At 40.6% G+C, this 288,358-nt stretch overlaps 3 protein-coding genes across 5 annotated transcripts; 1 reads left to right on the forward strand and 2 right to left on the reverse strand.

Moving 5' to 3' along the window:
- Positions 1 to 2,066: 2,066 nt before the first annotated feature.
- Positions 2,067 to 2,483, reverse strand: PRR15 (proline rich 15). The gene has a single exon (XM_063122021.1). It carries the CDS (start codon positions 2,481 to 2,483, stop codon positions 2,067 to 2,069), a length of 417 nt encoding a protein of 138 aa, XP_062978091.1.
- A 9,623-nt stretch (positions 2,484 to 12,106) lies between these two features.
- CHN2 (chimerin 2) lies at positions 12,107 to 181,815 on the reverse strand. The gene is made up of 13 exons (XM_063128712.1): positions 181,409 to 181,815; positions 126,885 to 126,923; positions 115,925 to 115,980; positions 107,067 to 107,098; positions 105,203 to 105,316; positions 103,752 to 104,040; positions 45,436 to 45,513; positions 29,778 to 29,862; positions 23,724 to 23,897; positions 21,535 to 21,612; positions 16,758 to 16,895; positions 16,481 to 16,586; positions 12,107 to 14,807 (listed from the first exon to the last, which is right to left on the reverse strand). Exons 1-13 carry the CDS (start codon positions 181,455 to 181,457, stop codon positions 14,636 to 14,638), a joined length of 1,410 nt encoding a protein of 469 aa, XP_062984782.1. The 5' UTR covers positions 181,458 to 181,815; the 3' UTR covers positions 12,107 to 14,635.
- Positions 181,816 to 209,370: 27,555 nt separating this feature from the next.
- CPVL (carboxypeptidase vitellogenic like) lies at positions 209,371 to 257,413 on the forward strand. 3 transcript variants are annotated; one of them, XM_063128758.1, is made up of 13 exons: positions 209,371 to 209,433; positions 216,002 to 216,207; positions 217,122 to 217,240; positions 217,636 to 217,750; positions 219,934 to 219,992; positions 220,335 to 220,414; positions 223,006 to 223,072; positions 225,673 to 225,795; positions 226,200 to 226,331; positions 227,956 to 228,054; positions 229,851 to 230,024; positions 244,738 to 244,920; positions 257,085 to 257,413. In XM_063128758.1, exons 2-13 carry the CDS (start codon positions 216,018 to 216,020, stop codon positions 257,193 to 257,195), a joined length of 1,452 nt encoding a protein of 483 aa, XP_062984828.1. In that variant the 5' UTR covers positions 209,371 to 209,433; positions 216,002 to 216,017; the 3' UTR covers positions 257,196 to 257,413. The 3 variants fall into 3 exon arrangements, with proteins under 3 accessions (XP_062984828.1, XP_062984822.1, XP_062984835.1); XM_063128752.1 differs by lacking the exon at positions 209,371 to 209,433 and adding an exon at positions 209,472 to 209,550; XM_063128765.1 differs by lacking the exon at positions 209,371 to 209,433 and adding an exon at positions 215,418 to 215,505.
- The last annotated feature ends 30,945 nt before the right edge of the window (positions 257,414 to 288,358 follow it).

Below are 288,358 nucleotides of genomic sequence, written 5' to 3' on the forward strand. Positions count from 1 at the left end.
TGTAGATCCTGCAGTGCACTTCAATACCGCTCTAAAGCACTAGTGTGGCTCCTGCCTTTTATATACCACTTTCATACTGCTTTCATAGTGGAATATCCTGCTTGGTGTAGATGAGTCCCAGGAGGCATTTGACAATTTAGAGCTGTTGAGCTATTTGCATTGTGCTGAACAAGCTATCTGACTCTGCTCTCTCCTTCAACAGCTTCAACTATCCTCCTATCCAAAGGTATTTAGGTTGGGTCCCTTTTGTTCATTTTTTTTAGAGTGGCTATCAGTTACTTGAGAACTATACTAGTAAATGTATCATGTTCATCTCTTAACAATGAGAACTACAAATATTACTATCTTATTGCATCCCAGTTGAAGCAGCTGCTTCTAATTACCAGAAACAAAATAAATGTTATGTTTCCCTTCTCTGATTCTTTGAATAAGTTTGAGAGCAAGAAGTTCCATACTGCCCAGCTATAATCTTACCCCCTTCCCTTTATAATTCACTGAATAGCAGAGAGATTCATTTACTGATGTTTCTGCCAACAGGGACATGATTGTTAAGATTCTGCATGTGCCACTAGATGGTTTTGCCCTTGAAATAAGGTAAGACAGAGAATTTTAATTCCCCCCCCCCCCGGCCCATTAAAAGCACACCAGAACAACAACAACAACAACTCCATCGTATCAAGGAAGAGTACAGAGTTTACTTTTCTTGTTAAAAAGTTATTCCTTTAGGACTACAATAATTAGTTCATTGTAGACATTTACAACATGGCCTCTTTTTTGCTTCACCTGGGACTCTCAATAAATGAAGAAAAACTACCTTCCAGTTTTAAGTTTCAAATGCAAAAGGAAAGTTGGAACGCTGAATCCTCTTGCATGCCTGTGAACTATTAGAAGGGACAAGTGGGGTCATTATAGCAGGTTGCCCTCGAAAGCAGTGATAGCTCCAGATGGACTGCTCCTGCCTAATCTACACCAAGCAGGATAGTGTGCTATGAAAGCAGTATATAAAAGGCAAGAGCCATGCTACTGCTTTATAGCGGTATTGAAGTGCTCTGACAACTGTTGTGGCCCACTGACACATACCTTATACCACATTCAAGGTGCAATATCCTGCTTGGTGTAGATTAGGCCGTCTTTCCCTCCTTAACAGATTTTCTGTGATGAGAAAAAGGGGTGGAAACAGCAGTGGGAAAACACTGCTTTTTGGCTTTACCAGAACCAAACCTCTCTCATTCCAAACTCCCTTCTGTAATTGCATGATACTCTCTAGGAAATTGACATCATAACTCCAGGTTGGAGTGCTATTTGGGCAATAACAAGATAGTTTAATCTAACCCAGACCATCCATAAGTGCAGAGTCTGACATCCAAGATGACCAAGAGTCATCAGTGTATGTTCCAGATTTGGGATATGTGGTACTAGAACGTGGGGTAGTTAGGGGATGTGCATTAGAATACTTATTCCCTTTTACTGTTACCCCATACATCATCACCACCACCACCACCACCACCACCACCACATGTACTACGGGAACTAGACCGTTCCTGCAAAAGAAAGAAGGGAAATAATTCACAATGACAATGTCACAGGGAATTTTGCCCTCTGCATGGACACTTTAATTTCATGGGACTGTGATGACGGGGAAGAACTGGAACCGGCATTTGTATAGTTCATGGTGGCATTAGCAGGTGTCTCGTGACAGATTCCTATCGTTATGTGCCCCCCCTCTCCCACGGTCCCGCTGGAAACAGGCAAGGTGGCGCCCGCCCTCCTTCCCTCCCTCATGTCTCGGGTGAGCGGGATGGGAGAGCTTGACAAGAGCTGCCGATTGGCTCCGAGTAAACTCCTCAGCGCCGTGGCTCCTCACCAGCGGAGCGAACACACCCCTCCTCTTCCTGGGTGGAAGAGCACAAGGAACCGCGCGCCGCCGCCGCCGCCGCCGCCGCCTCCAGAGCATTTCGCCTGAAGCAAGCAGCAGCTACAGCAGGAAGACAGGCGGCGGCTCCTCCTCCTCCTCCTCCTCCTCCCGGCCCGCGGCAGTCAACCGGGGCTGGAGAAGGGGCGGCGGGTCACTGGCACGGCGTCTCTTCGCCAGGGTGCGCAGGGGTGGTGCTGCCGGCGACGCCTGCGCCTCCTCCTTCGAAGAGCTTTTGCGGGCTCTCGGCCAGCAGCGGGGCGCGAACTTTCCGCTTCTCTTTGAAGCGGCCCGAGCGGGAAATCTTGAGATTCCGCCGGCTGCCCGACGGGGGCTGCTGGGTGTCCCGCGAGTCCGAGGGGCTGGGCGGGCCGTGGAGCGGCTCCAAGGGCTCCGCCGGCTGCAGCGGCGGCCAGGCGGTCGAGGGCGCAGCCGCCAGCGCTTCTTTGGGCTTCTTCCTGTTGCCCAGCGACTTCCACCAGGCTCCCGAAGAGCCGCCTTTGGCTCCGGGCCCGCCCGAGGGCGCGGCAGCAGCAGCAGCAGCAGCAGCGGCGCTGGCGCTCTCAGCCATCTTCTCCAGGCGCTCTTTTCCCGATCAGGGACTCCTTGCGCCGAGTACGCAGGTCGGGCACCGCGGGGAAGTCAGAGGCAGCGTCCTGTAGGAAAGGAAAACAGGAACGGGGCTGAGTAGAAAGAAAGGAGCCGGGCAGGGCGCGGACCCGCCAGCGGGTTAGGTTCAGCAGGGTTTCAATCAACTGCTGGGGAAGCGCTCTTCATAGGAGCGTAGAGGAAATGAATACATGGGTACTTGGTTGTAAGCGCGAACAGAGCGCCATCCCTTCATGGTTTTCACACCTTGTGACTCGGGCGCACGGTTCCCTGGGTGCTTGAGCCGAGGCCATGCTTTCTACGAGGGCTGGATCGCCTTCACTCATTCATCAGTTCCCAAGTAGGCGCCCAGTCTGGGAGCATGTCCCAACCCTCGTCCGAGTTAATTTAAGCCCCGCCGCAGGAAGTGAAGGCTTTGCGTTCGACTGGTGCAGCTGATCACTCAGCAGTTAACACTTCTGCCTCGAATCCTTTTCTTATCGCGAAAGCAACTTCCCAAGCACGCAGCGTCCCCAAATGCAAATAAGGCAGTGCCAAGCAATTAGCATGTGTGGCAGTGATCACTTGTGTCCTTCAGCCTTGCTGCAAGACACCCAAAGAAAGACAACAAGGCAACCAACTTGATTCACAACCTGCTTTCTGCTCCTGGAGAAAGGATCCTGAAGAAATAAAAAGCTTGTGAAAAATTATACCTTGGTCCAATGCCCAACTCTTACCAACCCACAGAAGTAAAAATAATGATAACAACACAGACCCCTATTTTGCATTGCTTGTGATATTCTGGTGTTCTGTCCCTTGGGCCAAACAGGAAGCCCACTGGGAGGATGGCTGCTGCAAATTTGACTGCAGTTTCTAAAGACATAAGAACAGCAATGCTGGATCAGACCAAAAGCCTGTCATTCACAGCATTCTGTCCACATAGTAGCCCTGTGGGAAGCCCACACATAGGATATGACTGCAATACCATAATAATTCTTCAGAAACAGGTAAACGACCTCATTTACTGGAGGTAATATATAGCCATCATGGCTGGTACCAACTGATAGCCTTATCCTCCACAAAGTTGTCTAATCTTTTAAAGCAATCCAAGTTGGTGATTATCACTACTTCTTATGGCAACAAATTCCATAGTTTGACTACATGCTGTGTGACAAAGTACTTTCTTTTATCTGTCCTGAATCTTCCTCCAATCAGCTTCACTGGATGACCCCAAGGTTCTTGTATTAACCATTTTCTCTGCACCATACATAATTTTGTACATCTTTATCACCTTTTGTACAACTTACTTGCCTTTTTTCCCTAAGCTAAAGAGTCTCAAATATTGTAATCGTTCCACATAGGAGTATTGCACCAGACCCTTGGTCATTTTGGTTCCCCTTTTCTGCACCTCTTCCAGCTTTACCATATCTTTTGAGGTGCAGTGACCAGAACTGTCCAGAATTTTGCCATAGATTTGTACAAGTATGACATGTGCAGCTTTCTTTTCGATTCCTTTGCCTTTTTTATAGCCGCTACACACTGGGTCCACATTTTCATTTAGCTATCCATGTCAACTGTTTGATAATGATCTCAGGAATCAGAGGTCTAATATCTACAGGACTGGGCCATATTCTGCATTGACAACTTGTGAGCACTTTATCCTTGTTCTTCACTAATAGCACAATCCTACATATATATATACATCTACTCAGAACTAGGTCTCAGTCCTACAGGGCTTGCTTCCAAGTGAGTGCATATAAGATTGCAACCTAGATGACACTGCTTTTCCCAACTTGCAAAGAATTCACAAACACACTCCCTATATTACTGTTCATAAGTGCAGACTTACCAGTATCAATAGGTTTCAAACCCTTCCATTCCTAAACACAACAGTGGAGAAACTATGTAAACTTGAATTCAGCTAGAGTGCTTCGGAGAGTTAAGACCTTTCCATACTACATAGCTTTCCTTTGTACAAATGAAGTCATTAGCAATAGTTAAACCTTTCCAAGACTGGCTAAGCAACCAAGAATTCAGTTGCTTAGCACAATTCATCAAAAGCCTCTTTGGTTGGGAGATTTAAACACAGGGTTGTGGTATTTCCAGTACACTGGGTTTCTGATACAGCAGTTGCTTCTGATAAGCCCAGCTGGAGTTGAACATTTGCAGCAAAGTTCAACATCATCAGCTTGCACAGATTTGCACACTAGGGTTAAAATGCTGAGTTTTCAGGTTTGTTAATTTTGCATGGCTTGTTGCCTATGACAAACAATGGAAACAAAATGATTGGTTTTAGGTCAAATATTCTCAAGCAATCCAAAGATCTGCAGTTCAAAGTAATGAAATGGGGATGGTCTGTAAGCCACCTAATGGTAAACATTTTTTATATGATCAGTTAATGTTGATAGGCAGATTTATAAATGAATTCCATGTTCCAGTTTCAACATATCCACATAACCAAATCTACTCAAATACCAGTGTTTTATCAGGATTTGTATGGTAGTTTCTTCCCTTCCCCATTCCCTCTGAGCAAGTAGCTCAAAGGTAATTCATTATCTTGAGCTTTCTGCATTAGTTTTAAATGTGATTCTTGAGGTATATATTGCCTCTGAACATGGAGTTTCCATTTAGCAGGAATGATGGGACCTGGAGTCCACAACATCTAGAGGGCCACAGCATTGCTGGATGTGGTCGTAGATTTCTTAGACGTGCTTCAGCTCAGGGAGTTGAATTAGGAGGAAACAGACACATAGGCCCTTTCTACACCTAAGGATTATCCCAGGGAAATGGAGGGATGATCCCTGCCTGCTCCCAGGATCCCCTGTGTGTCATCTGGATGCAGAGGGATGACCCCGGGGGGAAAGGCAGGTATAGAAACGGCCATAGTTTCCAGTCCTATTCTGCAAACTTGACAACTAATTGATTTTGTATTTTGTGCAGACAGAACTTGAGCTGCTATGCAAGTAGTTTTTCTCTATGCTATTTTTGTAGTGCTGCACTTGTGGTGTTCCTTTTGCTTGAAAAGAAAATTGAACATAGACCTTGTTCCTTTTTACAACAGAGCATCCACAAAATCTTTAGAACCTTTGTTCAACCCTTTCATATGGACAGTTTATCATCATAACGTGATTATCTAACAGCTAGGCCAGGCATTTTAGAGAACACTTGTATGGCCTCTTCATCTCCAAGTCAGCAGTAAAGACCGTAATAAACTTTCAGTTCTGAAAGGTTTCCTGCTAGTTTGTTGAATGATAAATATTTCTACTGACTGCAGTGGGGCCAGGATGTCATCCACAGCATCTAGCATTTAGTACAAGTAGAATCGTGAAGCAGGATGCATGCAACATAGAGCTGATTTTGATAGCTTGCTTCCAGCACTAGGTAAAGTGACAGACCGAGGTGTTTTGGGAACTGCCTGGCAACCACAGCATTTATCTCACAGTAGCAGTGAAAGATTCCACAGGTCCCCTTACAGCAGTACTTGGGTGTTGTAAAGGAAGTGGCTCTTTGTTTCCCTTAGCAAATTATGCTTGTTGCAAGTCATAGCTAGAGGGCCTTTGTTGCACTTCTGCTATGCAACAAAGTGATTCAGGCAGGTGCAATAAAGGACACAGCAAAAGTTTGCACTGTATTCTTATTTAATCCTAGCTGTCAACCTTTGCCACTTTGAAAGTTAAAAATTAGAAAGTATTTTTGAGAGTTGCAGTCATCAAACTGCAGTATACATTACACACCCCTTTCTCTCCCCACTCTTCAGGATTTGTTCTTCACAAGCGACATACTCCAGAGTTCCTGAGCCAAGCCTGTTACATTTCTGCCTGTTAATGCAGCATCTTAAATGTCCAGCGAGGAAGAAGGAAAGGTTAAGCGATAATAATCCTTTATTTTGGGCAACTCAAAGGTTGTAACAGTTCAGGGGGACCTTAGAAAAGTTTCCTTAAGGTGCAATCCTGCACATGTTTAGACAAACAACAACAACAAAAGCCTTGCAACACCCAGCTTTCCCCAGCCAGCACGAGGAATTCAGTGGGATTTAGCCCCTTGTGAGTGCATAGGATTGCACGCTCAGTTCCTTGTCAGTGGAATCCTATGCATGTCTAGTCAGAAGTAAGTACCACTGAATGCAGTGGAGTTTACTCTCACACAAATGTGTTTAGGATTCACGTTCCAAACCCAATGCCCACCATCTTGAGTTTTCACCCCATTGCACTCAATGGGGCTTACTTCCGAATAAATGCCCATTTAGGATTGCACTGGCCACTCGGGAGGCGCAAAGCCTCGGGGACTCCGCCACAGTCCGACGAAAGTCCCATTGTCATCTGCAGGACTACTCACGGGGAAGGAGGCGGCGGCCAGATCAGTTCCCGCCCACGTAGCATCATTTGCTGACAGTTTATGCGAGAGTCCCCCCTTCCCCCACCCATGACTGGCTGCAGATTAAGGGACCCACCTCAGCCAGCCGCACAGTCAACCCACCACCTGCGCCCCCTCGCCCTTGTCTTTCAGTTTCAAGGGAGGGGGACGTTGGAGGCTGAGAGAGCGGCGCGCTCAGCGCCTCGCGACAGGTGGACGCCGCGCGCCAGACTCGCACCCCCCCCGCGCCCCGGGAGAGCAAGCCTGGGGAGGGAGGGAGGGAGCGCGCGAGATGGAGGCGGACGGCGCCTCCCGGGCACCTGTTGGAGCTGCCAGTCGGGCAAGAAAGCAAAGCCGCGCTCTCATTTCCCCTCCTCACCTGTTCGCCACAGGAGGACCGCGCTTCTCTCACAGGCGCCACGCCGTAGGACCGACCCCCTGAAACCCGGCGAATTGGAAGGAGCTCTCAGTCCATCCTAGCTACGGCTCCGCGCTGGGAGTGTAGTTACCTGGGCTTTCTCTGAGGAACTCCTCGCTGCCTCAGCAACAGGCTGCCTCAGAGGAGAGCGCGCCAGGCACTTGGCCTTCTTCAGGCGCCCGCCCGCTCCAAACGGGAGCGCCAACTTTCTCACAGGTGAACAATTTCGGGGGCCACTCTTGGAGAAGCCGGCTGGCTGTTAGCCGTCTCTAGGGACGACAGCAAACAGCTGGAGCGAGGGAGACCGCATTGTAAGGAAAGCACTTTCTCTCCTCCCCTTCCCTCCGTCTTTTCTTTTCTCTTTTTAAATGTGACGTGCTCTCTGACCCGCCCGACTCACTTTCTTCAGAGGTCTGAACTGTGCAGTGCACCTACAACAAGGAAGCAGGTGGAGGTGAGGTCCTGAGAGGGAGACCCCGCCCATTCTTCTCCTTCATAAATGCGATTGGTTCTTATAGAGTGGCAGCTTGGCAAGGACCGGCCTAGAAGTGGCAGGAGCACGGTATAAAACTACAGGCAGTGCGGCACAACTTGGTCTCCCTCGGATTTGGATGCTGGCCGTTGTGATATGCAACTTGGTGATCTTCGTTATTGCTGCGTTGGTTCCCTTAAAAAGCTATCATGAGTTCTCCCTTCCTCAAGCTGTCCTGCTGCCAATGTGAGCATTCTGCTGGAGTGAGAATGAAAGGGCACCAGGCACAACCACTCTCTAAGGCTATATAAAGCCTGGGTTGTTTTGTGGTGTACTTTCAGTTTGTCATAATTTTTGTCTGAGCCTTAGACTGCACTCAGAAGACTACATATTCTGTCATAGTCCAATGATGGACTGTGGGGGTGTTGATTGAGTTGTGGTGCATCTGATCCCCACAAGCAACAAATGGCAATTATATGCCAGTCCCTGCAGTAAGCTGAAGCATTCAGTGCCATTGGTTCAGTCCACAATTAGGAATGTTGTACAAAACTCTGAATAACATAGTATACCCTTTCTATAGTCAGTTATGCTTGCCCTGGTATTTTTGGAACCAACAGGTTCCTTTACAGATATGCTTAAGGCATTTATTGTGTGCTCAGGATTCCTTACTCATGGTACTTTGTGGGTGCTTTACATGATTTCCTCCTTCAGGCCTCTCCTGTTGTTTGCAACCATTATAGGGTCCCCCCACCCAATGAGGAAAGGGCTTTTCTACATGAGGCTTTAACCTGCTACTTTACCAAGGCTTCTGCTTCCGGATTCTTTGGGAGATTAAGATCCTTTATGCATGTTTCCCCCTCAGGATTTTTCTTTCACTGCCTTTCTATATGTTCCATTACATAACCAGTAGCTGGCACTGTTGATATAGCAGAATTGCACAAATACACCAGGTTTTCATGCTGTCATTCACAGAAATACCAGACCTTCCTCCTTAGGAAAAAAATAAACAAAAATGGTATAGCAACACAAAAGGCTCTGGAGGATGAAAGTGTCAAATAAAGCACCTACAAACTACTACAAGTGAGGAATCAGGAGCACACAATAAATGCCTCATATAGAAAGGCTCAAAGTCTGGTATTTCTGTGAATGGTGGCATAAAACCCTGGAGTATTTGTGCAATTCTGCTATACCAACAATGCCACCTAGTGGTTGTTTAATTCAACATATAAAATGCAGATATGTGTAGAGGAGCCAATCTTAATCTCACAAAGAATCCACAACCAGAAGTGGTAAAGTGGTGGGTTAAAATTTCATGTAGAAAAGCCCTGAGGCTTGTCCTTTGTTAAGAGTAAGAGTAAACAAGCACCATAAAGACTGCAATCTTCCAATTTGGTTTGGCATTATCATCATCATCCTTGGTATCCCCCATTTTGTCTAAGGTGCTCAGTGGTGTAGTGGTTAGTGTGTCATGGATGGGGGCTAGAGAAACCCAGGTTCAAATTCCCCTCAGCCACAGAGCTCAGTGGATCACCTTGTGTCCAGTCACAACTTTCAGCATAATCTACCTCAAAAGGTGGTTGTGAGAATAAAATATGGGGAGAGGATTGTGTATGTTGCCTTGAGCTCCTGAAAGGAAAGCTGGGGTTATAAGTGAAACAAATTAATAAATGAAAGGGATTTTCTCACTTTATCCTCACAACAACCCTGTGGAGCAAGTTCTGCTGAAAGAGCATGATAAGAACAAGACCATCTGATGAACTATGGATAAGTGAGAGCTTGAACTTAGCATTCTTTATGACTGCTCCACCTCTTATTTGCAATATCTGTGATTATGCTGCAGAATAGGGCCCCAGATTCCATGCAATTGAGATTATTTGAGGTGGTGGAATTGCTCAAACTATGGAGCGTAATTACTGGGTTCTTTCATACTGGGGATGATAGCAGATGTGGATTTTTAGTACTGGAAGAGGGAGTACATGTGCTTATCTTTGTCTCTCTATGTGTAGGTTTATATAAACTTGCATTAATGTCTATTTTACAGTCTACATTCATTGCCCTTGTTAATTTATTTAAATTGCCTCAAAAAAACAAAAACAAAACACCAGTGTTGTCCAATAGAATGCTCACCTTGGACTCAAGAGATTTGGGTTAAGTATGTTCTTACTGGGCAGCTTTGGGCAAGTCATTGTCTCTCAACCACAGTCCCATCTATAAAATTAGAGTGTTATTAACTTACTTTATTTTGTGGGGATAATGAATATTAAAGATGGGAAATCACTTTGCACATTAACATACTTGATGTTACCAGTGATTGTAAATTATTACCAGATGAGTTTCTAAGAGTCCTATAGTCTTAGAAACTCCTATTGAGAAAGTTATCACTTGTCCAAGTACTATACCATCCTCTTCCTTTTCCCCAAGAATCCTGAAACATTTTGTGGATCTTCTCTCCCCAGCGCCCCCCAACCCTCCAGAATTTAAGCAGGGCCAACCCTAAGATAAACATCACCCTGACCAAAAAGAACCTTTGGTGGCCTCTGTCCCTGTCAATTTTGCAGTGTTGCCAAGTTTTGCAGAACTGTTGTTGTTTAAATAGATACTGTTGTTTTATATTTTTGATGGTTTTAAATTTTGTATACTTTTTAATGTTCACTGTTTATAACTTTTGTAAACCGCCCAGAGAGCTTCAGGTATGGGGTGGTATATAAATTTAATAAATAAATAAAAATAAATAAAACCTAGCAAACTAAAGCTGTGTTCTGCTAATATTTACCTCGAATGAATGATATCAAATTGCAAAAGAAGTTTGTTTTGGTAGTCCTGAAAAGAAGCTGTAGAATTTGATGGGTGCGGGGTGGGGAGGTTAAAGTCAAGCGCTGCTTTTAGTTGTTTTCCTAGAAATAAAGTAGGCAGTAGAATAGGTAGTCAACTCAATGAATACCAAGCCACTGTGCTTAGCTTGGTATCCCTTTTAGCTCACCTCCCAAGGCAAGTGCCCAGCTGTCCTAAGGCTAGACTTTAAATTCATAACTTGCTGCCCAGAAAAATAGGAATACTTGGAATTCTATAAAGTATTTTTATGGAAGGAACTTACTAATATATACTAGTAATACTGAGGGTGGGCAGTTGTGTGTCTGTAGTTGTATGATAGGTACAAAGAGCATTGAAGGTCTAAATGATCTTGAACGTTATCAGTAAAGATCAGTCACAGACTTCAGAAGACTTCTATGAACCATGGTGTTTATATAGTAACAGCTTAGTTGCAAATGAAGACACCATGTCCTATTACTGATCCTTTTCAAAGCCTGATTCGTTTGCCTTTATTATACAGGTCATAATGTACTCAGGATTTGGTGATGCATAAGAAAGCATAAGAGACACATGGCTGGTGTGTGTGTTGAGTTTTGCAAACAGAGGGTGAATGCCATTTCTCAAACAGTTAATAGGAGCACAACAGTGGGATCATGGTGTGGGTTTGCTTTAGGCAGAAATTGGTGTTGATTCATGACGTATCATTGGCAGCTTCCAATATGTAATTTGAAGTACTACAGGTAGTGCATAGCATGCATCTTCACTGCATTAAGTACAATGTATCTAGAGCTTAAAAACAAAACAAAACCCTAGCAAAACCTGTTCCCATAAAATAGTACAATAAGTAACTTCTCTAATATGTTTGAATGTGTTTTGTCATTCAGGCACTTAATGAGCTTTTGAGTCATGTGATTCAGCATATCTAGAGCCATACACAAGGAAGGAATAAAGGGAATACATGTCTTGGCTCATATAATGTAGTTTTCTACCATTTTTGAGTTTTGAGTATGAGTGGAGTTGAGAAAAGACAATGACAGGTAACTGTAGTACTCAATGGCCCCGTTCAGAAGACACCTTAAACCATGGTTTTAATCACGGTGGTTAAGCCAGAAAGCCAGGCTGTGTTCAGAAGACACCTTAAACCACAGCTTTAACCATGGTGAATAAAGCAAAAAGCCTTATTCACTATGCTTAAAGCTATGGTTTAAGGTGTCTTCTGAATGGAATAATGGGCTGAAGTTACAGGAAGCCAGATTCTGGCTGGACATCAGGAAAAACTTCCTGACTGTTAGAGCAGTACGACAATGGAACCAGTTACCTAGGGAGGTTGTGGGCTCTCCCACACTGGAGACATTCAAGAGGCAGCTGGACAACCATTTGTCAGGTATGCTTTAGGGTGGATTCCTGCATTGAGCAGGGGGTTGGACTTGATGGCCTTATAGGCACCTTCTAACTCTACTATTCTATGATTCTATGAATGGGCCCAGAAACAATTGACTGGCTACTAACTACAGGAAGTTATAAAACTTACGGCACAATCCTATGCATGTTTAAGCAGAAAAAATGCCTACAACTCCTAACGTGCATAAGATTGCACCCTTAGTTATATATCTTTGATCTGGTTAAAGCTTGAAAAAGTAAAAAGTAACATGATCTTGTTCAGTTGTTGCATGAATTTGTTAGAACAACTGACAAAAATTTCAGTTATTTGAGCTGTTTATATCTCAGTTCTATCTGCAATGCAAAGTTCATAAACAATTTGTAGCACATAAATTACATGAAAAGTGTGCAAATGTAAAAAAGGTTTAGCGAAACCAAGCTGGTTTTTTTTACAGTGAAAATTACAGACAGGGACTCAACACATTTAATGAGATTTCTTTCTTCTTTCCATTTACACTATCATAAATTACAGAGCATATTTCACTTCACAAAATAAAACCATTTCCATACCATTTTATGACAGTATTTAGTACATAACCTACAACAATTAAATCTGTACAACTTGGGAGAATCTCTAGTAGTATTGTACCAGCAAATCAGACCACACTAACATCTGGCCCGCAGCCTGGGTCTGCCCACCTAGCCCTTGGTGACCTGTGTAAAGAATAACTAATATACATTGTTTCCTGTGCCGCCTTTGTCTTCACTCTTTGTTTCCTTACCAAAGTTACACACATTTTTTAAAAAAAATTGTATAGAAACCTATGATCCCTGAAATAATTCAGAAAACAGCATAACTGGGTTTCAAAACTTGTGATTCATACAAAGCAAGAGGAGAGCTTAACAGAGCTATTCATATTGAAAATTCAGTTTTGTAATAAACTATTCTACCTTCCTGTGTTTGAAATATTTGTACAAAAATTTCATGATGAGAAAAAGTCTAATATTAGAATGAATTGCTTTATATTAGATTGAGAGGTCAACTTCTGGAAAGATAGACCACTACCACCACCCTGAGATTTGGTAATATACCAATTCTCTCTCTCTCTCTCTCTTAGCAAATTTCCCATAAGACATTGAAGAGAAATGTTTAATTTTAAGCAGGTTTTCTTTTATAAACACAGAAGCAAAGTAATGCAACTTGGCATTTAAAAATAATAACAAATTAACCCTAAATAAGTGCTACTTTTCAGCAAGGCCAGAAAATATCCAATATCCTGGCATCACTTATTTTAAACATTTCTGTATTCCAAAAAAAAAACAAGTGTTATGTGTAGTAGTTCATGCTAGTGCCAACACTGTTTTAAAAACCTTCAATGCCCCTCTTTTTGGAGGGGAAGATAAGAACAATACTGTATTTGTTCCAGAATACCATACCATACCTCTAAAAGTAAAGAACTCTAACAACTCCTAGAATACAACACAAACCCCAAAATGTTAAGAAATGCATGTTCAATGAAATTTCCTTAAAAGTATTTGCAATGGAAGAGGTATGTCAGGATAATACTGCACTAGCGGTAAATGTTTTCAATATGCCTTAGCAATAATGCTTAAGAGGAATATATGGAAAATCATCAATGCACCGCATTGAATTATATTTTGCTAAAATAAAAAAGACATTCCTGCAGCTAACTAAAGTAAAAATATATTTTTAAATACATGTTTTGTTTTAATTTAGACATATATAATTATGTCTTACATAGAAAGAAATTGTATATCCATATACAACTAACACTGACAAACACCCTGATCCTAAATATCTTGGATAAGATCAAATATCTTGTGTGTGTAGTGCTTTCTGATTCCCTTCTAAGAATGCAAACGTTCCTCATAGATATGGACATTTTCCACTAGGTATGCAGAACTTTCTGCTGGTTGAAAAAGAGAACCAGGAAGCCTCTGCTTGTATGGAGCTCTGGTTGGCATGAGAGGTGTTGGATCATGGCCATTTGTTGCAATCCTGCCACTTCAATTTTGTCATTATTTTCTGTAAGAGGGAAACGACTGAAAATACCAGCGTATGCCTTGAGCTTCACATTATGGCTATCATCACGTGGAAATAAATCCCAACTGAATTGAATGACACTTATTTCCACATAAGGACTGTGTTCTACAGATCGTTATATTCAGAAGTGGGCTGTGTGCCTGCAGTTGTGCATGAGGATTCCCAACAAAGAGACAGCAGAAATCTGTTCCCACGGATAGTTTACTCTTGTTCAATTGGGGTACAACTACAATCCTACAAATCACTGTGCTGACCCAGTTCCTTTCAATAGGAATTGTGCCAGCATGGTATTTGAGAATTAAGTTTAAAGTACCTTTTGCTTCAATGATCTAAATAAGCATACAAAGTTTTGTGTCCTTTAATAAGTTAGCAGTAGAACAGTCTGTAACCTTTCTACATATAGGAAGCAAGGCAAAAGATACAAGGCAAAAGGATTTTTCCTGACCTTTGCTCTCTTTAAATAATAATAAAGAGGTATATGTCTATGAGACATACCCTTTACTAAATGTTTTGGTGTTCATCTGCCAGACTGCAGAAAATGAAGTGCTGCCCATTTTTTGTTTGTGTATGGGGATGTGTTTCCTTTAAACTTACATTTTCATAGCAGATGGCTATGCAATTTACTGCTTTGTTAATCTAAAACAAAACATCTTCGTTTTCTATTAATATTTGCACAATCAGCTTCTGGTACCGCATGTCGTTGAGCGTAGCAAGAGTGCTGTCTTCTGGAGGTCTCATTAAAGTAGGTCCAAACACGATTCCAAGATTTTCAGCATTCATAAAATTATCTTTTTCATTCATGGTAATTCTAACGATGGAAGAAAAAAGTGATTGTTTACATTTTGGGGGTGGGAAGGGGCAGTACTTTCCTTAGTAGAAAGGTAAGACATAAATAAATACTTTCACTTTATACACAATTTTTGCTTCATGTGGTGAATAACAACTGTATGTGCCTCTACAACCATAATAGAGCACTCTGTTGCCAAATCTTTTATCCTTGCTCATTGCTCTGACCATGTGAGGTAACCTTTAATCCCTACACTGGTTTTCTGCACTCCCAGATCCTGCACAACAGCCACCCTCAACTTGGTGTAACTCCCAGCATGTCTGACTGCTACCAATGCTAGTTGGGTTTGATGGGAGTTTATGTCCAAAACATCTAGAGGCCACCAGGTTGGGGAAAGCTGCTGTACAAGCTTCTTATAATTACTTTTAAAACCTCTGTGGCCTTATTTTCCCTATTAACAGTGCACTTGTATCCTGATGCACATTCTCTGTACCTTTCCTCATCTACCTCCACTACACTCAGCTGTCCAAGCATCTGATCCCTGAAATGACTTCATCCTTTACCTCATGTGTCTGCCAGAATGCCTCTGTGCAAGGGCCTGAGAAGCTTTTGGAACAACCCCCCAGTCCTAATAACCTGTTCTATGCAAGCCAGAGATGAGGTATGTGTGGCCCTGCATATATTGCTGGACTGTAACTCCCATCAGGCTGAGCCAGCACAGCCAATGATGACGGCTGATGGGAGCTGCAGGCCAAGGACAATCGGAGGATCACAATCCCCCGTTTCTGTTCTAAATCAAAGAAATAATTCTATATTCTTTCTATATATATCCCTACCTCCATTTTCCTTCCCTTTCTCTGTTGTTTCCCTGTGTCTGTTTTTAAGTAGGGATATGGCAAATTATTCTTTGTAAAGCACCATGTGCATAGACGGTGTTTTATGAATTATTATTTATTATAGTAGCAAGGTTTGTTACAAACATGGATGTTCCATGTGAAGGGCCCTCCTAGCTGCAGCAAACTGCTGGATTTAGTGAGAAAATTCATTGCTATGCTTACAGTAACAAAGAAATTCCAAAAATAATTGTGTGAACTCAGAAATAAAATCAAAGGGTTGGATCCAGACTAAGAGCGTTTCGAGAAGTCTCCTAGCACTACCAGGTGGAAGGTATTGTGCAGCTATTCTGTATTTCCCCCCCCATAATCGATCTTAAGTGGCAAGAAAAAAGTCTGAAGTGGTGGTGGTGGGGGAAGATGATTATGAGTGGAAGATGACATAATCTAGACTTTCTGTAAAATTCTGAGAAAGAAGTGGAGCAAAATAAAAGCCTCATATGGAAGCACTGTAAGTTAGCCTTAACTTGAATTCAATGGAACTAAATCATGAGCAACAACTTGGATTCAACCCCAGATCTCGAATTAGCTATGATTTCTACCATGATTTATTGCACCAATAAGTTTCTATATTTATTTTAAAAAATTATATGGTTATGACTTGTAGAGATATAAAATTTTGTGTGGTGTTATTCAATGTATGGACCAAATGATGGAAATCTCAAGACACAAAATCACTCCTGTGATGGCAGGTTTTGTTTTGTTTCTTTTAAAAAAGCATGATATTGTACAAACCAAGAATGATTCAAGGTCTGTAACTTCCCTGTAAAAACTTTTTACAGGCAAGTTAAGTTAACTTACTTTTTGAGATGAATCATCAAGTATCTAAGAGTCTCATAGTGTGCAGCAGGAAGTAACATCAACACTTCATGGACAGCTTCTAGCCTTTCATCAGGACTGGGGAGTTCTATGTATTACAGAAAAAGATCTTTGTAAGCATTATGAGATATAAATGTCTAAATTCAATCAGGTTAAGTGAAAAAACAAAGGATTTACACTGAAAAGGGTTTAGAGATTTTAAAATTAAGGGCACAACAAAATTTTGTATATTGTAAAGATCCCATGCCTCATTACTTACTTGCTGCCTCTATAAACTTGGAATAGGTATCATAGGTGATAACAGGAATGGGTAAGTCTCTGAAATACAGTTTTAGGGCACCAGCAATTATATTTATGTCGGGATATGTGTTGGCAGAGACATCTACTTTGTCACCATCTAGAAAAGAATGAGAATAGGTTTTAAGGACCAAATTTTTATTTCAGTAAAACTAGACATTTCTTAATTTACTCTTTCAGACATATATGAGCATTGGTTTAAAATTACTGAAAAATGAAGGGGCTGATTTTGGGGGTGGGACAGGAAGAGGTTACTGTAGCACAAAGCTGGAGCAACTTCAGTTTACCATCTACCTCCTTATTTGGGTTTGAAGTCCCTTCTCTTAACTGGAACCTCTGTTGTACCTTCCTTGGAACTTCAGTTCCTCCCATGTTGTTGCTATGTCAATTGCAGAAACATATGCTCCTGTGCAACTCCTACACAATCCACAATGTTTTGGCCCTATTCTAGCACAATAAAAGTGGTAATACTAATCTCATAAGCACTTGCTTTTTTTAATCTGTAGATGGTCAGAGGATTAGCTTATTCAATCTTTAGCTGCACTTTTCTCCAAGTTTATTTATTTATAAGACTATTTATTCCACCTTCCTATTTTAGGAAAAATGCCTAAGGTGCCTAATGTTCAGACTGAAAGTAATTGAACAAATAGCTAAAATTGCAACACATAAGAGAGGGAAGATCAAATTAAATCAGTTACAGTGGTTAGTAAAGAATGGTCAGCCTTTGGCCAGATTAATACCCGACAGAATAAAATCACCTTGAATAAATAAGGTAACAATCTGGGATAGGACAGATGAATTTATGGGGTAGGAAGTTGCTTTTCACATATCTGTACTTCAGACAGAGCTGGGATGAGCAAAAGGGCTTTCCCAGGGAAATCAAATGGTAGGCAGGATCAAAAGTGAGGAGATGTTCCTTTAAGTATTCTGCTCTGAAACTGTTGAGAGCTTTGTAGGTGGTAACCAGCACTTTGAGTTGAATCTAGAAATGGACTGCTAGTCCCTGAAGCTGCAATAGCGAAGGAGTCAAATGATCCAGAATGTTAGCACTAGTTAGTACCTTCGCTGCAAGATTTTGTACCTGCTGCTGTTTTAGAATGCTTTTCAAAGGTAGTTTTTGAGGCCATGAAAGTTAAATTTGGTTAGAAATGATCCACCCTTCTATACCTTTAGAAAAGCAGAGCTAAATCTGCTTTTAAAGTGCTATTTTAAACGGGTTATGTACAATTATTTCTTCCTCTATATGAGTGAGCACTTTATTTTACTTATAAAAAGACCGCAGTGAAGTTTTAAAGTAATTTGTTTTTAATCTGATAAGAATTATTTGTATTGATTTTAGAAGTTCTCTGGATAAATCTCTTACTTTAATGGCTATTATATATAATATCCACAGTATTTCCTTTAGAATGGATACGAAGCATAGTTAATCAGGAAGGGGAAATTATATGCTTAACACCCAGTAATAAGCAGACTTATTTTGAACTAAATTGTATTTAAATGAGTCCTGTTATTTCCAACAAAATTTAAAATAAGCAGCCTATTATCTGATACACCAAAGTGAACCTACACATTAGCATTTACTCTAATACAGCACCACTTCTCCCCATCACAATGTTTATTCTGCCCCTGCCAGCCTCATATTTATCCTCATTTACTTGGCACGGTAGCATTAGTATTATAAAATGTTGTTTGGACAGCTCTGTTTAATTGCCGTACAATGAGCACTAAAGTGCTACAGTGAAAGCAAATGCTTTGAAAAATATTGCAGCTGTCTCCATATCCATCCAGATATGGTAAAGCAGAATGCTGGCTCCATTATCCATGCTTCCACTGGATGGCAAAGTCACTAGTTTACTAAATAAAATAGAAGTGGCATTCAGAGGTTATTATAGCAAGTTGTATTATCGAAGAGCCTTAAAATTAAACATAAATTTAGTTGATATGTAACTTGCTTACAAGCAAAACAGATGAGAAAAGACATTAAGAAAGGCAGAAATTCGTATCCTCTATCATAGCAAATGAAGACAATCACTCTGATGAATATCACTGCTCAAACTGTACTGGGATTGTCATTAAAATTTATAGTACCTTTGGATTCCCCCCCCCTTTTTTTAAACAACTCAGAAGCACTTCGGAAACAAATGATATGTCTATATACAAACATTGACAGCTTCAGTTTCTCTTCTTTGTGAATGACTACATTTCACAAAGTGATGGATACACGAAAATGATTGCTTGCTCAGAAAATTGGTGGTGTTGGATTTTATTTATTTATTAAGTTACAGTATTCATAACATTACTGAATCAAATGGCTGGACAAAATAGCAACAGGTAGTTTTAGAGAACACTAATACTGAGAAAGGAAGCTGCCATACTTTGGATGCACAGAAGCAGCTTTCCCCAACCTGTTGCCCTCCAGAAGTATTGGACTACAACTCTTAGCACCCCAAGCCAGCCATACTGGTTAGAGATTATGGGAGTTGTAGTCTAACACATCTAGAGGGCCAGCCCACGCCAGAGCTTCATGGACCAGCCCACGCCAGAGCTTTCTGTCGGCTGTTGCCACCCCTAGCTCCCCCAAGGTCAAGTCTATCACCTCCAGAATGTCATCCATCCATCTTGCCCTTGGTTGGCCCCTCTTCCTTTTGCCTTCCACTTTCCTTAGCATCAGCCTCTTCTCCAGGGTATCCTGTCTTCTCATTATGTGGCCAAAGTACTTCAGTTTTGCCTTTAATACCATTCCCTCAAGTGAGCAGTCTGGCTTTATTTCCTGGAGTATGGAACTGGTTTGATCTTCTTGCAGTCCAAGGCACTCTCAGAATTTTCCTCCAACACCACAGTTCAAAAGCATCTATCTTCCTTCGCTCAGCTTTCCTTGTGGTCCAGCTCTCGCAGCCATAGGTTACTACGGGGAATACCATTGCTTTAACTATGCGACCTTTGTTGTCAGTGTGGTGTCTCTGCTCTAGCATGTTCATTTTCATGGTTTTTGTTTGTTTGTTTAAATCCAGTACAGTTATAAAGGAGGCTGGGGTTGTTGAGTGGAAAGGTCTGATAATTAAGCTGCTGGAATGAACCTAATGAACCTTCAGATATAACTGCAGTTGACAAATAATAAATTCTACTACCATGGAGCTTTTCTTGAAATTCTTCTAGCCAATTCATACAATCTAGCATAGGAGTAGAGAAAAGATAGATTTCCAGATGTTTTAGACTTCAACTCCAAGAAGCCTTTGCCATCATTTATTTATTTATTGCATTTTTATACTGCCCAATAGCCGAAGCTTTCTGGGCGGTTCACAAAAATTAAAACCATTCTAAGTATAAAACAACAGTATAAAAACATGATATAAAATACAATATAAAAGCACAACCAGGATAAAATCAGCAGCAGTGCAGAAATACATTCATGGCCAATGGTCAGGAATGCTGGGAGTTGGAGTCCAAAGCATCACTAGATCTACTTCCTGCACCTGATCTAGTAAATACTTGAATCCCAATAAAATGTAAGCAACCAAAAAGAGGGGGTTATGCTGGCATGGTGAAAAAACAGGTGATTTTGGCAATCACTTTGCAGGAGGATTTACAAATATTCAAAGTTGGGTTAGTTTTAACAGCTGACAGGGGAACTTGAGTTTGTCCAGAGTTTTTACATGGGCGCTGAATAAATGTTGAATCATTAACAAGACAAGGATTCATACAGACCTCCCCGCTCCCCAAAGCAGGAAAATAGATTTGTGTGAATCTTCCCTTAGGAACAGCACAGTGTTATATATGAAATGTGTAGTGCTGAGCAGGACAAACAACAAACAAACAATCTCAGAATGCATTGGTCACAATGAGAACTCTATGAACAAGTTGTACAATGAATGTTTTATATGCTAGCAGGAACAGAACTGGACAACAATAGCAGCACAGTGAGCAACTGTACAGCAACTGTTGCTGTACAGCATCCATATTCATACAGTGGAAGAATAAACAAACCTTATTCCTGTCATTCTTACCAAGGCATCAATGGAATTAACAGTCATAAATCAACTGGCCTGATTTTTTTTGGTAAAGCTTCAGCTGTCCTTATAATTTGTATACACGGGTGGACAACATGTGGCCCACCAGATATTTTGTCCTACAACTTCCATCATCCCTAACTATTGCTTATGCTGGTTAGGGCTGATGGGAGTTGTAGGCCAAAAGATTTAGAGGGCTATAAGTGGGACAGAATCCAGCGTGCAGACATAGAATGTGGTATAATCCTTTCAAATTATGGGAGGGGGCTGCATGTACAAATGTTTTGCTATGTAAAAACGTCCTGGCATATAGCAAGACAGCATACAAGGGAGAATGCTGCAAACACAAATAAGGATCCCAGATGAATACCTACTAGTTTAAAAATAAATCTTGGCTTCCTCTGGTAATTCGTTATGCAATTACAGAAAGCTGAAGAGAAGAAACTCTCCTTTTTATAATACATTATTCTACTGTCTTATCCACAAACTCTATTCCATATATTTTTGAGCACTGTGACCCTGTTCTCCCCAACCACCACCACCACAGGACATGCTTTAATATATGTGGTAAATGTCAATAGAAATCAATACATTACAAAATACTAAGAAAATATATGTAAACATTGTGTGAGGGAAACAGTTCTTTCTTTTCCTAGTTACACCATCAAAACACGAACACACATAAGCCAATAGGATAGCTGACAGGTTTTTGAAAGCTAAAATATACTGTACCTCGATCAAAGGCCATTTTGACATCTTCAATGTGTTCAGTGAACCCTGAGACTCTGTAAATTCCTTCTGACTTCAAACCTGAAAGCCCAAAATCCATCAGCTGTTGTTTAGTGTACAGATAGTTATTATTATTATTTATTTATTTAAAACATTTATATCCCGCCCTATATCATTAAGATATCAGAGCAGCGTACAGATAAAAACATACAATTTCACTCTACTTTTTCACTATGCATGAGTGTCTGTCCTCTGAATTCTCACAAGAGAGCCCCCTCACCCACACCGTGCACTTGGAGAAATGCACCTAGAAAAATGCATCTGGAAAAGAAATCACCCATGCCTGCTCTGTGCGTAGAGCGCCAAACTTACCCATCCCTGTTCTGCTCCCCAGGTGAGCTGCTTAGCCATTCATCCCTGTAACCTTGCTAACATGGCCATTTTACAGCGGCCATATGTGTAAGATGTCTTTTATGGAAAATAATGATCCGCCATTTCTATGCCAAATGGCGGCTCGCTGAGGAGTTGGGTGCCTGTGGACTTCCAAGCAGCTCGCCCATGGAGCAGAATAGGGGCAGGTAAATGGCAGCAGTTCACAGACAGGAATCAGTGAAGCTGGGTGGGGAGGGGAGTCCTTTGGACTCCAATCCCCCTCAGACTCCCGTAATATCCCTAGAACTTCTTCTCATGGTTCTCCAAGCAGTTGTAGAAGACATGCTACTCCTGCACACTACAGCTCGAGAAGGGTGGATAGGGATGAGGGTGGTTACACAGTAGTTAAGGTAACTATGGTTATAGCCATGGTTCTGTGCACATGGGGCAGGAGCACTCAGCGTGGTTACTGGTAACCATCATGCACCATGGTTAGCTTAACCACCCTTCACCAAGTTGTGTCTGAACAGGGCCACTATGTTCAGTCAGAGCTTTGGCCCTTCTAGCCCAGTACTGCCTACTGCGACTGGTAATTGTTCTCCAAGGCTTTCTATTTATTTATTTATTTTATTTATTTATTTATTTATTTATTTATTTATTTATTTATTTATTTATTTAACTATGGATACCAAGGTTTAATTTAGGTCCTTGTCTATCTAAAACTGAGAAATGTACCTTCCCACCTGATTTATTTATTTATTTATTTTATTTATTACATTTATATGCCGCCCCATAGCCAAAGCTCTCTGGGCAGTTTACAATGATGATGTTTTTAATTGTAATCATTTTAATTTAATTTTAATTTAAAGACTAAGGCCTTTCAAATTTAATAGCTTGGATCCTAAGAGGAAGTTCCTTTTGTTTTATATCCACCTGTGAACCTTGAAAAATAAGTGTGGGGCCCCTAATCTACAGCACACAAGGAGGAAAAGTTTAATCAGAAACTCTTCTTCCTCCCTGTAGCAATTAGGGATAGTAAACCCACCACCACCACCACCACCACCACCACTATTGGTGCCAATAATAACTTCTTTTCTTACTATCACAGAGGGCTCATCTACACCAGGCAGGATGTTCCACTATGAAAACGGTATGAAAGCAGTATATAAAAGGCAGGAGCCACACTACTGCTTTATAGCGGTATTGAAGTGCACTGACAACTGTTGGGGCCCATTGACACATACCATAGACTGCTCTCATACCACTTTCATAGTGCTATATCCTGCTTGGTGTAGATGTGTCATGGGCCCCAACAGTTGTCAGTGCACTTCAGTACCACTATAAAGCAGTAGTGTGGCTCTTGCTGTGCACTTCAATACTGCTATAAAGCAATAGTGTGGCTCCTGCCTTTTATATACGACTTTCATACCACTTTCATAGTGTAATATCTTGCTTGGTGTAGATGAGCCTTGAGTGTTGCATTGCAGGAGGGTTTTATTTGGGGGGTGGGGAGAGGCTCCTGTCATGCAGCCGTTAACCTCCCACTGCCCCTGAATTTTCTCAGTTTCTTTCTTCAACAAAATGAGGTAATTTTTAAAACAGTGGCTCTCCATTATTCACTTACGAAATTTTAAAACAGAACTATAAAGGAACCAGCTTTATTGGCCCTCAATATGAAATATGTAACTGAAAACTATTTAGACTTGAGTGCATCTGATGATTGCCAATAGGTGTTATGATAACTCTTGTTATGAAAACTCTTGTTCTAGTGATCCTGAGAATACAATTCTAATTAATCAAAACTTTAAGAAGTTAAATACCTCTTGCTTCAATTTCGTGAATACATATGTCCACTACCATTGGTCTCTGCGTATTGTGGGCCTTCACTAGTGTAGTAAGGTCACAGCAGTAAACTCGTTTGATCCTCTTGAGATCTGGTTGACAGTCATTGGGAACGTATTTTGAACACTGTTTGTGTACGTTTAATCCACAGTCTGCAAAGGAAGAATTCGCATTAGTTTTAGTTGTTTTAACACACTTGAAAAGAATGAAAACATCCACATGTTACAATCTTAAGCCTCAATTACACTTATTTCAAATAGTTACTCTGCAATGTACTATGTACATTAATAGTGCTATATAAAATAATAATAATAATAATAACCTAAGTATGCTTAGGACAACAGGAAACATGTATAAATGGGGCAAAACTCTACACAACTGTCTAGTAATATGAAGGTACATTAAATACATCTGAGCAACAGTTAAATCAGAAGGAAATATTGTGGCCACCATGTGGAGGACATTGGAAGTGTTTCCATATGCCAATGGCTCTATGTGAGGCCACTGACTTGAGTGGATAGTCAGTGGCTAACAATTTCTCTATCACCCTTCGATAAAAGATTCTAGGGCAGTTTGAATAAAAAATACAAAACAATTAAAATATAAATAAAACAGATACAAACAGAAATAAAAACACAAGAACGAAAAGGTGCCAAGATCTTGAAAGCCACACAAGCAGACTAAAATCATGCTTAAAAAGTCAGGAGAAACAGAAAGGTCTTTTGCCTGCTGCCAAAAGGACAACAAAGTAGGCACTGAGTGGACCTCTCTGAGGTCCAGAGGTGGCATTGCCACTGAGTTGCGGCAAGAGTAGGAGGCTTCTTTTAGCCTGAGATCCGGATTCAATTTCAGAAAAGCTCTCGGGGGCCCACTACGTGGGGCTGAAGGCCCAAGGGGGCGAGGTTCTTACTGCCAGTATAAATAAGCCTTAGGAGAGGCATTTCAACCTTTTAGAATGGGGGGGGGGAAATTGCACAAAAGCCAGAGAACCAGCAAACAGAGAGCGAGTGTAGTGTAGTGGCTACAATGTCAGACTAGGAGTCAGGAGATCTGGGTTCTAGTCCCCACTCAGCCATGGAAACCCACTGGGTGACTTTGGACCAATCACAAACTCTCAACTCAACCCACCTCACAGGGTGGTTGTTGTGAGGATAAAGTGGAGAGGAGGTGGCTTATGTACGCCGCCTTGGGTTCATTGCAGGAAAAAAGACGGGATGTAAAAAGACGGGGGAAGAAAGCATGGCTGGATTTGGCCCCTGGCCCAGTTTCCCCATCCCTCAAGTAGAGGGAAGAAAGGAAAGATGAGCAAAAAGCATGTGTAATATAGAGCTTTTTTTTTTAGTAGGTTGAGAAGAAGTGTGAATAAACTCAATCTGTCCATGACACAACATTTATGATGTCTGGAAGGGTACATAAAATATTAGGATTCAGTTCTAGGACAATAATACTACAGCTATTATACTTTTTAGCCACATATAACATTAATATGTAAACACTGATGTGAGCTCTTAAGAGACAGTCAGTCATCTGGATCTGCATTTGGGATACTTTTATTTATTTAAAATTACTTTTAGGCTGTCTTTAATGGTAATAATCCTTAAATGTTAATACTTTTTGTAATTTTAAAAAGCTGTGCAAGTATTTCTCAGATAGTCATCTATATACTTAAGATATATTGCTCCACAGTGTGCCATTGAACAGTTAGAATCAGAATAGTAGTGTTGTAAGGTGCCTATAAGGCCAACATGTCCAACCCCCTGCTCAATGCAGGAATCCACATTAAAGCATACACCAGGAATATAAGGGGTTAAGTGTTTCTTTTTGGTTACCCTCAAAATATAACAGCTGCTCTTGCAAAAAAATCCCTGTACTTATTCTACAATTACACAGCTGTTGTCATTTTAACTTTGAGGTTTTCAGAAATGAACTTTATTTTTATTTTTTTTGTTGCAGTTTAATGCTTGAATTCTCTAAGGTCTCCTGCTCCAGCAAAGGACTCTATGTGCCCAAACAGTGCACTTTCTGATCCCAATACACACAAGAGTTTGGAGTGGAACTGCAGTCAGAATGATGCTATGCTAGGCCAGTTTAAGAGTATTAAAATAGGGCTATTCTGTCCTGGAACTAATCAGACAGACTGGCGCAATTGATGATTCACTAAACCGAAGGCAGCCCATCTCCCATGAATTCTGACATTCACATTGTCTGACAACAGCAGCCCACCCAGTGTTTTTAGGCAGACAGCAAAATCAGAATTTATTGAGCCCTTGTTGGGCCACCATACAAGGCTGGTGAGTCACAGATTGTGCAGGTCTGAGCTAAATACTGTTTCTATAGTTAAAAGGAACAAGGAAAGGCAATTGTAGGGGTGGGCGGCAAGGAGGTCTGGCCAGGTCTGTAGCCAAAAATGTTGTGGTACGGGGAGCGGGAGGTTAAGGCTCAAATGAGACATTATTTTTGAAGTATGTTTGAATCCTCTTTTCAGATTCCTCATGTTGTTGTTTTTCATTAAACAAGCAGGTAGGCCTTAGCTAGACCTAAGGTTTATCCCGGGATCGTCCCGGGGTCGTCCCTGCCTGCTCCCAGGATATCCTGTGTGTCATTTACATGAATAGGGATGACCCCGGGACGATCCTGGGATAAATCTTAGGTCTAGCTAAGGCCACAGGGTCCCTCCAGCAGCATGAGATTGTGTGTGTGTGTGTGTGTGTGTGTGTGTGTGTGTGTAACAATGCATAAAAAGCATTGTTGTAAACCGCCCAGAGAGCTTCGGCTAGGGGGCGGTATATAAATGTAATAAAATAAAAATAAATAAATAAATAAATAAAAGCTAAAATACAGGTAGTTCAATATGTTTATTGTGTTATGTTTATATTTTTTATTTTATATATTCAAATGCCTCTTGCTTGTAATTTAGCTCAGAAAGGAGAAGAATGCTCTGGTGCTGAGTAATGATGGAAAGCTGTAATGTAACTCATATTACCTATGTTTTATTTCATTGTCTTCTAGATTTTCTTTGTTTTCATAGTGTTGTCCTTTCTTCTTTCGTAAGTTTAGCTCCTGAAGTACTTTTTACTTGTAAATGTGTGGAGCTAGATTAACTCAGCATTGAATTTTCTCTCCTTTCTGGTTTACCTATTTGAGATGCTATTTTTCCCTCAGCCTTTGCACATTGTTCAGAAGGCACAAGTGACTCAGGATGCAATCCTATACCTACTTACCTGAAAGTAAGCCTCTTCATTGGGACTTACCTTTAGGTAGACATGTCTAGGATTGTATTGTAAATTTCTTAGTAAACAACTAGGTAGAATCCCATCTGCACACGGTGCCTTATATTTCTGCAGGGAAAAGTCCTAAGGGCCTGGAATATCCATGAGGGGCTATCATAGCTCCCCACCTCTTACGGATACAGTAAGTGGGTGGGGGGAAATCATTAGACCAGACCCAAATCACCCTTTCTTCTCACTTCCTAGCTTTAAACTGAGATAAGGTTCACTCCTAGAATTACGTTCAATGCCAATGCCTGGAACATATAAAATAATAATAAAAGAAGTGCCTCTGAACATATGGAGGCTGCCCTGTCCCCTTTAGACTAAAAATAGCTCTTCGATATCTATAAGTAAAGGACCTCTATTCCTTTAACTAAATTTATTTTGATGATTGGACTCACTCAGACAAAAGCAACCACATAATGCATTATTGTTCATTGAAATCTACACAAATCCAGCCAGCTGTACTTAAGATACTCCCTTTATTGTTTTTGGAGTTCTCACTAAATATTTCCTGTGTAGTTAAAAACTTGTTTGTCTGCTTACAGTTAAATATTGGTAACTTAATGAAGCAGAAAGTTAATCTTTAGACTAAACAACCATGTTTTTTTCTCAGGTTACTTACTTAAAATAATGAAAAGAAATCCAGGAATACATATTATGCTTATATATACAGTTCCTCCATAATTTATTACATGTCTACCCCGTTCATATGTTGTGTGAAGAGGGTCCAGAAATTGAAAGGGTTGTGACTCTCCACCCCTCACCTGCCAATGTCCATTTGATGAGTGTGGAAATTTGAACCAGGGAAGCCTAAACACATAGAAATTTATGCACGTACATTTCCACAGGAGATAGAACCCTGACTATGATCACAAAAGCGGTCCTTTGGTGAGTCCAACTCTGTTTTAGAATGCAGGAGTTTTTCCTGCTCCTAGACTAACTACATTGGATCCACCGATGATATACTGAGAGATTTCATTACATTTAGGACTTAATTTTAGCAGGCACACACTGGGGCTTTCTCATTGCTAGGGTTCATCCTTGAAATATGTGAAGTTATATTAAAGAAAAGTGCCTTTGAGCATGTACAAACTGCTTTTCCCTTGCTACTGAAAAACCATAAACAGTGCCCATGTATCTCAGAACAAGGGTACGAATTTTCAGGAGCAGAAAGACCTGATCCAAGTTAGAAAGTAACTACATGTACACAATCGAGGCACAAGTGGAAGTGTCTACCAAATTCATTAGAGTCCCAGTTTTCTTTCTTTCATTTTTTAAAAGTTACTTTTGAGTCCCACTGGTTGTGAAAATAATGAATCGTTCAGTAAAGGGATTCTAGAGACTAGGGGGGTGTCTTCACGGTGTTGCTTTGCCGCTCCTTCCTAGTAAAACCCCGCGGTATTGCTGCTATGAGTGGTGGTGAGAAATTCCCATGCCAGGAGGGAGTGTGGACTTTCCAGTGGCCATTCGGTTTGTTGGGCCCGCCCCTTGCGCTCTTCCTGGCTTCTGGCAACCTATCAGCGGTCGCCATCTCCTTGGAATGCTCCCAGCTCGACGTTGAAGTGAGGTCACATGGTGGAAGGATTCTGGTGACTTTGCTTCAAAGGGAAAAGTTGGAGTAAGTCCCCAACTTTTAAAAATGCATTTCTAGGAGCTTCTCCACATGAGGCTAAGTACCACATCCTCACTGGGGTTTCTGCTTCCGGATTCCTGGCAGGATTAAGACCAGCTGCATTACATGATAAGGCCCAAAATCTGTTTTCTGTGTCAGCAAGTTCAGTATGTTTCGTTATACAGCCACTAAATAGAGCTGCAGTACAGTGTGATTCTGGAATCACACTGGTATCTTAGTACTTTATCTCTTATTGCATTTTCAGAGATTTAAATAGATTGGCTATAATGGCCAGAAAAAATGGGAGGGGTCCTGGAGGTTATGTAAAGGACCCACAAGAAAAACATGAGTGACCAATCATGACAGCACAATAAAAGCCTTGTATAGACATGCTCTAAGTTACATAATTTTGATTATGGAGTTAGTGTGTTAAAACTTGTTTTGTAAAAGTGCTGAAGAGGCACAAATCCCTACCTGTTTAAGCATGACCACTGACCAGAATGACCAATTAATGGTAATGTAAGCCATATATTAAGTGACTTATCACAGTTTATTGCGGAACAAGAATCCCTTGGATGAAATAAAAGCATGCTGCCCCCATCCTAGATCCAAGAGCTCTTGGATGTAACAGTCCTCCCTTCCCCTAGGGCTTTTAAAATTGCAACTGGACTTCTTTCATAAATCCCACATTCCCAGATGTACTCAGCTAGTTGCTTCCTTCTGGTGTCACTCAGCTTGTTTCTTCTTTTCTTCGGCCAACCACACGTTACGCTAAATGTGCAGCATGTAGCTACATCTTTGTTCTTCAATTAAGTAATAAGAGGAGAGTGTGTTTGTTGGAGGATCCCTATTGTAAAGGCAGTGTATGGTGAGGGGAGATGTACCTCTTCCTTCCCCAGCCACATTCAGAATGGCCTCCCACCTCTCTTGTACTTAATTGTATGGGGTCATGCTGGCTGGGAAAGTCCAACACACCTTGAGATCTACCTTCTGCTCACTCCTGCTCTAGATAAGGAAAAAAAATGTAGAAAGTTTTTAAAAACTGGCTAATTTAGGAGGTCCTTTATCACTCTTTATGATCTCTTGAAAGAGATTTACAATTCTATTTTTCAGGGGAAAGAATTCGGCCAAAATATATTTAAGATTACCTGAACATCTTACTCCCTGAGCAATGAGTCCCCACATGAAGTTGGCACAGTATTCACACCAATGTGGACCTCGGAATGTGTGGACCTGCAACACAGAAAAGGGGGCGTCTAAATTCATTAGGAGGAAGATGACTTGACAGATGGAACAAGTAAAAGGAAGAGATAAGCAACAAAGGATGGAGTTAAGAACATGTTTTCTTCACAGCCAGCCACATTCCAAATGCTGAGGGTAATAATAAGCCCAGGGAAAAGAAAAGTGTAATACAGTGTATTGGATCTCAAGAATTCTCTTCTTTTCCCAAGACAAAAACAAACAAAATCAAATCACATTGGATGACACTGAAATCTATTTAACTTTAATTTTAATGGGCTTAGTGTTTCATACGTATTAGTGAAGTGCAAAATGAATGCGCAGGGAGGAGCCGTCGCTCAGTGGTAGAGCACCTGCTTTGTATGCAGAAGGTCCTAGGTTGAATCCATGCCATCTCCACTAGGGATGGAAAACATATTTATCTGAGACCCTGGAGAGCCGCTGCCAGTCAATGTAGACCAGAGGTAGTCAAGATGATGCTCTCCAGGTGTTTGGCCTACAACTCCCATAAGGCCCAGCCAGCAGGACCAACGGTCAAGGATTATGGGAGTTAGAGTCCAAACCATCTGGAGGGCACCAAGTTGCAACCACCTGATAGAGACAATACTGAGCTAGGTGGTCTGACTCAGTAGAAGGCAGCTTCCTAGGTCCAACTGTTTATAACTCATAATCCAAACATTACATGAATGCAACTTTAATTAATTTCAGTGGAAGTTAGAGCTAGTTTACATGTTACAGCCACTGGGTTCGATCCGAGTTTAGTCATACTTCGCGCTAACCCATTGAAAACAATGAGACTTAAGTTAGTCAAGGTCCATTAATTTCAATGGGTCTATTCTAAGTATGACTAAATTTGGATCCAACACACTGTGTAGATGCCATTTTCAATGCCTATACATGGTTGCTGTTACTATGTGGTGAGATGCTCATGTGCTCATACATGGTTCAGAGAATTCATACTCTGCCAATGCAAATATTTCTTATAGTTTTGTAAAAAAAATGACCTGATTAACGTGGTGTGTTGTTAGTACCTGCTGCCAGCTAGATCTATACAACCAGGAGAATCAAGTGGTAGAGAGGACTGTCCCATATCAGGCTATTTGGCAGTATAGAAATGTAATAAATAAATAAATAAATAAATACATGTGAGGATACCTTTTTTAAATGCTCCTCCACTTAACCCCCCCCCCCCCCAAGTAAAACAATACTAGGACATCAAGGAGGAAGATTCTAGCCAGTTGTGCAGGTAGGTAATTTTAGATCCTAGACGTAACCATCTGGGAGGCCCCTTTAGACAGCCATGTGTGTGTTACTTCAGTTGTGAAAGACACAACTAACATTTCTCTATCCCATCACCACCACCCCAGCAGCGCCATTCCTTGGTTTACAACTGCTTCTACATTTCTTAAACGTTAGAACAAGAACAGCAGAAACAAAAATCCCAAACTGCACATGTTCAGCATCATTGAAAATAATATGCTGAGCATGTGCAGTTCGGGATTTTTAACACACACACATAGCTTCTTCATCCCGTTACTTTTCTGTGGTTATTTGGGAGCCCTGGACTTTGACTCCAAGGTCCATTCCTAAATGGTCCACTGGTTCTAGCTCGGAGATCTCCCTGTTGTAGTTTTTTGCAGCAATTTTTTTTTTAAAAAAAATGTAGCACAGCATTCAAAATGTGCTTCTCTCACCCATAGTCATAAATATTACAGCCCACTGTACTATGTCACAATGCATATGTAGATCCAGACTACTGCCCCCCACGTATTTATTTATTTATTTGGCTTCTATACCACCCAATAGCCAAAGATGTCTGGATTGTTCAAAGCAATGAAAACCATAAATACAACATAAGATGCACTATAAAAGTTTAAAATCACAGTATAAAATAGAAGTAAAAGTCAAAATGAAACTAAGCAGCAATACAAAGATTTAAAATACAATAACAGATTTAAAACAGAAAATGAAAGTCTAAAACGCCTGGGATAATATGAAGGTCTTTACTTTATGCAATGTAACTTTATGTAACTAACAGCATCTGAGGTTTTTCATATGGGCAGAGGCATCTCATCTCTTCTATGAGGCCAATGTACAGGCATTGTGTTCCATGTATGCCAAAGACTTCTTTCTCATAGAAAAGAACTGGATGGCAGCACTGTGCATTTCACTTTGTGGTACCAGGCTGCAGTTTGGACTGAAAAGGCTTTTAATAAAAGAAACAAATAATTCATTGAATTGTATAGAACCTTTTGATGCCCTACATTAAAGACAAAACAAAGGGGCACAATTCTGAAAAATGGGAACCCTTTATCATGAGAACAAACGTCTGATAATTTCCTCAGGCTTCCTAATATAACAATGTTAGTTCTTGATACTCAATTTCCATCCAGTGATGTCAAGGGATTTTCCTGTATCTTTCAGGACACTTTCTGGACAAGATACAACATGGTGTAACCAATGTTTATGCAAGGATCCCTGCACATTTCGAACCTTAATTCCATCTCAGGAAAACAAATTCTATACAAAGACAGACCTGTTTTCTGGATATGTAAACTTAAAAAAGAGCACTCTTTTGAGTTTGCATGTGCAGAGAATAAGTCCATCTTTGTATTAAAGGGATAGACCCTGAGGAAGAACAGAGGGCTCATCTACTGTACAACAAGCAGGATATTCCACTATGAAAGCGGTATGAAAGTCGTATATAAAAGGCAGGAGCCACACTATTGCTTTATGATGGTATTGAAGTGCACTGCAGGATCTACACTACTGCTTTATAGTGGTACTGAAGTGCACTGACAACTGTTGGGGCCCATGACACATCTACACTAAGCAGGATATAACACAACGAAGATGGTATGAAAGCAGTATATGGTATGTCTCAATGGGCCCCAGCAGTTGTCAGTGCACTTCAATACCACTATAAAGCAATAGTGTGGCTCCTGCCTTTTATATACCACTTTCATACTACTTTCAGAGTGGAATATCCTGCTTGGCGTAGATGAGCCCTAAGGCACAAAATGCATTGGGATCATTTCATAAATACTGGCTTGCACCATTTTTGTTTTTCTCTTTTTTGTCATGGTGCTCTTCTACTGGGTTCACCCTTCTGTGTTACTTCAGTACAACGTTTTACTACTTTAGGGCCCTCCACAGGTTGTGAGACTGCAACTCCCATTAGCACTAGCCGGCATAGGGAATAGTTGAAGGTAATGGGAATTGTGGTCCAACAGCATCTGTAGAACCACAAGTTGCCCACCCCTGAAAATTTGATATAGCTTTGATTATTTAATTAGTCATAATGAAAGATATTATGTGACTGTGACATGAACCTTCATATCATTAACAACGTTACACACTACAATCACTAAAAAAAAAAAAAGAGTCAAGAGGATCATTGTAACTTTTGACTCAAAAGGAATAACTAGAGGTTTGTAGAGCCATTCCGGGCAATGGTGCATCAAATACCAATTTTTGCATGTTTGAATCAACTACAGACACAGATAAACTATTTTTGTCTCGTGTTCCTCTCCAAGTTAAATAAGTAAACTTGTTTTATGCAGACCACAAAATTTAAACAGATCCTTATTCAAGCAAAAACACAGTAAGTGCCATTTTGCAGCAAATATAAGCAATGATAATGAACAGCATGATGAAACAGATGAAGTGTCTATTTTGCAGAAAATACAAGCTTTAAATTATGCATTAATGAATAAAACAGACATCTTTTGAAATTTAGAACATGGGTATGATGTGCAAAATTAAATCTTTTACAGTCTAGAATAATTAGCATGACACAGAGTTAATTTGTTTGTAGGAAAAGTCAAAAGTTGTTTAGCATTTAAAGACATTTTAGAGCAATCCTAAATTTTAGTGCAATCCTAGCTGAGGTTGCTTATGGTGGGGGAAGCAAGGTGGCAAATCACCCACTTCCAAAGCCCAGCCAGAACATTTAGCCCAACAAAACTCCCCCCCCCCCCGAAACCAATGGGAGTGAAATAAGCTATACTATATCCATTTTGGGAAACTGGAGGGCTTTGGATTGAGCAGATCCAATGCCACCTCTAACCCCCCGTCACCCAACAACATCCCATTTTGAGGCCTACCACCGGTGGGAACACAGCTAGTTGGTAAATTATCTCATCTGATCATGTTATCTACTCTGGCTTGAAGAGTATAAGTAGCCTTAAATATGGCTCAAGTCCAGGTTATCTGAAAGATCATATTCTCCCTTATGACCCTGCCCGTGCTTTGAGATCTTCAGGGGAATCCATTCTTTCAGTCCCACCGTCTTCACAGGCACGCCTGGTGGGAACATGAGAGAGGACCTTCTCGGTGGCTGCTCTAGTGCTCTGGAACACTCTTCCCAGGGAAGCTATACTGGCTCCCAACTTGATGTGCTTTCGGAAGCAGACAAAAACCTCTTTGTTCCAGCAGGCCTTTGATGAATAATCTGGGTCTCCATCTATGTTAAGGACTTGTAAAATTGTTTTATATTTTAAATATTTAATGTTTTAATATTGTATTTTTTAACTTCTGTATATTTCTTTTCATAGGTTTTAAAATGTATATGTTTAAAATTTTGTAAGGCCGCCTTGAGGCCCAGTAGTGGGCAAAAGGTGAGATACAAATGAATATAATCATCATCATCATCATCATCATCATCATCATCATCATCATCATCTCTCACGGATGCCAGAGGCTGGTAAAGAGCATGTTAAAGGGGAAGTTCAAGCAGAAAGCTGCAGGCACGGAGAAGGCTTATTGTAATACACCATTTCTACTTTCCTTGAGATCAAAATGATCTTCTGGTCTGTCGCACTACAACTTTCCACTTTCATAGTGAACCAATAGAGGAGTCCCACTGGAAGGCACTTTGCTTAGGTCTCTCTCAAACCTGGAGCCGTGATATGGCATTTTTAAATAACTGATTCCTAGTGTGCTAACTCTGCCCCAACTGTTGAAACACTGCAAAATACTTGGTAGAGGTGGAGACAGGTGAGCCTCTTAGAGAACATAAATGATTCTAAAGAAGGTATTCATCTATAACTAATTCATTTTGCTGTGTAAATGTGTAATAAGTGCTCCCATCCATTCAAGTTAACCTATATTGGGTGTAGGGGAGGTTCAAGATTATGTGACACAGTAGTTTTAATATTCTGTAGAATCAAGATACTTACTTATTTGAGAAAATTCTTAGCCCATTGAAATTGCCTGTTTTAATTGTTCTAATTTATCTTATATTCTGAAAGGGTACCAAAGTCTTCAATTAGTGACATAAGGGCTTGAATAGCAGTTTGGGGTTTGATAGAAAAATAATTTATTATTGATATATAATATTTTATGTTCAAGGCCTTCAATAGTAATTTTGGAGATAGCTGTGCCTTGCGTAATGGAACAAGCTGATGGCTCTAGTATGAAGCTGAATAGAAGGCATGAAAGAGGGCAGCCTTGATTCTTTCTAACATTATAAGTGCAGATCTTACTCCATTTGGTATTATCCTAGAGTATGGGGAAGTGTATGCATTGGAACAATATTTACTGCAGCTATTTTTTTTTGTTCCTAAAGAACAGTGTATATAATGTTGATCCATTAAATAAATTCTAGAAGAGAATTTGAGATCCGAGACATCATAGAGATAACCTTTGGACACTGTTGGAATCTTTGTCTGTGACCTAGGAATATTTTGAATGAGTCACAGGACTATGATAACACGTGTATTGTATACTCAACCTGTGTTACCTGAAAAAGTCAACGTCCCCTGGAACATGTCCGTTTTTCCAGTAATAGTATATTTGCTATGCTATTGTTAAGAGAATGAAATTAAGGCCTATGCTGTGAAAGGGGAAGTATGGTCTTCGTGGATTTGTAAAGTTGCCAGTATATAGTGATGATGACTGAAACTGTGTGTATTCTGATATGAAGGAAGTAGGTGTCCAATGTTCAACCCTGATAGAATGATGGAAAATATGGCCATAACCATTGAAAACATGGTTCACACTAGGTAAATGATTGCATCTACATGGGAAGTGCAAAATATGATGTGTGATGACTACCATATTGGGAAGGCTTGGTCACTACTCAACTCTTTGACACTCAGACTGATGATGTTTTACAGTTATCTTGTCCCCAACTTCCATTTTATATTCTCTCGGTTTAATTTTTTATGTTGCATGAATTACCAATGACTTCAAAGTAATCTCTCTAATGGAATTTTTAAAATAACCTTTTGTGGACCCAATTATTAACCATTCAAGTATGTAAATATTCATTTGGGAGCAGTTTTAATAACTGTAATAGTTGAATTTCATGGCTCATTGTTAATTATTTTTGTAATAAAGCTTATGACTTGTTTTGCACCAAAGGATTCAAATTCAAAGTTGGGAAAAATACTGCTATGGTTACCAAGATTTATCATGTGCAAAAATTCAACAGCCAACCAGCACTCCAGACATTATGTGCAAAGAATGCCTCTCACCCACAATGCCTTTTGTGTTAATCAAATCTGAGAAAATTGATCTTTATATGGTTTCCTTACCAAACACAACTGGCTCTTTCCATCATCATGAATGGTATTCCTGTACATAGAAGAGATCCATATGCATATCTGAGCACTGAGATATTCCTAGATTAGGGCATTAAACATTACCTCAAGGTAATATGTCACTTAAAAAACTGATGATACTAATGACTTATAGCTGAATTGATTTTACTACCCAATATCCATTTTACAGGGTGTGAATCTATTTACTTGTGCAAAACTATAGAGCAACCTTCCCCAAGACATCTGGTACCCCCAGATGTTTTGGACAACAACTCTCACCAGTCCTCACCATTAGCTATGCTGGCTAGAGCTGATGGGAATTGAAGTCCAAAACATCTGGAGGGCATCAGATTGGGGAAGGCTGCTATAGAGTTTAGTTCCTTTGATCTCTCATTGTTCCACTTGAAGATATGCAGGTGATTATGCAAAATGCGTCCACTGATGACCATAATGTCAGGTTATATGAAAGCTATAATGCATGTCTGACTTGTGATGGTTGTTTTGCACCTACAAGTAAACACTTAATGTTTGATTTACTGAGTGATGAACATGTCTGCCTGATTCTTAGTCTTTAGGTTCTCATAGTGTTTAGCGCAGTGTCAAATAATAGCGAAATATTTATAGAAGTCAAATGCATTTGAATTCATTATTAAAAGTGTTCTTTCCTAATCTTCTTAAGCTGTTCTACACCAATTACTAGGATATTTTGGGATTGTTTGTGACATCAATTAAAAGCAGTAATTTAGCTACAGATTACTTAAGCAACAGTAGCAGATTAGTGTCTTATTTTATTTTGCTTTGACAGGAAACAATACTTATTATTAATTTGATACTTAATAATTTGAGCTGTAGCAGCAGTTTTCATTTACTATGAAAATCTGTAAACTACCAGACTGGTTCAAATGTAATATCAAACTATGGTTTTGGATTACATGCAGAAGCCTGTCCTTATGTGCTCTTCCCTCCCCTCTTTGCCTCTAGCTCACCTCTGAAGAGAGCTGAAGCCTTTGCTTCCATTTTCAGTTAACCACAGTATATTGTTATGCCCAAATCAGTAAAACTATGGTTAGTCTTAACTATGACTTGAAGCCAGCTTCAAACCATGGTTTATGAAGTTGGCTTGTTTCCCTAATTATGCTGTAGTTACATTAATTTTATGTTATTTATTTATTTATTATTTTATTTATTTATTACATTTTTATACCGCCCAATAGCCGAAGCTCTTTTTGCGGTTATTGCAAACTGAAGGCAAAACTCAGAAGCTACTCTGACATTTTTTTTTAAATATAGTGGATAAAATATTCGATATGGATAAAGTAAATGGATCTGTGAAATTGTATTAGAAGTGTATGTGGATTTTGGATAGAAGTTAACATTTTTTATGCTACCTGAAACTATAACATCGTATCTAACAAGAACTTCAGTAGCATGAAAAGGGTGGGTGTATTCTTAAGAACAGTCAGACTCCATTCTGGGGTTGTAATTAGACAGAAAGTCTATTTACCACAAATAAAACTTTGTACTGGAAAACAGGCTCAATTCCAATGCCATTTTAAACTACACAAGTATCCAAGCTATTTGTAGCATTTCAGGAAAGTCTTGCAACACAACACTTTTTTCCTCATAACTGCAAATTGCTGCTAGATCTAGATTTGTTGAATAAAGCCCGATTCACACAGCCATTTTATGCAAGAAAGAATGATAAATCTATCAGCAAATCCACATGGCGATTTTTTAAAAAACAAACTTATTTTTAAATAAATAAATAATCTTTTAGATTTTTTTCAGTTACAGCTGGCAATTAGTCAAGTGAGGAGTCATAGGAAGCGTCATAACTGGTGCTATGCTGGTAGAGATGGAAGTCCATCAGAGGATGGTGTTTAGGGTACTTTTGACCCCCTGGTACTCCAATGGAAAGTAAGGCCTTAGCTAGACCTAAGGTTTATCCCAGGATCGTCTGGGGGTCATCCCTGTTCATGTAAATAACACACACGGGATCCTGGGAGCAGGCAGGGACGACCCTGGGATGATCCCAGGATAAACCTTAGGTCTAGCTAAGGCCTAGGTGTCCCAGTGGCGTCATTCTGCCACTGCTAGGGCCAAAGCAGGGTGGGTTGGTGACATGTAAATGATGTACGAGGAAGATCCATGGGATCCTAGGACTCTTGTTCCCCCTAAAAGGGCCCAAAGCCACACCTGCATACGCCAATTCTACAACTCCAAAGAGAGGTTTAAAAATATATATCTTCATCTCGAGGCCTGGCTGCAGCAAGCCAGAAGACTTTAGGATTTAAAGTTCTTTTTTTTATAATTATAATTATTTTTATTGTAATTGTATTGTAATATTTGTCTTTTCATATGATACTTAGAAAGTAGGATATTATATTCCCTTTTTGCTAAAATGTGGAACTTTGCTGCTACTGAAAGAAGCACAATCAGGCAATCTCCATAATACGTTTTCTAATTAGTAGTATTGTACTGCTTCCTCGTTGATAACAACTAGGGGTGTACAACTATTACAAGATTTTGTATGGTTCCTGATTCAGTGATTTGGAAAACAGCCTGATTTTCCTCAGACTAATTCAGAGATCATCCATTTTGACTCAAGTTTGAATCCGAATCTCAATTCAGAAATCCAAATTTTCTGCTTTCCACTGATTATCATTTCAAACAAGCAGCTATAAAGTCAGAATTGGAAGACATTTATAGGTAGTCTAGTCCCTTACAAAAGGACTTTGCATCCCAAATTTAAAACAAATAGGTGCAGGGGTTTTGTGATACATTCCTGGAAATTTTGAGTATTATTTTTAAGGGAGAAATAAATAACATATTTATTTCTTAGCAATATTGAATGAAATTTGCATGGACAGTTGCCTCTTCTGAGGGGATTAAGCCTGCCAAGTTTCAAATAAATAGGAAAATGGAGCTTTGCGCTAGAGCAGCCTTTACAGTTTGGTGCTACATTTTCCCAGGTCCCACAGACTCCCCACCAAATCTCTTTTAATGTTCTCCTAGGAGAGAGATCTTGCAAAGCCCAGGGATCAGTCCTCTGCATCCTCCCTATAAAGCACTGTGATTGTTGAGCACTGGTAAAGCCATTTACTGATTAGAAACTAGAGAAGACAGTCACAAAACTGCAATCCCCTACCCATACTGGTGTTTTCCTTATATGGATAACGTGGGCAGAATACATAGATTTTTGGAGTTATACTGACTGTGCTTCTGTGTTCCTCCAAATTTCATATATTTAACAGTGTTTAGTATTGGATTTGGTTCATTTTGGAGGAGCCTTGCTTCCTTTCAGACATTTTATGAATCTATCTGAATCAGCCTAATTCAGTCCAGAATTTGGGATTTGGCCAAATTTAATAATCACCTAATAACAACCAACATCACTCTAATAGTTCTTTTAGAGCAGAGAAAATGAGGTATTATTTTAGACAGTGAAAGAAAAAGCTGTTTCCACTTGTGTATCTGTGCTATTTTGCTATACCTGTACATGTTTCTGGTACATGACCTCAGTGCAACCTAGAGGTCATGTACCAGAAACATAGGAAAGGAAATGCTCCTCGTGTAGTGCTCAGATCTCAATTCTGCAATGTAACTGAAAGATGCAGTGTATTAACAGCCTCATGTAGCAAAGCCCTAAGAACTCAAAATTTTATATAGCAGGGAAATAACATACCTAGGGTTCTAAGCTTTATTTGCTAAATGTGCTTCAAAACTGCTTAATTGGCTAGAAAACACACACCCTGGTTCCTTATGCCAGATAAAAGGACCAAGTTGTATAATTGCAAATGTTAATACCAGGGCAAATGCAAATCTTCCTGTTTATCCTGCAATTCATGTTTAAATATAATTCTAGTTTTGTTTACAACATCATAGAACCTAGTGAGACAATCTTCTTTCCACGTCCTAAATGACTCAGGATCTTTCCTTGGATGGAAATAACCTTGCCCTACAAAAATGGATACTGGGAAAATAGACAGAGCTAGGAGATTGCACTGCCTGTCCTCAAATTGATGCTAAAATCAGTATTATTGTTGATAAAAAGTGGTTATTACTCATACCACTTCTTCTAACATATAATTTATTCACAAACATTTTTTTTAAAAAAATCTGACCAGCAGTTTGAATGCATAGTTTCAACTTATTGAAATTTAGGGTGACCATATGTAAAGGACAGGGCTTCTCCTGTATCTTTAACCATTGTATGGAAAAGGGAATTTCAACAGGTGTTATTTGTATACATGCAGCACCTGGTGAAATGCCCTCTTCATCACAACAGTTAAAGCTGTAGGAGCCCTGCTCTGTTTTGCATCTGGTCAAAAGGGCAGGCCTCCATGACAGGTTTAGTTTGCTGTAATTCTGCAAACATAAATAACTGCATCAGAATAGTCCACCCATATTAGTTGGTAGGCAGATTCTCATATATTTCCAAATTTTATCCATCCATTTGAATTGCTTAGTGGGACTGTAAATATGCCTTACTCCCACGCCCCGCTTGCCTGGGCATGGGGAGGCCGTTGCAAGAGGCTTGTTGCCACCTGTAGCTAGTAGGTGTGGGCATTCAGAGCAGGGTTTTGTGTTGGTGAGCATTCATAGGCACTGTTGCAGTTATTGGTAATACCTGAGGCTCCCAGCTCTGAGCCTTGCGGCCTAGCTGGTGAGATAAGGGTTACCTTTCAGGCCAACCGTCCTCACCCACTCAGAGCCCTGCGGCCTGAGAGGGGGTGCCACCGGGAAGCCTCCCTACCCAAAAAAGAGGCAAGCCTGTCCAATGGTGAAATGCCAGGCACCACTTCGCGGGCTATCAATGGCTTGCCTGATTCAGATACCAGCTTGTACTCAGGCCTTAAAAAGATGCCCTCTAGGCCTTCACCCCCTTTGCAGATCTTTAAATAAATGTGGCCCCATCAATCTGACTTTCGTGTCTAGCCTTGTTATTTCTCCCTCTCCACTTCCCACAATACATTGTTGCTGTGCAGATAGATTAATCTAATTTGGATTGTACTAACTTAAAATCAAATATTTTGCCATAGTCAGGTGAAGCTAAGTATGAAACACTGTCATTTATAGTGGATGCTGCTGATAATAGGGCCCTTGATCCTCAAGTGATTAATCACTTCTGCAAAATCTCAGTAGACCAAGCCAAGAGCCAGGGATAAAGAAGGCACCCTTGTTGGATTTCATGTCCAATAAGTAACCACTATGACCTAAAATTATTGATTTTAACCTGAGCTACAGGTTTAGTATAGGCCAGGGATAGGCAACCATTTGGGGCTATGGGTGCACTTGGCAATTTGAGAAATTGTTCCAGTCACCACTGTCCTGGGCCTCTGTGTCTAATGATAAAATTGCTAGCAGAAGATCTTTATTTTTGCAATAATTAACCATATTTAACGTTCTACGGATATTGTCAGAGAAAATCCCTTTTAGAGATTAATCATCTATTATTTCATTCAAAACTACATTAATAATATGATGTATCTATTGTTCTTTAAACTCAATCACACAAAACCATTTCAATAAAAATAAAAATAAAACAGGAATAGTATATCTAATACAAGTGCTTTACTTACTGGACTTATTTCTTATTTTTAACTTTAGCCAAGGCCTGATTTTATATTTAGTTATTCTAAGGAATGTGATCTTTTCAGCCACTTCATCCCAGGAAAGGATAAAGTTACAAGCAAATGCTTTTTATTGCATGTTCCTTGACAAAAGCACATGCCAAACATTCAGATGAACGCTATGTCATGAACTGTCTCCTCCATATGTATTCAGTTCTACAGCACAATTGTTTTTAAAGTGTTCCATAACAATTGGCCAAAATGCTACTTACGTAATATGTTATTTTCATCAACTTTTATAGTGGTGTGGGACAATTACAGATAAGCTAATCTAGTACCTAAGTATAATTTTATCCCTGATTCCCAATTTCATCTGAAATTATTAATTCACAACTTTAATTTATTAATTGGCATGTTACACATACATGTGCTTATAATTCCAGCCTGTCATGGTAGGTGCCCCAGTCTAAAGATGAAGCAGCCAGGGCTGAATAATACATGGAATTTTAAACAGCTTCCAATTCAGCAGCGAAGGGGGAATGAAGATGGCAATTAATAAATTGCATGGAGCCATTTTAAAAATGCCTGTGCCCCCTCGAAAGAGCTAATGTGGCATTTTTAAAATGGCTGCAGGCATATAGCCTGTTTGCACTTGGGAGGGAACTGCATATGTGGGACCCATTTGCACATTCCCATTTGGCTGGGAATACATGTGTGTAGTCTAACCTTAGCTGGATTCAGGCAAATAGGTTTATAATTCAACTAGAGTGCAGCCACCATGGTTTTGATTGGAGCCCAAAGATCAGAACATAATATTCTGATCCTTTGTAAATTTGTTTCTAGGATCAATTCAAGATCTTAGCATTGACCTTTAAATCCTTAAATGACCTGGGACTGGGGTGTCTTCAGAAGAACTGTCTCCTTTCATACGAATTTACCCAATACTTTTATACTACCTTCGACTGTAAGACGCCATCAATTGTAAGACGCACACTAATTTCAGTACCACCAACAGAAAAAAAAACACTAAGACACACCCGCGATTCTAATACGCACCAAATTTTTAGAGATGTTTATATGGGGAAAAAAGTGCGTCTTAGAATCGAAGAAATAGGGTATTACAAGGGCCCCTGTCTGAGGGATGATGGGAAGGTACGAGAGAGAGTCTTCTCAGTTGTGGCTCCCAGATTGTGGAACAGACTTGTTAGAAAGGTATGCCTGAACCCATCACTGACTGCTGGTGGTTTTATTCCAGTATGTATTAAATTAAATATCCCTTCTTTAATGGGTTTTCAACTGTTGTTGTTTTCTATTTAAATTATTTGTTGTATTTTGATTTCATTGTTTTATTTTATTAATTGTGAGTTTCCTTGAGTACACTAATTGTAAAAAGGTAGGCTATAAATTATTGTAATCAAACAAACAACCAATCAATCATAAATTAAAATTATTTAGGGAAACATCTTCAATTCCTTTTTTTTAAAAAAAATATTCACCACATTTTAGTATAAGCTTGTGACACCAGATTGTGCTTCTGCACAGTAAATAAACATTTGTTCCACAAAAAAGCATTATATACTTTCCTGGTCATGTTACGTTTTCAAAGTACTTCTTAAAACCCTCACTGGTCTTTTTTAAAAAAATCATGCATTTTTTCAAGTCATGCATTTAAAGTTTGGAAAAATAATCATATGATTTACCAGTTAACTTATAGCTCTTTTCAAACAGGAAGCAAGAGGGTATGCAGAACACTAGAGCGAACAAATAAAAGGTTCTGGGCACACATCCAGTTTTAAATCAAAGACCAAACAAGGGGAATTTTGAAGAGGAAAGAAAGAATGTATAGGTCAATGTGGAAAATATGCCCCAAGTCATGAGAAAATATTTTGCTGGCTAAAGTGAAACCATTTTTCATATAAAATGATGATTACGGGGAAATCTGGAAGCATTAAGAATGTTTCAAACAAGACAGAAGGGGATGTCTCCTTCTCCATTGGAAAACATTGGCTTTTATGATGGAGGATATAAAAAGAGATAATGGGGAACAATTTAATATATGTTTGTAAATGTTTTTATATCGTTCAATAAGCCCCCTACCCTTTACATTATAATAGGAGTCTAATACATTCGGGTCAAAGCAGTGTAAATGAAAAAAATGTAGAACTATTTGTTAAATCATTGTAAATAATTTAAATCCTTTTACATTAGGAGGTGACAGACTAATATAGACAAAAAGTACTCCCCCACTAACATACGACTTGTGAAATCATTACATTTGTGCACTAGTATACTCTACAGAAGTTGCCATCTGTCCCTGCTGGAGGTAGCCTGAGATTTCAACCTTCTCCTCCCTCTTTGCAATAGATCCTTGCTTCTTTTTAGTGAATTGGCTTGGTGACTGCCAGCAATAGGCTTGCTTTTACATAGTGGTAAACACAACCATAACTTCTTGACAAAGCAAGTGGTAGTGGTGGTGGTGGTGGTGGTGGTGGGGATAGAACATGTGGCTAAGCCTTGTGAGTACAGAGGGTTGTTCTCCATCCATTCCTGCTGAGCACTGAACAGCACTTTGAATACTTTTCACTGTGATTGCAGGAAATTGTCTTAAACTGGAACAAATGCAGCAGTTCCCACAAAAGACACGGAATGAGATGCCTGGAATCCAAGTTTCTAAAAATGAGTCATCTCTTCTATGCACACACATTGTCCCAAGCATTGCCCAAGGGGAGTGGGTGGAAAGAGTCTTTCTAGACAAAAGTCCACACCATCGAAGCTTGCTTGTACTTGCAGTAGGTTCAGCTAATGACAAGTGAGGGCAAAGGATTTCTCCAAGAGCCAGCTCAGTGGGGCTCCAAGAGAGCTTCCTTGGCACATGGAGCCCAACAAAAGATATTAAACAATGCCATCACACCACTCTGTCTCTGTGCCACAGATTCATGTCCTTCATAATTGATACAAATGCTTAACACAAGAACACTCTTCACAGGCAAAATCAAGAATTGTGGGTAGACACATTTTCATCAATTTTAGAATGCACATGATGTTAAAACAAAAAAAGAGCTACATATAGATCATGAACCAAAAACTTTATTCTGAAATATGTCCCATGCCTTTGAATGAGACAGTTACATGTAAGTATGCTTAGGATTGTGATCTCATTGCTTTTAATGAGACATCAGTGTGTGTCATCAGGAGGAAATGCAGCCCATGCCTATATTTCAGCAAGATCAAGTGAGTTCTTCTGAGCAACGAGATTCATTCCTCTATCACAAAGTTTTATACAATCAATGGTTCTTGGTATAGTATGAAATTAATAAACATTTAAGAAATAGAGATTAAACCACACACACACACACACACACACACACACTGACCTGATGATATAATCAAAGCACAAGTAAAACAACACAATAGCTTTCAAAGCAGAAAGAGTCCATAGAAGTCCTTACCTTAAAATTGTGTGCTTTTTCATAGTTGAAATGGCTGTCATTTTGTGTTAATGCTGCTCTTCTGACCAAAGAGGTGATCTGTGAATAGGCAAATAGTTTCAGAGGTTGCCACAAGAGTGCCCCCTTGACTCCCATCTTAACCCCCAATGCCACTGCCAGCAGCTCTTGGCGCTTCCTTCCACGCTTAGATTTGTGAACCACGGCACAGGCTTTCTCATTTTCAAGCCATAACTCCTCGGCGAACATAGTGCTTGGATCCCAGATCTTTTCCCTGTCTTCTGCAGATCCTGGGAGGCTGAATGCTGTCAGGTTTGTCCAACTGCTTCTAATGTTAGACAGCAGATTTGAAGCAGCTGCAGCAGCCCATTCTGCAGAGACCTCTGGCATGTGACTTGAATGGGCTGTCTTGTGTGATGGAAGGAGCTTCTGCATCTGAATAAGTAACGGTCTGCTTTGTGATACTTCTTTAAAGCAGACGTGTGTCTGAAACAATAGCCTGAATTCATGTACGGAACAGCTCCCCCTTCTCTGCCCTCCCCCCAGCAGTGGTATCCTGCCAGACACTGAAGAAAGAAATACAGGCGGTAGGACAGCTTTACAGCTTCACGCCACAACACATTTCAAAGGATAGATCACTTCTACTCGGGAGCATCCCCCACCCCTAATAAATGACTCTAATGCTGCATCCAATTGCACTCAGAGCTGAAGACTTGTGAGCTATTCCAGTACAAACACCACCAGATTAAGCCTTTAAACCCCAATGATTGTTTAATCTTGCACAGCTAAAAAATCTCTTCTTTTTCATATCCTGTACAAGTGAAAATCTGGTAGCACTTGAAAGATTAGTAGCAGTTCTTTGCAGTGCATTAAATTAAGAATGGTTTTGGTGGGCTCTGCTTTAGGATAAACTAAGTAATTCGATTATTTTAGTATTCCTACTGATTATTTCAGTAGAAGATGAAGCTACAGATCCAGTCTATCATTTGATTTACACTGAAAACACACAGTGTGCCCCACTGAGAAAAACAGATTCACTGAAGCATATGGGCTTGCCCAGGCAATACAAGTGATACTGTAGGGTAGTGACTTACTGTACAGATGCTATGGCTGTCATGAAGAAAGGTCACTGAGAAATAGCTCTATACTAGTGGGACTGGCAACAAAATGTTACAGTGAGCAGTCTGCCTGTTCAGGGGTCCAACCAGCCAGCCAGCCTCTTTTCCAGAATGCTTCAATCTATTCCCCCTACCTCTCCATGGTTTTCTGTCCACCCCACCTAGCCATAACAGAAACTTAGCATTTTGTGGCTATTGAGCATGCTCAGTTCTTATAGGACTATGTATTCAAGTTATGAGTTGCCCTATAGCCAAAGTTATCAGAGCAATATACATAATAAAACAAATACAATAAAATTAATGGTAAAATATTAAATGAATTTAAAAGAATTTAAAAGCAGCCACCACACTAATTTTAAAAGAAGGAACAAGTGTCAAAGAGACTAAAACATGAAAAGGATGATTTTAAAAACACAGCTTTAAACATATCTTTGAAAATAAAAGAAGCAGCAGTTAATAAGTTTTTTTTTAAAGGTCTGGGAGTATAAAGGCCTAGGATTTGGGGGGCAAATTTTGCTTGGTGCCAAAAAGTCAACAAAGTACGTGCCAGGTGGACCTCTCTAGGGAGGGCATTTCACAATTTGGGGGCTACCACAGAAAAGGCCCACTCATGAGTAAAGATGGTACAGCACTGGGACAATATGGTCATAACATCCAGGCCCAGTCAGTACTCTTGCTGTCATATTTAGTACTAACTTCAGTTATTGGATGGTCTTCAAGGGCAGTCCCACATACAGATGAACTACCCACCAACGGTACCTCCATCTTGATTGGGCTGCATTTCAATTTATTGGCCCTCCACCAGGCCGTTATCATGGCCAGGCATTTATTATGCACTCCCACTGCCTCATGTGGATCTGATGAACAATAGAAGTAGAACTGTGTCATCAACATAGTGATGACATTGCAGTCTAAGTCTCTGATAGCCTCACTCAGCAAGTTCAGGTAGATATTAAATTACATGGAAAAAAATGGAACCTTGCAGGACCCAAAAGCACAAATGCCATGGGGTTGAGCAGAAGTCCCTCAGCATCACCTTCCAGAAATCACCATCCAAGGATGAGTGTAAACACCACAAAGCCAAGCCACCAACACCCAACTCCAGAAGGATACCATGGCTGATAACATCAAAAGCCACTGAGAGAGCCAGGGGGCATCAACAGTGTTGAATTCCTCCTACTTCTCTTTCAGCAAAAGTCAACTCACAGGGTGATCAAGGCAGGTTCCATACCAAAACCAACTGAACCTAAACCCCAACTGAAATGGATCTAGAAAATCTTTTTCATCCAAGATTTCCTGGATCTCATTGATCACTTAAGCACATTGCAGAAGAAGGGAATGTTAGTGACTGGCTAGTGAATTATTCATATCTTTTGGGTCCAAGGATGTCCCCACCACCACCAGAAGTGGTCTCACTGCTGCCTTATTTAAGGAGGCTGGAACCACTCCCTCCCATAATGAAGAATGTATACATTCTTGGATCCAGCCAGTCATCCCCTCTCTACTAGATGAAATATGCCATGAGGGGCAAGGGTCAAACAAACAGATAATTGGTTGAACTTTACCAAGCACCTTGTCCACATCTTTGAATCTAAAAACTGAAAATCACCCAACAGTATCTTAACAGACAATGCCCTGGATACTTTCACAGATTGAACTGCCTGAACTGTCATGGCAGATATGAATACTTTTGTCCTTGAAAGGTTTTGCAAATGTGCTGTAGCATGCCACCAAGGATTCTATCAGATTTTGCACCAGCCAGAATCCAAAAGGCCCTGAACCATTCAGAAAGCCTCTGTTTGACAACACTGGTAGGCCACAGTGGTGAAGGGAAAAAAACCATACTTCTTCACCTTCATCACTGCTACAAGGTAGGCTTGTTAATGAGCTTTTATTTGGATTAGATTGGATTTGAGACATGTTTTCCCCCACCTGCATTCCAGTTATCTCCCACTTTGATTCATTGCCCTCAATTCAGATTGATTCCACTGCAAAGTGGACGAGGGCAATCATATGCTCATCTTCATATTCCACAAAGCAACCAGGGTTTTAACAGGAGCATCAACTATAATAGCTGGAAAATCCCCCCAGACTCCTCTGGAATCCGTTAGCTTCTGGAGCAGACTTTCCTAATACCCCACCCCTGCAGAGAGGAATAGTTTCTGCAAGCCTAAATCTCAATGGGACTGGGTCTGATCATGACAGGGAAAAATATGCAAGTTCCTTCATCCTCCTCCTGTCTAATAGAGAAAACCAAATCCAGAATGTGAAATCCTTCACCATCCTCCTGTCCAACAGAGAAAACCAAATCCAAAGTATGACTGGCTACATGTTTTGAGCCGATAACATGTTTGGACAGCCCCATGGACACAACATATATTTGGTAGTCTTCAGCACCAAATCTGAGACTAGCTCCATCAGCTCAGGCAGGGAGACTGATGGGCAATGGGGCAGGCACTGAATTTGTACATATTTACAATATGGCAAATATTAATGTAGTTTAGATCCATTGCATTGAGACTGTAACTCGCCTATTCCTGTTCCTCAAATATCTTGGAGGAAAATGTTGATTAAATGTTCTATCATGTAAGCAAACAACAAATGTATTGCTGCCTATATCATTTAGGTGTAGATGAATGATCCATCCCTGATTTGAAAACCTGCAGAGGCAGGTGGCCAACCTCAGTAAGATCAGGTTATGCAATTTCCTATAGTGTCCTATTATAAGACAGCATTTTGTCAGTTCAGTAAATTCCAAGGTTAGATTTTCAGATATTACACTTGTTGAATTTCTTTATTCCTCCAAGTAAATCACAATGCCCCTGCCTACCCCTCAATCTCTTCCCTTTAAACAATTTCTATACATTTCATTGCTCAATATGTGTTACTAAATAGACCCTCTATCTAGCTGATAAGACAGCTGGCTAGTACTATTAAGCAGGAGTTTTAAACTTGGTAAACAGATATGGATCTCCCCAATGGGGTGACTTTTGATACAACACTGTGTATCATCACCATACCATTAGTGTATTGTCTTCTTTGGCAGCTTGGCAATCATAATACTGAGCTGCAAACAAGTTTCTCTTCCTGTGCATATGGTCAGCCTTAATCAGACTGAAAGTATTTTAAAACAGTCTCTACTGTTTGAGGGTGAGCAACTCACCTCCCCAACTGTCTTTCAACATCATATTAGCACAGAATAAGAACTAGATGCTTCTCTTATTGACATTGGGATGAAAAGGCCATTTTGTTTGAAATATTTACCTTAACATGTTTAAGAACCATAATTTTAATTTTCTCAAAGTTAAAAAAAAACTTAAACATTGTAAAAGTGCTGATGGTTTGCTAAATACCTCTTTGTTTATGGATTCCTGTCACAGGTACATTTTGCTGTGTAACTGGTTTTATTTAGTGTAGGTCAATGAGAGGTCAATTTTTATTCTTGCATTTGTATTAATGTCCCTTAAATGATAAAAATCCTATTATGTAAGGCACATCATTATGGAACGTAGCCAGATACGATGTTCAGAATTCCAGGATTATGACAATACATCTTTTTAGTACACTTACATTTAGTCCCTTATAGTGTAATCTTAACGACAAATATCCAGTAATGAGAGAAAACTGCGGCCTTTTTGTAGTATCTTTAAAACATAAGCCTCAAAGAAGAAGAGGAAGGGTTCAGCTGTGTGACTTTGATAAATAGAGGGCATGTTGGCATTTGCTACACATATCATGCCTGAAGTTTAGTTCATTCAGCAGGGTTGCTTTCTAAATCATGTTGTATTATTGTCAGGTGTTTCTTTTATAAGAGTTCCCATAAAGAAAGGGTATGTATAGAGAACTATAGGTGTACGAGAAATGTGTTCCTTTAATACACCCAATTGTTTGAAGGAGCAGTGGAATCATTTTCACACATGCATTGTAGACATATATGTACTGGCGTACAATAATACAGGATGTCTTTCCAGGCTGTATAAGTAAAAATGTATGAGTATTTAACTTTGTTCCATTATCATGACCATAGCTTTGGCTATGGGCAATACAGAAATGTAAATACTACTACTACTCAAAAGTTTCAGTATGATTTTAATCTGAATTGTGCACAATCCAAGCAAAACTTTAAAAACTGGCAGCACATTGCTGAACATACTTCTCTGGATCCATCTTTAACTGTGACCTTTGCTGGCCCACGGGTTAGCCCGGGGTGAACTCCAGGCTCGCCCCTGTGCGTCCAGATGATGCACAGGGGATCCCAGGCTCAAGCAGGGGTCAACCCTCCCTGGACCCGGGGTAACAGGCTCCAGTTGTAGCGTGGTATTTCCCATGGCCTCAGGCTGAGCCCAAAACCGCGAGTGTGTAGACCGTTCCGCCACTTTCCCCAGCTACTGCAACTACTCATGAGTAGCTGGGAAAAGCAGCGGATGGGGCGCAGCACTCCTCAGGAGCGCTATGCCCATTGGGGCAAGGGGGAGATCACAGCGGGGGGGGGGAGATCGGGGGCAGGGGGGAGCAGGGAATTTTTTTTTTTAAAAAAAACACCTCACTTTGGTCGATCGTGTGCTCCTGCGCACGTGGCCCTTTAAGAAAAAAATGGCAGATGCGACGGGGCTTTCCTTTAGCCCATCGCATCTGATGTTTAGACTGGGGTGACTGCCTACGCTACTTCAATCAAGCTCTCCCCTCCTCCTGCACGGATTTAAAGACAGGTCTAGCAAAGGCCTGTGAGTAGCAACTCATGTTTCCATATGAGAATGTATTTCCATAGTTAAAGACACTTTCGGGGGTGGGGTGGGAGTGGAGATCAACATCCTAATATAGATATGCCTCCAGATGTGCATCTACATCCACGTTGTCTGTGTATATGGAAGTATATTTCTACAATAGGGACCTGCCTTGCTCAGTTGGGCCAATTTACTCTTTGTGCATCTCACTTCCACCTCCATCCCCCGATTTCAGTGGAACCTACTTTGAAGTCAGCATTCTTAGAATTCCAGCTTAAATCCAAGTACATCAATTCAGCTGGGTTGCAGATCCAACAGAAGGTCTGTAATGCAAAGTATATTTCTTGCTAAATTTTTCATGCCTCTTACACAACAGTTTTGACTCACAGCCGTTTTTGCGCTTGTAACAAATGTCCAAACTTCTAAAAACTTAAAGCTGCAAATATAACGTGTCTATATTTTAGAGGATATCTGAAAGCCATAGAATCATTTTTTCTTACTTCTTCCGTTGGTAAGTCAGAATTAACAATACATTTCTAATTGAGCCTAGATTAATTGCCATTAAAGAGAAATCAAAATAAAAGGGCAATGACAAATGTCCATTCCTCTCTTTTCTCTCCCCTTCCTTAGCTGTTGGAATTTAGTCTGTAAGCTCCTTGGGAACATACCTGTCTTGTTCCCTTAAGCAACAGCCATTGCTTCAGAAAACAAGCCAATTCCAAACTCATGTCATTAAAAACAAACAAAACCCAATTAGTTCTTTAAGTAAAAGGGCACACTATTTCTCGGTTATAGTGGATCTCTACCCATACTGGAGCACCAACAGAGTATGTCTCTTGATACAAGGTCTTCACCATTCTCTTCAATGGAGTATGCATCTTTTTGTGCATATTTATGTATGTCTAGAGTTGTTGCTTTCATTGGAATGAATGAGAAAGCTCGCTTATGTGGGAACCTGGTATGCACATTTCACCCACAGACCAGTGAATTGTGTGGCCTGACGTGCTTCTGTTATAGAATAACATAGCTTTTCTTTTTGGCAGATGAGCACAGCGGCCATCACATACATGCCCAGCAGTGTGGGAGCCATCTAAGAATGTCACAATCCCACACTGCGTGTGGATCTGCGAAGAACGTGATGATGTGGGTGAGACCAATTCAGTGGCTTATGGACTGGCATCTTCAGTGCTATGCAGATTCCAAGGGATTTCCAGAAACAGCTTCACCATGAGGCATGGTGAAGTGGGGTGACTCATGATAGAACTTGTTCCCTATGAAGGGGAAGGACATGTCCTTAATACATTAGCTTTTAAAACTTTTTTACACCAGCTTTAAAAACTTTTTCTCGGTGGTGGTGGTCCCGATTTATGGAATTATCTCACTCACAAAGCCCACCTGGCACCAACATTGTCATCTTTTCGGCACTAGGTCAAAACTGCCCTCTTTTCTCAGACATTGCAAAAAGCATTACCCATAAGCATTTTGTAGGGAGGCCAGTTGTAATTTCCAAAAAAGAGAGGAAATACATCACCAAAAAGAGGACAAAAGATAATACAGATCTGGATAAAAGTTGCATATGCTAATAATGGGTATAGATGTAAATGCAGAAATAATTATTATAATTTCAATAGAAATACTTCCACTCACTCTAGCATAAAAGACTGTGATAAGGTGCCCTGTGTGCTAACTGTTGATGGGCAACTTCAAGGCTCCACCTCTCCCTTCTTATGGTCCTTTATCTTTAATTCAGAATTGAACAGGACAGGCCTTCAAATAGAGGAAGCCTTCAAATAGTCTTCCACCATGTCCTCATGACCATCCTAAGATCTTCCTCATCCTGGCTTTAACTGATGCAAGAGGGGTTGACCAGCATTACCTGCAAAGCTTTCCTGTTTCTCCAACCTGTTCACAAGGCTCCAATGCTAACACCCAAGGGTATGTTTGTCAGCTAAGAACGTGAGCTCTCACTTAAGTGTTTTATTCTGTGGAATGTGTTTTGTTCTCTAAGGCCTTAGCTAGACCAGGCTATATCCCGAGGTGATACCCGGGATCGTCCCTGTGCGTCCAGATGATGCACAGAGGATCCCAGGCTCAGGCAGGGATCAACCCTCCTTGGCCCCGGGATATAGCCTACCCCTTCAAGCCTGCTATTTCCCGCGGTCTCAGGCTGAGCCCGAGACCACGAGCGTGTGGCCCGTTTCCGCGGCTTTCTCATTTGGGCAGGGTGGGGGGAGCGGGGAAACCCTTTTTTTAAAAAAAACAACAACACGATCATTTGCGCACGTTCATTTGTGCGCGTCATCCCCTTTAAAGGTAAAAAAATGGCGGGAATGACAGCTCTCTTTGTGAGGTCGCCTTGCCTTACAGTAAATGAGGGCAACATCCTGCGATACTTGCATTGCGGGATCTCCCCTTGTCCATCGCAGATTTAGCGGTAAGTCTAGCTAAGGCCTAAGAATGGGCAGTGTGTGTGGGAGGAGAGACGTCTCAAATAATCTAATGCAGTGTTTCAAAAAGTGTGGCCTATGGGTCACAGGTGCCCCCCCAAAGCTTTGCGTGACAGCTCCCAGACTCCGAGTATCTGCCACTGCTGCAAAAAAACAGAAGGGAAAGGAAAACAAAAACCTCTATGAACAGGCTCTGTGTTTCCTTCCATATAAGCCTCATTTCTACAGTGTCCCTGGAATGTCCTAGAAAGCAGTGCAGGAAGATTCCTGCCAGCTTCCCAGCATGCTCTGGAGATTCTCTAGGACTGAGGATTGTATAGCAGGAATCATAGAGCTTGTTCTTATACTGATTTTTCCTTTGTCTTTTTTGGTATTGGGTTAGGAAGGGAGGGGGCTTCAACATATTGATGCAAGACCAACATCTGTTGCTGCTGGGATGAGTGGAAGTGGTGTGTGTGTGAATATGTGTCAGTGGCATGTGAACAATTTGAGAATGTGAGTGGTGTAAGAGAGAGAACGTGTAAGAGTGGTGTGTGTATGTGTGTGTTTGTGTATTGTGAAAGAGAATACGTAAAAGTAGTGTGTGTGTGTATGTGTGTGAAAGAGAATATGTTGGAGAGAGAAAGAATGAGCAAGAATGATGTGTGTTTGTGAATGTGTGTGAGTGATGAGTATGTCTGTGAGAGAGAATGGGTAAGAGAAAAATGTGTAAGAGTAGTGTGTGTGTATGTGTGTGAGAGAGAATGTGGAAGAGAGAATGTAAGAGGCGTGTGTGTGTGTGTGTGTGTGTATGTGAATGGTGTCATGTGTACAGGTGTAGCCCCAACTACCCCTGCAGATACCTGAGGTGGTCCTTGGGCAAGAAGGTTGTGGACCCTTTGATCTTAAGTAAGACACAAATGGGAAGGGGTATTTGATTGGAAATGAATGAAGCACTAAAATTGTAGGGTGTGGGGAGGCAGAGAAGCAAGCAGATTGTGTGTGTGTGTGTGTGCGTGCGTGTATTTAAGAGAGAGGAGGAGAGTGCATGCAGGCTTCACTGGGATTACAAAGGCAACTGCAATTAACCCTTTTCATTCAGGGATGTAAGACAGAGCCTGAAATGTCCTGACATCTGCCTGGATACAAAGTGCAGTTGCTTTGTAACAAGGGACAGCTGCTCTGCAAATGCTTGGGATCTTTTTTATTATTATTGGACTCATACCTGTTGTTGAAAACAGATCCTGGAGCTGGTCCTAGTACAACTAAAGTCTTAAATACACCTTATTCTGGCAAATATATGTTGCACTATACTTGAATATACTACTTTAGAAGTATTGTATGTGACTGTCCCTATCCATACATTTGCATTATTCACATGTGGATCTGTGCAGGATGTGATCGTATCATGCTGAAATTGCTCCCATGTTGCTAGGTATGTATATGAAAGGCACCCATTTAACTTAATTTCCTCAAGTACTTTTCCACATATGAAATCAGTGAGGAACCATTTTTGTGCTATATATAGCTTGTGAATAGTAATTAAGGTGGCGTGATGGTAAAGTTTCTGTGTGTAAGATGTAAGATGTCAGACTGGAGCTGAACAGAACCCACTGCAACTGCCCTTCTCACCAAAACTGTATGCTCAGTAGGGATGGGTGAACCCGCCCCCACCTCACATGCCATTTGCCAGACCCCCTGCCACTTGCACAACCCTTGTGGGGGTGCGGGTCAATCCGCCAGACGGTCTGCGGGCACCTGGTGAGAGCTCATGGTGTCCCACTGTTCCACCATTTCAGATAGGCTATTTACGGAAAGTGCCATTTTATGCAAAATGGCAGCTGTAAATAGTGCACTTTATGCAAAATTGCAGGTGTAAATGGTTTGATAAAGTGGCGATTTCCATAAATAGCTTACCCAAGGTTTGGAACAAAATAGTGGCTTTCAGAACAGCGGCGAAATGCAAGCTTGCCCAACTTGGGGCATGCTGAGACTGGCAAGCTCTGGGATCCATGAACTGGCAACTGTGGTTGGGGTTGAGCTGGCAAAACCTGCCAAGCCCTAAACCGGATTCCTGGGATGTCCCTTGATTCCTCCAACATCATGGTCTCATTATTTATTTATTTATTTATTTTATTACATTTATATACCGCCTCACAGCCGAAGCTCTCTGGGCGGTTTACAACAATTAGAAATAGTAAACATTAAAAGTATACAAAAATTTAAAAAACCATAAAAACAGTATAAAAACAACAGTATCCATTTTTAAAAAATTGGATATATGTAGAATCCATGTAGATTAGTCCTATGTAGTATACAGCCTTGAAATGAATTATGTTAGTCATGACTATGGCCATGGCTAGACCAGGCAATATCCCGGTGATCACCCCGGGATCATCCCTGTGCATCCAGAGTGGGTGGGTAGCAGACACTCTCAAGGTGTAATCCTGCCTTCATCATACAAAGACTTCCTCTCAGTTATTTCCCCATTGTCTCAGTGTATGTATCTTCATACTGACTTTTATTCCATTGAGTTTTGTAGTTCCTGAAAAGTGTGTGTGTGTGTGTGTGTGTGTGTGTGTGTGTGTGTGTGTGTGTGTGTGTGTGTAAAAGCTACAACAATGGATGAATGTTCGTGAACTTGCAAAGGGTCCATTTATCCACAGTACAATCTTATTTTATTTAAGTGGTCAGCAAGCAACCAAACATTTAGTTTATCTACGCATTAGAGAAATCAAAGTGCTATTTTAATATGTTTACATTTACCTGAAGGAATATGGAAAGGCCCACAATATAGCTGATGGATAAGGAATTCTTGATTACCAAAGAAAAGAGCAAGTAAAATAATGTATTTTATATTTTTGTATGACCAGTCCTGTCAAAGAAGCTGAAGAATGTAAAAAGTGAACTAGAGCTGTGTGAAAACTTGGTTCATATCTCTATCTTAGAAACATACACTCTATGTCATATTTTACACTAAAAACTTGTTTTTTAAAAAATCTTGTTCTCTCTCCTTTTTACACACACACACACACACACACACACACACACACACATGAGAGAGAGAGAGAGAGAGAGAGAGAGAGAGAGAGAGAGATTCCCAATAAACAATGAGCAGCTGAAAAATAATTAGCTTGCATAGTGAAGAAAAGTGATCACAGCATAAACAAGTCACACAGGGCTGTTACAGTTTTGCACTTTGATCTTAGAAGTCAATTGTGCTGATTTCAATGACTTATATTTCTGTATACGTGGCTGTGCAGCACACTGCTGTGCATGTTTACTCAGAACTAAATCCCATTGTGTTCAATGCACTGTTAGCCCTGGAAAGCATTGCACTCTTAATATTCTAAACCAGCACATACCATGAGATGTATATTTGCATGCCTCTAATGATAGGTGAAGCACTGAAACCATTAGAGGTTTACATACACCACACTTGCAAATGATTAAGTTCCCTCATATAATTATATATTTTATTAACAGAAGCATGACATCTATAACAACAGTTTGGACAGATGCCAAATAGTTGCGTAGAAGAGGAAATTTGAGTAGGTTTAGTCTGTCGTGCAAGCTATACCTGCTGAAATTTCCTCTTCCACACAGCTATTAGGAGTGTGGCAGCCCTGGGTGCTTTTGCCAGTCATATTTTTCTAAAGACCATTTATAGTTGCAATGGCTCTGAAGAACATATAACTGTATACATACAGTTGTATCTTAAGTGCAGCTTCTCAACTGCCATGTTTTTTGTTTCATTTTGCTGATTGTGATTACAGGGGGCTACTTCTAAGCTAAACTCACCTTACTTAGCAAACAACCTCTTGTCCAGACCTGAGAAAGTGTGATGCAAGTGGCCTATTTTTGGCTGGGATGTCAGCTACCTTAACATTAATAGTTTCCATTAAAAACAACTGGCAGCTTATAAGGATTAATTGTTCTTCACTAGAGAACAGAAGCATCTGCACAGGTGTTGTTCCCTAAGTGCCTACAAGTGCATTAAAGGGTTTTTCTAATTTTGGTCAGACTGTCCCAGTGGAGTGTCACTATATCATTCCTATGTCTAATTAAATCCTCAACACTTAACAGTGCTTAGCTCAAATGAACCTTTCTTGCGTGAGAAACAGAGACGTCAAAGTCACATTGTCTCTGGTTGGCTCCTTCAAGCTTTGGCCTTATTAGCTATGGATTGAATCAATTCCCCATGACCAGCATCAACACCCAGCATTCTTGTGCAGCGATTGGGCCCCAGCAGAGCCCACCTGTAACACCTGTCCTTGATCCCCCTTCCCAGCATTCTGATGAGGGTGGCTGACATTTTTAATTTTCTACAATGGCCTAAAGAACTTGTGGCCCTCCAAATATTTTGGCCTACAACTCCCACCAGCATTTGCCATTGTATTTACTGGAACACTGCTGCTGTTTGTCATCACCTGCCCCTAGGACTGGCTGATATAAGCAGGTCACATGGTTACAAAGCAAGTTGTGGGCAGATATATATGAGAGGCACAGTTGGAAGACAGGAGCAGGACTGAAAAGTTCTGGGGAGATCAGGAGAGTTAGAGGAGTCAGTATGCTTTGGGTCTGACACGGAAGGCATTCTCAACCCGAACAGAGCAAACACCAAGCCCACTTCTCTCCATAGTTGCAACTTATATTCCTGATTTTTTTACTGTTCTTACTGATGTGGAGAGCCTTCATGAACACAGGACGATCTCCTATTCAGACTGTTACCCTCCATGTGCAGAAAGCAATAAATGAGGAGAGGGCTGGAGAACTCCCTCTCCTCATGAGTTTTCTCTATTCAGGATCGGAGCACCTGAATAGGGCTAAATGCTATGTTTCTAATGTTATTAGGGTTCAGATTCAGGCAAACACAGAAAGGCCAGGCAGTGTGCAGTAATCTTCTACATGACTGTTTGTTCACAGTATCTTGGATGTATAAACATTTCCATGTGAATTACACACCTCACCAAGGTGAGGCTAACACGTTGAAGTTACTGCAGCAAAAATAACCCTTGAAAAAGGGTTTAAGGCCTTAGCTAGACCTAAGGTTTATCCCAGGATCATCCCGGAGTCGTCCCTGCCTGCTCCTGGGATATCCTTTGTGTCATTTACATGAACAGGGATGACCCTGGGACAATCCCGGCATAAACATTAGGTCTAGCTAAGGCCTTAGAAAGGCACATTAGGTATAACTCTGCCCTCCACAAAGAGCTCTGAACACTCACTAGATTAGCATTGTAACAGCAGGTCTAGCCTATTTATTCCTCTTGTCTCATTTTCTGTCCTCCCACTCTCGCTTTGATCTAATCTAGCCCCATTGTTGTCATCCGTGACCTATTTGTTTTCTGTGTATATTTATTGCAACCTGATTCTTTTTACATGGTGAGATACTCCTTCACCTGCCTGGACTTCAGTCACTATATGTTTCCTTGGCTTAGTTCTTCTTACTATCCCATGATTCTAAATTCATGAGATCTTAACTTTAAACCCTTTATTTTAATTTGTTTCAACATATTTCTAAACAGCTTATTATTAAAATAATGTCTAAGTGGTGTACAGAATCAAACGCAATACAGAATAGCACAATCTAAATCAATAAAATGCATCAGGAACAAGCAACATACAAAGTCCAACATGAATCATCAGTAAAAGCCCAAGGAAAGGGTGTGTCTTAAAACCACATTGAATGCACATCAGGAATGATACTTTGGAAGAACATTCCAGAGGACAGTTACAACAGCACAAAATGCTCATTTCTGGGTCACCATGATATGATAATCTACAGGATGCCGTACCGTTAACCAAGTTTCCACTGGTGTATGCAGTGATCTAGTGAGCCTTCTCCTTTTCCCTTTGTATACTATACTCTTAAAGATATTTCAGCTTTATTACTATTCCATCCATGCTTCATAAAACCTTAGAATACTCTTGAGGGTTGTGTAACTATTATTCTTATTTTACTCTCTCTAAAGGAGAGAGGAGATGATAAGCCTAAGGCTTTCCAGCATTTCCATGAATAACCATGGGGTGCAGTCTAGTGGTGAATATTGACCTGGGGAATCTAGGTTTAAATCTCTCATTAACAAAGGAGATATACTTCTTCAGGCAGCAGTAGTGTTTCTGAAAAACAATATCTGCTCTTACTTGAGAAGGATGTAAGTTTGAACATACATTATAAGTGGGAATGCTTGGGGAATTTTATCTTGGGAAAGTCCTATACAAACTGACTTGATCTGCATCTCCCAGCCTAAGGTGCAGATCAGAACTTCATTATCTATCTGCTTTCACACTTCCCAAATATTCCTACACAGTTCTCATCTAAAAAAAAAGTGTACAAAATACATTAAAAATGTATTGTGAGAGAAAATTATGTTTGAAAATATTGAATGTAAATTTTCATGCAGATAAAAAAGAAAGAAAGATGGAACAGATATACATATGGAAACATGCAAAACTGACACAGACTTCAGCCATCTTTAATTATAACATGTGGTTTTTCTGCATACAACCACCAGGATCTGTAGACAGGTATCTTTTACTTCAGGTTTATTTAATGTTTATTTTTAAACCAACTTTTTGTAACAGGATGGTTAAAGGTGGTAAACTGTTAAATATCTTTGCCATATGTTCACTGCTTACTCGTTGAATAGTATTCATTCTAATCTAAGCTAGTGAAAAGGTCTGTACTTAAAAGTCACTTGTCTACAAGGTTCCCAAGAACAATGTAGATTAACACAACTCCATATTCATTCTCACTCAGGCAGGGTACATTAATTAAACCATGATAAGCTCATACTTTAAGATCAGTACATATTAACTCAACAATAGTGTTTAATAAGAAGATAACAGTAAAAAAAAACAATGTACTCAGTTGGGAAATAACTGGGGTGGGGTGGGGGAATAACCACATGCATGGTCAAATAAGCAAAGCCACTTGATACAAGGTCAAATTTATAAACAAATGAGGAAAAATTAAATTCTACTACAACATAAAGAAAATGCATCCTGGGATATGTTCAGTTCAGTTTTATTGTTTATAACCTCAGGGCATCAAAAATATCCTGGAATATGACAAACAGGGTGCATTTATACATTATTTTAATTAGATGACAACTGCAGTTTCCACTGGACCACGTGTTGCAATTTTATGCACAGTGTACTTATAAACAAGTATCACTGAGCTCAATGGGACTTTGGTAATTGAGTATAGTGTTATGATTTCAACTGTGTAAAACTGCAACGTGCCAAATCAAAATAGATTATAGTCATTCCTGGCAAATGCCCACACTGTGGGAACTAATCGGGGAGATAAGAGACACTGACCCTAGCCAGAACTGAGAATAGTCCAGATGTTGGTGATTATTACCATCAGAATTTTGGGACATGAACTCAAGTCCTTAGATCCTGAACATGACTCATCACCACCAACAGAGAACCGCTGACCCCATCCTCAGTGTGGCATACCACTTCTACTATTGGCAATTTCTGATACCCAAATAGATGAGAAGTCCCAAGATTTTTATAGAGATGAATAAAACTTGCAATGCAGAGACACTTAGGTGCTGCTGAAAACCTCATTCTAAAACATGTTATGATTTCATTAGCAATAAAAATCTGGAATGTAGTTAATGTGTCAGCTTAATTGTTTCAAGGCCTGTGTGATCAAACCCATGTTTCGTAATACATCCCCAGAGACTAAAAGGCACCAGAGCAATTTGCCAAGCCTCTGTCCCCTCAACTATTTTATAGGTCACAAGCTAATTCTCATTTCTCTTTACCAAGCATCATAATGCCTCCAGAGGTTTGTGCTATGACACTGTTAAATGTCCTTTGAAAACTGCAGGCTGCTTCAGTTTTAGTTCAATTTAAAATATACATTTCCATAGCTGAGATGCACTTTGGGCTTTCTCACTGTATCTCAGGGATGAGGAACCAGAAGCGCCGAATCAAAATCTGGTCCTTTAAGATATGTTGTTAACCCTCCCAATTGCTAACTTAGAGCTCCATCACACCTACTTTCCCCCTCTTTGCACCCGTGATTTTGACCTCCATTTCATTAATGCAGCAAGTGCTGGTAACTTTCATGTGCGTGCATTGTTGCGCTATTTCACCTTGTAGCTTATTCGCTCTCCCACTCCACTGCACCCCACCCCTTCTCCTTCCCCCTCCGGTTCATTGGTTCTTGTCCCTCATGGATGTTGTGATGGATGTGGCATGGCCGCATCCGTTCTCTTTTCAGATAACCGCTTCATTATAGTTTATGGGAATTAATCAAAATGCTGACAGCTCCCTCATTTTTAAAGATAAAGAGATGAAACTTGGCATCATGATAGCACTTAAGTAGGGCTTTAATCATGTCAAGTTTGAAGCCAATCCCTTCATCGGTTGATTTTTAAAGTTTTTTTTTCAATTTTCTCTCTCTCAAACCATTCCTCCTCCCCATAACCACACACTCGCACACACTCAGAGAGAGAGAGAGAGAGAGAGAGCGCTCTCTGATTCTCTGTTAATCCACCCCTGTGCATTCATGGAGGGACGTTTTATCCTTTATTTTGCATATTCATACACCTTCACCATACCCCTTTGCATTAGCAAAGTAAAGGATAAAAGCTCCCTCCATAAATGCAGAGCTGTGTGGGACTATAACATGGTTTTATTTCTTTTCTTTTGCCAGGGTGGGGGGTGGGGAAGGTGCAGTAATATAGAACACAGATGCTTGCCAAATTGGCTTTAACGACAGCCTTTTCTTTTTATTTTCCCTCTGTGCCTGAGAATTGTTCCATATCTTTGGTTCTGGATCCAGTGATCCAAAATAAAGAGTTCATTAAAGGGATATGCCAATGCACAGGGGTGAATTAATGGAGAATCAGATAGGTCTGTGTTTTTATGGGGAGGAGGAATGGTTTGAGAGAGAGAAAAATTAAAACTTCCTTTAAAAAATTCAACTGATGAAGGGATCAGCTTCAAACTTGGCATGCCTAAAGCCCTACTTAAGAGCTATCATGCTGCCCAAATTTCATCTCTTTATGGTTAAAAATGAGGGAGCTGTAAGCATTTTGGAGCAACGAAAGCGCATTTGACCGGCTCAGTTCATTGGAGAAAGAGAACTGCTGGAGGAGAACTGCACCGCCCTCCTCTTTCATCAGCAAGCACATGTTCAAAGCCCACCCACCCAAACAAAAGAAAAGGTGCAAGGATGGCAATACACCTGGGCGGAAGAGCACTTTAATCCCATATGGAGGAAATAAAGCAGACTTTCCCCATTCCAAAATAAGATGGAAAAGGGAGGGGAAGAGGCAAGATGAGTGCAGGACAGTGATGACATCAAGAGAATACCGCATTGCAAAACCACAAACCAGGCATGACAAGAGTGCGATAAAACGCTGGTGTGATGGAGCCCTTAGAGTAAAAAAAGAACAGTGTTTGGAGTGGCAACTGCAGCAGTGGGCCATACAAAGGCTACTGTGGTAAATAAGAATTTGGGCTTTGGCTTACTCCTCCATATTCCCTTTTCAAAGCGGCCCCTTGGCAAAACTAGTTGCTGACTGTTGGAATATGCCATTTTGGATATTGTAATGTGAAGGTTAAGGCTTCTCTAAAATGAGACCCAAATTAGCAGTCTTGCTACATAGTCCAGACTCCTCTTCAAACTCTGCATGCCAAAGTTAAATCTGCTGTTCATGTTGAGAGCATATAAGATCCAGTCTCTGTGGGATTATGACCAAATGGGGAGGGTGATAGTTTTTCAGAGATGTTTCCCAGAAATCACAGAGCCAGACATAAATAGCAGCTATGTTCTGAGCCACCAACCACTCTTCAGCATCCGCTGACCTCTGAAAGTATTGTATAAGCAACTTTTGGGCAGAGCTGCCAGAATGAAAGCCTGTTGTGGCATTCTCTGTAACTAATAACAAATATTGCTGTGAGATTTCCTCCACAAGCAAGGTAGCTTAAGGTGAGTGAATGCTAAGGTCACCTGCCAAAGAAAAAGATTTATGTGATATAAACAGCTGCTTGCTGAATGTAAATTTGCAATGCTGTAAAATGAATAACCTCCTGTTACAGAAACGCTTGGGATATCTTGTGATCCACAGGCTTATGATGAACTTAGTAGTGTGTGTGTGTGTGTGTGTGTGTGTGTGTGTGTGTGTGTGTGCGCGTGCATTTTAAAAATAATTCTGAGAATCAGTCTTTTTTTTCCAAGGAGTGTCTTGTCCCATGATTAAAAAAAAAAAAAAAAAGATATGAGGGGGGGGGGAATCCAGCAGCAATGCTTCCTCTAGGCTGAAAGAAAATTGACTCCCACCACTTACCACTACATTTTCAAATCTTATGACAGCTTCCCCCAGCCTGATGCCCTCCAGACGTTTTGGACTACAGTTCCCACACACTCTGCCTGCAACATGGGCAAAGAAGGGTACCAGGTTGTGGAATTTAGCACAACAGGTCACAACTATCAACAGGTCAGAAATGAAGAGTACTTTTGAAATGCACAAATAAATGGGAGTGTTTGGTTCCTTGGCTGACAAATGGTTAAAACTGTTCCATGCAAATTTCTTGTGCATGAAGTTTGCCATCAATGGTTTTCCAGACTTTCCTTAGATCTGAGCACAGCAACCACAGAAATTAATTTGCACTCAAAGGAAGATGCTTATTAAGTGGTTTTCCAAGGTGCTTAGTAGCACACACTTCAATACGTCACAAAGGAAAATCAGGATTTGCTTGTAAGACCCCCCACCCTTTTTATAACAAGAATCATTGCCTGAGATGCCACATTATTTTAGATTACAGAAGGCTTTACTCTGTCTGCTATACATTGTGTCCATTTACTCAGCAACAGCCTGTTCTACCGTGATTTAAAAGTCAATGTGGCATGTATTCCTTCAGTTAAAGATATACTAGAAATATATAAAGATATACTAAAAATATCAATGTCTATCTTGCATAGATAACAGGCTGCAAACTACCCCTTGCTTTAGATGTTGTCTGAAATGCTATGACATCATGGAACACTCAGAAATATCTAAATTGCTCAGAAGGAAGCTATCTGCAATGGAATGATGACAAACTATTAGCTGCTGTGAGAGAAATGACTGACAAGATTAAAAAAATGGGTAAACTACTGACAGGATGAAGGTGCACAGCCTGAGTAAGCAGTTGGCCAGAAATGGGACTTCAGGAAATAATGGGTGCAGCAATCATGGGCCTGAGAAAAAGTGGGGGAAAGGAAACAGGCCCTTTCTACACCTCAGGATTATCCCAGGAAAATGGAGGGATTGTCCCTGCCTGCTCCCGGGATCCCCTGTGTGTCATTTGCATGCACAGGGATGATCCTGGGACGATCCCGGGGGAAAAGGCAGGTGTAGAAATGGCCAGAGTTAAAACAAATGTTACGCTAGTAGAAGTCCAGCTGTGTCATGGGACTTCCTCACCCCCACCTCTGCAGCCATGTATGCTACCTGAAAAATCTCTGGATGAAAGAGCTATAGAAGGGGATGATTTATTTTTTATTGAACCCAACTCTTAAGCTATGGGTCTGTAGTCTTGACTTTATATTTGACTCCTCGCTCTCCTTTACTCCTCACATCGAGGCAGTAGCTAAATCCTGTCGTTTCTTCCTGTATAATATTGCCAGGATTCGACCATTTTTGTCTGTCTCTTCTGCCAAGACTCTCGTTCACGCACTGGTTATCTCTCGGTTGGACTACTGCAACCTTCTTCTCTCTGGCCTTCCTTCGTCTCACATCAGTCCGCTGGTCTCTGTCCACCACTCTGCCGCTAAGATCATCTTCTTGGCCCGCCGCTCTGACCATGTCACTCCACTTCTGAAATCTCTTCATTGGCTTCCAACTCACTCCAGAATCCAATATAAACTTCTCCTGCTGACCTTCAAAGCTCTTCACGGTCTAGCTCCTGCCTATCTCTCCTCTCTCATCTCACACTATCGCCCCGCTCGTGCTCTCCGCTCCTCTGATGCCATGCTTCTCGCCTGCCCAAGGACCTCCACTTCCCTTACTCGGCTTCGTCCTTTTTCTTCTTCTGCCCCTTACGCCTGGAACGCTCTTCCAGAACACTTGAGAACTACCAACTCAATCACTGCTTTTAAAACTCAGCTAAAAACTTTTCTTTTCCCTATAGCCTTCAAATATTGAGTTTGTTCTGACTCTATACTGTTTAGCTTCACCCTACCCGGTGCCTGTTTACACTTCCCTGTGCCTGTTCGCATTCTCCTTCCCTCTTTATTGTTTACTACAACTTATTAGATTGTAAGCCTACGCGGCAGGGTCCTGCTATTTACTGTGTTATCTGTACAGCACCATGTACATTGATGGTGCTATATAAATAAATAAATAAATAAATAAATAAATAATAATAATAATAATAATATCTTGGGACATTCTTGTATTAGAGACCCCCCAGAAGGGAGGACCCTTTTTTGAAACATTAAGAACGAGGCTTATAGTAAAATATTATGCATGTTTAGTCAGCAAGGAGTTTGATCCTCAGAAAGTGTTTAGGATTGAAGCTTTACAGAGCAATCTGGTAGTGGTGCTGAATTCTGTGGGGAGCTGAAGCCACATCCATAGCCCCAACAGCTTGCTGCCATGGTGGGAGGCGGTAGGGACCACCTTTTACATTTCTTTCCTTCTGTTTTGTCTGTTTTTACTCCTTCCATTGACTGCAGTGGAAGAAAACGAACTATGCCAGGGCCTGTTGTAGGCGGGAGTGAGAAATGCCCCCATTTCAGCCCACACCAGCAGTGGAACACTGCCAACAGGGCAACAGCAGGGGCATAGCCTTCCACCACCATACTGGGGGAGAAGGACATCTCTGCTGGCAGAGCAGCACTTCTGTGGCATCCAATGGCCCCTCAACCGCCCTCTCGGAAAGCATAGGATTGGTTTCTAAATCAGCTCCAATTCTCGAGCTGCCGGTTTATACTCTATTTTTGTATTCGCACATGTCTAGAATGACATTCATTTATTAGAAGTAGGTCCTAGACCTAGATTCCTGTTACTACTAAGATGAATGGCTGGAAGGATACCATGGATACTCTGTCAAAATTGGATGCATGTGTATGTGTTTGTGTGGAAGTAATGGGTTTAAATTGTACATAACACATGTTTTAACTTTTAAAAATACTGTTATACTCTGATCTTTAATATCTACCTTAGCTTTCTGACTTTTGACACTCGCATCAAATCTTTGCAATGAACTTCCACAAGCCATCCTACCCCATATTAACCGTGTTGATTTTGGAGGAGTAAGAGGCCTAAGGAATAGGCTGATGGACATCAATGGCTCTGGACTGTCATTTACTTTAAGATTAAATAGTAGTTTTATTCAACATTTGTGTTTTTTCCTTGCCTCCCCTCCCCAGGGTAGATCCTCCTGGCTGTTAAACAAAACGTACAAAGAGCGACACAGATGCTGTACAAGCCTAACTATGTTTCTGCACTCTATGGCATCAGGTGTCAGTTGACCCTTAAGCATCCTGACAACTCCCAGCAATCTTCAGTCTGCTGCCCTTTGGTATGAAGTGGAGCCTTTTGTTATCAATGGCACAACACACACAGCTGCTTTGGTGATTGTTCAAAGAGGGACAGATGGCAGCTCTCAATACAAAAAGGGGATTTAAAGAGAAGTTGGAGGGGGAGCTGCAGGGCTGACATCACTACTTCGTTTGAAATTTATTTTGCTAGATTTATGGAAATAATACTAACGTCAAAACACACACACACACACACGTAGTGCATTACAAAAGCATACACATTTAACACTTTTCTGAACAATTTAACAATTGAACAGTACCCTTAGACATTCCATTTTATTATGAGAAACTATTTGATATGTATTCAATAGTAAGCACGTGCTTAACTCTTACCCTGAATTCAAAAAGTGTTGCAAGTGTGATCCGACTCTGACAGATCACACCTGCAGTGATTCCTGCATGGTAGATCATCAGGCTGAATGGCACTGTGTATTCAAGACAGCGTCATTGAGACAGGGCGTATTGGTCCTGAATATAGGCAACCAAAACATGATTGGAAAGATCCGTTCATAAAATATCAGAGGAACCACTTTTTAGTATTTCAGAATACTAAACCGATACGAGTGTTCGATATGAGCTCCCCATCACATACCAATCAGGGTCTCATTCTTTTCTAAATGCTGTATAGTAAAGCGCCTTAATATTACACATTTGCTATACTATGAGTGTCATCAGACAAATGTTTTATTGAACACTCGCTACTGCCCACTTACGGATGTTCGCATGTCTTTTAGATGACGACATCTGCCTCCCATGCACCTCCCACTTCTTCCACTTGTTTTTCTGTCGCAAAATAGGCCCCTTTTAATCCATCTTTTTTTAAAAAATAGAATGTGCTGCCATTTTCTGCTGTGTGCAGAAAAAGTGGTGCAATACAAACAGTCCCTGAATGGGCTACGTGCGCTTCCTCTTTCTCTCCCCATGTAAAGAGACCATCGCTATTGTGGGACAGCAGCAGGAGGCCATAGCGACAGTAGGGAAATGCGAAAATCTACCTGTCTGATGATGCTCTATGCAAGAGGTAAATAGTACCAGGATGCTGGTTAGGTTTGAAGTAAACATAATTGAACATCAACAGTATAGATGTAACCAAAGATACTGAAAGTTAAACTTGCAAGAAAAACACAAGTTTTAGGAAGTTTGTTGTTGTTGCTTAAAAGCTATTGTTGCTATTGTCTCATTTAGTAATGACCCATTCCACCAATGACCTTGGTAGCAGTCATTTCATTAGACTGGAGTTAGGCAGAGAGGTGGTAGGCAGACTCTGCTGGAAGACCAGCAACTTTGGCTCTTCATTTCTCGAACTATTTTCATTCCAGCAGGTTCTTATAAGAACTTTGCAAATAAGAACTATAGCATGAATTTGTAGTCTTCTTCTCCCCCTTCTCCCAATCCCTTTTCTTTTTGTGTTATGTCTTCTACACTATAAGCTTGAGGGTAAGGGCTGTCTTTATTATTGATGTTTGGAAGCTGTTCTGAGAGCCTTTCGGCTAAAGATCGGGGTAAAAATTCTTTAATTAATAAATAAATAAATAAATAAATAAAGGCATTCATCAACACACATGTCAAAATCCAAGGCAAAGAAAATCTCCTCCCTATTGCTGAGTTAGGAAATGGAATCTCTGGGTAGTATCCAATGGTGTTATTCTGCCAAGTCAAATAGTGCTAGCATAGCACCACTGAATCTTTCCATTGTGCAAGTGGTTGTCCATTAGGCTTACGCAACTTGTTGCACAAACAGAATGCACAATGAGTTGCGTAAGTGTTATGAGCAATTCTAGTAATTTCAGTTGGATTTAATTGGACTAGATGGACCCTTGGTCTGATCCAGCATGGCACTTCTTCTTATGTTCTCTTGCACATAGTTCAGAACTTAGGCCTTAGCTAGACCTAAGGTTTATCCCAGGATTGTCCCAAGGTCATCCCTGCCTGCTCCCGGGATTCCCTGTGTGTCATTTACATGAACAGGGATGACCCCGGGATGATCCTGGGATAAATCTTAGGTCTAGCTAAGGCATGGGTTCTCAACAAGGGGGAAATTCCCCCCCGGGGGGGAATTTTAGGGTTCCAGGGGGGGAATTGGGACTACTATTCAGCAAAGTATGATGTCCTGTAGATTATGTCTTCCTACACGTTATTAAAAATGTCCCAGAAAAGTGTCATGTCCTCTGCAAAAGCCAGGCCTTTGCTCTTTTTTCCCTCACTCCCTTGCAATCCTAGAAGTTTCAAGCTTCTCGTTTAAAGGGGCAACACAAAGCATGGGAGCTGAGAATGTAAAAGGGGCCATGCTTCACGTTGCCCCTTTAAATGGGACTAATATAGGGGGGGGGAAAGATTTTTAATATTATATGCATATTATTTGGAATGCACCTTTTGAGTTAGACTATCTTGGGAAGGGGGGATTATATTCTGAACAATGGTGAAAGGGGGGAAGGGAGCAAAAAAGGTTGAGAACCACTGAGCTAAGGCCTTAGTTTCTGATAGCCCAACATCATTTGCGCTAATGGAATGACACAATTGGATACCGCCCCTCTAATTACTAATTTCCCCCATAACAGTATGGCAACCACAACATTATATATCAACAATGCAAAAACATTTCTATGAAAATGAACATGGAGATTTGTCGTAAGAAATGAAAAGCAAGTTCTTTGAGCTGCCAGTTGTTGTTCGCAAGGATCTGAGCTGCTTAAACTTCCATAGCTGGTGATTAGGTTCTACTTAAGCCAAAATGGAAAAGAAACAATAGTTAGTCAGGAGTTATCTTTTAAGACTTTTAAGGTTAGAATAGCCTGCTATGAGATATATACAGTTTTGATTGAGAAATGTGTCACTATTACATTCTGATTATATAAATATGAGTGGTTATGATAAGCTGTTGTAGTTTGTGTAGATACAGGGCATGTCTACAACAGGGTTTTTTTCCGGGGTCATCCCTGGATCATTTCTGTGCATCCAAATGATGCACATGGGATCCCAGGGGCAGGCAGAGATGACCATTTTCAGGAGTTAACTGGTTGCCCAGTTATCCTGATTTTCCCCGTGGTCCTAGGAACATCCCGAGGACTGCAGCTAGTGTGCTGCATGGTTCTGGGGCCTGAAACAGGCATGGAGCCATGCGGGGTGGCTCCGTGCCTATGTGGGGGGGGGGGCAGCAATTTCTCCAACCATAGGATGGCAGGGTGGGTGGACACGTGTTTTTTAAACCTTTTTTGTCTGTAATAAATAAATAAATGATGGCCGCGACGTCCCTCCTTACTTCTGGGATGTTGCACGGCTGTCTAGACGCTGGGGGAGGATCACGTAAGCAGGTAAGTCCATAATCCTCCCCCTCCCTCCTTCTACACCCTTAGGTGTAGACATGCCCGCACTGTTAGCCAATTGTAATTCTATTCAAACAGGTTACTAAGCATAGTAATGTTTACATAGTAATATTGTACTATGTTACATAGTAATATTGTAACAATATCCCGATGCAAAAGTAATTATCTATTCTAAATGCTTACTTCGCGATGCAGCAGCTCATAGCTTAAGACATTTTTTTTATGTTGAAAAAGTTGTTTTCAGATGTGTCATCTGCACACTAGCACATGGAGCTTTCAGTGGGCATATTTGTATCATATGCTTGCTTATTTTCTGCTGAATTTCAAATGTTTAAAAGATATCCTCCATCTTGTTAAGAATATATTTGTGTTACTAGTTAAAAAAAATCGTTGCAGCTCAGAGAGTAGCTTTTGGAACCGGATGAAATGCGTAGTCTGACATCTATGCATGATTAAGAACAGAGTCATGTCTTGTGAGGTCTTGTGTGAATTACAGCCATTTGTGGTTTCATTTTTGTTTCCCAAGGACTTTGGAAAGAAAGACCTAATCTAAACATTACTAGAAACAGGAATCATCACAGCTATGCTCAGACTGCAGCCTGTGCAAGATATGGATTCCATCTGGAATGTCTTAAAGTTTCAGCTGTTGGGGACATAGCATATCACCCTTGGTGTGAAGGAGAGACATACTCACTATAGAAGGCATTAATGGGGGATTTACACAGCGTGAAGCCGACAAGGCAACATTTTGAACTGTGTTTACACCAATGAATCAACATTCCAGAATGTGACAGTAAAAGAAGATGCATTTTAACAATACCCTTATTCTAGATATAGTATTTAGAAAATAGCATGTTTTCACCCTTCACACTCACTCAACTACATTTCAATGCAGTGATGGAATTTTGCAATCATAATAATGTGAGTGCAATTATGAAATTTTGCAATTACAATGATAAACATGTGCCTTTCCACCACCACACTAAAAAGCCTTGAGTATACTGTGCAAAATTAATTTTTTGTGAGTTTTAGAGGTATATTTTTTCAGACTCCATTTGATTTCCATTAAGAGGTTTGAAGTTGACCTATTATAGCAGCTAAATGATAGGACTCAATTTAAATGAATTGCTTTGTTTATTACTTTCCCACACTTAGTTTTATTTTAATTATTTACAACATTTTTATCATGCTTATTTGAGATCAGCATTTCTTTGATAAGAATTTAAAATTATTAAAATGTGTTAAGTTAGCAGCTTCTTTTGTCTGAAATGAGAAAACCGCACACTCCTTGTTTTCCCTAAATCAATTGTTATCAGTGTTTTCCCTGATTGGACAAACCAAATGTGTCTTATGCAGCATCCCAACGCTCAAACGATCTGGATTGCTTTACACCCAAGAGGGCAGTAAATGTCCCCTTTCAGAGAAAACCTTCCATATGGAGGAGTGCAGCTTCTCACAAGCCAGGTTTTGCAGAGTCAGACAAGTGCTTAAAAGTAAATCGGCTCAAATGAGTCTTAGAGATCAAACAGGGACAAACAAAGTGATCATCTCACTCACTTAATACAAAACAATGCCTGCAAATTTATGCTACAGATTTAAAGAATTGCTGAAATTTCCATAGTCAGTGAGGTGGAAACATGTAAATCAGAATCCTTTAGGGACCTGAGTGTTTAAAATAATCTGTGACCAATTATATTTGCAAAAGATGGGCTTTGTTTGATATTTTAAACTCAAAGGCTCACATTTCACCTTACTGTCCTTTGAAGTAAAGAATTCTGTGCTAAGGCAAATTCTGAGCTAAGGATTACTAGGAAAGGAATTGAAAATAAATTGTTGATATGGCAGATCCTTTATATAAGCCAATGGTGTATCTGCAGTGAGAATACTGTGTACAGTTTTGGTTGCCCAGTTTAAAAAAGAATATTGTAAATCTGGGCATAGTAAAGAAATAGGCGACCAAAGTGTCACACAGATTGTGAACTTTCCCTTTGAAAAAAGGCAATGATGGGACTTTTTAATTAAAAAAAAAGATTATTAAGGAAGGATGTAATAGAGGTTTATAAACATATGTATGGTGTGGTGAAAGTAGATAAGAGATTTTTAACTTAATTCTCTTTCTTTTATAATGAAATGGGGCAGACAAAAGAAAGTACTTCTTCACACAACAGAACATAAGAAAAGCCATGCTGGATCAGACCAAGGGTCCATCCAGCATTCTGGCTAACCAGCTGTCAACCAGGGACCCACAAGCAGGACACAAGTTCAACAGCACCCTAACAATCAAATTGATCAAATTATAGAAGCTGCCACAGGAGTTGGTGATAACCACTAGTTTTGATAATTTTAAAGGAGGATTGGACAGATACATGGATAATACTGGAGTTTCAGACTATGTGAATGCCTATGTGAGTACAGCTGTACATGCATAAGCCCTTCTCCCTGCAGACATTCACATTATACTCATGGATGGTGAGAGCAGGGGTTGTGGTGGTGCTATGTAATACAAGTGACACATGGCTCGTTTGTTTAAGTAAGCTTGCTTGAATAGGACTAATGCCTTTCAGTAGTCATGGGCTATGGAACCTTCGTATTCTGAGGTGACTGGATTTTAGTGGCTGGTGAGCACTAGCAGGTGAGCGTTCAAGCCCCACATATGATCTCCCCGAGGCATCTGACTGTGGATGCTGGATTAGAGCAACCTTTGGTTGGATCCATCAGATATCACCTTATGTTATTATGTGGAGCAAACTGCCCGCATCCAGCCTTCGGGGTTGTACCTGCACTGCTGAACAGATGAATAGCATCAATGTACCTCTTTCCCTCCTAATGAACAATTAATGCTGTCAAAACTGATGGTACTGGCTTATTCCTTAGGGCCCAGGGGTTGGCAACTTGTGGCCCTAGAGATGTTGTCGGACTGCAATGTCCATCAGTCCTAGCCAGCATAGTTGATGGTAAGGGATCATATGAGTTGCAGTCCAATATTCTCCGGAGGGTTGGGTTGCTATGAGCTGTCTTGTATATAACCTGAAGATGTACAAGGATCTCTAGATTGATGGCAAACATTTGCAAAAAGGTTTTCTTTTAGCTGAACCAATTTAACCAATTTCATATTTTTGCTATATTTTCTCAAAGCTACCTGTATGATTACGAAGCTAATTGCTTCATTTGTGATAGCTCTCGTTTACAGCACAAAGTCTAAAGAGGGAAAAATACAAGCAGGTTGTACTTCCAAGAATAGGCAAGGTAACTGAAAAGATTAAGATTTGTGCTAGTGGAGTTATAGGCCAGTGCCTTGGTACTCTCAGGCCATACAGAATTTCAGGTAACATTTTACCATTAGTTTAGGAGGGGTCTCTATTTGCTACTGCAAACCCATATGCTATGTAACTATAGTCTGGTAAAGACAGTAAAGATTAAATTATCCGATTTCTTTTGTGTCCTGATGCTCCTTATACGTAAATGACAGCTTGCAAGGTGTATGGGTATGCAGCAGGGGATCACAGGATTTTCCATCCATTCTGCTTTCCCATCTGCTTCATGTGAACAAATGCCAAAACGGGAATGTATTGACTCAAGACAAATAATAATAATAATAATAATAATAATAATAATAATAATAATAATAATAATAATAATAATAATCCTGGAAATTAGTAGACTTGAGAGGAAAGACTTGCATGAACAAGGCCAGAGGCAGTAATTTTTATTCAATTCAATCTTAACACATTTTGAATGATTCAAATTAGAATCCTAAACATGTGTATTAGGGACTAAGCCCCACATAATACAATGGGGCTTAATTCTGGGTAAACATGCATAGGATCACTGCCTGGCTGCAATTCTAAATATACTTACTAGTAAATAAGTTCCACTGAATATAGTGGAGACTGCACAAGATTGCATTGTCAAATAATCAAATTCACCTCCTTAGGAAATATCCCAATGTTACGTATGCAGCAATGCATGATGATAAATAAGTGATCAATACAATGTAGGTCCGAAATGAACATCATATTTTGCATTATCCCTTTAGAAAATGATCATAACCTCACTTGGCTCCAGGCCTGACAGTTATGCCTACGCTGGAACTGGGAATATGCAACTTATGGACATGCAGCTCACTGGACATGCTGTTTGCCCCATTGCAAAAAATATACAGGTAACCTCTCTGCAAGGAACTCTGCATATGCTGTATTTATTATTTATTTATTTATTTATTACATTTTTATACCGCCCAATAGCCAAATCTCTCTAAAAGCCAAGATTCTACTCACACTGGTAAAATGTACTAGGTAAGACAATTTGACTTTATTGGTTTTTATTTGTAATTCTGTGTGGGTGATTGTTGCCTTGCCTTCTTTCCTCGCCCAGCCTAATTGTTGAAAACATATATTGGGAGGACATTTGGCTGTATTGTTTTAAAAGGGATTTTTTCACTAAAACCTTCTCCACATGTAAGACTGCATGGTTGCTAAGTTATCACTTGTGTTCTTAGGATATTCCACAAGGTTTTGTTAAGTTCTGTGTCTTTTGGGGTTTGGGTAAAGTAAATCCAAATTGCCTTCCTTTTTGTTTCTACAACTGTGCTGAAAGCAAGAAGGCATAGAATCCCACCAAGCAGCTGGACAGCCTAGAGTTTTCAGGCAAGGATTAGAATTGGGGTAGCAGCCCATCAGTAATTGTTTTTGGAGACCCTTGTTCATAAGAGGATCTGCCAGCTGGAAAAGTAATTTCCCATCCAAGATCCATAACGGCACGCTGCTGCATAAGATAGCTACTTAATACAGGAATTGCACTGTTAATTTGACTGTACTGATTACCAATGGGTGTAGGTGAGGTGGAAAGGGGTGACTGGAATTAACTTCCCTTATTCCGCAAGGATGTAAGTGGCACTGCCAGACCTTACAAAGCTAAACATCAGTTTGGTGTACAGCCCCTTTCCACAAAGGGACACCACATGCAGTGCTGGCTATGGGGTTCGTCCTACTTCCATACAATCAGGTCCCAATCCAAAACATAATCCATACCCAGAAGCCTCTTTGAAATTAGGCAATGTGATTATGCTGATTTTCTCATATCTACATACATAAATCCAACCTCAAATGTAAAATGAAGTAAGTACAATTAATTTTTAGCTTGTGGCTTTTCTTCATATCACTGTGATAAAAGGTCTTCATATGATTGTAATAAAAGGATTAACATAAAATTAAAAAAAATACCTGGCAAAGTATTTTATTTTCAGAAGTTATAAGCAAGTCTGGAAAGTATCCAATACACATGGAAATATATTAGAATTATATGAATAGAATCATTACATTAAGACATAACATTTCCCAACAAACTTATTCTCTCAAATTGTTTTTGTAAAATGCAAATATAATGTGTGTAAGACTACCCATAGCTTGAGTGCCTACGACTCCTGACTGAGGAGAATGGTATTTAGACTCAAAGCATCCCCTTCACACACAGTAGCATCCCGTCATTGGCCCAGCAACCTATTTTGGGACAATCTGACATAGTGATATTTTGACAACAACGCCAGCTACATTTCCTTTTTTTAAAAACTAATTTGCATACTAGAACTCTATTCCCTGTAATATTTTTTGTGGTTCTCTTCCCATCTCTCCTTTAACCTGTCATGCTCCCACCTCCAGAAACATAAAGGAATACTCTGTAAAATGCATGAAAGTCCACTCCTTGCCATGGTGGTTAGAACAACAGAAGTCCAGCTGGTGAAGGAAAAGTAACCTCCCAAAATAGCACATGAATTCCTTCCCCATATGTTGCTATACCAAACATACGCATAACAACACCTCCACCTATTGCAGACACCTCAGATGAAAAAGACCACCAAAACCAACAACCATGAGATAGCCAGGAGAGAGAGAGAGAGCGAGAGAGCAAGTGAGAATGAGAATGAGAATGGAAATCTCCCATAGTGGCATGGTTGCTAACAAACCAAAATTAAAAAACCTGATACTGGATCCTTAATGATGTAAGTATGACTGTGTGGAAAGGGGGGCAGGATTGTGCTCACAGAGCATGCCCTCTGATCTATACAGTATGTACATGTGTAGGGACCCTTTCCCTACTTTCAGCTGAATGTGTGTAAGACAGGGAAGAGCCAACAGGCACTATGCTCATTCCCTTCAGTAAACACAAGAGGAGAACCAGTGAAAAGGCATCTGAATATGCACATAACAGAGGAAACAGTTCTTCCCTGTTCTTGAGAGACAATCAGTATTATATATATATATATATATATATATATATATATATATATATATTAAACAAAACAAAACAGAAAGAAGCAGCAGGTTTCCTCAAGGTTATAAAATGAACTATTGAGAAATCAGACACCTTCAATCAGGGCTGTGTATAATCTCAGAAATTAATAAAATAACATTTAAAAAAATCTGAATTATGCTAACCAAAGTATGGATAGCAGAAGGTTCTGAATGAAAAAAGCAATATAAATGATACAAATGTCCATACATTTGTAGGAAGGCACAGGCATCCCTCCATTCATCCCCAAAAGGAATCTTTTCTATGCACCCCAAACAAGCTTGCACATGCAAAGGATCTATGTTTTGTGCACTTTCCAAAAGAGTGCATGCATGCAAAGACTTGCATGCCTTTGAAGGCCACTGTTACATCCACTGGAAATAACCCCCTGCCTTGGACCACACCCAGAAGGGGAGGTGGTAGAAGCAGAGATTTCCATTGTGGAGAAGGGACTGACTACATCCTCCTTGAGGAAAAGACATGTATGAATCCTTTGTCAGTTGTAAGGGCCTCCCACAGGTGGAAATTAACAGAAACAGCATCTTTTTTGCATGGTCGATGATAGGACACGTAATCCTGATTTCTTGGTGAATGCTGGGACATTAATCAAACAGGAAATGGGTGCTCCAAGGGTCTGCACTGCCTTTCTCCCCTTCTCCTTTCCCACAAAAGGTTTGCAGGCCCAGCAATGAACACAGAAAGGAGATGGTTGTAGAAGGAAGGCATACAAGTGTCAAGCTATGCATGAGGAATCAATACAGGGAAGAATCAAATAGGGTGTTCACAAAAACAAACATCCCTATTTGAGTCCTCAAATAGGGATGATTGCTTCTGTGTGCACCCTGTTTGATTCTTTGCAGCATCCCTATATATTTTCTCATTCTGTGTAATCGATTCTTCTTTTTCTAGAAATAGTGGGTGGCAAAGAGATATGTGGGGTACTAAAGCCTGAACCCGACTGCTCTAAATTCATAAGAACATAAGAAAAGCCATGCTGGGTCAGACCAAGGGTCCATCTAGTCCAGCACTCTGTTTACACAGTGGCCAGCTGTTGACCAGGGACCCACAAACAGGACAGGATGTAACAGCACCCTCCCACCCATGTCCAAACACTTTTAAATCCCATTTATTCAATATGTTTTTCTCGCCAATCAAAATCAATAGCTTTTTACTATCCAATTCTAAACGATCTACTCAACAGTAAGTCCCATGGTGCTCAATGGAGCATACTCGAAGGTAAGTGTGCATAGGATTTCAGCCTATATTATATAACTTGGGATGAACTGTGGTCAACATTTATTTTAAAAGAAAAGAATAATGAAAGTGTAGAAAGTTAGGATACTGCCCAGTACCAGTTTCTACACTTGTACCATTCTAGAACTGAGAAATGCACAACCTTGTTAACTGTGCCTACAATAATAGAAGCTTCAAACACAATTTATTCCAAAGCATACCTATTTCACTGAGGGCACTTTGTTGACTGCTGTATTGTGAATCTTCCACTTATTTCATGCCAGATCATTGTCCGATAGGACTCCTGCAGTGAATGAAATGGCTATGCTGTGCTGATATGCAATTCACTCTGTGGTGAAGGGGGGAAATCAATACTGAACACCTGTCAGCCATTCCTTTCCAACTACATTAGAAATTTAGCTCGTATTATTGACCAGCATTTTTTGGGGGTGGGGGTGGGGGGAGTTGGAAAATGAAGCACTATGCAACTACAATATGCACTATTTCAATAATGTCTCTTATGTGACAGACATATTTTCTAGCACATCAGGTCTTTTTCTTCACCCAACGAAGAGCTAATAAAAATGAAGGTCTAATTGTAAAGGCCAAGACCCAACACATTTTAGCTGCCAGGCCTCCTATTTACCTGATGCTTGAAGTTCTAGCCCTCAGTGGAAGCCATAAATGAAGATACCAAATCACCTACCGAAAAGCTGTTCTGAAATTCAGGTAATTAGAGATAGAAATTTAATTTTAAAGCAGTAAAAAAAATAAAAAAAATTAAGAGGCAGGTTTTGGGGAAAGGAAGAGCTCTTGCCCTAATCCTCCTAAATTCATTCCTCCTTTCCCTTTCCCTTAAATAATTTGATCTAGTCAAAACAAAGAATTGGACCCATTTCCCCACATTTCTATTTCCCCCAAACATGTCTCTTTTATTATTCAAGATTTTGCTGCTATTTAAACAGCAGCTTTGTATCTGCATATTAATGTTTCTCCCAGTGAGTAAATGTTGACTGTGTGTGTAATGTTGAAGGTGGGATAGAAACTTCAGTCCAACCAAGCCAATTCTGTGTTCTCGGGCCACTTCTACCTACACTTTCTCTTGCTGGGGAAAAGGAATAAATGCTGGTGGCACCTATGTTCTGATCCATCCATAGCAGGTACCCATGAGTAGGAATCAACAGATCTGTCTCTGACTCTGTTCAGATGACATGCAAAGCCACAGTGGTTAAGCATTTTGAGCTATGGCTTAGCATGCTGTGTGAAACATTCCTAACCATGCTGGCTGCATAATCACAGATTAAACATGCTCACTAACCATTTGCTACAAAAGGGTTAGCAACGTAACCATGGCTTAGTGTATTGTCTGAACAGGCCCAATATCAGTTTCTCACTGTTCCAATTTTAAGTTTGATCCCTATGCACAAGGCAATGCAGAAAGCGGGGGGGGGGCATTGATTTTAGCACCAGGAAAAGCTTCAAATGAGCAACTTGCTTCAATGAAGGCTGGAGGTAAAAAGATGTTATGAATCCCTTTATCCAGTCAACCCATCCAAAGCTCCTTCCTCCTAACCTGACTGGAGTGTGAATCTTTAAAGGACCAACCATCTGGCCTGAAGTCAAGCACTTCTCCTTCTTTATGAGGCCTCCCACCTGACATACTTCCTTGAGTCCTCTGCTGAGTTAGGCTTGGGTGAGGGAGTCCATGAGGGTCTTGCCTCAGGTTCCGCAGGCTCCTAATCACTAGCCTCAGGTTCAGTATCAGGAACCTGGTTCAGATCTCAAGCTGGTGATACAACAGCCCTGGACTTAGTTGGCTTATCCTCCTCTGACTCAAAACTCATGGTTGAGACCATGACAACCTGGAGCATTCAAGGTGGCTGTAGCTGGCAGAAAACAAAGCAACAGCTCTAGGAACCGCCAGCCTCTTAACTACTTTCTCCTGCATAAAGTTAGAGAGAAAGTAGCAGTGGATACTGTGGTAGCACAGAGATGTAACTGGGGTGGGAGTGAGCCTCTAATCCTTTCAAGCTGGTTCTAGTGGTGGAGATAGGGAAGACAATGTGTATTTGGTGTATTGCCTTCCCCTCCCAAACCAAAAACTAGTTTTATCCAAGCAGAAGTCACCGACGTGAACTAACAGGATCTCTTTATATACATGTGTGCGCTTCCCCCCACTTTAATTTAGATGACAATGTTTCAGACATGCAAATAGAAAACCAGTTCATCTTGGAACAGTAGAAATGAGAGAGAGGGGAAATGTTAATATACAGATGGAATACCCTAACCCATGGCTTTTACATTTTTTCCTTTGCATTTAATTATTTTAAATTTCTCTTTGAATTATATAGCAGATAGAACTTTGCTGGAAATTTTGTTCATCCTCAGTGTTCTTAGGAACAAATTAAATATATCAGCACATGGGAGGATGACAAGGTAGTCTAGGTTCTGCCAGAGAATCCCACAGTCTGTGAAAGAATTTTGGAAGTGACAGAAACAGAGCAAGAAATGAGTATCTATATGGCATATAATTGTTTGAATGCATCTAAGTAATTTATACTTGAATCAAATCCTAGAAACGAAAGCTTTTACATTAAGGGTGCAATCCTATGTATGTTTAAAAAGAAAATAATCCAATCTCTCCCAACATTCCCCAGTTAGGGGAATGTTATGGGTGGTAGGACTTTTTTCTGTCTAAACGTGCATAGGATTGCACCCTAAATTAAAATATCTATCTTTTGTAGCATTACTTAAAATGATACTTGAGTGTTCCAAAGTGTGTTAAGATCTTTGTACTTCAGTGTCTAAAGTACAGCTTGCAATATATTTATAGCCAAGAGAAGAATCTCACATAATTTACAGACTGTATGCAGCATCTATTGAGTTATAAAAAATGCCTTTCCCATAATTAGATCTAGTTTATTATTGGTTATGCATGGCCTATCGTGACATGGGAGGGAGGCATCACTGAGGCAACATTTGGCTTCTCAACAGTGAGTTGGCCAGCTTTGTCAGGGATCCCATAGGGGAGGCATGCCCCATTGTGCACTGTACACATGACCGGACCTGCTGAAATAAATAATCTTTATAAAGGCAAATTCAACAGTAAAGTGTTTTTCACACCATTCATTCTACATAGGCTTCTTGCATTTGTGATGAACTAGGATTTGGTTTAGATGACGCTCTGATTTTTCTTCTTCTATGTAGTGGAAGGTGAGAGTCTGCCATCACTTTCATCCACCCAGCAAACATGTCCAAATCTTTGAGACCATCAGACATCTATACAGAGGTGAACATTTCAATAACATGCATGTGAGTAAATCCCAACACATCTAGGCCCAGTAATTTCCTAGATTTTATGTGAGATATTGATTGCACTGTTCAGGCATGTGTACATTGGTTTTATGCATGCACACCCTACTCAAGTATTACATTCATATGTGGACATCAGTGGCCTTAGAAGAGAGATAGGTATACCAGTGGTTGGGGAGGAAAGCTGCACTCATTCGCCCCAGCATGTATACAGGACAGAGATGTCAAATTATTTTACACAGAGGCTAAAAAGTGCAGATAACTTTCCTAGACTTGCTTCTGGAATTGATTGGATCTTCAACAATGAAGTCTTGGCAATTAAAAGCTTATTCAATGATATATGTTTGCTTTTAAAAATAATAATAATCCAGTATTGTGATTATCCTCATTCTCAAAAAAAATTCAGGAATATTACTCTGACAAAAATATAGCTAAACCCAAAGTGACAATCTGAAGTTTAACCCCTACATTTTGAAAGCATTGCAAATTTTAGCCCAGGGACCCTCATTAACCCCTTTGCTGCAATTCCTTGTAGTATCTTCTGTGGTCAGGTGGAAAGCAGAGATTTTCCTTTGAGGTGTTGGAGTCTCGTTGGTATCAGACAGATTATCTGAAGCTGAATTTCTGAAGCTGCATAAATTGGGTACAAGCCAAAAGAAAGACCTTCTCTTGTCCTGGGAAGGGAAGAGGGGAAATAGTAAGGAAGCACAAAAGAGAACCAGAGTGGTTCAGTTCTTTTTCCTTTTGTTCACTGATGCCCCAAATCACCATTTGCAGTATACGTGCTAGCAAACAACCAGTTGCTTATCCAAACTTATATATAGACCTCAGCCTCCTTCATTCTCTGTAAATGTATGCTCCTTGCTACTGCAAATTTAATAGCTTTATGGCCCCTCATTGGCTGCAGACAAATTTCAAGCTTTTCTGGTGTTTAGATATTAAGAATAAGGAAGAAGACTACTGTGTAATATGGATCAGTACCTTTTGGTTATATAATGAACTGAAATGGGGAACTTCTAATGGAGAGGAGAATATGCCCATATGCCTTCAATCACCGATTCAAACGCATGCCCGAAAATAGGATTCTAAGGATGTCTCCATGAACACTTGTCAAGTGATTGGCCAAGACTGCCCATTCAGTCTCAAAAGAATAGCTCAGCAGGTCCAATTATATAGCTTTATTTTCTAGCTCTAGATGTATCAGCTGCTAAATTGCCATGAGAACTGACATTGAGATATCCTTGTTCAATGTGATCTTTCTTTAATGATAAATGTTAAAACTGCTCTCTGGTATAGAATGATCATGTTTCACAATAGGCTGGAAAAGTATTTATCTGATATTTCTAGATATACAATAAGGAAAATATCTACATTGCTAAGAATTCAGTTAAGGCCTTCTGCTATAACAGGATATTGTGTTTATGGCAATGAAGCTGTAGACAATATCTCACATTATATGTTTTGATATTCTTTTACTGAAATGTACTAAATGGATTCCCCTGCATACTACTGAAGGAGTGTGCCAGCTGGTCAAATCAACATGTTGTTTTAGTTTCAATTAACAAAGAAGTCACTCAAACTATGGGTACATTAGTGTTGGCTGTTCCAAAACGTTGGCAAAAAAATCAGATTATCATATAATCTACAGCCTTGGTACAATTTAACATACAGTTCTATGGAGCAAACTGTGTGTTGTTGGTAGTATTTAATTTGAAGGTTCCACTAAATAGGCAAGCACTGTGTCCCTTCAAACGTCTCCTAGGCTATCCTTGTAGATACTATTTCTTTCCTTGTTTTGCCAATGCTTATCCAGCAAACCTGAAAATTCTATACTCAGATTGGAAAACCTATTTCCTTCCTCAAATCTTGCAGTAAGTTCATAGTAAGGTCATTCATGACTAATGATTGATTAACAAGACAGATGCCAGGTTCATTAGTCTGTGGAAATCAGAGTTCAAGACCAATCTCCATGTATGTTGAATGTATTGCTCCCTTTAATAGTGAAGTCAGGTGGTGAATGTCAACAGCAATGCACCATAGAGAAGAGAGAATTATCAGCATGTTCAGGGAAACCCCAAGATATGGAGAAGTAAAAAAAATGTTTGAACTAAAAGGACTCCTCCCACAACAGCCCATAATAAGTGAACATGCTCAGTAGCTATGGAAGGTTGAGTGACTGTTGGAAAAGAAAATGAGAGAGGTGGTGTAGTGTGGGGAGAATGAAATGTCCTGCTTCAGCCCCTTAAAGCTTATGGTAGCCTGGACGAAGGCATGGGTAGTTGGCTGGGACCCTGAATAGGAGCATTTTTGTTAAGCGGCAAGGAAACTGCAGCATCTGAAGGCCCACTTGTCATGGCAACAGACCAGCATGCACCTTAGATCCTTAGAATATATTTTAAACACCTAAATACAAGAATGCAGTATTGGCAGTAAAATCAGTTGATAAATCCCCTCCCCACTATTTTTAACATTTATTTTAGAGCTATACTCAGTGCTAATTGTTCTACTTTGTTTCCTTCCCATGTAGATACCAACTGCTTCATTAATGCAGTTGGTGGCGCAGCTACACCCCTATCTGGACAGGGATAACCTGGTTTAAATTGTCTATGCTCTGGTAACCGTCAAGTTAGATTACTGCAATGCGCTCTATGTGGGGCTGCCTTTAAAGATGTTCAGAAGCTGCAGCTTGTGCAAAATGCAGCAGCCAGATTGATAACAGGAACCAGAAGGTTCAAACATATAAGACCGACTCTATCCTGCTTGAGTTGGCTGCCTGTATGTTTCCGAGCTCGATTGAAGGTGCTGGTTTTAACCTATAAAGCCTTTCACTGCTTGGGACCACAATACCTGATGGAACTCATCTCCTGACATGAACCTACCTGTATACTACGCTCAATATCTAAGGTCCTCCTCTAGGTGCCTACTCCAAGGGAAGCTCGGAGAATGGCAACAAAGGAGAGGGCCTTTACAGTGGTGAAACAATCTCCCCGACGAGGCTTGCCAGGTCAAGACTTTTCTCTTCTCCCAGGCATTTAACAGCATATATTGAGTTTTTTCATTTGCAGTGCAATCTTTAATAACCCTAACTAGGCTACAAGAGGATTTGGGGCTGCATGTTTTGAACCATGTTGTCTATACTCTTGAGCTTGATTTACATATTGATAGTGTTAGCAATTTGTGAAAAACAATGATCTTTCTTCCAGAGGAACTGTGAAGTGGTAACTAGTGTAAGCATTCTGTCATGTGCTATGAATGAAAATGCATTTGCTGCTACATGTGTCTAATGGAATTCTGGATCATCTTCATTCCTTGCTATGGTCTGCAAAGAAGTGATGAGATGATGTCAAAGCATCTATGCCCCCTTCCCCCTACACACCCATTGTTATCAAACAGTGCAATGACCAATTGGCTTTATCTAGTATAAGAGTGCAGCACTAGTAGCTCCTTGTTCCCAAATCAAGGCACTTTAGGGCGGATTCAGACAAATAGCTGAAGCAGTGACTGATGTGGTAAATTATCAGCAACCATAGGATTATTTCTTTTGATGAAAATACAAACTCGCCATTTAAATATGACATTCTCATACAATGGTAGGACAGCCAGCAAGAATTGGTCAATTCATATTACTGTGCAGAAGACAGGGCCACACAACATGGATATCCCCTTCTGTAGAGGAGTTCCTTCCAGTGTTTTGCTCTGCCTTTTAGGTAGAAAGAACAGGTTTGTTGGGCTGTAGTGTTAATTAGGAGCCCTGTTCCACCTATCTAATTTCTTTGTTTTTATTTTGTATACCTTAATTTTCCTTCATTACTGTATAGCTTACCTCCTCCAACATTTTATTTATCAGGGAGAAAGGCAGTTTCACCATGACTTTCTAAAACATTTTCATCTTTTAGGATTTTCTTACTTAAGAGACTCATCCTGGGATATGGCATTGCTCTGGAATATCCTTTTCCTATTTGCTTTTCTACCATTGCACAAGAAAGTGAAGCTGGAACTATCATGAAAAACCCTCTGAATAGTTGGTAGGAGAACAAGGACATTTCTTAGGGGTTTTTCTTTTTGGTGGGGGAAAGAGTTATATTTGGATTTGCATGATAGGTTAGTCAGAATCCCCCTTATGAACTCCTTTACCTACATTTTGTTTCTTTAATCTGGATTTTTTGTGTGGCAGCTTCTGGGAAGTGATGAAGAACACAGAATCTAACATCAGCATTGGTGATAGGATAGCACCCTCCATCAGGAGGCTAGTTAAGTGGGTGAGGTGTGTATGTTATGCAGCCTGTCCTGCACCCTCTTAACTAGCCTGCTGGTGGAGGATGCTATCCTATCACCAATGCTGATGTTAGATTCAACTACCAGACCTGTGTTCTTCAGTACATGGAATACAAAGGGAGGTACCATCTTGTCCTTATCCTCAGGAAGCAAAATGCCTTGGGCCAACCGTGCTAAAGTTTTTCAGCTATATGTTTGAGATGGAAGTCCTCTCCAGAAAAGGATATTCAAGCTGGTTTTCTCTCCTTTCTGAGTAGTAGCAGGGGATAATCCTTTCTGCCAGCTCTCCTGCCAAATGTACAGAAAGGATCTTTACATTTCAACTTCCCATTTCACAAACACTTCTGCTACTGTAATTTTGGATGAAACCTCAGTAAGGTAGCAGACATGTAGCATTTTAATTAGAAATTGGAAAACACTGAATGCAGGACAAAATAAAATAAAAGTTATTAACAGTAATTATCAAGAGGACAAAGGCTTATGTTATGGTATTCTTTTGAACATGCTACTTATATAACGCAATGCAACACAACACACACACACACTACCTATTTCATATGAACAACAAAGACTTCTCTATCTGGGGAAATCTTTTTCTCTTAAAACATTTAGATTTTCAGTTGGTTGAATGTGAGCAGCTATTCTTTTACCATAGGCTATAATTTTAGGATTTTGACGAGCTATTGGTTTGGAAAGCGCTTTTTGCCAAACCAGTTTCCTGAGTTCTGTCATTATGTCACCAGAATATCTCAAGCTTGGCTGTGTGTGAAAAGGAAAGGACTATAAACAGTAAAGATAAGCTGGAATGAAGCAGCCTAAAATGTGGGCTATAAAAGGGAAAGAAGTTGAAATTTTATCCCAGGAATATATAGTCAGCAGCAGGTTAATGAAGTCATAAGGGAAGAAAGCCAAAAAGAAAAGAAAAAAGAAAGAAAAAAGGAGTCTAGAAACACAAGACAGATACCAAACCGAATTACTTAAGCCTTCTGGATAACGTCATACTTCATACTGTTTGATATGACAGTAACTTTATATAATAAATGAGCAAGGTAGACTAAGATCTAAACACAAGTCATTTGAGTCCATTGTATCAAATCTTGCTATCCTCAACATAGAATAATTACTATCAACTCACCTTACAAGTTAACTGAACTAGAAAAAAAAGTCTAGGAGGACAAGTACCACTTAACACTTCATTATTATGAGTAGCAAAGTGTGGTAGAAAATAAAATATATTGTGTGGGCTGAATTTCTAGGTCTTTATATATCCAAAATTATACACAGAACTCTTAATGGAAGTTAACAAAGATTCTCAGTAAGCACTGATGCACAGTAGTAGCAATTTATTAGTCCTTATTTATCATCTATTTCTTTATCATATTTTTAACCTGCTCCTTAGCCAAAAAAAAAAGGCTCCCTGAGTGGTTTACAAAAATCTCACTAACACAAAAAGTGTTGAGAGTGGCCCAAGGTATTGTTCCGCCTTGTGAAATTAGCTCCTTCCTCCTCACATCACCATGGGCTGTTTTTGGGCTTGTTGTTTTTGAAGTGTACTGATTTACATATTATCCCAAGGCAAACCAATCATCTATTACCCTTACTCAGCTAATTTGCATGCTTTGAATTTACTGGGTGAAAGGAAACTTTAAAAAGCTTCAGACTCTTTACCCTAGTGATGCAGCTACTCTACAAAAAGAATTAATAATGAATGTTTGCTTATAAGTAGTAAACACAACAAATATTTCCAAATCTCAAGCAGTTTTATCTTGGTTATAGCATATACAGAATTAAAGACCACTGAAGTTAAAAGGAATCTCTCAGTGGACTCTGAACCAGATTATATTGTTGTTTGGCTTTCAGCTGCTGTTTTAAGAGGATAACTGACATGAGTGACTGCTTTCTGGGAGAACAATTAAGGGGAAAAATCAGTGTGACATATCAATGTTAAATAGAGCAGTAAAATGAAAATATGTTATGTAAATAAATAAGTACCCTGTTCATTCAAAGGCTCATATTGTATTGCAAGGTAATAATGGTCATGAGAATAAAATAATAAAACAAAGATTCAGGCTGTGATTATTGTGTGAAAGCACATCCAAATATGCGATGCAAATCCTCTTAGACAGGTTCAGACCACTCCATTCCACCCATGCCTAAGGTCCTGTGTGACATTGGGACAGATTCCCCCCCCACACACATCCCAGTCTTAATTCCATAAAAGCCTCTGTCATCTATTTTCAGCAAATAAATTAAAATAAAGTGAAAAATGAAATTAAGGACCAAAAAATAGTATTTCTATTTGTGCAACTAACTGTGAAGTCACCACCACAAAAAATAAAAAAATAAACCTAGATTACCCATACTGCATAACTAATTCAAAATATTGCATGGTTTCACATAGGATATTATAAAACTGCTTCAATATTGCGTTTTCCAGTTCGAAATGATCATTATTAGCTTAACAATGGCTGGAGTAATAGCATGCAAATAGCTCATGAAAGTACACCCTCTTTTTTAAATCAAATACTTTTATGTGTTTGTGATTCATTTTCATTGCCTTTTCTCTAACAGCAGGAAAGAACTGAGATTTCAGTGTCCCTTAACCTAAATTACATTTAAAGAGGGAGTATGTCTCAGAGGAACACGCTTTAATTTTCACAGAGAATTCTATGACAGAAAGAAGCAAGCAAGCAAAATATCTTGATCAGAACAATTAATTAGCTCCTTCTGACTTTGTTTTCATAAAAAAAACGATAGCAAGTACCTGGATATATTGCTTTATCTCTTACTACCATAACAAATCTGCTGTTTCTTTATTTACATATGTAAAAAATACATAACATTTACACAGTATTTATAAACAAGAAATGAATGTTAGTGCTTTGCAGTGCAGTCCTGGATACCTACTTTAACACAACTGGCAACAATAGTAGATTGCACCACCACCACAAGAGTTCCTCACAAGAGTAATACACTCTGACTTATCAGAGTGACAATAGCATGGGAACCATTTTAAGTCCAGGGCTGCATTCCCATGGGGGGAAATATTCATGGTCCAGAGCTAGTGGTAGACAGGGACAAACCCCAAAGTGGGTGGGGACACCCATTTTCTTTCTGCTATCCCCTCTTATCGCTATTCCCCCTCTTTCCCCTTTATTATCCAATTCAGCTAGTGTTTCTCTTTTTGTCACACAACACCCTACACCTACCTAGATACACCAGTTGCTGGGGATCATGGGCAGGAAGGTGCTGTTGCACTCATATCTTGCTTGTAAGTTTCCTGTCAACAGCTGGTTGGCCACTGCGTAAGCAGAGTGCTGAACTAGATGGACCCTGGGTGTGATCCAGCATGGCTCTTATGTTCTTATCCACCCACCCATAAGATGTATCCCAATAACCTATCACCTCTCTCTCTCTCTCTCTCTCTCTCTCTCTCTCTCTCTCACACACACACACACACACAGTCAGCTTGCTTCATATTTATGCAGTGCATCAAAGGACAAATGGAATTAGAAAAGTGCATAAAATCAAATTAATATTTTATTCTTGCTTCCACCCCAAAGTTGTTTTTAAAAAACTACCTTCATTGTAAGCAGCTGGAGATCTCCCAATCTCTTTTCATACATCTATATCATTAAAGCACAAGCCTTGTGAATGCAAGTAAGGAGGCATTATGATTTCAAAGTGGAGAGAGCCATGAAAGAGAGCAGATGTTACTCCACTGTCACAATTCAAATCCTTCCCTCTTGCAGTTCTTTGTTGCAGCTTTCCAGGCCAGCTGGGAAAATAATCACTTTCAATAGCACAACAACATAAGATAGGCTAGGAAACCTAGATTTGTGAAGAAGAGAGAGGGGGTATGGTTTTCTCCTATTCAGGTATACCGTAAATTAAAACAATAGCTATAAAGCTTTTCCACTGCTGCTCATAAGAATAAAGTACACCCTTTAGGTTCTAGACAGAAAGTTAGAGATAGGCTTTATGATTCATACTTTTCTGCCTATCACAGGAACAACAAGCATTTCTGCAATGCTTTATATTGTTCAAAGGATTTCACATATCTGCAACTTTGTTAGGCAGACAAACATTATTATTCTCATATTGTATATGGGATGGTGGTGCTGAGGCTAAGAGATGGTGGCTTGTCTAAGGCCAAATAGTAATTTCACAGCTGAGGGAAGATTTGTTTATTTTATTAAATTGTAAAATCCTGCTCTTTCTCCATAGAGCTCAAGGTGGCTTCCACAGTGGGCCAGTTTGCATGATCAAATAAGGTGGGCTGTACCCTGTGTGTGCGGCCATTTGAATATTAAGCCTCAGTCGGTCACTTGATCTGAACCTGGGGTGGAGGGGGGAAGGTTGTGTGTGGTAAACAACTCTCACATAACCCATGGTCTGCTTTAGGGTTATGTGAGGGTTGTTTAACACTTGCACAACACTTACAGTCTGGGTTCAGATGACACGACAAGCAATATTCAAAAACCACTCAGCATGCACCAGCACATACTGTAGCCCACTGTGCCTTAAACAAGCTATGGTTGGTGGGGCGATCAGGCAAACCAGGTTGTTCTCTTCACAACAACATGAGATGGTGACTGGCTGAGGGTCACCCAGTAAGCTTCATGGATAAGCAGTGATTTGAAGTTTGCTCTCTCCAGTCCTAGTCAACAATTACTCTAACAACTACACAACATTGGCTTTCCAGCTCACACTCATAACCATCACTCTGTATCAGCAGTCTTCTAACAAAAAGTAGTACAGTCTGTGACTATGCAAGGTTGAGCTGAGAACAGGTAGGAAAAAAACTGAGCTATAGCCTAGTTTTCCCAATACATAAAAGAGAAGATTGCTTAAGGTTAGCTAAGAAAGAGGTAGCTTAGTGTGCAGTTCAAACAATAGTTGTATCTTTTTCTCTATACTTAAGATAACCGTGAGAGAGCTCCATCTATGGGGTGGTATAGAAATGAAATGAAATAAAGAATAATAATAGTAACAACAGAAATGGAAATTAGTCAATTCTCAAGAGGAAGATAACAGAAATAGCATCTAGTCAATTGTCATAGAAGAACTAGGCCAATTTCCTTTAGAAAAGCTAAAATAACATTTGCGAGTGGAGAAGGAAGCATAGAATAAAGACACAGACACCATAGTTTGGGAATAAACTAGTGTCTATTTATTTAAACAATAAGGTAGATTCATCCCTCCCTTGATCTGCATGTGAAAGTGCAGGAATTAATGCCCTTATCTCAGGCTACTTGTCTGGCATTATGGGTGAGCCACTCTCCTAAGCCAGGAGTTGGGTAAACCTGGCCCCTTTCTTATGTGGCACTTGTGGAGAGGCCACCCTGCATCACCCCCACTCAGAGCTGTAAAACTTTGAGTAGAAGAGGCAGGAGGATCTCCAAAGGCATACCATATCCTGACATGGGAGCAGGACCTCCAGACATGCCAATCACCAGAAGATGCCAGAATGGTGCAGGGAACGCTTATCAAATTTGCAGATGCCACAAAATTGGGTAGGATAGCTAATACCCTGGAAGACAGAAACAAACTTCAAAGTGATCTTGATAGGCTGGAGTGCTGGGCTGAAAACAACAGAATGAAATTTAATAGGGGTAAATGCCAAGTTCTACATTTAGGAAATAGAAACCAAATGCACAGTTACAAGATGGGGGATACTTGGCTCAGCAATACTACAAACGAGAAGGATCTTGGAATTGTTGTAGATCACAAGCTGAATATGAGCCAACAGTGTGATATGGCTGCAAGAAAGGCAAATGCTATTTTGGGCTGCATTAATAGAAGTATAGCTTCCAAATCACGTGAGGTACTGGTTCCTCTCTATTCAGCCCTGGTTAGGCCTCTTCTAGAGTATTGCGTCCAGTTCTGGGCTCCACAATTTAAGAAGGACGCAGACAAGCTGGAGCGTGTTCAGAGGAGGGCAACCAAGATGATTAGGGGTCTGCAAACAAAGCCCTATGAAGAGAGACTGAAAGAACTGGGCATGTTTAGCCTGGAGAAGAGAAGATTGAGGGGAGACATGATAGCACTCTTCAAATACTTAAAATGTTGTCACACAGAAGAGGGCCAGGATCTCTTCTCGATCCTCCCAGAGTGCAGGACATGGAATAACGGGCTCAAGTTAAAGGAAGCCAGATTCCAGCTGGACATCTGTTAGAGCAGTATGACAATGGAATCAGTTACCTAGGGAGGTTGTGGGCTCTCCCACACTAGAGGCATTCAAGAGGCAGCTGGACAACCATCTGTCAGGGATGCTTTAGCGTGGATTCCTGCATTGAGCAGGGGGTTGGACTTGATGGCCTTATAGGCCCCTTCCAACTCTATGATTCTATGGTCACTAGGCCAATTTCCTTTAGAGAAGCTAAAATAAGATTTACATTGGGCATCTCATGAATATCCTCCATAAATGTCTCTGCCATCTGAAGAAAGGTGGGTGATGTCTAGAGAGAGGACATTTTTAGTGGTGGTACCCCATTTACTTCTTCAGGGAGGTTCACTGGGTACCCACTCTGCTATCTTTTAAGCACTGGATGAAGACTTTTTATTCTCACATTTTTAAAGTTTTGAGCTCTGGCTCTTTTACTTTTCTGATTTTATTTTATATGGTTTGGTTTTGGCTTTGGGTTGTTTTGATTTTATTATGTGATTTTATTGTGAACTGCTCTCGGAGCCATCAAAGAACAGTATAGAAATACCTAAAATAAAAAAATAACCTGGCCACAAGCTGTATCTTTCCCCAGCCTAAAAACCGCAAATTTGATGTTATCTTAAGCTTATATGAAATTTAATTTATAAACTTGCCCACACTTTGGTTTTATTTTTTTTAAAAAAAATCTTCCTTTATTTTTTCAGGATACTAATCATGTGACAATGTCCTACTAAATAGTGCCAAATAAGGCAACTGAAAAAATTAATCATGTTTGATGACAGAAGGGGAAGAATGTTTTGTCAACAATTTTGTCAGACTGCGTTATCTGAAACCTGTTTCAACCATCTCAAAACATGCAGGCTGACATGCAACACTTCTTGTTAAATGCCTGGATTCACTGGAGGTCCTCTGGAAAGTTGCAACCTCTCAGCTTCAATTCCCTGTTCTGTAAAATGTGAATAACAATGTTTTTCCTCATAGTGTTGAATGGAATGTGTGTCCTAAAAGAAGCTCCAGATCTAAAAGTGCCAGATAGAGGACATCATAATAAAACATGCAAGATATTTCATAGGCTAATTCTCCCATATGTTCCTGTCTTATTGCTAAGATTGCCTTTGGAGGTTCTTTTCTGGGTGCTGCCACCCACAATGGTGTGATGGGTAGCTACTAGGGAAAGAGCCTTCTCTATAGTGGCCCCCTGTCTGTGGAATGCCCTTCCCAGGGAGATCTGCCTGATGTCTTCAGAAATATACAAATGTAATACATACACACACTTGGCCCTATGTGAAGATCCATATCATATATTTTTTTTTAAAAAAAGTCCCCCTAACCCTCATAGCAAATTATAAAGATATTTAAGCAGAGAGGTAAGTATAACACACAGCTTCAATGTTTGTTATATAAGACAATGTGAATCAATGGGTGATCTAGTATAAAATACAAGGATTGTGACTCACACAGAGACTTTTATGTACCTGCTGCTTCAATATCTGCTGTCCAAACACCCTTGGCAGAACTAGAGAAGGACTTCGATTCAGCTGAAAAGCCAAGGACTCCATAATTATCACCCTATCTGGACAGAAAATGCAACTTGAGGTTTGAAAGAGGACCCTGGAGAGAGCCAGAGGCTGTGTGTATAAACAGCAAAACAAGACTGGATGTAGCAACCTGGGAACTGGCAGCTAAGGGAAAAGCCTGGCAACAGACAGCTTGGCAGATGGGATTGGAAGGTTGACAGCCACTATCAGAGAGCATATTGTTGCTGAGAGAGAGGCGGCAACAGTAAAAGCAGAGGAGGCAGGAGGCAGGGAAGGTATGCGGCAAAGAGAAGGTTGATTGCTTACAAGGCCCTGCTTTTATATTCAATTACTGGCTGCCATTCTGTGCCAGGTTAGTCATTGGGAGGACCTCCAGAGGTTGTAATATTTAGCATTGTGAAGAACAGCTGTTATATTTAGCATCCTCAAGCTAGCTACTGGAATGATTCCTGGGATACACATTGTCCAATTGGGTCATCAATCTATCCTGCTCACATAGGAAGCTCCAGGCATTGCAGCTTTACAGGAATTCAGCTTCAGCTCCCAGGATCTTCTATATCCTCTAAACTTAATCTATATCACAGATTAAATTTTCATTTACAGCAATCCATCCAGGAGCCACCCATGCTTGCTAAATCGTTTGTAGAAAATGTCTCTAAGCTTGTGATCCTATGCATTTATCTGAAACTAAGCCCCACCGAACTGAATAAGATTTGCTTCTGTTCGAAGAACACATGCCTAGAATTAGGCTGCAATTGTCTATGCTGCATAGAGAACATCAGAGGTGATATGTACATGCCACAATGCGACACTATACAACAAGGGTGGGGAAGCTGTGGCCCTACAGACACTGTTCAACTGCAGTGCCCATTATCACTGCCCATTGGCCATGCTGACTGGGACTGAATCCAACATCTGGAGAGCCACAGGATACTCATCCCTGTCCTAGAGACAGATTAAAGCACCCTCCCCCAACCTGGTGCCATGCAGCAATAAGTCTGCATGGTTAATGGTCAGGAATGCTAATAGTTGTACTGCAAAACATCTGGAGGCACTAGGCTGAGGATAGACAAGTTAGAATGTGTACCATAAAACTACAGCAAAATTGGTCATTTGTTATACGGTCTGAAAATCCATCCAACCTTAAAATTGTTATTTTGCTTTCTTTACTTGACTTAGTAAACATTTTTTTTTTAGAAAAAGGAGCATCTGCTTGATACTTAACCTGTCCATGTTAATTTTGGCACTTTAATACACAGCTATGTAACGTACGTAACTTACAATGTATGACAAAAGCAAAAAGTACCAACTTTGATCATTCCTAGTAAGGTTTCTTATCTCACCTTGCATATACTGCTAGATTAGAGTCTTGCCAAATATGCTGATAGTTAATCTTCCTGTCTCACATCACACTAGATATAAATAAATGTGAATGTTACATCTTTATGTAGATATAAACATGTAACATTAATTTGCAATCTTTCGAAATGGCAAATAATGACATCTGTGTATGTCTACTTCTCAAATGATTGGTGTTGAATGGTGTGGCCTTGCAATGAATAGTCATCTGCTTTAAGGTTGATGCTACATAAAACCACATGATGCTATTATATCCTTTGAAAACCATTGAAAAGCAAAATCCATGAAAACTCTTAAGTAAAACTGCCACCTAGTGTTTGAGACATGTAGTTTCATCAATAAATCATCCCTTCTATGTAGCTTTAAGTTTAATAAAACACTCGGTAATGAGACAGGTTATGAATTAAAATAAATACACATTTTTATCCTTAGACATAAACCAACCTTTTGGATAAATGTATTACATGTTATGAATAAATCAATAACATTACATTTTGCAGCACAGTTATGAAGTTTATAGCTTGCCCTTCAATCAGCATCCCCACAGGGCAGCTTACAAGATAGTAAAAATACAAATGTTACAAAAACATCTGAGCAACAACAACAACACGGTAAAGATAAAACTCCAATCAAGAAAAACTATAAAAGAGTTAAAGACTTTAAATGTTATCAATGTTTTAAAAAGTGTGGGAAAACAGGAAGATCTTCATATGACACTGACATGATAGGAAAATATTGCCAAAAAGAGGGAATGCAACAACAAAAAGAGGATACAGGTTTGTATCATATTTGCATATACCAAATTATATTTATAGATTTATTTATTTTTTAGAAATATTTACTGTAATTTAGATATAAATGCAATACACTATAGTGGTGAAGACTGTGATCAGCTCATCTGGCTGCCTGCTCAGTCTGCTGTCCAGGTGCTAACTGGTGATGGGCATCTTTGTGCTCTCCCTTCTTATGGTTCTTTAACTTTAAATTGGATTTGGACTGGACAGCCCTCTAAACAGAGAACGCCTTTGAACAGTGGTTGTCATCTGACAGCCTGTCAAATAGATTACTGTCCTCCGTAATGTAGAACACAACCCCACCCTAGTGCCAGGTATGCTGGTTGTGTGAAGGATGACATTATTGGGAGCACAAACAAAAGTGCAACCTCACACAGTCCCACTGACATGGCAGGAATTTCACCAGGCCTGTTTTGAGCCAGTTTTTGTTGCCTAGTCTATGTGTCTAGGCTGAAATTAAGTTCACAATCTTATTTAGTGTGCTTTAAAAGCAGCCTCACCATAGGGGGGGGGGAAGCACCTTTCACTTTACTTACAGCATAGTTCTGTCTGTCAGGCTGCTGTTACCAAGACTAGGATTAGTGGTTGTTGTTGTTTTAGAAAAGATGGAAATCTTAGCTTTTGTTAGCTCAAGCTCAGTGTTTATTTAACCAAAAGTTAATTTAAAACTTGTATATATTTGAATAAACTGGACATATGAGTGGCTGACTTAATTCACTCCCTGAAGGAAGTACTGCCATTTCCCCCGTTTTATTCCTTGTTTTCTTTCAAAGTTATCCTTTGCTTTTTGCCGTTATACTCTACCCTTCTCTAAAGGGAACTGAGTGCAGTATACACGGGACTATCTACTTTTTAGTCTAGTGAAAAACCTGTGTGGTAAGTTGTGGTGAGAGTGTGTAACTTACACAAGTCTAAACATCAAGTTTCAAGGGTTCACATATCTGAACCCAGGTCTTTCTAGTTAAAATACAATAGACTTAGGACACAGTCCACTCACAGTTAAGAATGAGTAAGGCCCTGTTAACTTCAACTAGAGAGATTCAATGAGAGAATCAAGCATGTGCTCAAGACTCCCATTTACATAAAAGGGATTAAAATATGCCTAACTTTGGTTGGATTTCATCTATTACTTCTCCTAAACTCTAGGTTCTACCACAACTTTTCTTTTCCTCATATTGTCCTTCCAGCAACCATTCATCTGTAACTCACCTTGAGTTGCTCATGACTAATAATGCCACATTTTAAACAGAATACAAAAGTATAACATTAATGGAACTGAAATTACCCTTTATAATTCAGCTACCAAATGTCAGACAGTTCCAGTAGTTCCAGACAATGTCTTTATGGTACCATAGCCGTGTCTCATTCTTGGAAGTTTGTGGGGTTCCACACAATGTCATCACCTATTTGTGACCCTCCTGTATTTTTTACAGCTCCTTCTGTCTTTTCCCTCAAAGCAGAAAACCCATTAAGAAGAAAAGGATGGAACAGCTGTACAAAGCCTTTTATTGTTACCACTAGGAACTCTTCGTTTGGAAGTACATACAATTACCTAAACTGCCTTTATTTTGCTTCCTTCAGTCATAAGATTTATTCTCTATGTCAGGAGTGGGAAGCATGTTCCTATCTGAGGGCTGGATTGCAACCCAGGAAGTGTCCCAGTGGGCATGGTCAGAGCCCGGCGTAGATGTGGCCACCCCACTCTCACACATGCCATTCATATCCATATACACACTCTTCCTAGCTCACCTTCCTCAGCTGATCCATGTAGAACAACTGAAGTTTCTGAACAGTTTTCGAAAGCAGGCCCACACAGAGCATGTTACAGTACTTCAAACGGGATGTAACTAAGGCATGACTGATCATGTCCAGATCAGACATCTCTAGGAACAGGCTCAGTAGGCTCACTAGCCTCAGCTATGCAAATGCACTCCTGGCAACCCCTGAAACTTGGGCATCCAAGTTCAGGGTGAAGTCCAGGAGTATATCAAACTGTGAGCCTAATTCTTCAGGGGGACTGCAACCCCATCCAGCACAAGCCATGTTGAACTGTGGCATGTCCCAACTCATGCCAGTGGCCATTCTGAGGTGTTTTTTTCACTGCCTGGCTACAGCTTGTTGTGTCCACTGCCTCTGTTGTGAGCATAATGTGCATATTGGCATCTTCCACTTCCCTCTGCTTCTACTTTAACACTAAAGTCTGAAGTGCGAAACTAGGGGGGGTTGGGGTGGGGAGAAAAAGAAGATTTCTGTGCAGGGTAAGTCTTAATTTGTAGTTACCATTTTTTTTCTAATTTGATACTTGTGTTTTTAAAATCTCCCCCAGTGCTTTTAATTACATTGTTTTTCTAAGAACTGTGGTTGAAAGTGTATTTTCAAATTAGTTCCCACAATTTATTTCACAGCCAGGGAATTCATTTACTAGAGCAATGTGTATTGGAGGGTAGGCAGACTACAGGGTCCGCAACAGTGCTAAGGGGTGTACATGGAAATCTACTGAAAAGAATAAGGCAGGCATCTAACTCCATGAATGCATCTACATTCATGTGTCTGTAAAAGGCCTTAGCTAGACCTAAGGTTATCCCGGGATCGTCCCGGGGTCATCGCTGTTCATGTAAATGACACACAGGATATCCCAGGAGCAGGCAGGGACGACCCCGGGATAAACCTTAGGTCTAGCTAAGGCCAAAGATGACTAAATAATCTCCATGACTGAGTTCAATAGGACTGACTCCTCGATCTTAAACACAACTGCTGGATCCTAAGTTGCTCTTCTATTCACATGTGTGATTGCTGCCAACTCCCCCTCGATGTGCAGCCCTCCACCCCATATACCATGCCATTTCCAAAGGTCCCCCAGCCACTGGGAACAGATGGGAGAAGGCATTCCTGGACTGTAGATGTAAGAGGCAGCAGAAAAACTCCATTACTTGCACATGAATTTTGTCCACTTCACAGAAGAGAAGTTAGGATCAAAGCCAATGGAACATACTTTTATTTCTGCTATAAGCAAGCTTAACTAGATAAAGTATTGCAGCTCAAAATATCTAGTAGGGCATGAAATATAGCGAGGATTGCATAGAAGTTATCCTGATAATTATTTAGTGTAAGATTCACTCAGTGGAGATTATTAAAATACTGAGGGTTTTTTTAAAGGGAAGGATAAAAACAAATCATTAGCAACATTACTTGCAAGACAATGCTTTTAATAAATCAAATTAATTTTAACTACATACCCCCAAATCCTCTGCTTGTATAAACTGTATACATTCAGTTCCCTTAAGAAAATTACATCAATTTATGTACATAGAAGAGCTGGCTCAACATCTGAAATGGAAACTGAGCAACTGAGACACAGCTATAGATAAAAATATATAGCACTGTCATATTCTGTACCCAGAGAACCTTGAGATAATTAAATATGGATTTGTATCTTCAGAGCAGCATTTTATGTTACAATGATTGCACAAAGGATGAAATCTAAGTAGGAGATGGATTCATCACTCCACCATTTTTACTGTGATGGGAAATTGTTTATGAAGTTTTCAGTAACTGTTCCATAAGCAATTTAAACAGCACAAGGTTAAACTACATTTTAGTACATGTACTACTAATGCAATTTAGTCATGGTAGTGAACGGTATTTAAAAATGAATAAACATGGCTCAGTTGTTACTTAAAGCTTAAAAAAAACAACTGTCAGAATAGATGCACTACTTTACTGCTAGGATTATTCCAACACTCTGACTTCTAAGTTGCCTTTGTTTGTTTGGTAAGGTACATACTCTTTCCATCCAGAACAGCAAGGCCTTGCAGGAGAGAAAAGAGGATTTTCAACAGCATGCACAAACTTGCCCTTGAAGCCTAATGAAGGTATTGCTGATTCATCAAGAGTCTGTGAATCACACTAGGACTACTATAATGATGCATTATGCCAGTTTTTGCATTTACTTTCCTGGAACTTGCACTGTAACTTCCAAGTACATATGATACACTAATGCTGCAATCTTATACACAGCTAAGCCCCATTCAACTCAATGGTACGTACTTCTGAGTAGATATGTATAGGATTGTGTGTTCTTTTTGGCCAAATTACATTACAAACTCTTTTTAATATATGTGGTAAGCTAGTAACATTAACCTGTTTTATTGTTACAAGAACTCTACAGAAAGCGTAACGCTCTGCATAATAACAAATGAAGCTCAGATAATTATTCATCTGTAAAGCAAGCTTGGGTTCACAACTGAAATGATAGGCATGTGTTGAATACTAGCTCATATGTTCCCCTATTAGAGGAATAGTGTGCTTAAGGGTTCATCACACAAGTATTTTATTTTACGCTCGCTACTGCCACTCACGATTTTTCATGCATCCTTTAGACAATGCCAACCTGCCTCCCACTCCTTCTTGTCTTTTTTCCATCACAAAATGGACCCCTTTTAATCTGACTTTTTTGGGGTGGGTGGGAACTGAATGTGCTGTGTAGAGGAAAAGCAGCTCTCTAAAAATGGCCCCTGAATGGGCCACGTGGTCTTTGTTTGCTTCCTCTTTCCTCTCTGGGAGGAAAGAGAAAGTAATGAAGGACAGAAGTGGGCGGAGAAGCAACGGTAAGAAGACGCGATTTCCCCAATGTGATGACACTTTTAAGCACATATTTAGTACTCTCCTGCTGACATTTTAGAAGCAGTGATAACTCTAATGGGTGTGCTCTCTCATGCCTTCTGTCCTAGTTTATTAAGATTCCTTATAGCATGGTCTAAATCCTTGCTCCCTTAATAATTCTCTTTGCCATCCTTTTGCTCCCCTAAACTAGTTTTTTCTGGAGTTGCCACTGCTCAGAAGTGCTTAACTTTGTGTATTGTGCCCGCTAACTGGAATTTACAAAGATTTAAAATATATACTTTGCATTTAAAATGTATGCAATCTACTTCAATTAGAAAAATATACTTGCTACAACTAACCACAATCCACAATTTCCTCTGGCATTTTTCCCTAGTACATTTTTTAGATACATAAGAACAAGCATACAATTATCTTTGTTTTTAATATATATGTTAGAAACAAGCAAAATTAACAAATATTATGTTACAGCAGTACTTCTATAATCTTGTCCTATTTTTCATGGATCACAATATGAAGACTAGAAGACACACCCACAGACATGGGTTGAATCCAGACTTACTCATGCTTAGAGAAGACTTATTGAAATCAATGGGATAAGTAAATCACCACCAAATTATTTTCCATTGATTACCATGGGTCTAATCTAAGCATAACTAAGTCTGGATCCAGCCCATCATGAAAAAATAAATAAACCACTAAAGGCTACTTTTCTATTTCCATTAATCAACTTATTCAATCTAAGTTCATAAGCAGAATGAATTTGTGTTGAATTAAAGACTGGGTTGCAAAATAGAAGAGCTTTTCATGACCAAAATTTGCAGGGATATTAATAGCAGGAACTGTAATTCATCCCAACTAGGAATAAATGTTTCCTCTGGATAAAACTATTTCTTCACATTTCAAACTGGTGCCTCCAGTCCACTGATCAGTGAACCTCATTGATGAATATGGCATGGGCTCCCAATTCAAACACAGATTATGCAATTCCATGTCATATGTACTGAGTTAGTTACTAACGACATGATGTTAATTATCTGCTTGGAATGGATGATGACCAGAAGAACAGACTATAAATAGGTCATTTGTTGCCTGCCTTCACAGATTCATACATAACATTGGTTCCAGATTTAGTCTTCAAAGTGGACCCACTGAAATCAATGGGATATATGTCAATCCCACTGATTTCAAGGGGTTCACCAAATCCAAGTATGACTAAATCTGGCTCCAAGCCATCGTCTCTTAATTTTAAGATGTTTGCAACATCCCATAACCCTCTGTACTATCCAATATTCCTGGAATTTCATGTATTCCCCTACAATCTAAAATTATTATACTCATTGCTGTGATTATATTTAATACCATGTTGTAGCATGTTCCTTCTCCCCATTCTTTTATATAGCCACTGCATGGAAGCAAGCTCCACATACCTAAAACCTTGTTGGATATACTCCATGCATATAAAAAAGAAGCTATGCATAGTAAATTCCTCACACCATATCTAACACACAGGAGTATGTGCAGGTTGTTCCATGCTGAATGAGTCTACATATGTGACCCCAATGCACCTTTGGCATGGCCAGCAATCACAATACCAATCACCTATTTGGAAGATTGCTGTGGGAGTTAGAACTCAATCCAGGCTTTCTTTGTCCTGTCCTACTTGAACAGTTGAACGGGACAATGTATTTAGCAGGTGAGCATGTAAAGATTACTGTACAAAGCAGCTCATACACAGACTAAGTGTATACATGGATCCACAGATAAGAGCTTACAATGGCACTGAACTGATTGTCAGAGGTGTGACAACACGATTTTTCCCTACACAGCTCTATTTTAGGCAACCAAGCTTTGTATTATGCTGAAATAACATACAAACCAGTAGCTCATGACAGCTCTTAACGGTTCTTGTCTTTCCTGGGGAGCCTTGTACATAATCTTAATGTCTAATTAATCAAATTTAATTTGTACATGCTTGAAAATGTCAATCCCTGTAAATATAAGCAAAAGGTTTCTCATCTGTTTCACTTTGCTTGTGTCTCCCTTGTTCATTTGTGGTACTTACTAACCAAAGCAAGCCCAACGTTAGACAGCTGCCATCCTAAATAGAGGACAAAATGCTCTTATGGGATAGGAACAGCATCATAAATAAACACTACAAATAATATATCTAGCAGTCAAGAACTGCTTTTCAATGTAGTGAGTCAGCAAAATAACTTTGATGGTGATGTAAACACATTCTATATCTTAAATAATTTTCAAAAGCACTTATACCAGAAGTAGGATTTGTTTGCAATATTTTTCAGTCTATGGGATCAGAAAATGACCATACAGCCTCTTATAAGATAATTTCTCATTTACTTATATGGTGTAATGTCTTAAATTTCCACCTGATTTTAGCTCTTTTTCTCTGTGAATTGCATTATCTCAATCACTTTTTGTCTATTCAGTTTACACAGCTATTAAAACAACTATAACTGGGAAATGTAAAGGTGGAAAGAAAGAAAAACCAAGTCCCCAGATTCAGTCCCATTCACCAAAGGCAAAATAGTAAAGGGGAGATTTGCACTTTGTGCGAAAGACGAACAAACTTGAGATCTGGTGAATGGGCGATCAGCACATGTTCTACCATTAGGGAATCAAGACTGAGGCTGCATTCTACTTTTGATGGATATTGCTTACCAGGTCCTATGTCAGGGAATAACCCACAGCTCACATGATTTGCACACACGATTTGCATGCGGAATGTTTCAATTTAATTCCCAGTATTTCCAAGTAGGACTGGGGGAGAATGGAGAACTCCCTATCTGAAACCCTGGAAAGCAGCTGCCAGTTAGGGTTTATACAACACTGAGCAAAATGGGCCAATGCTCTGACTAAGTGACTAGGTTCGGATGTTCACAGTGAGGGAAGTAACCATTGTGATTGCTCCCTCCAACCCCCGCTTGTGCACAACCACCATTTGCATTATTCCCCATACTGGACCTATGACATGCAGTAGATGTTGTAAGGTGGGTATGAATCCCCCTTCCCACCACATGCTGCTTTCGGATAACATGCCAACCTGTGCCACAGTGCAGGGAATAAGGCAAATGTATGGAGGGGTGGGGGGAGAAGCCACGATAGTTGCTTCCCTCAATGCAATCGTCCAAACTCACCCAGTATAAGGCAGCTTGCTATATTTTCGTTCTCATTTAAATATCTGTATGTACTCGGTGAATACATGGCACCCTTTTGCAAGTGGGCTGTCCCATTCATTTCAACTGTAGGATCCCATCTGGACACATATTCCATAATAGGTGGAGATAGGGTCCCTCTATTGAAATCACTGAGAAGCTTTTGTAGACATGGCATGCAATCACCTGGAATGTACTCCCAGGAAAGGCAAAAGAATTACACCATAAATCCCATTTCACCTGGTACTTGTTATGAACTGATATTACCACCAGTATTTCAAATGCTAGCATATCACTCAATGTGGTTTAATGTCAACCCCACTTGCATAATTTAAAACTTCTTTCTTTCACACACACACACATACACATATACATATAGATTGACTTCCTCATGAATTAACCTCCTTACCTTTTCAACTGGTGCATTTTCTTCGCATGTTGTTACACTAGCTTTTCTGGAGTCAGTTTTTGATCTGCTCAGTCTGCGGGATACTTTTTCTCTAAGCAAAGTGGCATATCCAATGTGTTCATAGATAGGATTTGTTGTCATTTTGGAAATATATTCAGAAGCCTTGGTTTCTATATACAGTGTTATCAAGCCGTCCGTTACCAAATCATGGATGGATTCAAACCTCTTCTCCCCTACAAAATGCTTCCCATCATAAAACAACCTATAATTTAAGGTCTGATTACCAAATCTGCATTAAAACACAAATGAAATTGTTGCATTAGTGTTTGAACACTCAAATGTGATTTTTTCAGCTTATGCACATTATAAAACAGGAATGTTGAACCTCTTTCCACCCAAGGGCTGGATTTCATTTCAGAGAAGCTCATGGGGACCAGATTGCACTGGTGAGCTCTGAACAGAAAAGAGGCAGGGCCAAAAATACCAGCATATTTTAGTTTAAGGCTCTTACTGCTAGTAACTAAGCCTCAGGAGATGCATTTGAACCTTTTAGAATGGGGAAAAACTGCACAAAATCAGGGATACCACCAAACAGTTGGTGGTCAGGGGGAAAGGGGAAGGGGGCCATTTGGGAAACCCTGGAAGACCAGAATTGCCCCCCAAGTGGGCCAGATTGGCTCCTAGGCCTGAGAACTTGCACCCCTACTATAAAAAGACAGAAGAGGCAGAGGAGGAAGGTGTACATTATCATGTGACAGAGGTTTAAATTCAAGGCAGGTGCCGCATGAACATGTTAAAATAGATTTCTACCAGTGCAGAAGTAACATTCCTAATTATGTAACCATGGTGAAATACATGGAAGAGATCTTTTGAATAAAAATCAATCTCTACTCCCTTACAGAGTGTGAATTCCCATTCCATTCTCCTTAACCGCAGTCAACACAACACAAACGTGAACCACAGTTGCAGATCAGCAGGGACAGCAATTAAAGCCAGTTCCAAAACTTTTAACCTTGGTTCACATTGGTGTCAATGTAATGTTTAATTACATTTGAGTCTTCCAGGGCAATTTGAGGACTTTGGCGTGCTCTTCATTCTATAAGTATGACTTAGAAATCAGCAGCATTGGTCTGCAGTGGTCCATATAACATGAAGATGGGCTGAGAGCCTCTTTTCTGCAAATGCAATAGTATGGGGCACTGGCATTGTTTTTCTTATGTAGACAGTTCACAAAAGTACAAAAATCAACTATTACATATGCAAAAATTAATGTTTTAAAATTTCTCAAAGGATTATGATATCCAGCAGATGGTTTGACTACATTATACCATTTTTAAAAGTATACTATTTTGCATAGTTATTAAAAACATGATGCTAATGTACATGTCCTTAGGTCCCTAATGATACGCAAGCATTTCTTAAAGTTTACACACAGAAATAGTAGAGCTCACCTGAGAGCTAAAGTATAGCAACCAGGTTGTCGCTGGCTTTCTCTGAGAATATATGCTCCTTCTACACCTCCAAGTAATTCATCAGCTTGCTCACGAGAAATAATCCCATGAAACCTGACAGAAAAAAAGCCAGCAATTTAGAGAATAATTATACATGGGGGGAAAGGCCACAGGAACTCATTTTAAAGAAAGATAAAGATGGCACAGAGATTACAGCAGCATAACAGATCACAAATAAGTTGTGTGCATATATGTACAGATTGGTGCCATTTAGGGCTTTTTCTCTGGGGCTAATTATTTATCAGAGTCTAATCAACAGTGTGGGAGAGGAGTTTTGTCAGGACTGCAGTTGGGGAGTAGTTAAACCTCCCTTCTTGTGTGCCTTACACCCAATGAAAATTGGACCCTGCACCTGGTTTTAGTTTTTTGAGAAAGTCAATAGTGGATGGGCTTCCTATTGACATGTTTAGTGTCACATCTACTGTGTCTCTCAGAGCCTTCTTAGTACAGAACATATTTTGGATGGCTGAAGGCACAGGAACCCTGGAAGAGGAAACAGTATCCAAAATCCAAAAATTTGTCTAGTCCAGCCTTTCCCAACCTTGTGTCCACAGACGTTGTTGGACTGCAACCTGCATCATTGCCAGCCAGCATAGCCAATGTTCAGGGATAATGGCAACTGTGGTTTAAAATTGTCTAGCTGGTCTAGACCAATTGCCATTGGATAATAGCTACTAGTCATGATGCTCTATCAGAATCCCTTACCTTCTCACTGGTAACAGGAAGGATGTTAACTCTAAATAATCTGAGGATTTTTTTAAAAATGCTAATTCTTAAATTTAGTCTCTCACAAGCCAGCACTGAAAGCTAAGCACTTGTGAATCTAGACTTAAATGAGCTACAGAGAAGGTGCTGGATAAAAGCAAATGCTCTGTCTACAGTGAATTATCTAAAGGGAAGGGTAAAGTGACTTTGAGGTTAGGTGTGTGTGTATGTGTGTGTGTGTTTTTAATTGTTTCAATCTCTTTCCCCCCTCCACTCATTCAATTTAGAAGAAATCAAACACTTCAGGGATCTTTTACCACAGTAATTTGACGAAGAAATATGACCTTATCACTTTACTGGAACCAATAATTCAGCTGTGACCTTTGAAGAAGGGTAAAATACAATATGCAGAGTAGTTTAACTGTTAGGCTGCAGATACATTTAACTAGTAAAATTACTATAGCATGCTTTGAACATTTCGAAGCTAAGCAGATGGTTGTGGTTGTTTTTACTTGAAACATAGTAAATGCATGGTAATTTTTTTTAGCCCTAAACATAGGCCTAAAAAATGGCGGGTGCGACGGCTTTCTTTGTGAGCTCATCGCGCATGTCGTATAGCACGAAAACCCGAGATAGTTGCATCACGGGCTCTCCCTTCCTCTGTCACGCTTTTTAAGGTAGGTCTAGCAAAGGCCTAAGTCTCCTTTCTGCCAGAACATATAGGTAATGGTGTGTTTCAAATGCTGAGTATTGTATGGTAGTGATAGGGTGGAGGGGAGAAACAAATCTAGGTTCAGTGCTGCTCTTATAAAAGTAGCCCTAATTTGTTTTCAAAAATAAATTAATGGTTTTGCTGCTAATTGCAAAATAGTGCAGAAAGAGTTATATGCTCTGGGTATCATCTGGAATGGAAATTCATTCACATGCATGCTGAGAATCTGGGCTTTCAAGGAAAAAATGTGGAAAGTTAGGGGAGATACAATTTTGAGATACATAGTCTCCTCATTAAGAATTCTGTATTAATAATTTCATATTGCACAGTGGCACACATCAAATGACTGCTTATAAAATAATATTTACAAGGAGTTTAAATACATACTCTCTTCCATAGTATTTTGGTCTGTTCTCCACCTAAATGAAAATTAAAAACACACACACATGAATATTAACAATGTAGTTAGATATAAAGTAGAAGACAAACAATAAAATTTAAGGTGGTGAAACAACCGCCTAAATCCAATACAGAATTAGGCATATCTAAGCCCATTGAAATCAATTGGTTTAAGCATACATAATTATATACTGGATTTAGGCCAATAAAATATTTTTCCCAATGCAAAAGCCCTGGTTATACTCTGATGCAAAGGAATGCAGGTGTATAGTTGCCTTCCGTGAAAATAAATGGGGAAACCATTGAAGGTGGGATGGCTTTGCGCATGGATTGAAGTTCCTTTGCCTTCAGGAAGCCTAAGGATCTGGGCAACTTATAGCTATAACAATGCTATCAAATATTTCAAGTTGAACTTATTCAAATGAGAGCAAAATAATTATATTTATTTTTTTCTGTCGTGAACACATTAGGTGGCCTTAGGCAAACTACTCTCTCTGCTTTAGCCACCCATCTGCAATACGGTGAAAACAACTCTCTGGGTTGCAGCTACGTTAACAGCAAAATAATGTGAGGGCTCCAAACACTCAAATGCACTATGCAAATACTATTTATTGATCATTGTTATTTTATAAAAGCTCATCTACAGGTGCAACAAAGAAAATACGCCTTTTATAAAAGCACAAAGAAAATGCATCCCAATCCAGCAAGGGTGATGTTTATACAGATTCAAGCAGCATACAAAAAAGCTAGATATCTTAATCCTGAATCTGTTCCTGAAGATGGATTTGGAACTTCGTACACAGTCACCAACAGATGGTTAACACCAATCACATATTTAGGTGTTTGTGGAATTGAATCCAGGGTGGAACGCTAAAATAGATGGCTCAGTCCTTCAGTTAAGTTAAAGCAGTTAGATTCCAGTTGATTTAGTCCCACAACCTGACATTTGGTCATTTAAAGATTTTGTGTGGTTGAATTGCCTTTTAATTGAAGTTACTGCCTTACTAAAAAAACAAAACCCTCTAGATTTGTTTAATGAAGTCAACTTTGTGCACTCCAAAATGTTCTATATTCAGATTTGGCTTTCACAACCCATCTTAAACAAAGAAGTTAAATTTTACAGTAAGTGAACAATTTACCACCAATACGTATTAAATATAGCTAATAAAATAATCAAAATGTTAAGTCTAAGGAACACTTTAAAAGCTTAAAAGACTGATTGAAACAAATGAATTGATTTATATATTACTTTCTTAAGAGGGAAAATATAATAGACTGGCACCTCAATCATATATATGTCTACTCACAATGAAATGCTATTCATTTCAATGCAACTGAATTCCACCTAAGCATGCTTCCAGTTTGCAACCCTAAAGGAACAAGCACTGTCTATTAATTTCATTCAAACAAATTGTGCTTGCAGAGCAACAATGTCTGAAGAATGGTGCCCTTTATCAGGAGAAACACAATGAATTAATCATAAATGCCACACATAATGTTGAACATTTCATTTGGCATTTGTAAGCAAACAAATGCTAGGCCAGCAGGGGGCAGTTCTTTACAAAGTTTGACACACTATAGTTTTGTTTAATGCTGGTTTAATACTTGGAAAGTAGAGTTTGACTACTGATAGTGAAGATGTCTCTAATTTAAATAGTAATTCCGTTTAACTAACAGTCTTGTATCAACTAGTACTAAAATTATGACTGGGTTTATAAAAGTAGGCTTTAACATTTCATTTTAATGTGTGAATGATCTTTTAATGTTTTAAAATGAACCGTCTCTTTTTAAGAGGAATGATCTCAAACACTTTGTGTTAGTACAGTAATGCCTGAAGTGCTCTAAGCTGGTGGTTGAGTCTGAGCTTTAAATGAGGCTGTTAATTCACTGAATCTACTTCTGTTTTCGTTGCAAAATTGAGATCTGAGCTCTAGACAAAAAGATATGAGACATTTATTGGGTGTTCATTGTTTCTTATTTATACTTGTTTACAGGTACTTTAGATGATGTCATAATTCTTCAGTTTTGCTTCCATTTTTATAGAGCTTTTATGTACAGGGTTTTTATCGTATGCTTATCATTCCCAACTCACAGTTGTTTATCCTGAGGAGCTCTGGGCCTGGCTCCCAGCTCCTCATGGTTACTCAAGATGAGCCGGGACAAACCGCGATGCGGATCATCCCGCGACTACGGAAAAAGCAGGATTAAAGGGTAGGGCGATAGCCCAGGGAAAGGAAGGGATCATCCCTCCCTGCTCCCCGGATGCCCTGTATGTCATGTGGATGCACAGGGACAATCCTGGGGTGATCCCCGGGATATTGCCCCATCTAGCTATGCGCTCAGAATTCCTGAAAAAAACACACAAACATTTTCTTTTTCTGATGTACATAAAATACAGATGGGATGATTTTTTCCTCTCTCTTAAAGAAACAGGTGTGTTTGTTACTATTAATTATTATTACTTATTTATTTATTAAACTTATATACCGCTCCCATAGCCAGGGCTCTCTGGGCGGTTTACAGAATTCCCAGTACCGGAAGTCTCTAAACATAAAACAAAGACTGAGTGCACCTCAAAGTTAACAAAAATATTATTATAAAATAAAATGTTTTTTGGCTCATCATTTGTAAAGTTGTTGTAGTGATTTTTAAATGTATGTGCATTTTGCATGTTTTTGTGGTTTTTAATTTTTGTATATTGTTTTTAAGTGTTTTTATCTTATGTGAACCGCCTAGAGAGCTTCGGCTATGGGGTGGTATACAAATGCAATAAAATAAATAAATAAAAATGAATATGCTATTATAGAATATCTTATTATAATGCATATGCTGTTATAATATATCAGCCAGATAATCTATGGTGTAGCCCTAATAAAATGTTTTGAAACGTATGAGTCACAAGGGACAGAAAGTACTGAATGTATTATATTATATTCTACACACCTCTAGGTCTCCCAAGTTCATTCTTATAGGAGAAATTTGCCAAGCATTCTTAACATTTCTCAGCAACTTTAAAGAATAGAAACTTTAAAAGAGAGAGAAAGAGAAAATTGGGATTGTCAGGATTTAAAAATCCACATTTGGCAATTTGTGGCATATTTATGGAACAAACTTCTACACCCCCTCGTAACCCACCTTGTAGCTTGCCTTCATATCTATATCTATTCATATTTAGAATCATTTATTGCAAATGAGAATGCATGATGAAAATTTCTCAAACCAGAGGTGGAAACAGATGAAAGTAAATTCATTTCATTTACTTGTGGTTTCAAAAGATGTATATGTTCTCTTCTGACTATGAGCAATAGGGGCCCTTGCTTTCTCTGAAGCAACCCCATGCTGAGTCAGACCATGGGTCCATCTAGTCCAGCATTCTGTCCACAGAGTGGCCAATGAGTTGTTGACCAGGAACCCATAAGCATGTCACGAGTGCAACATCACACACACTCTCATCTAGGAAAGTTGTGGAGTTATTGCTGCCATTGCTCAGCTGAAGAAAGTGAAAAAAGTACTGCTTTTTAACCTCCAAGATAAAGTATTGCTCAAGATGGGAAGCAAAGAAAAAGTATCCTGACTATATTTCCAAAATCTAATCCAGAATGTTAAATCTGTCCAGGATCAATGCACTAAAGGTGGAAATAAGTGGTAGCAGCTAAAGATGTTTTAACTGGGATTTTGTAACTGAGAATAGGCGAGGTTCACTGTCACCACTTGCCAGGTTCTAGAGATTAATTTACAACCACACAGCAGTGTTTTTCTGCCTCCATAATTACCTTTATGCATTCACACCCAGCTATGTAGCCTAATCATATAATCTGTTAATGATGGGAAAATGTTAAAAGTGCATTATTAAGACATATGACATCCAGAACACAAATATTTGCATACTCTGACCTTTAGTACATTAGTCAAGGGCCATGTTAGGATTGAAACTGACAAACATAAGCTTTGGTGTCTTAGTCGCATTATACATATGAATCATAATTATCTAGCAATAGGAGGGCAATTTGTACAAGGTGAGTCTGGTGCATTTGAATAAATACAAAGTTATTTGTATGATATTAGTCTGTTTTTAAAATAAAATATGGTAGAAACTGGTTATAACTCAGTGGAAAATGGAAAGAAGAGGATTTCAAACTTGAGAGCTGTTAGGAAGGAGTACAGAAAGCAATTTCACCATGGCCTCCATAGTCAACTCTCAGTGGCCTGGTTCAGACAACACGCTAAACCATGCTGCTTAACCACAAAATGTTTAAGGGAATGCATAATGCATTTCCTTAACCCTTTTGTGGTTAAGCAGCATGGTTTAGCATGTTGTCTGAACCAGGCCTATAGCTTCCCAAGAAAAAGCCAGGATCTTTTTTTGATCATCCCAGAGTGCAGGACATGGACTAATGGGCTCAAGTTACAGGAAGCCAGATTCCAGCTGGACATCCGGAAAAACTTCCTGACTGTTAGAGAAGTACGACAATGGAACCAATTATGTAGGGAGGTCCTCGTAGCCTTGGCTTTATATTTGACTCCTCGCTCTCCTTTATTCCTCATATTGAGGCAGTAGCTAAATCTTGTCGATTTTTCCTGTATAATATTGCCAGGATTCGATCATTTTTGTCTGTCTCTTCCGCCAAGACGCTTGTTCATGCACTGGTTATTTCACGGTTGGACTACTGCAACCTTCTTCTCTCTGGTCTTCCTTCTTCTCACATCAGTCCGTTGGTTTCTGTTCACCACTCTGCCACAAAGATCATCTTCTTGGCTCGCCGCTCTGACCATGTTACTCCGCTTCTGAAATCTCTTCATTGGCTTCCAATTCACTTCAGAATCCAATATAAACTTCTGTTAACCTTCAAAGCTTTTCACGGTCTAGCTCCTTCCTATCTCTCCTCTCTCATCTCACACTATTGCCCCGCTCGTGCTCTTCGCTCCTCTGATGCCATGTTTCTCGCCTGCCCAAGGGCCTCTACTTCCCTTGCTCGGCTCCGTCCATTTTCTTCTGCTGCCCCTTACGCCTGGAATGCTCTTCCAGAACATTTGAGAACTACAACTTCAATCGCAGCTTTTAAAGCTCAACTAAAAACTTTTCTCTTTCCTAAAGCTTTTAAAACTTGATGTTGTGCAGACTCTATACTGTTAGTTTTACCCTACCCTGTGCCTGCTTACCCTACCCTGTGTCTGTTTGCATTCTCTTCCCCTCCTTATTGTTTTACTATGATTTTATTAGATTGTAAGCCTATGCGGCAGAGTCTTGCTATTTACTGTTTTACTCTGTACAGCACCATGTACATTGATGGTGCTATATAAATAAATAAATAAATAATAATAATAATAATAATAATAATAATAATAATAATAATAGGCTCTGCCACACTAGAGGCCTTCAAGATGCAACTGGACAGCCATCTGTCAGGGATGCTTTAAGGTAGATTCCTGCATTGAGCAGGGAGTTGGACTCAATGGTCTTATAGGCCCCTTCCAACTCTACTATTCTATGATTCTATGAACTCTGTCGACCTGCCCTGTTCCAGAAACTAACAGCCCTGCTTCAAACAAGAATTGTGTGTGTGTGTGTGTGTGTGTGTGTGTGTGTGTGTGTGTGTGTGTATGTAAGGGAATCGGTGTAAGTGCCCTGTTGGATTCTATTTGTACAAATGAAAGAAACAAAGATGGAACAACAAACTGTACAAGTGAAATAATCCTGACCAAATCTAGAACTCCAGCCCAAGTTTGTCCATAATGAAGACAAAGAAAATCAGAACCCCCAAATCTGGGGGGAAATTCAGTGGGAGAAAATTTCATTAGTACTGTGTACAAAATGTAAGATAACTAAATGAGGACAGTGTAGATGACATGATTTCACATATACAGAAATAAAGTATTAATGATATGGATTTGGTAGGAAGAGGGGAAAACTGGCACTATTGCGTAACTGGAAAAACTATCTGTAGGTTGATGCTATAAAACTAACAACTGTTCATCTGGCAGATTCTACATCTGATGCTTTACAGAAGAGCTAACAATACAGGCAAGTGAGGCATCAAGCCAAACTCAGAGTAATAGCTCAGAGCTCTCCAACTCTGCAAAAACTCAGCAAATGAAGTTGATATGGTTCTCAATTCATGAAAGAAGCCACTTTGTTGTTCCACCCATTAGCAAATTCAAGCAACTACATATACAAAACAGCCAATATTCAACTCTCTCTAAGCAAAACCATTACATAATTAATTACTTCTAGTTTCTACACTGGGACTGTACAGGACATTAAAAGGGTAAGAGGCCGTTTTTGTCTATCAGAGAACCACAGTCAAAGACATACACAAGATTTCTAATGTTCACTTTTTGGACATGGTAAATTTACTCCAATTTCTGCCAACCAGGCACACTTGTGCCTCCTTTCCTCCTGTTTCAGCTGCATATTCCGATTAAAAAAAAGTGATCTATGATAACGGTAAAGCATAGAAACTGGATACAATGACCCACAATATTCTATACCACTGGCTAAACATTATTTCCCCTCTCTCCTTTCTTTCCTTTCCTTTCTTTTTGACATCAGTCCCTTTTAAACTTAGGTAGGCATGATGTTTTCACTGCATTAGATCAACTTTCCTACTCTTATAGAGATTATTTAACAGATAAATTGGCAACATTCAAGAACTTGTCACATTTTAGCTGAAACCCTGTACAAAGTTGTATGCATTTAAGTCCGTGTGAATGAAGGATTGCTGCCAAGATAATAAAGTAAGCGATTTCAGAGCCATTTTAATTGTTCTCAGCTAACCACTGGCTGATCTATTTGCCAGGCCAAAAACATTCAGAATAAAATAACATATGATCACTTCGTATGTTACTGTTCAGTAAGGGAAATGGCAGCAGAATGCTCAGATGTGTCTTTGTTACTCTCAAAGAGTCAGGCTTCACAGCAGAGTAAATGTTGAGCAGTAGATAACATGTCAAACTAGGGGGACCTTGGATTCACATCCCCACTCAGCCTTGAAGTGTTCTGTCTTGGTCTTGGGAAGCTTATGGGGCATGGTGGGGCAAGAACAGCACCAAGGAGAGCTCCTAGTGAGCAACTTGCTAATGGGCCTGTTCAGACAACACTCTAAGCCATGGTTAGGCTGCTAGCCGTTTTGCAATAAATGGTTAGTGAGTGTGTTTAAACTGTGGTTACGTAGCCACCATGGTTAAGAATGGATCATACAACATGCTAAGTCATGGTTCACACGACACACTAAATCATAATATTTAGCTCAAAATGCTTAACCACCATGGCTTAGCGTGTTGTCTGAATAGGGTCAATGTTGACAACATTTGGAACCAGAATGAAGCCTTTTATGCCTTGACATCCAGAACTCTTGACTGGCAACAGCTTTTCAGGGTTTCAGACATGAATCTTTCCCTGCCCTACCAGAAGATAACAGGTACTGAATTTGTGCATGCAAAGCACCACACAAAGCTCACACAGAGCTACAGCCCATCCACAATCACTCTCCGTCAGCCTGTCCTAACTCACAGAGTTTTATAAAGAATGCCTGTATGCCACTTTGAGTTCAATGAAGTGTATGAGCAGGACACTGGGAGTTGTAGTACTTTTGTTCTGCCTAAGCATGCCTTAAGCCATTTTGTTTCTATTTTTTTCTTGCCTTTAATACTGAATGGACAGAAACCCCTCTACTAAAAATCATTGTGGATACTATTGTGTTAAAGAGATAAGTAGAGGAAATTAAAGTGATGTTTGAGCCTTGCACCTTCTTCCTAAAGTAAGGAGAAACAACCTGCAGTTCTGTATGGGTGTGCCATTTACATTGCAAAGAACAAAAGAGTTACTCATGAGCCCTACAGCCTGATAGTTCAGATGCTTTTAAATACATGGATCCGCTATAGGGAGGACTCTTGCCTAATGTGTACACTTTCTAGTCAGAAGATCCACCGGTTGGGAAGCCTATTTCTGGAGGAAAGCTGGAGTCCTTCTGCTACAATCTACTGAAACATCAGGCAAGGTTGATTACCCATGAATAGATCCACCTACAGGGATCTGCTACTTGAAATGCACATTTTTCCAGTTAGTAAGTCTGCATCAACAGTTGCAGAAGATCTGCATCCTTGATCAGGAACAGTTCCAATGTTCTTCAAAAACAAAACACCCTGCCTGTGCAAACATTGCCTGGAACATTCTTAGGGGAGAAAGCACCTCTTTAATGAGGTGCTGACTTTCCCAAGACAAAAAATTATTACCAACTCTATCCAGGATGTTGCAAAATCAAGATCAATTATCCCTAGAACACATCATGGAAATAAAGCTGGTAAGAGCATCACTTCATTAGAAAATGTGGGAAACCAAATAGAGAATCAGACTGTAACAGTACAGTTTTATCAGTTGTTATGCATTGTCTTCACACTTCACACATTGTCTTCATGGAAACAATTCAATATTTTACAAACAGTATTCTGAAACATTTGTCAAATTAATATTTTCAGAGCACAAATGGGTTTTGGAAAACAGCATGATATTGGCTGAGGGGAAGTCACATTTAATTTATGATAAAGATAAGCACAAAAATATATAACACTTTGATGAACATAAGAACTCTTGCAATAGCACTAAGAGAACAGTTTAATGTCATTATTAACTAAATTCTTATAATTAAATACTGATTTATGACACATATCAGTGCACATTTTTACATGCTTATCTTAGAATTAAGAAAACAGAGAGCTTTTGAATATTTTGTGCAGATGAACAAACATATGCTGAATTCACAGCACACTTGAAATGTGAAGATGAACAGTATCAATATGCTGCTGACAATTCATTCCATTTAACAAGATAAAGCGAAAGTTGAACTGACCTCTCGAGGACAAATAATCCTCTTGGGACGGGGTGCTTCCTGTTGTAATTGATACACTATCAAAGATAAAAAATATAAGAATAATTAGAAGGCTGCAATGAATACCAACATTTATTTCTATAGGTTTAAAGCAAATGCTTAAAACCAAATTCAAACAAAGGGAAGATAGTGCGTTGATGAGATTATAAATAACATTTAGGATTCATACAGAATTTATACATAAAAACAAGAGCCAGCCGGTATAGGCTTTTGTTCCTGAAATTAGAGTCCAGCTTCACTTGGCTTTGCTCTTTGAATGACAGAGATATCTCATAGACAATGAATGATGATTTCTTTATCCATTTTGCCCCCCCCCCCCCACTTCTTCTGTCTGGTAGGCTATCTGATGTTTATTTGTTAGTTTAAAATGCTTTTCTATAATTATACATTTAAACAATGGAAATTGTGAGTCTGATTTTAAAAACAAACCCCCTGAATTACTGTTCTTGAGAGGGTGTGTGTGTTAATTTCACAACCACCTAGAATCAGCACCCTGCATAGCCTTTATGCATCAAACTGGCAGAACTGGCTGTGGGAGGTATACAATTACACTGGTTTGATTCCTACTTGGATGGTTTACTCCATAAGGTGGTGCTTGGAGATATTGCTCAGCACTGTGAATTCTTTAGCATGGAGTTCTGCAGGACTCAGTTCTGTCCCCCATGCTATTTAACATCTACATGAAACTGTTGAGTGTGGTCATCAGGAGTTTTGAAGTGCATTGGTATCAGTACACTGAGGCAATGCAGCTCTAATTCTCATTTTCATTGTCATCAGGTGAGGCTGTGGATGTGCTAGATCAGTGCTGGGCTGCTGCAATGGGCTGGACTAGACGAGGGCTAACAAATGGAATCTCAATCCAGTCAAGACTTAGATGCTGTTAGTGGGTGGTTCTTCTGACTGTATGGAGGGTGTTCAACCTGTTCAGAAGCAGGTTTGTAGCTTGGTAGTTCTCATGGAATTATCTTTGTCAATGGAGGCTCAGATGGCATCAGTGTCCCAGAGTACCTTCTAGCAGCTTAAATTGGTGGCCCACCTGAACTCCTATCTGGACAGGGATAATAGTCGATGCTCTGGTAACCTCCAGGTTAGATTATACAATGCACTCTAGGTAAGGCTGCCCTTGAAGACATTTTGGAAGCTGCAGCTTGAGAAAAATGTGGTAGTCAGACTGATTGCGGGGACCAGAAGGTCTGACCATAATAAGACAAATTATTATGTTGCACTGGTTACCTGTATGTTTCCAAGCCCAAATTGATTGCTGCTTTTGACCTATAAAGTCTACATGACTTGGGACCAAAATACCTGTTGGAATGCCTGTCCTTCCCATACACTGTGATCATCATCTGAGACCCTCCTCCAGGTGTTTCCTCCAAGTGAGGTTTGGAGGGTGGAAATAAGGGAAGGCCTTCTCGGTGGTGGCCTACCATCTGTGGAATGCTGTCCCCACTGAGGTCGGCCTGGCACCAATGTTGTCATATTTTTGGCACCAAGTTAGGACTCTCCTCTACTCCCAAGCAATTGACAGCATATGGTAAGTTTTTAATTGGTACTGTAATTTTTTTTATTGTTGCGTGTTTTAAATGGTTTTGTAAATGTTTTTTGCATTTCTATTGTTTTATATTGTATTTTTAAGGTTTGAATCTTTTGGAAACTGCCCAGAGAGCTTTGGATGTTGGACAGTATAGAAATGTAAATAAATGAATAACTTTGCACTTGTCTGTTACATTTCATTACATTATTTTCTGCCCAGTTTTCTAACCTATCAAAATCATTTTGAATTTTGTTTCTAACTTCTGAAGTATTAGCTATCTTACCCAATTTTGTGTCATCTGCAAATTTGATAAGCATTTCCCCCCCACACTCCACCCCCAACCTTTTCCTTTAAGCCATTAATAAAAATGTTGAAGAGTACAGGGCCCAAACCAATTTGATACTTCCCTCCAGTTTGAAAATGAACCATTGACAAGGATTCTTTAGTACAATAATACAGCCAGCTACAGATTACTTTGTAGCTGTGCCATCCAGCCCACATTTAACTAGCTTAACACCATGCATTGTTTTACCTGTCTCCCCACACTCTATTCATCTTTTTTCTAAGCTGAAAAGTCCTAAACATTGTAACCTTTCGTCATGCCTGGCAGAGACCATGCAGAGTGTCGTTTTTCTCCCAACAGATATCAGGGTAATTAAAGTCCCCCATTAGTGCTACTTCATGGTTCTTTGAAATATTTGCAATTTGCTTTTGGAAAGTATGATCCACATCTTCTCCTTGGTTGAGTGCTCAGTAGTAGACTCCAACAGCAGTATTGTCTTTAGTCCTTCCTCCAGATGCTTTTGACAGGGCCACCATGTTCAGACTCCTAAATTTCTGGCAAGTGTGCACATTTCTAAAGTAGTGCAACTCCTTCTCCCTTTCTATGGCTACTGCTTGTTCAAAAGTATTTCTTTCAATTGCAATAGTCCTCTCTTGGAAGTAATTCCACCAAAACTCAGTTACATATCAAGGCATTTTTACTTTCTTGAATCAAACATTGATTTCATCCTGTTTATTTGCCATACTCTGATCATTAGTAGGGCTGTACTCCGCTTCGGTTCATAGAAGCAACATCGGATCGGCCTGATTCGCCTCCGCCAAAGGCAGAAACAGATCAGGTTGGGCATGAAGTGAACCATCACGAAGCGAGTCACCCCTTTGTGGAGTGATCCACTTAGTCGCGAGGCTCTGCCCGGTATTTTGGAACTTTTTTCGCATAGGATTACATTGGGTGAAAGAATGCCTATAACTTCTTTGTTTTTAAAGCTACATCTCTGAAATTTACTGTGCTTACAGAGTAATGATTGGGGGGTCATTTGTGTCGATTTTCAGAATTTTTCATTGTGCGGTTTGCTTGCTATTAATTTTTATAGAATGGGTAAAACGGGAGGAGGAACACTTTTTTTGAAGTGATGAGAGGCTGATTCAACTCACAATCGTGATGATAAGTGATCACCTGATGTGAAGCATCCTCCAATCCCAATGTTGGAGGGGGGGGGACTAAGCCAGAGACACCAAGAGAGTTTTCCTTTCTCTCTCTTTGTGGGTTTGAGTTCATGGTTTTGTTCTGACTTTTTTGTTTTGTTCTGACTTGTTCTGACTTGATTTTGTTCTGACTTTTATACTGTTAGTTTTACTCTACCCTGTGCCTGTTTGGTACATTCTCTTCCCCTTCTTATTGTTTTATTATGATTTTATTAGAATGTAAGCCTATGCGGCAGGGTCTTGCTATTTTATTGTTTTACTCTGTACAGCACCATGTACATTGATGGCACTATATAAATAAATAAATAAATAAATAAATAATAATAATGGAGAGAGGAGAGTAGTTCTGTAGCTGTGTTTTGGAGGAGATATAGGATTTAGATCAGATTGGGTCGTTTGTTTGTTTGTTTGGTTGGTTCTGACTTTTTGCTTAGCTTCCCTTTGCTCTGTTTTGCCTTACTTTTGATTTATATAAATTTATAATTCTTCATTTGGAGTGTTTGTTTGTTTCCCAACCACCACCCCTTCCCCCTGTCTTTTAAACCCTGTGTGCTGTGACTGTGTTTGTATACATTTTTCTTCTTCTATATAAAAAAACAAAAAAATTACAAAAAAAATCTATCCTCTCTTTCTCTCTCATCTTTAAAAATTCACTAAAAATCAGGACATGCTTGGATTTCCTTCAAAATGGGCATGAATAAGGATCAATGTAGAAGCTCTGATGGTGCCCACTTAGAGGTCTGAATGTGGAAAAATGACGGAGATACATGCATTTCTGTAAATGGGGAAAATATTTTTAAATATCCCCCCAAAATTAGGGCATGCTTGGATTTTCTCCAAAATGGGCATGAATAAGGATCTAGGTGGAAGCTGTGATGGTGGCCAGTTAGAGGTCTGTATCTGGAAAAATGACGGAGATAACTGCATTTCTGTAAATAGGGAAAATATTTTTAAATATCCCCCCAAAATCAGAGCATGCTCAGATTTCCTCCAAAATGGGCATGAATAAGGATCTAGGTAGAAGCTGTGGTGTTGGCCAGTTAGAGGTCTGTATCTGGAAAAATGATGGAGATAACTGCATTTCTGAAAATGGGGGTGGGATTTTAAAAATATTTCCCAAAAATCAGGGCATGCTTGAATTTCCTTCAAAATGGGCATAGATCTGGATACATTTATAAGCAATCATGGTGCCCATTTTGATGTTTCTAACTTTAAAACTAAAAAAGATATAGGCATTTGACATTTTCAAAGCAAGTCTATGGGAGGGGGGAAACACGGAGCTCTGATCCGGATCCGGAAGCCCTGCAGTGGAGCGGAGCGGACCATAGGCAGATCGATGTGGGGCAGAGTGGACCTGATCCGGAACTTGCAGATCGGGATCTAGAGCGGATCGGAGGGTCCGTGCACAGCCCTAATCATTAGTATAAAGACATCAAAAGCCATGCCGTTTATGCTCCAGTGACTTCCCTGCATTTTTTATTAAGAGATTTAACAGCCCCACTAAAGCTGCTCTCCTAGTTCCTGCTACACGAACCCTTGCTTCTGGACTTTCATCTCCATCTGCACAGGATTCAATTTAAAGCCCTCTTGATCAAATTTGCTATGAAGCTTGCCTAACACTGATTTATATCTTAAAATTATTATTATTATTATTATTGTTGTTGTTGTTGTTGTTGTTATTATTATTATTACATTTATATCCCGCCTTTTTCCCTCCGAGGAACCCAAGGAAGCATACATAATCCTCCTCCTCTCTATATTATCTTCACAACAATCCTGTGAGGTAGATTGGGCTGAGAGTCTGTGACTGGCCCAAAGTCACCCAGTGGGTTTCCATGGCTGAGTGGGGACTAGAACCTGATCTCCTGACTCCAAGTCCAACACCTTAGCCACTACACCACAATTTAGTTTTTTAAAAGTGTTTATATTGTTCATTCTAATCCTCCTCTTGGAAAAGATTTATTTACCCAGCCTTCAGTCCACCACAAAACAAACTTCCATGACGTTGGATTGCAAGGTTTCCATGGTGTTTAACACATTATCATGGCTGTGTTAATGTTAATGACTAGTTAAATGTGTATTAGTACATTATTTATCTGGGCCAAAAGGAGTGATATTGCCTTCGCCATTACTTTTGCACTATCTCTGATCCAGCACAGGTAGCATGATAATCCTAAAAAACAAACAAACCACAAGAAAAGACCATAGATGATGCAGCTGACAATGGGGATCAAGACTTGTTTGCTTAGTTATCTTAACTATGGTCATTCCACTAGTCCTTCAGAATTCAAAGGGGAAAAAACAGGTTAACCAGACTGCAAGCAGCTTCTTATTTATTTAATTTCCTTCCTAGGGGAAATTATACTTAATAAACATTCTGCTTGTATGCATATGTCTTTTCATATCTTTAAAAACCTAGTTCATAGTTTTTAAAAAGTTAGTTACCATAGGCACTATCTAACCAGCACCTTCAATACTATGCAAATGTACATATATCTCTTACAACAGATCTAGCCTAGTTTACCAAGATAACAGCTTGAAGTGCTATACAATTCAATATTTTATCAAGAGTATTCCGAAACATTTGTAAAAATTAATCTTTTTGGATTACAAATGGGGTTTCCTTTTGGAGGCAAATGTGGGACACACAAAATAAATATCTATATCATCTGCAATAACAACTTTACCAAGTCTGTTTCCAAGTCTCTGTAAAGTTGCTATCTGGACATATTCTTTGTTTATTTCAGTTAATAGTTCACCTGAGCATATATGCTTAGAAGAAAGTAAAATCACAACAAGTAAAACACACAAAAATACTAAAATATTAAAATAGTCCACCAAAACCTCCTTCCTTTCAGCTTAGTTTCAACAGTTCTATATCTTCTAACAGAATATACTGTATTTTTTCGATTCTAAGACACGCTTTCCCCCCCATATAAACATCTCTAAAAATGGGGTGCGTCTTAGAATTGCGGGTGCGTTTATTATTTCTTAGAATCAAAGCTTTTTTTCTGTTGGTCTTACTGAAATTAGTGTGCGTCTTACAATCGATGGCGTCTTAGAATCGAAGAAATATGGTAAATATGGAATATTGGCGAGGGTAGGTGAAGAATAATGTACAACACAAAAATTCTATAAACAGTTCAACTTTTTTATAATCCTGTATTCAATCCTTGCAACCTTATTTCATTTTTCTGCTCCCTTCCCCTTGCTCTCCCAGAGCTATTTACAGTTTCTGCTCTAACGATCTTGTGTCAGTAAGTGAGCTGGTCAGTTATAATGCAAGTAAATGAAATACATTAGAAAATTACTTTAGTCAGCAAAGATTTTTAAGCAGCAAGGATGAAGTGGGTCTTCGGGGAATATATAAGTGCGAAAAGGAGTAGCTTTTTTTGTAGCCCAGACAAGCTTCAGATTTATTTCAAATGTGGGCATTCCGTAGACAGCTGTTATATGTGTATATTAGCATACTTGTGACAAGTAAAAGTTGACCTTAACTTACAGATATTTAGGAATAGCACCACAATGACAGAAACAGATTAATAATTATTATTTATGCAATACTTTTCTTCACTTCTCTAATCACTTCACATATACTATATCTGTGAGGCTTACAGCATTATGACGGAAGCAGTGTCTGGGTTTGAATAATCACAGGTGTATCAGAAGCTATCATGGCTTCTCTTCCTGCTCCCACCCCTGCACAGGCCCTCTTGGATGCCATGTACGTGACTGTAATTTGCATTATTACCCATGCTACAGTGCGGGTTGCCATATCGTCCAAACCCAGGATGCAGCGCAGCGAGGGGAGCCTTTGTACCCACCCTATAACCCACAATGTGCAGTAGGGATTGTAGGGTAGTTATGACGATACCCCTGCTGTGTCTCATGCCTCGTTTGGACAACATGGCAACCCATGCTGTAGTGCAGGTAGTTCTGCAAATTGCAATTGCATGCCGAGCATGCACAGGGGTAGGGGTGAAGCCATGATGGCTTCTTTTACCCCCATGATTATTTGAACACCCCCAGTGGCTTGCTTAACACCATCCAGTGCCTTCATGATCTATGAAATCCCTTTAGTGCAAATGTTATCCACAAACTACTTATAGGGAGCTGAGCATGCACATTAGCTCTAGTCTTCTCTGTTATTTATATCAATAACTTTTCAACCTCAACCTGAGCCATCTCTGTTGTTATTGGAGGGGAGTGTTTCTTTATGGCTTTGCAGAAAGCAAGATTGAGGCACAGGATGCTGCATAGCATTTTCCTAAATGCTGCATAGCATTTTGCATATGTACAGTTACAATATCAAATATCACAAATCTAGGTCTTCATACATACGGGGTCTTTTTGGAGTCTCCTTGTAGGTTTCTTAAAACCCTCATTCAGATCTTCCAACCAGCTCCAACTTCTAATTACACTGGGAGCTCCAACTTCTAATTACATTGAATGGTTTTATCCAAGCTCTCCAGTTCAAGTGCTTTGGGTGAGGATTGTTGAAGTAATATATTGCAGAAATGATCCAGTGTTCAGTGTTATTTGCTTTTTCTCTCTAGCATGTTAAACATGTTGGTGGAGTCTGTGGGAACTGGGAGGTCATAGCATAGGGTGCTTTCTTGGAAAATGCTGGATATTCAGATATTTCTGCCTCTGTCACTGTAGGCTCTACACCCATTATTTGACCCATATCCTATTGCACTTTATATAACTTTGGTGCCAAGTGAGTAGAAAACAAAAAAGTCTTAAACTTAGCTCCTTAACCCCTACACTTATCTTTCTAATAGGTTTCTTGTGTAGGGACACCTCTATGACATAGGCCATTTTCATACAAATTGCCAAAAAACTATGGAGGGGGTGGTTAAGAGGAACTACTTCCCCACCCCAAACAACTTTAACACCAAAAACACTGCATCTATCCTTCTGAAATGTTTTAGGTTTCTTAAATAGGGCTGTATTTATGCTGTAGGTCATTTTCATAACAATTGCATAAACACATTTTTTTAAGTCCCCCAAACTGTAAATGTTACTCTTACACAAAACACCCTGCACCAATTCATTTGAAACTTGGCAGTCTTGATCCCCTCAGAAGGGACAGCTATCCCCACAAAGTTTGTAAAATTCTGCCAAGAAATAAAAAGTCTGTCAGCAGTTCCCCTTTTATAATATACATGTCTAAATCTAAAGCTGCATAGCTGCATCTATTTGTCTGACATTTGGCAGGCATAATCCTGTTGTAAGGGGCTACTATACTTGCTGTTTGTTGAATTCCAATAATAGCCAATGAAGTTTAATAAGAAAGCGTAAAAATTTGGATTTCCAATTTGAGATCCATACTTGAATAAAATCAAGTAGCCTATGAATCAGTTCAAGCTTAATGTAGCTGTTTTGCTGAATCCAAATCCAAATCTTGTGGTCAGTGCACACCCCTACTAAACACAGCAAATAGAAGCCCAGAAGCTCCCTCTTCTGGCAAGCTGTCACAGAATACAGCAGTTTGGTCTAACCCCAGAGCCCCCAATTTGAGACTTCTTGTGCTTTGCAACCTAAAACCTCTCAGCTGTTCATCCTAACTTTCAATTTTTAAAGTGTTTTTTTGTTTGTTTTCTACTCAATTGGTACCAACGTTATATAAAGTGCAATAGGAAATGGGTGCATGTGAAGAATTATCCAAAATTCAGGGCAACCAGACTAAGGGCCTTCCTAGACGAGGCCTTAGCGCGCCTTCTGACCCGGTTTCCCTGCTGTGCGTCCAGATGACGCACAGGTGAATCCGGAGGCAGGCCGCGCTGAGGCCTCCTCCAACGCGCCATAAGCGAATTCGCTTATGGCGCGTCTAGGGACTTCCGCTGCTTTTTGCGGCTCCTCGCTTACTCGCGAGGAGCTGCGAAAAGCCGCGGACCTGCCTGGCACAGCTGTGCCCATCGGCCCAGGGGGGGGGAGAGAGGGGAGGGCGAAGGATGGCAGGGTGGGTGGCAAAGGGGGGTGAGATCGCGCCGCCGCCGCCCGAGCAAGCAGGCGAGCGGCGCTTGCCCGGGCAATGCCTGGCAAATGCCAGGCATTGCCCGGGCAAGCGCCGCTCGCCTGCTTGCTCGGGCGGCGGTGGCGCGATCTCCCCCCCTCCCCCCTTGCCACCCACCCTGCCATCCTTCGCCCCCCACCCCCCCGTTTTTTTAAAAAACAGTAAAAAAACCCCTTACCTTCTCCGACGTCTTCGGGCCGCACCCAGCCCCTTTAACAAAAAAAAAAAAAAAAATGGCGGACGCCGCAGGGACGTGACGTCCCTGCGCGTCGTGCGTGTGGAAGCGTGGGGGAGGCGCGCAAAAGCAAAAAATAAATAAAAAAAAGTTGTAGGATAACAATAGTGTTTGTAGGTTAGAGGCAGATCCAGTGTCCTCTAAGGCACAAACCTTGGCTACAATAAGAACATAAGAAGAGCCATGCTGAATCAGACCAAGGGTCCATCTAGTCCAGCATTCTGTTCTCACAGTGGGAGACAAGTAGGACATGAGTATAATAGCACCTTCCCACCTATGTTCCCCAGCAACTGGTGTGCACAGGCACACTGCCTCTGATACTAGAGTTTATATATAATATATATTTATAATGACCAGTAGACACTGACAACCTTATCCTCCATAAATTTGTATAATACCTCTTTAAAGCCATCCAAATTGATGGCCTCCAAATTGGAGGTTTTTGAAAACTTCTCATGTACTTAACATGTCTTCATTTTAACAGTCCAAAATATTAGGCTGCTTCCTTCAGTACTAAAGATAGGGCTGACGTATTCCTTTGAAAATGTAAAAGACAAGTTCCCAGAAATAAAAGCTACAATCAAATCAATCAGACTTGTCTTGAATAAATGCTCTAAGAACTGCAATCAAGGTTAAGAAAAAGGTAATGCTCTGAACATAGTGACTCATAGCAGCTTTAGCCTTGCAAAAGTAAAACTCGTAAAACAAATCAGGCTTATGCAAAAGAAAATCTTCCACATTCTTAACATCATACTGGCAGTTACTTTTTTCTGTTTCAGCTCTAAATAGAAGTAAAATATATGCTGTGTGATCTCGTAGTCCATAAAGTTTAAACATTTGGTTAGGATGAATCAATAAATTGAACATTTACGGCCTGTTCTGAAAATCATCCCAAGATCTGTACTTGGGTTAAATGTCTTTTCTCTGGCTGCACTTCTGGATTTTAGATTTTGTACCATACCTTGTGTCAACCAACATATTCCTAATCATAGATGTCAGTTCTGTTTCTGTGCTCCTAACTTTTGTGTTCAGTTAATAAATTTAAATTTCATAGACATGATCACCCCACCCATTTAAGGAGCTGGAAAATATAAAACAAGCAGGAATCCTAGTAGCTATGTGAAGTACAATGCTGTACAAGTCTACTCTGAAGTAAGCTCCATTGTGTTTGGGAATTGCCATAAGGTACACTTGTTAGCAGCCTTACCCTATGTGGTGAACTCTAGTTGTGTTGGACTACAAGTCCCTCCATTTCCAGTCAGAATAGGATTATGGGAGGTGTATTCAACACATCTAGGCACCAAGTTGGACATAATATATAGAACTGCACCCCTAGTCTAATTTCATACCACAAAATCCCTTACAAATGTTTAACTAGGCTCTTCTTAAAACTATGACTATTTTCTCTACATAATGTATAATCTTACAGAAATTGGTATTTTTGATCATGTGACTTGTAACCTGTAATCTTGTATTCTTGTTTGCTTTCTCCCTTACTGGCCATGTTTCCTTTTGTCAATGATCACTTCATCTCCTCTAGGTTCTCCACATCATACATAATGCCTTCCTCATAATTGGGGCTGTCTCTCCAAAGTTAGGTCCCCTACCCTCCTCCCATCCCCAAATCCCAATTTCTGATACTCACAGTATGATTTCCATATTGGAGGTTGATATTCTTCAGCATCTAGAATAGGAATAAAATGAAAATCAATCAACTAGCAGCTCTGTAAACCCATCAAAATGAATTTTCTATGAAGACTTCAAAACTTGACAGGAAAAAATATTATTGCCTTTCCAGGAGAATGACATGATGATTTATAAAACAGTGACACACATGACAGATGTTTCCTGATGTTAGCCGTTAAACATTTTGGAGCCATTTTTCCAAATTCTGCAATGCAAAGAATATACACACATATATCTCTATTAATGAATAATTAAATATGGCATTCACAGGATATTTTGGTTCAATATTTAGAATAATATGATGGAGCAGGGGTGCAAAAACAGCAAGCAGCTCCCCAAGTTTTTCTGGTGGTCCTATGACCCCTTGTATCTGCCACAACTGAAAAAGTGGAGGGAGAAAAAATACTTTGGGAACACGTTCTGTTTTCTGTCATAGAAACCTCAGTGGAGCATCCTAGAAATAGTGCTTGAAGGTTCCTGCCAGTTTCACAGAACTGTCTGGGGACGCTCTAGGAGCAAGGTTTCTATAACAGAAACCATAGAGCCTGTTCCTAGAGAGTTTTTCTTTCTTTTGGAAATCAGGTTGGGGGATTCATCACCTTGATGCTGTTGCCGCAAGATCAAGAACTGTTGCTGCAGTGGTGAGTGTGAGTGGTGCATGTGAATGTGTGTGAGTGGTGTGCATGGCCCCTGCCATCCTGGACATCTGATGCAGTCCTTGAGTATGAAAAAGTTGTGCACTCCTGTGATGAAGTAAGCCTTGAAAATGACCACAGCAACATCAAACCAATACAAAAATATTTGTGACTCACTCTGGATTTAGATTAATGATGACTTAGATTAATAACTGAAGTGATGGGGAATCTCCAGCCTCCAGACTAAATGGTGACTCTCCCCAGATCATGACCCCTCTGCCCAAATAATGCTCACCAGCCCTTCTCTAGGTTATTGCCTGGGCCCCCTTCAAAGCTAGCTGCATCCCTGGGGCCTGCCAGGTAAGACATATCTCATATATCAAGATGCATGGGGCTACATCATGCTGCTCCCTCACATGTCTAGAAAGAACTAGTGGGGACTTTGGTGATGGAACACCAAAAAACCAGGGAGAACAAAAAGGAATTGAGGGTAGATAAATAATACTTGTGTTCTCACAATAGCCTTATGTTTGCATTGGTCTCCTCCAATGCTTATAGGTACCCTGTCAGAAGACACCAATGAAAACACCTACCAGGAACTTCAGATCCACTGATGCAACTGGGGTTGCTAGGACAATGCATCCAGCAGAGGTTAAAAAAAAAATTGGGGGGAGGAGACCATACCTCAAAGTATGAAACATTCACCTCCTCCTTCCATCACCCTTAAGTCCCCAAGGAATGAGACTGGTGTACAGAGCATAAATATCAAACCCTGAAATATGGGAGAAATGGTGTACTGGCTGAAGAACCCTCCCTTACACAACAAGTGTTTATAGCACTTCCGCATATAGAAGACACAGTGTAAGAAGAGGTTTCAATAAAGGGGAAGGTCCTGTTAGCCATAAACCCTGATTTATTTATTTATTACATTTATAAATAAATGTACATAATCCTCATCCTCCTCTCCATTTTATCCTCACAACAACAACCCTGTGAGGTGGGTTGGGCTGAGAGCCTGTGACTGGCCAGTGGGTTTCCATTGCCGAGTGCGGACTAGAACCCGGATCTCCAGACTCCCAGTCCAACACTACACCACACTGGCTCTACCTTCACCAGGTATGTTCCGTTGAAGTCAATGGGAGAACATCCACCTTTGTTGGTGAACACCAGGTGCTTCGTTGTATCTATTGAGATTGATGGCCAAATACTCATGATACATTTTTCCACAGACAATATACTAAAGCAACTCTCTTTATTGGATGTGTCAGTATTGTCTTGATAATCACATGCTGCGTTCCTGACCATCTATCCAAAACATAGACATCAGGGAAATGGCAATAGATGAATGGGAAGTTAGGCTGCAGCATATGCAATGAAAAAGTAACTATGTTACTGCACTTGTATTTATTTACTCACTCAACAACCATTAATGAGCACTTAGTCACCTTGAAAACATAAGAAGAGCCACGCTGGATCAGACCAAGGGTCCATCTAATCCAGCATTCTGTTCACACAGTGGACAACCAGCTGTTGACCACAAGGAGGACATAAGTGCAACAGCACCCTCATAGCCATGTTCCCCAGCAACTGATGTACATAGGCTTACCGCCTCTGCTACTAGAGGTAGCACATAGCCATTAGGACTAGTAGCCATTGATAGACTTCTCCTCCAGGAATTTATGTAATCCCGTTTTAAAGCCATCCAGGTTGATGGTCATCACTAAATTTCATAGTTTAAATATGTACTGTGTGAAGAAGTACTTCCTTTTATCTGTTGTGAATCTCACCAATCAGCTTCATTGGATGACCTTGGGTTGGAGATTCTGAGAGAATCTGTTGTATGACTTCACAGGCTATTTCTGCAACATGTATACCATCATAATAATACATATACTAATCAAGTAGATGATATTATTAATCAACAAAAAACATGCTGGTTAATTAAAGTAATTTGATGTTTTCTGTTCTCCTACATTACTTAAGAAAATGAAAAATCAAGCATATTTCCTGATGTCACACATATACATGTGCATTATATAGGCCTACGTACACAGTATATTTTAATAAAATGTTAGTGATTAACTACAGTATGCTTTTTAAAACGGGAGTATGATCTTGAGGCAATAAACTCTAGCAATATGCAAATACATTTGTCATCCACTCCACTCCACAACCCTCTACCCACTAATTCTGAAACCTATCACTTACTGCTCTGGTTTAGCTTGCTAGGTCTCTTAGATTTTATGACAACATAATGCAGTTTTCCTAATACATGGAGGTATCATTAATTTGCAAACTGGATAAACTTAAAATAAATGCAGAGTTAATCATATTTCACTAATGACTACAAATGCTACACTCTGCAAGTCTGATTGCAACATTTACCTGATGTTTACATTTGTCATTATGACTTCTTCCATCCAAATAAACTGTTTTATGGTAGCTTAATCCTCTTTGTTGCATCTACCCTTAAAAGTAAGGACTGAAGGCCAAAATTGACTTTTCTTCTTCTTCTTCTTCTTCTAATGCCCAAGAGTATGGCATTGGATGCTTATTAACTTATCTTATTAATATCCACCTTGATCATAATAATTAGATAATCTTTGGGATAAAATGTATCTAAAGACAAATGCACTGACATGTTTTAGATGAAAAGGTGTTATTTTCCTCTATAGTTTTAGTTCATGATTCACATGTATATTTGCAATCTAATTTTAGGACACAAGCCAAGTATGATGTTATTATGCGGTTTAAGGATGTATTCTTTAAAATTTAATGATCATTAAATGTTAGATTACATTTTATGAAAATTTCTAATCAATATTAAATTAAAAAAATATGTATGACTAAAAATGTAGGTTTGATGAAAAAACGCCTAGAAGTGTTTTATCTTAATTTTCATTATTGCTGTAAAATAAAATGAAGACAAAACCAGACTATTAGAAGACTATATTCATGGAAGAAAAAACTAGCAACTATGATATGAATACATTTTCTGTGAAATAAGAAACAGAACTGTATATCAAGTTAATATTAACATGTGAATCGTAACAAGCAACACAAATCAATTGTGTTGCTATGTTGTTATATTTATTTTATTTTTATTGTATAAAATATTCCGAGAACATTTATATTGAAGGATGGCAAAGACATTTTTAAAATAACTGAGTAAGAACATAAGAAGAGCCATACTGGATCAGACCAAAGGCCTACGTAGTCCAATATTCTGTGGCCAGTCAGATGCCTGTGGGAAACTCATTTTAATGCCGATTCTCCAAATTTTAATGCCCACTGAAGAGATCAGTCTAGAACTCTCTGAAAGTCCTTTTTCTTTTAACCACCCTAAATAATTTGGTGTCTTAAGCAAACTTGGCCACCTCACTGCTTGCTCTTAATTCCAGATTGTTTATGAACAAGCTAAAAAGCCAGATCCCTATACATATCCCCGGGAGACCTTGCCATTTTCACCCTGCACTGCAAGAACTGAACAATTATTTTTTATTTTTTGTTTCTTGTTCTTTAACCAGTTACATATCCATAAGTGGACCTCTCCATTTATCCCATGACTGCTATGTTTGGTGAGTTCATCAAAATACCTTTTGAAGTACAGGTAACCAATGTCCTCCTTCATGATTCTGCCATTTTGAGACCTCATCTCAGGAATGACCACTGCTGCCAAGGAATGGAATTGGGTTCTTGGCAGTCTGAGGTAGTAGCATTATCACAGCAGGAAGTCTAAAATCTAATGCGCCCTTACTTGGGCATGTTCCACTGAACTTAGTTCTGAGTAAACATGTATAGCATTAGGCTGTAAGTGTGTGTAAATTAGGTAGGCATGTGTGAATGCTGTGTAAATGATGCATGCAAAACAATTAATCAGAAATATGAATGAATGGGTATGAGTCTATATCATTGAGCCATTGATCCTGCCGTATACTTTTAAAGTATTGGGGTTAAATTTAGTCATTAGGAGAATAGGCCCACTAAAATCTTGGAATTTATCTCTACACCATGCCTATATACCGGAGTAGTCCTTGGATCATCCCTGTGCATCCACGCACAGGGGATCCTGGGGGCAACCCGGGACTAGCAAGGACTTTCCCCAGGATATCAGGAAATGAGGAAAATCCAACTTTTCCACGGTTCCAGGACCATCCCATGGAGTGTGGCCATGTGGCCACTGCTCCCAGGTTGTCCTGTCCTCCCACAAGTAGCGGAGACCATAAGATGGGCATGAAATTGCACGGCGGCAGTCTGTGCCCTTTGGGGGTGGGGGGTTCTCCCTCTTACCTTTGCCGCTGGAACGCGAGTGCGCTCCTCTCGTTGTTGTTGTTTTAAAAATGGTGGCCACAACGTCCTTCTGGGATGTCGCACGGCCGTCTAGACACCCAGGGAGTATCGCGGAAGCCGGTAAGTCCACGATCCTCCCTCTACACCTTTGTGGTGTAGACATGCCCTTAGTCAGGACTAAGATAAGTCCCATTGATTTCAATGAGTCTACTCTAAGTATGACTGTGGATCCAAACTAATATTGTTTACTATTTGATATTGGCCTATGGCTCATTGGCATACATCCACCATATGTCTCTGACAGTTTGAAGACTCACATCTTTCTTTCAGAGTTTATTATATTTAGCACTGCAAACATCATTATTTCAGTTCTAATATGTGTGGGGGTGGAGGGAGTGCAGATAGAATGGTAACAGAGAAGATATTACAAACAAAAAGTACCAAAAAAAAAATCATAGTTGTTTGCTTATTATTTCATATCCAGTTCAAAATGTTTTGCATTAGTAAACAATGACATTTGCTTTAAAAGGTGATTATATTCCCAACAATTAAATCATAACTGAGTTGTTTGCTTTCCACTGTGTATTGAACCACTTACCAATTACTGGTGTTTACTATCCATGTCTTATCAGGACTACCAATACAATACATTAAAATGGTGAGTGCTTTGTTTATATTAGGCTCTTTCGTGTATGCATACACTCTTTCATGTATGCACTACTATCTCAAATTGCCAGATAGTGTCAATGCTATTAAGTTTGAAGATTGTTGAAAGTGTTTGTTTGGAGTGTGCATTTGTTACTCTTAGTTTATTTGATTGCTAATATTTGAAGTATCTGTCCAGCTATTTATTCAAGTTCTTCGGAAGGGTAAATAACATCAGATCAGAAGAACATTCTTGAAATATCTTGGGGGAGGGAATCAAGCTGTATCCCATTAAAGTACAAAATTGAGAACACTATAATGAATTAATTATAGAGGGGGAAATGCTTTAACATTTCAAGCAGTCAATGGGCCCACGAACTATATTGCTACCGCTGTTATAAACTGCTCCTCTTGGGACCATTTGATCCAAAATGTGACTGAGAGATGGGAGAAGGGCAAGATTCAGCTCTAGCTTTGTTATGTCCTAGTGGAGCCAGAGTCTCTCAGGGAGAGAGAAGGGGGCAATCTCAATGTTTGCAGGATTGGTGTTTTTTCAGCGAGTGAGTTGGGCTGAGGCATCTAACCAAGGAACAAAGCAAGATCATAGGTTGGAGAGCAAAGAGGAAATCCAGGCAAATAATGCAAGATTGAAGCAGATAATGAGATTGCAGGGCCAAAGAACCATGCAAAAGAATAGGCAAGGCAAACTGAGGAACACACTGAATGTTCAATACAGTAAATACTTTGTTGCCAAAAGTCTGCTAGAAGGAAAGGGAAATTTATATAGAGGTAGGATACAAATCACAGTGGACCAGAATGGAGCAAGGCAAAGAGCCAGTAAAACTATTTGGGCCCAAGAAGGCTAATGATTTTCCACAAGGATGCAGCTGTTCAAGGTCAGGGCTCCAACCCAGCTCCTGGAATGCCTGAGGTTCAAATTCATCCGTGACAAACATCCATGCACACTAAAAGACAATCTTATTGATGGGAAGGGAAATCTGTAGCAGAGATCACTTCCTAAGCCCTGCTGGTCAGGGCAGAAGGTATGGGGGAATTTTTCCTTTTCTCTGCTCCATGTGGAGTTCCCCCCCTTCATTCCCTCACCTTGACACCAAATGGGAAAGGAATGAACTATACCACCTCCAGGGCTGGCATAATTACCAATGGTTGTTTTAGTGGTGTCAAGGGAATAAGGGATCACAGAATTCTGTTCCCCAAACATACCCTTAGAAGGCCACTTTAATGCTCCCTTCACCATCAGAGCACCAACAGAGCTGTCCACCATGATACTGGGGAGGCCTCTTCACACAGAGAGGAAGTCCAGAGCAATCTCTGTCCCCTCACCCACTCTCCCAGGGAACATATGACTGCTGCCTAAGAGGAATTTTCTATTTAATGCTGTAACACATGAGCAGTACCTGTGTTGTTATACTGTTGTTTTATACTTTGAATGTTTTTAATTTTTGTGAACCACCCAGAGAGCTCCGGCTATTGGGCGATATAGAAATGTAATAATTAAATAAATAAATAAAAATTCTGTGTGCTACAATCTGGCCATGAAGATATATAAATCTTTTCCCTTGATGTTTAATGGTTACGTTACACCTATCTCACTGCAGCATTTTTTTCTGAAGAGAGCTGTTTTAATTTGTAAATGTTTAAATATTTCTCACCAGAAAAGATTAGGGAGGACAGTACAGACTGAATTTAAAAAAAAAATCCTTAAAAGCCATTAAAATCCAGGTTGAGAAGGGGAAGGGGTGTGATTCATGAACATTTTCTCCACTTTCAGTGGTTTTTGAGAGGGCATATGTGTACAGCACTAATGCCACCTACCAAAAACTACCATTCAGGTGGTGCTTCTTCCTTGAGATCTGGTGTTCAGCTGTCAGCAGTAGCAATCTACAAAGAACATATTTTCAGTCCTGACCAGCCACTACTTTGGCACCATTTTTTTCAAATACATTTTCCTAGTAACAGTGAGATAGCAATCTAGCCAAATCTAATTGCCTCTGGGATGATATCATTGTTACTAGGAGGATGCAATTTTTTAAAACAACAACAACAACACAGTGCTGAAGTAGCAGCCTATTGAGACAGTAAACAGCAGTTCTGGAATGAAAATGGTAAGTTTCAGGGTGACTTCTGAAGAACTATTTTACCCCAGAAAACCCAATTTTCATTTCAAAGATATTTTCCTGCAAATATTTTGCACTACTAAAATATGGGACAAAGAAACAGGGCAACCAAATATTGTAGCACTGGGAAATTATTGTATCAACTTGAAACTGACTAACCGCTGTGTACAAAATATTTTTAAAAATGGGTAATTTTTCACTACTTGGAACAATCATGCAAAAGTGCTCTTTGTAAATTATATTACAGGCCTTGCTAGACCTACCAGTTAATGCGGAGAGGAGGAGGAGCGAGGCCGTGCTGCAGCTAGCGCGGTCCGTGGCCCTTTTCTACACGTAAGACGTGATGGGGAAAGGAAAGCCCCATCGCGACCTGCATTTTAAAAAAATCTTAAAGGGCCATGTGCGCAGGAGCGCACCAAAGAAAAGGTAAGTCCTTGTTTTTTTAAAAAAGGGTTCCCCACTCACCCCTGTCCCCAATTTCCCCCCACAATGTATAATGCCCCCTGCTCGCCCGTCCATCCACTCACCCCCCTCGCCCCCTTGCTCGCCCCCCCTCACCCGTCCACCCCCCGCTCGCCATGTCCACCCCCCCGCTCGCCATGTCCACCCCACCTGCTCGCTCGCCCACTCGCCACGTCAGATGCCCCCTCCGCTCCCCTGTCTGTGATCTCCCCCCCCCCCCGGCCCGATTGGCACAGCTTCTCCCAGCTACTCGCGAGTAAGCGAGCAGCCAGGAAAAGCCACGGAACTAACTAGACCTTCCGCAGCCCTGGGCTCAGGCCAGGGCTGCGGAAAAAACGGGCCATAAGCGCATCCGGTTATCCCGGGTCAAGAGAGGGTTTAGCCCGTCGTTTGCACACAGAGCAGGGAGCCCGGGCCTCGCACTGGGCTAAACCCTCGTCTAGCAACGGCCTCAGTGTTAATTTTGAAAATTACACTATGTATTGAATTATATTTATTTATTTATTATTTATTTCCTTAACTTCTTTGTTATCAACGAGCAATCATGCATAACCCCTTTATGTATGTTGCCGAAGTTTTTTAAAATCACAAAAGCCAGAACTATAACAATAGAGCAATTTTGTATTATTATTATTATTATTATTATTATTATTATTATTATTATTATTATTATTATTACCATCATCTAATATTTTTATCTAGTATTTTAATATGCTACAGTTGTGATGTCTTATTTTAATTTGGAAAAAAGTTTGATCCACTAGATCCATGAACAAAATATATTATTTCTGATATATGTAATTCTGATCTCATTAGTAGCTATCAGGAATCTGCAGACAACCACTTAATGACCTCTGAGTTTATTAGAAGACTATGTAGTAATTTCTTGCATAATATGAGATTATGATTTCACAAAATCTCAAAATGTTTTATGTGGGAAACAATTATATTTGGTAAATGAGATTTTTAAAAAACCATATATCTTATTTAATCATGTAGACCCAAACAAAATTTCCTGGGAAATATTTCAAGTTGAACCCAAATAATCAAACACTCACATACAGTCCTACATAGATGTTTACTATATCCAATGCTATCCTATTGGGGAAAATACTGGACTTCCTGGGAGCCAAATCAGGACCTCCGGAATACTGCAGATGGTCACAACCACTTCCCTGGTTCCATCCCCTTTCCTCCAGCCACTAATCATGCAGTAAGAGTGTTAAGCTAAAATGTGCTGGCATTTTTAATATTTTGGCTCCAGCCCTTCTGCTTTTGCTCCTGCCCTCTTTTACCTTCAGCCCTACTCACAACTGAAACGCAGCCCGAAAAAATATATATTTGAAATGGAATTCAGCCCTTGGGCTGAAAGAGGTTCAACACCCCTGCTCTAGCATTTCTGCAACTGCTAGTGGAACTACAACCAGCATAAACCACATCTAGGCTAGTAAAGTCATATTGAGTTGAAACAGTTTGTGAAATGGCTTGCACAACTGTAATCAACGTAGTGGGTTAGGGTTATGTGAGGATGAAAACTAAGTTTCTGCAAGCAGGGAAGCTTTGCACTAATGGAATGACAGCATTGGATACCACCAGAATCATCCTAAGCATTAAACCATGCCTTAGGATTCCATATAATTTTTGTGAACCACCCAGAGAGCTTCAGCTATTGGGCAGTATAAAAATGTAATAAATAAATAAATAAATAAATAAATAAATGGTTTTAAATTTTTTTAAGCAGTAGAAACTTAGTGTAAAGGCCTATATATTGTATTTGACTATGAGTGTTGTTTCCTTTTATTTAATTTTAAGTTGGATGAACTTGTTTATAATGCAATATGACTTTATATACATTTTTCTTGAATGTCTTATAGCTCCTGATGAAGGATACATAGATCCGAAATGTTGAGCATTGTACAAGTTTGGTTTTAAGTTTTTAGAACATTTTTTATATTTTGAATAAGAAAAATAAAGAAACTTTTTGACATTTCATAGCACCAGAGCTAGTCGCCTCTTTTTTCTACAGCCTTTTTGTGGTGCTTTCCCCCTCTTTTTTCACAAACATTTAATTTTTTTTTAAAGCAGGCCTTGTTTTGTTGTTTATTCGTTCAGTCATTTCCGACTCTTCATGACTTCACGCCAGAGCTTTCTGTCGGCCGTTGCCACCCTTAGCTCCCCCAAGGTCAAGTCTGTCACCTCCAGAATATCATCCATCCATCTTGCCCTTGGTCGGCCCCTCTTCCTTTTGCCTTCCACTTTCCCTAGCATCAGCCTCTTCTCCAGGGTATCCTGTCTTCTCATTATATGGCCAAAGTACTTCAGTTTTGCCTTTAATACCATTCCCTCAAGTGAGCAGTCTGGCTTTATTTCCTGGAGTATGGACTGGTTTGATCTTCTTGCAGTCCAAGGCACTCTCAGAATTTTCCTCCAACACCACAGTTCAAAAGCATCTATCTTCCTTCGCTCAGCTTTCCTTATAGTCCAGCTCTCGCAGCCATAGGTTACTACGGGGAATACCATTGCTTTAACTATGCGGACCTTTGTTGTCAGTGTGGTGTCTCTGCTCTTAACTATTCTATCAAGATTTGTCATTGCTCTCCTCCCAAGAAGTAAACGTCTTCTGATTTCCTGGCTGCAGTCAGCGTCTGCAGTAATCTTTGCGCCCAGAAATACAAAGTCTGTCACTGCCTCCACGTTTTCTCCCTCTATTTGCCAGTTATCAATCAAGCTGGTTGCCATAATCTTGGTTTTTTTGAGGTTTAACTGCAACCCAGCTTTTGCACTTTCTTCTTTCACCTTTGTCATAAGGCTCCTCAGCTCCTCCTCGCTTTCAGCCATCAAGGTGGTGTCATCTGCATATCTGAGATTGTTAATGTTTCTTCCTGCGATTTTAACTCCAGCCATTTCAATATGGTTCAATCTAACACTTTCAGTTTCAAAAAATGAATTAGCTAGAAACTGGAAACAAATATTCAGATTGCAAAAGTGAATATGAAGTTGCTGATTCCATGTATGATTATTGAAAATCTCTCTCCATACTTTTGGAGTGCTCTAGCAGCAACTGACTGTAACAACCAAAATTATGGTAACAGACAGGATGTGACAGGTCAAAATTAGCATGGAGAAATATTTAAACTAGGAACGCTGCTGAAGGAGTGACTTCTGTTCCTGTAACATATTCATCATAGGTTAATGAAATGCCTATTTATTTGCCAAAGGGCAACTAATAATATTTCCAGAAAACTTGTTAATCTTTAGCAAAATACAAATCACTGCTTTTGTTCACTCAGGCCTGACACATGTCATTTCATCATCTCTGTCACCGAGGGCACTTTCTCTTCTCTCTCTCTAGTCAAGGGGGAAATGAGACGTTCCATTCCCATTCATGTATCTGACAGGGAAAAGCAGTGTCCAGCTTCTCAAAACGTCTGTCCTTTTGAGCCCTTGAACTTGTTATTTAAATGTACACACTAAAATAGTTTTATTTATTGGTAATTTACAAATATAATGAAATATTCCATTTGGAGGAAATAAACTAAGTCTGGGTGTGTACTAAGTACCTTGCTCCAACCAAGTTGCCAAATCAAAATGGGGATGATGGGAGTTGAAGATGAACGGATTTGGAGGGCAGCAAGTTGATACCTCTGAGCAAGCGAACACTTCAGAGCAAATAATTACCATAAATGTGTATCATTGCATTAACTTTTACCCAAGTCCAGTGCTTTAGAACTAATTATTAGCTTGCATTACTTTCTTCCTATATCTTTCCAATGTAATGCACAACTGCTGAAGAGGTAATTATATATACAGTCATTAGCATCCTATTTGCTCTCACTTTCATAAAAGCTAAAACAAATCTCTACAAGTCTTGAGTCCTACAATGTAAGTCCTATAATATAAGCACATCTCAGTGACCATGATAAAGTCAAATGCTGAAGTTAAGGAAGTTCTCCACTAACAAACTTTTCTATGAATGACAAAATCTAAACAAATAAAAATAAAAATTGGATCTGTGCTAAAGTTTCTGCTGCCTTGTTTTATGAAAGTTTGAATATGAAACATGTTAGCAGCTCTTTTGCTGATAGGTTTCCTGTTATTGTAAAAAGTAGTAGCTATTTGTATAAGACTCTAACAGTCTGAAACCCCAAAGATAAGTTAGTAAGTAAATTGCAAGTTTGTATTAATTAACTTTTTCAGTAATTTGCTTCTTCTTTTTTTAACTGACTATCCTAAAGCCTAACACATTTTCTTGGAGACATACAGTTATTTTACAAGATGTCTCTAAGGCATGTCCTAATTTCAGAGTTTTGCTAATTATCTCCCTAGGAGTGCTCTTCTTGCAGAATAAATAATATTCTAAATATTAAACAGCCATCTACTTCAATTTTAAAAGACTCATCATCATACAAAACATGTGCTGAAAAAAAGGAATCAACAAGCCTACTTTTTGTATTTATCACTTTTTTATTATTTTGTAATCGTCATACAATCAGTCTGAGAAGAGCTCAAGCCAAGACCTCCTGATCAGACAGGTCTAGGAGAAGGAAGTCCCCTCCCTTGGAAGGAAGTAATCATTCTGTTCCTGCCTTCTATTGTTCTAGAGAAGGAAACTTCCTAATAAGACACTATCATAGCTAAATAGTCCTTATATGTTTTATCCCTTTAACGGTCTTACTCCACTGAAAGGCAATATCTTGAGTTGTGTCACTGCCTAATGATTTATTTTTAATGTTTTAAAGCAAATCAACTGCTATGCTTTGAACAATATACTTTTTTAGACTTTTTTGAGAGTTCAGTGGACCCAGGCATCAGGACAAAATGTTATTCAGTCACAGTGAATGACTGCCCTTAAAGCTGTTACATCTGCTCCAGTAGATATATGATTCCAACTGATGCAGCAATTTATGTTTTGGACTCCTAGAAAATCAATCAATTTTGGATTATTAACATATAATAATTGCTATAGCTGTAATTGGGCTGCAAGTAACTTTGGAGAATATGCTTTGGAGTGAACCATTTGCCTCCTACTGGAAAACTGCCATTATACGGATTAATATAGTTGTGCTTTGAATCGTATCCCAAAAACATATACAATTCCTAAGGAACAAAAGTAATGCTTGGCTTAGGCAGTGCTGGTACCAGATTTGAACTAGACCGTTATACTTAAAGACCAACTGAAATCACTTCTGGATCCAACCCACTGTATTGTTTTCTGGAAATCCAGTCACTCCCAACCCACTCCCTTCTTTAGAACCATGGAACTACCCAATAGATCTAGCCACCAAGTAGATAATCACTTAGGTGAAACTCTACAGAGTACTTAGCTGAATCTTGTAACATAACTGCATATCCATTTGTCACAAAAATTCAGGGTTTCTCTGAAAGTTTATTAACTTTATAATCAAAATTATAAAATGTTTAGTCAAAAGAAGAAGGTGAGGGAAAAGAAGAAGGACTAGTATGCCGTTCTTTGTAATTGCACACAACTATAATTAAAGCAAGACTTAAGCAAAGTAAAATTATGAAAGAAGTGGGAAATCAGAAGTGGTAAGTTCATCACTTTTTGTTTGATTTTCAAATACAAATGATGCATAAAGCCAATGCATAGTACATTTAGTTCTTTCACATAAATAATATGTAGTCAATTAAATTTTAAGCAGAATTGTTGTTGTACATAATGACAATACATAATGGGCAGTATTTAATGCAATAGAATAGAACAAAACTTAAATAGAATAGAATAAATCAAATAAAAATTATATTACCCCAAGAGCGTTGGCTATTGGGAGGTATAGAAATGTAATAAATAAATAAATCTAAGATCAATGAGCATACACAGTTCTAATGTTGGTTGTATCTGTGCATATTAGTTCAAAGACTGCTTGCCAATATAACAGGCCCTCTTAAAAGTAAAATCAGATATCTCACAATACATGATTCAAACAGCCTACAATATGACTAAAACATATTGCTGAATTTCTACAGCAAGTTAATGATGGATTTTGCTGAATACTGCAGCACTGCATCATCTACATAAATGAGAAAATCTATCATATGCTTGAGAAACTTCCATCTAAATTTACCCAGTTCTAAGATACAGCAGCATTACCGAGCTCTTCATAATTCATTTCTACTTCTATCCACATCAATATGGTAATGAAAATCCTCCCCCTTATGAATTGAAGAAAGACCTCTTTTTGTGTTCTTAACCTTGAATAAGACCAGCAGAAGTCATTCAAAAAGCCACTTCAATAATTACAGACCACAATATTTTAAATTCTTTCTGAAGCACAACCATATTACCAGGATGAAATTAACTTCACTGCCAAATGTACTAGAGTAACATGTCACGTGAACAAAACTGACCTATAACTTCATCCACATTAATAATACCTTTCTGTTTTCTATTTAAGTCCGTTCATGCTTCTACCCTTTGAGCCCCTCGCATCCACTAGTTTTTGACAGCCTGTCCGAGCTAACTTTCAGTGTGCTGCAAAGGGCTAAGTTATCTGTGCAACTGCTCATGACATATGCTGAATGTGCTGTACAGATCAGCTTTTGCCACTGAGTCATAACTGCAATTGTTGGGACCTAATGCCCAGAGGGAAGAGATAAAAAAAATCTTTCCTGATTCCAATAATAGAACAGAACACAACAAGGCAAACTGCACATTCTGGTTTCATCATCTAGATTATGGATCAGATAAAGTGATGTCATCATCCGTATCTAATTTTTATCTCAATTCATCATTTTATTTAGGCTTTGATATTCTGTCAAACACAAATCATTATTGGCAATCTTTTGACAACTATCTCTGATGACCTTACATACCATTGATATACTCTGCAAATTGAATTGTTTTAAAAGATCAGTGTTCATGATTCTTCATACATATTTTTGGAATACAATAGACATTCATTTAGGAGAATACATACATTTCTTCCCCATCTAAAAACATTAATTAATGTATGTGTTTCTTGCTCTGTGAATTAAAGAACATGAAATACATTTCAGTGGAATCCAAAAATTCAAAAAGCAGTTCTTATTTTCACAGCATTTAATACATTTCCAAGTGATATAATAAAATTAATTGCTTTCCTATTTGTAACAAAATAATTGTGTCAGATTGTTAATATTACTAGATGCTTTAAACATAATAAATATCACATATGACCTTTTCAAAAGTAAATGTCACATGTACAGACATTGGTCAGAACCACTATCATTGTTGTCTAGTGTAATGTAAACTGTTGACTGATACAGTAATGAATGAGGTCTCTTAATTTATCCATTTTCCACTAGTGCGTTTAAGTGAAGTAAATATGTTGTAGACAGAAATAAGAAGGGCATGATAAGGAAGCTTTCCTCAAGAGCTATTTAAGATATTCCTGTAGACGTGGCTGACTGATATAGATACAGAAATTCTGTTTCCCAGTCACTTTTATACCATGGAATAATAGAGAAGGAAAAACATTTTGGTTTTTTTGCTATAGTTTCCAATTGTTGGACTGCAACTCCCATCAACCCTAGCCAGCATAATGAATAGTGAAAGATCATGGGAGCTGTAGGCCAAAACATCTGGAGGGCCACAGGTTGCCCACCCCTGCATTAATGAATCTGAGTTTGAGTGAGAGGGCCTATAAAACCTATAATATATCAGAAGAGCAATGGCTATTTATCAAGGAACTTTCTACAGAGACATATGTTATAAAACACCAGGGGTCTTGAATACTGTGGTAGCTCACCAGAGAAGGCAAGTGCAGGCCTGATCTCTGCTACCACTGCAAATGGTCAGAGGGTAAAATTGCAGCTACCACCTCAGCAGAGCTCAGCTGACTCAAGGGTTCAATAAACTCTGACACTTGTCTTCTGTTTCAGGAATGTGCCACTGAGGTCCAACACAGACATTATTTTAAACATCTCTAATCTAGAGGAGGAGTACGGGGGCAATCCAGATTGGGACCCTAGGATGGGGGAGGGGCTTCAACCCTTTCCTCCCATTATGTGCCCAATTCAGATTTTTCAGAATATGCAATGTATTCGTCGTTATCCTTAAAACCCTAAATAGGTAGGAATCTGGTTAGGACTGGTCTCCATGTGCATCCTACATTTTCTACTCAAGTACAGATAAGTAAATGCAAAATAGACCACCTTAGTTGTGATAGGTACAAATAGGTGTTGCTTTCTGGTTTTCCCTGTTAAAAGTCGCAGAGATAGAGGCTTGGAATTTTTGCAGCTTTATCTTTTGCATATTTTTACGGGAAAGTATAGATGAATGCACCCTTCTCAACTGACACTTATGTGTGTATTTTCCACTTGTACATCTGTATTATAATACAAAATGTAGCATGAGAAGCAACACTCCTTGGTTGCTTAGTAGAGGTTCTACAGTGAAATTATATCTGTTTTGTAAAACGTAAAATTACAGATGCAAGAGGACAATTTTCATTGGGACTGTAGTGTGCAGGGAGGGAAAGTTTAATTCATTCCTCCCCAGACATGATCTCAATGAAAATCAGCTTAGAAAAAATCTTTCATTGCTGCCAATCTGAATCGTCCCCCAGCACACATCCCTAAGCCTCATAGCCTCATGGGGAAAGGCATTCTTGCTGGCACTGTGGCTGGCAAGGCAAGGGTTAACTCTCTCCAAGCACTGTGATCCTAATAGGGATGGATACACCCCTGTGATTAAACAAACAAACGAACAAAATCTATTATTATGCCTGCTCCTGAAACTCCTAAGCTTGAATTTTGTATCATGAACTTTTTATGTTCATATCTTTTATTTACATCTTAACTCGGATGCTGCATTGTATCCTCAACCCCCCTTGTTCCTTCTTATCTGCCACTGGGATCTAATTCCAAGCACCATTTCTGTGTTTAAAGTGTCCTGAATATCATGTCTGCCTTGTACTGTTCAGTTACAGGTCCTCAAAGGGCTTTTGGCAGGTTATTTAAACCAGATTTTTACATTTAGGGAATGGTGCAGTTGCTTCTTCTCCATGGCTCTATACCCTGCCAATCCCAGTAATGTAAAAAAAAAAAAAAAATAGCCACACAGGAAAGGCAAAATCATCTCTGTCCAGCAGTTGTGAGAGTGATCCAATACTGTGTATTTCTTCAGTTAAGTTCTATTTAATACACTCTCAGACTTACACTCTGTTAGATTTTCAGCAGCACCCTTTTAGGCAACACTGCAAAATTAGACAGTCCTTTCTCCAACCATATTCATCTGTATGTTGGAAAAATGGGAAGTGTTGCACTGGTTTGACTGGTTAACCCTCTTGATTTTAGAAGAGGCTTGCAGATGATACATGTTAAGACACATAACAACTTCAACATTCCACCAACAAAGGAACATGACACAATAGGAACCCTTAATTAAAAGGCATTGCTTTAAATATTGACTTCATCCTAGAGGACAAAAGAGAGGGAGGAATAAAAAGCACACTTCCTGACCAAAGAATATTATGTTGCTAAAAAAGAACTAAATGTGTTAAGCAATCCTATCCAATTACCACAGAGAGACTGAAAAGAAGAATTCTCTCTCCCTTCCTCCCTCTCCCTTTCTGTCTCCCTCTCTGTGGGCGCGTGTGTGTGTGTGTGTGTGTGTGTGTGTGTGTGTGTGTGTGTGTGTGTGTAGCTGTAATGTGTAATCCAGAAACTAGTATGAACTGGAAGCAGATTGCTTCAAGCAGGTGCAGAGTGAGAAAAGGGAGGATTAGAAGGTGGTGCCACTCAAGTAGTTTCAGAACTGCAGAAGCAGGTCTGAGCTAGAACACAAAGGAATTGTTTTGGACTATCACACTTTACAGTCTCTCCTAAAATATTTGTGTTTTATTTGATAACTGGAAGGTGCTCCATTTACTTTAGCTGAAGCTTCCTTAATAAAAGAAAATCTTCGGGTACAGAGTAAAATAAAATAAAAAGAAGAACATACCAAAAGCTGCATAATATAAAGAAATCTAATTACTACTCTGTAGCGTGTGCTGCATTAATTCTTTCACAATTCACTTGTACTCACTCTGCACTTCAGATCTCACAATTAGTAGTCATATTAAGCTTCCCTAATGCTGACAAAGAGCAAATAATAGACTCGAATGTAAGTGCTGGTTGTGCAAGGAAACACACAGGAAGTTTGAACTTTGTCCCTACTATATGCAGTGCTCTCAGTAGTTTATAACAAGGATGGAAATAAAATGTTCAAGACAAACTATCTGTCTTAATCACATCACACAGATATATGTAGATTCTGACCCAATTTTGTAATGGTGGTGGTGGTGAGTAAGCAATAACCATTATCAGCTCTTTTCTGTTATATGTGCTAACACAATAAATGTTATTAACTAGGAGAAGGCTATCAACGGCTTCTAGCCCTGATGGTTACATGCTATCGCCAGTATCTGAGGCAGTAAGCCTGTGTGCACAAGTTGCTGGGGAACATGGGTGGGAGGGTGCTGTTGCACCATGTCCTGCTTTGTTGGACCCTGGTCGACAGCTGGTTGGTCACTGTGTGAACAGAGTGCAGGACTAGATGGACCCTCGGTCTGATCCAGCATGGCACTTTTTATGTCCTTACATTCTTAAGCTTCATGTCTCCATAGCAAATCCTTGAACATGACACTGCACCAGCTGTAGACAAGCTGTTTGCAGAATTCAGCTTGATTGAGGAGATGCCTCAAAATTGTCACCTTCTTTCTGTCATGGATTTGATCCCTATATTACACATAATTCCAAAGCATCTACAGACTTGGGGGGGTATCTATATGATGCAGCGTTGGAAGATGATTAGCCCAAAAGCCAGCAGCATCACGTTCCCACACTTACAGAGTTACGCCCACTGAATAACCCGAACCAAAACCTGGAAACAACATGGCAACCTAGGAGCAAAGGTAAAAGCTATAATAACTCAAGACTTTGGAAATGCACAGTTTTTTTTGTTGAGGGAGGCCCGATGTGGCTGTGAGTTGGTGGCTGCAACAATGCAGTGCCACTGCACAGCCACTACAGGGTTAACAGAGCATAAAGGACAACCCCCTGGAGAATGGGTAGAAGACACTGATATGCAGAAGGCCGCATGTTCAATCTCTGCCATCTCCGGGAAAGACTTCCCTTTGAAATGGCACTGTAGACAATTCTGAGCTACACAAATCAATAGTTTGGCTTGGTATAAGACAGCTTCCTTTGTCCTTTATTCAAAATGCTGCATGGTGGTGGTTCTCATATAATGAGTTAGACGTTTATAAAAAATTCCATAGCAATCTCACAGTCCTCAACCCCACCCACTTCCCACTGTTATTTAGAATGAATAAAGTAGACATGTTAAATGCAACCACACATTTAACCTTACTTCTAATTTGGCCCTTACTAAATATCAAGGGGTATCAAGGCCAATTTTTATGGGCAGATTCACAAATGTAGATGTTCATCATCTGATAACTTCAATGTCAAATGACAACTTGCATGTGTGAATGGACCATGAGACAGAATTTTCCTATCCCTTCAGTACAGCACAGAGAGAACTCCCATATCACTTCAATAGGATGCAATCAGTTGCTGGTGCAGGACCTGTGAAGAGAGCAAAGTAGTGGCAGACAGCATAACAAAAGAAAATGAAAGATGAGAAACGATGGACTGAAGCCAAGTCAGCAGTCTGAAGGGAGCAAGGTGAGGCAAGAAATGATGCAAGTGACATACAGGTGAGCACAACTTAGGCTTTACCACAGGACAAGAATAAAGAACAGAAACAAGCTCTGACTTGGTTTTATTGTGGAGGGTGATGCATTATAAAACACTAGATCACCTGGCAATTGAGTCAGGAAAGCTTAGTGGCCTTAGCCCTAGACAGGGCCGGCGCCAGACTATATTGCGCCCTAGGCAGGTGCGTTCTGAAGCTGCCCCCCCCGCTCGCTCACTCGCCTGCCCACCCGCTCACTCGCTCACTCACTGCTCCCCCTGCCCGCCCGCCCACCCGCCCGCCGCCCCCGCCCGCTCGCCGCTCCGGCTCCCCCCATTGCTCGCCCGCCGCCCCCGCTCGCTCGCTCACCGCTACGGCTCCCCCTTGCTCGCCCACTCACCGCCCGCTCCGTCCCGCTCCCGGCTTTGAAGCCAGGACGCTGGGGTTGGGGGGCGGGGCAGAGGCTTTGAAGCGGCACGCCTGGAAGTGGATTCCTGGTGCGCCATACTGAAGCCTCCGACTCCAACCCCAGCATCCTGGCTTCGAAGGAGCCAGGACGCTGGGGTTGGGCGGCGGCTGGGGCGGCGGCTTTGGAACAGCACATCCGGAAGCCGCTCTAGGAGAGCAGCTTCTGGGTACACAGTTCGGCGCCCTCGTTTGCTTGGCGCGCTAGGCGGCCGCCTGAGTTGCCTCTATGGCAGCACCGGGCCTGGCCCTAGAAGCAGCAGGCATAAGGTTCTATATATGGTCTGTGCATGTGCAGATGACAAAAAAGACCAGTTCAGCAAAAACAAAAAGCTAAAGATCTCCGCTTTTGACCCATGAACAGTGTTCTGAGCACTTTGACAGGACCCAGGCCAAGTATGTCTCTGAGCAGGAAACATACTTCTCTGTGTGTGTGTGTGTGTGTGTGTGTGCGCGTGCGCGCGTGTGCACGTGTATTGTGCCCAATACAAGAGATTCCTGTCCCTCATCAGGTTCTTGGAAAAAAACCCCAAACAACAGCTATGACTCAAGAAATTTAACAGAGAGGAAAATGAGACCAAAACACTGACTCCCCAGAGGGCAGCAGGATCCTATGCAAATATTCTAAACACACTGAAAATGTGTTTAATCATTACCTCTTTAACAAAACAGGATGAAAACTTAATCTTTGTAGTGTAAAGGAACTTCAAGTGATGTGGGAGTGAACTCTGCCATTTCCTGACAATCTTAGTTCAGAACTGCTAATGTATGAAGGAACAAAAGTGCACACAGTTAAGTGTGTTCAACTGTTTAGATTTTCAAGGAGCTATCTGATAAAAATCAAACTATTGTATTCAGTTTCATTGTAATAGCTAAACAAGACGACCTTTGTGGTATTAAGTATTTAGTATTTAATAAATGGAGTCCAGCTCTTTTACTATTTATATCAACCTTCTCTTATACATTTATGGTAATTTTTAAAGAGTATTGATCTGGAATCTCTCTTTCTGGGAGTCAAAAACTTGCAATCAGATAATTAAATTAACATAAATATGATAACACAGAGAAGTTTTCCTTTGAGGTTTAGGTATAATTATGTGCAAATTTGCATTTAAAATGCTGGTTAAAAACATAAAGTAAAAAACATATGCCATTCAATCTGCATTGAATACTTCCAGTTTGAGATATCTCACTTTACTGAGGATTTTTAAAAAATAATAATAATGATAGAAGTTGCAATAATTTCCTTCTCCAGCCACTTTGAACTATACCTTGATCAATATTTTTAAAACTGCACTGATTCTGTACAAAGCAATTCTAAAGGATACATGTGCATCTGTTTACAGTATGTCACCCAATCTGCAAATGACAGTTCTTCCATCCTGGCCTAAAAAAAAAGTGTATCCATTTCAAATGGATCAGACCGGGCTCCTTTACTGCTGAGGATGGAAAAAGCAAAGGCAGAAGAAAAGCAAAATGAGGGCAGTCTGAAAAGCAGGTCTCTTAGTAGCTTAGAACACAGAACTAGCATGATCTGGAAGTATCACCTGACCCACGCTGGCCTATGGGTGCAAAGAGGTTTCCCTGGCTGGTAAGGTTAGCCTCTCTTCTATTCCCTCCTATGGCCAGGGATGGATAGTGACCTATAATTAAATCGCTATCTGACTCTCAAGCATGTGGCCCGCTATCAATGCATTTGAACATTATGTGAAGCCATCTTTCCAGGCCCAAAATCCACAAGACTATTAGAATCTCATATTTTTATTTGGAAAAGCTTTCTAGTTTTAGGAGGCAAAACACAAATGTACTCCAATCTATCAGTGGCTATACATTCCAAAGCAAGACATGGTTCTTGCCAAAGGAGACACTCTCAAATAAATGATGCCTCTAGGCCTTTCCACACTCTCCAGTCTAGGGTATACCATGGCTACATTGGTCAGCACCAAGAGACCATCCTGTTAGGTCTTTCCACAATCAAATACATATGACTGCCCCTCAGGGATTTGAAAGTTGCTTTCACAAACTTTTCTCCCTTCATATTACCACTGATTGCTACTGGGATCCTTGTATTGTTCTATACTTTCATTATCAATCTGTATTGGCATTGCCTTTCTAATCTCCTCTCTACCACGTACTGCCTTCATTTGCATGGACTGCCTCTCTAGACTTAAGCATTAAACTTTGAACTACAAGTATTGCCACACCCTTTTGTGGCTAGATCTACACCAGGGCCGTTGCTAGACGAGGGTTTAGCCTGGGCTTATACCTGGGCTCACCCCTATGGGTCCAGCCTGGGCTAAACCCTCCTTTGGCCCAGGATAACTGGCACCGGTTGTGGCCCGGTATTTCCACAGCCCTGGGCTGAGCCCAGGGCTGCAGAAGGTCTAGACGATTCCGTGGCTTTTCCCGGCTACGCAGCTTACTTCGGGCCGGGGGGGGGGGGGATCACGGGGGGATAGAGATTGGGGGCAGGGGGGAAAGAACGGACCCAGTGGGAGAGATGGGGGGGAAGAGCAGAGCCAGGGGACATCGGGGGGAATTGTGGCCCAGGGGCGATGGGGGGATCGGACATGGGCGGGCGGGCGGGCGGGGGATCGGACATGGCGGGCAGGCGGGGGATCGGACATGGCGGGCAGGCAGGGGATCGGACATAGCAGGGGGAGTGGGGGATCAGACATGGCAGGTGGACGGGGGGGACATCGGACATGGCGGGCGGGCAGGGGATCAGACATGGCATGCATGCGTGCAGGGGATCAGACATTGCAGGGGGCTGGGGGGAATCGGACATGGCGGGGGGAAATCGGGGGCAGGAGGGAGCAGAGAACCCTTTAAAAGAAAACACCTACCTTTGTCGTTGGTGCACTCCTGCACACATGGCCCCTTTAACCTGAAAAAAAAGTGGCCGACACAATGGGGCTTTCCTTTACCCCGTCACGTGTCACGTGTAGATTGGGGTGACGGCCTGCATAGCTGCAGCGCGGGCTCACCCCTACTCCTGACCTGATTAACAGGTAGGTCTAGCAAAGCCCCAAGTAGGATATGACACTTTGAAAATGGTATAAGGAAAGTGTCCTGGGCCCCAACAGTTGTCACTACTATTATAAACTGTTTTAAAGCAGAAGTGTAGATCCTGCCTGTGTGTACTTGTCCACCCTTTCGGACTGTACTCTTACTGCAACCCACAGTTGGCATTGGTGCATAGTGTTGACTGCTTACAGTGCATAGATTCAAACAATCCTTACTCTATTACAAATTTAGTCCATCCATCATGTTTATCAGCCTTATTAATGGTTCTTTAGCACCATTAATATTGTTAATTAATCACAATTCATGACTGTTAATTAACAAATGCCAAAAGATCTGTAAAACCAAGTTGTGGTTAACTGAAACATTCCAGTAAGTTAATGCAATTATAAAGTATGGCTGTATTGAATGTTCACACCATTAGCTGTGGGTGGGTAGAGTTTTAATGTTTCTCTATTCCCTCCCTCTCCCCAAAGGTGAGTGTGTTCACCTTTTTTCAAGCCTGTTCACTGCCACTGTTTTCCCCACATAATTACTGAGCTTCTTCCTAGGAATAGTTTCATAGGCAATCCTCACCCAAGCAGGGATTTTGAAGTAAAGGATGCCATCACAAATGCTTCATAGCCAACCAGCTATTTAACATCACTTGGGGGAAACAAAGTCAGTTAGGAGAAAAGGAAATGCTTCCTGCAACAGTCACATGGGTAATTCCAGCATATTAGAGATAGCACAGTGCACAAGATATAGTGCATCTAGAGATTTATGCTAACTATCATCTGGTTGCAAATATCCCATTCCTGAGCAAGGTGTTCGAGAGAGTGGTGGCACTCCAACTGCAGGTGCTCTTGGATGAAATTGATTATTTGGATCCATTCCACTCTGGGTTCAGGCCTGGTTTTGGGATAGGATCAGCCTTGGTTGCTCTGATGGATGACCTTCTTCCGGAGAGTGACAGGGGGAGTGTGACCTTGTTACTTCTTCTCAATCTCTCAGCAGCTTTTAATACCGTTGACCGCAGTATCCTCATGGATTGCCTTCATGAGTTGGGAGTTGGAGGCACTGTTCTACAGTGCTTCAACTCCTACTTGCGGGGTCGGTTCCAGAGAATAGCAGTGGGTGACTGCACTTCAACCCAATGTTACTCAATATCTATATGAAGCCATTGGAAGCAGTCATCGGGAGTTTTGGGGCAAAGTGTCACCAGTAAGCTGATGACACCCAGCTCTATCTCTCTGTAACATCTGAATTGGAAGAGGCTGTGAATGTTCTGAACCAGTGTCTGGATACAGTTATGGCTGGATGAGGGCCAATAAACTGAAGCTGAATCCTAATAAGACAGATGCCTTGTGGGTTTGGTGGTTCCCAGGTCTGGGAATTGTGGTGTTTGCCTGTTATGGATGGGGTTGTATTCCCTCTGAAGGAGCAGGTCTGTAGTTTGGGGGTGTTCCTGGATCATCTCTATCACTGGAGACCCACGTGGCCTCAGTGGCTCGGAGGGCCCATTATCAACTTCAGTTGGTACATGAGCTACACCCATTCCTGGGTAGGGATAGCCTAGCCATGGTCATTCATGCACTGGTAACCTCATGATTAGACTACTGTAATGCACTCTATGTGAGGCTACCTATGTGTGTGGTTCAGAAGCTGCAATTTGTGCAGAACGCAGCAGCTAGGCTGCTCACCAGGACACCTAGTTCTGCCCACATAAAACCTGTACTAAAACCTGGACACCTAGTTCTGCCCACATAAAACCTGTACTAAAACCTGGACACCTAGTTCTGCCCACATAAAACCTGCACTGGCTGCCTATTAGCTATCAAGGCATATACAAGGTTATGTTATTATCCTATAAAGCCCTAAAAAACTTTGGACCAGGATAACTAGCAGAAGGTCTTCCCTTATATATGCCCAAATGACATTTATGATCATCAGAGGAGGTCCTGTTCATCATTCCAAGATGAACAGAATGCCGTCACGAAGAACCCCAATGGCAGGCCTTCTCTATAGTGGCACCCACCCTCTGGAAAACCCTCCCTCATGTGGTTTGGAAGGTGGAAAACATATCATCTTTCAAATGCTTCTTGAAAACACATCTTTTTAGACAAGCCTCCCCTGGATTATAACTTTTACTGGTTTTATGTGACATTTTTTTTAAAAAATAAAAAAAACCTGACTTTGTAAATTGTGGTTTTAACTGTTTTAATTGTGAACTGCCCAGAGAGCCTTGACTGTTGGGCAGTATAAATATGTAATAAATAATAATAAAAATAATAACAAGATAATATAACAATATATAGCCAATCGAGTTTTGATTGTGTTCTGATATCACTAAGTCCAACTGAATCACTCTCAATAAGCAAACACCTTTACCATAGTTCCACACAATATGGAGGTGGGCACTGAAAGGGTTAGTTTTTGCTGCTTTTGAAAATATTAACAAAAAGGTGTTTTCAGTTTCTCCAGAGCTTCTGATGCTGTCAGACTGATGTGAAATCAAAAGCATAGGAAGCAATATGACCCAATGTGGTACCATGTTCCATAGAATTTTGTCCATTGTTCCTCTGTGTGAATTGAATATGGGGATCAGTAGGTTTGATCAATGTTTCAATGTGCCGCCAGCACACTTACTATTTAGGCTGTGGGAAATGTATGCACTAAACCACCACATCCAAGTCCAGAGAGGGGGCAACCCCTTAGAATATACTAAAATTCTCAAGGATAGCATCTCTTTTTCTCCTCCTGCTTTCTCCTTTTATCATACATATCTCTATTCCCATTCCTCCGTTACTGATTTTCTTCCTTCATCTCCTTCTTCCCTTTCTTCTCACCCAGTGCAAATCTCAGTGTGCTGGAAAGGAGGAGCTGATGCATGATGACAGGAAGAACTGGAAACAGAGCAGTTCCCTTGCCAGCTGTACTTAGTAACATCTAAGACCTGCAAAGCATGTATATAGCCTTTTGTACACCCAGCCAGAGGGAGGAATTAATGCCAGTCTTTAAATACATTCCTGAAAAAAATGAACCCAACTCCACCTCTTCTTCAGCTATATATGATTGATTTAGGAGGTAAAGCCATTGGATTTTTCAAATAATGAAATATTTGAAATTATTCTTGGAATTAAAATTACATTTATCAGCAAGGAAATGTGATTTGTACAAAATGCTTCTTTATTCTCACTCCTGTTTCTCCTACTTAATTAAATTCAAGCCTATTTGCATTTCTCAAATTTGCATGAAATTTGTACTTCAAAGGCTGATTTTCTGATTAACACAGCCTAGTTCCCATTAGCTGTATAAACAACTAAAAACTGAATCGGAGCAATCTGCCTTGACTTAATTTTTAGGCTCTGTATAGGGAATTCTTCACATTCTCCCCCCCCCCCCCCACACACACACACTTTGGTTTTGTGTAATTAATCTTCAACAATGTGCCCATCTAGTTTGTTCTTTACTGAAGGAAAGGGTGGGGTGATTTTTCTTCTTCCAGGAAGAGTAAATACTTGGTCTTTTGAACTGGTAGTTCAATCCTTATTGGGGTAAAAAGTGGATTGAAATAAATGCAATGAATATAAACTTTACTGAATTGTAAATACTCTAATCCAAATAATTTTCTCCACATAATTAAATAAGAGACTTTGTTAGTATTTAGCTCAAATTAATCTTATCTGTCTACAGCACATCCAAATCTAATCCAAACGAATTATAACTTCTTTCAGTAAAAAACAACAAAGAAATAGGCTAAGAAGTTCATGAAATTCCTGGTTTCACTCTTGGAGAGGCGGCAGCACAAGGGAGTTTGAATTAAAGCAGTCTGAGTCAATTACTCCATTAATTGCTTCTTTCAAATAATTGCTCTAGTCTCTCTTTAGAAAGTATCTAATAAAGCAGGCAAGTGTACAGGAGTCACAGATGTTTTTTATGCAGATGATAAAGTCGCATTACTTCCAAGTCATCATGTAATATCAGTGAACAGGTTGATGAAACTGGCCTATGCAATTCCCTTCAACTGAGCACTTGTTAATTAAAGAGCTAGAGGTATTCCACCCAATTTCCGATCTCCCGCTATCCAGCTAGAAGAAAAACAGTAGATGTTAAATTAGAACATATCTTGCAGTGTACCATTTTTCTTCATGGCAATGCTTTTGAAATAACTTCCATGCAGAAAAACATGTTGAAAACATCACAGATTTCTCAGAAAATATGCATGGAATTATGCAAAGTAACTACAAATTAATTAAGAATACCAATGGGTTTACTTATAATTTGATTTGAGGAAGGGGATGAAGGCAGAAGGAACAGATTTCTATCTGTAAGCATGGAGTATTATGAACTGAATTAATACCAAATTCAAGGTCTCATCATGCCTAACATGCATTATGTGCCAAAGCAGTAAAGGAGCCTAGAATTGCAAGTGGAGAAGTAAGCATAGAATAAAGACACAGACTCCAGAACTTGGGTTAAACTAGGGCCTCTTTATTTGAATAACATCCCCTCCCTGGATCAGCATGTGAAAGTGATGGAATCAATGTGTCCTTTCTCAGGCCTCTTGCCTGGCTTTATGGGCAAGCACTCTCCAAAGCCAGGAGTCAGGTAAAACCTGGCTCCTTTCTTATATGCCACTCTGCAAGTGTGAGGAGACCACCTCACTTCGCCCCCTCCCTGTGCTTCACAGCTCAGGGTAGGTGAGGCAGGAGGGTCTCCAAAGGCAAACCATATCCCGACAAGGAAGCCTCACAGTTCCCTAGAAACAGGTCCTCCAGATATGCCAATCACCAAAAGGTGCCATAGTGCTCACGAGGTGGGTGGGCTTCTATAGTCCCAGCCCCTCCCTATCTTCTAAGGCACATGTGCCTATACACATGAGGTGCCTTCATTCCTCTCCTTCCCGCTGGCATGATCCGCCTCCGTCCAAGCCATTCCGGCTGGGCAGATATCGAGTTTTTATTATTAATTTCTTTACTACATAATCCAGGGCTCTGGATTTAAAGTGATTTAACAATCAGAAAAATTTAGCAAGAGAAATAAGTATTCAGAATTTTGAAATGAGTATATTAATTGCTCAAGTGCTAGAGTACATTATGTTAATCTGATTTACAGGTTCTAGCATGAAAATTGCCCTGAACTAAAAAAAATCTTCCAACAATAAGAAATAAATTGCCTGACTCCTAAAATATTATGCAATAATCCTCCATTCTTTTGTGTGGTCTCTGGAATTGGGTGGCTTTAACCATAATTGTGGTGGCGGTGGCAGGGGAGTTGTACCATAATGAATTTTTAGGTGTTAACTTGCAATCATAACCCCCAAATCGACTGGCTTGTGTGAGTTAGAATGGAACAGAGATGGCCCTCTGCTTGTTGAGAGGAGTTCTGCCAGTGCATGGGTGGGACATGTCTGTCAGTGACCCCTGCTATGCTCATGGAGATGTTTACAGGCTGGAGCATGCTGGGAGTTGTAGGCATTTTTCTGTCTAGAGTTACAATCCAGGTTTAGTTGAAACAAAACACCTATAAAGCTTAACAAATTAGTCATATACATACACCTTTCCGACAACATGCTTTATAGACACTCTGTAGCAATTTGAAGCTTACAAAACTTCTAAAGAAAGTGTAAAATTCAACACGTTTTAATCACGACAGGTTCAAAGAGGCACAGCTCAAAAATGCAGAAGAATGGAGTGTAAATAGATAATTAGAGGAAGCTGCATAACATGATTCCTCATTTTCTGTTGCACAATATGTAGGATTAGAGTTCTCTGGCACATGGGCATCTGGTCCACATCACACTAAACACTTGGCAATTCTACTGCATAGAAAACTGCAGCCAAATGTTTTAAGGAAAACAAAGGGCCCAGCAGCTCTCACACGGAGGAATTATGTGCTCAACACCTTTGAACTGCTGGTTCTTAATATATCTCCAAAACAGAAGCAGAGCACATCTGCTACTTTGGCCTTGGTTCTAGATACCAATCAATAGGCACAACTAGACACTACATAGCAAAAAACACAAAGAAACCTCCCATCGCCACATACACCAGTCTATGCTGCCAGCAAAGTGTCAGTAAGTAAGAATAAAATATCACTATTCAAGAGTAACCTTTTCCAAAGTCAAAGCATGTATTTGCACATTGTGATTGTTATTTCATGAGACAGTCAGTAGAACTTTAAATTTTCAACATGATTATGCAAAGATATAAAGTCAACAGAGCTCTGTATGTGTAGGCAAAGAAAGAATTAGGTACAGCACAACAAATTCTTACCTCCAGAATCACAACTAGAGTATGAAGTCAGCTTTTTCAAACATGGTGCCCTCCAGACGTTTTTGGATTATAACTCCCAGGAATCCTGACCATTAGCCATGCTAGTTGGGGCTAATGGGCTTTGAAGTTCAAAAGATCTGGAGGGCACCAAGTTGGAGAAGGCTGTATCATACCAGGAATGACTCGTTGGTAGTAAATCTAGGCAAATATTGAGAGAAATTTCAGTATTTAGCAAATGTTATAATTCATTAAGCAAATGGAAATTTACAAACACATGTCCTATCTGCAAATTTCACAAAAAGATGTACCAAGACTTGATATACCAACTGGTGAATGCTTGACAGGGCATGCATAACACAGCTCTGGAACAGGGGTCAAGGACCTCTTTCAGCCCAAAGGTGGAATTCAATTTTGGAGAAGTTCTCAGGGGGCTCAGTCCAGTGGAGAGCAGGGCTGAAGCTCCTGCTCTAATGCTCTATGCTTCTTGGAATGCTCCCTGAATACCTACTTTGAGGAATCTTACTTTGACACTTGTGAGGGGACACTATCCTCAAGCACACCTGGGTGCACCAGGACAGTTTTTAGAGAATGTGGGGCAGGCTGCCTGGTGCACACACACCTCTGTTCTCAAACATCTTGCTGCTACTCCCCCAGCCCCAGCATCTGCTGCCCACATCATTCTGCCTAATGGTAGCACCGGCCTTGATATAACTTGTGTTCATATGTCTTAAGGGATCAGAATTTTGTGAATTAACACTGATTTAAAGATTTATTTAGAAGAAAGCATTCAGGCACAGTTCAGTTCATTTGTATAAGAGGAGAAAGGAAAAAACAGAAGCACTAGTCATCAAAATGGTTGTAAGAATAAGAATCTATGCTAATAAATGATGTGCAATATTCTTTAATTCCATTATCAAATGGATGGGAGCTTCATTTGTCTCAGCCAAAAGAGGAAATGTTGAGGCATAAATACAATGAAAAGCAGTTATACCTGTTCTAAATGTACGTGCATGCTGTTACAAGCCAGTACTAAGATTCATATGCATAATTATAAAAGCACAGATAAAAGGGCACACCTTTCTTCTAAACATTTATATAAAAATAGGGTCATAGTGATAAACACCCAAACAATTTTTTGGGATGGTAATGGAGTTCTTCTCTACCTCTACAAACACTAAATCTGCCTGGAACTACTTAAAATTCATATAAGGAGATAATTCATAGATCCAGACATCTAAAGGAATAACACAAACCATGTAAGTGATAATTGAGGGAAGCTTTATATGTTATTTTTCCTGACATTGTTAAGCATAAAGGAAAAAAATGTATTGTGTATGAATATGGCACACACATGTTTTGAAACACCTACTGCTGGTATCAGCTGTCTAATCTGTGTGTCTATGACAGTAAAAAAAAACAAAAACTATTCTTTCTTCAATTCATATTTGACAAAATATGAATTAACCACCTATGTTTAGGAATAAACTGTGAAGTAGTCCTTAACTCTTCCCACTGGCTGTATACTAACATTTACTTTGAAATGTCCCATAGTTGTCAAAAAGAGTTACCTTCCAAGTAAATGTACTAAGAAATGTGATGATAATGCAGTCATATGTGTATGAAGAACAGGTGGAGATTTGGAACAATACTTTTAATGCCACTGGCCCCACTTTATGAGCTGGCAAGCTGAGACAGAATCTCCTAGCACTAGATAGCAAGAGCCCAGTGCCATTCTAAAGTGTTAGTATATCCTCTTGCACCAGCACTGCATGGCTGCTGACATCATGGTTAGTGCTACCAAACCAATGTCACCACCATCACCCCCTACAGCTTCTGTATACCATGCAAAAGCCTAATATATATGGGAAAGGGAGAAGAGCAACGGATCCAATGCTGGAGCAGATCCAGATCACTTGTATACAGGCAACTCTATACCTAAGATTTTTTAATAGTAAGGGTTTCTAACATTTTTTTCCAATGACAAATAGGGACAAGGCTACATGCCTCTCTTCCACTTGCTCTGTGTAGCATGAATGGGCAAAAGGTAGAACAAGATCTGCTTGTAGATTTATGGGTGATCTGCAGTAGATCAACAATAATTTCTGACTTTCAATTGCTTATCAATAAAAACAACAAAATGACTCTCCACATCCTAAATTATACTGATGAAATGAGGGAAAGCATAAGAACATCAGACGAGCCATGCTGTATCAGACCATCTAGTCCAGTGTTCTGTTCACACAGTGGCTAACCAGCTGTGGACCAGGAACCCACAAGCAGGACATGGGTGCAACAGCAGTCTCCCACCCATATTTCCCAGCAACTGGTGTATATAGGCTTATATATATATACCAGGAGTGGAATTTTGCATGAAAGGATCATGACCTCCATTTAGACCTGGTACTCAAAATAAATTCCTGGGCTCAGAATTCCTTAAAGTGTATGTCTTTTGTGCCAAGCTCTGGTTGGTGAATCAATAAGTTCAAGTAAAAAACAAACAAACAAAAACACAGTAGATCCAGCAAGCCAGATGTTTGCCCATCCCTGCTATATGCCACTTGAAATCATAGAATCATAGAATAGCAGAGTTGGAAGGGACCTACAAGGCCGAGTCCAACCGCCTGCTCAATGCAGATGGTCAAACCAATACAACCAAAGTGGTGCATGATTACATCAGGTCTTTAAGTTCAGCCTGCAATTCTTCTAGAGAAAGTCCCATCAGCCCCAACTACCATGGCCAATGGGCAGGAATGGTGAGGGTTGTAGTCCAACAATATGTGGAGGACCAAAGTTTCCCTACTGCTGCTCTAGACGGAAAAGGCTACTAATTTTATCCATCCATTAAATTATTCTGTTCCCATACTCAGTCACGCATTTGTTCTTATTGACAAATATATTCTAATTTTTTCTTAAGCATGTGTACTTATACCATGAAAATCAATTCTTATCATATATTCCATAATAGTGTTTGCTACATTCATTATTGCAATTTTGCTGCATAGACTTAACAGACATGGTTAGACTACCATCAAAGGTTTCCATCAGGAAAAAAAAGTAATATAGGCAAATAGTTAATTCAGAAATATGATTCAGCTGTCACAAACTTTCCCCAAAAATATGAAGAGAAAGATTACATTTAAATGTAATGTAAAAGCAGAACCTATTATGGAATATTCAAAATGATCATATTGCTTTTAATGGAGTTAAATCAATTTCCTCAAAATAATAACATTTTGGAATATACTGTGAGAACCTATGACATTTTTAAAGGAAGATATTTTCCCAAGTATGACTAATTTGAACATCTTAAAAATACTAAGTGTTGTTTGCATTATGTGAACTGAAAAATGAATTTTACAATCATTTTAACTTTTATTTATTTATTTATTACATTTTTATACTGCCCAATAGCCGAAGCTCTCTTTGTTTTCAGTCTAAATTATTTTTAAAAAGCAGGGTGAAACACTGCTTTCCTGTACATGCTCTTAATTATTGGAACTTTGTATCTATCGTAACATAATTAATAAACTGCAAAATCATTAAAATAAGTTTAACTGATTCAGTGGAAGTTCAATGTCAGAGACGCCTTGGGCTCCAATTTGGGCAAGGACATAATATTCCTGAGTCTCTTAACTTCTACCATTAACAATAGTTCTCCTCCAAAAGATCTGTTGTGAAGAATGAAGTGTTGGCCAAAAAGCACCTTGTACCCTTCAAGATATTAGATAAGTAGAAATAGATATCAAAAAGCTTCTACTGACATCTTCATGAATATTCCTTGCCTTCCCCCTCTAGACAGGAATTTATACAAACTCATGCATAACTTGGCTGCTGATCAACAAATTTTTGTTCCCATTTCAGCAAACCTCTTCTTCACTATTCATTTTATCTTGTTGATCAGCCTAAGCTGCAGTGGGACATCTACTAATGCATGCTCATCAGAACCATGGTCTGGTAAGTGGCAGAACCAGCCAAAAAGAACCATACAACCTACACAAGGTGAAATGAGGCAGTCAAGCCAACACTCCTTTCCAGTCTTGGCAAAGTGGTGCAGTAGCTCTTGCAAGTCACTGCCTCAACACAGTGGTTCAGAGGCTCAGGGCACAAGATCCAGATTCTAAACATTTGCACCAGCAGATGTATCTTCTGTGCTGACATTCTTAAAGCTATAACATAACATGATAGTCTGTTTGTGCCTCCTGGAATTCATGGTGTAATAAGAGAATTAGTCTGGCATTGGCTAAGGCAGGGGTTCCCAACACAGCAACCATGGACACTATGGCATTCATGGGGACATCCAATGGAGCCCACTGCTCTTGGCTCTGATCAATCTTCTTCCTTTTTCTCCACTCCAGCCTCTAGCCTCACTATTTCTCTCCCTTCCTCTCATTTGCCTTGCTCTTTCTCCTCCACCCTAGCCCCTAGCATCATTTTTTTGTTTTTCTATTTCCCTCTCCCCCACCAGTCCCTAGCCTTGCTCTTTTTCTCTCCCTTCCCATCACTTCTCTTGTTCTACACGCACACATGCACACACATCTTCCAGGGCAGGGCTCTGATGGCAGAGGAGGAGGAAGGAGCACCAGGTGGAGAAAGGAGTGGCAAAGCCTGAGGTCAAGCTACAGAACTTTCCATTTCATTTGGGGATAGGGCAAGTTGTATGTGTGTGTGTGTGGATAAGATGAGAGTAGCAATACTACTCAGACATAATTTCCATTGAGTTCCATGTAAACATGCAGAAGAACATAAGAAGAGCCAAGCTGGATCAGACCATGGGTCCATCTCAGTCCAGCATTTTGTTCACACAGCTCTTGATGGGAAACCCACAAACAGAACTTTAATGCAACAGCAGCATCCCAGCCATGTTCAATAGCAACTGGTGTACCTAGGCTTACTGCCTCTGATAGTGGAAGTAGCACAGGATCGCAACCTTTAACCGTTTGTTTTGTTTTGCTTCTGTAGGGTTAAACATGTGGATTGGCTTTGGGTTCAGACTCTGTTTGTACTCAGTTTCCTGAATGAATTACTTGTCTTTTGACTAGCTGGGCCACCATGGCAGCTATTATGTAACTAGCCAAGTCTTCCATGTGAGCTACTTTTTGGTGGTGCCCACAGTAGTTTCTAAAATCCCCAAATGTGCCCACGCGTCCAAAAGGGTTGAGGACCCATAGATTAAGGAGATTCTATACATACTTCAGTTATATGGAGAATCTTATATGCCTTTACCTCTACTGTTGCCATCCAAATATTCCACTCATCCTTGTGGTATGCATTATCTTTTATGATGTTCTTACTTAGTGTAAGTATCAAAAGTTAGCATTTTCATTATAATATTTCAGGAGATGAGATGCATAACACTTAATTCTATTATAGATATATTCAAGAAAGTACTTCATTCAAGAATCAGAAAAAAGCCCACTTCTAATCCAATGAGTCTTCTCTTTAATTTTAGTAATGGAGATATAATTTAATTTCACTAATGTAGATAAACGGACACTCAGATAAAATTGGTACCAATGTAGGTGTCTTTATAAATACTGTGAACGGCTGCATCTGTTTCCTTTATTCTAAACCTTCTCATGAAAATTTTCCAGCTTATTCAAACTGATATCTCCAATAACAACTAAAATAAAGAAAAACTGCTATATCTCAATAGAAAGATACATTAAAGATACATTCATTGCTTAGTATGCATAGAATGAAACAGGCAATATGCTTCTATACCTTTAAAAACTCCCACACTGCATCATTATTACACAACAGCCATTCTGAAAAAACAGGTATATTGCAAGGTTTATACTGGGAGGTGGGCTAGAAATATTTAGATATAATGAATTAAAAATAATTTAGGGTGTGTTGAAATTACAATTTCCCATGCTTTCAGTGCAGCATTTGTGTGTTAAAGAACTGTATAGAAAAAGTATAGAAAAGTATAGAAAAAGGACAAAAATTGAGCCTTAAAAAGTAGGCCGAAGTAGGCCACAGATCTTTCCCCTGTAGTCTCTGACATCTTTTGTTTGAATGGCAAGGACAGAACATGGGATTGTGGGTTGTTCTACACTTCATACAACAGTAATGTTTACAGGTATTGGGTAAATGATTGACATGCTCCCTTAAGCTGTGTACACATGTTGAGGGACCTCAATTGGGCTACAGCTCACTGTACATGGGAATTTAAGGATACATATCTGTTTTTCATGTTGTGTTTGTTGCAGGAAACATTACTGAAAGACTAGTGGACCTGCAGCAAACAGGTCAGGCAACAGGTGAGAGGCAAATGCGAGTATAGACTTACGCAGGTGGAGGGGTCATGTCCGCACATTAGTCCCCTTTCAAAAGTGTAATACACATGTACTTTCAAACTGCAGTAATGGAATCTCGTGTAGGAATTTAAAATAACCTGAATAATTCCAATGAAGAAACTTGAAATGTTCTAGCACCATACCCACAGTCCCCCCCACTCTCTCTCACACACAGCCCTTCAGCAATTATCAAAAGACCTGTGTTGCCAAAAGAGTTATCAAAAGAGAATTGGCATCACATCCCAGCTGTGACGCGAATTCTAGGGCCTGCACCCATTGTCAAAGGACCACTTGCCATCCTCTATCCTTGTTGCCCAGACCAAAACTTCTGGATACTGCCAAAAATATTATTGTTTTATTATTATTTGCTTGCTAATGTTGCAGTATCCAGCAAAGCCACTTTCTGAAATAACTAGATAATTTCAGATACCCTATTTGTATAAGAATCTGAAATATTTCCAACTAAGGTGGCTAGGTGTCCTCTTTTACAGGGGAGAGTCTGCTATTTGATGTGCTGCCAAAGGACTGCGTTCTATTTGAAGGTATTCTTTATTAGAAGGGCTGTCCTATCCAGTTCCAGCTTAAAGGTAATGAACTGCAAGGATTCTCATTTATAACATGTGTGGACAAGATGTAGCCCATGGGCCGCATGGGCCTCCTATGCTTTTTTTTTTTTTTTGCACACACCCACAAATTGCCAGCATATTTCAGTGGCACACAGCAGTGCTGTGAAAAAGTCACATTTAAAACAAGGTGTGCAGGGTTGGGTGGGGGTGTGGTATCAATGCCCTGAGCCTTCTCTAATAGCCTAAAGGCAGAAACGTCCTTTGACAAAAGAGAATGCAGAACTTTAAAAATGAGAACATGCTTAGCTAGGAAACCAATTAAGGAATTAAAAAAGAATACTTCACTCCCCCCACCCCCACTAACATAGCAATGAAGCTAAATTACAGCAAGGATTTCCACAACAATTAGGAAGATGTTTTTATTAGAAGAGCTGTGAATCCTACACAGAATACAGAGTAGAAGCAAAACAATGCCTACAAATTACCCATTGTTTAACTTAATTGTGTGCAACTGACAACAATAATTGGAAAGAAATAACTAAATGTAGGCAGCTAGCATAGACTTTTATTTCTACATGAAGTATAGTACCTGAAAAAAAAAAACGCTTTCAGTACTGAAATCAGAACATAATCAATTGAAAAACAGATTCAGGTTAAGTAATGCTAGTTTCAGGAACAAAAACACTGATGGTTGTGTTTAAGAATAAATGAAGAATGAAATGGCACCTGTTATATGTACAAGTGACAGGACAAAGCAGATTTTGTACTATATGACAGAAAGAGCTACTTCAGTATGGAAGATGCATTAAAACCACATCTAAGTACGGTCATAAAATGCCAAATCATGCGTGGGAAACTTGTGGCCTTCCAGATGTGCCTACAATTCCAAAGATTCCTCACCACTGGCTATGTTGGCATGGGTTGATGGCCCTATTCCACGCATGCTCACATAAACAATGCTGAGAAATAAGGTCACATGTATCTTTGAAGCTGCATCCATATTTCTACTACCCATTTCTTTGATTCTACCATAAGGCTGAATCTCATTTTTTGTATTTGGTATATGAGATTTATACTTCAGTAAGAGCAAAGAGTTGGTGGATGTAGTAGGACAATCAGGAATTTTAATCATAGATACAATGCATGTCCCACTGAAGTGACATTGTCTGCAATCACTGATTGTGGGTTGATTTTCCAGAAAATTTTCCAGTGCTTTATTTTTGCACAGAAAATTTCCCGTTTTGTAAGTTTATTAGTAAAAGTAATGTATCCAATTGCAAATATATAAGACTGGTCAAGCTTGGTAGTTTCAAAGTTGTAATTAATGTTTTTCAAGTAGTTATCCTTAGCAAGTATGTGAAAGAATACATATATGCCACTGAAATACATATCTCTCAGAGTGAAATGGAACTAATAAATAGTGACAGTGAAACTTAAGGTGCCCTAACAACCTTAGTGGAAGAAAGTTCAACTCTGTTGAAACCGATGAATGGTTTTCAGCATATCACACACATTTCTTTGGGTTGCTGAAATTAGTGTGTCAACTATTTTCAGTCCCTTTCCCTGCCTTAAATTTAAACAATGTAAGGGAAATAAATGCTACTTGAAGTAAATTTTTACTATAATTTTACAATAAAAATTCTACTTAATATACATTTTAAATCAAATTCAGTGTGCTTTAATTTGCCCCTCAAATATTTCAGCTCAAATAGTTGTGGTGTATTGGGCCAACAAATTAACATGGGATACTTTTTTTTTAAAAAATTGTTTACTAAACAGAGGTACAATAAAAATGCTAAATTAGATGTCTCTAGGACAGGGGTGGACAAGTTGTGGCCCTCCAGATGCTTTTGCCTACAGCTCCCATTAGCTCTGGCCAGCATAGCTAATAGTGAGATATGATGGGAGTTGTGGGCCTCCAGAGGTTTCAGCGTACAAGTTGCCCACCCCTGCATTGGAAAATTTTCTAATGCATTTTCCTATGCAAATGACTCTATGCAAACTAACTTCATATGATGAAAAATAGCTCAAATATATTTAAAAAGCATTCAATGATGACATTGCACATGTAAGTCCGCCCATTCCAGGGTACACATAGTGCCTACATCTGGTGGCCATGATGTAGTGATTCATTTCAGGGGCAAGTCCTGGAACAATCAGAAATATTTGCTTCTGGAAGTGACCTTGCCCCCAGAAGTGCTTTATCACAGCCTCGAGCATGTGCACTGAGAGAGATGGATCTGGCCTCACTGGATCCTGCCCGATGCATTTGCAATGCAAGAGCACTGAAGGACAAGATTCTGTGCTATAAACTATGTAATTCATAATGGGATTAGATAAAACAAGTTAAACCTAAGGGATTGGATCCAGATTTAGACATACTTAAAGTAGACCCATTGAAATCAATTAGTTTGTTAGTCATTGATTTCAATAGTTCTTCTCTTAAGGTAGTATCCAACAGTGCCCTTATGCCCTCGCCAATTCCAATCTGCAAGCAGCACCAACCACTTGTTGAATAGAGATTTAATGCTTCTGGGAACAAACCGGAAACAAGTTTCTGGAACAGGGCAGGTTGGAAGAGCTCGCATAAGGGAGCTATGCTGATCTGTTCCAATCCAGAAATTAACATTTCTGCTCATTTGGGGCTTCCTCTGGAAAGTATTAAATCTCTGTTGCACAAGCGGTGGGTCCCGCTTGTGCAACGGAATTGGCAGGACCCACAGCTGGCACAACAGAAACCGTGAGATGCAAGAGAATCCAGGAGCAGAAGCACCCCATTGGATACTGCCATAAGTAAGATTAAGTATGGATCCAACCCAAAAAGATTAGTAGCCAGGTATTAAGATGCTCTTAAGATTACGATTTGGGTGTATGGTGGCCATTCGAAAAACTAGCACAAAATAGATCCCAGATTTTGGTAAGCCTGATTCTGTGTATGTAATGCTACAGATAGAATTCAATTTTAACTGTCTGATAAGGACATTAAATAAAATATTTGGAAGTTAATATGGAAGCAAAACACATATTTTACATATGCAAAACCCCACACATATTTAGGTGGCATCATATTGCCTAGACAATATTTTTAATTAACGTGACATTTGATCCCATGAATGCTTCAAAGACTGCCTCACTGAATTTAGCAATTCTTTTACAGGTACAATGCTTTGCTTTTCTTGAAAGCAAGAAGTACCAAAGCTATTACCTTAGCAGCTGTCACTCCACATGTTTCGGTGTGTCAGCTATCTCAAAAATGCATAATAAGCAACTAAAAATTAGTAGAATGTGCATCTGAAAGGGAGCCAGTAAAGTGATATTAGATGTTGTTACATCTTTTAGCTGCCAAAGAGCCATGCTTGCTTTGAGGTTTCATTAAGCGGTTCTATACTGAAAATGAGCCAAAACAAATTTAAAACAAACAAAAATGAAGAATGGGTAGAGCACCTCCATGATACCTAGTAATTTGAATGAATCATCAAGACTAAACCCCCAAAACTGGTATCTCTAGAATATAATAATAATAATAATATATTTATTTATTTTTTACCCGCCTCTCCCTTTGGATCGAGGCAGGGAACAACATATTGAATATGTAGTGTAATGGCGTTAAGGAAAATATACTATAACTGATGTTCCTTATTAATAAATTAACAGAAACGAATCAAAAGAAAACTAAATGTAAAATGCTACAAATTTAATAACTTAATAAACTGACTTCTACATTAAGAAAAAAATGAGGCCAATACTGATGCTCTGAACTCAATGCCACTTACATTAAGGAAAGCACTTTGAGCTAAGTTATTGACCACAAAACTGGAAATCAGGAAAACACGATCATATGGATTAAGAGTAGCAAATAAATATGCAGATCAGCAGTATGCTATTTAGTTCACTATCACCAAAGCAAAGGACTGCTCAGATTGGTAAATGGCTTGAACAAGATATTGGAAATGTAATGAGCAAAATTCTCATATAATAAAAACTGATACAGTAATAAAAACAGTCAAAACGGCAACAGCAGCAAACATCATAAACAAACAAACACTAAACAAATGAGAAAATGCTTAGAAAATAAGAAAAGTGAGAGCTCAAGTTTGCATCAAAGTCATACTTCCTTCCATAGCAATCTCAAACCCAATCCAAGAAATATGGAGACTGTGGTGAGAGAGAGGTTCTTGGCATATACTTTGATGTCTACTTGGTTATTATTACTTTGCATTGAACAGGACTGAGGCCCAGCATTAATATGAGTCTTCATCACTTGGATTACACAGAATTACAGATTTTCTCCAATTCTGTTGTTAATAATCTGTCTTTACAGGTTAAATGTAATGAATGTTATTGTTGTATGTCACTTTGAGAGGGCTCTTGCACTGAAAAGTAGCCCAGAAATGTTTAAATAAATAAATATAAATAAATATTAAATGCAAATACACCTAAAGCAATGTTCATATTTAGTAAGATCCCTTCCAAAAGGGACATATTTGTTAACCCCATCACATGTTGAATGCCTTTACAAACTCTGGCTCCATGTGGGTCTCACTATATAGCAATTGCAAAATAGGTGTTGCACATTGCAATTCCTGGTTTGGGGACATTTAAAATCAGCTCAAATAAGAGAGTCCTTTGTTGAACGCAAGAGCTACTTGAGCTGTAGAATATCAACAATTGCTCATTCGTTTATAAACAAAGAACAGCTAGTCAACTGGTTCTGAGCAAATCATTCTACACTCTTCAGGAGTCCCTGCACACTATGTAGCCCACTACAAAGCAAACATGTTTTTTATGCAGCCATTTTAATCTTTATTTAGCTACTGTGGCTAATTTGAGCTGATTTTCAAATTTGTTTAAAGTAGACAAGGCTCAAAACATGGAATAGCAAGCCAGTCTCTTGCACAAGTTCTTGGAACATAATCTGCCTGTTTCTCTGGCACAAGCACAATAGATTGGAGGCACACCCAGTACCTGATTTTCCCATGGGCCCTTTAATGAATGTGGCTGTTTTATACTTTATTTGTTTGAGTCTCTTAAACTACAAACCTCAGCTTGTACAATGTAGAATTGCACAATGAAGCAAAATATTGCACAGGACAGAAAGGCAGAATATAAATTATATTTAGTAATTATTGCAATGATGATGATTTTGACAACATGTTTTAGCCTTGGTTAATTTATCACAAGCTAACAACATTTTTCTGGGACAGGCTTTTATATTTAAAAAAAATCAATAAAAACTGCTCTAGTAACAAAGGGCAATGCTACATTTTTCACATGATCCCCAAGCAACATATGAATCAAGTATATACATTCAAAGAATTTAACAGAATAGCACTACCGATGTCTGGATAATAGCTATAGAATAATAGATTATTATATATAGATTAATTAATATAATATTAATAGAAGATAGATAGATAGATAGATAGATAGATAGATAGATAGATAGATAGATTATCTTTCCTTTGTATTAGGGAAAAAACCCAACCCCAATCTAGAATACTTAAATCTTAAATAAATTAATCTTGAAGTAAAATCCAGTGACTTCACCAAGACCAAGGGCATGTTCTTCTACTTTCATACATCAGTCTCTAAGGATATATTTGCATTTATATGCAGTAACACATGGCTCATTACAATTACATCCATTGATACAACCACAGCTACCTGGAAAGAATTCCAATGATGATTGTGATTACAAAATACACTCCTGCAGTAGCAAAGATCAACACAAGTAAACTACAGTTATATTCATGGGCCACATGTTATTCTTTTATATATATATATTGTAGTGAACTGTTGGAGTGTCTGAAATAGATCTTAATTTCAAATAAATGTGTTTAGGATCACAGTATTAGAGCTAGAGCAATATTAGGAGGTTAGCTGGACAGAAGACAGAACGATCTAGACATCAGTTCATGACCTAGAACATATTCATAGTAAAAGTGTGTAATGTCCAATAGAATAATAATAATAATAATAATAATAATAATAATAATAATAATAATAATAATAATAATAATATGCCATCCAAGGATCTCAGAATAGTATCTTATCCTGAGAACCCGGTGTGGCAGTTTATACTGAAGATAAGAGCTGTAGTCCAACAATATGTGGAGTGCCACACATTTCCCACCTTTGCCCTAGAGTCTAGTGCTTCCTTAGGGCTTCAGTGGCGCAGAGGTGAGGTAGGCAGTGGGGTGGGTGGAAACTGTGATTATGGACTGGGGAAAGTGTGCAAGAGGACACGTGGAGGGGGGGAGGGCAAAGGGACCTGGTATAATGATCAGGCCTGTTCCCCTTAGTGTGGGGGAAGGAGATTCAGGTTATCGATTGGAATCTGGTTCTGAACCAGAAGAATGGCAAAGGAGGAGGCAAACTCCGGTGCTCAGGACAGAAGTAAATTTATTACGCTCTACGCGTTTCGGAGGGACTACCTCCTTCTTCAGGAGCTGTTTTATATTCTTTTTGAATTTCCTGGTCTCCAAGAACAATAACATTTCCTTCTTTATCGAGTGCTGTAAAAGCTGTTTTTTGAACTAGAAGAAACAGGACTAGAAATGTACCAGCCTACCCAGGAAGTGGGGGTGGAGATTCTCCCAGGCTCTTCAGCAGCCAGGGATGAATCTTCACCAGACTTTATCAGTGAAAACGCTAAGAACTCAGAGTCTGTGGGAACTCAGCAATCCTCAGGGGGGGAAGGGACTTCAGAATTGACCGATCCCAAAGTTCACCACAGATTCAAACAAGCAGATCTAAAAAAAACCACAAGATGTGATCAGCTCGGCTAGCTTCTCACTAAAGGCTTCTTCAGAGGAATCCTCCCTGAAGTTAAGGGGCTCAGGGGAAAAAACTTCCCTTTTGTTGAAAGTACAATTGTCTAGCTTGGTTAGCCAAGTTTTTGCCTAGAAGAAAGTTCCTATTGTTTATTTATTTATTTATTTATTACATTTTTATACCGCCCAATAGCCGAAGCTCTCTGGGCGGTTTACACTCTCTTCAGGTGTGAAGAGATGTTTATTTGCTGAATAAAATTTTGTGGATTATTTGGCAGACCTCTTTATTGACTTGCAATGTAGCAGAACAGCTTGGACATGACAGCTTGTTCTTTCAACAAAAGAGGAGAGAATCTCTGCCCCCGCTTTCTGGGTAGGCTGGTACATTTCTAGTCCTGTTTCTTCTGGTTCAGAATCTGATTCCGATTGATAGCCTGAAACTCCTTCCCCCAAAGGCCTGATCATGTCACATTGGTGAGCACAACATTTCCAACCTTTCCCCTAGATAAGTCTATCATCTCCCTACATTTCTGCAGGATATGGATCTTGATCATGGGCTATACCCCTGCTCTTAATCTGGACTTAGAAGGTTCCAATACTAGAAAATGAAAATTTAATGCAAGGTATCTATGGTGCAATGCTTTGTTAAACGCAGCTGCATTACTGGGGTTAATTCAGCTATGTAGAACCAGTAGATGTTTATGGTATGAAGAAAGAATGAGTCATCCATATAGTCCATCCCTTATTATGTGTGAATTTCCTCATTACTTTCAAGCAACATTTACTAGGGCACAGACCTCAGAGGGGCGCAGTACTGACCTTTAAGGGTCACAGTTTTATACAAATTAGCTGTTTTAAGAGAAAAAATAAGTTCAAGTTTGGTGCTTTTTATTTTTATTTTTTCTACAAAACATCTGTTCTTAAAAATCGAAGTTGGCAATTTGGGGGGGGGGTTGCAAGTAGCTCACCTTGCCTAGGGTGCAAAGTAGTCTGGCACCGGCCCTATTAGCAGGCAAGTCGCTAATTGCTAGCTTGGGATCTAAGGACTGGACTACTGTGGCAAAGCATGAAAAAAATTAGAAGTCTGCATATGGCAACAATAGTTTTCTGAATATGCAGCAGATGGTAGAAAAATACGTAGAAGATTAGAACCAAATTGGTCAGGTTGTGATGCCAGACATTGGTCAGACTGGGGTGGTGGCTGCATCTACTATCTAGTCCTGGGGCTACAGTTTCAGTTATCCTCTTCCTCATTCAGGTGGCCCTGAATCCCACCAGTTGTTTGCACAAATGAGAATTCTTTGGGAAGATAAAAGAAATACAAATAGCACCCAACAAAAGAAAAATCATTTTAAATTTAATTCAGGACTAGATATCTTATCTTAGTAGCAAAGTATATTTCATGAATTGAAACACCTGAATCAAAAAGGGAAAGATGCCTTGCTAAAGTAACAACATTATCTTTTACAGCTCTTAACATTTTCTGAGTATTTGGGGCTAAGTGTTTAGATCTCCAGGGTCTGGCAGCATAAGGTCAAAAGATCTTGGCGTACAAACACACACACACACTATACCTTTTTAGATACATGACCTCTCTTCATCCTCACATCACACACATTCAATTGCTACTAAACCTAACTCCATCTGATATTATTGGCTGGCAACCCAATTGACTCTGAAAAGGCAATTGAACATTTTATGTATTTGGCCCTCTTTCTTGGGGCGCTAAACAAAATCTGTTTTTTCTTTGCAACTTTATTTCTTTTGTTAAACTGACCATTATTAATGTGAGTGGTACTTCCTACTTGTCAAGCTGTTTCTCAGTGACTGAGTTCTAGAATTAAAAATATATGGATTACTAAAGCCAAGAAATCCAATTGAACTGGTTTGTGGATTCCAGCCAAAGCTATACAGGATCATATTTTAGAAGACACTAATGTTTTTATTATTATTTTTATTATTATTATTATCTAACTATATTCACAAACAAGTACTTAGAATGATTTAGCACAAAGCTTAATTTGACAATGGTTATACAGCAAATGGACTAGTGCAAATATTTAAGACTGAAGCAAAACAAAACAAAAATATTATTAGAAGCATGACAAACGAAGCTATAAAGTGGGACTAGAAACCAAATTGTCTTTATAATTAAAAAGCATTAATCTATCAAATAAAATACAAATATGTTATTTAAAAGCAAGCATTTTTCTATTCCAATATAGTTCCTCTCTTTATACCCATCTTCAAAAGAGTAATGAGTTATAAAAAAAAACGTAATAAGTTATCGTATTTCTGGAGCATGATTGGAGGGTAGAAGTGTTCAGTTAGTTGTTCAGTTAGTTGTTCATCATCAACATGAAACTAGCCCTCACATTGCCCAAAAAACCTTTGGGTACAGATATCTTTGGGGCTCCGAATGATCTAACCGCACTTCGGGTTTCCGTTGGTTTTTGAACCACAATCTAATTGCACCGCGAGTTTGGAGGCCTGTCCGAGTTTCATCGAACCCCCTGATTTTTGGTGCAGAGCGCACACCCCTAGTGTACATATGTGGTCATGGCCTCTGACCCTAGAGTTTTCTGATGAAGGTTCAGATGTCAATGAAGTTTACGCCATTTCAGGCTAGAAGATGTGGTCCTCTCAGGATGAGTCCCTGTTAAGGCAACATTATTCTGTAGCTCAGCCAGCAGGACCTAACGGGAGCTTTCCAAGGTCCTGATTTCTATTTCAGATGTCTTTGCCTTAGTGGACTTGGCTTTGTAAACCTCAAACCCCAGCAGAATAGGATACATGTAGTACTCCTATGTAATCCCACCACAGCAGTGTTCAGTAATACTAATGCTATCTTTACAGGTTATGGCAGCCTGTGTAAAGGCTGCCAATAAACATTAGTTTGTGGCCAGAGGTGTGTAAGCAGCTCACTATATGGATCAGGCTTACAATATGGAGGACATTCAGACCAATGCCAGTGGCTACTAAAAATATATGATACTGGAACAGAGATTCTTCATGCAATGAGGTCAATCCATGTCAGGAGCATACACATATAATGACCATTGTGTAGAACCACTGCTATACAGAAGTGGTTCTGCCACTTTCCATGTGGTTGTTGTAATATATGCAGTCATTCAAATAACTTTGTTAATACCCTTCTTTAAATAAGCTATTTGTGGCCAATTGAAACATTACCACCCCACATGACAACTGTTGCAAGGCATTTCTGCAAGTATAATATCTGAAAGCCTCTTACCAAATACACTATACACCATTCATGTACAGTCTATTCATATTAACAGCACACATCCCTAGCAGCAATAGATGGAAAATTTGACAACTAAGCTACAATTTCTGAACAAAATATAGTTCTCAGAATTAAACATTAAAAAGTAATGGATAATGATTTGTAACAATTTTCATCCTCTATCATAACAGAGATTATGCAGTGTACAACTACCATTAATTTTTGTGTGGGTACACCTACAAAAGAAGTGATCATATTATAAATCCTGTTACATTTCCCTGCAACAAAAGCTTTTCATGCAATATTAAAGCATGCCATAGCTCTACTGGACATATAATTCTGGTTTCTATAGTCAGAAAAGGAGAAAAGCAAAGGGACAGAAAGACAGATCAGATTACTCCCTGCCTCCACCTTTCAAGCCCCACTTCAGCATGACAGTAACTTCTACCAGGTCACTCCATCAATCATTGTGCACATTGCAATTTGGATATGATGAAGAGTTTGATTTTCTACAATGAATATTATTGCAACCTCCAGTATGATGAAGTAAAAGAAAGCATTCACTCATCAAATCAAGCCTAGGATCAGGGTATACGAAACTCTGGGTTTTGTTCTTATCACAGTTAAAAAGCTAGAACTATGACATTATTTTCAAAGATCTTGAAAACAACAACAGAATGAAACATGCCATCCAGAACCATCATAAATTGTATTATTTAGCCTGAATCATATTTCCTACATAAGCTAATTGTAGCTTAAATGGCTAACACCACAATCCTATGCACGTTTACTGAGAAGTAATACAAATCCCATTGTATTTTATGGTTCTTATTCCCTAGTGTGTTTAGGATTGCAGCTTTAGTTCTGTCTGCCTTTCATGACATTTCAGGATCAATAGGGTTAAAGGTCTGTAATCAATGAGCTAGTAGCTGAACTACAAACACCAACGATGCCCAGTATTAACATACCTGCAACAGTACCAGGTTGTCACAGTTTGGTGAGTTGTTCTGCCTATGTCAGCACTCATTCATCAACCCTGGAAGTCGAGGATCAAAAAATAGCACTTTGAATTGAACTCAGAGCCAGTGTCCCATTTATCAATCTTAAAGCTCTAATTTGGACCATCTGTAATCTCCAAACTATTTTCAAAGGCAGCTACATATACAACAGATTGCAACAATCTAAGGTTACCAAAGCATGGGTAATTGCGGCCAGGTTATCTCCATCTCTGGGGAAGGCAATGGCAAACCACCCCGCTACAAAGTCTGCCAAGAAAACGTCAGCGAAAGCAGGCGTCTCTCTAGGAGTCAGTAATGACTCAAGTGCTTGCACGAGAGGTTCCTTTCTTTCCTATCTCTATCTAGGTATGTCCACAGCTGCCATATCAGCCTAAGATGATAAAAGGAGCTTCAGGCTGTAGAGGTCACTTGGTCTTCTAATAACAATGCTGGATCAATGAGCAACCCCAACCTGCACTCCTGATACTTTCAGGAAGAGGTGGGCAACGAATGGCTCTAAGGCCACATACAGCCAAATTTCCAAACCCCTCCAGAAATGATGAATTCAGATAAGAACAATCTGTCCATCTCCCAGCAACTCCCTGGGTGGGGAGGGAGAAAGAGACAGAGAAAGAAAAGAGTCCTACCACTTTTGCTATATGCCACCCACCGTTCACTTGCAAACTCCAACAGATTACTCCTGAGTGAAGGCAACTCTCAACAGATAAAATGCCTTCCCCTCTGCTTTAGGGGAAGTGCAACCCTCTACTGAACAGATAGAGCACCACTCACCTGGATGGATAAACCACCCATGATAGTACCTCTATTTTAATTATGGGCATGTCTACACCATGCCTATATCCTGGGGTAGTCCTTGGATCATCTCTGTGCATCTACACAATGCACAGGGGTCCTGAGGGCAACCTGGGATGAGCAAAGACTTATCCCGGGATATCAGGAACTGCAGAAAATCCAACTTTTCCGCAGTTCCAAGACCATCCTACGGAGCGCAGCCGTGTGGCCACTGCTCCCGGGTCATCCTGTCCTCCCTGCGAGTAGTGGAACACTTGAAATGAGCATGGAGCTGCACAGCGGCAGTCCATGCCCATCGGGGGTGGGGAGCGGGGTCGGGGGTTAATACTATGCACAAACACAGCCACTTGTCTATTCTGACAGCAGTGGTTCTCCAAGGTCTTTGACAGAGATCCTTCTAAATGATCCTTTAAGTGGAGATAACAGGATCTGAACCTAAGACCTTCTGCATCTAAACCATGTGTTCTGCCAAAGAGTTAAGGTTCTTCCCCTTAAGCCCATCACATGACACTAACTCCAGTTGGCTAGAGGTGCAAGCTATCATCTCATGGCTTCTACCAGCCTGGTCTTTACTTTCTTGGGAACCACAGCAAGACCTAAGCTGAACCCATTTGTGTCAGAATGCACATGAGGAAATAGAACACCCTACTTTCAGGAGTTTACCACTTAACTGCAGGGTGTGATGAAAATTTATAGCATATAAAAGGACATTTTACTTGTGGTACATCTCAATGCACCTACAGATCTATAAAAGTTCAAGGTAACTTCCTGACTTACTAACCTTTAAGAGGTCAGCTTCTTTCTTACTTCCTAATGCCAGCCAAGAATTAGAGCCTCTGGACTAAGCCAAAGAAGTAACTCTTGAGCATTGCTTTTATCAGCTAGACTTTCATAACTCTGCTTACCCTCCCAGAAGTCTTATTCATAAATTTCCACAGGCAGCCTTAAAGCACCATTTCAAATCAGATTTATCCTCCGTCATGTCAGGGGACAGACCTATTTATTAGTTACATCTTAGATAATGGTTGCATCACTTTATTATCACTTTCCATGTGCTAACTTGCACTTGATGATCTATCATGGTTAGGTGATCCAACATGTGAAAGACAAGTTTAACTTTCCCATACAACCGAGCATGGGAGAGATGAGATGGGGTGGGGTGGGGTGGGGTAGAGGTCCTGAATTGTCAGAGTTTCTAGGACAACTGGAGGGCATTAGGAGCCTTAGAGACACTACATGGCATCACAGCATCTTTGTAACTGAAATATGCATTTAGTTGACCAACTAAACCCTAATAGTCCAATTGCATGATAGCTTCATTTCCACCTGAGCTTTCACTTAAGCTGTCAGAGTGAAAAATAATGCTATATGGTAAGACAGCTAATACACCATCCTATATCTGGCAAACAGGGAGGTAATATCCAGCCCTACTTCTATCATATGCCACAAAAAGCCCTTATTCTTGCTAATTTTTCAAAAAAGAAAAAGAAAAAAACGGGTACTGGTCTATATATATATAAAAATCTAGTATGCTAGACCTTTCTTATCTATTGATGGCCTAAAAGGAAAACAAAACAATTTTATCCCAAGATTTCCTGCATTGGAGGTGATCTTGGTGTCAGAGAAAGGGTCCAGGTTGTGCCCTTGCACTGCAGCTATAACCCTTACACCAAATTGCATGTGCTGCTGTTTCAGTGCAGCAGGTGAAAGGATCAGGCAACAAGTTGAACCTCCTGTACGATAACCAGCAGAGCAAAAATCCCTAACCCAAACCATATCAAGTGGCACACAATTTTTCACCTGACTGCTCAGACCTTTCATCTAAACCGTACATGCTAGCTATAAATACATCAAGTGGAAGACAGAATAATTTCATGCCTTTTAGAATTACAAAAAGACAAATCAAAATGATAACTGACAAGTAGGTGACAGCATGGGTGGCTCCATCCCTGAGCAGTTTCCATTCTCTCAACAGTGCTTACTTACGACCAAAATCTTCAATGTATACTAATACAAAGAAAGTGTTTAGGTGCTATTAAAACGACATTTGCAATTATAAGAGTAGCTATGAAACATATGCAGATGTAGATCACATTTGTGATGATTATATATTGTACTTTACAAACAAGTATTTAAATACTTTACAAACAAGCATTTAATGAAACTCATATAGAGTAATATAACCCAGCCTTGCAATTTGCCACAAACGTATTTGTCTATGACAATTTGTAATTGCCTACTGGCAAGCAAAATGGCTCCAGCCTGCCAGGATGAAGCCCATAGCAGGTGTTGAACTAGTATCCTGAGGAATGTCAAACAAGTATGTAGCAAAAGCAGGAGACTGTAGAGAAAGTAGCTATCCAGCTGATCTCCTTATACCAATAATCAAGAGCAGGCTCCTGACCCTAATAAAAGTTTCCGAACCAGACTGACTTGCTGGTTCGAGCAACTTGGAGACACTACACTCACTGCTCTTTGGCCTCAGCTATAGCAGGGGGTTTACCCACAATGATCTTGCAATTTTATGATCATGAGATCATCTCACTGTTCTACACACTGATTTTAAAGAAGGAGTGCATGAGCGCTCATGCACAGAAGTTATTTTCTCCGCTTCCCCCCCCCCCCGATGGGCGCAGAGCTCCTGAGGAGCTCTGTGCCCCATGCGTGAGTCCCGGCTCCTCACAAGTAACCATGAGGAACCAGGACAAACCACAACACCCGCCCACAAATTCCACGGTCTTGGGATCAGCCCAAGACCGTGGAAAAAGTGGGCTCAAAGGGCAGGGTGAGATCCCAGGGCAAGGGAGGGATCATCCCTCCCTGATCTCAGGATCCCGGTGCGCCATATGAACACACAGGGACGATCCCGGGGATTGCCCCAGGATAAAGCCTCATCTAGCTATAGCCTTTGTTGGCTACCTTTTTCTCATTCAACCAATCCACACTGAACAATAGCTGGGTCTGAACTCTGACATAACCCTATAAGAAATTCTTATAGAAATGCAAGTATAGACTATTATTTAATTATAACCTGCTTTTCCTCCTAGGAGCCTAAGGCAGCCCACATGATCCTTCCCCCAGTTTATCCTTACAACAACAACCCTGTGAGGTAGGTTAAGCTAAGACCTGGTGATTGGCCCAAGGTCATCCAATGAGCTTCATGAACTGGTTCTTCCAAGTTCTACTCCAATACTCCGTGCTTTAAATTCTCTCTATTTAGACAGATGTTCTACTCTTCGCTGCTGTATTCAATAAATCAGTGCAAAAGCTATTCTATATATCTCCCTGCTCCAATCAGCAGTAATTCGCCAGAATCCCAACCACCAATTTTCTCCTCTCCACTAGCAGCATTCAGTGTGCTTTACTGAGTTTGGTTGCTGGCAGAGAGCCAAAGAGAAGCTGCAAAGATGCCAGTTCTGTCTGTTCTTCTACCATGAGGTTTCTAGCAAATCTGACTTTCCAGCTATCATACGGAAAGCACATCTAATTATTCAAAACGAAAACTTAAATATATAATTTCACTTTAATCCAATTGTTAATATATGACATGGAGCTTGATACATATTTTGCACCCCTGCTCAGCTACATATCTGGCAGATGCCACAACACCTTATCCTAGTTGTTCTGCTGATTCTTAATTCAGTCTCGCCTGAATAATGCATAGATTACCCTATCTAGCAAAGCAGTAGTCAGAATAATAGTAGTAGTAGTTATATTGATTCTGTACTGTTATTAACAGGTCATGTGTCTTTTTCCTTCTTCAAGCATGCTGTGATGGAAAGTCAAATGAGTAGAAATAATTATATATCATTTGCAAAACTTTTTTTTCCTTAAACCCAAATATGCTATGCCTGTTCATTTGTTTTTAAAAAAACCTGGACTCTGTGGTTAAATGCTATTAAAAATGCTCAAAAACTTGCTGAGTTCTGAGAAATAAAAACCACAGACAGCCAAAATGTGGCTGCATGGGAGTCAGATACACTGGACCCACTGACACTGGAAACTTTACTGCAGGGAGAAAATACTGACATTTTAACTGAAAAGAATATGAAATAGATATGGTGGTTATATCTTTTACTGGACCTATTTCGGAGTAAAGATATAGTTCAAAATGAGGAAAAACTATCCATCAAATGTGGAACAAAGTAGAGCTCAAGATCTTGACACAATGAGGAATACAAATACTTCCTATTTAAGAGTACCTTAAAATATAATTCCGAGATTAAAAATATTTAGAAATGGGAAGTAAAGATGTTCAATGACCTTAAGCACTTGAATCTTTACTCAATAGTTAGTATTTTGTTTTTTAGTAAATTATGCAAATCCTTGATCACTGCAGTATAATGTCACCTATAGGAGACATGTTTGTTTAAGCATCGTAAAGGTTCCAATTTTTTTTCTCCCCAAAACATGAGTAGATTCCTCTCTATCCATCCTGTCCCATACTGCTTCATGCCTACTAGCAGCTCTCAAGCACACTGCCACCAAAACAGCTTCCCCCCTCCCACACACACCTCCATTCCTCAATCTCCCATGGCTAGTCTCTTTTCTGGTGTTTACAGTTTATGGTATTCAATGCCTCTTATTTCCAACTCCATCACTAAGATTCCAATGTGAATTATCCCTTTTATTGATAAATGGACATGTAAATAGGCCTCCTGACTATATTATAAACAGGCTATAGATGAGTAGTACAGTATACTAGGCTGTACTCAGGTAAGGACTGCTTATGCTTTCAGTCTGCCAAAGACACTACTCCAATTCTAGTCCTCATGAGAACCAGTCTACATATGCATTGAGGTTCCTTATTAGCACAGAATTTTATAGTTTTAAATAAAGCACTTACTACCCAGTAAACAAGCATCAGTTTGTTTTATGCTTGAATTAGATTAACAAGGACTTGTCTACTTCCTTCACTGTTGAGGAAGAATTTAAATATAGGAATTGTTTATACGTAATTGTATAGACTAAAAAAAAAAACATTCAAACCGTAACAGAATTTTTATTGAGCCTTTACAGTGAGAGTACTCAATGGAATAAGAGAAAATATTTCCTTTGGGTTGCAATCCTAAACACATTTACAAGGGGATACGTTCATTGAACAAAATAGGACTTACTTCCAAGTCAACCTGCATAGAATTGCACTGTGAGGTTGCAATCCTATGTGAAATCAGTAAGACTTTCTTCTGAATGAACAAGCATTGAATTGCTCTGCATATATTTATGTTTGAATTAGATAAAATTAATAAGGACTGTCAACTTCCTTCATCATTGAGGTAGTACGGAAACCTGTCTCTTCATGATACCTAGAAGTTATAGCAAAGAATAGAAGAACTCTATTAGGTCTTGTCTTCCTTTGTATTTGAGAAGCTATCTGTCTCATGTTATCACTCTTAGTCACCATCCAGATAATATAATCATGGAATCTCCACACGTCAGCTATGAGATTGACTCAGCCCTGTGTAAAAGCTACCATCTCTCACATACACTTATCCAGTCCCTGTTAGAAAATGAAGAGAAGGCGAAATTGGGTCTCTGATCTTACAGTGCTTGCTCTATAGGGCTTGGTAACTGAACAGGTGTAATCACACTTGGAACTAGCTGCTCAGCCAAGCACAGCTATTTTTAGAGATTGTTGGTTCTCCAAAATTGATAAGCCCTCTCCTTAGGAATAAAGAATGAAAAGAGAATGTGATTTATTCACCTTTATGCTTGAACTGGATGTAGATTTACTAGGCATTCAGGGTTTAATTGAGACATCTTCCATTGATGTATCAAATATTGCTATCATAGTTTGAGTGAAGCAATCCATTAGAATCTCATCATCAATAGAGAAAAGCGCAAAGCTTTTAGGATACTGAACTTTTGCTCCACTGCCAACCTCAGAAATCCAAGAAGGACATGCATCTAGTCTTCTCTTTCTTCTACCTGTCTTTCCCTTTTGCATGCTAAGTACAATAAAATAAAATAAAAAACATCTGCATACAGGCTCATGTATGGGTGTGGGTGTATTTGAGCCTGAGAGAGAAAATAACTTAGTGAGAAAGAGGTAATCAGTCACTTTCTTCCTAAATTAAAAAGGCTACATACAAATAAACGGTTTTGGGGACTATAAGTGAGAGAAAATCAGGAGATGTGTAAAATGCTGTCATGAGGAAAAGGGGGGGGGGGAAGAGAGGGTTTTTATTTAAACTTACCAGAGGAAACCGAGGAGCCAGACAAACTGGAGTTGCTGGATGTGGCCATCCTCCTTCCTTCGGGTTCTTTAGTGACTAGCCCAGGTGTTCCTGCTGCTGTCCGGCTGCCGTTGCCGCCCCCAACCCATGGCAAAGTGCTGGAGCCGCGTTGAGCAAAGCAGCAGCAGCAGCAACAGCCGCCGCCGCCCGGGCTTTGCTTGCCGCTCAGCCAAATAACGTGCTGCTGCCGGCGCTGGTTTGTTTGCGCCCCTTTCAGCCTTCGCAAGGGGGAGAAGCTGCTCTGGCTGCCCAAAGAAGGGCCCCGCGCCGCGTCCAGTTCCTTTCTCTGCGCCTGAGGAAAAAGAGGCTTCCCGGTGACTAGAGCCGCCCCACCAGCTCCTTCCCTCCTCGCCTTTTCCCCTCCCTTCGACTGAGCGGCTCAGCCTTGACAAACGAGGCAGCGAGCGGCTCCACCTCCGCCGCCGCCGCCTCAGCTCCCCTCACACACACAAAGGAAGCGGAGGAGAGGAGGGCAGGCTGCAGCCCTCGGGGCTACTGAGGGGGCAGAGCGGGGCGAAGGCGCAGAACCCAAGGCGGGAAACGAAGCTGGCGCAGGGAAGCGGCCGGCCGGAGTCTTCCGCCCCTGCGGCCGCGGCTCCCTCCGCTTGCTGGCATCGGCGGGGCTGGCACAGCGAGCGCGGCGCCTTCCATGTGCCAGCGCGGGTCCAGCATTGGAAAGCGAAGGCTGGTCGCGCCGCCTCCTGTGGGGTGGGGAAGGAGAAGGGCGGGGGAGGGGACGCGGGCGCAAGCCTGAGGAGGCGTTTCCCCCGCGGCTGCCCGAGGGCGCACCTCGTGCCTGTTGAACTTTTCGGCCCTGCTGCTGGGGAGCGGGGAATACACCCCACTTGGCTAAGGGGTGCTTTATCCCTTACTTCACGTAGTTCCTGGGCGGCGGCGGCGTCCTCCCTCCCATTCCCACAACGCCCTCGCGCCGACGATACTTTTAAACAAGTAAAACGCCCGCTTCTGACACAAAACGGTCTTTTTTCTATTTTAAAAAACGTTATTTCCCTCAGCCTCCATTGACTGCCGTAAAGCTACGTCACTAGAGACCACCTGACGCAGCCTTTTGTTTGGGAGTTCTTCCTTCACTTACAGGTGTGTGTGAGGTGTGGGTGTCTTATCTCCTTGGAAGACTACAGCGGCTTGGCTAAGTCGTTTTGTTGCCTGAGGCAAAGCGTAAGATGCCACCCCATCCTACACGCACACATATTCCATACACAGAATTTGACTGGATTGCCAGTGGTAATGGAACAACATCCAGTGCTGTATCAGAGCTGCAAAGTAGATTAGAATAGTGGGTAGGCAACACAACTGCGGGCACAAATGTGCCTCCCCCTTCCTGACACCTTGCTTGGCATCCCCCCCTTTTAAAAATAAAATATTAACACATTTTTCTTTCTGTGAAACTGTTGGGTTTTTGTTGTTTTTTCAACTGGGCTCAAAGAAGTTGTGTTGCATGCTGGGACTCAGACCTCACCGCTGCCTTGTACTCAGTATTTTGTTCTTTGCCATGGCAGCCAGCTTGTGGTGGTGCCCAGGTCAGTTTCTCAAATTGCCGAGAAGTTCCCATAGCCCTAAAATGTTGCGTACCCCTTGACTAGAGAGTGCAGAGCAGGCTAACTTAGGGGATTCAGATGGAGTGGTGGAAGGTGGCTGCCACTCTGGCAATTGCTGCCTGAAGCAATCACTTCACTCTGCCTAATGGGAGGGCCGGCCCTGGTCTTCAGGCAGAGTCTTGATAGCCATCTGTTGGAGATGCTCTAATTCTGGATTTCCTGCATTGAATGGGATTGGACTAGATAGTTTACAAGATCAATTCTTTTGTGTTTGGACCAATTCTCTCAGTTCTTCTTTGCAACCATTGTATGTGGTTCTGTCTCCACCCCCCATGCACACATACACAATCCACATCTAAAAATGTGTTCTGTTTGTGTATATCTTGGGGAGGGAAAAAGATGAATTTCCAAGTGTTCTTCCACCCTAGCTAGTGTCGGGAACTTGAATTCCATGTGGGCAGTATATGATAAGGTGCATATACTTAGCACCAGCAATGTGCATGCACTAACTTTACAAGCTGGAGGAACACTCTTGAAAAATACCTTATTTTTTACTGGACACACACAAAGAGCTTTTCTACATGAAGCTGTTATTTCACTGTATCTACTTTCAGTTTCATCGCATAATTGAGACCCAAGCACTACACTCGGAGTGTTTCATTTTCTGCCTTTCCACTACATTATCTCTAGGTGTCACTAGTATAATGGGATAGCACAAATACACAAGTGGAAATTCCATTTGCTTTCACTTTCACAATTAACTGTCACATTTCCCCTGCTCTAAATGGTATGATTAGATACTGAAGCAAAACTGGAGGGTCACAACATAATCCCATAAACAACCATGAGTAGGGAATGATGAGCACACAATAAATGCCTCATGTAAAAAAGCCCAAAGAATGCTTGGAATGATCAAACCCATTCCGAATTGAGCTTTGTGGAGTCTGGCCACCCATAAACGAATAGAAATGCAAGAAAGACTATGAGGGAGGTTATGGAAGATATTATGCATATTCCCATTATATAGATTTTGCCATTTTTGTTCACCCAAACATGGTGTGATCTGGCTGTTAGAGATAAAATGTACTGAATGCAATGTATTGAAGATCATCCCCCAATCAGACCCCAATAGGGTGCTTCCAGGCTAGTGTTTTATTGTGCCATTGCCCTATCTCACGTATAGACCTTTATGGGGAATCCAGACAATGATGTCTTCCACACGTAACCTTCCAGTGCTTTCCTAGCACTTCATCTGTCTTTCTTTTTAGTGTGGAAAATTCATTAAGGAAGAAAAGATGGAATAGTTGCACAATGAACATAAGAAGAGTCATGCTGGATCAGTCCAAGGGTCCATCTAGTCCAGCACTCTGTGGCCAACCAGCTGTCGACTAGGGAACTACTAGGGAAATGTAATATAGAAATGTAATAATTTTTTTTAAAAAAAGCAGGACATGGTGCAACAGCACCCTTCTGATTGGTAGCATTAGGAGCTATCTGTCTGGAGGTACCCTTGCATTAGTGCATAGCGCATCTTTGTTTTGTTTGTACCTAATATTGCAGCATAGCCACCATATTAGGTATTCATTAGAATGTTAGTTTTCATGCTTTGGATACTATTAATGTTTTTTAAAACTAGATTTGCATGTAACCACAGAAAAATATACTAATCTGTGGTAACTAAATATTAGATATTTGGTGTTTTCTTGAGAACATTTGCACAGCAGCTTCCCACAGCTCCTGCTTCAAAGCTATATGGATGTATTTTTCACTACATGGATCTTCACTAAGGTTTCACCTTATTAATTCTGCCTGCCATGCAGCACCTAAAGTCACAGGAGCCCTCCTCTCTAATTGTAATCTGGAAAGCAGGCCAAAATGGGCAGAAAGAATTACATATGAGCATTGTAGACTGGCATGTGCACTACTCCCATAATAAAATCTTTTTATTGAGCTGTTTCAATTCCCAGGGTTCAATCTTGGAGAAATATAAAGTATGATATAAGAGCATTTGCATGTAATAATCTTCTTGCATGTAAAGCTGATGCCCATTAAAGCTAGAACAATAGAATAATTAATTTCAGTACATAGTTTGAGTCAACCACCTCCTCCTGTCAGGCTTTGGAATTTTTATCTGTAAGAAGCTTGTATCAGTTTTTCAGTTAACAGGGTTCATTTGTTGCTCTGTTAACATACATCAGAGCTGCTAATGCATATTGAATACAAACAGAATGCTTTCCTTTTAACTGTATCTTTAGAAATTGCCACCATGAACCTTGATATAAGAGGAAAGTTTTCCAAACAAGGCTAAAGCCTGGCCTGAACAGAACATGACATAAGAACTTAAGAAGGTGCTTATGCTAGAACTGACCGAAGGCCTATCCAGTCCAGGAACCTGGACTCAATAGCCAAACAGATGTTCCAATCAGAAGCCTACAAGCAGGACATGAATGCAATAGCACCTTCCCACTTATGTTCCCCAGCAACTGATATTAAAAGGCATACAAAATATATTTTGCCACTTGCTAATTGGCAGCCCTCCCCACTAGCTAAACATTCACAAGTAAATTTTAGCATGTTTTAATTCCAATATAATGTAACAAAAGCAACAGTTGTGAAGCTCATTTCAGGAATCCCTCTAAGTGGCAGTTCTGCAGATCATGCAATAGTCACTTACTTATGTTTAAGCTACTATTTGTGTCTGGATCCTTTTCCTTCCTGGTTTATAAAGAAGCTGGCAGAAGTGGGTAAGGGTAGAGGTGGATGCCTCTTTATGCCAAGATGTGATTTTTGAATCCCACTGTATTGGATAATTTCCAGTGGGGTGTCCATTCTTGGGTGAGGTACTGGAGAATGTGGTGGCTTAGCTTTAGGGATTTATAGATGAGGTGGATATCTAGACCAATTTCAATCTGGCTTCAGGCCTGGTTATGGGAGAGAGACTGCTTTGGTTGACTTGATAGACTTTGGTTGACTTTGGTTGACTTGATAGATCTATGCTGGGAACTGGAAAGGGAGAGTGTATCCCTGTTTGTTCTGCACCTTTCACTACCATCATCCATGGTATCCTTCTGAGGCATCTGTCTGAGATGGTACTGGAAGGCACTATTATAATGGTAGCTCTGGTCCTTTGAGGGGCAATTTCAGAAGGTAGTGCTAGGGAGGAGTTCCTTTTCTATATTGTGGTCTGTGGTGTCCTAAGGGTTCCATCTTGTCTCTAGTGCTATTTAATGTATACATAAAACCTCTAGAAAAGCTTATCCAGATTTTTGGAGTTCAGTGCCTCCAGTATGCTGATGACACCTGCTTCTGTCTCTCCTTTCTATCTAAATCCAAGAAAGCTGTTCTAGTTCTAAATTGGTGTCTGATGTCAGTAATGGACTGAATGAAGGCAAACAAATTGAAACATAATCCAGACAAGGCAGAAGTAATTTGTCAAAAGGCAGAAGGAGAATAGTGCTTCAATCTGTGCTGGGTGGTGTTACACTCCCCCTGAAGACTCAGGCCTTAGCTAGACCTAAGGATTATCCCAGGATTGTCCCAGGGTGATCCCTGTTCATGTAAATGACACACAGGATATCCCGGGAGCAGGCAGGGATGACCCCGGAATGATCCTGGGATAAACCTTAGGTCTAGCTAAGGCCTCTGGCTCACAGTTTGGATGCCCAGGTTTCAGCAGTGGCTAGGAGTGCACCAGCCGTGCCCATTCCCTATGTTGCAGACATGTTTGGAGACTGTGAAGGCATTAGATCCTGCTATCCAATCATGCCCCCCATCCACCCCCTTTTTACTTCTCCTGAAGTTGGAGAGCTAAGGACTGCAGATATTTCCATATGTGATCAGAGCTTAGATCTTCTACTGCAATAATGGACCTCTTTCTCTCTACCCTCAATGGAAGAGCTGAACAATCCTATGGCCCTTGGGTCACCCTCTCCAGGGCCACAGGATAATAAGGAAAATCCACTTGTGCCAAAAGTCTGGGGACACATAAGGACACATCCAATTACTAATACAGCTTTGGAGCCTGTGAAATAGTTACAATTTGTTACACTGCATAAGTCCAATTTGGTGATATCTGTGCTAATATCATCTAAAATTAAATTAGTATGGTTCTAGGACATGTCTAATAATTAAAATAAACTAGTTCCACATACACAACAGAAATAACTATATTTTATAGAAAATATTTAGTACCATGAAACTGATAGATCAAAGGCACAGCAAACTTAAAAGAAACAAAAGGTAGCATCTTTATGCATAAAAATGTAAAATTAAATTCCTATTGTACAGTATAATCAACAGTCCTTTCTGTTAACACTTTGCTGCACAAGCAACTAAGGGTAATTTCTACATGACATTTTACTACTAACATTTTGAGAATGCCCATGAGGCTTTTCCACACGATCAGTCAATGCAAACCCACTACATTTTAAAAGTTCCTTTAAATGTCAATAGCATCCATCTGAACACAATACACAGGGTAATATAGCCCATGCTATCTACGTCTTCTAATGTTACATTTTTTAAAAAAGAGTCTAGATAAGTATCCTGGGATTCCTGAACAGAATAAGTAGAACACCTAGCTATCAAATATTTTTAAATAGCAAAGCTAAAAATTTTATATAACAGGAGAGGAAACCCTGAATACTCCTGGGCTGGAGGTTTACAGCAAGAGGGGTATGCTGTTCAATTTAATTTTAAAAAGCAAAAAATTATAAATATAACATTTAGAAAATACTCTAAGCATTTGAGGGTGGGGATTTGTTGCATCACATGCAATATCCAAATAGGAGCCTATTTACGTGACACATGTAAAGTACATTCCACATAGAAATTACAATAGTAATTAATTTGTGATTTATTGCATGAAAATATTGCATTCTCCTTAGGTATTAAATACTTAGCTTTGAGTGTAGGGAAAATAGGACATCCTTAGAACAGAACTACAGCCTTGAGGGAAGGGAACAAGTAGAAACAAACATGCCCTGCACCCAACATATGCATAGAGGCCCATTGAAAAGCAATACTGGAAAAGTCCAAGAGATGTGCATCTTGTGAAACTTTGAAGATCTTTTAATCAGCATCATACGGTTTCTACTTCGTATTTGATTGTCTCTAAAATGAAACAATTTTCATTCATTTCGCGACTACTTTCCTACATGCATTTTGATAACATAATTAGAGATATGTATTCTCAGAGTGTCAATGATGGTCTGCATCAATAGCTATGCCATACGGCAGAACACTGGGCCAAAATGGCAGCAATATTGTGCCAGCATTGCAGTCTGATTATAGTAGTCCGAAGGTTTTGGATTAAATTGCCAAAGTTCTGTTCTGAGTGCCATGATGAGATGGAGTGCCCTTTCCTACATCATGGCAGATATGCCTTCTGTATATTTTACTTTTTCTTTTCTGAATGGTAAGTTTACTGGCAGATTAGAACATAAATATATTTTCAAGCCAAGATTTACTTCTGGTAGTGTTAATTTACTCCTTAATTTTAGCCTTACTTTTTTATTCAGTTTATGTGTCAACCTTGATATTCATGCTGGGCTATGCTAGTCAGTGCACCCTTGCATCTCAGCATCATATAAATCAGTGGTTCCCAAACTTTTTCAGGTAACCGCCCCCTTGGTTCCACAAACTCATGCCTAGTGCCCCCTATCCTACACTATAAAAATCATTATTCAGAATAGAGGTTTTCAATGACCCACTAAGAAAGATAATAACAAAAAAATTAAAAACAGTAACAATTAATTGAATATTTATTCAAAATCCGAAGCACCTGCCCCAGGCTTGCCGAGGGAGGGAGGGAAAAGAGAGCGAACACCTCTGTTTTGCAGCCGGCGTGGCGGGGCACTCCAAGCAGGGTATGTCTCTTCATTAGCGTTTTGGTGCTTTTGAAACATTTCAATTCACCATTAAAAGGACTCTTCTTAAACGGTATTAATACATGTGTGGATTCTTCCCCTATATGGCTTAGGACCAAACTACCTTCTCCCATAAAAATGTCCCTGGGTTTTAAGACCTTCTGGAGAGGCACTTCTCGGAAAAGACCACCTCGAGTGCCCCCCTGCCACCCCCTTGCCTCTTAATGCCCCCCTATGCAATCCCACCACCCCCAAGGGGGCACTACCGCCCACTTTGGGAACCACTGATTTAAACCAAAGGCAACAGACACTGGAGGAGCAAAAATGTAGTGAATTTTGTTAGCATGTGTGCTACTACTACCCAGCACTGAGAAATCCATGCTAGTAAATCTTCAGAAAAATAACTTTATAAATCAGATATAGATAAAGATATGAATTGAAAGGAGATTAGGTCTGTAATCCTTATCTGGAAGCAAGTCCCATTGAATTCAAAGTATAAGTATACATATCTACCATATTTCTTCGATTGTAAGATGCCATCGATTGTAAGACGCACACTAACTTCAGTACCACCAAGAGAAAAAAGCTTTGATTCTAAGACACACCCCGTTTTTAGAGATGTTTATACGGGGGAAAAGCGTGTCTTAGAATCGAAGAAATACAGTAGTATACATATCTAGGATTGTATAAGTATACATATCTAGGATTGGTAAAGATCCATAAAGAGGAAAGATGGACTGCAGACACTGGATAAAGACAGTGAAACTGTAAGGGCATTTTTACACAAGGCATTTATCGTATGCTTGTGGTTGTTCACTCAAGGAAGTTTGCAGGCCCTTTTCATGATGTTGACAATGTCCAGTATCTCTCTCGTCATTTTTTATATTTATTCTGTCATTTTACAAATTGCCAAAAACGCAGTAGCAAAAACCCCACGAAAAGCTTCCATCAAAGAAGTGGTGTAATATTGTAGAAATCTTACAGCACCATCTGCTGGCTGTATAAAGGAAACATATGGAATATTCCCACAAAGGACATAGGAAAAACCGGAGGGGGGGGACCCATTGTATTGTGCCCATTGTAAACTGGCAAAGACTCTGGAAGATGAAGCCCTGGTAAAGCTGTGACATTTTTCTTTAATGTAGAGAAGCCCTAAGAGTGAGAGATTTATAACTTACAACTGACAGTGTGCTGTAAGAAATAATATAAAAGAACATCAGAAAAGGGCAACGAGACTAAGGTAACATGGTTATAATATGCTTGTTTAACAACTTCCCCACCCCAATTACCAACTTCTCCTAAGCTTGCTTAGCTGGTTTTTCCTCCGGCATATTATTATTGTAAAACAAGCTGGAACTGTAATTAACAGCAGTCAAGGTTGGCTAAGTTGACCACTTCCAATTGCAATTAATTAATAATAAGCATGTCATATATCTCAGCCCGCCTTCCCTTGATGAGAATTTTGTTCAGATTAAGTAAGGCGGTTAAAATAAGTGATGGTTGATCTATGACATCAGTTTATATGATCTGACTCCACCATCTCTGGGTGAAATTAAGACCATAAAACATTCCATTAGGTATGCATTTATATATAAAGCTAGCACATTTCAAGACAAAGGCAAAACACTGGGAACATAACAGGAATTAAGATTGTGAGTAAAGCCAAAAATCTCAAACACAGCTCCAAAATTATTTTGTGCCAGATCATGTTCTTTGTCTTTCAGGAGCTTTTCTTCATGAAGGTCTTAATATGCTGTATCTACTTCCGGTTTTGTCGCAAAACTAAAATCCAAGCTCTACACAAAGAGCTTTTACTTCCTGCTTTTCTACTACATAACTTCTATGTGGCACTGTGGTTGTAGTGGAATAACACAACTACCCAAGTGGAAAAAACATTTTCTTTCACTTTCACAAATAATACCTCATTTTCCCTGCTCTAAAAGAAACTTCCCAAAAGTGCTGTTTAAAAACAGAAGCAAAACTGGAAGGCCACCATGTCTCTAAAGTACCCTTAAATAACCTTGAGTAGATGAGTGCACAATAAATGCCTTACATGAAAAATGTAATAGTTAATGCTAGTATCCCTCCATCTAGAAACAGATTTAGAGATTACAGCATGTGGAGTCCATTCGGTTCTGTAAACCGAAAAGAAAAACAGTAATTGCAGCTAAGAATTTCAGTTGAGACACCAAGAGACTTTTCTAGATCATCTGTGGAAACAGTCACACACACATTCCGTACACACATCCTGTGCATCTATTCCTGACCCAGAAGAGAGGGCAGTCTTCCCTAACCTGGTGCCCTGCAAATGTGTTGGACTACAGCTCCTATAAACCCAAGACAGCATGGCAAAAGTTGGTTGAAGAAAAAGGGAGTTAGAGCTTTATCAAACCAGCATTATACTGTGCAATCAATTGCATGCAAAGGACTCTGAAGTTTTCCAGTTTATAATCTGCTTTGACTGTGAAGTACTCCCATGCATCCTACTTTAATTGTGCTATAAAGCCAAAAGACCTGACCTATTTTGCTACTACTTTTGGAGCGAATCATTTGTTGTTTTCCGAGCGGCCATTGGGGACGCAGGAGCAGGATTTGATACTTTTAAGCTTCAAATTAAACAAATGTTTATATCTGCGTAAGTTTTAAAGATATTTGGCACAATAATAGATATTAAGGAGAGCTTTAAGCATACCAAATTTGAATCAGATTGGGTCATCCATTGCTTTTTTTTAATGATTTTTTTTTACATTTCCCCCCTTAAACCCTTTTCCTGGTATGCAAAGGATCGTAGGAGCGCTGCCGCCCAGGGTGTGATTTAGCTAGTAACAACAACAACGACAGCTTTGCGCTGTAGGGAATAATTCGAGGGAAACAGGTACATGGGATGAAGCCTTTATAATCCAACTCATCTGGAGTACACCAGGTTAGGGAATTCTGACATAAGTTGAATCTAGACTAATAAATGGGCCATGACTTAACTTGATTTCAATAGGAATGAAGTTCAACAAACAGCACAATCCTATGTCTCTCTGCTCAGCCGAGTAAGGGTTTACTCTGACATAAATGTCTATAGGATTGCATCCTTAGTTTGGATCCAACCCAGGGAGTTTTCTCATGTGAACCATTATTATAATTATCATTATTCAGCAGCCTATAACATGTAGGCCATTGATTAAGCAGCATAACTACTTTCTAATGCTCACTTGCATATGGCAAAATTAAATTAAGAGGCTCAAAAGTGCTTTTTGAGGGGAGGTTGCTGTGGTCTATAGGAATTCTATCTCCCTCTGCAGGCTCCCTGTCCATGTGACTACTGGTCTGGAGTGTTTGCACTTTGTGTTGGGTCAGCAGGACAGATTAGGGATTCTGTTGGTATACTGCCCACCCTGCTGCTTAACAGACTCCCTTGGTGAGCTGATGGAGGTGGTCTCGGCTGCACTGCTGAGATCCCCCAGACTGTTGGTTCTGGGGGATGTCAACATTCCCCGGGGCGGCTCAGCATTTCATGGTCTCTATGACAACCACGGGACTGTCCCAACATGTCATCGGCCCAACGCATGTAGTGGGGCATACTCTTGAACTGGTTTTCACAACTGGACATGGAGATGGTGATCTGGAAGTGGGGGACCTTAGATCAGTCCCTTTATCATCACTGGTCAGATCACTGCTTGCTGAGGTTTAGACTTACAGCAGCTTTTCCCCTCTGCAAGGGTGAGGGACCTATTAAGATGGTCCTCCCCCAGAGACTAATGGATCCGGATGGTTTCCAAAAGGCTCTGGGGAGTTTTCTGGCTGATAGGGCTGGCTCTCCTGTCAAAACTCTGGTTGATCTGTGGAATGCAGAAATGACCCAGGAGGTTGACACAATTGCTCCTGAGAGCCCTCTCCTGAGTAGAGCTCGTATGGCTCTGTGGTATACCCCAGAGCTGAGGGTGATGAAACAAAATAAGAGACACCTTGAGGGCAGGTGGAGACGAACTCCTAGTGGATGCAATCAAATATTGGTAAGTGCCTATAGTAAGGCAGATTCAGGGGCACTGAGAGCAGTAAAAAACCAACACTTTGCTGCCACTATTCAATCTTAAATTTGCCGCCCAGTGGAGTTTTTCAGAGTTGTCCGGGGGCTATTACACGCTGGCCCAAAGGACATGGTAGAACCATCTGAGGCCTACTGTAATGAATTTGCTAGGCACTTTCAGAACAAAATAATTTGCATCCGCCAGGACTTAGACTCCAGTGTTATAGCAGGTGAATCTAGTGAGGTGTCCAGAGTACAGTCTTGTCCAGTTTTCTTGGATGAGTTTCAGTTGGTACAGCTTGAGGATGTTGACAAGGTGCTTGGACAGGTCCGTGCAACCACCTCTGTACTGGATCCTTGCCCCTTTTGGCTAATAAAAGCTAGTAGGGATGGAACAGCCAGCTGGGCCAAGGAAGTGATTAATGCCTCTCTGCAAGAGGGAGTGGTCCCAGACCGTCTGAAAGAGGCAGTAGTGAGACCACTCCTGAAGAAAACTTCCTTGGACTCGGAAAACTACAGGCCGGAAGCAAATGTTCCATTCCTGGGCAAGGTCCTTGTGCGGGTGGTGGCGGGCCAGCTCCAGACACTCTTGGATGAGATTGATTATCTGGATCCATTTCAGTGGGGTTTCAGGCCTGGTTTTGGCACGGAAACAGCCTTGGTTGCCCTATGTCGGGAGGAAGACGGGGGAGTGTGACTCTGTTGATTCTCCTTGATCTCTCAGCAGCTTTCGATACCATCGACCATGGTATCCTTTTGGAACGTCTGGCTGAGCTGGGAGTGGGAGGCACTGCATTGCAGTGGTTCCGCTCCTATTGGCGGGTCGGCTCCAGAAGGTGGTGCTTGGGGATCATTGATCGGCCCCGTGGACTCTCCAGTATGGGGTTCCACAGGGGTTGGTCTTGTCCCTCATGCTGTTTAACATCTATATGAAACTGTTGGGTGCGGTCATCCGTAGTTTTGAAGTGTGCTGTCATGTTTTTGATGGTTTTTAAATTTTGTATACTTTTTAATATTTCCCATTTTTAACTGTTGTAAACCGCCCAGAGAGCTTCAGCTGTGGGGTGGTATATAAATGTAATAAATAAATAAATATAAATAAACATTTTTAGTGTAATATATGAACAATTCCTTTAAAAGCCACCTTACTAGCGTTTTTTAAAGTGAGTTTCTTGTCTTTAAAGATCTTTTACTTTCACAACTTATATTTTAAACATTGTTTCCTCAGTCGGTAAGAGTAGATATTATTATTTATGACTCCTTCACATTCATGTGAAATCTTAGCAACATTCCCCCTTAGACTCAACAATAAAATGTCTGCTTGACAGGCAATTGTTTCTGAGTGAAAGTACAGCAACTGTAAAGTTATGCGAGGACCGTTCCTATCAAAAAGAGAGAAGAAAAATATTCCAGATGGTTGGGGAATAAGTAATTATTCATGCTCTCTTATGTTTGAAATTGTTAGTTTTTATTTCCCCTTTTTCCTTTTTAAACGTTTTAAACAGGGAGCAAATTGTCGTCTAACATATTTTGTTTTGTCTTGAAGATCAAAAAAGCCATATGCAAAATGTAACACACAATGGTTCTGGGTATTTAATGTGCAAAACTTGTCTAGAGTGTTTGGCTCATTCTTTTAGATATTGTTTGATTGATCTTGGTCATTTTGTTCTATTCAGTCCTTCCTGTTTGATCCTCCCCCCTCCCCCCCTTTTAAAGCTGTTTATAATATGTGATCCAATCATACCTCAGTTATTTCTGGAGTAACATCTAAAATAATATCAGAAGATAAGAAAAGCCATGCTAGATCAGACTAGTGGTCTGTCTCAGTGGTATATAAAGGTTAATAAATAAACGTCCAGCATTCTGTTCACACGGTAGTCAGCCAGCAGCCTGTGGGAAGCACACAAGTTCTTGTTTTGATTGGCTCTTTCTCTCATCAGAACAGCTTTGATAGTTCCAGAGCTGCTGAGCTTTCCAGTCCATGGCCACAAGCATCAGGAAGTAGACTTCTGTTGCAGCTGTGCCTTTTTGCTTAGGGTGACCAGTTGACCTGGAAACCCCTGGAGACCTCCAGAAAAACGAGGCTCTCCAGGGCAACTGGGACTGGGCCCCAATTTACTGGGAAAGCGAAGGCCCAGTGGATCCGCGCTGGGAGGGCCTAGAAGCATGCGTTCCCAGACACGTCCTCCAGCCCCTCCCAGTACTGATCTGGCCTTCTCCTTGACTGGCCCAATTGTGCTGGCCAAGGAGAAGGCCCGGATGGGCTGGAGGGTGGGGGTGGGTGGAGGACGAAGTAAGAAGCAAAAGAGAGATACAAGAGCAGAAGCAAGTTGGAGGTAAGACGGAGGTGTGTGTGTGAGAGAGTGGGGTGCATGGGGTGCATGGTTGTTTGAGTGAATTGATGTGTGTGTGTGTGTGTGTTTTGGAGTGGGTGTTCCTGTGTGTGTGTGTGTGCTGGCAGTGTGAGTGTATTGATGTGATGATGTCTGAATGGGATGCCTGGTTGTTTGACTATGAATGAATGCATGTGCATGTTTGCAGTATGTGTGTGTGGGGGAGGGCTGTAGTTTATTGTGTGTGAGTTGGGGGGGATGATTTGGAGGTGATATTACTATTAAATAATGCATTTTGACCCATAGACCTTCCTCTCCAATTTGTTTGATATAATTGGCATGACGTATATTTTGTAAAAATTGCTTATAATTGTTCATCCTTCTTAAAAATATTTTTTTAAAATTAACAGGGTTGCCATTATTATTATCATTATCATTATCATGATTTATCTCTATTTTCTTGCTCGTGGTGGTTTTTCTAGATGAACATGATGGGCTTTTTCAAGTCATGCTATCTTTTACTGATTCAGAAATTTCCTGTTGAACATATTTTAAGTATGACTGCTTTCTGGATTTTGGTGTGCATGTATTTTGGTAGGCCTAATTTCTGAAGGTTTTCTGTAAAAAAAATGATGTGATGCTGGTGACTGATGTGACTAATGGAATAATTGTAACTTTTTCCTGTTGCCATAGTTCTTTAACTTCCATAGCCAGTGGTGAATATTTTTCTCTCTTGTCCTCTTTCTTTTCTGCAACATTTTTTGTCATTAGGTATTGCTATTTTTGCTGCATACTGAAATTGCTACTGGCTTGGTTCACACATCACACTGGGAGCTCCATCCGACGAGCATTTTATTGCACGCTCGTTACTGGGCACTCACGGATTTTTCGCAGGTCCCTCCCATGACGTTGTCTGCCTCCCGCGTGCCTTCCACCACTTCTGGCCTTCCTTGCATGCAGGGCCAGCACGTCCATATAGGCGACTAAGGCAGCGGCCTAGCGCAGCACATCTCAGAGGAGCGCTCTGTGTGTGTGTATGCGCTTCCATGGGACCAGCGGGGACCTCACCAGCCCGGCCCCCTTCGCACGCACCGCCCGGCTGGAGAGGGGGCCTCGTGGGGCGGACGCTCTGCTAGCTGGCTGGCTGGCTGTATGGCTCCGCCTCCTCGGGAGGGAAGGGAACTCACTGGACCTGATCCGACCGATGAGGAGGAGGAGGAAGAGGAGAGACACGCGTAAGGCACCACCCGCACAAGATACAGGATGGCCGGGGGGGGGGGACACTTGCCGTCTGCGCCTGGGCTGGTCTCCTTGGGAGCAAGGGCCATCCAGGTCTGGGGGGCTTGCTCCTGAGGAAACACCCCCCCCTCGGAGATTGAAAGCAAAGGGACTGGCGCTGCCCGACATCCCCTGCTTGTGTCGGCCTTCCTGGGAGCAAGGCTTTGAGGAGTTAGATTCTTTTCTTGGAAGTGAGGGAAAGTCACCGTGACCCTTTCTGCTTTTAAGGAGGGGGATGAGGTAGGAGAGAAATGTAGAGCCCCCCTTTTCCCTTCTAAAGTGTTCAAGGAGAGGCAGGCACCACTAAGAAAATGCCCGCTCCCCTGGTATTTTTCCTGCCAAAATGCAGAGAAGGGCAATTAAAATGATTAAGGGTCTGGAGCATCTCCCCTACGAAGGAAGGTTACATCAACTAGGATTGTTTAGCTTGGAAAAAAGGAGGCTAAGGGACATGATAGAGGTGTATAAAATAATTCATGGTATGGAGAATGTGGACAGGGAGACATTTTTCTCCCTCTCTCAAAATACTAGAACCCGGGGTCATCCCATGAAACTGATTGGTGGGAGATCCAGGACAAATAAAAGGAAGTACTTCTTCACACAGCACGTAGTTAAATTATGGAATTCACTACCACAAGATGTACTGATGGCCACCAATCTGGATGGCTTCAAAAGCGGGTTAGATAAATTCCTGGAGGTAAAGGATATATCAATGGCTACTAGCCCTGATGATTGTGTTCTATCTCTAGTATTCAAGGCAATAAGCCTGTGTGCACCAGTTGCTGGGGAACATGGGTGGGAGGGTGCTGTTGCACCATGTCCTGCTTGTTCATCCCTGGCCAATGGCTGGTTGGCCACTGTGTGAACAGAGTGCTGCTAGATGGACCCTTGGTCTGATCCAGCATGGTGCTTCTTATGTTCTTATGTTTCAGATTTTGTGCTTTTTATTTTTTCTACAAAACATCTGATCTTAAATATCAAAGTTGCCAATTGTGTGTATGTGTGGGAGTGCCAGTAGCTCGCCTTACCTAGAGCGCAAAATAGTCTGGCATCGGCCCTGCTTGCGTGACAAAAAAACTCTCAAGGAAGTCCGATATAATTTTAAACTCAGAAATCGCTGCTCTCTCCTGCTGTGTGCAGGAGAAGCAATGCGATAAGAACAGCCAACTGAATGGGCCACGTGCTTGTTGTTTACTTCTTATTTTGAAACACGGAGTAACTGAGCAATGAAAATGGGCGGAGAAGCGACAGTAGGGAGCATGTTTTCTCACATGTGATGGAGCTCTAAGCCACCTGGGAGGAAAAGCCACCATGGGTTGGTTGTTCGCTCACCAGCCCACATTACTCCCAACAGATGTACAGGCACATGGCAGCTTGGCATGGCTTATTTCCTCCTCTGTCCCCCATCAGTCCTCCAGTCCACCTGCATGTATCCCAGTGTTCTTTGTATGGCACTTGTAAAAGACCCAGGGGAAAATAATACTTTGAGAAAGTATGAACTGATTTGTGCAATTCAGAAGAGAAAAATATGGGTGAAATAAGCGTTCTGAAAGGGAGCACCAAGAGGGATTGTTAATAATGCCCATTTGGCAATATCAACCTCTTACTATTTAGTTTTAAATTCCCCATTCAATACACCCCCAAGTCCCAAGGAAGTTGGCAAATTGGAATTATTCCCCCCGCACCATCATAGATCCTTTTACTGCTATGGTTACTTTAGTAAATTTGCACAAATTTACACACACACACACCCATTTACTGCCCTGCTTTTAAATTACATAAATTTACTCTCCATTTCTGCCCAGTCTTTATTGCCAAATGGGACATAGTGAATGGGAAGCCTGCACCAGCGGTAATTACACCCACCCACCCAAATGAGCCCCCATTTGCTCCATCCCATTCGGCCAACTTCTAAGGATTTTGTTTTTTTAAAAAAACCTATCAGGGAGGTTAATCAGACAAGCGTTTTATCACATGCTTGCTACTGCCCACTTATGGATGTGCCTGTGTCCTTTAGACAACATCTGCCTCCCGTGCACCTTCTGCTCATTTTTCCGTTGCAAAATAGACCCCTTTTAATCTGACTTTTTTTAAAAAAAAATGGAATGTGTTACAATCTCCTGCTGTGTACATGAAAAGCAGCGTAGCCAGAATGACCAGATACAAAAGAGGGCAGAGCTCCTGCAGCTTTAATTGTTGTGACGAAGAGGGAATTTCACCAGGTGCTGTATGCATGCAAATGACAGCTGCTGAAATTCCCTTTTCTATAGAACTGTTAAGATACAGGATCCCTGCCCTCCTTTCCATATGGTCATCCTAACGTTGGCAGAGGGGGTGCCCATGTGACAGTCACACAAGCAGTCTATGCAAATACATTCATATCATGCTGGATTGTACCAAATTGGCGCAAATTTGCTAGATCGTCACAAATAACCTTATTTTAATTTATTTTATAGCTAAATAAAATAAAGAAAATATCATTAAACAACAGGTGTGTAGTTTTATTCTGTAACCAATAAATTATCTGAACCACACAGCATGCTGTAGCAGCAGGGGTGTGGAAGTCCAAGCCTGTTTGGTTGGTAGCTTCACTGTACTTGGTGTAGTAAGAGAATGGTGGACTCTGTTGTCCTTTCATGTTTAATTAAGGGCCTAGTGAGAGAGAGTTATTAACACTGCCGCTGCCTGCTGGGAATATTTCGATTGCAATCCAACTCCAACTACAATAACACTGCACTGACTATTTTGCATTTGTAAATTAGTCACTATAATTATATCCTTTCATGCCACCTACAGCCTTTTGACCAAAGCAAGTCTTTTTGAAAATAGCAGGACTTAAGCCTAAATAATAAGTTTATTAGGTTATTAATATGGATGTTACGTGGATCACAATGTTAGTGTGCAGAGTGCAGACATGTGTTGAATTAAACACATCTGTGTAATAGGATACCTGCACCTTCATAGTTACATAGGAGTGAGAATTTCACCAGTTAGGGTTTCTAAATAAGAATAGAATATTTATGGAAGAAGTTTCATCTGGCTAAATTTTGCCTTTTATCCAGTTCTTCTAGCAAGTCACTTCATACATTACAGGGTTTTAAATGTAACTTGGCCACTCTGTTTGCCAAATACAGCTCCCTGAGATATATGACTACCAAAAAAATCTTTGTCATAGTCACACTTTATAGTTGTAAAATACCTTATGTACTCCTAAACAAGTAATGCATGAACTGATCGTGGCAATTTTCATGTTCTGGGCTGAACAGTCTGAAATTCAGAGCCTGTGTTGTATGTATTTGGACAAACTATCTGTGAAATTGCGGTTGCCTTATATATTTTTAATGTTATGTTTTCATTTTATCTTTTGATTTTTTTTAAAAAAATACAAGTCAAAAGGGGAAAAAACCCTCTTGTATCTCAACTTCTCTATCCTCAGAACAAAGATAGTTTTTGATGCATTTCTGGCACAGAAAAATGCATTTTTCGCCACATATTTCAAACAAAACATTCACCATTTAAAACCAATATGGTGACACCAGTACCTGAGGATTTTATCATTTACAAAAAGGAATATGAGAATCAGGACCAACTGGCTTCAAATTTATTTTGACTGAGTTATACCTCTGCTGAGATAAAAGAGAACCAGTGCCTTAGCTAGCTGTAAAACAACTGGTTCTGTAATACTGAAAATTAACTCCCATCATTAGAGAAAAAATTGGAGGCCAACAACCAAAGATGTGGCTAGTTATCTCAAATCACCTGTTTTCTGGACCATGAAGCCCTCTTCCCTCTTCCCATTCTCTCTCTGCTTTCCTTCTCTTTTAGGTTTCTGCCTAGACTAGCCATGGGTCTTACTTTACGGAGTAGTCTATTTGAAGGACTGTCCAGTCCCAATCTACTTTAAAGACAAAGAGCTTTTCTACATGAGGCTGATTATTGCTGTTTCTATACTTTCAGGCTGTGTCTACACCAGCCAGTTATCCCAGGGATGGATCAAGCTCGTCCCTGTGCGTCTAAATGACACACAGATGATCCCAGGATAACTGGGACTGGATTTTTCACGGTTTTTCCCATGGTCCCAGGACAACCCTGAGGTCTGCGGGCGGTGTGGCGCTCGCTCCCGGGGTTGTCCCTCCTCCCTGCGAGTAGTGGTGCTCACCAAACAGGCATGGAGCTCTGTGGGTTGATTCCATGCCTGTGGGGGCGAGGGGGGAGCATTTTCGCCATCCCTGGGATGGCTCTCGGCGGTTTTCGGTGCCAAGTTTCTAGGGATATATTTTTTAAAAAAACACCTTACTTTTGGCACAGGATTGTGCCTATAAATGTATCCTTCTGTAAACACAAACACACACACACGCCACACCAGAATGTCCCTCTTCACTTCCAGGATGATGCGCTAGCGGTTGGAACCTGGGGGATGATCCCAGAAGCTGGAAAGCCCAAGTTCCTCCCCCATCCATCCCAGAAGGCCTTCATGTGTAGTCTCAGTTTTATCTCAGCATTGAGATCCTAGATCTACACAAACAGCTTTTCCTTCTCCAGTTTTCTGCTACACAATGTCTAGGTTGAGCTGTGCTATACCGGAATTGTACAAAATAGAAAAAGACCTTTCATTACCCCATTTTTCCTGTTCTAAAAAGAAAAAAAAAGTGGGGGAGAATGCTCTGAAAAAAACAGAAGTGAAATTGGAGGATCATAACATCACCTAAAGATTCCATAAACAGTCGAAAGTAAGGAACCATGAATGCACAATAAATGTCAAATGTAGAAAAGCTCAAAGAACCATAAGAGGAAATAGCAACTGCGCAGGCACACAAGTCATGTGGCCATAGTCATTTGGCCATTATGGTGAGAAGTATTGTATTTCTATCGGGGCTAGCAATCCTATGGCCCCTAGTCAGAGTCTTGGGTGGGGGCATAGTATAGTTTGGATTCCTGGATCCGAGGCTGGAGACAGTGCTCTGACCTTGGACCCAAGAGTCTGAGCTTCCCCCCCACACACAGCTGGTGCGGAAAGAACCACCCCAGCTGTTTCTCCAAGTCCACAAAAGCAACCTTGGAGAGGGGCTTGCCGGTGGGCAGGGAGGGGATGTATCCCCAGCCTCCTTTGCTCCCTTCCCCAACACTTCAGCTAGGTGAGCAAAAAAGCCATTCTAGCGGAAATGCAAAGCAGGAGAAGAACAGAAGTGAAGATTGCCTCTGCCGCCCTGTTTTGGATGGCCATAAGCCTCTAAACTTGGAGGCTTACGGCCATCCCCATAAAATTGCACTCTAAATTATGATAACTATTTCTCTATATAGCTATACATAGACATTAGAACATGCAAATATGTGCCTCTTTTGTCTTCTTTTTTTTTGGTAGTATGGAAGTTGCTACCCTACCCCTATCTTTACTGGGAGTATTCTACCTTCGACCTTGCTTTCTTTGGCTGCCACTTCTTTTTTTCTTTCTTTTTTCTAGGATTTTCTGCCTAGCCAGCCCCTGCGTGGGATTAAAGTAGATCAGCTACCAGTAGATAGCCTTTCTGATTGCCCAGCATCTCTGTGACAGGAAGGTGAGCTAATAAATGCCAGAGGCTTCATCTTCATTATCCTTTTCGACATCATCACCACCGCCCCCACTGCCAAGCCAAATTACGATGTTGATTATTGAGGTTCAATCCAATAATAACCAGCAATCTCCAAACATCAAACTGTTTGCCTAAAAGCAGAGCCATGCATGCCTTACCACCCACATTGATGCTAAAGCAGAATGCCTCTCATTACCATGCTGACATTTTGAATCATGCAAGAACATTCCATGAAAATTCTAGTAAAAACTGATCAGGGTGAGTGTCTTTATGATAGTGCTTCTGAAATTGCACATTAAATTATACACTAAAAGGGACAAAAAGTACACCACTATAAATAAGTGACTATGTGTAAATAAAATTAAGAAATGTTGAGCTCAGCTGAAAGGAATGGGTTTATAAATACAGTGATCGCATGGTTCAGTCCTGTGCAAATTCTATGTTACGGCAAATGTATAATGTCTTATATCAGCCTTCTCCAACCTTCTGTGCTCCAGGTGTATTGGACTGCAACTTCCATCATCCCCAGCCAGCGCATCTGAAGGGCACCATGTTGGGGAAGGGTATGTTGCATCACAAACGGTGAATTTCTTCAAAGAGTATTGTGGAGTGCTCCAGATTGCTCCTTTATTGAGGAAGGGTGTATCTGGGTGTGTATAAAACCACAAAATGTTACATGCATAATGCAGTTTATTGTAGTTCATCCCTCTTCTGGGATAATCTTCATGTACCCTGTCCTGAGCTCCTTGGATGAAAGGAAGGAAACAGGATATATAAATTTAGAATCTGGAAATAAACTGTAGATTTCTGCTGGAAGGGCAGGGGTACAAATTCCTAGTAACTGTTGGTCTTCTGGCTAATAGGGGATGGATAGTCTGGTTCCAACTCAGTTATTTAGCCAACCATAAGGCATCTTAATCCTCAAAACAATCTTGTAAGGTAGATCTATAATGCTCCCATTTTATACAGAAAGGACTGAGGCTGGATCATGACTTGAAGAAGACCACAGTGAGTCCAGAGTTAAATTGGAATTAAAACCCAGATTTCCTAGGCCAAAACACTCGATGCTCTAGCTCAAACTAAAGTTAATTGATTCACACAATTTCAAATAGTAGTGATGCACTAACTATACTGGCTTACAGAATTATCTGTTTGCTAGATTCAAAGGTAAGATATACTTTATCCCGCCCATAAAAGTGTATAGCCTTATATTTTATTTATAATAAATGGATGGATGTGTGTGACCCTTTTAATTCTTAGGGCCCTTTTTCTCACCACACAGTTTCCTTTACTGATGGCACTACCGCAGAGGAGTTTGTGGGAAACCCACATACAAATTGTGAAATTAAATGGAATGAAATTGTGACACAAGGCAACTGTGTATGTGGGATTTCTTGCTACATGTTAATGTGGTGTAAATGTGCTGGGAAGGTGAATACACTGAAAAACCTACATATATGATAGTGACATCATGTTAAAATCAACTTGTAGGTTTCCTGCAATTCTGTACATGAAGATGTGTTTCCAAGTTGGAATTTTATAATGTGTGAAGAGGCCCTTAGAAAAGCTCAGCAACTTTCTGTTTTGTGATAAATGCTAATCGATTAGGCTGAAAAAAAAGTCTTATACAAATAGTGACCCAAGACACTCTCCATTTGTAAGTCAACATTCTTCACTATGCAAATTAATATCTATGTGAAGTCAAATTCATATTAGAACATGCTTATATAATTTCCCTTAATTTTTCAAATGATAAGTGGAATGATGTTGGCACGTTTTCTGTGCCAAGATTATTTAAACTGATCCATTCTATGATGTCTGCAAGTGGAAATTAAACGAACTTTTACTAATGGCATTATTAAATATCCATTCAACACATGAAGCACTTTGTGCTCAGGAATACAGAATGCTTGGGGCTGCCAAGATGGATTTTTATGTTATTAGAGTGGGTTGTCATGGGACAACAAATTTTATTTATAGCAAGTTGATTGTGTCTATCTCTGACATTGCATCAGGGACAGAAACATCTTTGGATTATTCATTTGCCTTCTAACATATTTAGAATATGGAACAATGGGCATTAATATTGGTCTCAGTTGTAAATAAGTTCCCCCTTATGACATCCCACTAATTGAACAATTTCTGGATCGGCTACAATTTCTATGGATTATTTAGCTGAAACCTTGCAACATAACTACACACAAAGAAGATACGGTCTTGTCTGTTAATGCAGAGGAACCTCTGAGACTTCTGTCACTAATTTACCTATCCTCTAAAAGGCATATCAGGCTGTGGAATACAGATGTGTGACAGATGCTGTAATGTTTGGAAAGAGACATGGGAGCTGAACATCTGTTGATGTGCAAATTAAGATGGGAGAATAATGCTGAGAAAATCCTACAGGATAAAAGCCTTGATTTTGCCTACAAATGCTGTGGAAATTATATTTCTCCTGCAAAAAAGAATAATGAAATTGACATATAGGAGCCCATGAGCAATTTGAAGCGGAACCACATCTGGACATACTGTCTTTCAAAAAATTGAAAAGTACTATTCATTGCACTGAATAGTAATTTGCTGAGGGGTAAGATTTAGAGTTTAATTTCATTAAATAAATACTGCAATAAGACAAATGTTCCTCATGGATGAAATAATAAAACAGCTGTCTATATTTGGCTTATGATAGGATGCAGGGGGGTGGGGGAACAAATAGAGCCAGAGTTCAAAGCCAGGATCCAAATAACTATTTTACTGTATCTAATATTTGTTACTTCTTTTTTTAACACCAAGTTAGCATGCCATATCTCAAACTGATTTTGAAACTCCCCATAAAAAAGTGCCGTTTGATAAATACAAATGCAAATGCTACTTGAGCTTGAGAATGTTTCTGTGGATTCCAGCCCAAGATTGCCAACAGACATTGTATTATGGTTTGTCATCTTTTTTCTGGCAGGATGCCTGTGACATGCAAAACTGTAGCAATGAACGTTTTCCCCATTACAATAGTTCTGTGCTAGAATACACTTTAAGTGCTGCTTTTCTATACGTTAGACAGAATGGCACAGGTGCCATTCCAGAAAAAAATTCACAGCCGTATTCTGGATTAAGACATGTTAATTACTATAGGAAAGAAATTACACAAACTTGATGGACTACTAACCATTGTCAAGCCAAATACAATTTACTAGAAATGTAATAAATAATAATAAATAATAATGGTTTATAATGGTATTGACAACTGTTGGGGCCTATGACGTTCAGATGGGGGAAATCACAGTTCCCTACAATTGCTTCTCCGCCTCCGCTTCTGTCACACAATACTTCCTCTTCCTCAACTGAGAAGAAAGGAAGTAAACAATGACCACATGGCCCATTCAGTGGACGTTTTTATTGCACTGTTTCTCCTGCACAGTGGGATAGTGGTAAGATATTATTATTATTATTATTATTATTATTATTATTATTATTATTATATTTATTTGTATCCCGCCTTTTGCCCAATGCTGGGCCTCAAGGCGGCCTTACAAAGTTTAAAACATACATGGGGGTGGGGGAAACAAAACCATAAATGTTTAAAATACACGACACTATTATAAGACATTAACATAGATGGAGGGCCAGATTATTCTCCAAAGGCCTGCTGGAACAAAAAAGTTTTAGCCTGCTTCCGAAAGCCCATCAAGGAGGGAGCCAGCCTAGCTTCCCCAGGAAGAGAGTTCCAAAGCACTGGAGCAGCCACTGAGAAAGCCCTCTCACATGTTCCCACCAAGCGCACCTGTGAAGATGGTGGGACTGAAAGAAGGTCTTCTCTAGAAGATCTTAAAGCACGGGCAGGCTCATAAGGGAGAATACGTTCTTTCGAAGTTCCATTTTTAAAAATAAATTGGACTTATTGGGATTTTTTTTGTCATGGGAAGAAAGCCAGAAAGAGCAGTAGACACATGGGAGGTGGACAGCGTTGTGAATAGGACCTACGAAATCCACAAGTGCCCATTAACGATCATGCTATAAAACACTTGTCTGATGATTCCCTATGACACATTCCATATACCGTTTTCAATGCGCTTTCAAAGTGTTCTATCCTGCTTGGTGTAGGAGATAATCTACACTGGAGTCAGTTTCATTTATGTGCAGGCATCTTTCCAAAACACAATTGCTGCTCTAGAGACACACAGTAATGAATACAGTGCAGTACTAACCATGTTTATAACATGGTTGTGTTACACAAAAATGCAGTGTTTTAATTGCAGGAGAAGTAGGATGAGTTTGAAGTCACATGCTTCAAGCCACAGTATAATGCTGTTTTTAAAACATGAGCACATGCCTCAAGCCACAGTATAGTGCTACAATTGTGGAAGAAATGGGAGAGCATGTGCCGTTTCAGTTTCAGGTCTCAGTTTGCACAACTGAGGGCTCATCTATACCAAGCAGGATATTCCACTATGGAAGTGGTATGAAAGTGGTATATAAACGGCAGGAGCCACACTACTGCTTTATAGTGGTATTGAAGTGCACTGACAACTGTTGGGGTGCATTGACACATACCATAGACTGCTCTCATACCACTTTCATAGTTTTATATCCTTCTTGGTGTAGATGTGTCATGGGCCCCAACAGTTGTCAGTGCACTTCAGTACCACTATAAAGCAGTAGTGTGGCTCTTGCAGTGCACTTCAATACTGCTATAAAGCAGTAGTGTGGCTCCTGCCTTTTATATACCACTTTCATACTGCTTTCATAATATAATATCCTGCTTGGTATATATGAGCCTTGAGTTTAGTGTGTCAACTGAACCCATTCCTAGAGAAGTCTGATCCGGTCACAGTCACACATGCCTTAGTTACATCCCATTTGGACTACTATAACATGCTCTATGTGGGGCTGCCTTCAAAAACTGTTTAGAAACTTCAGCTGGGCAGGATCTACACTACTGCTTTATAACGGTTTATAAAGGTATTGACAACTGTTGGGGCCCAGGACACATTCCATATACTGTTTTCAAACCGTTTTCAAACTTTTATATCCTGCTTGGTATAGATCTGGCCCTGGTCCAGAATGCTATTGCTGACTGGTACCGATTACAGGAACATAGGAAGCTGCCTTATACTGAATCCAATCCTTGGTTGATCTAGCCTAGTATTGTTGGTTAGACCCAAAGCCCACTCAAGAAATGCATGAGCAAACACGTTAGCAATATACGCAACAAAAGATCTGGTGTAAACCATGTTACAACAAAACCATCCTGCTGAATAACTTTCTCGGTGATTCAAAAATTACAGGACCTAGAATACTGTTATTGTAAGTTTGGAAAGAACCTAGCCAGTTTACTCATCAGTAGAGGAGGTAAACGCAACAACAAGAACTCTCTCTGTAATGAAATGGTATTGCCTTCATTTCATCTGTAGTCAATTTAGGACTATAAAATCAGTGTGAATCCTCCATGCTTTTTGAACATTTGAAGGCAGAAGAAGCACTTTAAAGATTTAATTTTTTGCAACACATTTGGGAAAGGAAAAGAGGGTAAAAAGAAGGAAATCATGAGAAAACGCTTCTGTAACATAATGTGCTAATATGTACAGTGTTAATGGACCAGTTTAACAGCCAAGAGAATCTACTAGATTAGATACACCTTAGATGTATGTGCAAGCAGCCTTGTAAGAGGGAAGGGTTTTTTTATTTCACTATATGGGCGAATTTTAATATATCAGTAGGTATATTTTTTTTTGGCTAAACATGCAGAGGATTGAGTCCTAAAATTCACCTACCTGTACTAGAGGAACTTAATTGTAAGTAGTTGTCACATTTATAGGACTGCATTGTTAGTGAATGTTGTGGCTAAGAGGAAATTTGAAAAATGGGTTTCTTGAGGGCTAGTCTGACATTCCTAATCCCTTTGCCACACAACTTTCATAAAAAGTTAAGAGAACTATGCCAAAGTGAAATCAAAATTGTTTTCAAGCTTTTCTACGCTGGTCTAAAAATGATAATGAGGGGGAAAAAAGTAAAGAAAGCAGCTAAAAGGTAAATGAGTAATACAAAACAACGAATTGACTAATTGGAAGGAGATAAGAGTCTCAGGTGAATAAGAAAAGTGCTGACTTACACCATGGAGGCATACCAGAAGCAGGATTACTATTGATCTGAGAAGTGATCTTTTGAATAGATGCAAAATCAATGGCAAGAAAGAAAATGCATGTGGCACTTTTTTAGGCAATTCAGCTAGTTGTAATTTAACAGATAAATCTTCACCTATTTTATAGTGAAGGCATCTATTTTTCTCACTCTTTATCAGTGGTGGTACTAAATTTGTGCCCAGTATATCTAACCATCTGCATCTATTTTATTGGAAGAATAGTCTCCTTACTCAGAAGACCCACTAAATTTCATGGGGCTCACCCCCAGGGAAGTGGGTACACTTTTTCAGCCATAAGTAAATAATACAATTTTTTTGTTGGAATTCTGGGTATCTTCATGTTTTGGAAAGAGATTTGTTTGGCACATGGGGGGAAATGAGTAGACCTATGGTACGTTTGTATTTTAAAAATATGTTTTCTAAATAATGCAGAAATATGTCCTTGGGAAACATAACAGGGAAAATTTGAAATAAACTAAAAAGGAAGAAAAAAGGTTTCATCAGTGGAATGTGCCAGCCAACACCCTCTATGGAGCTGGCTTTTATTTTAATGGTATTACTTTAAAACATTTCTACTCTGCCTCATGTGAAAAGCTATTATCCCAACCAATATAAAGTGGATTTTCGTCCATCTGACCCCTACAAAAAAGCCAGTTGCATGTAATCCCGTGCTTTGATGTAATGTTTCTTTAAGGGGGGAAAAAGAGGCGGCGAGTAGTTTTTTTTCTTCAGTTGACAGAATAGTAGCTGCGAACGTTCTTCATGGTAAACAGGCTCACTCTCATTCCGGACTCCGTGCAGCCTGATCCCACGGACGTTTATTGGGAAGTAAGTCCCATCGAGGAGGCGGCTAACGCCCAGTTAGACCAGTCAAGGATTGCGGCCTTGCACAACAAAGCAAACTGAAGGAATAAAAGCGTGGCTTGTGTATTTATAGACGCCGATCTGTTTAGCTATGGGCTGGATCCATGTGGTTCTGACTACAAAGAAGAGCCAGACCCGCCGTGAAGACAACAAGCCGCAGGATCAGTCGACGCCGCTTTCTGGACGCCTGGCTGTTCTTTCGGGAGGGGCAAGCGCTTGGGGCAAAAGAGGTGGGCAGGATTTATGCTCTGCGCCCGCCTTTCCTTGCAGCGAAGGGACTGTGATTGGTGGATGCAGGTTGCGGCTGGTAGTTTTTTGCAATGTTGTCATCATGCCCGGGGTTTCGGCAGATAATCTGAGGCTGGTGAGTGAGGCCGGGAAATTGGTGCACTACATTAGCACGTCGAGAGTATTGCAAAGGCTTTTAAATTAGCTCGGCTGTCCTGGGATGGCACCCGGAATGGGATAGACAGTGGGGTGGGTAAGTTTTCTTTTTAATAAGCTCGGTTTCGAATCCAGCAACTGTGGTGTTGCTGATTGAAAGGGGCCAAATTCAACTGCCTCTCCCGGCGGGAGAAAAGCAGCAGCTGTAAAGCGTAAGATCGCCTCCGCGCGGATATTAAAAACTGAAACATGCAGTAATAATTATAAATGTATAAATACAAAAGTGTAAGGGCTTGCCTCTGACCGGGAAGCCTTCCACAATCCAATAGGTGTGTGCCTGTGTCTCCTAACGCTGAAACACGTCCGCGGGCCTGGCTCAAATTAAAAGGCATCTTTACTCAAAAGTAAGACCCACCGAGATCAATGGAAACTTACTCCTTGTTAGTGAGAAGTACTGTGCATGTTAAGACAGAGAAAGTCCTACAACTCCCAGCATTCCCCAGCTAGCTTTACAAAGGTGGTTGGAGAATGCTGGGAGTTGTAGGGCTTTCTTCTGTCTTAATATGTATAGGATTGTACCCTAAATGGAGTTAGATTTAGATTTCTTTTTTCTTCTTTTTGTTTGTTTTTTGTTCTAAATGGCTTGAGATTCACTATGGGAAGTGGAATTGCTAACCTCCTGATCTGCAGCCGATGACTTAATAATAGCACTTGACAGGAAACCAAACTGCAGAAGTTATGTAAGATTGAAAGGGTTTATACAATAAACCTTGCACAGTTGGTTTATTGCATAATAAATGTCCCCTTTGAATGACAGTGTTCTGGCTTAAACTTGTGTTTATATCAGATTCCCAAATCTAAAATTTTCTGCACTCATGTTGCTTTAAAAATGGCAGGTTTTGTAGATCAGGGGTAGGAAAACTTCTTACTGTCCAGATCTGCATCCCCTCACAAGTAATTTGTTAGGGGATGCATGGTGGCAGTGGATAAGGCTGAAGCTGACAGTAGGTGGGCTACAGCCAAAGTGGACAGGTGTTTCCCCAAATGGTCTTAATTCAGCAGGCTAATAAATAATAAAAATGTCTTTATTTTAAAATAATTGGGAGTTAGAAACACTTTCTGGTTACCAGTAGATACTGATTCACTAGGGTCTCCCAAATGTTAACATTTCTGAGGGGCAATTGTGGATACATCTTGTCTGTAATGCAGATGCTTGTAATACTGCTACTTCCATGAAAGCCCTGTAGCAAGTGTGAGGGGGGTATTTATTTATTTATTTATTTATTACATTTCTATACCGCCCAATAGCCGGAGCTCTCTGGGCGGTTCACAAAATTTAAAAACATTCTAAGTATAAAACAACAGTATAAAACCATACTATAAAATACAATATAAAAGCTCAACCAGATAAAAACAGCAACAATGCAAAATTACAAATTTAAAACACTAAGTTAAAATTTATTTATAGACTGTTAAAATGCTGGGAGAATAAAAGGTCTTCACCTGGCGTCTAACAGCATATAATGTAGGTGCCAAGCAAACCTCCTTAGGGAGCTCATTCCACAGCCGGGGTGCCACAGCAGAGAAGGCCGTCCTCCTGGTAGCCACCTGCCTCACTTCCTTTGGCAGGGGCTCGCGGAGAAGGACCCCTGAGGATGACCTTAGGGTCTGGGCAGGTACATACGGAAGGAGGCGTTCCTTCAGATAGCCTGGCCCCAAGCCGTTTAGGGCTTTAATTGTTAATACCAGCACTTTGAATCGGGCCCGGATCTGGACTGGCAGCCAATGAATCTGGAAAAGGACTGGCGTGATGTGGTCTCGTCGGCCAGTCCCTGTTAGTAACCGTGCTGCCCTGTTTTGTACCAGTTGAAGTTTCCGGACCGTTTTCAAAGGCAGCCCCATGTATAACACATTGCAGTAATCCAAATGAGAGGTTATCAGAGCGTGGATAACTGTAGCTAGGCTATCTCTGTCCAGATAAGGGCGCAGTTGGTATATCGGCCTAAGCTGATAAAAGGTGCTCTTTTATACTACACTACTGGTAGTGTTGTGTCCAGCTTTAGGGAAGAGATGGAAGAGATTAGTGCTCTGCCAAAATCTGTCCTCCAATTTCCTGACATTTTTCTTCCTCAATGAAAGAGGTTTCTGTTTTTCTACCAAAGGGCATTCTATAATTTAATTTGAATTTCCTTTGGTGGTATTTTTCAGCTTATCTAGTCGCTACAAGGTGGCCCAGGGTACTGTGTGTGTGTGCTTCCTCTCTGTTACACATCTCTACATTGCTCTGCAGCTTCCCAGGCTGCCTGTGCTTCCCGATCTAAAAAAAATGCTTATGGAAGAATTACCTCATGATATCTTCCCTGGGCTTCAATTGAAGCCAAGGAGGCTATAAGCTGCCAGACAGATGATTGTACGATGAAGAAAAGGACACTGATTTGAGGCCAAAACAACCTCCTAGAAGTACGGGCATTACTGGCACTGCTGTGATAATTTCTATACAGCCGTCACTATTGGATATTATCTATGACATCAGTGGTGGTGACCAGCAGTGCCCAAGCCTGCTTCTGCGAATGGAGCAACTTTAATAAAGTTTCTTTTTACCTGAAAGACTAGCAAGTTGTTCTCAGCAAAATGTAATCCTATGCGGTCTTGAAATACTGTGATGAAAACTGACTCCTTTCATAGCTTCCTAATTATTAAAATCATTCTTTGTTTCACTGGCCGGAAGCCTGTTATGGTAAAGCTATTTGGCAAGCTCTCATTGTCTTACTCAGAAATGTTCTGCAGCTGAAAATATTTGGCTTTGTTAACCAAACATAATTTAATTTATAACCAAATCCCAGTTTTGCATCTCAGTCTTCGGAAGCCAACAGTGTAATATAGACAAATGTTTTGCTGCTTGAAAAAGAATTAGGATTGAGAGCTGTGAAGTGTAGTTACTATATAGTGACTCTGAGATCGGAGCCCTCTTGCTGGCAAGAGCCAGGCAAAACAGAAGGGATGACAAAGGTGATTTGCTTCTCATTCCTCCTAAAAAAAACCACCCCACACAAATTCAGCTAGCTAGGCCTCTAAGCTAACTTACTGGCAGTGGGCAGGCACAGTGATGGAGAGTTTGTATGATTCTCAGATCCTGGCTTCTTTTCTCTCTGTCCCACCCCTTTCTGACCTCCCTAAGGTTGCTGTTTCAAGGGGAAAGTGGAATGGCCCAATGTCAGATTCTTCTCAAGGTTGTAGGAATGTCTGTGATCTTGGGAAGGGCAATCCAATATATCCCATGGTCCTTGGGACGCTCTGTCAAGAACCATCGGATAGATGGTTGAGCTGACTTAAGCAGTTGTTGATAAAGATTACTACTATATCCTCTCTGTTTGCACACTTACAAATGCATAGCCAGAGAAAAGAGAGAAGAAACTACCCTAAAGTGATTACCTGTACATTTCTCTCATTAGTCTTTATTTTTTTAAAAAATCTCATTTTAAAAGAACAATAAAAAGTAATGATGAATCAAGCAGTGAAAACTGTCTTTGTCCAGAACTCTTACTAAAAGTATTTGTCATTAAAATTTAGGGCCTAGAAGCACATGAGGATAAAAGCCCATCTGAAGTAGCATATATGAATCTCTTCAGAAGGTTCTCTTTTTTTCTTCATTCTTTGAAAAGTCCCTTTTCAAGGCTTTCTTAATTCTGTCTCAACGATCATTATGTTCTTGGATTATCATAACAGCAAAACATTATCTTTACACACTGAGAGTAATTGTATTATGACTATCTTTCCGCTAGGCCCCATGACACCTTCTTCCCAGATTTCAATTATAACAACATGGCCTTGGCTCTAGGAGCAGGTAAAACAAAGCAGGAGAAAGAGCACAGGATTCAATTCATGGCTTATCATGACATCACGTATGACAACTTCTGCTGTTATGAAGCGAATCCCAATTATATTAATCAACGTCAGGTGTGACATACTCTCCTTGGGAATAGGTACATAATTTCATCTTTATATCCATTATATCCATCTCTTTTGCAAGATAAATAAATCAAGAATCCATGCTAAAATATTTCAAATGTGTTGAACAGAGAAGAATGGAATATTTCCCTAATCACTTTCCCTAACACTTTCCCCCCAAGGTTGTGTTTCATTAGCCCAAAATATGTTAGTAAGGTTAAATGGGTGTAAGGAGCAAATGCAATTTCAAAATACCAACATACTTACAAAATACCAAATGCAATTTCATACATATCTGGTAACCACGTATAGACAAGCCCTAGAGGGGCAACCCTAATGGTGTATTGTGCCACCTGTAATATGAGAAGCAGTCCTTGGGTAGTTTTTAATATTGCTTTCCCACAGTTGTATCATCAAATTTTATTTGGCATAAAGTAATATGCTAGTCTTCCTCTTTGAATAAAAAGCAACAATAAACTCTTGTTTTGTTAAAAAAAAATAAAGCATGCATGGCCTTCTTCAGTGATTTTTATCTTTGAGGCCAGCACTCGGATGCAAATAAGAGAAAAACCTTCAGAGGTCACCCTGTTCTAAGCTGAAATGTGTGACTGACAGTAGGCTTGTTTTGTATAGATCTGTGATTCTAGGAAATCAATTTAGAACTAGGCCAAAGAAAAGTTCAGTCTGCTTTTGTGGTGGAAAGCAGCTCCTTTGCTGCATGTACTCTGTGTACACTTGGAATTGCCATTGATTAACTTTAGTCTCCTCAGCTGTATCTGTGCTTACAGGACAACTCTGTAATTCTGCTTCTGCTGCTGTTGATTGAAAACTTCTTCCTTTCCGGTATGGATGTCGACTCACTTTTATGGATTTTCCTTTCTGAATCGTTTTTAGAAATAATCATGACACTGTTAGGAATTGCTGGGCTTGGTGAGAAGGAGGTGAAGCCCTGTGATTTTCCACCCGATCTGCTAGGGTTCTTACTCCTACCTTGATCATTCAGTATTTTGTCCGTATTATTTTTTCATATGTGTTGTTGATAGTTGTTCTGAAGACAATATAGTACAGTGACATAAATCTGCATTATGGTTTATTCTGAATACAGGTGAAACCTCTACGTATTAACCACCTCTTTGACTCCCATGGTTGAAATTCCTCTGCTCTTAAATTTCTTTATTATTAACATTTATATACTGCCTTGTCTGCCAAAAACTCAGTAGCAGCATAGGGAAGCAAAAAGATTTTTAACCATTTCCTTTCCTGGATTGTTTTCCTGCTGAACCCGCATCCCAGGTACTACTTACAGGAAATAAAAGATTATGGTGAATTTTCAGTAAGGGTGAAAAGTTAATTTCCCCCCTACACATACAAACACACACAGTGGTCCGCCTCCCCTCCCCTGCTGTGACTGCTGCTAGGGTTAAAAACAATAACAACAACAACAGGAAAATCCCAAAGTGGTGGTTATATGTGAGATGGGGAGAAGTGAGGCCTTCCAGTGGTTGTTGAACTGCAACTCCCATGATCCCTCACCATTGACTATGCTGGTTAGGTCTGATGGGATTGCAGTCTGATAACACTGCGAGGCCTCACGTTCCCCATCCTTGCTATATATCCCTTCTGTGGGTTCATAGTTTGGCTGCTGTAATCTCAGCTAATGATTAAAGAGACATTCTGCCACTTGATTACACTCTTTCAAGGCCTGCACCGAGGTGGTAATCCTGTGTCTGAGGACTATCACTTCATGCTGCATGTGGGACTTACGTAACTGAATGCTCCTACATATACACTCAATGCTTTCATGGCTTTTTGGAAGGCAAGCATGCTTTGCATGTCTTGCCCATATCTCAATTATGCAAACTGGAAGCCTCCTTTTGAGATAGGCAGTTTGCTGGAAAAGGGCCAAGTATCCTTTCATTAAGAGCTGGCTACTTTCGCTTTCCAGCCTTGGCAAGTCATTGGTGGTGTGTGGGTGTATGTATGCCTTCGTCCCTCCCTCCCTCTCTCCCTCCTCTGGCTAGACCTGATAAAAGGATGTAGGGTTGTGATCTTTCACCACTGGTGTCCATCTTTCGCTCTGAATCCTGGTGTTCCTTCCCATAAGGTATGTTGTGTTCTCCGGTGCCTCCCATGTGAGAGTATAGCACAGTTCAGCCTAGATAGATTTATCATACATTTTAATTTAATTTTCTGTAAGTACCCTTTGCTTCCCTTCCATCCCTCGTTTAAGGAACGTTTTCTCTAATTTGGACTGAAAGTGTAATTTATTTAGAGTTTTGGATAAAGATCCAAGAGGGAGGTTTTCTCTCCTCACTTAGCCAAGCCACTCAGTAATACTACTTAGGCATCCAGATCTCGGGCTTGTAATTGCCTTGTATGTCTGGAATTCTCCCGGCTCAAAGCTAGAGAAAGATGAGAGGGGAGTCAGTATTATTTAAGTTCAAACTCTTGAGTGTTTGGCTTTGGTAGAGGAGTTGCTGCAGCGGCGGGTGTTGGGGCATAAGCAGGTGAATAGTCTGTTACCGTTATGTTTGTAAAATTGCAGCAACTGTATGGACTTCTGCATTTGTTTCAAACTGTTTTATCTAATTTCTTCTAAGGCGGCTGAATGAAAAGATGTACAAGACAACTGTTTTGCTGGCATTGCTGAGTTTGACCTTGACCTTAAAACTAGGCAGCACTCATCAGCAATGGGGTGTATTCCGAAGCGTTTTTAAAAGAGTAACATATGGTGTGCCGTTGCAAAAAGACCTTGGAAAACCGTTGTTTCTAACGCCGTACATTGAAAGTGGCAAAACCGAGGAAGGTAAAAGTAGCTTTGTAAAGCTTGGGGTTTATAAACTTCAAATCATATTTGCAGTGTTGCCAGTATTTCCTGAATGACCAAACATGGAATGTGCAGTCTTTCCTGGTCAGAGAACTATCAGGAGATGGATTTTAAAACGTTGAATAACTTTTTATTGTTTGAACAGAATCAAAATGGAGGAAGCAGATTTTTAATTGATCCTCTTTTTGCCGTTGGCTAGATGTATATGCATCTAAATAGGGGAAATGCAGGCAGACCTTCAATCTTTCTGTTATTTGCCTTCGCCACATGTTCCTTATCTTGGTCCTGAAGTGTAGATGGCTTTGTGCAAGAATTTTACCCATAATACACAGTACTGCTAGTCACCAGCATGCACTGTACTCTTTGCTTACAGAAAATTCTGGGCATTAGCTTCTTTTTTCTTAGCCTACTTTTCAATCAGTAACCGAGAGATTGATGCAAAACATAACGTATCCATGCCCATTGATCCTATTTGCAAGTGTAATATTCCTGACTTGTTTAAATGGAAAAAGCTATTAAATCAAGAGTGCAGTGCCAGTACCATGTGAGGTGCACATTGTAATTGCCCATAGGGAGGAGGGCATAAACTTGTACAGTATTCTCACCTCTGTCTAAGCAATCTTGATGGAACTTAGGCTTTGTCATTCACTTTCTTTTTCCTTGATATATGACCAAAATACCAAACAACATAAGCATTTTGAAAGTGTTCATTGCTCTTGAGAGAAGAAGGTAAATACATAGCAATCCACATTTGTATTTTAAAATTATTTTAATTCTAGCCGTAAATAAGAGCCCCGTATATTGCAGATATCTGAATTCTTGGACACTTAAATTGCATGCTGTATGCCTCCTCAGCCCTTTAGTTTGATTTTGTATTTTTCATTCTTTAAAAGGGAGGCAGTTAAGTCTGGTGGGCCCTCTCCCAGGAGCTAATGTGAAGAGCTATTCAGGCTATCTGACAGTCAACAAGACTCACAACAGCAACCTTTTCTTCTGGTTCTTCCCTGCTCAGGTGAATCGCAGTTTGATATGCAGACAGACTAAAGCTTTCAAAAGGTAGTGATTATTTTGGGGGGAAGAATGTTAAAATGAATAGTCCAGAATTTTGTGCCAGCTCTTCAATAAATCAGAGGTGGCTTCACGGAGAACAATTGACTGCCCCTGTTTGGATAAAACAGTGTTCTCCATATCGTGTCTGCTTATAGAAACTTACTGGAAGGCACCTGCATCCATATTGAAAGCTGTTCATCTATATCAGTTTGTTCAGCTTGACCACCAACTGTATGGAAAGGTCTTATGTTAAGAGTATTGGTGACCCTTATTTCTCATAATCTATTGAAATAATTAACACAGTCTTTCAATTTATGTAGGAGGAGTTTCAGCTTTTATTGTCCTTCTGGTCTGCAGGTAAAGCCGGAGAATGCCCCTGTCCTACTTTGGCTCCAAGGTGGACCTGGTGGAACATCCATGTTTGGCCTTTTTGTTGAACATGGACCATATGTGGTCCACAAGAATCTCACATGCAAGTATTTGTTGCTTCTACTTTAAAGGGTTCCGGTGACACGTAAATACTATTGTAGTATTACATTTGTTATAAATTCCATGCCCAGAATAGAATAGTTTATATGTACTCTCCATTTATTTGATGCTGAAAATTGCTATCCACTTACCTGCGAGTAAGTTCCATTGGACATATATAGGATTGTGCTATATAAACTTCCTTTTATATTTTAGAAATAGCACTTTGAAATAAATAAAAATACATTGGAAAGATATAACTTTCCATTAGTTGTATAGAAAATAATTGTTGTAATGTTGATTGTCATAAAAGGTACAGAAAAGATTTTTAATAATAAACTTTGCTGTTAAGTGAAATTTATCTAAAAGGAGAATGTGTAGTTCCTCATTTGAACAAGTATGGGCAAATAGGTAATTAAGTGATTTAATGATGGCCAGGGTTGTCAAGGGTGTGCATAGTGTGAAGCTGGTGCTTGGTTGTGCAATGACCATAAAATACTTTTTATGCTTTGGGCATATGTCTGCCTTGAACCATTATTTAAACTTACAATGTGTCTGTAATACTAGGCTGAAAGCAATCTCTTTCAAGTTCTCAATTGAAATGATATGTCATGCTTTTAAGAATTTATTTATTTATTTATTACATTTCTATACCGCCCAATAGCTGAAGCTCTCTGGGCGGTTCACAAAAATTAAAATCATAGTAAGACAATCAACAGGTTAAAAGCACAAATACACAATACAATATAAAAAGCACAACCAGAATAAAAAACACGCAGCAAAATTGATATAAAATTAAAATACAGAGTTAAAACAGTAAAATTTAAATTTAAGTTAAAATTAAGTGTTAAAATACTGGGAGAATAAAAAGGTCTTCAGCTGGCGACGAAAGGAGTACAGTGTAGGCGCCAGGCGGACCTCTCTGGGGAGCTCATTCCACAACCGGGGTGCCACAGCTGAGAAAGCCCTCCTTCTAGTAGCCACCTGCCTCACTTCCTTCGGCAGGGGCTCACGGAGAAGGGCCCCTGAAGATGATCTTAAGGTCCGGGCAGGTACATATGGGAGGAGGCTTTCCTTCAAATAACCTGACCCCAAACCATTTAGGGCTTTAAATGTCAATACCAGCACTTTGAATTGGGCCCGGACCTGGACTGGCAGCCAATGAAGTTGTAAAAGGACTGGCGTAATATGATCTCTCCGGCCAGTCCCCGTTAGTAAACGGGCTGCCCTGTTTTGTACCAGCTGAAGCTTCCAGACCGTTTTCAAAGGCAGCCCCATGTATAACGCATTGCAGTAATCCAAATGAGAGGTTATCAGAGCATGGATAACTGTAGCTAGGCTATCTCTGTCCAGATAAGGGCGTAGTTGGTATATCAACCTAACCTGATAAAAGGTGCTCTTTGCCACTGAGTTCACCTGTGCCTCAAGTGACAGTTCTGGATCCAAGAGCACCCCCAAACTACGGACCCGATCCTTTAGGGAGAGTGCAACCCCGTCCAGGACAGGGCAAACATCACCTTGCCGGACAGATGAACCACCCACTAACAGTACCTCCGTCTTGTCTGGATTGAGTCTCAGTTTGTTAGCCCTCATCCAGTCCATTACCGTGCCCAGGCACTGGTTCAGAACAGTCACTAAATGCTAACATCTTTCTGAAGTACTTGGGTTTTGTTGTTGTTTTTTGTTGTTTTTCACTTGGCAAGAAATGCTGGCCCATAGGCAAATATTATAAAGTAGGCCAATGTTATATTTTCATATCCTAAAACCAGTAAAGGCATTACTTTGGAACACAGAACCAATTCATTTAGAAACTTCTCATGCTATGGAAGCCTGTCCCAATATCCATTTTTTAATACAGACATTAATTACAAAACATATACATAAATGGAGAGAGAAAAGTACTAGCATATAGTGGCGAAACAGTTGACAAAATTCAGTGCTGTATAAGCTTGTGAAAGCCGGCATGGTTCTGTTACATGGTAAAAAGTATTGAGTAGGAGACCACAGCTCAAACAGACCTTGGCCATGAATTTTCTTTTGCATGTCAGACTTGTTTCCTCTTAGTACTACTACACAAAATTTCTTTTTATGTACCAAATTCATTACATGATGACTTATCTTAATACTCCTGGTGTGATTATACTGCAAGATGCAGAAATTAATTCTGATTTTCTTTCACGTGAATAGTGTCTGAACGAAAGTTTCCTTGGACATCTAAGTTTTCCATGCTCTACATTGACAACCCAGTAAGTTAAAAACTGAATAAGATTGATATTTCAGAGCTGCTAAAAATGTGATCTTAACAACATTAATTTTATAATCCTTAAAGAACTTGCTACTCTATTTAAAACTCCTTAGGCTTTCATGTAATGTAATAATTGAAACATTTTGTCTTGTTTTATATGTCTGCTTCAGAGTAGACATGTATAAGCTTTTAATAGGCTATATGAAAAACGGATTTAAACCCAATTTACAACTATAGGTGAAACTGTATACCTAAAAGTATGCTTTTTTAATGTAAAAAAGCAGAAGCAAAGAGCTGGAAACTAATTTTATTTTATATATCCTGTATTCTCTTTTACTCTCAGGTTGGGACTGGCTTCAGTTTCACAGCTGATGAGAAAGGATATGCAGAGAACCAAGACGATGTAGGAAGAGATTTATATAGGTAAATGAATCAATACTCACTGAATCTTAGGCTTCTAGAAACCTTCAGATCAACCAAAGAAGTTAGCACTGCTGACACCTTCTGGAGAGTTTTCAAAATATCTAAAGTAAAATACTCTTTGGCCCTCTTGAACACATTTCTCCTACTTGTTTCTCACTTTAAAGCAATCATTTTCTATGCATCCTGTTCAGACAGTATGGAAAGTTTTTGTGTTCAATCTACCTTCCCATGCCAGAAGGGTTCTGCTCATGGAAGGTGTCTTTGCCCTGGTTTTGGGGACTACAGCATGTCTCATTCAGCCCTCTGTAGTATTTTCAGGGGCTGCTATGTGTAGGAGAGGGCCTACATTTGGAACTGACCATTTTATTTTTGTTTTGTTTATGTTTTCAAAGACAGAAAAAAGCTTATTTCATAGTAAATAGCATTTAAACATTTGAGGATATTTTAAAGTATATGCAGTGGGCATAGTCCTCACAAAAATCCTGTTCTGTCGATACCAGTGGTGTACACGAACCATAAGATTTTACTTGGACCCCATTTTGGCACTTCCCAAAATGGCCCAATTTTTCTCAGCCAGTTTTGAGGCTGTTAACTTGGGTACTGAATTCAAGTTAGATTAATAAATTCAAGACTTCGGGCCTCCCATTCACAATCACAGGAAATCAAAAAATGGCTATGATTCCCCCCACTCCACCCCCGTTTGTCAGGAGGGGCATATTAGCTCTTCTGATGGGGATTGCCCCTGCCAATTTCAGAAAAATAGATACAATGGAGGGAACTGCCAATAACTTTTTTATTTCTTGGCTGAATTGAATGAAATTTGCAGGGATAGTTGCCCATTCTGAGGGGATCCAGCATGCCACATTTTGGAGTAATAGGTGCAGGGATTTTTGTGCCAGAGCAGCCTTTATATTTTGAGGGTATCCCAAAAATGACACGCTTATTCCACTGTGGTCCTTGTAGACCGTTTTTCTGAAAATGACAGACGGCATAGAGGGGGCCGTAAGTAATAAAACTGCAAAGTTTCAGAAGGATAGGTGCTTCAGTCGAATCTGATGTACATCCCTATTGATTGCTCTTTATTGGGACTGGCACAAGACAGCAAATTCCATGTAAGTAACTTTGCTGCTGAGCATAGCAGAATCTTATGGCCTTTTAAGACAATGGTTGTGATGAGCAGTATGTGTGAAATTGTCTCTCATTGTTGAGAGGGCTCAATAATTTGTCTTTAAAGCAAAACGTCTTTTCAGCTGTCCCTTTAGAGGTTACACATTTTTATGCAAACTCTCCCCTTCTTACCATCCAGATGAATGTGAGAAGAGGGAAAGGCCCATTTGTTCTTGATAAGAATATTAGCAGTGGGAAGGGCGGAAATGTAGAATATGTCTTCCTTTCAAAGTGGGAAATACAAGTATTGCACACATTTTTAGGGTCATAGAGGATAAGGCTATCTATGGCTACTAGTCAAGATAGTTATCTAGGGTCAGAGGCAATATGCCTCTATATGCATTTGAGGGGGGCATGAGTGGGAGTGTGCTATTATGCTCTTGTTTTGGACTTCCCACAGCATCTGTGAACAAAATGCTGAACTAGACAGGACTGCAGTCTGATCTAGCATGGCTCTTCTTACATTATTAGAAATTATACCTTTTGTCATCAGTGGCTGAGTAGGTGTGTTTTAATATGTTGCCCAACAGATGAAAATACCTGGCCATATGCCACTGTGTGTCATGATCCTGATATAGAGTTTCCAGTCTCCTAGCAGTGCTCAGGATATATGGGTGCTTGCTATGCACTCTTTTCCTTTTTAGCATTAATTTCCCATGCCTTCCTGACTTTTTCTGAAATAACCATGGTGCAGTGTTACATCTATACCAGTGTTACCTTTAACCAGGTTTTGTGAGCCAAGTTCTAACCATGGTTTATATTATTGTTGTACCTTTCTTCTAAGCTCAGGGCAGCATGCACCTCCCCCTTTATCGTTGTAATAATTCTGTGAAGTAAGTTAGGCTGAGAGCCCAATAAGCTTTTGTCCCTGAATTGGGATTTGAATGTATAGCTTCCTGGTGAAAGTCCAGCATTCTGGATACATGCCCTATGCCCTGTTTAAACACTATAAAATGCTGTATAGTTTTGTAAAAAAGTGTGTTGTATATGAATCTCAATTTCCTAACCTGAATACTGGTTAGTTAACATTATTGTGCAATACAATACGTAGCTGGGGGTGAGACTAATTTTATCATGCTTGAGTCCACGGGTGGGGAACGTGTTGCTCTTCAGATGGGCTCCCACTCCCACCATCTTTGACCATTGGCTGTGGCTGCTGGGAGTTGGAGTCCAACAACTTCTGGGGGCCACATATTCTCCACTTCTGCTTGAGCCCATGTGGCTTATTTCTTGAGACAAAACATGTTTTGCTTTCGAAGGGTGAATGTTGCACCTTCAGGTGGTCACAAACGGATGCCAAGCTGCTTCTTTGGACATGCCACAGTTGAATAAGTTAGCCAAGTTTCATCTACAGGACTGTTCTGAGATTTCATTGCAACCTCTGTCCTTGCAGATATTTTACCTGTACTTCATCTGTATTTCAGTGCCCTCATCCAGTTTTTCCAGCTCTTTCCTGATTATCAGAAAAATGATTTCTACGTAACAGGAGAAGTAAGTTGAGATGACTATTAACTCTTAACTAACTTGTGTGCTTGAAGTTCTTCTAAGTAAGAGTAATTAAGAGGGCAATCTTATGCATGTTTGCAAGGAAAGAAACTGTACAGCTCCCAGCATGCCTCATCCAGCCATGGAATTGTAGGACTTTTTTCTGTCTAAACATGCATAGGATTGCACCCTAAAGAACTTTTTTATACTGTTCTAAAACAGAGGGAGAGATATTTCCCCACCAATTGAACTGAATTTGAAATTACATTTCTTGGATACATATAAAATGTACAGTTGATCCAGCAATTTGGCAAGATTTATTTAAACATCTGCATATTTCCATTGTATACATACACTGGAAATGAGGAGACACTATGTGATAACCCAGGTGGAATTATTAAGGACATATGTATTCTCCCCCCCTCCCCCCGTGTATCTAACAGCTTGGAGAAATGGTTTGGAGGAAAACATCCCCTTCCCCAGCACCTCGGCTTTTATCTATGAGCTCCATCAGATGAGCATTTTATTGCACACTCGTTACTGGGCACTCAGGGATTTTCACGGGTCCCTCTGTGTGTATATACGAGAGAGAGCAAGGGACCAAAAGTAATTTAAATGCAGTAAGATTGTTTGTTATTATAACCTTGACTAATATTTCTTTTCATTCATTTCTTTTATTTTGTTGGGTTACAAGATGCTGATTCTGAAGTTCATAACTACTTGGTTCCGATGGTAAATCAAATTGTACTCAGTTTTCTGGAATCTTAAAAAGCACCCCTTGGGTTATTTGTGCAGATTTGTCTGAACTGTCATCAGTGACCACGATTTAGTCAAAAAATAGATAAGTTGTGGGTGGTACTTCAAATTGATATGGCAGGAAACCGCCCAGAGAGCCCTGGCTATGGGAGCGGTATATATGTGTAATAAATAAAATAATAAATAAATAAATAAATAGTATGATACGTTGAGCCAAATTAGAACTCTTAGAGGAAAATACAGCCCTTTAAAGAGTTCTCCAATTACTCTTATTGTTCACATTTCAAGCTGTAGGCAGTTCACCTATTGGTACAAGGCTCTTGGATGCATCTGAAGATGCTGGTAATAGAACCGGTTTTATCATTTGTAAAATAATGTGAAATAATTTGCCTAAAATAGCCAGCAGGGGGAGCCCAAGTGACCAGACATTCCAGTCCAGTGCCTTTTTCTAAAATAAGAATTTAGTTTGCATACTTGTAACTGTACTTCTTCAAGAGCTCATTTGAGCATTTGTCTCTTTCGAATGGCGCAAAGCCCATATGTGTGATGCACAGAGACCACAAAGAAGAAATATGCGTTCTTACCTGGCCATTTGTTTATCTCCTTTTCTTATCTCAGTTCTCAGACCAAAGGACATTTTTTGATGTATAGTTTTGGCCTCAGTACTTAATATGAAAGCATTGCTCTTTAAATTAAGAGAATAGATCTTTACAACTTTTTCTCACTTTCTTCAAGATATGCTTGTTCTGGTACTGCAATTAGTTTCAAAACCCATCCCCAGAGAGAAAGGAGGGGGAGAGTTTTTGTATTGTAACTAAAAGCTAACCATTGCAATTCATTCTTTGATACTAATTGCTAACACATGCAAGCTTCTAGTCAAGAGACATTGCTTTCATTATACTTTTGTTCTCAAGTTCATCCTTCCCCCCCCCCCTGAAGATGCAGATTTCATCTTGATTTGTCTGGCAAGAAAGCCTTTTTAATTGTTTTTGCCATTGCAGACTTTGTTGCTTTTCTGGCATTGTCTACAGATAGTACACCTAATCTCTGCAGATCCTTGTGGTTTGGATTAGGTTGTTTCATCTGTTAATGCACTAATAGGTGGATGGATGTACTTTTGTGACCGTAAATTGGGCTATGTACTTTTTCTCCAAACTGTGATTGGAAATCATGGTTAGGAAGAAATTCAGGAAAGGGAGGGAAGAGACAGTGTGCAAGCCGGTGGCATATTTCCGATTCTCCAAACTATAGCTTGGAAGAACGGCAAACTATAAATTCACATTTAGATCGTGTGATCACAGATTCACAAATCAAGAGGTTCATTGGTTTCGCAGAGACACTGCTCCAGTGTTGTAAGCTTATAACCTATTGAACAGATTAGGATTTAATTTCTAGGAATGAAAAGGTTTTGATAGCAAATTTAATCAGTTTGTTTATGAAAGCTGTATATTAGTTAAAGGATTAAAATCTATTGAAGCTGCAATACTACACTTTCCTGGAAGTAAGCCCCATTGAACTTAACTGGGCTTACTTCTGAGCAGTCTTTGAGTTGTATCTAATGGTAGTCTAACCTAAGTGCCATTCATTTCAATGGGTCTACTCTAAGTATAGCAGTACAACCCATGCATAGGATTGTATTGCCACTTCATTAATATGAAAGGTAACAGATGCATTATGTAAAATACTTAGTTTAATCCTATACATGTCTACTCAGAGGTAAGCCCCATTGAGTTCAATGGAACTTACTCCCAGGTAAGCATGTATAGGATTGCAGCCTTTTTGATATAATAATACTTAAGAGCTATTCGTGCTAGCTTTTGTTGACTATCTCCTCTTGTAATTATTTTTAGTCTTATGCAGGAAAGTATGTACCTGCTATTGGGTACTATATTCACACCCATAATCCTACATCGAAGATAAAGATCAACTTCAAGGGTGTTGCCATTGGAAATGGTCTCTGTGACCCTGAAATGGTATGATTTCTAATTAGAGAGAGAGAGAGAGAGTGTGTGTGTGTGTGTGTGTGTGTGTGTGTGTGTGTTTAATTCTTTGTAGACATAAGTGAATTGTGGTACTCAAATTTCAGACCGAAAATAAATAATACTGTCCCAAGTGACTTCCTAATAGTGTTAAAACTTTTAATATTTGCCACGTGTGTCTTAACATCAGTTTACACAGTTAGGCTGCTTAACATGCCATTGACATTTTATTTCAATCTTTGTAAATTATTTTAAATTTCACAGCAAGTGGTTTTTAAAAAAAATTCAGATGAATGCATTGACCTTGGGTTTTTTTGCTTTTGCTTTTTATTAATGGCATTTCAAAAGGTGAGAGCAGTCTTGCCTAATATTGTTTGTTTTCTGCATTCCCTTTACAGATGTTGGGTGGCTATGCAGAATTCCTATATCAAATTGGCTTGGTGGATGAGAAGCAGAGAGATTATGTCCAGAATCAGTCTGATCTGGGAGTGATCTACATCCGGGAGAAGAAATGGAGACAAGCCTTTGAAGTATGTATTAAAAGATCCACATGCTGGCCTTCAGCAATTAGAACCACCTGAACAGACTAAGGGGTCAGAAAGAAGCAAGATGGAGGTCACAAGCGTGGTGCTGGAAAAGGTGTCCGTTTATATTGGAACAAGGAAGGAAGGAACAAGGAGGAGAAAACGAATAGGGGAAAAAATAATTGTCCAATGTTTCTACAAAATTTAACTTGGCCTCTTTTCAAAATTCAGTACCGTAGTGTATGTTTACGTAGGGATCTCTGACATGAATTGCTTTAGTTTCTCTAAGTCCGTGCTTGCATGCCCTAAAGGTTTTGCTTATCCCCAGGAGAACAAATGAAATGCAGTCTTGGAACATGTTGCATCTGCTGCCTTGAACACATGCAGAATACCTTTAATATCCATGAATAAGGGTTTCAATTTTTAACCCCCCTGAAAAAGGCAAAGGGGAAACCATACTCTTGGGTACTATTTGCAATGAATATCCATTTGCAGTATATTGTATTTCCAGTGCAATTTCATAAAGCAATCTTTTGATGTATGCAGTAATAACTTCCTATTGAGTTACAGTAAAGTTGTACATTTTACAGGATCATATTACATATGATTATTGTTGTACTGATTATATCACTGGCCATGGGAGGCTCTACCACTAATTTGTATCAATACCACATATAGGATTGGTGTGGGCAACTTCGGGGATCTGGAGGCAGTTTTGAAGGCTTCTGAAGGCTGCATTCCATGGACCACCTGGAAAAAAATTGCCCCATAAATGACTATGTTGGCGCTATAGAACACTAAACAGGCCAAATATCATAACATCTCATCCAGGGAGGTATAATGAACTAGGTGTGCATAAGCTAGGGATAAACTGAAACAGCAATCCAGATTGGCTCAGCAAGGAGAGTGGAGTTAATTACAGATAAAGAAAACTCAGGCCTTAACTAGACCTAAGGTTTATCCCGGGATCATCCCTGGGTTATCCCTGCCTGCTCCAGGGATCCCCTGTGTGTCCTTTACATGAACAGGGATGACCCTGGGACGATCCCGGGATAAACCTTAGGTCTAGCTAAGGCCTCAGGCTCCTATATTGTTCCTGACCTCAATATAGTAATCACTTGGCCCCAACAACAACCCTGTTCAGAGAACACGCTTAGACACAGTGGTTAAGCATTTTGAGTTAAACATTGTGGCTTAGCATGTTGAGTGAACAATGACTTAGCATGTCATGTGAACCATTCCTAACCATGGTGGCTACATAACAGGTTTAAACATGCTCACTAACAATTTGCTACAAAAGGATTAGCGGACTCACCATCGCTTAGTGTGGTGTCTGAACAGGTCCAGGATGTGTCAGATCCTGGATTACAACACATTTTCATACAGGTACACTCTAGTCTATCCAGTATTCCTTCACTAATCATCGCAAATTGAATTACACCAAATTTCTTTAGAAACCATTATGGAAACTAAAAAATAAACATTGGTTTGGATCTAGACATAGAACTATTTAGAATATGCCCATTGAAATCAATGGGGCACTTGTTAGTCAGGTCTAACTTAAGTCCAATTGCTTTCAGTTGTCTACTGTGTTGGAAATATATTCATATTCATGGTTCTGTCCTCACAGGTGTTCGATCTTTTGCTGAATGGTGATCAAACTGGAAGTCCTTCGTACATTCAGAATATTACAGGATGTACCAACTATTACAACTTCTTGCAATGCAAAGTGAGCATCCCTAAATGTGATAAACTAGACATTTTGGAAATGTGCTTTTAAAGCTATGAAATTGTGTTCTAGATAACAAACTCTACATTCGTGCTATGGGCCACCCACTGTCAAAAGAAATAAGGCAAGGTGCTAACAACAACACTGTTTTTTCTCAGTGGATTTGGGGAAAGACCCTCTTTTTTTTTCATAAAGCTGAGCACATGCTAGAAAGAGCTCAGCCAGGTCAAGAGGTGGATGAACAATTCTGCTCCTGCTGTCAAGGTAACTTAAAGACGATTGGGCTCCTAGCATTGTGCAGTAGCACAGATTATAAGAAAAGGAATTGAGAATAAAACGGCCAGTACCCCTTATACAAATCTATGGTGTGATCACGCTTCGAATACTGTGTAACATTCTGGTCATCACACCTAAAAAAAGATATTATAGAGCTGGAAGAAGTGCAGAAAAGAGCAACTAAAACGATTAAGGGGCTGGAGCATCTCCCCTATGAGGGGTTATATCAGCTGGGATTGTTTAGCTTGGAGAAGAGTAGGCTGAGGAGAGACATGATAGAGGTGTACAAAATTATGCATGGTATGGAGAATATGGATAGGGAGACATTTTTCTCCCTATCTAGAACCTGGGGTCATCCCATGAAGCTGATTGATGGGAGATTCAAGACAAATAAAAGGAAGTACTTCACACAGCGCACAGTTAAATGATGGAACTCACTACCACAAGATGTAGTGATGGCCACCAATTTGGATGACTTTAAAAGGGGGTTGGATAAATTCCTGGATGCAAAGGCTATCAATGGCTACTAGCCCTGATGGTTGTGTGCTATCTCCAGTATTCGATGCAGTAAGTCTGTGTGCACCAGTTGCTGGGGAACATGGGTGGGAGGGTGCTGTTGCACCATGTCCTTGTTCATCCCTGGCCGATGGCTGGTTGGCCATTGTCTGAACAGAGTGCTAGACTAGATGGACCATTGGTCAGATCTAGCATGGCACTTCTTAGGTTCTTATTATTTATATGTCATGCATCTGTCTCTCTTCTCCTCCACCCTTCTCCCCCCCCCCCCACACACACACCCTGCTTGCTTTGCCTGGACAAGTCCATACAGATGGAGAAGAAATGAGACTACATATTTTTCACAGAAATTAGGTGGTTTGTCTATGCCTATTGGCCATGATAGCTCCATGGGATTTCCATATTCAGAGACTGTAGAAAGTGCTGAGGACCAACAGCAGGAGAGGACCATGTCTGAAACCTTCCAGAAGTATGTGGCAGGACAGCGTTGGAAACCAAATGCTAGACTAACTAAACATTTTGGCCTGATCTAGCTTATTCCTTGTGTCCTTATGGGAGGTAGCGAACAATGAAGTAGTTTTTCATGGATTAAGACTAGGTATCATGTTGCCTGCATGGGACATTGCTCCAGCCAGAGTGTATTTACATTAAACAGTGAATAATGAATGTGGCTGTGCTATTTTACCAGAAACAAACCTCTTGCCTTCTTCCCCCTGATCAATTCCCAAGTGCCACCAGTTTTTATGACCTGCTGGGTTTTCCCCTCTTACGAAGCTAATAGGCTTGAAGACGTTAAATTGCTTCAACGTTTCAGACTTAAACATGAAACTGCAGGGGTCATTTAACACAATCCTCACTTTTGTGATGTTTTGCATGCTCAACTGCAAAAATAAAAATAAATTCCTCTGTGGTGTGGATGAATAATCAGGGTGTTTAATTTTACTGTGTGGGCCACTGCAGCCATTTCTCTATTTTTAAATATATATATATATTTAAATATTTAGGAGCCTGAAGATCAAGAATATTTTGGAGAGCTGTTAGCAGTGCCAGAAGTAAGGAAATCTATCCATGTTGGAAACCTGACCTTCCATAATGGCTCTGTAGTTGAGAAACATTTAATTGAAGATGTGATGAAGACAATAAAGCCGTGGTTGGGCATTCTAATGGATAACTACAGGGTAAGTAAGCAGCCAAGCCCAGTCTCTCGACTGTCAGCTTCAGAACATGTAGAACAGCGTTGATACACCAAATATTTAACACCGTAATTCCTAAAATAAAACTACAATAGTTGAGCAATTCAGTGCTAATAAATGTTACAGGAATGTGCAACTTCAGGAAATTAAGAGATAAATTTGAATTTCTAATCCACCAGTGCAGATGGTTTCGTTGTTTACAGTTTTTAAAAGTTTGTTTTAGTGACATACAGTTTTCTTGGATCACACTTGCTTAGTGGAAGACAAAGAATTCATCACGTGGGGATCGTACAACCTCAGTTTTCTTGTATTGTGGTGGAGAGGAGGTATCACGAATTCAAGTTTGGTTCCATGTAAAACACATAGCATGTCAAAGCTTGTTTTCAAACCTTTCATATTTTAAAGTTTTAATCTTTTGTGAACTGCTCAGAAAACTTCGCCTATGGGGTGATATAGAAATAATAATAATAATAATAATAATAATAATAATAATAATAATAATGTAAGTTTTCATTGCGGAATGGGATGCTTTTCACCTTTTTTATCTGCAGTGCATCACCACCATAGCAACTATATCATACTTGATATGTATTTTCCTGCAGTATTGCACCTGTTCAGCTTTAGCCTGAGGATCAATTGAATGCATGTAATATGCAGAATCAATGCCATGAAGAGAGAGTCCAGACATCTGCTTCCATAAGTATGACCTAAGCAATCTACTGACTTTATCTAGTAATGGGTCCATGTATGGGACCAGATAATTTGGTCTGACATAGTTTTTGTGAGCTATCTTGAGCCTTGAAAAAGCAGCATAGAAATAAAATAATCGACTTGATTTAATTCCACGTACCTCTGAAGTTGATTTTGAGATGCATTTACATTTTTCAGCCTCAATTGGTTTGAAACACTTTTAACCCCTTTACAATTTTAGTTTTGTGAAGCTTGTTAAGGGTCTTTAGCCCTTTCCAGCATTTCATGGCTGGTATAGCATTCACAAAAGATATATAATTTTTAAAACGGCTATATATTTGTACTGTATACATATCCTTAGAAAAGCTCAAAGTGCACACCTACTGTTGCAGGTAGTCCTGTTCTCAAATAGGATACTGCAGTGCACAAACAATAGAGTGACAGTGTTCCTGTGGCGGGGAGGTCACCTTTTTTCTGCAACACACTTGCACACGCCAATTTGCTAGGACCTGGGCAGGATCTACACTACTGCTTTAAAGCACTTTATAACAGGACACACTCCATATACAGTTGTCAAAACTGTTATAAAGCACTTTAAAGCAGTAGTGTAGATCCAGCCCAGGTCTAAATGTTACACTCACCTTGTGATGTTTGGAGTTCTTGTGTGACGTCTTAGCTCATCTGTAGTGTGTATCATACATAGGTGAGTGCTGAGTTGAGTCTCCTACTTTCCACCTCAAAATTATGTGATAGTTTAGCATGCTATCCTACTTGCATAGGAAATATAATGTTGATGTGTGAATGACTTGGGAGGTAGTTATTTATCTGCCAGATCAGTTTGGGCAGATTGCCTGGTCTCGTGGAGACCATCCAGCCCTCTTTTTGTCTATGGTTGTCTGGCAAAGGAGTGGCAAAGGAGTCATTAGTTGCCCCAAACAGAGTTCCCAAACTGGAACTATGGGAACAGAAGGCAAAGCTTGCATTTTAATACTAATAATGTCTGATGGGATGTATTTCCACAGTGCAGTTTTAAAAACCTACAAATCCCCCCATCACATTTGAGTACTGGGAGGTGGTGGTGAAATGACCTAAGAGATGTCTAGAGTAGACAACACACCTGACAGCATTACACTTCACTTCCTGCTTGACTTCCTAACAGCAGGTTACGTGGCTTTATATTGCTGGGTGGTGTTGGGGAATGGAGCCTTTCAGAGCTGAAGCAGCATGCTTGTATGTATTGAATCACTAGGCTGTTTCGGTGCATCCAAACTTGTTTCCTAAGGTAGAGGTGTATTGATTCTGAGATTTCTTGATGTCAGGAAGTAATACAGAACAGATGTTTGGTGTAATGACATGCATGGCATTTTCAGGGAAAGGGTGAATATTCTCTTTGTAGTTTTGTTGGAATGAAGTTTGTGTTCCTTTTTAGAAGATGTAAAAAAAAAAAACAAAGTTCATTTGCTTCTCACTCAGCCAAAACCAGATGGGGTTATACTATGTATAATTCACTGTGTAGGATGTGTGGAGGATACAGTCTAGCATGTGGTAGCTGCAGTGATGGATGCTGGGGTCCATTGACCCCTTGAAAAAAACATAATAATTTATAGATTAAGAGCAGCACACTTTGTGCTTAGAAATGCCATTGGGAATGCTTCAGAAATTCTGCCACAGGCTTTGTTTATGATGCTCCCATCATACATCCTGTCAAACAGTTTGCCATCATGTTTGTTTTCTTTCTTTTCCTGTGGCAACTTAATAAGGAATTATAACAAAGAGGTGTGGGAAATGCTGTAATGGTATAGATGTCCTATTAGACTTCTGACACTCTTATCTTTGGTTGTGGCTAGTTAGCACCCAGAGTATTTTGTAACTGATTTGTTCTAGACCAATCCTTTTGCTCTGATTTGTCAACCTGAAAGACCTTTGGCATTTGCTCTGTTCTTATAGGGGAGAAAAAAGCACACAATAATTTTACAGGATGCAGAAAGTATGGCGAATTATAACCTAGCATGACATGTTGTGGGAGGTACAAGGAAAGTCTGGTCAATATTCAAGGGCTGGAAGAAGAACCAAGGATAACTATGATGATGTTGTGAGGGTTCGCACATCAAACTAAGCCACACTGCAAATAAGCCACGGTGGGTTGGTTGTTAGCTGAACAATGCACAGTACACCCAACCGACAATCAGGGTTACCATGACTTGTTCTCCCCCTCCTTGCCCCTCAATCTTCCATCCAGCTCTGGCACATATCCCAAGTGCCTTTGCAGCAAAACCCATCTTCTTCCCCCACTCCCCTTGCCTTCTCTTTCCAATCACTAACCTTCTATCATTCTCTGGTGCTTTTTTTCAGTACCTCAAAAATGTGCAAATGAGGTCATGTTGTTGTTATTTGTTGGTCTTTTGCAAGTGCATGCTGTCCAATACATGTAGTCTTTCCTGATTAATTTCCTTGTATGTTTCATCTGACAAAGGGACCTATGAACTGAATGGGTAACATACAAGGAAATTGCAAGACAGAGCCAGTGTGGTGTAGTGGCTAAGGTGTTGGACTGGGAGTCGGGAGATCCGGGTTCTAGTCCCCACTCGGCCATGGAAACCTACTGGGTGACTTTGGGCCAGTCCACCTCACAGGGTTGTTGTTGTTGTGAGGATAACATGGAGAGGAGGAGGATTATGTACGCCACCTTGGGTTCCTTGGAGGAAAAAAGGTGGGATATAAATGTAATAAATAAATAAAGGCTAATTTGTACACAGTTGTGAAGGACTGGGAGAGAAATCACAGTAAGAGAAAGGAGGGCACAGTAGCATAATTCAGAAGCACCAAAAGTGGGGGAGGGGCAAAGGAAGCAAATACACCAAAAGGGGGCGGGGCAACATCTTCCCCTTGGCGATGTGGTTCTCTCACTTTTAAGTGTTGAACTGACACTTCCCAATGTTGTCCACTTTTTCAACACTTCCCCGAGGCTCTAGCTACTCCAGGAAGGAGAGTTATTAATTCACCTCTCCTTTAATGGCTCCTTTTCACAAGAGTTACTGCTGTGGTTACTGCACTTTAGTGGGTGCAGTTTCTTGCACTACTCTTATTGGCAATAGGCTGCATCACAATATCCAGAACAAAATTGTCTGGTGAGCGATGATGGGAAGACCAAATGAAGGCTAAGCTTAACCTTTATTAGGGAGCTCAGAGCCACCACAATTTGGGTTAAAAATGGATTTGGGTAGAAATTTGCCAATGGGACCTCTCCTTTAGAGTTTCCAATGAAATCCAGAAATCACGCATTCAGCGCAAGGCCTTTTGATATCCCTTCCCAGTGCTCTCTGCGGGACCAGTGCCACCTTTGGACTTGGAACCGACAACTCACGTATAGGTCTCAATCCACTACCAGACACCAGAATGGTTGAATAGAGCTGGTAAGTTGTGCTGCATTATGGATGGAACACGGCTTTGGACTTGATAGAGATGGGGGCGCTTTATCAGGGGGTAACTTTTTCTGACCCTGAAAATGACAGGAAGGCATCAGGGTAGAGAAGAGAATCATGCCAGGAAAAAACAGAGAATGATACTAAAAATTAATTGGACCCTGGGTTTATTCGCCGAGCTGAGACATATCAATGTGAAAGACGCCCAAGCAGAAAGAATGGACATTAGCTGCCTAATTTCTATGGCAGTTATAGCGTTACAAAGAAAGGAAATGCAGAGCTTAATGGCTCAGAGGCTGGGCCATGGTTTCTGTTTAATTGCCAGAACCATGGTTTGGTTCTGGCAACTGAAGAGAAGGCTCAGGGAGGCTCTTTGCCTTTTGAATAACTTTCCATCTAGCTTGCTATAGAGAGTGACATAACATGATTTTAAATCAAAAGGTGTCATCAAGGTTTCCTCAGTACTTGACCTGTCTGGGAGGTAGGGCTGCTTCTGTATTGGACTATTTTTCCCACCAGAACTTTTGATTAACAGATTCACGAAGGAAGCAAGTATATTCCGTGGGTCCTGTGCCTCTGTGTTGGTTCCAGAGCCTTAACAGCGTTTCTGGCAGCTTCCTGGAACAAAATGGATTCTGGAGCCAGGGTGTGAGGATGATGTCAATTAAATTCATAGCACATAATACATGTGACTGAGAGCCAGCACATCTGGAACTCCTCTGGAGCCGTCTTATCAAGTATCTTCATCTGATCTGTTTTACAGTGTCATTTGTGAGGACATATTACACCGATAGGTCCAGGCAGTGAACAAAACATGGCACATGTGCAAATTGGCCATTCTCCAGGTTGGTGTGAGGAAGGCATCCCACAATGGGTTAACTCCCCCTATCGCCCAGGAAAAGCAGGGACTCACATGACTGAGTTTTAAGCCCTCTATTGGTCTGAAGCTCCTCCTAGCCAGTTCGTCCCTGCTTTTCGCCCAGGACAGAGCTACTTCTCATCTCCTCCTATCTCAAGCCTATACTTATCTCTATTTCTAACACTTTTTAAACTTCTTACCTCTTTGACTTTCTTTCTCTTACCAAAAACAAACAAACAAACAAAAACCCTTTTCTGCTTCCTTTTCTCTGCCGCTTGCCTATCATTCTCTATGACCCCTCCGGCAAAGAAAACCATTTCGAAGCCTCAAAAGAAAAAGAAAACAACGACTCATGTGAGAGTCGTTAGGAAGCCATCAGCAGACAAAAGGATGACCTGCCAGAAAGGTCAAGGAGATAACCAGTTTGCCGGCTTCGGCTGCCTACTGAGTCTCCCAGCCGCGGAGGATCAAAGAGATCACCAGCCCGGAGGCCAACGCCCCTCGCTGAGTCTCTTACACACCAGGAACGGTGGGATCCCGGCCTCAAAAGATGCGGCCGAGACTGAGGGAGTTGGAGGCTCAGCACGCCACCCTCTCCACTCAGAACAAGAGGAGGAAGCAACGGCGCAGCTGGATGCTCCAACAGCATCAAGGGTGAGATCAAATCCATTCTTTCTCCCCCACGTGGATGTTTCCCGCCAAACAAAGCGGGCGGCCATTTTGAGTTGCAGTTTTGATTCCAACTTGCAAAGGGAAGCCCCTCCTCCTTCCACCTCCTCCATTGCTCAGCCACAGAATAATGAGATAGCCCCAACGCCTATCCTAAGCATGGCTCAAATAGATAAATCTGTTTTAGCACAGATCACTAAGGCAGTACTGGATAATCTGTCTGAGCATTTGTTAGACAAGCAAACCTTGAGATCAAGCCGTTCTGCAAAACGCACCAGAGGCTTGCACACTTCTGAGTCTTCCTCCTCTCCTCCTCCACAATCAGAAAACAAAAATAAAAACAATGATAAAACAAAAAACAAAAATAAGGCTTTCAGGTCAAAACAGCCCAATTCTTCCCATAGTCTGCACTCATCAGCAGGCTCTGGGGACGACTCTCCAGACCCACACTCCATAGCCAAAGGTCGCTCTAACAAATCCAAGACCCCCTTGGCTGAGCCCCACCATGACAGTGATTCCTCCATAATGTCACTGCAGGAGTTCTTTTCAGAAGGAGAGGAGGGTGGATGGTCAGACATAGAAATTACAGACCATATCTCGGCTGATCGATTCTTTAACAAAGAGGATTTTTTACCTTTATTGTCCAAAGCAATTGTCTCTCTAGCTAGTGAGCCAGTACAACCCGACAAACAGCAATCTTTATCTAGAGGGGCAGCGATGTTTCCAGAACCCAAGCCAACCACCAGAGAGGTACCTTTTCCCAATTCCTTTAATAAATTAATGAAGGAGGAGTGGAAATCTCCCCTCCAGGGGAAAAAGGGAGTCAGTACAGCGCAGAGGTTTTATACTCTTCCTCACAATGTGATGGAAGAATTAAAAATTCCATTAGTAGATGCCCCTGTGGCGGCCTTGCTCTCAGGTGCTGTATTGCCAAAAGACGGTGACTTTCCCCTAAAAGACCACGGGGAAAGAAGATCAGATACAGCTTTAAAAAAGGCGCATGAAGCTTCAGCATTAGCTTTAAGGGCCTCAGCAGTATCATCTTTTTTCGCTAGAGCTTCCATCTTATGGGTGGAAGACATAATAAACAATAAGGAATTAGATCAGCCTACTTTATACAGAGGACTGCTCAAACTCTCTAAATCTTTTGCCTTCCTGGCTGATGCTACACAAGATGCGCTTCAGTTTTCAGCCCGCTCCATAGCAGCTGCTAATGTGGCCAGACGTTCCATTTGGCTTAAGCACTGGAATGTTGATCTTCCCTCAAGGGGAAATCTTGCGACTGTACCTTTCACAGGTGCACACCTTTTTGGAGAAGAGGCCTTAAAAGATGTCCTCATAGAGACTAAGGATAAGAAAAAAGTTATGCCTTCATCCTTCCGGCGAGAAGATAAAAAACTCATCCGGTCTTATACATCCTTTCGCCCATTCCGGACCACTAACCAATCTTCCTTTCGATCCAAAAGCTACAGGTTTCCTAAACCAGCATGGTCCAGATCCCGCTTTCAGTCCAGAAGCGCCAACTCCTCTAGCGCTTCTGCCAAACCCCCTTCTACTTTCCAGGCCTCAAGGTCTGGACGACAGCAGTTCTGACGCCAGGGAACCCTTCATCGGGGGGAGACTTCAACATTTCCTCCCAGCATGGGAACAATCCACAGACGATCGCTGGGTCCTGGACACCATCTCCCATGGTTATCTCATAGAGTTTTGGAAACAACCTCCCCCTCGGTTCACCCCATCCCCCACATCACAATCCGCCACCAAGAATCACATCCTATCTACCGCCATACAGCGTCTACTTCAAATAGGAGCGATAGAACCAGTACCATCCATAGAAAAATACGAAGGTATTTATTCCATCTTATTTCTAGTAGCCAAAAAGGGCAAAGGCTGGAGACCAATTCTGGACCTCAAGCATCTGAACAGGTTTGTCAAATATCGAAAATTCCGTATGGAGACATTGCAAACCATCAAAGAAGCCCTTCACAAAGCAGAATATTTGACTTCCATAGACCTCACAGAGGCATATCTGCATATTCCCATCTCACTACCTCACAGAAAATTCCTACGCTTCACATACCAGAACTATCATTACCAGTACAAAGCACTTCCATTTGGCCTATCCTCGGCACCCCGCATCTTCACCAAGATCATGGTGACAGTAATAGCTCATCTCCGGCTAAAGGGCGTGCATATTTATCCATATTTGGACGACCTTCTTATCCGTTCTGTTTCCAGTCAGAAAGCCTCACAGGATCTACAGACAACTGTCGAGTGCCTAGAAAGACACGGCTTTGTCATAAACAGAAAAAAGAGCCATCTCACACCCACCCAGGTCCTCCCTCATCTAGGAGCACTCATCGACACCTCCAAGGGTTTAATATTCCTCTCCCCAGAGAGAATAGTCAAGCTTCAGGACCGCTCAAGGGCAATTCATCGGCAAAGAATAACCAACTTAATGGATGCTGCGCATCTTCTGGGTTTAATGATCTCATGCCTCGGCATTCTCCCATGGGCCAGGCTGCATTCTCGCCCCCTTCAGTGGTTCCTATTGCCCTTCCAAGCTCAAATAGCAAGGAGGGATCGCCTCCCAATACTTCTCCCTCTGCACGTCAGAGACTCCCTCATGTGGTGGCAAGACCTCCAAAATCTGCAGGTGGGCAGCCCCTTCCAGGAGCCTCAGAGGATCTTACTGACAACAGATGCCAGCCTCGAAGGGTGGGGAGCCCACTGCAACTCTCTCCTGGCCCAAGGAAAATGGAATGCAGAGGAAAAATGCCACAGCATCAACTGGCTGGAGCTCAGGGCAGTACACCTGGGTCTAAAAGCATTCTCACGCCATCTGCAACATTCTCATGTCCTAGTCAGAACGGACAACACAACAACACGAGCCCACATAACACGTCAAGGGGGTTCCAAATCCCTCTCCTTACACCTGGAGGCCCAGAGCATGCTATTATGGGCCGAACAGAACTTAGCCTCCATATCAGCCCAACACATCAAAGGGACCCTGAACCATACAGCAGACTATCTGAGTCGGCAACAAATAGACCCAGGGGAATGGAGCCTACATCCAGCAGTCTTCCAGAGAATCATACACCATTTCGGCCCACTAACGCTGGACCTGTTTGCATCCAGGCAAAACCACAAGCTGCCAAGATTTCTCTCCAGATTCCAGTCTTACGGAGCCGAAGGGATAGATGCACTATATATCAACTGGCCGAAAGAGAGGCTCTACGCATTCCCTCCAATCCCCCTCTTAGCCAGAGTTCTACAAAAAATCAGAAAGGAACAAGCCACTGTAGTCCTAGTAGCCCCCTTCTGGCCCCGACGCCCCTGGTTCTCCGAGATTCTAGCCCTAGCAGTGCAAGGTCCATGGTTCCTGCCCCAGATCTCAGATCTCTTGTCTCAGGGACCAGTACTGCACCCAGACCCAAATTGGCTCAAACTAGCCGCCTGGCTGCTGAGAGGTCCATCTACTTAACTCTGGGTTATTCTGAGGATGTCATATCCACCCTGCTGGCATCCCGCAAGGACTCCACCACCAGAATTTACGAAACAACCTGGAAGTCCTTCTGCAGGTGGAGTGAAAGGGAGAAGCTTATTCCACGGGCAACAGGTGTCAAGGAACTCCTAGCCTTTCTCCAACAAGGCCTTCAGATGGGTTTAAAACCGGGTACCCTGCGCAGGCAAACGTCAGCCCTGTCATCAGTCCTTTCCAGGCCTGGTAGGCAGCCACTAAGTTCACACCCTCACATCAAAAGATTCCTCCGTGGAGCCGCACTCAACAGTCCTCCCATTGTCCATAGGTTTCCTTCCTGGAGCCTACATGTTGTACTTTCTGCATTGACTAAACCTCCCTTCGAACCAATTGCCTCTATCCCACTACGCATTTTGTCACAAAAAGTTCTTTTCCTTGTGGCCATAACATCTGCTCGCAGAATCTCAGAGTTATCTGCCATTTCAATCAGAAAAGGCCTCATCACCTTCCATAAGGATTCTGTCGTCCTTCGAACAGACCCGACCTTTATCCCTAAGGTCAACACGCTATTCCATAGGTCACAGGAGCTTATTCTGCCATCTTTCTGTCCTAACCCTTCTCATCCACAGGAGAAGGCCTGGCACAAGCTGGATGTCCGCAGAGCCATTAAAGTTTACTTAAAAAGGACAGAGTCCTTTCGAAAATCTGATTCACTGTTTGTTTCCTTTCACCCTGTGGCTATGGGCAAGAAGGTTACCAGATCTACCCTAGCTAGGTGGTTAAAAGCATGTATTTTTTCGGCCTATGAGGCCTCATGCCTCCCCAAGCCATTAGGAGTCACAGCTCACTCCACTAGAGCAGCAGCCACATCAGCCGCCTTAAGTACTAATGCCCCTCTGGCAGAAATCTGCAAGGCGGCCACCTGGACAAGTCCTAATTCCTTCATAAGACATTACAAAATAGACACATATGCCTCAGCGGATGCCTCCTTTGGCAGGAGAGTCCTCCAGCAGGTTGTAGGACTACAATAGACTCGGCTTAAGATTTTCCCACCCAGATAAGGGGTTTTTAGCTTTTGCATATCCCATTGTGGGATGCCTTCCTCACACCAACCTGGAGAACGGAACATTGGTACTTACCGAGAAGGTTCCTTCTGGGTTGGTGTGCGGAAGGCATCCCAACCACACCCTGAAACTCCACCGAGTCTATCAGGCCACTTGTCTCTGCATTTAGCCGGCCAGACCTTTTCCTAAGGATCCTCAAAGTTTGTACTCTCAGATTGATTTCTAAGTACTTACTAATAAGTTATCTGTTCCTCTGTGGTTCTTCCTTACCTGTGATACAAAGAGATGCTTCCTTTCTCAATTTCCGAGCTTTAGCCATGGACGGAACTGGCTAGGAGGAGCTTCAGACCAATAGAGGGCTTAAAACTCAGTCATGTGAGTCCCTGCTTTTCCTGGGCGATAGGGGGAGTTAACCCATTGTGGGATGCCTTCCGCACACCAACCCAGAAGGAACCTTCTCGGTAAGTACCAATGTTCCGTTTCTCAGCACACATCTACAACATTGGCTCCATTGTTCATAGCAGAGCTTAGGGAAAGACCTCAGTCATTAACCCAGACATATTTAGTATTTCAGCATTCCAAGATTCTATTACTTTTAGTGAAATAAGAGAGACACTTAAAAATAAAATAAAAGTCACTCCTGTGGCCTAGTGATAAAGGCAGTTTTATCACTTGGATATTCCCATACTAGTAGCCCTTATATGCTGTACTAATTTTTATACATTTTTCTCTGTCATGTACCTCCAAACATCTTCTACTCAGAAATTCTCAGTATTTTATTTCTTAAGTTTTTGTTGCTTTAAAATTTGTTGCTGAATTTCTAAATCTTTACACTGGTTTTCAATTTGGTTTTATACTGTAGTTTTAAATTTTAAAAATTGTCATGTGTTATCATGCTGTATTTTATGGTTTAATTGTTGTGAATGGAGAATTATTTTCCTCTTAATATTGAATTGGTGCAATTACATCCCTAACAACCACATTTACTAAATACAGAATGCCAAATTATGTCAGCAAGGCAACCATAAGACGGGATCATGAAGCAGCTGAGTGAATAGCAGCTTGCCCATTAATTGAAAGAATAATGGAAAAGGTTTTAGATGGAAAATAGTTTTTATCAGTAACAGCAGCATATTGTGAAGTGACAAGCAGGAATCCTCAGTGCAATTTTTCTCCTTTTAAACCCTATGCATGTTCAGACAGAAAAAGGTCCTACATCAGCCTTCCTCAACCTGGGGCGCTCCAGATGTGTTGGACTACAACTCCCAGAATGCCCCTGCCAGCTCTGCTGTCCTACATCATGCTGGCTGAGGAATGGTGGGTGGAGTTGGAATTTTTCTGTCTAAACATGCATAGGATTGTGCCCTTAGATTTTCTTTCCGTTTGGGTAACATTTGGTCACAGCGGCCCCAGTAGAGATGCACAGTTTTATTTTTTCTCTCCTTTTTAGCTGGCGCAGTTATTCCCTGTTTAATGTGGCTGCTTATCTTGTCCATCTCGCTCCTAACAAGAGCCCTCATGTACATTTGTGTGTGTGTAAACGCACACCTGCTTGGGGTGGTTTGAGAAACCTGATGCGCTCCTTCAGAATAGTTTTTATCCCTGAGAAGCACACAGCGTCTGTGTCAGTCCTTCTGAAGAGAACAAAGTTGTATGTGAGAGAGCCAATAGATACCCTTGAGAACTGAGAACTGAATGAAAGGGATTTTGCAGGGCAATGTTCCTTTATGATTTAGTGCTTTCTTATGTTGCATATCACAGTTAGGGTTTGTAATAAATGGATGAAGCCTTCTTTCCCCAGGAAAGAGGAAAAGGACAGGCTTTGGCTTCAAATACGCAATATTCAGTTATTTAACTGTAAGAAACTCTTTAGTGTCTGTAGATCTTGAAAATATATTTTAGTGAAGTATCAGAATTTGCTTTCTATACGTATTTAGATCTGCCTTGCCCAATAAGGCTTTGTGCTTTTTAAAAATAATGTCATAACTTCTTTGCTCTGAGTAAAAAATACTGGATATTCTTACTCCATCCCTTATCGTGGAGATTTTGCCTTTCTATACATCTCTTCACATTCAGTAAATCATAATAGACTGAAATATGGTTATTCTAAAGCATGTCAGTGTTTGTGCTTTCTCTAACTTGATTATAGGTATTTCCTGGTCTTGGGATACTTTTGAAGACTACTGGGGGGTTGTAAATGTAGTGGGAATATTTTATTATCATCTCCTTAGCAGCAACATTGGAAAGGTAACTTGCCTAAGGTTAGGACTCTGTGCTGCAATACCTTATTTATGACTGCATGCAGTCTGGAAATTCTGGCAGGCCTGTCACTTATCATTAGACAACTCATTAAATCACAGCTAATTGCATCTTTGTTCCAATATTTAAGATCTTAACAGAGACTTAGTACAAAATTCACTGTTTGATTTGCAACAAGTCAGAAATGTGAAGTTTTATCATAATTTTTAAACACCTTTATGATGTTGTTGCCATAAGGTGGGGAAATGATGGATTCCTTCCTTCCACTCTTCTCATAGATTGATATGGAATAATTGTTTATGCTAAATTAATGATTCAGGGGAATGGCGTCTTGCAATAATATATAGCCATTGATACTTAACTTTATAACTTCCAAAAGTCCAAGAGATACACCAAAAATAAGTGTAATGACAACTTCTGTTGACATAGAATTATAAAAGCTTTGCAGTTTAAGAGAAGTCTTTTGCATCTTAGTGCTATTGTCTGTCTGTCTGTCTGTCTGTCTGTCTGTCTCTCTCTCACACACACACACACACACACGAGAGAGAGAGAGAGAGAGAGAGAGAGAGAGAGAGAGAGAGTATGTTTTTACATACACATCAGTCTTCATGGAAATATAGTATATTAAAACATCCATAAAAATAGAAAATAGTATTATCCATGTTGATTTACATGATGCTTCTAAGTTTGTAAAGTTAAGATACTGTTGTTGTTGTTTTACTGCACTGTGTCGTTGCTTACACTGATTATAATTATTCCCTTACAGTTTATTTATTTATTTATTTATTACGTTTATATACCGCCCCATAGTTGAAGCTCTCTGGGTGGTTTACAAAAGTTAAAAACAGTGAACATTAAAAAGTATACAGTAGATTGTAATCCGTGCAAACAATTTGTAGAGTTGTTCACCCTTGGTTAATGTTTTAAAGGGTAAAACCCACATCTTGAATTGAGCCTGGAAAACAGTTGGCAACCAATGTAGTTCTTTCAGTATTCGGATGATGGTATCACAAAACTGTGCACTAGTTAGCAGCTTATGTGCTGTATTTTGCACCGATTGAACCTTCTGGCTGCTCTTTAAGGATGGCCCCATATAGAGCGTATTGCAATAGTCTAACTATGATGTAGTCAAGGCATGAATAACTATTGCCTGATCAGACTGACTCAGGAATGGTTACAGGTGGAGCACAATATATAGTTGTGCAAATGCAGTCCTGGCTACTGCTGCCATCTCAAGATCCAAGGACAGTGTAGGATTCAGGAGCACTTCCAAGCTATGGACCTAGTCTTTCAAGGTGAGCACAATTCCATCCAGAACAGGTTGAATTCCAATCCCAGCCAGGTGTTTGTGATGTCCCTCTCTGTTTACCTTAGCTTGCAGGCAGAGGGGCAAATTATTGGGTTTTTGAAAGCAGTCTTTTCAAGTAGAAGCACACAAACCTGATAATTTTTGAGGTAAACAAAAGATGTTTACCTAATCTCAGCCTATCTATTTCAGCTCACTCCATACAGCCTGCAGTCTCAAATAGTACATCCCAGAAAAAGATACATCGCTCAAAACTTCTTCTTCAGTGTTTGGATAACTCTGTCTGAGAGCTTTTCTACATGAGGTTTTTATTGTGTGTTGATCTGGGGAAGGCAATGGCAAACCACCCCACTACAAAGTCTGCCAAGAAAACGTCAGCGAAAGCAAGCGTCCCTCTAGGAGTCAGCAATGACTCAAGTGCTTGCACGAGAGGTTCCTTTCCTTTTTTCCTGATCATTCCCTGCTTACAGTTTTTTATGGCTTCTTTAGATGATGTCATGACTCCAATTTCACTTCTGTTTGTTAACTGAGATTGGTGAGATTATTTAGAGCAGGGAAAATGGAATATTATTTCTAATAGTGAAAGAAAACACTTGTGTATTTGTGCTCTTCTGCTATACCACAGCACCACCTAGAGGTTATATAGAAGAAAGCAGGAAAGGAAATGCTCCTTGGAACTCAATTCTGCAATGAAATCGAAAGTAGATGCAGTGGATTAACAACCTTGTGTAGAAAAGGCCCTAGTTCAGTTTCAGGTGATGTGTAATGGTTGAGCTCCAGGCTAAGATCCTGTGCTGCACCAGTTGATTATCCTGTCCTCTGTCCTTGGTTTTTGGTTGTTCTATTATGCAAACTGTTTATGATCAGAATGGATGTTTGACTCTGTAAGACTCACAGGGCCTTTTTAATCTGAGCTTTACAAGTTGTTGACTTGCATATGCTTTCCAGGTTCTCTTATACAATGGGCAACTAGATATCATTGTGGCAGCCCCACTGACAGAACGATTTCTGCCTACTGTGCCATGGGCCAAAGCGAAAGAATACAAGAATGCCAAGAGAGCTGTATGGAAAATAAATGCTAAGGATCCTGAAGTAGCTGGCTATGTTCGCCAAGCCGGTGAATTCTATCAGGTAAGAAAAGAATTGTAGTACTATTCAACTGTGTTTATTGTACTGGTATGCAGCCAGTATCTGAAGCACCATTGCAGCTACCAGTTCTATTCCTAAAGTTTTTCTTAAAAACAGAACTTTAGGTTTATTGAAGGGTTCACTTTCTCCCTACTAATTTCTAAAATCGAGCTGAAGATAATTTAGGCTGCAATCCTATGTACACTTACTAGAGAATAAGCCTCACTGAACTTAATGATGGGGTGAAAATCTACCTGGGCCTGCAAGGGCAGCAGACACCCCCGCATCTGTCCCTCCCTGGCCCTGACAAATGTCCCTGGGGGGATTTTTGCACCATCGCACCTGCAAGAGTGGAGGTCCCGGCAGAACCCATTCATGCAGCGGGGTGGGGTGGGGGAATATACAATTTTCCCAAGGCTGGGGAAATTGTGTATTTTCTCTCAGCCTTAGGGAAATTGTGTTCACAATTGACGTAGGGTAGGGGGAGGCAAAGGGCGCTTTCCAGGGCCTCCAGAAAGTGCATACTGCCAAGCGCTTGGCCAGACCGGCTCCCAGAACAGGACAGGCTAAACAGCGCTTGGCAAACTCACAGGGCAGGCACCCCACGAGTTCTTCTTCCTCTAACTGAACTCGGTAGTACTCTGTCTGACTTAAACTTTTCATGCTCTTGGTTGTGCATTACTAGTGCTCTAAGTGGTTGGAAGTTTGGAATACAGATATCTGGGTATGTATGTATCATACCTTGTGAGTCAGAGTGTGGGTAAAATATAGCCTGTTTGATTTCCTAGGGGGAGGGGGAAACAATCAGGATGCACTTTAAAAACAGTGTTTTGGTTGTTGCTGGGTGTGTGTGTGTGTGTGTGTGTTAAACAGTGATTTATGAGCATAGCTATTTGACTATTTCGGTGCAGTGGCGGAGCTAGGGCTAGACCTTGGGGTCAAAGTTCAGAGTCCCACAGCCCAGGTGCTCCCCAAATGACCACCCAGAGAGCAGCAGGTGCAGATGCAAACTGCATTTTATTCCTGTTATGATTTAAGTGAGTTGAAAATGCAAAACTGCACATGCACAGAGATGTGCTTTCCCCCCTCCCAAGGTTGACAAAGAGTCTGGATGTTGTTCTAACATATCAGAAATGTGGCTACAGTTTTAAAGAATGGAATGGCAGTGGGAGCATGTTAGAAGAAAAATATTAGTTGTGTGTTTCACGACTGAAGCAGCATACTTAGCCATCTTAAGACCATTACATCCAGTTTCTAAAATTACCTAGCTGTAACACTGTTCCAGTAACAATGGGGGGGGGGCTTAAGTGGGATTTTAAATCATGTGACTAATTGCTTTTCTGAAACTGCATCCTTTGGAGGGTTTTAGGGAAGTTACTGGATTGAACAAAGTAAATATACATAAGCATATTTCTAATTGAAGGATCAACATAAAGTGCAGATAGTTGCTTCATACCATGAAGATGAACACAGTTCCTAATGCCATGCATTACAATAATCATTTTCTAAAAGTATAGTTTGTTTGGGTATTGCATGTGGACGTTCCCTGAGCCTGTGAAACACTTGTAGGATTTGCTCTTTAGCATGATGGCATTTAGCATATTGATAGAAAACTAAATTTCTTTCTCACTTTTGCTATTTCCCCTGCTGCCTGTAATAACCACCCAGCTATCAAAACACATAACGTATATTAACTGTTGGAAAGTGTGGGATCTGTAGTTGAATGGTAGAGTATTGGTTTTCCTTCTGCATAGCAGAGAGGAGGAGTAAACCAGGTTCTCCAGGTTGGTGTGAGGAAGGCATCCCACAATGGGTTAACTCCCCCTATCGCCCAGGAAAAGCAGGGACTCACATGACTGAGTTTTAAGCCCTCTATTGGTCTGAAGCTCCTCCTAGCCAGTTCGTCCCTGCTTTTCGCCCAGGACAGAGCTACTTCTCATCTCCTCCTATCTCAAGCCTATACTTATCTCTATTTCTAACACTTTTTAAACTTCTTACCTCTTTGACTTTCTTTCTCTTACCAAAAACAAACAAACAAACAAAAACCCTTTTCTGCTTCTTTTTCTCTGCCGCTTGCCTATCATTCTCTATGACCCCTCCGGCAAAGAAAACCATTTCGAAGCCTCAAAAGAAAAAGAAAACAACGACTCATGTGAGAGTCGTTAGGAAGCCATCAGCAGACAAAAGGATGACCTGCCAGAAAGGTCAAGGAGATAACCAGTTTGCCGGCTTAGGCTGCCTACTGAGTCTCCCAGCCGCGGAGGATCAAAGAGATCACCAGCCCGGAGGCCAACGCCCCTCGCTGAGTCTCTTACACACCAGGAACGGTGGGATCCCGGCCTCAAAAGATGCGGCCGAGACTGAGGGAGTTGGAGGCTCAGCACGCCACCCTCTCCACTCAGAACAAGAGGAGGAAGCAACGGAGCAGCTGGATGCTCCAACAGCATCAAGGGTGAGATCAAATCCATTCTTTCTCCCCCACGTGGATGTTTCCCGCCAAACAAAGCGGGCGGCCATTTTGAGTTGCAGTTTTGATTCCAACTTGCAAAGGGAAGCCCCTCCTCCTTCCACCTCCTCCATTGCTCAGCCACAGAATAATGAGATAGCCCCAACACCTATCCTAAGCATGGCTCAAATAGATAAATCTGTTTTAGCACAGATCACTAAGGCAGTACTGGATAATCTGTCTGACCATTTGTTAGACAAGCAAACCTTGAGATCAAGCCGTTCTGCAAAACGCACCAGAGGCTTGCACACTTCTGAGTCTTCCTCCTCTCCTCCTCCACAATTAGAAAACAAAAATAAAAACAATGATAAAACAAAAAACAAAAATAAGGCTTTCAGGTCAAAACAGCCCAATTCTTCCCATAGTCTGCACTCATCAGCAGGCTCTGGGGACGACTCTCCAGACCCATACTCCATAGCCAAAGGTCGCTCTAACAAATCCAAGACCCCTTGGCTGAGCCCCACCATGACAGTGATTCCTCCATAATGTCACTGCAGGAGTTCTTTTCAGAAGGAGAGGAGGGTGGATGGTCAGACATAGAAATTACAGACCATATCTCGGCTGATCGATTCTTTAACAAAGAGGATTTTTTTACCTTTATTGTCCAAAGCAATTGTCTCTCTAGCTAGTGAGCCAGTACAACCCGACAAACAGCAATCTTTATCTAGAGGGGCAGCGATGTTTCCAGAACCCAAGCCAACCACCAGAGAGGTACCTTTTCCCAATTCCTTTAATAAATTAATGAAGGAGGAGTGGAAATCTCCCCTCCAGGGGAAAAAGGGAGTCAGTACAGCGCAGAGGTTTTATACTCTTCCTCACAATGTGATGGAAGAATTAAAAATTCCATTAGTAGATGCCCCTGTGGCGGCCTTGCTCTCAGGTGCTGTATTGCCAAAAGACGGTGACTTTCCCCTAAAAGACCACGGGGAAAGAAGATCAGATACAGCTTTAAAAAAGGCGCATGAAGCTTCAGCATTAGCTTTAAGGGCCTCAGCAGTATCATCTTTTTTCGCTAGAGCTTCCATCTTATGGGTGGAAGACATAATAAACAATAAGGAATTAGATCAGCCTACTTTATACAGAGGACTGCTCAAACGCTCTAAATCTTTTGCCTTCCTGGCTGATGCTACACAAGATGCGCTTCAGTTTTCAGCCCGCTCCATAGCAGCTGCTAATGTGGCCAGACGTTCCATTTGGCTTAAGCACTGGAATGTTGATCTTCCCTCAAGGGGAAATCTTGCGACTGTACCTTTCACAGGTGCACACCTTTTTGGAGAAGAGGCCTTAAAAGATGTCCTCATAGAGACTAAGGATAAGAAAAAAGTTATGCCTTCATCCTTCCGGCGAGAAGATAAAAAACTCATCTGGTCTTATACATCCTTTCTCCCATTCCGGACCACTAACCAATCTTCCTTTCGATCCAAAAGCTACAGGTTTCCTAAACCAGCATGGTCCAGATCCCGCTTTCAGTCCAGAAGCGCCAACTCCTCTAGCGCTTCTGCCAAACCCCCTTCTACTTTCCAGGCCTCAAGGTCTGGACGACAGCAGTTCTGACACCAGGGAACCCTTCATCGGGGGGAGACTTCAACATTTCCTCCCAGCATGGGAACAATCCACAGACGATCGCTGGGTCCTGGACACCATCTCCCATGGTTATCTCATAGAGTTTTGGAAACAACCTCCCCCTCGGTTCACCCCATCCCCCACATCACAATCCGCCACCAAGAATCACATCCTATCTACCGCCATACAGCGTCTACTTCAAATAGGAGCGATAGAACCAGTACCATCCATAGAAAAATACGAAGGTATTTATTCCATCTTATTTCTAGTAGCCAAAAAGGGCAAAGGCTGGAGACCAATTCTGGACCTCAAGCATCTGAACAGGTTTGTCAAATATCGAAAATTCCGTATGGAGACATTGCAAACCATCAAAGAAGCCCTTCACAAAGCAGAATATTTGACTTCCATAGACCTCACAGAGGCATATCTGCATATTCCCATCTCACTACCTCACAGAAAATTCCTACGCTTCACGTACCAGAACTATCATTACCAGTACAAAGCACTTCCATTTGGCCTATCCTCGGCACCCCGCATCTTCACCAAGATCATGGTGACACTAATAGCTCATCTCCGGCTAAAGGGCGTGCATATTTATCCATATTTGGACGGCCTTCTTATCCGTTCTGTTTCCAGTCAGAAAGCCTCGCAGGATCTACAGACAACTGTCGAGTGCCTAGAAAGACACGGCTTTGTCATAAACAGAAAAAAGAGCCATCTCACACCCACCCAGGTCCTCCCTCATCTAGGAGCACTCATCGACACCTCCAAGGGTTTAATATTCCTCTCCCCAGAGAGAATAGTCAAGCTTCAGGACTGCTCAAGGGCAATTCATCGGCAAAGAATAACCAACTTAATGGATGCTGCGCATCTTCTGGGTTTAATGATCTCATGCCTCGGCATTCTCCCATGGGCCAGGCTGCATTCTCGCCCCCTTCAGTGGTTCCTATTGCCCTTCCAAGCTCAAATAGCAAGGAGGGATCGCCTCCCAATACTTCTCCCTCTGCACGTCAGAGACTCCCTCATGTGGTGGCAAGACCTCCAAAATCTGCAGGTGGGCAGCCCCTTCCAGGAGCCTCAGAGGATCTTACTGACAACAGATGCCAGCCTCGAAGGGTGGGGAGCCCACTGCAACTCTCTCCTGGCCCAAGGAAAATAAAATGCAGAGGAAAAATGCCACAGCATCAACTGGCTGGAGCTCAGGGCAGTACACCTGGGTCTAAAAGCATTCTCACGCCATCTGCAACATTCTCATGTCCTAGTCAGAACGGACAACACAACAACACGAGCCCACATAACACGTCAAGGGGGTTCCAAATCCCTCTCCTTACACCTGGAGGCCCAGAGCATGCTATTATGGGCCGAACAGAACTTAGCCTCCATATCAGCCCAACACATCAAAGGGACCCTGAACCATACAGCAGACTATCTGAGTCGGCAACAAATAGACCCAGGGGAATGGAGCCTACATCCAGCAGTCTTCCAGAGAATCATACACCATTTCGGCCCACTAACGCTGGACCTGTTTGCATCCAGGCAAAACCACAAGCTGCCAAGATTTCTCTCCAGATTCCAGTCTTACGGAGCCGAAGGGATAGATGCACTATATATCAACTGGCCGAAAGAGAGGCTCTACGCATTCCCTCCAATCCCCCTCTTAGCCAGAGTTCTATAAAAAATCAGAAAGGAACAAGCCACTGTAGTCCTAGTAGCCCCCTTCTGGCCCCGACGCCCCTGGTTCTCCGAGATTCTAGCCCTAGCAGTGCAAGGTCCATGGTTCCTGCCCCAGATCTCAGATCTCTTGTCTCAGGGACCAGTACTGCACCCAGACCCAAATTGGCTCAAACTAGCCGCCTGGCTGCTGAGAGGTCCATCTACTTAACTCTGGGTTATTCTGAGGATGTCATATCCACCCTGCTGGCATCCCGCAAGGACTCCACCACCAGAATTTACGAAACAACCTGGAAGTCCTTCTGCAGGTGGAGTGAAAGGGAGAAGCTTATTCCACGGGCAACAGGTGTCAAGGAACTCCTAGCCTTTCTCCAACAAGGCCTTCAGATGGGTTTAAAACCGGGTACCCTGCGCAGGCAAACGTCAGCCCTGTCATCAGTCCTTTCCAGGCCTGGTAGGCAGCCACTAAGTTCACACCCTCACATCAAAAGATTCCTCCGTGGAGCCGCACTCAAGAGTCCTCCCATTGTCCATAGGTTTCCTTCCTGGAGCCTACATGTTGTACTTTCTGCATTGACTAAACCTCCCTTCGAACACAAAAAGTTCTTTTCCTTGTGGCCATAACATCTGCTCGCAGAATCTCAGAGTTATCTGCCATTTCAATCAGAAAAGGCCTCATCACCTTCCATAAGGATTCTGTCGTCCTTTGAACAGACCCGACCTTTATCCCTAAGGTCAACACGCTATTCCATAGGTCACAGGAGCTTATTCTGCCATCTTTCTGTCCTAACCCTTCTCATCCACAGGAGAAGGCCTGGCACAAGCTGGATGTCCGCAGAGCCATTAAAGTTTACTTAAAAAGGACAGAGTCCTTTCGAAAATCTTATTCACCGTTTGTTTCCTTTCACCCTGTGGCTATGGGCAAGAAGGTTACCAGATCTACCCTAGCTAGGTGGTTAAAAGCATGTATTTTTTTCGGCCTATGAGGCCTCATGCCTCCCCAAGCCATTAGGAGTCACAGCTCACTCCACTAGAGCAGCAGCCACATCAGCCGCCTTAAGTACTAATGCCCCTCTGGCAGAAATCTGCAAGGCGGCCACCTGGACAAGTCCTAATTCCTTCATAAGACATTACAAAATAGACACATATGCCTCAGCGGATGCCTCCTTTGGCAGGAGAGTCCTCCAGCAGGTTGTAGGACTACAATAGACTCGGCTTAAGACTTTCCCACCCAGATAAGGGGTTTTTAGCTTTTGCATATCCCATTGTGGGATGCCTTCCTCACACCAACCTGGAGAATGGAACATTGGTACTTACCGAGAAGGTTCCTTCTGGGTTGGTGTGCGGAAGGCATCCCAACCACACCCTGAAACACCACCGAGTCTATCAGGCCACTTGTCTCTGCATTTAGCCGGCCAGACCTTTTCCTAAGGATCCTCAAAGTTTGTACTCTCAGATTGATTTCTAAGTACTTACTAATAAGTTATCTGTTCCTCTGTGGTTCTTCCTTACCTATGATACAAAGAGATGCTTCCTTTCTCAATTTCCGAGCTTTAGCCATGGACGGAACTGGCTAGGAGGAGCTTCAGACCAATAGAGGGCTTAAAACTCAGTCATGTGAGTCCCTGCTTTTCCTGGGCGATAGGGGGAGTTAACCCATTGTGGGATGCCTTCCACACACCAACCCAGAAGGAACCTTCTCGGTAAGTACCAATGTTCCGTTCCATTTCATGTTCATGGATTCTTGGTTTATGGTTACATGCTAATCAGGAATTGTGGTTTAAGGTAACCTGTTGTTTGTTAAAGAATCCAGTTAAACAACCTGGGATTTGTACTTGGCTTGTTTATTTTAAACTACAATTCCTGGTTTGCATGTAAGGACAGAAATCAGGCAGAGGGAAACTGAGTCCTGGTTTATTCTTCCTTTCAGCTGTATTGGAGAAGGAGGAGCAGGCGAGTCCAAGGTTTTCCTCAGGCTTGTTTCCACACATGAACATAAGCGCTAAACCATAGTTTAGCATTTTGTGTGAATGCCCTGCCACTGACTTCATTCAGGATATTCTTCTGAAAACAAGCTAACAGGCATCCTTCAGTCTGGCTTGCAGTGAACCTGGAAGATAAAATGTCTGGGCAGCCAAATCAACAAGCACTTCAGCTAGAGGTTGCTTGATTTTAAACAGGACGTTCTCTTGCTGTTGTTCCAGTGATCCCTATATTCTTTGTTCATAGCAAACTTGAAACTCTTGTTACAGTATGTTCCCACCCCATGACCTGCGTGCACCTTAATTTCCTGTTCTTCCTGTATTCTTTGAGGTTGACATCTCATAATAAATCCTCCCTTTGCACAGCAGATTTCATATGACTTAAGACCCTCCTGAACTGCTGCTGCCAGTTTCAAACTGCTACCCAGCTTGTTCTGAATATAGACATAATGAATATTGGTGTCCATTTTAATCTTTTAATGCTTAAGTTGAATTGAAGCTAAAAATATTGCATGTTCCAGGCCAAGTCTTGAAAAGTGTTCATATAAAACATCTATAAAATGGCTCAGGATTCAGGTAATTTTCTTTCACACTGTGAACATCCATAAAGAAAGTAGTTTTGTGTTCATGATATCGTGACACCATCTAATTAGAAGATACATATATCTAACATTCTAGGAGGTGGTTTCCTTTCAGTCTCTTGAAGGTGAGTGATCAGACAGCACATTGACATCCTACAGCCACTGCCCTGCTTTAAATACAAAGGTTAAAGAGGAAGTTTGGGTCGCAGTAAATGTAAGCAAGGTCCCTGTATTCTACTGTTATATTTTTTGTCTTGCATTTTAGAATTGGGCCCCTCTGAAACTCTTCTGGCTAATTTCCCCCCAATGGTGTGTGTGTGTGTGTGTGTGTGTTTAAGCTGAATGGAAAGGAGAAATGGAGCTGTTTTACTATTTTCACTGAAGTAAAGCAGACTGTGTGTGTGTGTGGTGTTTGTGACTCGGAGTGACATTGCAGGTCTCTATGGAGCATTTAGCCATGTCTATGGCAGTGATTAGATTAGGGAGAGGAGAACTGTCTGGAATGATGTAAAATACAACCAGTGCTTGCAATTCAAACAGATCCCAAAGCCAAAGTAAAATGAGTGTGGTGGCTGTGGTTTTAAGCCAGTTAACAACATCAGCTTGCAGTGTATATCCCAGATAAATTACCATATCTGTTTCCTGCACAGGGAAAGACCAGCAACAGATTGTGCACGTAACCTGAACTCGTTCTCACCCCTGGAACGGATGTGCTTTCCGGTCTGAACCTCAGGCGTTCCACTTTGGCCGCATCCCTTTCCCCGTGCTTCATTTCCCTTTTAGTCTGATGTGATTGCCTCTGGACTCACAAATTAATTATGCAATGTTAACTGATGGGAGTAAACAAAACGTGTGGGCGTTAAATAGGCACTAACATTTTACAAACAGAAATATTTTTGGTTTCTAAATTTAATCCTGTTCTTGAAACTGCAGCCCAGGTACACTATTCTTCCCTTTCTTCCCTCCCCCATTGTAAGAAAGGTGCCAACAGATTGGTTGCCACTGTTCCAAGTAGTATTATTTGGGGAAATTGTTTTCAGTTTCCCCAAATTCCATAGCTTCGTGTTGGAGCACCTGCTTTCCATGGAGAAGGTCCCAAGTATCTCCAGTTAGCAGGTGATGAGACCATTAGCAGGTGATGAGACAGACCTCTGCCTGAGACCAGGGGAGCCACTGCAAGTCACAGTAGATAATATTGAGTTAAATGGCCAAAGGGCAGTGTGCTCCTTCTAAGCATGTTGTAAGAAACACTTCATATGTGCACTACTATGCATATTTAAGAAGACCTCATCTATCCCAGCAATGGGTCTGGTCAGCACATGTCTTAAGTGCATTTTAAGGCTGTAGTCCAACAAGACTACTGTGTTCATGACAGTAGGGCTAATCCTTTGCTGTTTTGGAAAGTTCTGCCTACTCACTATAGTGAGCATCTGAATCACATCTTATGAACATTCCTTAACATCTTTGTAAGTTAACCTGTTCTGGCTCCATTGATCACAATATGAATAAAAATCAGTGTTGGAACTCAAATGGCTAAACTCTTGGAAAGGAAAATATTTTTTTTAAAATTGAAATAATGGTAGTGGGGAAATGGCATGGTGACCTCTAGCTCGCTACAGACTCTTCTGTTCAGATGTCTAAGAGATCCCTGTCGCTAACTTCATTCTAAACTTAAAAGCTATATTATAAAACGCAACTATCACATCAGTGTCCTTCAACTAGCTCTGTGCTTCTACAGAAGTCACTGTGGCAGACAACTCCCAAGACGGGAAGTCTGACTCATTTCACCTTCAAGGCTCCAGACTTTGTTGGCGCCGGTAAAGATCTTTTGGACTAACTTAAAGATACTGCCCACTGTTGTTTACTTTTAGCATTTAGTAATGGAGAAATAATTAAATTCTGTTGATGTCTCTATATTGAGGACAGAATCCGTGAAAATGTGAATACTGAGCAATTAGCAATGCAGTGTGACATTTTGCTGTATTCCGCAATACTGCTTCTGGGTAAAATGAGAGAAATAGTTGATTTGGTTTGTAGCTGGCTTCAGTTTAGAGATCACAATCACAATGCTTCTGAGGTATGTGAGTGAGTTTTATGGCATGTTGAATGCCACTTAATGTGTCTATATGGATGGCCTGGAATTTAAAGCGGTCTCTAGGTCCAGTTCCAACACATTACTTAGTAAACTGATGCATCTTTTGTCCTCATACACAGGGCAATTAGTTTTTATGAAATATTTTCTTTTAGAATTTAAGACAAAGTATACACACACACACATATTGTTACCCAGCCTTTACTCCCCACAAAATGATTTCTAAAAACTATGTCATAATACTTTTATAGAAAGACTAGAGATGAAAAATGTCTGGAAATAATGGAGCCATGGGGGGGAATGCTCTTTTTTTTAATTCTTTCGGTAAGATTCCCAGCATAATTATTTCTTTTATTACTTAATAAAAGTATTGATCTAAAGTATATTTTAATGTTAAACATTTATGCTCAGTTTCCCAACATGTGAATAGACCCAACTTTGTGCATTCTTGATAGTAAATGTTCATTAGGAACAAAAAGGTTGCTTTATGTTCCTAAAGCAACCCTCCCCAACCTTGTGTCCTCTGGATGTTTTGGACTACAATGCCCAGCATTCCTCACCATTGACCACGCTGACTGCGGCTGATGGGAGCTGAAGTCCAAAATACCATGAGGGCGCTAGGTTAGAGAAGGCTGTCTTAAAACAGCAAAGTGACTGTAGATCCGTACAGAACACTAAAATATTGCTTATTTTTCTGTTTTTCCAAGATTGTCATGTTTGCTTGATTTTTTCTGGAAAAAAACCCAGTTATTTTCCATGGCCTCAAAATTTCTGGAAATTTTACATCTTTATATATTGCAGAGAAGGTACAAATATATGCACCTCATTAAGTGTGAAGGGCTTATGCATGCAGCATTGGACATTGGATTTTTTAAATTCATTTAAGGAATTTATATACCATCCTTAATAAATGTCTGTTCCAGAGCAATATATGACACTAATTTAAAATCCCAACAGCACCACTAAGATAAATAATCAAACAATTAAAATAATTTTTAAAACTTAACACAATTAAATAACAATACAAACAGCAGATTGAAAACTTCATTTCCAGTGTTTAAAATATTTCTTCCTTCCAGTAAATAAAATACAATTAATTAAAATGCCCAAGAGAACTTCTTTGGGGAAGATGTTCCACAATTGAGGCCTAGCAGTTGGGGCTCTTTGGTTTCTTAAAACTGGCTGCAGCAGTAAAGTGTTCATTTGACCTTTTTTGAAGAGAAATGGGCCTGATTTAACATTTGTGTGCCATCAGACTTTGGCAGGGTATATACTTTTGGGTACGTAGCAAAGTTTCAAACATAAAGCAAGACTTGGCCCTGCACGTATACCAAATAGTCGTCACAATTTGATAGGAAGGGGAAGAATAAGAGCTGTCTGTGGAACTCTGTCATAATTTGCAACAGGAGCATCAAGTGTGCCATGCTGCGTTCTGAATTGCAGTCTATATATTCCTAAAGAGATGGCTCTCCTAAAGCTTAGTTACTGGCAATGAGAGGTTTAAGCTAAAATATGGTGGTATTTTGGGTGTTTGGCCTTGCCCCCAATGTGGACCTCCAAGAGCCTCTTCAAAATGAAATTTCAGCCCCTCAGGCTAGATTTATTGGACTACACTCCTATAATGCCTGACTACTGGCACCATGTTGCCTCTATCCCATTATGTGAGATTGATGTAGCTGCAAAATACCTGATCTAATTTTTAGCAAATCCTGGAACAGCATCATTTCTTATTTGGGCTACTTCTAACGCATTTCATTTTTATAATTCTACAGGTCATTGTTCGAGGTGGAGGACACATCTTGCCTTATGACCAGCCTGAAAGATCTTTGGACATGTTAGACAGGTTTATCTCAGGAAAAGGATGGAAAACTAATGAATACTGAAAATGCAAGTTGAACACTGCACCTCTTAAGAAATCTCCACAAGAGATTTCACTGCTCAATAGAGAAACTTTCACCAGGATCATAGGCACTGAATATTAAAAGTATTACAAATGGGTTTCTTTTCTTACTGCTAATCTGTGTTGGTAAACTTGAAGTGTGTGGGGGGAAATCAAACCATGTTCAACTTCGAAATAATAAAGTGAAGAGATTATTTCAGATTCTGGCTGCACCTAATATTTATTTGTTCAAAATGTGTCCTCTGGAAAGCAGCCATTCAAAAACAGACTATGCAAATTCTTTAAAGGAGATTGTGTGTTTGTGCACCTACAAGTACACTACCTGTGTAAGGCTTTGTAGTCAAAACCAGCACTTTGAATTGGACTCAGAAAAGTACAGGCAGCCAATGCAAGTGGGCCAGAATTGGTGTTACATACTCAGACCTTCTCTGCTCTCTACTGGTCCCAGTTATCAAACCAGTGCCATATTTTGCACAAGCTGCAGCTTCAGACCATCTTCAAAGGCAGCCCATGTAGAGTGAATTGCAGTAATCTAGCTTGGAAGGTACCAGAGCATAGACTACTGAAGGGTTCTCTTGCACTCATGTCCTACTTGTGTATTCCCGTCAACAGCTGGTCAGCCACTGTGTGAACAGAATGCTGGACCAGATAGACCCTAGGTCTGATCCAGAATGGCTCTTCTTATGTTCTTATGAATCTAGGTTATCCCTGTCCAAATAGAAGTGTAACTGGGCCACCAACCAAAGTTGGTACAAGGCACACAACTTGCTAACCCACCCTTGGGTTGAGTGTGGATTGTTTTGAACTGTGGGTTGTTTGTGGAACAGTGGGTTAGCATGTTGTCTGAATGCAGCACATTTTCTTCAGGGTGGGTTATTGTGTTATCTGAACGCAGCCAGGGTAGCTTGTAACTGGGCCACCAACCAAAGTTGGTAGAGGGCACTCAGTGCACTGAGGCCACGTAAGCTTTATGTAACAATAATGGTTCCAGGACAACCCCCAAACGAAGACTTGCTTCTTTGCAGGAAGTCCAGTCCTCAATCAGATCAGAACAACCACTCATTAAAAGCATCGCAGGACTAAACTAGACACGAAATGTGTAACTTTTCAACGATCCTTACATTTTTTTTCTTGGTCTTGTGTAAGTTCACGGGGGTCTGATCTGGATTGGGACCACTATTCATGAGAGGGTGAGGGGGAATTTCACTCCCAGTGCTGCTAACACCTATGAGGAAAGGAAACTGGTCCTTTACTGGGCAATCTGAACAATGGAGCTTCTTATTTCTACCAAATGCTTATATTTCAAGGCCTAAAGAACCCTCTGCCATTATAACTCAGTTCCACAACCTGACCCTTTCCTACTGCCACCAATTCACGTAGAATACTTAAAAACCTCATATTAGCTTTGTATTTAGCAGTATATAAATATCACAAATAAATAAAATAGGCTTAGGCGTAATTTATATATAATTACTTTGGGCTTATGAAAAGTAGCTCTTGGCTACAGTCTTCCTATGACTCTAAAAGCTCCTCCTGTTGTATTTCTGGCTGCTTCAACAGCTACTCTGGGTATTTACTGCCTGCTTGTGTAACTTTCTTCTGGCAAGATCTTAGGGCAGCCTCGTGGCATGCACAACCACCTGTTCCCTACTCCTGATCTTCACAGGTCACACATGTTTATCCTACAGAGAAGGAATACCTTAATATCCAGGCCTTCGCTATTCACTTTCTCTTCAGCTTTCTACTAGCCCTTCTATAATGCCACCCACCAACCAGCAGACTGACTACCAACAGATTAACTATATCCCTAACTGTGAACTCCTTAACTGTCACTTGTCATTCCCCAACTGTTCTTTTTCACCTAGCAGGAAACCCCAGCGGATCAGAAGCGAATTTATCTGATCCAGGCCCCATCTAACAATATCCCCTCTCTCTCCCTCGCCCTTCAGAACATTACTAAGCAGCTACTACTAAACAAGCCTTCAACACAGTAATAACATTAAGTCTTAGGCCAACACAGATACACTTGTGTGGCCTCTCAGAGGTCACACAAAGCAAACATTGAAGAACAATGTTTATATACATGGCATTTCTTTACTGAGGGGGAGGGGGGTTATACCTTCCCAGCCAGTCACTCTCCCACTAATTTCACCTCCCTTTCAGGGGCTAAAGAAAAGGAAAGGAAACCTCCATTGGCACCATTTAGTAAACCTTTACTGTGGAAGAACTCAAATGAAATGACAGTTTATCTTGAACTTGGGCTGCAATCGTAAAGAAAAAGGGAGTAAGCCCCATTAAACAAAATGGATCACACTTCTAAATAAAGGCATGGGATTGCCTTATAAGGTTGCAACTGAAATGTAGTGTTAATAGAGAGCCTCAATGTCTAAACAGACTGGTGCTCATGGCGACAAAAGCTGTGCCAATATTTTTGGCAGTTTGAAGATGTAACATTTCAAGCAGGTTCTCACGGAAGATTCTTACACAGAAATAATTTAAAAATCAGTAGGACTTACTTCTGAGTAAAGAATTGGATTCTGATAAAACTAACATATGCAAGGCCAGCTGCCCACCTTCTTTGTCTTTGAGAAAGTGCTTACATGCTCTCCAGTGTGGTAAAATCTCTTAAATCTTGATACCCAGAAATTACAGTAAAGAATGCAAAAATTCTATTGGGGTTGTCTTCCTCTGTATTTGGCAAGCCATCATGTCTCATGTTGATCATGATTAGTCACCACCCAGATAATATAATCAAGGAATATCCCAAGTCAGCTATGAGATTGACTGAGCCCTGCATAAAAGGACTCTCTTTTCTCACACACACATCCAGTCCCTGTTAGAAAATGAAGAGAAGGTGAAATTGGCTCCCTGATATTGCACAGCTTGCTCCATAGAGTTTGGTAACTCAACAAGAGTTCAGACTCCACTCCTGGCTCCGAGGTTAGAGTACTGCCTCTGACCTCGGAGCCAGGAATCCAAACTATCCTATGGTCCCCAGGCTATGGACTAATCTACACCAAGCAGGACATTGCACTATGAAAATGATATATAAAAGGCAGGAGCCACAACAAGCACGATATGCTATGAAAGTGGTACAATCGTCCCCCAGCTCAGAGGCTATAGTGAATGTGTGCTGTGTTGTAATAGATTGACATAACCAGTTCATCACTGTCTATATTAAAAGCACACATCTCTTAAAGACAGGTATGTAGCTCTAAGGCAGTGGTGCACAGCTCATGCTCGGCAGGTCATATTTGCCCCCAAGGCGTTAATTGGACCTCATAACTCCCCCACCATTGCTAAAACCCTCTCAGCCAATTTGTTGTCTGCTACCACTGCTTTTGTCACACACAGACTAGGTGTCCTTTGTCTTGCCAATTTCTGTCTCAGAAGACACTTTATGATGCCTGTCTTCTGAGAGTGGGTGCCAGAGTATCTTATAGATATCTTATAGATATAGCTGCTGGTGAGCAACAAGAGCAAATGTTTTAAACAGAAAATGTGTGTGAGTGTCTATGTTACACCTGGAAAAACACTTTTGGACACATTTTTTTTATAAAGTCATACATTTATCTTAGATCTGTAAGGATGGTTTCTTTATCAATAAACCTAGAAAGTTCACTGTAAAAGTGTAGTAAACATGTGTGGTTGTTTTTTTTTTTAAAAAACTTAAAATTATATGAAAAGAGGAAAAGCTGAAGGAAAGCCAGGAAATGTACCTTTTGGCAATTCATATTATTGTGATGGCCACACCTGTGCTAAACCCTCTTTCCTTGATATGTGATTTCCTGCATCTGCCAACTTAGGATAGGCATCAGCACCTGGCATCCTATTGCCCCAGCAGGGCACACCACCAATACTAGTGCTGGGTGGCTGGATCTGTGAGCTGCCCAGCATTTTAATTACCCACCATGCCCTGTCATAGGGATGAACCATTATAGGAGGGAGCCCAACAGAGGGCACTATGATCAGAGGTAGGCTGTTGGAACCAGCCCAGCGCAGGCTCTGTACTAAAGTTTCCAAGTAGCCTTCAACTTGGAAAAGTTAGCTTGCTGCTCAAGTCATTGCAAGTCAGGTGTTATTACACCAATGCTGCATTACCTGCTCTGGTTGCCAGTGCATTTTTGGGCCCAATTAAAAGCCCAGAATTTGTAACCCTAAATTTGTAGCCCTAAATGGTTTAAGTCCAGGTTATCGGAAGGATTGCGTACAGCCAGATGAACTTGCCTGTGTTTTAAAATCTGTTTTGAGGACCCTGTTGGTTAGTTCACCAGCAAGATCTGTAAGATTGGTGGGCACTAGGGAGAGGGTCTTCTCAGTGAGGCAAATAGTGGTGACAAAAGATGAAGTTCTCAGCCCTATTGACAAATTCAAAGCAAATAAATCACCAGGCCCAGACTACCCAGTAGTCAAAACTATCTCCTCCTGTTCCCTCTTTCCCAAAACAATAAACCGTTGATCCTACTCTGTTCTAAACCCTTCAGCAAACAAACCCAGACTCTTTCTTTCTGTCAGCTCTCCACACACAACTCTCAACTACTGCTAACTGCCAACTGTTACACACTTGAATCTCACAGCCAATCAGCATCCACTCCAACATTCCATGCACTCCCTCTGCCTCCCAACAGCATTAACTACTTACCATCCTTACCATTCGAAGTCCAAACAGTACTTACATCATAAATACATAGCAATAAACAGTAAAACATCACAGTATCATCTCATGCTCTCTCTCTTTTTTTTAGCAGTTTACATGTATCCACCCTGGCTTTTACCCTTTTGATATTTTTCTGTTCAAAATTGTTCTCTTGCCCAGTTAACTTTTTTCTGCTGGGAAAGGGTTACTGGAGTGATGGTTTGAATGGGAATCAGCTGAAGGGAACAGGGTTAAGTGGTACCTTCTCATTATTATTTTTTGTCCCAACTCTTAGTCCCCTAAGGCTGCTTTTGACTGATGTCTAGTTCAAGCCTTAAATTCACTGCTAACAAGCACTAAACTTTGGTAAACTAGAGATGTTAGGATCTCATCTGTGCATGAACATATGCTACATATTAATGCATTGTTTAAATGATGTGACTGGGTACTTTGTACAAAATTATTTGCAGTCACTGCTGATGCATGCATGTAGTTTCAGTTTTGTATGACTGTGCTGTAATTTAAATTCTTTTTTCAACAACAACAACATTTTAATTCTCTCTTCAATTCCTTGATATGTTTTAAGAATGTCACCTCAGACCTTGGTAAATTCACAGCTAATAGCCACTTCAAAGCTTATCTTAAATAGGCAAGTCTTAAAATACAGTATATCTTCCTTTTTCTTTGACAGGACAAACTCTGTTGTTTTTCTCAGTCTGAAATTTCTGAATAAGCATAACAACTTGGATATGAAAGAAAAGTTCACTTAGGTTATACATATGGAAGAAGGGAAGGAGGGAAGCCTGAACTTGTAATACACTAAGTGCAAAAACAGATTTAAATCCAATTTGCAACTATAGGAGAAACCATATATCTAACAACTACTCTTCTTGAAAACATATACCTAACAGAATATCATTTTGCTTAATGTGGAAAACAGCAGCAAAGACTTGGAAGTTAATTGTTTCTCTTATATCCTCTTTTACTCTCACGCTGAAACTGGCTAAAGTTTCACAGATGATGAGACAGGATATGCAGAGAACCAAGATGATGTAGGAAGAGATTTATATAAGTAAATGGGTGAATACAAGCTGGATTTTCTGCTGTTTTCAAATGTTAGCACTGCTGACACCTTCTGGACAGCTTTCAAAATATTTATCAAGTAAAACTCTCTTTGTTCTTCTTGAGTATTTTTAACTCCCCTCTCTTTAAAGTCGTGATTTTGTAAGCATCCTGTATGGACTGTTTTGTGGGAGGGATTTCTTTCCAAATACAGAGAATACAGCTCTTAAACATTTGAAGGCATTTTTAAGGGTGTGCAGTGTATACTGTTCTCACAAAAACCCTTGATTACCATCCTTTTTACGGAGATTAATGAAACAGCACATTCCAGATAGGTACCCTTGGTGCTGAGTGTAGCCAGATTTCATGGCCTTTTCAGGTGATGGTTGTCTTGAGCTATATACGTGCAATTGTTTGTCATTGCTGAGAGGGATCAATAAGTCTGTCTTCAAGGCAAAACATCTTTAATGGGAATATCAAGTTGGCCCCACAATCTGTGGGAAATTATTCTTCTCTTCACTAGTATTTCAATGGTGACAGTACAGCATGAAATCCAGTAGCACAAGTATCATGGATACAACCAGGTACATCAATAGTCCATTGTTGTGCAATTTTGTTTTCATCATTTCTGTTGGGGCACAAGGGGCTGGGTTATGATGCTAGTATTATAATCCAAAGCAGGTAATTCTGAAAACAATTTTATAATTTTTAAGTCCCCAGTTCATTGGAGCCTTAAAACTTGCCCCTTAGGACACTTGCACAACTCTGTCTGAACTGTCAATCAGGTCCATGATTTGGACCCCCCAACCCACCCACCCCCCAAAAATCATGATAAATTTTGAGGGGCAATTCAAATTGATAAGGCAATGTTGCTATCTTCGCAGCACCAGGTCAAGAGTTTTCTCTTTTTCTTGGCATTTGGCAGCATGTGATAAGTTTTAATTGATCCCAGATTTGTTTTCTGGTTTTTCTGATTGCTCGAAGTTGTTTTTGATGTATGTTGTCTCTGTGTCTACTGTTGGTTGTGTATGTTTTATGTTTTATGTTTTTAAATTTTGTATAATGTTTTTAATCTTTGTAAACCACTCCAAGAGCTCTGGACATAGGGTAGTATAGAAGTGTAAACAACAACAACACGTTAAATTAGAACTCTTTGGCAAAAAGATCATCTTTCCAAAAGTATTCTGCAGTTATTCTTGCCATTCATATTTCATGCTGTATATAGTTCACCTATTGCTTCAAGGCACTTTTGTGTATATAAAGATGTTGGCAATAGTACCTGTTTAAGGATTTGTAAAATAATGTGAAATAATTTCCATAAAACAGCCACTAGAGGGAGAAGTGCCCTGAGAGTCCAGGCTGATGCCGTGAGGTAGGAATGTTGGAGGATTCCATTTGAGGGGTACAGCTCAATGGATTACCCCACTTTGACACACACACAGCCAAGATTATGTTCTATTTCTTGCTTCTGGGACTGGCTTGTTCCAGCGGATTAAGCCAATTCAACAATTACCTTTTTTTTTAAATAATGGTGGCAGTTTGCACAAAAATCAACCTCGAGCAAATTGTTATTTGTACAAAAAGCAGCATCAAGCAAATTGTTATTTTTTTCTTTAAAAAAATTATTGTCGATCTGCTATCACCCGTCTGCTATGTAGACCGGCAGAGGCATGTTAAGAAAATAAGAACATAAGAAATGCCATGCTGGATCAGACCAAGGGTCCATCTAGTCCAGCACTCTGTTCACACAGTGGCAAACCAGCCATCGGCCAGGGATGAACAAGCAGGACATGATGCAACAGCACCCTCCCACCCATGTTCCCCAGCAACTGGTACACACGGGCTTACTGCCTCGAATACTGGAGATAGCACACAACCATCAGGGCTAGTAGCCATTGATAGCTTTCGCCTCCAGGAATTTATCCAACCCCCTTTTAAAGCCATCTAAATTGGTGGCCTTCACTACAGCTTGTGGTAGTGAGTTCCATCATTTAACTATGCGCTGTGTGAAGAAGTACTTGCTCTTATGTGTGCTGGATCTCTCACCAATCAGCTTCATGGGATGACCCCAGGTTCTAGTATTTTGAGAGAGGGAGAAAAATGTCTCCCTATCCATATCCTCCATACCATGCATAATTTTGTACACCTCTATCACGTCTCCCCTTAGCCTCCTTTTCTCCAAGCTAAACAATCCCAGTTGATGTAACCTTCCCTTGTAGGGGAGATGATCCAGCCCCTTAATCATTTTAGTTGCCCTTTTCTTCACTTTTCCCAGCTCTATAATATCCTTTTTTAGGTGTGGTGACCAGAACTGTACACAGTATTCTAAGTGTGGTCGCACCATAGATTTGTATGAAGGCAGTATGATACTGGCAGTTTTGTTCTCAATTCCTTTTCTTATAATGCCTAACATGGAGTTTGCCTTCTTTACAGCAGCCGCACACTGGGTGGACAATCCCAAGATCTCTTTCTTGTTTGGTCACCGCCAGCTCAGATCCCATTAGGTTATACTTGAAGTTGGGTGTTGTTGTTTTTGCCCCAACATACATCACCTTACACTTGCTTACATTGAACCACATCTGTCATTTGGACGCCCACTCTCCCAGCTTGGAGAGATCCCTTTGGAGCTCTTCCCAATCCCGTTGTGTTTTAACAACCTTAAATAATTTGGTGTCATCAGCAAACTTGGCCGCTTCACTGCTCACTCCTAATTCCAGATCACTTATGAACTAGTTGAAAAGAATTGGGCCCAGGCCAGTACTGATATTCTGCTCTTGTAAATATCCTTGTCAGTTTCACTTCCCCAGCATACAGAAATGCCTTCCTAGCACGCCCTGGAACATGAGCGTGTGGAGGCCATTGCGGGTGGGGGCGGGGAGACGCTGCTGGGGACAAGCCTATTGGCTCGTCCCACATGGTGTCACTGCTTGGGAGAGGAGAACGTGCGGGTATAAAACCCGCGTTGCCCCTCACGGCGCCCTCTTCAGTGCGAGTCTCCCTCCCTCCCTGTAGGCAGTGTGGGTCATCCGGTTGCCCATTTGGGAGCCAAGTAGGAATTTTTGGCTCATATCCTAAGTTGGTTTTGAGGTTTTTTTGCCTAGTTCACATTGTGAGTCAACGAGGTAGTATTAAATAGGTTAATTGGCATTTTTGGTCACATCGGGGGTGAGTATAGGAATGATGAGCATTCATTGGCACTGTTAGTGGTGAGGGGTATTGCCTGAGTCTCACAGCTGGGAGCCTTGTGGCAACAACTGGCGAGATAGGGCTTACCTCTGAGGCCAAACTTTCTCACTCACCCGTCGTTTTGTAACACGGGGCGAGCGACACCGGAAGGCCTACCAACCCCATGATGGGGAAGCCTGAGGGGTGGTGGAATGTCTTGCCCAATCCCTTCAAGGCCAGATTGATGGCCAAGATAGGATGCCCGCTTAGGCCTCCACCTCTTGCAGAATCACAAATAAAAGTTGCCCATATTTTAAATCCATTATCTGCGTGTTGTCTCTTTATTTACGCACTCCACTTACGCAATGCTGGGCTCTATGTGTGGAGATGATAAAACTGACAATTGGCACAAATAAAATGTTGCTGAAGGCTGCCTTTTGTGCAACTAACAATTTGTTGGAGGCAGCCTTTTGCACAGACATTTCCAGGAGTTAAATAATAATAATAATAATAATAATAATAATAATAATAATAATAATAATAATAATAATAATAATTCTGGTGTAGTCTGCACCCACTTGCAAGATTGGAAGTACTGCAGGAATCCATTGGGTTTAAACGAAACAGATTTCCCAGTGATGTGCATCTCTACCTTGAGGTTAAAAAAATGCCATGTCAATTGCATATCTTCTTTTATTGTCTAATTTCTCAGGCCATACTACATCAATTCTGACCTCAGCATTTAGTCTAGCAGCATTGCTCTTAAAATTAAGAGCTTAGCTCGTTTTATACAACCATTTCATTTGCCACCTTCCACCATTGATACTTGTTTTGGTTCTGCAATTAGTTTCGAAACGTCTCCTGTGACAGCTTTTTGTACAGTAAATAAAAGCTAACTGTCTCTAACAGCTTAAGCAGAGCAATTCATCGTTGACACTAACTGCTAACACATGTGAGGTTCTAGTCAAGAGACATTGCTTTCATTATAATTTTGTTCTCAGATTCCACTTTTTCTCTGAAGATGCAGAATCCATCTTGATTTATCTAACAAGAAAGCCCTTTCAAATTATTTTTGCTAGCACAAAGCTTGTTGCTCTTTTCGCATCTTCTGCAGGCAGGGCACCTAATCTCTGTGGATCACTGTGGTTTGGATTGGGTTGGCGGATCTGTGGAGACACTAATAGGTGGATGGTTGTGCATTTGTGGCAGGAAGATTGGCTGTGTGGCTTTTTTGCATCCCTTCCTGTTAATTCAATAAATCTCTTTTGCATTATCTTCCCCCATGTCTTGCCCATCTTGACCTGGGTGTTTATTTTAACTGAGTTGGTCAACATTTTTGAATCATTTTTTTCCCTTTTGAGCATAAACTTCTGCTCCCAGCATCTTCCTACGTCATTCTTCAGAAGACCTGAAGAATGACACAATTTCTTTAATCTGTTAAAGCTCCCCATTTCCCCCATTTCAAGTTCTCCAAACTATAATTGGAAATTATGGTTAGGAAGCAATGCAGAAAAGAGAGGAAGAAGCCAGTGTGCAAGCCTGTGTCATATTCTTGATCCTAGTCTAAACTATAGCCTGGTAGAACAGCAAACTATAAAAGTATGCTTAGGATGTACAACCACATTGTCATAAACCAAGAAGTTGATTGTTTTTGCAGATATACTGTTCCAGTGTTGCAAGTTTATGAACCAGTGAGAGAGGCTAATAACTAGAAGGTTTTGTTTTGAAACAAATTTTGATATTATAGAAAAGCTGTATGCCAGTTAAAGGATTAAATATCTAGCAATTGTAATAAAGCTTTATTGTTCCAACCCGTGGTTACTTCAAGCACAATAAAAACAATACCAAAACAAATCATACATAAAAGGTCAGAAATTTTGCTCTATACATTTGAGCTGCAAGAGCGAATTTGGCCAATGTATCTAGTATACTTAAACAATTAATATGAAAGTTAAGAGCTGTATGATGTAAAATACTTAAAATGCAATAATATGTAAGAGCTATTATACTAACTTTAGTTTACTATTTTAACTCTTCATTATTTTAGTCTTATGCTGGAAAGTATGTACCTGCTATTGGGTACTATATTCATACACATAATTCTACATTTAAGATAAAGATCAACTTCAAGGGTGTTGCCATTGGAGATGGTCTCTGTGACCTTGAAATGTTATGATTTCCTACTTACTGGGTTCGACAAAGTGAATTGTGGTCCTCAAATTTCAGGCTAAAAAAAGAATACTGTCCCAAGTGACTTCCTAATAGTGCTAACACTTTTAATATTTGCCACATGTTTCTTAACATCAGATAGGTAAATTAGCTGCAGTCTTGCACAGAGAGCTGCTTAAATGCCATTTAAATTTCACTGTAGCCTTAGTTGTTATTGCTATTATTTTAAATTTGACAGTATGTTTTTTATCTTGACTAAGTACACTGATCTTGGCTTTTAATTTTTTCTCCAATTTTTAATGGCATTTTAGAAGATGGAAACAGTCTTAACTAATTCTGCTCATTTTGTGCATTCCCTTTTACAGATGTTGGGTTGCTATGCACAATTCTTATATGAAATTGGCTGGGTGGATGAGAAGCAGAGGGAGTGTGTCCAGAATCAGTCTGGTCTGGGAGCAATCTACATCCAGCAGAAGAAATGGAGACAAGCCTTTGAAGTACATATTAAGAGACCCACATGCTGGCCTTCAGCAATTAAAACCATCTGAAGAGAGGAAAGGAGTCAGGAGGAAGCAGGATGGAGGTCACAAGCTTGATGCTGGAAAATGTGTCCATGTATACTGAAGCTGAAGGGCAGGGCTGGCCCCGTCACAAGGCAGAGGGAACTTCTGAGCTCAGGAGGTAGATTGGGAAGGCAGCACAGTGCTGGCCAGCTAACTGCCTCTGCCCACACAAGAGAACATCAGGTACCTTACCTAGGCAGCAGCAGGCAGCCACAGTCTTAGATTCCACAAGTTGCAATGCCTGGTGTTGCATGTTGAGGGATCTTAGATGGTGGCTGCCTGCTGCAGACGGTTAGAGCTGCTCAGCTCCCAAAGTGCATGTCAAGGAGGAGGAAGCGAGTGACTGGTGGCAGTGCCAGCAGTGTCAGGTGGGGAGCCTGAGCCCAGCCTCCTGCTGGTCACTACTGCCATTCTGTTGCCATCAGGTTCTATGTCCATCGCTGCTGCTGGAACCACCAGTCACTCATGGCCTCTCCCACAATGAGTTGACCCAGCAGCAATCAGCATGTTCAGATGGGAGCCAAGCAGGTGGCACTCATCTCCAGATAGTCTGTTCCCATGGTAACAGAATGACAGTTAGACTCCTAGCATTGTGCATTATTACCAGGGCCGGCGCCTCCATTAGGTGAACAAGACGCCCGCCTAGGGCGCAGACCTCAGAGGGGCGCCACGCAGGCAGTACGCTACATAAGAGCAATCAGCTATCTGTCCTTTAAGAACTCCCTGCCCTATGGCTTTCTTAGATGGGCTGTCACATTGTATTCTGGGTCCTGTAGTCAACCCAGCCTCGAGTGAGAGTGCGCCGTGGGAAAGCAAAGCCATAAAAAGATGGGGACGGAGAAAGGGGCAGGAGCGCTTCTCCATTAGCTAAACAGAAACCTGCTCTTCTCCAAGCTTCTGAGTAGCGCTGCCTGTAGGTTCTGAGCAATCAACGCTCGCACCGCCTCCACGAGCTGCGGGTGGCTCCCCGCGCTGCTGCAGCAGAGGGCTGCACTGATGCGGTTGGTCGACGGGGCCTCGGGGCAGGGAATGAGAGGCGGCTGCTGAGGAGGCAGCGGAAGCCCAGTGTGGTGGCGGGGCGGCGACTAGCCATGGAAAGCGCAAGACGTGGCTTAGGGTGGCTCCTGCTGTGTTGGTGTTGCTTCCGGCGAGCCCCGCTTTCTCCGAGGGGAAAGAGCTCCCCCGAGGCTGAGGAGCCCCCTTCCTCCTCCACCTCCTCTCTTCCCTTCCCTCCTGGGGGTCTGTTGAATCTTCCTCCTCCCTTCCCAGCCTCCCTCCCTTTATAGGGTTACTGTGTTTGTGGTGCTAATCTACTTTTAATTTATCTGATTTTTCTATTTTTACTGGATTGATTAGCATTATTATCATCATCATCATCATCATCATCATCATTGGTTCTTGGAACAGAATCCAAAACTGCCCTTGCATGTGCAATCAGCCCCACTACTTCTGGACTGCAAGTGACCGCTACCACTTGTGGAACTGCTTGCAGTTTAGCGTTTCTGGAGGCAAGCTGAAGTGAGTGGAAATGGTAGTTTCTGGAAGGGGGTAGGGTGGCAAAGCTTGCATAAGTGAGCACCAGATTAGCACACCCACCTGTCCCACCCAGTCCAGAAACAAGTGTTTCTGCCCATTTTGAAGCTTTGCCTTTGGAAGCACTAAATTGTTGTTCTGTAAGCAGTGGGGACTTATGAGTTTTGTGTTTCTTATTTTTTCTACAAAACATCTGTTCTTAAAAATTGAAGTTGGCAATTTGGGGATGGGGTGCAAGTATCTCGCTTTGCCTAGGGCACAAAATAATCTGGCACCGGCCCTGATTATTACCGATTTACATAGAATGTGTTGATCTTTCCACCCTTACCTCAAGTTGTTTTTGCCTGGACAAGCCCAAACTGCTGGACAAAGGAAGGAGACTGTACATATTTTTCATGGAAATTAGGTGATAGGTCTATGGCTATTGGCCATGATAGCTTCATGGAGACTGGGCCTGTTTAGACCACACACTAAGCCACGGTTAGGCCTTTAACCCCTTCTGCAGCAAATGATTAGTGAGCATGTTTAAACCATGGTTATGTAGCTACCATGGTTACATAACCCCCATGACATGCTAAGCCATAATGTTTAGCTCAAAATGCTTAACCACCATGGCTTAGCATATCATCTGAACAGGGTCACTGGGGATCAGGAGTGGCGTGGTGGTATTACTTTCATGTCCTAAACTTTCCACGAGTATGTTACAGAACTAGAAACCAAATGCTAGCCTAGCTGGACATTTTGGCCTGACTTAGCAAGCTTTTGTCCTTCACTGTACAAGTAGTGTACAAGTAGTGTACAGTGAAGTAGTTTTTTTTATGGATGAAGACTGGATATCGTGTTGCCTGCATGGGACATTGTTCTGGCTGGACTATATTTACATTAAACATTGAAGAATGAATGTGGCTGTGCTATTTCACCAGAAACAAACATCTTGCCTTCCTCCTCTGATCAATTACCAAGTGCCACCAGTTTATGACCTGCTGGGTTTTCCCCTCTTATGAAGCTAATAGCCTTGAACAAGTTAAATTGCTTCATCATTTCAGACTTAAACGTGAAACTGCAGGGGTCATTTAACACAGTTGCCACTTATGTGCTGCTTTGCATGCTCGGGTGCAAAAGTAAAAAAAAAAAAATCCTCAGTAGTGTGGATCATTAACCAGGGTATATAATTTTATTGTGTTGGCTTCATGCAGCCTTTTTTTTTTTTTAAAATAACTGGAGCCTGCATATCAGGAATATTTTGCAAAGCTGTTAGCATTGCCAGAAGTAAGAAAATCTATCCATGTCAGACAGAAACCTGAGCCTCAATTACAACTCTACAGTTGTTGTGTACCATTTGCTTAAGGATGTGATGAAGACAATAAAGCCATAGTTTTCTGATGGATAAGTACAAGATATGTAAGTCTCTAACCCCAACTCTTGTTTTAAGATTGAGAACATGAAGAACAGTCTTTATTCTCCCAATATTTGGCACCATCCTAACTTTGTATTGTCAATTCCTCAAAGAAAGCTAGATAGAATAGTTTAGCAATTTAATCTTAATAAATGTTACAGGAATGTGAAACTTAGCAATTAGAAATTAGCAATTAACTTTGAATTTCAAAACTTATCCAGCATTGGAGATGGTTGCTATGTGTTACAGTTTGTCACAAAAACAGACATTTACCAAATTGTTTATAGGAATCAGAGTTGCTTCGTTGAAGTAATGAAGTCCTGATGTGGGGACTGTACCACAATTTTCCTGTATACATGTATTGAGGAAGAGGGAAGTCAGATTTATGCAAACCAGACAGAGAACTAGTTTTCAAACCTAATATAGTTCATTTTCATGGGGGAATGGGACGCCTTTCCCTGGTTTTATCTATAGCACAACACTAACCATAGCAGTTATATAGTGCCTGGGTATATATTTTCCTGCTCTATCACACCTGTTCAGCTTTAGCCTGAAGATTGATTGTGTGCATGTAATATGCAGCAATGCTGAAAAGAAGAAGAGCTCCATCACACCAGCAATTTATCACACACTTGCCATGCCTGGTATGCAGTTTTGTAGCCCGGTACTCACATGACGTCATCCATGTCCTACACTCATTTCACCTCTTCCCCTCCATGTTTCGGTTTTTGTGGGGGGGGGGGGGGTTGGAGCAAGGAAAGTTTGGTTTTTTCCCTCCATGCAGAATAAATGTGCTCCTCCCTCCTGTGTATTGCTATCATTGCATTCTATCTGACCATCCTGTTCTTTGTTGGGGGGCATGTGTGTCTACAGGTGGTCTTGCTAACAAAAGAGGAGGGCAGGGCAGTTCTCCACTCAACCATGAAGGGGGAGGGAGGGAGGTCCCATTTAACTCTATGTTCTTACTCCTGAGTAGGCATGACCAGGGGTACATTTTCAACTTAAAAGAAATGCGGAAAATGCACTGGGACAGGGGTGTTGGTGGTTCACCCAGTGAAAGACTTGGTTTTTTAAAGAAAGAACAAGGCAGTGCATGCTTGCTCCTCCTCCCTTGTAGTTGGCTGAGTTGATCCATCATACTTTCGGTCCTCCAACTTGGTTTATAAGGATCCTAGGGAAAGCATTATGTGTTCTTTTTTTCCCATGTCCCTTTCTTCTAAGTTTTACAGTGCAACAATCCTTCGATCCAGAGGAAGAGGTGAGTAACAAATTATTATTATTATTATTTATTTGAAACTCCATGGACATGCAAGGGGTTGACTTTCCCTAATCCCTTAGGTACACCATTGCATCATTACACCATTTCAGCCTACCAGAATTGCAAACACATGGACTTTGGGAAAGGGTTTAAGGGGGAAAATTAAAAAAAATCCTATAAAAAATCAAGGGATGAACTGATCCATTTTAATCTTGGCACAGCTAAAGCCCTCCCTAAGAGCTATCACTGTGCCAACTTGATCTCTTTATCTTTAAAATTTATGCAGATGTAAGCATTTTTGTTAATTTCCACTTTAAAAAATCCTTAAAATCAAGGCATGAGCAGATCTGATTCAAAGATTGCATGGCTAAAGCCCTTCTTAAGAGCTATCACCATACCAAGTTTGATCTCTTTATCGTTAAAAATTTCACAGATGTAAGCATTTTGGTTACCTTGGAGCAAAGGAGGGGACCTGACCAACTTTACAAAAGAAATTAGTTAATATGATTGTTCATCTGCCCATCCTTTGAAATGAGCAAAACAAACCTTCACTCCTCCCCCCCTGTAAACCTTTCCCAAGCCAAGGGGCATCAACAGTCTCGGCCCAGATGCTCCCTCCTGTTTCCTACAAATGGCCTCCCTTCCTTGGAGTTTGTTTAATATGATCTTAGGCAAAAATATACTGTGTTGTTTTACCATAATTGTGCCGTTTCAGGCTGCTGTGCTATTGTATTTGTGCAGAAATAAAGAAATATTTTTTTTTTAAAAAAAATAACTGCAAGGGAAAGGAGAACATAGGGGGTGGGAGATTTTGCCGGCATAGTAGTGCTCCAGGTGAAAAGATACATGAGCTGAAAGAGCACAACAACGCACAGACGTGAAAGTGCCCAGTGCTCGACTCGCTAAGGAAATGGAGGGGGAAACGGAGGATGAAAACCAGATAAAAAATCATCCTGATATCTGCTTCTATAATTCGTGCTCCAAGCAATGAATTGGATTTATCTAGAAATGTGTCTACATATTGGACCAGATAACTTGATTCTTACTTCTTACTTCTTGAAGTAATTTTTGTGAGCTGCCTTGAGCATTGAAAAGGCAGTACAGAAAAATTTTATGTATAAAAGAATAGACTTTATTTAATTCCACATAGCACTGAAATTGGTTTTGAGATTCATCTAGATTAACCAACTTAATCTGATTTGAAACTATTTTAACAGTCATGGGTTTCCCCCAAAGAATCCTTGTAAATTGTAGTTTGTGGGGGTACTTCACTAGAGATCTTCAGCCTCTTCACATAACTATAATTCACACCGTTCCATACGATGAGTCCCACAACAGTTCTGCAGGTTTAAAACTGTTTTACACTTGTGAACAAATTGTTAGAAAATATCAAAGGGCATATCTACTGGAATGGATGTATACATTGTTCCTCTTCCCCTGATAGCCTCAACATAGCTGTTGGTAGCTGGGGTTGAGGGGGAGGAAGGCTTCCCCAGTTGTAACTTTATCTCAGTACAATGGAAGGTGCCCAACTACTGTTACTTTTCCCGCTCTCAGCAATGGCAGTTGTAGTATATTGAAGTGTCCTGCATATTCTTTGGTGTCAGGAAGTAATACAAGGAAGAAGCTCAATATAATGAAATGCCTGGCATTTTCTGCAGAAAGGGGGATATATACTTGCCATACGTTTGTTGGAATGTAGTGTTTGATTTTTCGTTTTAGGAGATGTAAAAGGAACAAAGGAAAATCCTTTGGTTTCTCGCTCAACCAAAGCCAGATGAGACTACGCATAATTCATTGTATAGGCTTTGTGGTAGCTGTAGTGATGGATGCTAGGGTTTACTGACCTTTTAAAAAGAGTGTAATAACTTATAGATTAAGAGCAGCATACTTGGTGCTTAGAAATGCCATTGGGAATGCTTCAGAAATTCTGCCACAGGCTTTGGGCTCATCTACACCAAGCAGGATATTCCACTATGAAAGTGGTATGAAAGCAGTATATAAAAGGCAGGAGCCGCACTTTTAAAAACTGAAAATGTGTCCCTGAATGTCCCTTTGGACTGTTGTATGGTGTGGCCATGTTGAACAGAAGGGAAACCACGGGCTTCATCAGATGGGGGGGGGGGAAATCACGGTTCCCTACCATTGCTTCTCTGCCCCCGCTTCTATTACACAATACTTCCACTTTTCTTAGGAGAAGGAGGAAGTAAACAATGACCAGGTGGCCCATTCAATGGGTGTTTTTATTGCGCCATTTCTCCTTCATACAGCAGAAGATCGTGGCATGTTCCATCTCTAAAAATAAATCAGACTTTTTTTTTGTCATGGGAAGAAGGCCAGAAAGAGTGGGAGTTGCATGGGAGGTGGATGGCATCATGAATAGGACCTGCGAAAATCCGTGAGTGCCCAGTAATGAGTGTGCTATAAAACGTTCATCTGATGGTCCTGCAAGATGAAGATCTATAGGATCCAAATATGGGAGATTTTCAGTGAAATTCACACCCATTTCCCCTGTGCAGAACTGCTCAAGACTGGAACTCTCGCCAGTTCCCCTGGCCTTGCTTCCAACATCACATAACCACAACATCTATCAGGTTATAATATTCCCTGTCTTTCGATTGTCAGCTAATTAAGGGCACAATGCTATGCATGTTTAGACAGAAGGACACAGACATCGGATTGCGCCTTAAACGATATAATTCAGTTGTGAGTAAATCACTTAGTTTTTACTCAGACTCCTTATAGTCAAATTGAAACTCCGTCCAGACAAGATGGAGGTGTTGTTGGTCTCTTTTCCTAGAACTGATAGTCAGCCTGTTCTAGGTGGGGTGCCACCTCCCATTAAGAATCAACTTAGGCCGTAGCTAGACCTAAGGCTTATCCCAGGATTGTCCTGAGGTCAAACCTGTTCATCTAAGTGCCACACAGGGCATCCAGCGCTCAGGGATGAACTCGGGATGATCCTGGGATAATCCTTAGGTCTAGCTACAGCCTTAGCATCTTGGCCATGCTATAGAAGAAAGCACTGCTCCATGACCAAGAAAAACTTTCATCAACTTTGGATGGTGTGTGTGTGTGTGTGTGTGTGTGTGTGTGTGTGTGTGTGTGTATGTGTATGCCAGTTACACCCTTTCCCAGAAAAGGAAATCTTGCCACCATCTGTCATGCTTTATTGACTAACAAGCTACACTATTGCAATACGCTACAGGTGAGACTACTTTTATAAAGCTTTCGGAAAGTACATCAAATTGTTAAGTGGGACCTGTTGCACCAAGAATGTAATTACACACTGTTTAAATGACTTCATTGATTTCTAGTTAGCTTCTGGTCACAGTTCAAAATGCTGGTGTTAACTTTTAAAGCCCTAAGTGGTCTTGGATCAGTATCTAAGACCACTTACTCCCCTGAGGGACCCCTTACTCCAATATGCAGAGATGGTCATCAGAGCCATCGAAGGTGGGGTGGGCGTTGGCAAGGGACAGGGTTTTCTTTGTGATGAGTTCTCTAGAGTGGTCTGGAGAGGACAGTCTAAAGTCATCTACTCTCTTTTTTAAACAGCAAGTGAAGATAAGTTCTCACAGTTGCTTTGAAGGAGGTAGAACATAACTGGCTTGAGAAAGTTGTTCATTGGTGTTTTATTGGGGTGTGTGTGTGTGTGTGTGTGTGTGTGTGTGTGTGTGAGAGAGAGAGAGAGAGAGAGAGAGAGAGAGATATTTCTATGTTTATATTGACTTTGCTATAGTGGAAAGGCAGGATATAAATATATTAAATATACAGAAGAAACGGTAAATTGGAAAGGATCGTAATTCCTCAATTGTCTGAGCTTTCCAGAGAGCTCTCAAACGTTCACATGCCAGCATTTTTTCTCTCTTCCTTGATTGATACCTTCCTGTTATTCACCACAGATACATTTTACAGGCTTCAAAGGGTGTAAAAATCCTTTTGAAAACATCCCATTGTTTAGAAATCTGGATATATTTCTTTCTTAGCTATTTGTATACTTGTTTATAGTTCTGAACTTTAGCTCTGCTTCCTCCCAGTTTGAAGTTGTGGGATTGTCTCAGGCTGCCCTTTTCCGCTTTAATTTGGGTAACCTTTTATTTATTTATTTCATAAAATGCAGCTGTTACTAAAACACTTGGAAATTTTACCAAGTTTTCCCATCAGATGTGTTTTACAGTGTCATATGTAAGGAAATATTACACCAACACGTCCAGGCAATGAACAAAACATGGCACAAAAAACTGGCCATGTCTCAGTACTCATTTACAACATTGGCTCCATTGTTCATAACAGAGCCTAGGGAAAGATCTCAGTTACTAACCCACGCATATTTAGCCTTCCAGCATTTGAAGACTGGCTTTTATTGCTCTCATTGAAATAAGAAACATAGTCTTTTTCTTAAATATTGTAGCTCCTTGTGATAAAGGCCTAGGTATTGATAAGGACTGTCTTATCATTTAGGTGTGTTCAAATTAGCACTCATAGCATTTTCGTTCCATATCACATTATTTCCATATCACATTTATACTGCACTAATTTTCATATAGCCTCTCTCTTACACACACACACACACAAAGAGAGAGAGAGAGAGAGAAATACGTTCTTATTAAACAAAATATCAAACAAGTTTTACTTTATACACACAATAATGATTTAGTGAGTATTAAGTGGTTTAATAAGTGTACCAAATAGTGACTCATTTTGAGTGGGAGCAACATTGTTGAAGATGTTAGTAAATAAAATGATGAGTCTGTTTTTAGTCTGCCCTGAAGACGATTGTTCCTGCTTTGGATACCTTTAAAAAGACACACAACACAAACCTGTTCATTAATCACTGTAGTCACTTGCTACTCTTCACTGTCTTCTGAGGTGATGGAAAAGTATAAATGTGTTTGCATTGATTTAAAAGCAAGTTAATGAAGGAGAAACCAAGGCACAGTCAATCAACAGCAAAATCAAAACCTACTGACTTCTAGAACCTCTTCCACAAAGTTAGGGTGACCAACTGTCAGGATTTCCCCGGATTTGTCCTGGTTTTTGTTCTTTCCATGGTGTCAGGGGGGATTTTCTGTAATTTTCAATAATGTCCTGGAATGACACACCTTCCCCTTTAAGGCTGCCATTAGTATGGCAGGAGGGAATGACATGCTTTCTTGAGGCACATCATTCCCCCGCCCCGAGCTCCAATTGAGGTCTTAAAAGGGAAAGTGGGTCATTCGTGGACATTATAGAAAAGGCCCCAATTGGAGTGGATGGTGGTGGTGCAGAATGAAATCCTTTCCCCTCCTCCACTCCAATCGGGTTCTTTAAGGTGGCGGGGGAATAACGTACTTTCTGCAGGACTCAGAAAGCTGCTTCCCCCCCCACGCACACTAGGTGTCCTCTTTTTTGGTTTCCCAAATATGGTCACCCTAACAAAGTGGATAATAAGTTACAAATCTAGGTATTTAAGAATTAAATAAGCCTTCACAGCTTTAACAGGGTACCTGTTAAACATTCATTACATAGAATCGTGCACCATATGAAGTGCTAGAATGAGGTTTGTAAAAATATTCTTGCACATTTTCTAGTTTAGGATAATTGGAAATATCATTTGGTAACATGTTCTGTGAAACCATTCATTGTCGCAACCAAGATCAGCTTCTTCATTTGTATGCTTGCTCTCCAGATGTCAGTGAAGAGTAAGTTGTGTTCAATTGCCCTTTAATTGAAACAATAGTCATGGAATTAGCCATGGTTTTAGTTGGAAAATAAGTTTTGTAAGGAACAGCAGTACTTAGGCTCTTGGGAAGTGATTTGTATTCCCAGCAGGAATAGACAGTTTAGTTTGCCCGTCGTAGACTGAACTGACCATTCTTTCTACTTTGGTAGCATTTGGTCATAGGAGTTTTATTAGCTCATTGCAGCCCTAACAGTGATGGCACAAATTTCTTGCCTGCAGAGACAAAGTCCTTGCCTGCAGAGAAAGACTCCTCAGGAGAAAGTTACTCCTCAGAGGTAAGGCTCTGCAGAAGGAGGCTTGATCATGCCAGCTGTGCTCTGGGTGGGGTCCAGCAGGCTGTGTGCTTAAAAGCCTACAGTAGCAAGCAGCCAGCAATGGAACAACTTTGGTCCACCCACCTTGTGTCATGTTTCCCGAACCCTCGCCTTTGCCTGATATCCTGTTTCTTGACCTTTGGACTGCCTAACGACTCTTCTGTTGGACTATGTAATGTACTAACCTCTTGCCTGTTCTTTGTGGCCGCTCTTCTTGATGCCCGCTGCTCTTGTCGGCCTGCCCTCCTGTGCTCTGACTTCAGATTGGAGTTTGATCACTGCTACTGTAATCTGAACTGCAGTGAGAGGGCCGATCTACACTAAGCAGGATATAACACTTTTAAAACAGTATGAAAACTGTATATGTAATGTGTCCTGGGCCTGAACAGTTGTCATAACCATTATAAACTGTTATAAGCAGTAGTGTAGATTCTGCCAGAGTCTGTTACTGCCAGAACAGGACACTAGACAGCCTGGAACGCTAGGCCAAATCTAACAAGATGAGATTCAACAGAGATGAATGTAAAGTCTTGCAATTTGGGGGAAAAACAAAACAAACCCAAGGACACAAATATAGGTTGGGGAGACCTGGGTTGGCAACAGTACATTTATTTATTTATTTGTGCCATTTATATACTGCTAAGTATAGTAAAATCTCTCAGCGGTTCACAAAATTAAAATACAATATTAAAAACACCACATTAAAACACAGCATTAAAAACACTTCCAACTAAAGTAAAACATCAAGAAGAACAGCCCAGGGAAAGCCTGGGTGAACAAGTGTGTTTTCAGGAAGTGTTTAAAAGATGATACATTTTCTGCCTCACTACACAAGTGAGAGTTTTCCAGCTGGTGGGTGCCACTGCAGAGAACACGCAGGGCATGTCTACACCAGCCATTTATCCCGGGGTCAGCTCAAAGTCATCCCTGTGCATCCAAATCATGAACAGCTGATCCTGGGGACAACCTCTCACTTACCCCGGGATACAATGGATGGCACTTATTTTGTTTTTTCCTGCGGTCTCGGGACAACCCCAAGGACCATTGGCAGTGTGGTGCAGGCTCCCTGGTTTCCCTCCTCCCCATGAGTAGCGGGGCTTTGCAAATGGGCACGGAGCTGTGCGGGGTGGGGGGAAGCTCTATGCCCATGGGGGGTAGCAGTTTTGCCATCCCCAAGATGGCTTCTGGTGCTTTTCAGCACCGAGTTTTGGGTTTTTGATTTTACTTACATTTTGCACAGGATCACACCCATGCAGTTGCGCGACTGGCTCCTACTTTTTTTAAAAAACACCACATGGTGCCAGAGCATCCCTTCTGACTTCCAGGACTTCATGCTGGCGTGTGAATGCTAGGGGATGAACCCGGAAGCGGGAAAGCCTGGGATCCTTCCCCCTTGTCCCGGAGAGCCGGTAGGTGTAGATGAGCCTACACTGTCTGAGTACTTCACAGTAACATTCTGTTTGTTTTGGAATGACCAGAAGGCCTCCTCTGCAGATCTTAAAGGTTTCCTAGGTATGTATAAGGGAAGGTGGTCCGCTAGCTATCCTGGTCCCAAGTTGTTTAGGGTTTTGTATGACAATAGCAAAACCTTATATGTGGCTCAGTAGCTAATAGGCAGCCGGTGAAAAGAACTACACTACAGCTTTAAAGCGCTTTATAACAGTTTTGACAACTGTTGGAGCCCAGGACACACTGCAAATACAGTTTTCAAAACATTTTCAAAGTGCTTTAAAGCACTTTAAAAGCAATAGTGTAGATCCCCCCCATGCACCAGAAGCTGAATATGAAGCAACAGTGTCATGTGGCAGCCAAGAAAACTAATGCAAACCGGGGCTGTGTTAATAGAAGTATGTTGATCATGGGAAGAAATAGTCCAGTTCTCTTCTGCATTAGTCAGGCTGCATTTGGAGTACCATGTCCAGTTCTGGGTGCCCTGTTTTAAGAAGGACACATTGGAGTGGTTCAGAGAAGAGCAATAAGGATGATGAGGGTCTGAAAAGCAGGGGGCTGTCTTCACAGTGCCAAGTTGGTGCCACTCCACCACCAAACCCTGCAGTATGGCTGGTGCAGGGTGGCGGCAAGTTATACAGATGAAGGGAGGTAGTGCCGGCTTTCTGGTGGCTATTAGGCTCACTGGGCCTGGGCCCTCCCCCAGCTTCTGGCAACCAATGGCAGGTCGCCTTCCTCCCAGGAATGCCCCCGGAGCAATGCCCAAGCAAGGACAGGTGGGGAAGAGCAACACTGACCTCGCTTGGGCAGGGAAAGTTGGATTAAGTCCCTGACTTTTCTGTTTCACATCTTTGGCTCTTTGTTTTGGGGTGGCTCCGAATTAATGGCTGCATCATATAACTGACGCATCGTGGATTAGGAGCCACCCCAGGGCAAAGACAACATATAGACAGTTCCCAAATCCTAGGAGGAATGGTTGAAAAAGCTGGGTATGTTTAGCTTGGAGAAGAGACGATTAAGGGGAGGAATGATAGTGGTCTTCAACTATCTGAAAGGCTGTCATGCCAGAGTTGGAAAGACTTGTTCTCTGTTGCTCCAGAGGGCAGGACTAGAACTAATGAGTGGAAATTGCAGGGAGATTTTGACTAAATATGAGGAGAAACTTTCTAACAGTGAAAGCCATTCAGCAGTAGAACAGGTGGTGGATTCTTCTTTACTGGAAGTATTTAAGCAGACGCTGGATGGCCATGTGTCAATGATGCTATAGCTGCACCTTGGCGTGCAGAACGTGCAGTGATGGGGGGGTTGGACTAGATAATCTCCAAGGCATCTTCCATGATTCTATCCATCTGGCTCCTAACAGGACCCTTCATGTGTGTGGGAGTGCACATGAGTCTGATTTTTTTTTTTGGAAGAGGTCAAAAAGGTCACTCCATCAGACTGATTTCATCCCCAAAAGCAGTGGTGGGACCCCCTATTTCATGAGGTGGATCTGCTCGGCCTTCCCATCTGGTTCACTAAGACAAGACTTCTTCCATGCCCTGGAGCCCTGGCCATCAGGAAAGCAAAGGATACTTCCATTTTGGGGAGCCATGTGAAGGCACCTGGGGTGCCTTGGGGCCACAGCTCCTGAGAGAGCAGCTCCCTTTTACCACTGCTCCACTGTTTCCTGAATAGCAGGGTGGTGATAGTGGAGAGATTGCTGGGAAGGCTAAAACTGAGTCAAAGCATTCAAAAATAGATCAAAGGGGCATGTGAGAAAACCAATGGATAGCTGTAATGAGAAGCATTTTGACTGTATGCTATCTTGAAGCCTAAAGCTTCCTGACCATCTATCACAGCTTTATTTTTGAAGTGTGTAACCATTCAGCTTTTCACAGTGAGATTTCCCTGAATAAAAGGAGTCTCACTGATTGGGTGTCCCATGGCAGTTTGTCATCATGTGTGAATGCCGGAGGGAACAGCAATCCACGACAATAGCTTTGAGACTTCCTTGTGAACTGAAAGGGATTTTTCAGGACAAAGTTTCTATATGATTTTGCAATGCTTTCTTACACTGCATACTGGGACTATGTGATAACTGGATGAGGCCTCCTTATCCTAGGAAGGATGAAAGGGAGGACAGGCTTTGGCTTCTGATATCTGATACCTCATTCAGTTTCTTAGCTATAAGAAGCTACCTCGTGTCTCTGGATACTGCAAAATATATTTCAATGAGAAACAGAGGCCAGATCTACACCAAATAGGATATAATACTTTGAAAGCAGTTTGAAAAAGGTATATGGAATGTGTCATAGTCCCCAACAGTTGTCAGTGCACTTCAATACCGCTATAAAGCAGTAGTGTAGATCCTGCCAGTTTGCTTGTGGTATTGATCTCTGTCTTGCCAAAAAAGGATTTGTGTTATCAAATGCAGCTTTTAAAGAATTACATAAGCTCTATTTGCTCTGAATAGAATTAATGGATAGATAGCCTTAGTATCTCAGAGGTTTTGCCTGTCTGTAGATCCACTCTGCAATGTTTGTGCTTTCTCTAAGCAAGTTATAAGCATTTCTTGTCCACGGTATACTTTTTTAAGACTACTAGATCCTTGTTTCCATTTCACCTCCTTACTAGCAACTTTGAAGATTTTAACTTGCCTTAGGTAAGCATCTGTGCTGCAGTATTTAAGAAAGATTGCATCTAGTCTTGAAATTGTGGCAGGGCCTGTCACTTCTCATTAGACAGCTTATTAAATCCCATCTAATTGCATCCTTGTTCCAGTATTGAAGGTTTTATGTGTCTCAGCTCTTAATTACCTTACTAAACCCTTAACATTTGCCCCATCGTAGTTAATTTCATTTGCTGATTTAAGCAGAAGTAAAACTAGACTTTCAATAAGCTTTTGTACAAATTAAAAGCAAAATGTACTAAATCTGCTTAATCCAGTAGGTCTGAAACTACTGGCAACTAGGCAATACACAACTACAATAACACATATTTGAAGTGTTCAGATGTGTCTTGGTTTTCTTTGTTGTGTCATAGCTGTTAAACAATTCTTATGGTTGTGGTTTACAACGCCAGATCCATCACCCCGTGAAGTGTTTGCTGATGGCAGGTTCTTTGTACAGACTCTCACTTCAACACCAAAATGTGCCTTGCAGTTTGGGAACTAGCATCTATAGTGCCTTCTACAGCCACTGGACATGATGTCTTGCTATTTACTGTTTTACTCTGTACAGCACCATGTACATTGATGGTGCTATATAAATAAATAATAATAATAATAATAATAATAATGTATGAAGAAACAGTAATTAAATTGAGACCATCCACTCCTTTCATATTGTGTTCCTTTTGGACTGTGGGGGGACAACATTATGTGTGTGCATTCATTTTCAACAAATCGCATACTCTTACGCAAACCCTTCAAACCATGAAGTGTCTACCCATGAATAACCTATCTAAATAGTAAAATGTCCAAAACTTGGATTAATGTATCAGTCAATGTAATTATCTGACCAACAATACTGATACCATGAGCATATCTTAAAGAGGTTGTGCATATACATCCTAAGTCCACATCATGAAAAGGATAAAGAGAGATTTGCAGTTGTATTTTGATGTGCTTTCGGAAGCAGGCAAAAACTTCTTTGTTCCGGCAGGCCTTTGGCAAATAATCTGGGCCTCTCTCTATGCTAAGGACTTTTAAAATTGTCATGTATTTTAAAGGTTTAATGTTATAATATTGTAATATATTTTTAACTTTTGTATATTTCTTTTCATAGGTTTTAAAATGTATATGTTTTAAATTTTGTAAGGCTGCCTTGAGGCTCAGTATTGGGCAAAAGGCTGGATTAAAATATAATAATAATAATAATAATAATAATAATAATAATAATAATAATAATAATAATTCCTTTTGAAGGAAAATATATATTTTCAAGGGATCTAGAAGAAAGTGCTAAATTGGTGACTGGCTCAGAATAAAGTGGCAATAATTAGAAAATAAGAAGGATGCCTACAAGGAGATATAGGGTTGGAACATTCTCCCAGCTAGTCTCCCCACCCTAAACAAGGCATCCTATCCTATACTTAAGGAATTTCTAATACCGAAGAGCATTTCCTTGATGGAGATTACTTTTCACATCATCAAGTTGCCAGATGCCATGTTCTGATCTGAAGCAATAGCCCACATAGCTCAGTGTGCCAAGGTAGGCCAGATGTTTCAGTACTTGATCTGAGAAGATCAGAGCCACCAGTGGAGGCTGGTGGCTCTGATTTTGGTGGGGCTGTGAACCCATTCTGGGTTTCAATCAGAACCAGCCAGAACTCTAAAGGAACTATCTAAAGATGCGCTCAGGGCCTTGGTTAGCTGCTTGAGAGTCCTGGCTGGTTCTAACTGAAACCTGGAATGGATTTATAGCCCCACCGAAATCAGAGCTACCAGCCTCCACTGGCTTCAGTCCAGAAGTCCCTCTCAGACTCCACCCCTTCCTACGCAGTAGAAAGCCTTAAGGGCAGGCCTGTGACCTGGAGCCCAGCACTCCAAGAGCTCATGCCGGGCATGCTGGATGCATTGGTCCTATGCACGACAATGTCTTTGCTTGTGAGGCTTATCTGTTGTCGTGGTTGAATCTATGCTACAGGCCACTCCATGCTACTTTCTGTCTTTCCCCCGTTTGTGATCATGCCTAGCATGTTGGTGGAGAAAACGGAAGGGTGATGATCATCGTTGTGAAGTTATGGTTTGGTCCACGTGGAGAGGCTGGCATTGGGGAAAGGATGAAAGTCTAAAGTGGGTGGTGCAAGGGGCGGAATATGGAATGAAAGGATTATAATTTTGTTTCATTTTCTGATATTAACTAATCTTGCAAGCATGGAAAAGTCTACATTTGTCAATGTATCTTTGTCTTCAGTGTTCCATTTGTGAGATGGTTTTCAATTTAGGAGAATTGGATCTATTCATCTGCCCTTTGTTTCCTGTTGAAAAATGTGTATGTGTACGTAATATAGAAAAATCGAAGCAAACCTTATTAATGCTAGCTGAGTTTCATCTTTAGGCAAAGTATTGTGGGTATTAAATATTAGCAGCTGTTTGAGAATGGCTTCACTTTTACTCAGATGACATTGGTTGAGCTTTCCCTGTAACGCCACAGATTCCTTCCCCCAGCTTCCCATAGTGCTTTAGGCTCTTTGTTTATTGGCAAAAATCGTTGTGACAACAGAGTTTGTTGCTATCACCAGAGAAGCGTTTGTTGCTATTGCTGATCATCCCTCTACATTACAGGGGAAGTATGGGAAGGAAGCGGAAGCCTTGAACTGCCAGGTCAATGACCAATGGCTGGCAAATGATGGGCCTGCATTTATTTTTCCTCCTTTCCCAAATCTCTAGGGGGGGGATCTACACTACTGCTTTAAAGCGCTTTAGAACAGTTTTGACAACTGTTGGGGCCCAGGACACACTGCATATACAGTTTTCAAAACGTTTTCAAAGTGCTTTAAGGCGCTTTAAAAGCAATAGTGTAGATCCCCCCTTGGTTACAGTGAGTTTCCAATAGGTAAGCAGAGGACATGGGAGCGTACTCTTTACTGGACTTTGTATATTTGATGATGTTGCTATTACAACAATACATTTTATCTGGGCACACTGGCTTTCTTTATTTAATATGTTTCAGCAATAGATTGGATATATGGTTTCTAAAATGTGGGTGATTTTTTTCTTTTGCATTTCTATTGACTGCTCTTTTATGCTCCAGTGTTCAACTGCAATGGGGAGTTAGATCTAGTTCCAGGGTTTCCTTGATCCCAGGTGAGCATCCTTTAGACTTGCAGTGCTTTGTTAAAGCTCCAGCATGATGCAGCTGCACTTTGCTACACCTTAAGACAGGAATTCTGCATGAGCAGTCTGTTCTGCTTGCACCAGAGAACCAACAGGGGCACAGCAAGAGTATATGATACTTCCCCTTATAAATGAAGCAACAGGAGTATTGTTCAGTATTATTAAGCAAGGTCACACAGGAAATTCAGTAAAACTGGAACTTCATTCTTCGTTTATGTCAGCCACTGAGAAAGATTCTTTTTTTTACATCTGGAATATGAGGCCATGTTCCAAAACCCCAGGGGGAATCTAAAGAGGCCTTCATTGGGCTATTTACTGTAGCCCAGTTGGAGTCTTTTCCTTTTTCTTTGCTGATTGACAGTGATGAACTTTATCCCTAGATAACTCTGTGCAAGAATACAAATGCTCTCTTGCTTGCTTAAATTTCATTCCCAAAATTTAACACAAGATTTCCCAAAAGCTGGAGAGTAAGATGGTTGGTACCCACTTAAGCCACTTGTTTGTTATAAAAAGAAAAAAAGAGGGGGGAAATAAAAACCAAGGAGGGGGAGATAGTATTCTGAACATTATATTGTAAAGGACTGTGAATTATTATGTTATAATGAGTGATTTTTTTGTTTAAAAAGAAATTGTAGCAATAATGATTCATGCTGTCTTTATCATTCAATTATGTACAAATTACTGGCATTTCCTTTTCTAGAAGTTATGTCACTGATGATTCTTAGCCTTGCTAGCAGTAATGGATTTGAGTTCTGATGAAAAATACTTAACCAGGCCATGCTGCCATGCTCTTGAAATATGGCTGTAGTTGTTTAAAATTGCAGTTCTGCCTGAGCCTTTCAGCAGGGATGTCTATAATTGTCTTATCTGCTATCCAGTATTCCCTGAAGATGTTCAATGGGCTTTTGATCGATTTTGTGGAGGGTTCAGAATGGAGATGATAGCTAACTAACTGGGTTCATGGTGAAGGCCAAAGCGTCTTCGCCAGCCCTTCAATCATCATTTCCTTTTACAGGAAACCACAAAATATCACAGTTTAATGTCACTAAGGAAAATATCAAAATAATGTTTGCATATCCCTGTCCCAGGCTATTGATTCATAAGTCTGAATTTCCCTCTAATGATGCATCCTGATAATGCACCCTCCCAGTAATTTCTACAGTACCTACTTAGCATAGTGCTGAGTCATATGTAGAGATGTAAATTTAGGGGTCTATCACAGCCTGGTCATGGTCTTTGTTCAGAGGCCTTTCCAGAAATAGGTGCAGATTTGGGTCATCATATCAATGGAAACAAGGTTCTTTAATTTGCAACAAGTCAGAAGGGTTACATTTTATCATGGTTTAAATGCTTTCATGATGATATGGTTAGTTAAAGGTGAAAAAAAATGGTGGATTTCTTCCTTCCATTCTTCTCATATACAGTATGTAAATGTTCTTTATACTAGATAAGTGGTTTTAGAGGATACTCTTGCAGTGATTTATAGACATTCACGTTACCTAGGTAACTTCCAAAACAGAGTATTCTCTGGCAAATAAAGAGAAACAAGAACAATGCCAACTTCTATTAATATAAGATTATAAAAGCTTCGAAATTTGACAGAACCCAAAATGCTACTGTCGGTCTGCATCTCTCATTGCAGTCTCTCAGACACTACAGTCTTCATGGAATTGAAACATTCAGAAAAATAAAATTTAATGGGTTGGATCCAGGCTTAGTCATATTTATAGTAAACCCACTGGAATAAATGGGATAGGGTTAGTCATGATTAACTTAAGTCCAATTGACTTCAATGTATCTATTCTAAGTATGACTAAGTCTGGATCAAACACATAATTAACAAACAATGCAGTTTACATGATATTTTTGGGTTTGTAAAGGTAAGGAAATTTAGACTAACCAAATTTGTACTGCACTCTGTCTACCCTTACACTGGTAATTGTAATTATTCCCATACCATTGAGTGTAACAGCTGCAGAAAATTTTGCAGAGGCCGTGGAGAATCAAGGTCTTTGAGGCATAGCTCCTTCATATAAACAGTTCAATTATTTTATT

This window comes from Elgaria multicarinata, chromosome 1 (genome assembly GCF_023053635.1).
Source record: "Elgaria multicarinata webbii isolate HBS135686 ecotype San Diego chromosome 1, rElgMul1.1.pri, whole genome shotgun sequence".
NCBI classification, from domain to species: domain Eukaryota; kingdom Metazoa; phylum Chordata; class Lepidosauria; order Squamata; family Anguidae; genus Elgaria; species Elgaria multicarinata.

Coding starts and splice junctions, on each gene's coding strand:
- CPVL (XM_063128758.1), top strand. CDS start 216,018: ATGTACAAGACAACTGTTTTGCTGGCATTGCTGAGTTTGACCTTGACC. Junction 223,073..225,672: donor ATTTCTACGTAACAGGAGAA/GTAAGTTGAGAT, acceptor AATTATTTTTAG/TCTTATGCAGGAAAGTATGT. Junction 244,921..257,084: donor AAGCCGGTGAATTCTATCAG/GTAAGAAAAGAA, acceptor ATAATTCTACAG/GTCATTGTTCGAGGTGGAGG.
- CHN2 (XM_063128712.1), bottom strand. CDS start 181,457: ATGGCCACATCCAGCAACTCCAGTTTGTCTGGCTCCTCGGTTTCCTCT. Junction 16,587..16,757: donor CAAGTTTATAGAGGCAGCAA/GTAAGTAATGAG, acceptor TGTAATACATAG/AACTCCCCAGTCCTGATGAA. Junction 14,808..16,480: donor TTGATGATTCATCTCAAAAA/GTAAGTTAACTT, acceptor TTCCATCGTTAG/AATTACCATGAATGAAAAAG.
- PRR15 (XM_063122021.1), bottom strand. CDS start 2,483: ATGGCTGAGAGCGCCAGCGCCGCTGCTGCTGCTGCTGCTGCTGCCGCG.